General features: G+C 38.1%; 4 protein-coding genes and 1 long non-coding RNA gene across 7 annotated transcripts; 1 reads left to right on the top strand and 4 right to left on the bottom strand.

Annotated features, from left to right (window-relative positions):
- Positions 1-12446: 12446 nt before the first annotated feature.
- On the bottom strand, positions 12447-65073 carry UGCG (UDP-glucose ceramide glucosyltransferase). Its single transcript, XM_049895814.1, has 9 exons — positions 64561-65073; positions 44267-44408; positions 26035-26137; positions 24883-24984; positions 22682-22794; positions 17400-17578; positions 16333-16419; positions 15453-15642; positions 12447-14998 (listed from the first exon to the last, which is right to left on the bottom strand). The coding sequence occupies exons 1-9, from the start codon at positions 64656-64658 to the stop codon at positions 14828-14830; spliced, it is 1185 nt and encodes a 394-aa protein (XP_049751771.1). The 5' UTR covers positions 64659-65073; the 3' UTR covers positions 12447-14827.
- Positions 65074-154221: 89148 nt separating this feature from the next.
- On the bottom strand, positions 154222-246092 carry LOC126082685 (uncharacterized). 2 transcript variants are annotated; one of them, XR_007518616.1, is made up of 5 exons: positions 245455-246092; positions 220200-220316; positions 182586-182673; positions 165543-165620; positions 154222-155575 (listed from the first exon to the last, which is right to left on the bottom strand). It is a non-coding gene; the product is annotated as an uncharacterized LOC126082685 (long non-coding RNA). The 2 variants fall into 2 exon arrangements; XR_007518615.1 differs by lacking the exon at positions 165543-165620.
- SHOC1 (shortage in chiasmata 1) lies at positions 173717-252975 on the top strand. Its single transcript, XM_049895478.1, has 25 exons — positions 173717-173781; positions 174482-174666; positions 180615-180780; positions 181622-181718; positions 183431-183584; positions 186083-186244; positions 187319-187427; positions 191409-191503; positions 194592-194831; positions 201436-201852; positions 204711-204815; positions 206249-206425; positions 214732-214836; positions 218647-218825; positions 219891-219963; positions 221029-221098; positions 222132-222310; positions 224699-224816; positions 233374-233485; positions 235790-235911; positions 241438-241531; positions 243575-243706; positions 245439-245588; positions 246303-247254; positions 252801-252975. The coding sequence occupies exons 1-25, from the start codon at positions 173717-173719 to the stop codon at positions 252899-252901; spliced, it is 4359 nt and encodes a 1452-aa protein (XP_049751435.1). The 3' UTR covers positions 252902-252975.
- Positions 252950-261266, bottom strand: GNG10 (G protein subunit gamma 10). 2 transcript variants are annotated; one of them, XM_049895477.1, is made up of 3 exons: positions 260938-261266; positions 257177-257308; positions 252950-256213 (listed from the first exon to the last, which is right to left on the bottom strand). In XM_049895477.1, exons 1-2 carry the CDS (start codon positions 261016-261018, stop codon positions 257183-257185), a joined length of 207 nt encoding a protein of 68 aa, XP_049751434.1. In that variant the 5' UTR covers positions 261019-261266; the 3' UTR covers positions 252950-256213; positions 257177-257182. The 2 variants fall into 2 exon arrangements, with proteins under 2 accessions (XP_049751434.1, XP_049751433.1); XM_049895476.1 differs by having other exon boundaries at positions 252950-256216; positions 260938-261260.
- Positions 261267-269793: 8527 nt separating this feature from the next.
- DNAJC25 (DnaJ heat shock protein family (Hsp40) member C25) lies at positions 269794-287984 on the bottom strand. The gene is made up of 4 exons (XM_049895475.1): positions 287589-287984; positions 275692-275844; positions 272721-273191; positions 269794-271009 (listed from the first exon to the last, which is right to left on the bottom strand). Exons 1-4 carry the CDS (start codon positions 287907-287909, stop codon positions 270887-270889), a joined length of 1068 nt encoding a protein of 355 aa, XP_049751432.1. The 5' UTR covers positions 287910-287984; the 3' UTR covers positions 269794-270886.
- Positions 287985-288358: the final 374 nt, after the last annotated feature.

The raw sequence follows: 288358 nt of genomic DNA, 5'->3' as shown, positions 1-288358 counted from the left end.
AATAGCTGAGTGGGGCTGGCACTCTGAATCTCTAACCCAAGGTCTCTGAGTTTGCTCTCAGCTGAGACCTCTCTCTTCTCTGGTGGCTGTATTCATTACAGGTTGTGGTGACAAAAAAAAAGTGACAAAAGGGTTTTAATGCCCCTCTGGCTAGAGGAGTTTCCTCCTGCTTGAGGTCAAAACTGAAAATGACTTCCTTGTGTGCACAATGCTCTGACATCTCCTGTGCAACAGTATTAAATATCTTTAGAGCGGTAGTAACTTGAGATATAGCTTTTTAATAATTTCTTGCCCAGTATCTCATATTACATGATCACAGTCCTCTGTCATTCATGAGAAAGGAAGAATAGTTTGAATTGGTGACCAGTTTGAGTTCTTCAGCTATAAACTGTAAGGAGGGTAGTTTTGTTGAAGAAAACAGAGGAAGGTTTGATGGGAGAAGGTGTCACCTACAACACCTGTTCTCTATCAAGACAGGCTGTTGACCACAACATGGGCCAACTCATATCAGGGACTGCAAAAAACTCCAAAGAACGCTTCTTTCTCATTAGAGCCTTCCTCAATATACACTCCCTAAAAGAGATTAAAAATAAAGTATACCTGTAGAATAAATTCCTGAAAGTGGAACTGTTAGGTCAAAAGACATATGTCTTTGTCATTTTTATATAGAGTTATACCGATTTACACTTTCACCAGCAATATGAGAGTGCTCGTTTCCCCATATCTTTGTAAATAAAATTAAACTTTGCCAATTTTATAGGCAAAGAAATAAAGTTTGCTCCTAGCTGTGAAAAAAATCCATTCTTTTATCACCAGATACTCTTTGGGAGAAGGAGACTTGGATTCTGCAGATGCTACTTTGGGGTTTATCCATGCCACCCCAGGGTCCTAAAGAGAGAAGAGGAAAAGAAGGAGAAAAAAGGAAAGAGATGAGAGGGAAGGAGAAAGTGGCAGGGAGCAAAACAGGGGTGAAGAGGAGGAAGAAAGGGAGGAGTAGGTTAGGGAAAATCAGAACATAGCTAAAGACTACAATTCCTAGCCAGTCCTCTGCCCACGTGACCTATCTCCTTTCATCAAACACATACATGTCTACACAGCTGCTCTACCTTCTTTGAGCAGGGAGTGATGCTATGGCACTTAGTTGTCTGAACATCTCAGGACAGACACTAAACTTACGTACCTACTGCCCAAGAAGTCTCTGCTTGGAGTGCCAGAAGAAATAAAGAGTGGTGGTGGTTAGGGTAAAGATATTTCTAAAGCTGCATTACTCACTGATTATTTGGGGTGGGGAAATGACCACAGTGAGTTCGAGGTGAATGAAAAAGTCTTCCAGTCTTACTACCAGGGGGGAATAAAAGCTATTGGATCATAAATTTGTAACATTATTTATGTATGGCTTGTACAGAACGCAGTTGCCAGTGGGAAAGCTAGTCTGTTAGCCTCTTGTGGTTGTAAGGTACAAAGAGTTTCATTTAGATTACCTTGTGCGATGGGAGTTTATGAAGCTACATGCTCTAAGGAAGAGTGGTATCTTGACAAACCTACAGACGCTTCATAGCTGGCCTCCTAGGGCCTGGATCATATTTTGGTGACTGGAAGGTTGTATAGGTCCAACCTGGGTCTAGCAACTGGGTGATTCCCACCACTCCCTCAGCAGCAGGAGTAGCTGACTGCTACTCTAGAGCTTCATCGTTATTTTGACCCAGCTCCTCCATCTTTTCTTCTACTGTCCTCTTTCCTACCGACTAAATACTATTTACCCTTTTCCCAACCTCACACTACCTGCTCACTCATAGCTTTGGCTCATACCTATTCTTTGTGTCCTTCAGCTTCAGTCCTTCCTATCAATTGCTTTTCCTTAGCAATGTTTCTTGGGCAAGTAACTTGCTTTGCAGAAGTGTAGTTTTTGAAGACCTCGTGACAAAAAATTTCAAACCAAAAAAAACCCAAACCCGTTGCCGTCGAGTCGATTCCGACTCATAGCAATCCTATAGGACAGAGTAGAACTGCCCCACAGAGTTTCCAAGGAGCTCCTGGTGGATTTGAATCACCAGCCTTTTCGTTAGCAGCCGTAGCACTTAACCAGTACGCCACCAGGGTTTCCAAACAAAGTTCCAAACATCTGGACAGATTTGAGTTTGATAATTCTTCAGTCAAAACCCAGGAACATATATTAGCAATTGTGATTAGAAAGTCATGTCATTAGAAAGCCAAGTCTCATATCCTGGAATGAGATTGCTCCCTACTATCCCAGATCTAATCCAAGCTTCAACACCTCCAGTTTGACTAGTGCAATGGTCTCTTAACTGACCTCCCTGTCTCAGTTTCTCTTTCTTAATAAATCTGCACTACAATTTCATTTTCCTGAAGCACAGCACTGACTACATCAGTTCCCTGCTCAGAAACCCAAAGTGGCTCCATGGTCACAATTTCTTGACTTGCTTTCCATTCCTTCTTTTCAAGCATCCTTCAACTCTTTCAAGTGGAACTAGTATCTATATGTATCAGTCAGAGCTGTCAGTTATAAGCAACAGAAATTGTCTCTAATATTGGGTAGTTTGCAGAGGAGACCAGAGAATTAGGTAAAACCCTACATTTCTAGGAGCCTGAAACCATGCCATAGAACTGGCCTAATGAGCACTAAATGCTGTAGTGTTCACTGCTGCCATTCCGTGCTACTCTGTGCTAGAAATTCAACTTTATTGCAACCAGTACTATTGCCAGTATCTGTGCCATTTCTGAACCAAAAACTCAATACAGAAAAATATATGCCATAATTCATATATGTTTATATATATACACCACATGCAATGGGTTTTATATATATATATATATATATATATATATATATATATATAGTGGTTAAGTGCTACAGCTGCTAACCAAAAGGCACTCCTTGGAAACTCTATGGGGCAGTTCTACTCTGTCCTATAGGGTCGCTATAAGTTGGAATCGACTCAACAGCTGTGGTTTTTATATATATATACATATATATGGTATATATACACATATATGTATATATATAACTTGTAACCCCTAACCCATTGCTGACAAATTGATGCCTACTCATAACAACACTACAGGACAGAGTAGAATTCCCCACACTGCTTCCAAGGAGTGCTTGGTGGATTCAAACTGCCAAACTTTTTGTTAGCAGCCGTAGCTCTTAACCACTACACCACCGGGGTTTCCATATATATATATACATATATTCATCAGTAAGAACTCAGTCTAGAAAAGATATACAACCATGTATATACTATATATATATCTCAGAAACAGCAACGGATTTGATATTTTTGGTTTTGCATATATATATATATTCATCAATTAGAAGGGGACTTGAAGCACTTTTTTTTTTGAAGCACTTACTGGTTATTAAACCTCAACATAAAGAAAACAAAAATCCTCACAACTGGAGCAATAAGCAACATCATAAATGGAGAAAAGATTGATGTTTTCAAGGATTTAATTTTACTTGCATCCACAATTAACACCCATGGAAGCAGCAGTCAAGAAATCAGACAATGCATTGCATTGGGCAAATATGCTGCAAAAGAGCTCTTTAAAATGTTAAAAAGCAAAGACTTTACCTTAAAGACTAAAGTGCACCTGACCCAAGCCACGGTGTTTTCAGTCTCCTCATATGTATGCAAAAGCTGGATAATGAATAAGGAATACTGAAGAAAAATTGACACCTTTGAATCATGGTATTGGCAAAGAATACTGAATATTCCATGCGAAAAGAATGAACAAATCTGTCTTGGAAGAAGTACAACCAGAATGGTCCTTAGAAGCAAGGATGACGAGAATACATCTTACATACTTTGGACATGTTGTCAGGAGGGATCAATTCCTGGAGAAGGGCATCATGATTGGTAGAGGGTCAGAGAAAAAGAGGAAAACCCTCAATGAGATGGATTGACACAGTGGCTGCAACAATGGGCTCAAGCATAACGATTGTGAGGATGGCACAAGATGGAGCAGTGTTTTGTTCTGTTGTATGAGTGGTACCTATGAGTCAGAACTGACCCAACAGCACCTAACAACAACTACATATATATATATATAAACATACATATATATGATATAAAATATAATTCATACAGTATTCCTTATGTTGCTCACTTCTAAATCAATGTCACCAATGGGCAAGTCTGATTTATGGAGTCTGTCACATGTCTATGTCAAATGGTATGAGGAGCCCCAAATGGCCAAGTTTCTCTTTCAGCTTTCACTTCTATGTCATCATTTTTGTGTCCTCTGATGGAAACATTCCTTGACTGGTTACTACGATCTCTAAACCAGCAAAGCCCACAGTTGTGGAAATGAGAATCAAAAATTTTCTGAGTCATTAGACGTAATAATGAAAGATTCTACACACATTTATAATGCTTGGCTACAGGACTATATATTCGGGTTATAGAAGAAGCAGCACCAGTGGTTCAGAAGATATACTTCAGCCTCAGCTCTCAAGGTCTCATCTCCTAGCCTTTGCCATAACTGAGATTCCAATAAGCAATTTCACTCGTATTTAAGGTTGGCTATTTTTTTATCTATGGGAGACTAGGATACATGGTAAGAGATGAATCCCATCCCATCAGTCTATTTTCTTCTTAAACTGTAAAATTAGTTTCTTGGCCAGAACCAATGGAGTGTGTGATTCATGGAAAAAGCATAGAGATCAGCCAGAGAAAGTATCTCTTCCAGTAGGGACTACCTTTCATAATGGAAGGAGTCCAGTGTAATCAACCTGCCACCAGGTAGTGGCTGGTCCTTTTGCATTATGGCATCATATCCAGGGTTTAGGGTTGGTTTTGCTGCCAGCAAAGTGAACACTCAGTAATGGCAATAGCCGTGTCAGCCTTGATAACGGGAAATCCATGTTCTTTAGCTGTGGAAATGCTTCATTCTTGCCCCCATGACCTTCTCTGCAGTGGGGGCTTCTGGTGAACACTTACGTGAGACACAGAGAACCTCAAACATAGCTTATTTTGACTGGTCCTTCAACAAACTTCTCCAAACCTTCCTGTCACCAATGCTCCATTCTGTTTGTTTCAAACATCTGACCAAACCATTAGTCATTTCCAATGAGTTGGTATTGCATCTACAGTGTAGATCCACATCTTACTTTACAGAAAAAGCCAACTGTGAAATATTCTATTTCGAAGTTCTGCTTTCTTCCTCCGTTATTTTTCAGGGCTACCCTTAAAGGGGTATAAAATGATTAGCAGTCTGCTTCTTTCTGGTACCAGAACATCATGTACCAGGCTGGAATATTTTCCCCCTTGGCCAACTAGTTAGGAGAAACTACATGAGATCATAGGTATGCGTCAAAAGAGGTGCAGTGTGACAAAGCAGGTGCACTGGAAATCTGAGTCACCTGTTCAAATAACTTGCTTGTACCTTCAGGACCTTTTGATGGAGTACTGCAAAGTATCCTCGACTTTGTGCCTTTGTGGATAAAATCAGTTTCATGGTGGGCAGTTCATGTTGCTTTGATACTCAGAGTCCATTGACAGGAATTCAATTTTTATCTACCAATACCAAGTCTGGAGCCCTGGTAGTGCAGTGGTTAAGAGATAGGGCTGCTAATTGAAAGGTCAGCAGTTTGAATCCACCAGTCATTCCTTGAAAACCCTGTCCTACAGGGTTGCTATGAGTCAGAATCGACTCAATGGCAATGGGTCGGGGTTTTTCGTATTTTTGGTTTTTTTCTAAATAGCAAGTCAAGACTGATTCTCAAAAGGCGAATAGTTACTTGCCAAAGAGTACATGGCTTTGCTGCAAATCCTCAAGGGACTCAACTGTGATTCTCCTGTCCTAGCTCGCCACAGGTTCCATACAACATCCTGATTTACATAGACACATCAAACACCACAGGATCTGTGGTGGTCATAAGTGCTGGAGAGTTTTGTCTTGCTTTTGGTCCTACTTATCCTGGAAGCCTTTTGGGTCACTCAATAAAGTGTCAAACGGCATTCTTAAATGTCATATCTGTTGCCTCCGAAATCTAAAGCAGTCTACCAGGCACTGTGCCTCATTCTTAAGGGTGGAAATTGCAAGGTGCAACAGTTTGCCTGCTTATTCCTTTGATGGTGTCTTAGGCTGGGTTCTCTAGAGGAGCAAAATCAGTGAAGCATTTTTTTTTCCCTCCATAATTTATTCATTTGTTTGCTGATGGGCACCTAGGTTGTTTCGTTTCTATCTTATTGCTATTGTGAACTGTGCTGCAATAAACATGGGTGTGCATATCATGGGTGTGCATGTATCTATTTTTGTGACAGCTCTTATTTCTCTAGGATATATTCCAAGGGGTTGGATTGCTGGATGGTATGGTACTTCTATTTCCAGCTCTTTAAGGAAGTGCCAAATCAATTTCCAAAGTGGTTGTACCATTTTACATTCCCACCAGCAGAGCACAAGTGTTCATGTCTCTCCACAGCCTCTCCAACATTTATTATTTTGTGTCTTTTTGATTAGGGCTAGCCTTGGGGTGAATGGTATCTCATTGTAGTTTTGATTTGCATTTCTCTAATGGCTAATGGGAAACCCTGGTGGCATAGTGGTTAAGAGTTTGGCTGCTAACCAAAAGGTCGGCAGTTCATATCTACCAGGCGTTCATTGGAAGCTCCATAGGGCAGTTCTACTCTGTCCTATAGGGTCACTATGAGTGGGAATCGACTCGGCGGCAGTGGGCTTTTTTTTAATGGGTAATGGCTAATGACTATGAGCATTTCCTCATGTATGTGTTAGCTGCCTGCATGTCTTCTTTGGTGAAGTGTTCATATCCTTTGCCCAATTTTTTTAAATTAAATTGAATTGATTAATTTTATTATTGTACTTCAGATGAAGGTTTACATAATAGCTTCTCATTAAACAATTAGTATGTTATTATTTTCTGACATTGGTTACCAACCCCACGACATGTCAACACTCTCTCCTTCTTGACATTGGTTTCCTATTACCAGCTTTTCTGTCCCCTCCTGCCTTCTAGTCCTTGTCCCTGGGCTGTTGTACCCCTTTAGTCTCATTTTGTTTTATGGGCCTATCTTATCTTTGGCTGAAGGGTGAACCTCAGGAGTGACCTCATTACTGAGCTAAAAGGGTGTCCAGGGGCCATACACTCTGGGTTTTTCCAATCTCTGTCAGGCCAGTAAATTCTGGTCTTTTTTTGTTAATTAGAATTTTGCTCTACATTTTTCTCCAGCTCTGTCTGGGACCCTCCATTGTGATCCCTGTCAGAGCAGTCAGTAGTGGTAGTCGGCACCATCCAGTTGTTCTGGGCTCAGTCTGGTGGAGGTTGTGGTAGTTGTGGTCCATTAGTCCTCTGTACTGATCTTTCCCTTGTGTCTTTGGTCTTCTTCATTCTCCCTTGCTCCAGCTGGACAGGACCAGTAGATGTATATTAGATGGTTGCTCATTGATTGACTCCAATTTTGAAAGTTCTACTGTGGGTAAAAAGCTATCAAATAGCATCACATGCTACAATCTCTCATGAAAGGAAGAGTCAATCCATGCAGCAAACTTCATTGTTGTCTTTAAGAAATTGCCACGGCCACCCCAATCTTCAGCAATCGCCATCCTGATCAGTGAGCGGCCATCAACATTAAGGCAAGACCCTCCACCAGCAGAAAGATTACGATTTGCTGAAGGCTCAGATGATGGTTAGCATTTTTTAAGTATGTACGTTGTTTTTTAGACATAATGCTATTGCACATTGTTATGGACTGAATTATGCCCCCCGCAAAATGTATGTAAGCTTGGCTAGGCCACAATTCCCAGTATTGCGTGACTGTCCACCATTTTGTTATCTGATACGAGTTTTCTATGTGGTGTAAATCCTGCCTCTATGTTAATAAACTGGGATTGGGGCAATTATGTTAATGAGGCAGGATTTAATCAACAACATTAGGTTGTATCTTAAATCAATCTCTTTTGAGATATAAAAGCGAGAAGCAAGCAGAGAGATGGAGGACTTCAAACCACCAAGAAAGAAGCACTGGGAGCACAGTGTGTCCTTTGGACCCAGGGTCCCTGTACTGAGAAGCTCCAAGACCAGAGGAAGACTGATGATAAGGGCCTTCCCCCAGAGCTAACGGAAAGACTTTCCCTGGCGCTGGCACCCCGAATTTGGACTTCTTGCCTCCTAGGCTGTGAGAGAATAAATTTCTCTTTATTAAAGCCATCCACTTGTGGTATTTCTGTCATAGCAGCACTAGTTAACTAAGACACACACTTAGTATGACTACCAAAAATCCATTGCCATCAAGTTGATTCTGGCTCATAGTGACCTTATAAGACAGCTGGTGGATTCAAACTGCCCACCTTTATGGTTAGCAGCCATAGCTCACCATAGCTCTTAACCATTGTGCCACCAGGGCGCCTAATAGACTACAGGATAGTGTAAACGTAACTTTTATACACACCTGGAAACCAAAAAATTCGTGTGACTATTGCTATACTCCCTTTATTGAAGTGGCCTGGAACCAAACCTTCAATATTTCCGAAGTATGCCTGTAAGCAATATTAAAAAAGAAGAAGAAAGAAAAGGCAAAATAAGAACAAAATGAAAAGTTGCAGATCATGGGCAGGGTGAGGAGGCCAAAACTCCTTATTGGATGTTGATCATGTCGTACAGATACTAGTTTAGGAAAGTAACAGGACCGGAAGATTGGGATGGACAATTATCCTTCATTGTCTCTTTCTGACTTGAATTCTTGACAAATTCAAGCAGAATTGTTTTGAACCTAGTAGTAACTGAGGACCTTGTGTGGGAAATGCATCACTGTTGCAGTTCCCAAATATCTGTACCCGTAGCTTTCATTTCTTCTTACTAATACCAGATCATCTGATTTCTGGTCTTTCCACTCTACCAAAATTGGCTTTCCAAGTGCAGCCATTCTCAAAACATCTTTCTGGCATAACCATGACAAAGACACTCTTAGGGCACAGCAATTTCTGTCTCTAATTGAAAGTCCCACTCCCTCTCATCATTATGGAAAACAATGCACATCATCCTCAAGGAAGCTCTATTACTCACATTGCTGGTACTTCATCCGTTATTGAGACAATTTGCAAGGCACTGAGATCCAAATGTGCTTGTGACACTGCAGTGGTCACCTGGAGTGCCTGCTCCGGAATTCACTAGCCTTTTCTTATTCCTAATTGTCCATGATTCCCTCTCTTTCTATGGCACCCGTGACACTCTTTTTACTATACCTTTCTTCTTTTAAAGAGGAAAGAAATTAACCATCATCACTGTGTCTTATATGAAGGAGCCCTGGTGGTGCAATGGTTAAGCACTTGGCTATTAACTGAATGGCTGGCAGTTCAAACCCATCCAGTGGTTGCATGGGAAAGACCTGGCGATCGGCTCCCAAAAAGATTGTTGTTATTGTGCACCATTGTATCAATTCCAATTCCTAAAGATCCCACATGACAGAGTAGAGCTGCCCCATAGGTTTTCCTAAGCTGTAATCTTTATGGGAGCAGATTGTCAGGTCTTTTCTCCGGTGGAGCCTTTGGTGGGTTCAAACCACTGACCTTTTGGTTAGCAGCCAAGCACTTAACCGTTGCACAGCCAGGGCTCCATCCCATAAAGATTACACCCCAGAAAATCCTATGGGGCAGTTCTACTCTGTCACATGGGGTCGCTAAGAGTTGGAATAGACTCAACAGCACCTAACAACTACATTTTTACATACGTTGTTATTGTACCTAGTTGGTCCCGACTCATAGCAACCATACATAGAACAGAACGAAACATTGTCCTGTCCTGCACTATCCTCCAATCGTTGTTATACTTGAACCCATCGTTGCAGCCACTGTGTCAATCCATCTCATTGAAGGTTTTCCTCTCTTTCACTCTCTACTTTACCAAGCATGATGTCCTTCTCCAGTCTCTCCTGATAACATGTCCAAAACATGTGAGAAAAAGTCTCACCGTCATTGCTTCTAAGGAGTATTCCAGCTGTACTTCTTCCAAGACAGATTTGTTCATTCTTCTGGCAGCCATGGTATATTCAATATTCCTCATCAACACCATAATTCAAAGGCATCAACTCTTCTTCAGTCTTCCTTGTTCATTGTTCACCTTTCACATGCACACGAGGGTGACTGAAAGTACCATGGCTTGGGCAGGTGAACTTTTGCCCTCTATGTGACATCTATATATACCTCATTTATTTATCTCTACAATATCAGGAGGTGCTTTAACTATCTCCCATTCCACACAGTAATACACGTATGTTCAGATAAGTAATCTGCCCAAAGTCCCATAGCTACCAAAGGGCACAGTCTTTGACCCCAGGCATGCCAGCCTCTTTTCCTAGATGCTTCTTTCCTGGTATCTCTAAATAGGCCAAAGATTCTGCCCTTGGCTCTTATCAGTTGATACTCTGTCTTTGGTTGTCTCAAGCACTTTCTTCAACTATCACCTGTATGGAAATAACTCCCAAGTCCCCACCTCTAATCCTACTCCTTTCCCATGCTCCAGACCTGTGGGCCAAAAGTCTGCTTGACTTCTCTAACACCTACCTGTGTTCCTGTGGCTGGCCTGGTGTTGGTCAGTCAGGAGCAGGGATGAGAGAAGTTCCAGGGCTAGTGTTAGGGAGAAGGGAAAAGAGCAAAACAAGGTGGCATGACTGCAGTAAGAAGGGTGGGGTAGCAAGGGAGGGTGGTGCAGCTACTTCTAGTCCTGGAGAGAAACAAATGATATCCCTAAATTGTTTAAATGAGATAATTACAAGTCTGTGCCGCTAGCATGGATGTCTTGATGACTAATAGTCTAAACAGCATAACGACATGAATCCAGCCCACGGTCAGTCTCCGCCAATCTCTCCCAGGACTGGGGAGGGGCCATGCAAAGGGTTGAGCATATTTTTTTCTTAGGCAAGTAGCTGATTAAGGAACTGTCAAAATATGTATTTTTATTGTTTTTAAAAAAGGTTGAGATAATAATTTTAAAATACCTTGTAGACACAGATGCTATTTTTTAAGGCAAATTACTCAATTCAGTGCATATCCTTAAGGCTCTGCAGAGACAGTTGCCCACCATTTGTCAATGTTTATTTCCTTTCCAACAAAATAAAGTTAATATGGTCATAAAAATAACTTGAATTGAATGAACAATAATTCAAAAGCATTATCTCCTAATAAGGAAATGTCTGGACTGCTCTCATTTACATAAACATAGTCTTATGGTAGGTACTATAATCTTCTTTATCAATAACGTATATAAAGCATTTTAACTTAAACTAGCTTTATAATTTACATTCTTGTTCAGCAAGATTGAATCTGGCTTTCTAGAATAATTTTTTTAAAAATATATTTTTGTTGAGAGTATACACAACAAAACATACACCAATTCAACAGCTTCTATATGTACATTTCAGTGACACTGATTCTCTAGAACAAATTTTAAGAGTTGGAATATAGATGGTTATCAACTACGGGTTTTTTGTTTTCATTTTTAAATTTTAACGCTTTCATAACAAGCTTTAAAGTTGTTGTAAAGAGAACTTTAAACAACATGATCCAGCGGAGAAACATAACACTGAGTCCTGACATGTGCGCAGGCGGCTGCTTCACGCCTGTGACCACAACTCTCGTAACGGGAGTCTCAGCATCAATGGTCTAAAATAACCCTTCGAGGTTTGCCTAGCTATAAAATTCTAAGACTTACACTCAACTTTTTATTGATAATTTCTTAAATTTTAGGGTTAGAAGTGTACTATATAAACTTGGTGGAATGATCTTTTTTACTAGGTCAAAGTGCTAGGAATGGAGCCTCTGGTAGGCCATGGTCATGTCCCTGTTAGATTTTTTCCTTCCCTGGGATTTGCTCTCCAGTATTCTTCTCTCACGGTCCTGCTGGTGCAGTGGTTAAGAATGCAACTGCTAACCAAAAGGTAGGCATGTTTGAATCCAGCAGCCGCTCCCTGGAAACCCTATGGGGCAGTTCTATTTTGTCCTCTAGAGGCAAGATCTGTAAGGCTGAGTTCAGGCTGTGAGCCTAGCAAAAAAGCTCTCAAGAGACCACAGGGTCTCTACTAAGTGTTATTACAGACCAGTGGGTCTGAACCCTGGCTGCATGGTACAATCACCAGCAGTGCTCAGGCCCCAACCAAAGACTAATTAAGCCATAATCTCTGCAGGCAGGGCCCAGGCATCTGTACTTCTTTTAAAGTTTTCCAGGTAATTCCAATGTACAACTAAGGTAGGAAAGTCGTACTACAAGTCATAAGCCTGACTGTAACACAGGCAAAAAAAAAAAAGAAATTAACATTTGATAGACTTCTTATAATTTTGAAGTGAATGCCTGGGCATGTTAGATAATTTCTATAAATACAAAATAAAAGACAGTAAACAAAAATACACATCGCTAATGTTTTGATTGTATTCAAATTTTTATTTTTGAACAAAAAACTTAAGACAATGATTTTAAATAATAAAACATATATTCTAGACACTTGTTGGTTTTTTTTAATATATATATAGAGAGAGACAGCTTATTAAATTTGGACTCCTACAGTTCTGTTGTGATCTTTCTTCAACATTTATATCATTTCTTACCATTTTATCATCACTTCAAATTTGCTACACAAAGAATCACTCTGTCTGCTTATGTGAAGTTTCACTTTTAGGAAATACTCCACTACCACATAAAGCACATACAGAACTTTTTTTTTTTTTTTCAATGTATTTACAAAACACAAGAAGTCTGTTCAGCCATTTTGGTTTTGTTACACTGCCCATACTGTCATCAACATAAAGCTAAGTAATAAGCAAGTTTTCATTTCAGCAGTGCAATGATGGCATCAACCAAACTTCATTAAACAAACCAACAAATTATAAACACAGTCAGCAAAATTCAACTTGGGTAATAATGACTTAAAAAAATAAACACGTAGTGGGTCACAACTAGACTGGTTTTCACTGTGCAGCTTTCCTCAGGGAACACTACTACCCAATTCACATAAAGAAAGGAATATGCATCAAAGCCTTTGTTCATGAAGAAAATGCCCTTCAAACAAATTCATCATAAGGCAAAAAAAAAAAAAAAAAGTGGAGGAAGCATTCTGGCCCAGAGAAAAGCTTAAACATAATGCGCATACATAGTATATACACATTTAGAGACATACTGCAATTTAAACCATGGATATAGTCATTAGACAATTAAATGAATTGGCTCAGTGAAGTGAAAAGTGTCCATTTTCTATAAATATATAGTTATTGCTAATATGCTACACATTACACTTTGACATGGAAAGTGTATAACTCAGAATTTACAGCTGTCATATTGCCAGTGTTAGCCCTGCGGTATAGGCATCCGTATGGACAACATGCCCACCCAATTCGGAAGGAAAAGCATAAAAACCATTACCAAAAAAGAAAGAAAGGCTTATGCACTGTCCTTTGCATTTTTTGCTTATTTTTTTGTTTAAACAAAAACAAGTCCAGTTCACCACAAGTTAAGCACAACCTGACAAGCAAGTTCAGCGGCATGATGGGAAGAGATGAGTGTAATACAGCATGCATTTACAACTAGCATTGATCTAGTCTATTTTGTCATACAAACTGGAATACAAAAATCCAATTTAAATAGGACTAGACTATAATAGTAAAAAAAAACAGAAAACAAAAAAACCACACATACACACACGCACACACACACAGTAGACTTAGTTTGATACTGATTAATTTTAACGGTAAAATTCATCTTGTCCCCTCTTAATACTCTACTGCAATTTATTTAATGATGACTAGAATATTTACTTTCCTAAAAAAGATATTAAATACCTGTGTCATGAAATTACATTCTTATTAACAAGACATACTGTGTAAGAAAATAGCTCATGTGTGAAATGTGTCTGAAATGCATTTTTCCTCACAGCTATCAAAACGCCCACTCATACTAAAACAAAATCACTCCCAGGACCCCCCCTGAAAAAAAGTTAAGGAAAGATGGGGTAGGTTGGGTGAGGAGCAGGGAAGGAAAGGCTTAGCTAGACTAATTACAGCACAGTGATTAACAATGGTTCAAGACAGAACCAACAAGAGTTGGTCAAAAAGATGCCTTCAATAAATGGCTACAATTAAAAACCAAACTCAGCCACTTTTGGTTCATTGGAGTGAGACTGAAAAATATATCTCACAGATTCATATAAATACTAGACTCCAGCTCTTTTATTACTATTATTTTTTTAAGTTTTTCCACTTGTTTTTGCCAGGCCTATCTACCTTATTACGATTTATATTTGCTCTGCAACAGCTACAAGAGGTAGGCATAAAGCATGAAAAAGTTTCTCAGTTAGTACCACACTGTGGATTGTTCACGGAATAGTAACATTCACTGTAGACATGAACACTGATTACCTTCTGGTCTTTTCTAAACCCCAGAACAAAGCTGTTGCCCTCCCATAAATGCTCTAAAAACATGTACTCACAAATAAGAAACTTCTTCTACTGAAGGATACTGTCATAGTATTTGTTGCAGAGCACTCATATATGTGTATATATGTATATATTTATTAAAAAAAAATAAACAGACAGACAACAAAACAAACCCAGGTTCCTAGAACCAATCCTCTTGATTTTCTACTTCCACAAAATAAAGTGTACCATTTGGCTGAGACTATAGATGTTTTTTTGTTTTTTTTGTTTTTTCTCTCACAGATGCAAGTGCCATGCAAAATAAATTAAAGAACAATTACCAAAACATACACGTGATAAAACTATTGAAGGTAGATCTTTAAAAGCATTTATATAAACATAATTTATAATACTTCTCTTTTTTCCTTTATATACAGTCACAGAGCTGTAGTTATACATCTAGGATTTCCTCTGCTGTGCCTCCACAGCGTAACCTGTAGCGACCAGTTCTCCAGCTTATAGTAGGGTCCCATAATGCTGACAAGAAGATGTATATTGTCATGGATTCACGGATGAACCAAGCTACAGCATAATCAAGTTTTGAAAAACATAGTGCGCCACCCTGGGAATTAAAAAAAAAAATTTTTTTTTAATCTACTGACCATCAGGCTAAAGAAACTAAAACATAAAATTTTTGGATTTCACTTTCTTAAGTTTACTACATAAAATCAAGTCTGCTTCTTTAGATAACTTAACTGCCATGCTACGCCATTTAAGAAAACATTGGTTATGAATAGAAGCAGCCCTAACTGCTATCCCAAGTTATTCTTAGTTTGAATACTCTTTATTTGCTTAACATCATTTTTTGGAGCCTTCCTAAAAGTGTTTTTATATCAACTGAAAGTGGCAAATCAAGTTTTACATCGACCTTCCACTAGGGAATGTTTACACCTGATATTAACCATCAAGTGGGAAGCTGAAGATTGGCTGTTCAGAGAGATTTTCTTCTACCTTTTCTAAACGGAAAGTTTAGTTCCACCAAGTAACTGCCAGCCTCTTCATGCTTGGCCACATACCTGGACACCCCTGAGTTGAATGTAGTCAAATATAAACCACGCCAGGCAATGACACATGAAAAATACCATAATATCCCATCTGAATACATGGTGAGCTGCCCATCCAATAATTAAACTGGCAACAAAGCATTCTGAAATCGGCTCGCAAATTATTGTAGCAGGAAGCATATTAATTCGCAATTTGGTCCACCTAAAAAAAATAAAAAGAATTTCCTTTAAAGAACAGGCTGGTTTCAAGAGTTATCAGGTTTTTTCCCCAAAATGATCAACTCTTTACCCATTTATGTAAAGCCTCTTCTCTACAGAGCATTTTCTAGGAATCTCTTTTCTATTTTAATTTTGTACATAAAACCCCCCAAAAAACCAAACCCACTGCTGTCGAGTTGATTCCAACTCATAGCGATCCTATAGGACAGAGCAGAACTCCCCCGCAGAGTTTCCAAGGAGCACCTGGTGGATTTGAAATGACGACCTTTTGGTTAGCAACCACAGCACTTAACCACTACACCACCAGGGTTTCCAATTTAGTACCCAGAAGTCTATAAATTCATTTAAATGGCCTATATACTCTGATAAAAAATATAAAGCGTTTACAATCAAAGTGTTAAAAAGTAGAAAATCCAGGTCAGCCTATTAAAAATTTCAATCAAAGCCTCGACATCCCTTTTTTGAATGCTTCCGGTACTACACATCAAAGAAAATATATTTAGACATAACATTTATCTTAATACAGAAGATAAATTCCTTCTTCTGGAACCAAAATAAACAAATATCTGACCTTCAGATTTTCATTTTACCAAGCTAGGCCATGTAACAATTTATAGCCCTCGCCCCCCTTTCTTTTAACAAAGGACAAAAAGAAGAGGGAGAGCTGATTTACCTGATCATTCTGGATTGAAACTGAGAAATTGAATATGAGCCAGAGTTTTGCATTGCAACTTGAGTGGACATTGCAAACCTCCATCCTCTGAAAATTAATTATAAAATGAATTACGATGATGAACAGACTCTATGAACACATGTGAGCATGGCTGGTTGTATTTATTCATCACTGAGGAGAGTAAGCAATTGCTGGTGTTCACGGTGAACCCAGTCCTGGGGCTTCTTACGCTACTTATGGTCTACTGTACTTCTGAATATTTTAGCAGTTACGTCAGCCCATGATAGTTACATCTTAAGAGCTGGAAGGAACTACAACCCCCTAGTTTACGGTTTAAGAAACTTAAAATGCAGTCATTCTGAAAGTACACGATAGAGAGTGCTCCGTATTTAACAGTTTAATCTCTGATCATTATTAACCCTCCCAACGTAAGGGATGCGTGTGTGTCAATATTCAACAAGAATATAAACAAAAAGTGGAATTATGTATCTCATTAGAAACACTATGAAACCATGAATCCATGAACACCATCATGAGAGTTTTTTTAAACAATCTTTAATTTTTAAGCATGTTTTTAGTAAATTACCACACAAGGCAGTGACCCCCCCCCCCTTTAAAAATAAACAAGTAGTATTTTGTGATGGAGAAATGTTAAGTCAACTGAATGAATCATTAGGTGGCTTTTTAGCAAAGTATCAAATAAATTTAAATTTTTGAAATGATATTCTTTAAATGTTCACCTAGTGGCTTACAAATGCACTGATATTTTTAATTCTTCTAAAACACACAGAAATTTACATCTATACTAACGAAAACTCACAATCACAGAGAAGTGCCCTTTTAATCACTTCAAGCCAGGTAAAGAATACAGAGGAATCAGAACATTTATTTGCTTCCTTAGTATATACCTAGGAATAATTAATATGACATACCCTATATATTGCCCTACTCTGTATTCACTAGTAAATATAAAATAGAATAGCCCTTACTCCATGAGTTTAAGAAATAGAATAAACCAATGGAAATCAGGTACTAAAAGTCTATGACCTAATTTAATTTAGTCTTACCGGTCAGCAATTGCTTTGGCCATAAAGTAATCTTCAGCAATGTACTGGGCAAAAGCTATAAGCCCTCCTGCTTGATCTAATACATCCTTTCTCATTAAGCAAGACATTCCTGTCACACATTTGAAACCAGTTACATTGGCTGAGATATAGGACCTTGGGTGTGAAGTTCCAAAATACACCTGCCAAAAAATAAATACATATGTATAAAATTAGAATTTTACGTTGAAAGTATGGTGTAGGTAAGCTATTTTTTTTCTAATGAATGATCTTTAAATGTGATTGAATGAATATCCTACTATTCTTATATAAACTACCTGAATAAAAAGTGTTACACGATATTGTTTACATATAGCAGGTAGTCAGTAATTTCCTATTTGATTGAGTATTCTTATAATTATCATCATTACAAAGAAATATTTACTTCTAGGAGGGAAAAGCATATTCTATTTGCAAATAAATGTTGTCTTCTCTGAAACTGTAAGGTTCAGTCTGGATAGAAAGTAAGACAAAACTCTTACTCATTATTGGGATATAAGCTATTGACAAATGTTTAATATATCTTGTCTTCAAGATATTCATGTATATACACATATAATAAAAGGTAATATATGGTATATCAACTTATAAGACAGTTAATTCCTTTTATCTCTTAATTCCCTTTCTTATTTTATAACTAGAAGCTTCCTGCCCCAGGCACTGAGCATCTTCCCAATTATCCCTATTTTATTTTTCTATGTGTTTTTTATAAACAAGGCATGTATTAACATTCTATTCCCCCTCTTACTGCCCTTTCCCTAGATATGCTATGAAGTTATCAGATATACAAGATGCTAAATCAATGGCAGAAAAAGATGGTCATCAACCTTACTTATTAGCCATAAAATCCTATTTATTTGAATTAGAGAGCAGTCATCTTTCTCATGGCAGGAGTTACAACATGCATAGCCTGAAAATAATTTTAAGAGGTGATTATGAATCTTACTACCTACTTAACGCCCAGACTCCGATGAACCCCTGGTGTGCGTGGGACTGAATCAAACCAAACTTCTAAGACCGGAAGCATACAACTTAATTCTTTATGCAGTTATCAAGTGAGGTTTTAGGAATAAGGTGGGACTAAGGACTGGTTTCAGGCTCCCAGGATTTCTTTACAAGCTGCAATCACTCTTCTGGCCTATCTCCATCCACTCTTAAGTATGGCAGAGTGCCCTCTAAGGATTAAAATTAAACTAAGAGAGTGGGTGTGTTCTGGGAATTGTTTACCACTGACATATACACCAACTTGGATATTTCTAAAACAAAAGTACAATGTGATAAATAAGAATCTGCTGCATCTAATTTTAAGGCAGCTAGCTACCCAAAGTATATATTAGAGGATTGATATACTTTTATTTCTTTCACTAAACAAAAACTCTGTGTTTAAGACTAATGATTTCTTGCACTAGGACAAATACATTGCTAGGCAATATTAAGAAAGAGTTTATGGTTCAAATTGTCAAAGATCAATGTACCTTTAACCCCCTCAGATCTGTGGCGATCATAAGATGGCAATTCAAAAGAATATAACCGCAGATTACTGAGTTAATAGATATATAAAGACTAAAACCATATATCCTTCCCTTATAAAATTAAGACAAGGTTTTCCCCTGAATGTTTAACAGTACAGCAATGGTTAGGTCAACTATGGGACACACATATGACAGATTCTGAAACAGCCAAGACAAAATTAGTTTTATGAAAAATTACTAATGGTATGGGGAAAAGCTTATGAAGAGAAAAAAATAAGATAAAAATTGTGTTTAGAGCACTCTCTCAACTATGTATTTAAAATTCTAACCAAAACCCACTGCAGTCAAGTAGATTCTAATGCATAGCAACCCTACAGGACAAAGTAACACTTTTCCAGGGCTGTAAAATCTTTATGGAAGCACACTGTCACATCTTTCGCACGTGGAGCAGCTGGTAGATTTGAACCACCAACCTTTCAGTTACCAGCCAAGTGCTTTAACCACTGTGCCACCAGAGCTCCTTAAAGGCACTTAGAAAAAAAGAATCCCAAGTGCCAAAATGATTTAAAAAACAATTTTTTTTAAATAAAAATTTCCTCTAAATGGTAGGGTTCTGGGTAATTTCCTATTTTTCTTTCTTATACTTTTCCATAATTTATAGTTCTCTACATAGGTTTTTTTTTTTTTTTTTTTACATAGGTTTAATTTTTTTACATAGGTTATATTTCTTTTATATGCTGAAGGAAAACACAAAATAAGTGTCTTGGCTAATTATTAGAAATCCGTAAAAGAAAATCAAATGAATTTTATAACAACTTGAGTAAACTTTTCCCATTTCTCTTTTTTTGATATTTGGGCAGTCCCTGGGTTACAAACACCCGAACGATAACTCATACCTAACAATGTAGTGCCATAAAGCCTGTTAACAATTTAAATGCAATGGTTCATAATAACGAATGCACACACTACTTTGGGATGGTCATGAAAGCACTGAGCCGTTCGGAAGTGTTTCTTAAGTGTTTCATATGCATTGTTGTTAGGTGCCGTTGAGTTGCTTCCGGCTCATTGTGACCCTACGTACAACAGAATGAATGAAACAGTGCCCAGTCCTGTGTCATCCTCACAATCACTGCTATGTTTGGGCTCACTGTTGCTGCCACTGTGTCAATCCATCTCATTGAGGGTCTTCTTTTTCATTGACTATCTACTTTACCAGTCATGACATCCTTCTTCAGGGCAGGTCCCTCCTGATAACATGTCCAAAATATGTGAGATGAAATCTCGCATCCTTGCTTTTAAGGAGTGTTCTGGGTGTACTTCTTCCGAGACTGATTTGTTCATTCTTCGGGCAGTCCGTGGTACAGTCAATATTCTTTACCAACACCACAATTCAAAGGCGTCAATTTTTCTTCAGCCTTCCTTGTTCACTGCCCAGCTTTCACATGCATATGAGGCGACCGAATATACATGGCTTTTGGGTCAGGCGAATCTTAGTCCTCAAAGTGACATCTCCGCTTTTCAACACTGTAAAGAGGTCTTTTGCAGCAGATTTTCCCAATGCAACATGTTGTTTGATTTCTTGACTGCTGCTCTCATGAGCATTGACTGTAGATTTTAAGCAAAATAAAATTCTTGACAATTTCAATATTTTCTCTATTTATCATGATGCTGCTTATTGGTTCAGTTGTGAGGATTTTTGTTTTCTTTTATGTTGGGGTGCAATTTATACTGAAGGCTGTAGTCTTTGATATTCATCAGTAAGTACTTCAAGTACTCTTCGCTTTCAGCAAGCAAAGTTACGTCATTTGCATGTCGCAGGTTTTTGATGAGTCGTCCTCCAATCCTGATGCCGCGTTCTTCTTCACATAGTCCAGCTTCTCAGATTATTTATTCAGCATACAGATTAAGCAAGTACAGTCAAATAATACGACCCTGATACATATCTTTCCTGACTTTAAACAACGCAGTATCCTCGTTCTACTCTTGGTCTAGGTACAGGTTCTGCTTGAGCACAATTAAGTGTTCTGGAATTCCCATTTTTCACAATGTTATCCACAATTTATTATGATCCAAACAGTCAAACACCTTTGCATAGTCATTAAAACACAGGTAAACATCTTTCTGGTATTCTCTGCTTTCAGCCAAGATTCATCTGACATCAGCAATGACATCCCTTGTTCACATCCTCTCGTGAATTCTCCTTGAATTTCTGGCAGTTCCCTATCAATGTACTGCTACAACCACTTCTGAATGATCTTTAGCAAAATTTTACCTGTGTGTGATATTAATAGTATTTTTCGATAATGTCTGCATTCTGTTGGATTGCGTTTCTTTGGAAGGGTATAAATATGGATCTCTTCCAATCAGCTGACCAGGTAGCTGCCTTCCAAATTTGTTGGCAAAGATTAGTGAGCACTTCCAGCGTTCCATCCATTTGTTGAAATATCTCAATTGGTACCCCGTCAATTCCTGGAGCCTTGTTTTTCACCAATGCCTTTGGTGCAGCTTGGACTTCTCCCTTTAATACCACCAGTTCTTGATCACACGCTACCTCCTGAAATGGCTGAATGTTAACCAATTCTTTTTGGTACAGTGACTCTGTGTATTCCTTCCATCTTCTTTTGATGCTTCCCACATCATTCAATATTTTCCCCATAGAATCCTTCAACATCGTTAACTCGAGGCTTGAATTTTTTCTTCAGTTCTTTCGGCTCGAGAAATGTCAAGCATGTTCTTCCCTTTTGGTTTTCTAACTGCAGGTCTTTGCACATTTCATTGTAAATCTTAACTCCATCTTCTTGAGCCTCCCTTTGAAATCTGTTCATCTCTTTTACGCCGTCATTTCTTCCATTCACTTTAGCTACTCTATGCATAGAAAGGTAAAATATATACTATATAGTAAGACAAACATGTGACTAAAACCAAAACCAAACCCACTGTAGTCAAATCCATTCCGACTCATAGTGACCCTATAGGACAGAGCAGAACTGCCCCATAGGGTTTCCAAGGAACAGCTGTCGGATTCGAACTGCTGACTTTTTAGTTAGTAGCCAGGCTCTTAGCCCCTTCGTTACCAGGGCTCCAATCAAATCCACTGCCACTGAGTCAATTCCAACTCTCAGTGATTCATACTCCTAGCGAGTAGTACTGCCCCATAGGGTTTCACAGGAGTAGCTGGTGGGTTCAAACTGCCAACCTTTTGGTTAGCAGCTGAGCACTTAACCACTGCATCACCAGGGCTCCACTTGACTGACACTAAATAAGAACCAATTGTACCTATTTCAAATTACCTATAAATTTGACCTAACGACAGACTTAGGAACAGGTCTCATTTGTAACTCAGGGACTGCCTGTATTTGAAATACTTCATGATATTTAAAAAAGGTTCTTTTCTGATTGAATCCTTAAAAGAACTATATATGATGTGTACTTTTATGCAGTCAATAGTCTAGAACTGAACTCCAGAAGGGAAAGTGAAGATCATAAGAAAAAAATAATATACTGTGGTCAGATGGAAATAAGATCACAGGATATTCCCTTTGCATATCCATTCACTGCCAATGTGTAGTCAGTTCAGCAGTGAGTGATTCCAGGGGGCTCAAGAATGTCCTCACTAATGAAAACAGCTATTCTGAAGATTTTAGTACACAGTAGGCTCCCAAAGAAATGTAATATAATTCACTTCAGGTAGCTAATCCCAACTCTTATAATAGTCTCAAACTTCTTGTAGATTACAGATTTGATAACATTATCACTTATGACTACCATACTTACCTGTTCTAATGTGGCAGCAAAGCCCTGTCTGTCTGCCACATATGGCAGCCCATGAACCAATCCCACCTTCTCTGTCATTTGATTAACCATGTCAGTAAGTGTGTCTGGAATTACTACAATAAAAAAGGGGGAGGCAGGAGAAAAAGATTTTAGTAAAATGTCCACTAGAGTAGAATATATTTTGTGAGTTTTTATTAAATTCTTTTTGACATTTGGATCTAACAGAATAAATCTTAATTACCTTTCTGAGCAGAATACAAAATTACAAAAAAGGCATAATTCATGGTAAGCTAATTTACTCTATACGTTTTTATCTCAATGTATACCTATTATGCACCAGAGGCAGGATATACTTTGAAACTATTAACCCCCTTTTCTGAACCTCCACACTGGAATTATGGACAATGTGTCCTAGTGGAAAAGGCACAGGGGCAGAAGTCAAAGGACTTCAGATCTTGTGCTGACTCCTCTATTCTCAAACCACAGGACTGGGCCTCCACTGCCTCAGTCAGTGTAATAGGTATCCTACTTCACAGAGCTGCTAGCTAGAATAGAATAAGATTGTATTTGACAAAGATTTGTACACAGAAAATATGGCAAATATATGACAGCAAATGATTTAAGACCACAAATGTGGAGAATGAGCATAATGTTAACAGATTTGTAATGGTCCTGATTAATTAGTAGAATTGGCTACTGTCTTAGTTACCTAGTGCTGCTATAACAGAAATACCACAAGCAGATGGCTTTTAACAAATAAATCTCATTCTCTCACAGTTTAGAGGCTAAAAGTCTGAATTCAGGGCGCCAGCTAGAGAGGAAGGCTTTCTCTCTCTGTCGACTCTATGGGAAGGTTCTTGTCATCAATCTTCCCCTGCTCTAGGAGACTAGCACGGGGCAGTGCTGGGGCCGACCTGTGGAGCTTGAGAGCTGAGTGCCTTTGCACAGGAGGCTTCCTGCTAGTTGAGTGAGGTGCTTCCAGTTACTTATCAGTGAAGCTAGGCTTGCTGACCCAAGGAGCAAGAAAGCATAGCTGGGAACAGAGTGTGTCCTTTGGACTTGGGGTCCCTGTGGTAGAAGCTCCTAGGTAAAGGGAAGAAGAGTGATGACAAGGACCTTCCTCCAGAGTCAACATAGACAGAAAGCCCTACCCTGGAGCTGATGCCCTGAATTCAGACTTCTAGTCTCCTAAACTGTGAAAGAATAAAAATTCTGTTTGTTAAAGCCATCCACTTGTGGTATTTCTGTTATAGCTGCACTAGATAACTAAGAAAACTATACTTCTATTAACTTTCAAATTTGCATTTTAAAGTAATAAAAAAAAATCACTGTCCCATCTTCAATAGCAAATATTTCATATCATTTTACCTTACTTTAATTTTTTATGCCCTTTAAATATTTAAGAACTAAATCTACTATATAAAACAAAGTGTATTTGGACCTCAAACACTTAAATACTCGTATTTTAGGGCAGTGATTCTCAACTTGGGGTAATTTTGTCCCCCAGGTGACATTCTGCAATGTCTGGAGACATTTTTGGTTGTCACAAGGCTGGGGTTGGGGTAAGAGTTACTACTAGCGTATAGTCGGTAAAGGACAAGTATGCTGCTAAACATCCTACAATGCATAGGGCAGTCCCCACAACAAAGAATTATCCAGCCCAAAATGTCAAGAGTGCTGAGCTTGGGGAAATCTTATTCTAAAGTTAAGATTGAGGTCATCAAGCGTAAGTGGTTTACAGAACACTGAAATTAATATAGGTACATATTAATACATATTAAGTATAAATATTTAAAATTTCAATGCAAATGATAACTAAAATCACCTAAGTAAAAAGCCATGTATATATTCTAATAAATGTATATATTCTAGTAAAATCGCACCTATTGATTTCCACCTCCTTCTCTGAGATAGTATATTATTTGAGCGACAGATTAAAGTAAAAGGTGAGAATAACACAAACAAGGGAAAAGTTACACACAAGAGAGAACTTATAAACTCTATAATGGAACATGACTTTTTTCTTTTAATGGTTGGAATTTTCTCCTCAAAATAAAAACATGTAACATTGTAGGTTAGGATTAAAAAATCAAAATCTTAGTATAACTGTATAACTTAGTATATCTGATAAAGGCATTTTCAGATTGCTTTTGGCATTTTATCAATGAATAGCTTTATAAAATAAATAAGAAAAACCTCACCTCTTATTCCACTATCACAAATCCATATAAGATCGTATTTTGCAACTTCATATCCTGGCATTAAATTATTAATTTTAGGATTAATGCCAACCTTTTTGCCACCTAAAAATGTAAAGGTACAGAAGTGAAAGATACATGCAACACTGGAGATACTTTATACAGATACATGGTAGGAAGAAGTAAAACATAGTTGCACATTTTAATAAACTAATATACTTTCATATTATTCTTTACATTTTCTATGGTTCTTAATACTTAAAAATTGTTTTTTCGAAAGAATTATGTTGTTCACCCCTGAATTACCTTGCATTAAAAGAAAGTAAATATGAATCAATATTTAATGCCAAATACACCTCTTCAAGTCTTTAGAAAAAGCCTGTAGGCTTTTAGAAAAACACTCTTTTGTAATATAATAAAATTGAATTCTATCACTAGCTCTCAACTATAGTCAATTAAGACTACAGAAAAGGCCACAGATTAAAAACAGTAAAGCAATAAAAACAAGACTTTCAAGTCTCATTGATAGGTGTAACATAATTTGAAGTAATTTTTTTAAGTGTCATTTTGTTAATCCCAGATATGGGGGAAAAAAAAAAAACCTTTGCTTTTATAACTTAAGTTTTCTCAAAAAGATGTAAATACCTTTCACTATGCCAACAATCTTAAAACTAACATGTTAATAACTTCACTGGGTGGCCAGCACCTTAATCTATAGTTTAAGGTAGAGACGATTACTGATACAGGCAGTCCCCAGATTACGAATGAGTTCCATTCCTAAATCTGTCTTTAAATCAAATTTGTACGTAAAGTGGAATAGTTAGGTATGGTGCATATCTAACGTCAGTTAGTCAAATGTTTGTGTTAGTATACAGTATACAGTGCACCTTTCTATGCATAAAAACCATTGAAGAAACACTTTCAGATACACTAAAATATCTTTACCATATTAATACCGTAATAATGATAACGTTTTGATGTGTGCTGCAAAGCGGCACCTGAACCACTGTATGTACCTCAGATTTTTAATATAATAGGCTTCACAGAGGTTGGTTCATAACTGTGGGTTGTACGTAAATTGGATGTTCATATCCTGGGGACTGCCTGCACTTAATACTACTGAAGTAAATGGTTACTAAAGAATTTGTTACTTACCTATAAACAACCTAGCATCCACGTTAGGATATTTTCCAAGAAGCTTCTTACACACATCAATGGCTGGATCATCATGATCTTGTACACAAAGGAGTACTTCATACTAATCAAAGAACATATTTTATGTTGATTAACCTCTTTTTTAAAAAAATAAGCATTTATCAACTAGCGTTTACTGACTGATTAAAAAGCACTAGAAAAGCAAGCAATTGCACACATAAAGTTTAAAAGTTAAAAGCGTATTCATAATGGTTGAAAACAAGTGTTGCTTTAATTAAGGGCAGCTCCTCCAGAACAGGGGCCTGTATGCAAGCAGAAGGAATAAGGAAGAAATTGGCAGCACTCACAGCTGAAGTCCTGCCATTCCTACATAGGCTCCATAATTCAACCAGGTCGCAAGCCTCTCCATGACCATCCTCACTGATGAAGATCCACTAAATGCTCACAGGGTGCCTAGCAGTGTAGTAAGCAGCAGAGAAAGCAAGCAAAATAAACACAGCCTCCCTTGTCGAGAAGCTTTGTATTTGAACTTAGTATTTTAATTGATGAAGAGACTATAAATTATACACCAAATGCCATTATGATAATTCTAAAGGGCTTTTCTAAGCTCTTTACATGAAAAGGACAAAGTGGGAGATTAGATTTTCTCGTCGTATATTTTTTTTAGATAAAAAAGTACCTGACTTGATTCAAAATGTGCCATCCTGAAAAGCATGCTTAGCCTTCTAACTACAAAAACACCCAGAATTTTATTCAGCCCAGTCAGTGCGGTGTTTAGTCTTTGATAGTAAATTAAGGAAGTTATTTCTTGGAACTTGACTGGTTGTGTCAAAATTACCCTGGGATATTTATTAAAAATAGAGAATAATGAGTTGCGTTCTTGGACTTCTGAATCAGAATCTCTGAAGTGATCCTGACATGTAGCCAGGCTTATAAAATCTTGAGCTAAACCCTTAAAGTTCCAATTTAGGGCACTGCTAAAAAAAAGTATTTAGTTTTACATACAAGGATGCTAGTATACTATTTTGTGGTCTATATATTCTAAATAGTAATATTTTACAGAAGGTGTGATAAATTCATAGTGACTTGGTGACAAATTTCCTACCAAACTCTCTTTAAAACTGGCTAAACACTTTTAAGCATAGGAGGGAGATTAATTATGTTCATGCAAGTAACAAAGCTATGTATTCTTACAATAATTTTTTTAAAAATCTATGGACACAACAATTTAAGTGTCTAAGATTATAAAGGGGCTAACTCAGGTAACGGAACGACGGGAAGGTCTTTTCTATTAATAGGCACATTCAAGTAAGAAGTAAAAGTATAATGTTCATAATGCCTTTGAGCACAAAAATAAATTACTATTTCCCTAATATATATTATCTCAGCAAAAACTGGCAACAGAATGAGAAATTTGTGGTTGAGTACAAAAGGTCCAGAACTAAACTCAAAAGAAGAAGGTTTAGGTAATAAGGTAAGATTTTTTTTCAAGTGAAAAAACGCTTTCTCAATATTTAAGTAGATGGGGAAAACAATGCGTATTTTCCTTATACTTTCTAGTCACTGTTACTATTATGTACCATATTTTTACACAAATAATGTGTGCCTTCTATGTTTGCCAATTGTGCCCACCCCCTGCAAGGTACTTTCATAAGCACTGCTATGCCAATTTTATTACATGTTGCTATTTAAAAAATTAGCATAGCATGCTTACAAAAATACCTGTGGGGGGGGGCACAGCTGGCAAAAAAAAACATAAATGTTATTTGCATAAAAATACAGTATTTTAGCCAATAATTAATTGCTTTTCAACAGTGACTGATCAGAATTGTCACTCACTACAGGTATTAAGGAAACCCTGGTGGTACAGTGGTTAAGTGCTATGGCTGCTAAACAAAAAGGTCAGCAGTTCAAATCCAAAAGACACTCTTTGGAAACCCTATGGCACAGTTATTCTCTGTCTTATAGGGTTGCTATGAGTCGGAATCAACTCGACGGCAGTTGGTTTGGTTTGAGAGGTATTAAAACCAAGTTTACAGTTATCTCCTCTCCAGAGACCAGATAAAACCTGAGAATGGGAAGGGCACCCCTGAAATTTCCCAAAGGGCTGGCTCTAAGTTGTATAAAGCATCAGTCTCTCTTTCAATGCCATTCTACCATCCTGACTCTCAAAACAATGTTTGGTCCAGCCACTCAAAGGCAATGACCTTAACAGTGAAGATTAGAAAGGTTAAGTGACTTGCCAAAGGGTAAAAGTAACAAAAAGAGGAGGCGGGGCCAAGATGGCAGAATAGACAGATGCTTCCCGAGAGTCCTCTTAAAACAAAGACCCCAAAAAACAAGGGAAACAAGTATATTTATGACAAGCTAGGAGCCCTGAACATCAAAGGCGAGGTCAGAAAACGAACTGAGGGGCAGGGGAGGAAGAGACAGTTCAAAAGTGGAGAGGAGTTATTGGACCTGAATCACCGAGAGCCCTCAGGCATCATTCCGGGCAGTGGCTGCAGCAGGCTGGTACTAGCGATCGGCTGCAGTTACCTCACGGAGAAGCAGCCAGCCACACAGGCTACTCTACCTCCAGAACCAGAGAAGAACAGCGCTCTCAGCAAAAGCTAAGTTCTTGCGTATATTTTACAGCGCCCCCTGCCCCCAAGCCTGCTTCTGTGGCTGATCACTTCCCTGGGCCTGAGATAGGCCCTGATGAGCACCTAGAGCCATCCTCCAGGCCCTAGAGAAGGAATAAATTCTCAACTGGGGAAAAAGATAATTTGCCAGCTCTACTAAGTGGGGAAGGTCAGGACAGAAGTGGCTCCTGTCCAGGCAGAAACGATCTGTGAACTTAAGAGTACCTTATCCCCACTGCATGGACCTGTGTGGGCCTATTTCAGGAGAATAGGCCCTTGCTGGCAGACTACAACTGTTTCAGCTGTGCGGTGGAGAGGTGGACGTTCGATGTTTGACACTGCTTTGCCTACGAAACAGGGTTCTCACCTGCTCTCATCGGGGGCCTAAGGACTGGTGGCTCTACTCAGGTCACCCAGCCACCCACGACAGGGGTCCAAGGATAACTGGTACCTCCCAGTCCTTACAACCAAAAACACTGGGTGCCCATGGTCTGTCTGGAGAACCCACCCACCTGTATGCTCTAGAGAACAGGGGCACACTTTCGTCAGAGACACTTTGGGGACCGTGCTCAGCCCTCTGCGTTGTTCAGAGTGTGACCCCCTGCTACACTCAGATACCAGTACCTACACCAATCACTCCTGCCCCTCTAAGACTGTAGGACAGAGCCTGTACCACACACTTGATGACCAGCTACCTGGGCACATGAGCTGAATTCATACAAGAAAAGTGAATGGACTCCTAGACTGATATACCTGATAACAGCTCTAGGCATTTGGGGACAGGACATCAGAGCTCCAAAGGCGAAAATAATCAAGCTAGCTCACTCAAGCAACTCATTTGGGCATATCAAAAGAAAACAAAGCAAGAAGCTATGATACAGTAAGCAAACATAACATAAACTAATACAATAACTTATAGATGGCTCGGAGACAATAGTCAATATCAAGTCACATAAAGAAACAGACCATAATCACCTCAACAAGCTCTCAAAACAACGAATCAAGGGATCTTCTAGATGAAAGCGCTTTCCTGGAATTACCAGAGGCAGAACACAAAAGATTAATATAGAGAACTCTTCAAGATGTCAGGAAGGCAATCAGGCAATATGCAGAACAAGCCAAGGAACACACAGATACAGTAGTTGAAGAAATTAAAAAGGTTATTCAGGAACATAATGAAAAACTTAATAAGCTGGAAAAATCTATAGACAGCAACCAGAAATTCAGAAGATTACCAATAAAATTACAGAAGTAGACAACTCAAAAGAAAGACAGAGGAGTAGAATTGAGCAAATGGAAGGCAGAATTGGTGAACTTGAAGATAAAGCATTTGGCACAAATATATTTGAAGAAAAATCAGATAAAAGAATTTTAAAAAATGAAGAAAACTTAAGAATCACATGGGAGTTTATCAAGAGAAATAACCTAGGAGTGACTGGAGTTCCAGAACAGGGAGGGAAAACAGAAAATACAGAGAGAACTGTTGAAGATTTGTTGCCAGAAAACTTCCCTGATATCATGAAAGATGAGAAGATATCTATCCAAGATGCTCATCGAACTCCACATAAGGTAGATTTTAAAAGAAAGTCACCAAGACATATTATACTCAAACCCGCCAAAACCAAAGATAAAGAGAGAATTTGAAGAGCAGCTAGGGATAAACAAAAAGTCACCTACAAAGGAGAGTCAATAAGATTAAGCTCGGCCTACTCAGCAGAAACCATGCAGGCAAGAAGGCAATGGGATGACTTATATAAAAAACTGTAGGAAAAAAATTGCCAGCCAAGAATCATATACCCAGCAAAACTGTCTCTCAAATATGAAGGTGAAATTAGGACATTTCCAGATAAACAGGAGTTTAGGGAATCGCAAAAACCAAACCAAAACTACAAGAAATACTAAAGGGAGTTCTTTGGTTAGAAAATCAATAATATCAAGTATCAGGTATCAACCCAAGACTAGAGCAAGCAGATGTCAACCCAGAGAGGGAAATCAAAAAAACAAATCAAGATAAAAAAACGCTCAAAACAGGGAAACAGCAATGTCATTATGTAAAAGAAGAAAACATTAAAACGATAAAGAGGGACTAAGAAATGTGCTCACAGATCTTTCATACAGAGAGGAAGACAAGGCTATACAACGAAATAAAAGTTAGGTTTAAATTTAGAAAAATAGGGGTAAGTAACAAAGTAACCACAAAGGAGGCAAACTATCCTACACATTAAAATAAAACACAACGAAAAAATTGAGACTCAGCAGAAACAAAATCAACAACAATGAATAAGAGGAAAAGAATATATAAAGATAATCTACTCAGCACAAAAAATTAAGTGGGAAAAAGAAACTGTCAACAACACACAAAAAAGACATCAAAACGATAGCACTAAATTCATACCTACCCATAATTACACTGAAGGTAAATGGACTAAACGCACCAATAAAGAGACACGGAGTGGCAGAATGGATAAAAACACACGATCCGTCTATATGCTGCCTACAAGAGACACACCTTAGACTTAGAGACACAAACAAACTAAAATGCAAAGGATGGAAAAAAATACATCAACCAAACAACAATCAAAAAAGAACAGGAGTGGCAATACTAATTTCTGACAAAATAGACATTAAAGTTAAATCCATCAGAAAGGATAAGGAAGGACACTATATAATGATTAAAGGGGCAATATACCAGGAGGGTATAACCATATTATATATTTATGCACCCAATGACAGGGCTGCAAGACACATAAAACAAACTCTATCAGCATTGAAAAGTGAGATAGACAGCTCCACAATAATAGTAGGAGACCTCAACACACTGCTTTCACTGAAGGACAGGACATCCAGAAAGAAGGTCAATAAAGACATGGAAGATCTAAATGCCACAATCAACCAACTTGACCTCGTAGACATATACAGTACACTCCACCCAACAGCAACCAACTATACTTTCTTTTCTAATACACACGGAACATTCTCTAGAACAGACCACATATTAGGTCAAAAAGCAAACCTTAGCAGAATACAAAACACTGAAATATTACAAAGCATCTTCTCTGACTGTAAGGCCATAAAAGTAGAAATCAATAACAAAAAAAGCAGGGAAAAGAAATCAAACACTTGGAAACTGAACAATACCCTGTTCAAAAAAGACTGGATTAGAGAAGACATTAAGGATGGAATAAAGAAATTCATAGAATCCAATGAGAATGAAAACACTTCGGATCAGAATCTTTGGGACACAGCCAAAGCAGTGCTCAGAGGTCAATTTATATCAATAAATGCACACATCCAAAAAGAAGAAAGGGCCAAAATCAAAGAATTATCCCTACAACTTGAACAAATAGAGAAGAACACAAGAAACCCTTAGGCACCAGAAGAAAACAAATAATAAAAATTAAAGCAGAACTAAATGAAATAGAAAACAGAAAAAACAATTCAGAGAATTATTATGACCAAAAGCTGGTTCTTTGAAAAAAAATCAACAGAATTGATAAACCACTGGCCAAAATGACAAAAGAAAAACTGAAGAGGAAGCAAATAACCCGAATAAGAAACAAGATGGGCGATGTTACAACAGACCCAACTGAAATTAAAAGAATCATATCAGATTACTATGAAAAACTATACTCAAACATATTTGAAAACCTAGAAGAAATGGATGAATTCCTAGAAACACATTACCTACCTAAACTAACACAAACAGAGGGAGAAAAACTAAACAGACCCAGAACAAAAGAAGAGATTGAAAAGGTAAGCAAAAAACTCCCAACAAAAAAAAGCCCTGGCCCGGACATCTTCACTGCAAAGTTCTACCAAACTTTCAGAGGCGAGGTAACACCACTATGACTAAAGGTATTTCAGAGCATAGAAAAGGACGGAATACTCCCAAACTCGTTCTATGAAGCCAGCATATCCCTGATACCAAAACCAGGTAAAGACACCACAAAAAAAGAAAATTACAGACCTCTATCTCTCATGAACTTAGATGCAAAAATCCTCAACAGAATTCTAGCCAATAGAATTCAACAACATATCAAAAAAAAATTCACCATGACCAAGTGGGATTCACACCAGGTATGCAGGGATGGTTCAATATTAGAAAAACAATGTAACCCATCATACAAGTAAAACAAAAGACAAGAATCACATGATTTTACCAATCGAAGCGGAAAAGGCATCTGAGAAAGTTCAACACCCATTCATGATAAAAACTCTCAGCAAAATAGGAATAGAAGGAAAATTCCTCAGCATAATAAAGGGCAGTCATACAAAGCCAATAGCCAACATTATCCTAAATGGAAAGCGTCTGAAAGCATTCCCCTTGAGATTGGACACCAGGCAAGGATGCCCTCTGTCACCATTCTTATTCAACATTGTGCTGGGGGTCCTAGCCAGAGCAATTAGGCTAGATAAACAAATAAAGGGCATCCAGACTGACAAGGAAGAAGTAAAAGTATCTCTATTTGGAGCTGACATGATCTTATACACAGAAAACCCTAAAAAACTCTCAAGAAAACTACTGAAACTAATAGAAGAGTTCAGCAGAGTATCAGGATACAAGATAAACGTACAAAAATCAGTTGGATTCCTCTACACCAATACAAAGCGCATCACCAAATCAATACCATTTACAGTAGCCCCCAAGAAGATAAAATACTCAGGAATAAATCTTACCAGAGATGTAAAACAGTTATACAAAGAAAACCACAAAACACTTCTGCAAGATACCAAAAGACACCTACGTAAGTAGAAAAACGTAACTCACTCATGGATAGGAAGACTTAACATTGCAAAAATGTCTATTCTACCAAAAGCGATCTATACATTTAATGTAATTCTGATCCAAATTCCAACAACATTTTTTAATGAGATGGAAAAACAAGTCACCAACTTCATACGGAAGGGAAAGAGGCCCCAGATAAGTAAACCATTACTGAAAAAGAAGAACAAAGTGGAAGGCCTCACTCTACCTGATTTTAGAACCTATTATACCGCCACAGTAGTCAAAACAGACTGGTACTAGTACAACAGATACATAGACTAATGGAACAGAATTGAGAATCCAGACATAAATCCATCCACATATGAGCAGTTGATATTTGACAAAGGCCTCAAAACAGTTAAATGGGGAAAAGACAGTCTTTTTATAAATGGTGCTGGCATAACTGGATATCCATCTGCAAAAAAATGAAACAAGACCCATACCTCACACCATGGACAAAAATGAACTCAGAATGGATCAAAGACCTAAATATAAAATCGAAAATGATAAAGATCATGGAAGAAAAAATAGGGACAACGTTAGGAGCCGTAATACATGGCATAAACAGTACACGAAACATTACTAACAATGCAGAAGAAAAACTAGATAACTAAAAAAAAAAAATTGGAGCTCCTAAAAATCAAACACCTATGCTCATCGAAAGACTTCGCCGAAAGAGTAAAGAGATTACCTACAGACTGGGAAAAAGTTTTTAGCTATGAACATTCCCCGATCAGTGCCTGATCTCTAAAACCTACATGATACTGCAAAAACTCAATTACAAAAAGGCAAATATCCAATTAAAAAATGGGCAAAAGAGAGGAACAGACACTTCACTAAAGACATCCAGATAGCTAACAGATACATGAGGAAATGCTTACGATCATTAGCCATTAGAGGAATACAAATCAAAATTACAATGAGATCCCATCTCACTCCAACAAGGCTGGCATTAATCCAAAAAACACAAAATAATAAATGTTGGAGAGGTTGTGGAGAGACTGGAACACATACACACTGCTGGTGGGAATGTAAAATGGTACAACCACTTTGGAAATTGATTTGGCGCTTCCTTAAAAAGCTAGAAATAGAACTACCATACGATCCAGCAATCCCACTCCTTGGAATATATCCTAGAGAAATAAGAGCCTTTACACAAACAGATATACACACAACCATGTTTACTGCAGCACTGTTTACAATAGCAAAAAGATGGAAGCAACCAAGGTTTCCATCAACAGATGAATGGATAAGTTATGGTATATTCACGCAATGGAATACTATGCATCGATAAAGTAGTGATGAATCTGTGAAACATTTCATAACATTGAGGAATCTGGAAGGCATTATGCTGAGTGAAATTAGTCAGTTCCAAAGAACAAATATTGTATAAGACCACTATCATAAGAAGTCAAGAAACAGTTTAAACAGAGAAGAAAATATTCTTTGATGGTTACAAGAGGGGGAGAGAGGGAGCGAAGGAGAAGAGGAGTACGCACTAATTAGATAGTAGATAAGAACTAGTTTAGGTGAAGCGAAAGGCAACATACAGTACAGGCTGGGTCAGCACAACTGGACTAAAACAAAAGCAAAGAAGTTCCCTGAATAAACTGAACACTTTTAAGTCCAGCATAGGAGGGGCGGGGGTTTGGGGACTATGGTTTCAGGGGACATCTAAGTTAACTGGCATAATAAAATCTATTAAGAAAACATTCTGCATCCCACTTTGGAGAGCGGAGTCTGGGGTCTTAAACGCTAGCAGGTGGCTATCTAAGATGCATCAATGGGTCTCAACCCACCTGGGGCAAAGGAGAATGAAGAACATCAAGGACACAATATAACACAATATAATTACGAGCCCAAGAGACAGAAAGGGCCACATAAACCAGAGACTACATCAGCCTGAGACCAAAAGAACTAGATGGTGCCCGGCTACAACTGATGCCTGCTCTGACAGGGAACACAACAGAGAACCCCTGAGGGAGCAGGAGAGCAGTGGGATGCAGATCCCAAATTCTCGTAAAACGACCAGACTTACTGGTCAGACCGAGACTAGAAGGACCCTGGTGGTCATGGCCTCCAGATTTTCTGTTAGCCCAGGACAGGAACCATTCCCAAAGTCAACTCTTCACATAGGGATTGGACTGAACAATGGGATAGAAAAAGATGCTGGTGAAGAATGAGCTTCTTGGATCAAGTAGACACTTGAGATTATGCTGGCATCTCCTATCTGGAGGGAAGATGAGAGGATAGAGGGGGTTAGAAGGTAGTGGAGTAGACATGAAAAGAGAGTGGAGGGAAGAAGCAGGCTGTCTCATTAGGGGGAGAGCAATTAGGAGTATACAGCAAGGTGTATATAAATTTTTGTATGAGAGACTGACTTGATTTGCAAACTTTCACTTAAAGCACACACAAAAAAAAGTAACAATAAGCTCTCCTACTGTAATAAGATGCTTAAACAGGCTTGCTCTAAAGAATTCCTTGTTTTTCCAAACATAGCATAGTTCCTGTATACTTTTATAATTTATGCTGCTTTGCAGGTATGAAAGAATACAGTAAAAGGAAATATTTATAAGTAATGCTATTCCATAAAATATAATAAAAGACCTAATCCTACCTTTTTTTCCCACTAAAAGAAAACTTTGTAAAATGTATCACTAGAAATGTATTCAACAGGAGGAAAAGGGCTATATACCCTCTCCTCATGTATCAACATGGTTAGGTTCCGAAGACCAGGTTGTTACGCAAAACCATTATGCAAAAACGGAGGATGACCATATCAGATCACAAAATGGACAATGACTACATCACTACATAACTGCCAAATTACATCATTACATAATTGCCAAACCACTGAAATTCATGGCCCAGCCAACTTGACATATAACCTTAACCATCACAGCCAGCGTCACTCTCGCCTCACCAGCTCGGCATTTGTTACTGTTAGGTGTATGCCGTTAATGAGCAAAATAGTTGGATAGTAGATTTTTTACTATTGTTGTAAATGCAAAATGTCAGATAATGATACAGTTGATAAGTGAGGAAAAGGTATACTAGGTTATATAAAAAAATTTTGAGAAATATATGGTATTAAGAATATAAGCAAGGAAGGTATAAAAAAAGGTATAGTGCACCTTTATTCAAATGCAAGGTTTTAAGTTTTTATTTTTATTGATTAAACCTCTTAAACTTAATTGCATACTGAAAATTATACAAAATTAGAGGTAGCGTCCCAAGTGTTTTCTAACGTACCTGCAAAAGCTGGAACTTACATAAGACAGACAAGCAGACACCTGTCAGAGCTGGAAAACAAGTATTTTCCACTAAAATGAGCAACAGAAAAGCGTAAGACTGCAACTTGTCAAAGGCAGAAAACTTGCAGGACCCAGAAAAACAAGGCCAGTCCCGTTGAGTTCCGGCTCTCACAGGTTTCACTGTACTATACTAGATTTTAACCAGAAATCTTCATTTTTGCTATGATAATCACCTTTGTGTCTTCACAGTTTGATCAACTATTTATTAGGAATCTCCGTATTAGAATAGTTAAGCACACCCACTACACTGCAACTGGCAAAACACAAGATATTAAGTCAGTTAAAGGCTTTCTTAGCTAACAGAAAAATAATTCTTCAGATATGTTTCACACTATTTTTTTAAAGGAGTAGGCACATGTGTATGCATGTGTATTCAAAATAAATACTGCACTTTTAAAATATTTCAAGAAAACCTTTACTTAATGAATCTGGAAGGCACATAAGCTATATTAAATTCTACTCTAAACAGACATAGTATGAATACATGAAATCTAGTAATAAGCCTCAAAGGTAATTTAGGTGAGAAGATTGGCCTCCATCAAATCTTTAGTAAGGTTGCCATACAAATAGCTAAACTGTCTAATTTTCCCTTTTTCTTTTCAAAAGGTGAAATGACTAAAAGACTGAGAACAAAAGAGGTATTACAGATTGGGAACACTCAGCCCTTTGATATTTAAGAACTAGATATCTAAAATTGCAACAATCATGAATATTACTTTTTTGCCTTTATGAATAAATCTAATGTATAAATATTGGATTTAGCTGTTTAAATAATACTAGAAAAATCTCCTCACTGAGTTAGCCCTACAGACATTAGGAAGGTAAACTTCATACTGTAGTAAAATATCCTCTTAAAACAGAAAAATGCTTTAATATATATTAATTATATTACATAATGAGCAAGGGTATCTTAAATTATTTACAAATAACTACCATAAAAAGTTTTATGATAAAATTTTGGTTACAACAGAATAAAGTTCTGTGTAAGAATGTAAGAACAGACTTAGACTCCAAATGCCTAGAACATTCTCTGGCACAGAGTAGGTGATTAATACACGTTTAGGTTCATGTATTGGTCCCAGCAAACTTTTGAGTAATAGATGCCAACTATGAGATGTTTTGTAAGAAAAGTGCTCTGAATTCAATTTTTGATAAACAATATTGAATACCTATGATCTATTCTCAAGTATTTGATAATTTATACAATTTTTTCAAATTTATTTGGTAAATTCCTGATCTGCCTGACTTAGCAGTTTTACCACATGTATTAACAACACTTGTGCTTGATCTTTCAACTGATCCTATTTTCAGGCTCCTTTAGTGCTTTGCTAGAGGACTATTCAGTTAGAAAATGATTCCTCTTAAGGACAGTTATACTCCTGAAAATGAGGAACGCAAAACATGGCACTGGCCTTGTAATTTTAAACCAATTGAACATTTGGAAAAAAACGTAACGATCATAACCTCTATAAATAACTCTGATTGTTAATTTTAAAAGCTCTTCATATGGCCAGAATTTACTGAAGTAAAGTCTTCAAGCCACCTGAGATGTGGATTACTGAATCCTCCTGCTCCTCTCTCCCTAAATGCCTTCTTCTATTGTGATACTGAATGAGTACTCAACTTTAAGGAAAATGAACCATATTACTTTTTCATTCTTAAATTTTTCCAAGGAGTAAGTATCAACACAGAGGTAGATTTATATTTAAAAAGCAAAGAAACTTTCAGGGCAGGTAATACAGCAACAGTCTCACCAAAATTTAAACGCAGAAATTCAGAACAAGTACCAGTAGTAAATCTTGTGTCCAAAATAAAAAATTTTAAAATGACGATATATGTTCTTTTTTTTTTTCAAAATGGTACGTAATTTTCCACATCGAATGATAGAGGCAAAAGATATCTCCAGAATGAAAACATTCTCATATTTCTGCAAAACAATGCTCATGCTCCAGAAAAAGCAGTATTAAATGTGCTGTTTTTGACCAAGGAGCTCTGCTGGCACAGTGGTTAAGCGCTCAGCTGCAAACCAAAAAGTCTTCAGCTCAAACTCACCCGCTGTTCTGCAGGAGAAAGCTGTGGCAGTCTGCTTTCATAAGGATCACAGCTTTGGAAACCCTATGGGCCAGTACCTTGTCCACTAGGGTTGCTATGGCTTGAAATCGACTCAGAGGCAACAAGTTTTAATTTGGTGACTACAGGCCTCCTTGGTGAAACAAACGACTCATCTGTTCACATTCAGATTTGTGTGATTTCAGTCTCTGGTGGAACATTTGACATTTGCTTGGTCTTTTAAAAAGCAAATAAGGGAGAGTGGGGGGGATCACAAGAGCCCTGCTGGTGCAGTGGTTAAGAGTTGGCTGCTAACCAAGGTTGGCAGTTCAAATCCACCAGCCGCGCCTTGGAAACCCAATGGGGCAGCTTTACTCTGTTCTATAGGTCTCTCTGAGTCAGAACTGACTCGACAGCAATGGGTTTGATTTTTGGTTTTTTTTGGAGGGGAATCACTTACTAGATAGTAGACGTGGTAATTATGATGATGGGAAAGGCAATACACAATATGGGAGAAGTCAGCACAACTTGACCAAGTTAAATGCAGACACCGAGAGGTACACGAGAATAAAAGACAACTACCATAAGTGCAATAACACACACAATTTTGCAACAATAGTGATAAGAAGCAAAAAATACATGAGTGGTTACATAAGTAGATATGTATGCTCTATGGGTGTGGGAAGGCATATGGGAGTACATGTGTGTGCATATATAATCGTGGACATATGTACATACATGTTTGTATGTGCTGCATATATATTCATATATACAATACAGCAAATAGGGGGCACAGTTATGAACACTTCCTAAACATATCCAAACATCTTGCGGGACTGAGTTACTGGGTTTGAAGGCTTAGGACCACAGTCTTATAGAACAACTAGGTCAACTATCATTATAAAAAGATAATGTTCCACATTTCAGTTTGCTGAGTAGCATCTGGGGTCTTAAAAGCTTGCGAGTGGCCATCTAAGATACAACTACAGGTATGTGTTGTTCAACATCGGCTCAGGCAACATCCGACCACATATACATCCGTGGTCCCATAAGGTTATCCCGCTCCAAGAACGGGGCTTAGGGACGTAATTTACTAAGTAGGGAGATCTAGTACTCTCACTAGCTCTTTGGGTCCTGCACCCGTCCTGGCCTAGGGGCAACAGGGGGAGGGGAACCTGGCTGCCCATCTGCAGCTGCCTGTCCCACCACGCTCGCCTCAGGGAGGGACCACACAGGTACTGCTGGAGCTGTCAAGGGGGATGCCCTGCCAAGGCTGCTGTCCCACCCAGCCAGAGCACCCTGTGCATGACACCTGGGCCTGAGGCCGTGACTCTTCCTGCAGAGTGGTCTGGGCTGTGAGGGCGGCAGGAGGAGCAGGAAAGGTGGCTGGGGAAGGAGGCAGAGGCAGAGGAGAGACAGGGGGGCTGGAATTAAAACCCATGGCAGGGGGCATTGGCCAAATCTGCTGCAAAAGACCTCTTTATTTATTTTTTACACTTTTACTCTGCACACAAGTTGGAATTGACTAGATGCAAACTGGTTTTTTTTTTTTTTTAATTGTACTTTAGATGAGGGTTTACAGAACAAACTAGTTTCTCATTAAACAGTCAGTACACATACTGTTTTATGACATTGGTTAACAACTCCACGACTTGTCAACACTTTCCCTTTTCAACCTTGGGTTCCCTATTACCAGCTTTCCTGTCCCCTCCTGCCTTCTACTCCTCGCCCCAGGGCTGGTGTGCCCCTCAAGTCTCATTTTGTTTTATGGGCTTGTCCAATCGGAAAACACCTCTTTAAAGTGTTAAAAAGCAAAGATGTCACTTTAAAAACTACCCCGTGCCTGAACCAAGCCAAGGTGCTTTTAATTGCCTCACATGCATGTGAAAGCTGGACAATGAATAAGGAAAGCTGAAGAAGAATTGATGCCTTTGAATTATGGTGTTGGCAAGGAATATTCAATATACCATGGATTGCCAGAAGAATGAACAAATCTTGTCTTGGAAGAAGTACAGCCAGAATGTTCCTTAGAAGCGAGGATGGTGATATTTTGTCTCACATACTTTGGACATATTATCAGGAGGAACCTCACTGGAGAAGGACATTATGCTTGGTAAAGTAGACAGCAAAAAAGAGGAAGACCCTCAATGAGAAGGACTGACACAATGGCTGCAACGAAGGGCTCAAGCATAACAACAATTGTGAGGATGGCGCAGGACTGGGCAATGTTTCGTTCTGTTGTACACAGTTTCGCTATGAGTTAGAACTGACTCAATGGCACCCAACAGCAACAAGGGGAATGGGGAAGGCAGGCAGGGAAGAAGGAAGAGAAGGGAGCTGGTGGCACGGTGGGGTCAGGAGGTAGCCAGCTGGACTGCGAGTGCACATCCTGGCGGGCAGGCAGGTGGTGGCTGGAGCAGCCCTCGGAGAATGGGTGGTGACCACACAGGACCAGCAGTGTGGCAGGGCTAAGGTTCTCGTGCAGTCTCTCAGCCCGGCAGTGCAGGTCCCAGGCCCGACATGAACCACTCTGCGCGCCTCTCTCCTACATGTAATATGGTGTTTGCACAGCATGCAGATCACATAATGTCCTATTTCACAGAATATATTATGGACGTTATGTGATGCACACCTGTATTGGTCTCTTCCCATCTGGAGCAAAGGAAACCAAAAACTCAAAGAACAAATTAGTCCACAGGACTAATGGCCCACGTGAACCACAGTCTCCTCTAGCCTAAGACCAGAAGAACTAAATGGTACCCAGCTACTACTGACCATTCTGACCAGGGATACAAGGTCCTAGCTAGAATGGGAGAAAATGTAGAACAAAATGCAAATTCATAAAAAAGACCAGACTTACTGAACTGATAAGAGATTAGAGGTACCCCTGAGACTACTGCCCTAAGGTACCCTTTCAACCTGGAACTGAAGTCACTCCAGGAGGTCACCTTTCAACCAAATGATAGATTAGCCTATAAAATAAACAATAACATGCATCAAGAATGTGCTCCCTTAAACAATCAACCATATAAGACCAAATGGTCAACATTTACCCAAAAGCAAAGATGAGAAGGTAAGGAGGGGCAGGGAAAGTGAATGGATGGGGCAATTGGGGTAGAAATGCTAAGAGTATTGATGCACTGCAGGGATTGTAACCAACGTCATGGAACAATTTATATATGAGTTGTTGAATGAGAATCTAAATTTGTCGTGTAAGCTTTCACCTAAAACACATCACCCCCCACCCCCAAAAAAAGCAAAATGTCATTAGATAAAAATTTTCCTTTAGATTGGAGGTAGTCTGCACTTTGCTTGCGTTCCAAGTTTTCTATTTGCACAACTAACAATACTTTATAGTTAAAAAAATAAAATAAAATTATGAATAAGAATAAAAACAATCTCCTGTATATGCTGTTCCTCATTTTCAGGTAGTTTTCTGCTCAACCAATTTAAATGTTTCAATGACGTAAGTCAAACGAAAAAAGAACTAAATGAAAAGTAGAGCTCCTGAGAAAATCCTGAATTGTAGTAAAAAAAAAAAAAATTTTTTTCAGAAGAAGAAATCAATTATCGATTCAACAAAAATGTTCATAATTAATAGATACATATGTTCTTAGGCTTATTTAAAAAACTCTGCTAACTAAAACCCACACTAACTTCCTCAACCAATTAAAACCCATGCCTATCATCTCGTAAGACTACAATATAAATACTCCATAACTAAGTTTACACAGTGGTTAAGTGGGGATAGAAGAAGGAGTAGAATAATGGTCAAAAAATTGAAATGTGAGATTAAGTTCCATAAAGATAAATGCATATTATTCTCAGCTATGCCCCAAGATTTATTCATAATCAATGAAAATATTTCATTCATATAAATAAAGTCTCCTTTATATTTACTCATATGGTGGTAGGGAGGGATTTGAAAATGCTTTCATTTTTCTTATTGCAAAGCTTAATTTACAATTTTATTTGTATCATTCTTTCTGAATTATAAAAGGCCACATTTTGCATTTTTAGTTTGAAAGATCAAGCATATTCAACTACGTCTTTTTGCTTTTAGAAGACGATATATTTAATTTACTGAATAGGTAAAATGATTTAAATTTCTAAAATTATTAAATATACGCAGACATACAGATAAGCTAAAAAATTTATTTCTAGCTTGTATATATATATTTTTTCCTTCAAATTAACTTTAAATACCTAAACTGTAAAAACCCCAGAGAGATAATATAAAAACAATAATAAAGAAATAACTGAACGATACTCATGTCTACATACTTAGTAAGAGCTGCAATAAGGCTATCACATCCGTGTCTTCTCTATTCTTTTCATTGGTGCTACCAAGAAAAATAAAGGCTAAAAGAAAAGAAGTTAAGAGCATGAAAGCAAGTCACCATAAGTGTGGTATGTATATCTTCTTTCTTCTCGCTATTTGGGCTATACTGTCCTAACAAAATAAATGGGGAAGAGTCTCCAAGTAGCAAAATTAGCTATGGAAAAAACTGAGGCGATAAGGGTAAAAACTAAGGCATGTAGATAGAGACCACAAAGGGAAAATTAGCAGCAATGAAAAACAAGTAGGTAGAAATTTAAGGACACATTTTTCTCACAAGTAATTTACCAGCACCCCAAACCAAAAAAACCAAACCCGTTGCTATTGAGTCTATTCCGACTCATAGTGACCTTAAAGGACAGAGTAGAACCTGTCCCATAGAGCTTCCAAGGAGCCCCTGGTGGATTCAAACTGCCAACCTTTTGGTTAGCGGCTGCAGCACTTAACCACTATGGCACCAGGGCTTCCCTAGCACCCAAATGGCCTTTTAAAAGCAAGGTCCTCAAATAGGCAATTTAAAAAGCTGCAGTAAAACTAAATACGAAAATCAAGGAGTATTAAGTCCTTCTAAGAAACTACAGGTGAATACTTCTACCTGTAGAAAACTGGAAGTTCTCCAGTGGAGAGGGTAAAATGCGATTATAGATATATAGAGCATATAAGTGGTATAAACCATACAATTAGGTATTTAAATGTCAGAAAAATAAAGAAACTCAAAATCAAGTATGATGAAGTTTTACCTTGCCACTCCTATATCCTACCCTTGGCTCAAAAGCCAGGGTCTCAAAGAGATTCGCACTATTTCTGGCTATCCTGCTTCCCGTTCCTGACCCCGGAACACTGCCTTCTCACTCTCTCCACCTCTCTTCTACTGCTCACATCTGACTCTGATGAAACAAGATCTCTGTACCAAACTACCAGGGCATTTTTAACAATGTCTGAGTTCCACGAAGTTTACTCAGGGATTTCTAAGTGGTTAGAAAACAAATTTATACTCCTTCTCCACCCCCATTCTCATCCAATGACTACAACTACTAAAGCCTAAGTTTTATAAGGCACGTATCGGCATGAATTTTTAATACCTTCACCTTACACAGTGCCAAAATTTCTTTTTGCTTCATGATTAACACACCATACTTACTTTGGGATAATCCAACTCAAAGAATGTTTCCAAGTTGTTGATTAGGTTAGGATCTACCCCTTTCAGCGGTTTCAGAAGAGAGACACCAGGGAGCTTGCTATATGGCTGTTTGTCCGTTGCCTTCTTGTTGAGGTGTAATCGGCTAAAAGGCAAATAACACACAACAAAATTAATTCTGCGGCATATATTAGTGTCAAATCTAAATAAAGCACGCACAAACCACCTGTCAATAAATTACTAGATTCTGATTAAGTTTTTTTTTTTTCAAGTTGACACCTTTCTAAAGGGAGCTCTGAAAATGAACAGAAGTAGAACCAGGTTAAGTTTCTAGTTTAGGAAAACTAGAACTAAGCAGAACAAATGCTCCAATAAAGGCCAGAACTTAGACTGTTGTTTATTGCTGTGCTCTGAGCACTTAGAACAATGCTGGGCATACAGGAAACATTCAATAAATATACGGTAAAGAAATGAATGACAGTGTTAGCCCACACATTAATTGTTCTTCTCAAATTGCCACTGAAGTAGCAAAGGACTATACAGTGGGGGAAAATACCCGTGTCTGCACCAGAAAATACACAGAAAAGTAACCATAAAATTCTGAGGATTTCTGTAACAAACAGTCCAGATAGGACATGAGAGAAGTACCAATCAGCCTGCATAGAAATCAAGAAAATGGAATTAACTACCAGAATTCCCAAAAATCACAATCACAGAATGGCAGGGGTAGAACAGAGGAAGATGAAGGTTAAGAAAAAAAAAACCTTAATGACAAGAAAATTATCTATTACTGACACCTGAAAAATATACCAGTGTCACCAGTTCACAGATAAGCTGACCAAGGTTCTCACTGTAAGGCCCATCCCAAAGGAAGAAATGCCAATTAGAGAAGAAAGAATGTGCCCCAGTTAATACAAGGCCATCACAACAAAGGGAAGAGATGCTATTTAGCAGAGTAGTGACCATTTCTAAAGCCTCTGAAGGCTTCCTTCCAACTTCTCATAAGCAAATCCCCAGGCACTCAACAGTAATTAAAGGCTAGAACAATCATGAGGCCATCCATAAGAGGTCCTAAGACACACATGCTCCTAAATTTTAACATCTCAAACCAATGGGATCTTACAATTGCTGGCAGCCAGACAACAGTCCTGACTCAATAGCGCAAAAAAAAAAAACAAACCAGTGAGACCTTCTGGAAGTTCAAGAAAACATCAACATCAATGCATCTTACATTTGATGAAAGAGAATATTAATCTATGAAGACTTCTGGAAGTATATCAGTACCAGCACCCACAGCAGCTGGCCACAGGCTCACTCCCAGCTAATTAAGGCAGGGGTGTGCTACAGCAAATGCCTAATGTTTCAGAAAAGGCCATACATCTTTATAGACAGAAAAATACCAACAAGAAATTTCAAGAACAGGGTGGTATCAATTTCTGATCCAGTAACACCAAATGCCAGAAACTAAAGGAGAAGAACCATTTATAGCAGTGCTACTCAAGAGTGTGGTATTGTTTATGTGTTGCTTTTTACTGGCAGTTACAACAACTCGGCATTACCATGACATCTAATCATGTGATCAGAAATTTTTATTGTAGTTTACCAAAGTATCAGTTCAGATAGACCGGAGAATTTTAGAGAATTGATCCTTTACCACATATAATTTGAAAAATACTGATCTGCAGAGTTCATTTAGAGGGCTAAAAGAGGCAAAACCATGATCTAAAAATCATATAACCACAAAAATGATTACTATTCCATTTCTCACAAATTTGCAGACTAAATGAAGAAACCCACCCAATAGAGAACATCTAGATTGATTATCAATTAATTCCTTAATTTATTGAACCAGTAAAAATTCACATGGCTCAAAAATCACTGAAAATAAAGTTCACATAAAAGAAGTCTCCCTGCAATCCCTGTTGCCCACCTGCTTAGTTCCCATCACTGCCTCCCTAGCATTACTGGTTTCTTGCTTATTCTTCCAGAGATATTTAAAAACATATACATACAAGCATATATACTGTACACACACACAATACTCCTTTTTAATACCCGTGTGCACTAAAAGCATATTTTTTCTTTTCCTCTTTTTTTTTTTTAATTGTGCATTAGGTGAAAGTTTACAGAGCAAATTAGATTCCCATTTGATAGTTTGTACATAGTGTTTCATGGCCTTGGTTTCATTCTCTCTGTGTCTCTTTTTAATCTCAGGGCAGTAGTTTCAGGGGTTCATCCAGCCTACATGGTTCCAGAAATCTGGATTCCATGAGAACTTGAAATTCTGTTCTGCATTTCCTACTTTTGATCAGGATTCTTCTATAAAATGTTTGATCGAAATGTTCAATAATGGTAGCCAGGCTCCATCCAGTTCTTCCAGTCTCATGGCAAAGGAGGCAGTTGTTCTTGGAGGCAATTAGCCACACATTCCATATCCTCCTATCACTGACTCTCCTTCCTCTGTTGCTCTAGGCTAATAGAGACAAATTGTTGTGCACTGGATGGCTGCTGGCAAGCTTTTAGACCCCAGGCACCATGCAACTGAACTAGGAGGTAGAACAGAAGCACTAAACACGTTATTAGGCTAATCAACCTGGATGTCCCATGAAACCATGACCTCTAAACCAAAGAACCTAATCCCATGAGGTGTCTGGTTTTACATAAGCAGGTTCAGCAGGTGCTCTTTTTCCATAGGGTTTTCAATGGCTGATTTTTTTTTTAATTTTTATTGTGTAAAAGCATGTTTTTAAATAAATGACTGAGCTGTTGGGAAAATAAAAGAAACCCTCTCCAAAGTCAGAAATAAAGAGAAACTTCTAAGTAAGTGAATGCTGGATTCGATGCTTACCCCAGGGCCAACCGCTGGTCCCTGGTGACCCAGCAATGGAGGAAGACTGAGGCCCAAGAATGATAGGAAACCTGTCTCTGAGAACCTTCTATAAATCTGGAACCCCTGAAGCGTGAAGTCAAAAATTGTCCAGCCCACCGAAGAATGACAGGGATGGTGCCTACCATGGATTCAGCGCTAAATGAAGTGGAATAAAAGAAAACAGTCTTCCAGAGAACATCTAACCATGTGAGTCTGAGGTTCAGAATGCCACTACCTGCACTGCCTGAATAACGCTCAAGGGACGGAACAAGAGAGGCCCCACCATGTATGACCAAGGATACATGAAGATAACCAAACAAATGTCTAGAGATGACAAATGTGATCACTGACATCAGAAAGTCAATAGATAAAACAGCTGATTGCATGTATGCAGATTAAAAGAGAACTGGAGAATTGAACTCTATACGTGAAAAAATTACCCAGAATGCAGCACAGAGAACGAGAGACAAAGACACAGAAATAATGAAAGAGTTTAAGGGAGTGAGGGATAGAAGAAAATAGAAGAAGAATGTACGAACTTTGCCTGTCACACACAAATAATGCTGGTAGGCACTTTGGTAATGGCCAGCGTGTAGTTCACGAGTCTTCAGCTGTACTTTTCAAAATGTGATCAACAGTCCATTATGAGTAACTCTGACAGGATCCTACAAAGTTCACTGGTTTCAAACCAGTTTTTTAGTACCTAGGGTCAGGGCTTCTGTATTATGCAGACTGTATGAATTTGTATACTCACATGCGACACAGGAGTTTTCATGGTACTCATTTCCACTCTCAGCCTGAAGTAGGTGACTTGCTTTCTGCTAGGATCCTGGGTTTGGCATTTTCTCAGTTTCAGTTTCCGTACCAGAAACCCAGTTCTATCTTCCTGTCATGCATTTGGTTTATAGCCTTAACCCTTTTTTTGGGGGGGGGGGGCACTTTTTATTGAATAACACATATATGAATTTTTTCAAAATGACACACCCATACAACCAGTATCCAGATCAAGACACAGTATTACCTGAACCTCAGAAGCCCAACATGCTCCTTTCTACATATTACCCGCCTCTAACCTTTTTTTTTAAAGGGTATCCGGAAACCTGGTGGCGTAGTGGTTAAGTGCTACAGCTGCTAACCAAGAGGCTGGCAGTTCAAATCCGCCAGGTGCTCCCTGGAAACTCTATGGGGCAGTTCTGCTCTGTCCTATAGGGTCGTTATGAGTCAGAATCGACTTGACGGCAGTGGGTTTGGTTTTTTGGAAAGGGTATCCATTATCCTGACTTCTAACCTCATAGACTAGTTGTACCTGTTTCAAAATTTTATATACACGGAATCCCATAGGATGTGTTCTTTTGTGTCTGGCTTCTTTTGCTTAACATTATCCTGGTGAGATTCATCTATCTTGTGACATTTACTTATTGCTTATTCTTTCTCATTACAGTACAGTATTCCTTTTATCAACCTACCACAATTTATTTATCCACTCTCTGCTGATAGATATTTGGGTTGTTACAAATAGCATGTGGCCCTGTCTTTGTCCTTATGGAAGTATTAAAAACCCTAGCCTCTCTTCCGTCTCTCCACCATAGCCCTGGTCTTCCATTTTTGGAAAAGATAAGAGAAACAAGGTCTGAATTTACCCTCCTACCTAAAACAACAACAACAATCATACAAAATACAGGGGAAAATGTTTTGCAAGACAGTGGATGTCAGGTAAAGAAAGATAGTGATACCTGAGACATGGAAAATAATTACCCCAGCTCACACCTTTGAAAGAGTTTCCAGGCCGTGGCACAGGGAAGGGAAACCCAGGCAAAATCCAGCAGACTTCCCTGAATCGAGGAGACAGAGTTGAGAGTCCAGGAATGCAAAAATATCTAGCACCCAACAAAATAAAATTCACAATGTCTGGCACTCAATCAAAAATTACCAGGAATGCAAAATACCAAGAAAATATGACCAATAATGAGGAGAAAAATCAGTTAGAACTGTTACTAGGATTAGAGCTAGCAGACAAATCCAACTCACTGCTTTGCATTCGCTCTTCATTTCTGGAACCTAACAGTTTTCCTTTCTTATTTCCAGGCTCTCTCTCTCTCTCTCTCTCTCTCTCTCTCTGTGTGTGTGTGTGTATAGAATCAATACTTCCGTGTGTTTAGAGTGAGAGAGGTGGCTCTCACATGTACACAGCAACTTGTGAACAAGCGTCTATAAATACAGTGACACAGACTATAATGAAAGTATATTCAGAACATTTTGAGAGCACAGAGAGGAAGCATCTAACTCTCCCTAGGTGGTAGTCCTTTAAGACTTTACTATTCAAAGTGTGGGCCACTGAGCAGCAGCATAGGCATCATCTAAAAAAAAAATTTTAGGGAGTTAGAAATGCAGAATCTCAGCGCCCACCCCAGTCCTACTGAAATAGAATCTGCATTTTTATAAGATCCCCAGGTGATTCACAAGCACATTCAAGCTTCAGAAGCACTACTGATACAACTTACCTTTGCTATGAATTCTTTCCTAGCTTCACAGAAAAGGCCTGTAGCTCATTCTATAGGCAATGGATAACCATGAAAGATTACAAGGAATCAACAATAATCGCGTTTTGTATTTAAAGAAGTGAAGAGAATAAAGTCAGGAAAGATTGAAGGTAAGGAAAAATATTATAAACATCCCAAAGGAAAAGATAGGTGTACAAACTAAAGAGGCAGCAAAGGGATAGAAAGAAAGGTAGAATCAAGAAAAAACAAGAATTTAGAATTGATGGGCCTTTGCCAAAGGCCAGTGAGGGGATTAGGGGGCAAATGGAGAGAGAATAAGGAGTGGACAAGGATGACTACCAGATTCGGGCTTAGACAGCATAAAATATGGACACAGTGAGAGATGGGAAAGGGTGATGAGTATTATCTTGAACATACCAACTTTAAAGTTACTCTTAAAACATAAAGTGGCAATGTCTTCTATCCAGGAGACTAGCTGTTTCCAACATTTAATATACACAATATCCATAGTTAGAGATCCCAATTTAATCGACCAGCTGTGAGGCCTAGGAATCTGCATTTTCATGAGGACTTCAAGTGATTCTGATGCCGGGCACCAGTGAACTACACTGGGAGAAACACTAGACTATAAACTCTCCAGGGCCCAGAAAAGCAGTGAAACATACTATGCCCTCAATTTTTAAAAAATCAGCTGAACAAACAAAAAGTAGATGAACAGATATGTAGATTCAGAGCTCAAAAGATTAGGTTAGCCTAGAGATAAAGATATGGGAACCATCCACACATCTTATGGTAAATCCATAAGTCTAACAGGTGGAATATGCAATTAAAAGATGACCAAGAATGAATATAATTAATATTCTAGAACCAGTACTACATAAGAGTGAGGAACCAGGGAAACAGGAAGAAAGCCAAGAACAGAGTAATGTCACAGAAGGCTTTATTTGGCTAGGCTGTTTTCTTTTTCAAAGGGTTCAAGAAAACAATATCCAATGCTACAGAGTGGTCAAGAGGAGAACTGCAATGTCCACTAGATTAAGTATGTATCTGGCTACCTCAGAGCTCATTGGGCAGGGGATGGGGCAGTTGATAGAGAACCAGGGGAAAATAAACAAAAATGGGTTAAGTAAATGAACGGGAGGTGAAAGTGTGATAATAGTGAATAAACACTACTTTCTCCCAAAATCTGAGAGTAAGTCAAAGGGCAAAAGAACCAGGGTGATACCTAGATGGAGAAAGTTTTTCAGTTTAATATTAAAAGAACACTTGAGTACATACGCTAATAGAATACTTGAGTACATATGCTAAGGGAAAGAGCTAGTCAAAGGGTAGATTAAAGATAGAGGGGGAAAAAATGACATGATAGGATCTGCAGTGTGAAACAGGAGTTAAAATAATCTGCCAAGGAATGAGGGAGAGGGCTTCAGTAGAGTGGTGAAGAGTTAGAAGTCCCGCCAGTAATGGGTGACGGAGCTAAATATGGAAACAGAGAACTGCCAGATACCACTGTAGGCTTGGCTGAGATCTGAAACCATGAATGTGTAGTAGTATTAATCCACATGGCTGTGTGATTACCCTCTGTGGGATTCTGAAAGTTGAGAAGCTATAAATTATGGAATAGATTCAGGATAACAGGTAGGCTGATATGAGCAAAGGCAAGGAACAAGATAATGAAGTGATGAATTATGGGTTCTAGGCTAGATTGAGAATTAAATGAAGCCAAAAGATGGCAGGTGGAAGACACAACTGTGGATAATATCCTCGGGCAGTAGTTCTCAACCTTGGCTGCACATCAGAACCACCTGGGGGTTTTTAAGAAATCCTGGTGCCTAGACCAATTAAATCGGAATCTCTAGGGGTGAACCCAAGCAGCAGTATTTTTTTAAAGACCCCTAAGTAACTCCAAAGAGGAGTAGAATTATTGCCTTCCATGAGGAAGATCTAGTTTTTTTTCCCAGTGAATGCACCCCATTTAAAGCCACCACCGATCTGTCAGTGGAAGCTTGTGCGTTGCTATCATGCTGAATAGGTTTCAGCAGAACTTCCAGACCAAGATGGACTGGAAAGAAAGGAATGGCTATCTACTTCCAAAAAATCAGCCAATGAAAACCCTATGGCTCACAGTGGTCTGATCGGCAACCAATCATGGGATGGTGCAGGACTGGGCAGCATTTCATCCCATTGTGCATGGGGTCACCATGAGTCAAGGGCCAACTTGAGAGCAGCTAACAACAAATGACTCCAAAGTGCTGTCAAAGTTAAGAACCACTGGGCTAGGAAGAACAGATTACAATGAAAACAGAAGAAGGTTGAGATGGGAACGCTTAGAAACATCAGAAGTTATGGGATTGATTGAAAAAGTGAAGGCTGTGAAGAAGTACTACAAGTGATGTGAGAAGCTGTAAAAAAGATAGTAAGTGGGGGCTCTCTCCAAAGTAATCTAAATGTTGCCAATTATCAGAAAGTAAGATTCATAACAACTGGAGAAATTCCCATTCTAAATACCCTACCCCTATAGTTCTGGGTTATTTTGCAGTATAGCATGTCAAAGTTGAGAACCAAGCTTTATATCACCCAGTGCCATCGAGTCGATAAGCTTTTTAAAAAAAATGCTGATGCAGTGCAATGGGTCACTTTTTATGTGGCCTTTGTTGTCATGGTCTTGTAACTCCCATCAAACGACTGGGCAGGCTTGTGCAAATGAGGTGCTTATGGCTCACCAAGGGGACTGAATAACTTGCTAATAATGCAAATTAGATGCATGGCACCCTTGTGGGGTGGAGGGGGTGAGACCATGCAAATAAGATGTATAGAACCCTAACAAGTGGATTGCTCTGTTTTGCCATCCTGCTAAGCTTAAAATGAGCCATCCCAAAGGAGAGATGGAAGTGGAGTATGTCCTTTGGACCTGAGGTCCCTGCTCTGAGAACTTCTTAGACCCAGGAAACAAAGAGAGAGCTGTAACACCGGAGATGGTGTGAGATGGCAAACAGCAGCAGAGAAAACTGTGGCAGCAGAACCAGGAGACGGAGAAAGGCAGTTACAGTGGGTATGCCAACCCAGGGAGTACGCTGATAACCTTCAGGCAGGAGGCTTTCTGGCAGGGTGGGATGCCTCCAGACAATTGTTGGTAGAGTTAAAGAGCTTTGTAACACTTGCCCAAGCAGGGCAGAGGCCAGCCCGAAAGGGGCCCAGGGGCTGAGGGAGAGGCCTATTCTCCAGCACAGCTGAGGAGCTATCCTGACCAAAGAACAGTCCTGAGTTGTTCCTGACCCTGAGGTATCCTAATAAACTCCATAATTGTGAGTATTGTCTGTGAGTTCTGTGTGTCCACTGCAATAAATTATCGAACCCAGCAGAAGTAGAGAGTGCTGTGGGAGAAGCAATAGATCCACTTCATAGGGTAATGAGAAATAGATGAGATTAGGCCACAAAGTAAACATTCAATGATAACTATTATTATCAGTTTTGGCTTAATTAAAAACAAAACAAAAAAAGTCTAATTTTAGGAATATTTTCAACCAAATGTAACGTCTCTGAGTTTACCATAGTTATTTTGAGATGCTGAACACTGACGAGACTTATACACAAAAATGCAAGGACTGGAAACTCAAATGTATGTGTATATGTATACACACACATTTATTTTCTTTCACATATATTTAAATATTAGGCAGTTTTTTTTTTTTAACATAAAGCCAGTTCTTGTGTAATAAGAATGATTAAAAAAGGTGAAGCAAAATCATCAAAAGCCCCAGAACATAATTAAAACAGAATAGCTCAAAAGAGCATGAAACACATCTAATACAAAGTTTAAATTACATCCAATACTTAGGTTAAAAATTATACCCAATGTTAAAATTACATCCAATCTTTGGAAACAATTTAAAGCTCTGCAGACTTCGTCCAAAAGTGTAAAAACAACACAAAGCATGAGGAATATTAAATATCACCCAATCTTTCCATTAAAACTGGCCTGTACTATGGTCTTTTACCCATGTTCTCCTTTTTAAACTTTAGATGGGTTCTCAGTTCCAGCTGCATACTCCTGGCTTCTTGTTATTCCACTATCTTCAGAGCCTGACTCTGGGTCACAAAGCAAGGAGAATTCCCTTCACCTGACCTCTGGTAAGGACTAAGGGTGCTGCTCACAGAGCTGAGAGGCAGGAGCAAGACCATTTTCATATTGCAGCAGATACAATGTACAAAGTAACTCGTGGTTACTATGTAATTCCACGCAATACGCCTTCTACTATGAAGGATTCTAGAAGAGACTCTGTTTTGATGTCCCTTATATCTCTATATGGAGCCCTGCTGGTGCAGTGGTTAAGCATTTGGCTGCTAACCAAAAGGTCAGCAGTTCGAATCCACCAGCTGCTCCTTGGAAACCCTATAGCGCAGTTCTTCCTGTAGGGTCACTATGAGTTGCAATCGACTCAACGACAATGTTTTGCTTTGTTTTTTTAATATCTCTATACCTGGCACAATCCCCAGAACAAAGGCTACAAGTCAGCCTTCCCACTTGTCATGGGTTGAACTGTGTCTACCCAGAATATGAGTCTGACTAGGTTAGGCCATGATTCCCAGTATTGTGTGGTTGTCCTCCATTTTGTGATTGTAATTTTATGTTATAGAGGATTAGGGTGGGATTTTAATACCCTTACTCAGATCACATCCCAGATTCAATGTAAAGGGAGCTCCCCTGGGGTGTAGTCTGCACCACCTTTTATCTCTCAAGAGATAAAAAGGAAAGGGAAGCAAGCAAAGAGTTGGGGACCTCATACCACTAAGAAAGAAGTGCCAGGAGCAGAGCGTGTCCTTTGGACCCAGGGTCCCTGCACAGAGAACCTCCTAGTCCAGGGGATGAAAAGGACCTTCCTCCAGAGCCAAAAGAGAGAGAAAGCCTCCCCCTGGAGCTGACACCCTGAATATGGACTTTTAGACTGCTTAACTGTGAAGAAATAAATTTCTCTTTGTTAAAGCCATCTACTTGTGGTATTATAGCAGCATTAGATGACTAAGACATTACCCCACTCCAGGCCAGAGAGATCCCCTTACCCAAATCCCTAATATCTGGAAAACTCTTAATCAGCGGCAGCATATCCCAGGCATCAGGAGCTGCGGGAGCCATAATTTGGGGTTTTAACAATTATTTTTAGTTCTCTTGAAACAGACTCTCCTCCCCTAATACATAAATCCATTTAATATTCAGAAATTTGATTTTACCACATTTTCAGAAATGCATTGGGTATAAAAGTAATGGAATTCCTACATGGCTAGTCAATTGTTTTGATTTGCTTCCTTTTTAAAGGATAAAACGATCCTAAACTTAAGTGAACAATTTTTGGGAAATAGAAAGCACTGTAAATTTTCAATACATAGATCATTTTCCCAAGGAATTACTTCTAAAATTAAATTTTAAATCAGGAGCTAGAGTCACTCTCTATAAAAAAAAATCACATTCATGCAATTCTCACTGCTAGACATGAGGATGAAGTGCTCACAGCCTGTTGCTGCACAGGTACCACCTTGGGTGCTGTCTCAGAGTAAACCCAAGGCCTGCCTATAGTTCAAAAGTTTGCGAGGGATGAATCACAGGCAAAAGAGAGAGGCTTCCAGGGGTCCTGCTTTCTATTGTGAGCTGGAAGAAACACTTGAAAGAGCACCAAGCTTGGGTAAGAAATATTCAGGGGTTCTGCGGAATGTTATACCTACTTTAGGCTGACAAATCCTAATTGACTCTGTACAACGGTTTTCAACTTCTGAGCTGAGGGCATTGTATGATTTTATCTTAGATGGCGTTTATTTCCAAACATCTCAGTCTCTCAAACTGTTACATTCTTTTTCATCATTTTAGCATATGGTTTTATCCTTTCAGTCCTTTCTCTCAAACAGCTTTTTATTTAATGGTTCATAACCATTTTTTAGATGGTTATTTTACAGTTTGGTATTCTAATTTAGTTTTTAACAGGAGGGAAGCCTGGTATGAAGGGATTCTTCCCTTGGGAAGAGTCCAAACACTAAGCAAGGGAGGCCAGCAGCACTCCTTTCCCTTCTGCTTGCAGGTAGCAATCTTAATACAGCTCTTCACCCCACAGACGTGTGCAGGGGTGGATTATCCAACAGACAAGGTAAGCACAGTGGTTACCAGATCATCTGTGGTGAACAATTTCACATTTTTTCACCACACCAAAAATTCTGCTTCTAAGTATGGCTGCCATCTGTCTCCCTCCCAATCCCAGAGCACCTGCCTACAGAATCAAAGCCTCTTTTCAAATTTACAATCCACGACAGGAGTGGATGACCTGGTAAGCAGGGTAAGTACATATTTGATGTGGCGAAACCCATGTGAAATTGTTCACTACAGATTAGTAAGCAAGCACAAGTAAGCCTGTGCTTACCTTGCTTATTGGATAATTCGCCCCTGAGTGAGACACCTGAATGTCACTCACAGCTTTTAAGGGAGAGTATAGATTTCTTGAGGGCAAAGTTCACCTTGCTTAATAGCCCCAGATAGTGCTGCTTTTATAGTTCTGTTGTGTGATTCAGCTGAACCAGCTTATCTGACTCTAGGAATTTATCTCTTCTGCCTTATTCTGAAAGACCATGTTCACCAAGCTTGTTAATATTTCATGGAAAATTCAGTTGATGATGTCAGCAGGTTCTCTACAGTCTGTGCCAGCAATTTTCAATGATTAAAGGCTTCTGTTTTTACTTACAACTGTTATCTGGAAGGCTGTTGGTGTATTTGTGATCAGCATGTATCATGACTAATGTTATCTCCACATAGCACATATCATTTCAAAAATGGTACTCATCAAAATGGGCTTCCTCAGCAACACCAAGCTACCTCTGGTACAACCTTAACTCTGTGGACACAGGATTCCCCAGAGAGCAAAACAGTGAGTTGGCTTTACAGGAAAATACAAACTATTTCCACCTAACAGACAATGGATTTATATACTACAGAATATAAAAGATTCCACCAGCATTGAAAATGAATAATAATAAAAAAAAAAAAACCTGTTGTTGTTGAGTCGATTCTGACTCATAGTGACCCTACAGGACAACGCAGGACTGCCCCACTGAGTTTCCAAGGAGTGGCTGGTGGATTCAAACTGCCAATTTTTTGGTTTAGCAGCCAAGCTCTTAACCGCTGTGCAACCAAGGCTCCAGAAAACAAATAGGAAATCTTTATCAATTAAAAAAAAAAAAACCTAACTCACTAACCCTTTTGTGACAGTAAGAGTTAGCCCTAGTTTATAAGAAATGGGTAGAACATGGTATTTTGCTGGTAACAACTAAGTAAGAAAGGCACTCAGGCAGAAGACACAGTCCCACCAGATAAACCAAAAAAAAAAAAACCAAACCCAGTGCCATTGAGTTGATTCCAGCTCATAGCGACCTTATAGGGCAGAGCAGAACTGCCCCGTAGAGTTTCCAAGGAGCGCCTGTAGGATTTGAACTGCCGACCCTTGGGTTAGCAGTTGTAGCACTTAACCACTACACCACCAGGGTTTCCAGTGCCACCAGATAGTGCTAAAAAATACAGAGGCCCCTCAAACATGCTATAAACTCAAAATCTACTCTTTTCCCCTCAGGAGAAAACTAACAGGACTGTCCCTATACTCTTCCCTAAAGCTACCCTTTTAAAACTACACGATGTTTAAATTAAACTATTATGTGTATAAAATAAAATGCTGTAGATGGATGGAAAGTGGGGGTACTCGTTGTGATTTGCATTTGCCAACCAACTCGGGATAGCCCTGGGCTCTGCATTCCCTGAGGGCCAAATCTAAGTGTGAAGATATTTATTGCAGAACAGGTTTTCCTTGGGGGGGGGGGGAAGTTCAGATCTAACAAAGAGTTTATAGGTAAACTTGTTCATATAGCCCTGTTTCTACTTTAACCTGTAGCTGATTAGAAACAGTGAGATAAAGATTCCATTTGGTACAATTAATTTCATTAAAGTTCATGGCCACTAAAGCACACCAAGTTCTGAAGATCTACCTCAAATCACAAGGGCCAAATGTGACCTAGTGAGCAAAAATCCACTATCACTTCTGGAAAAAAAATCAAAGATGATTTATTAACAAATAATAATTGTATGCATAGTACACAATGAAAATACAATAAATAAAAAATAAGACACCAGCCCTAACCTCAAAAGCTTACAATCTAATTAGGAAAAAAAGACAACTAAATACACATCTGCAATTTAGATGGCTAAATCCAAGGTCCTATAGAAAGACAGAAGAGGGGGCACTTAACGCAGTAAGGAACAAAAACGTTAAAAGACTTGAATGAGAAGTTTGGAAAAAAAAAAAAAAAAAGGAAGAAGCAGCAGCAAGGGAGGAAGGAACAGGGAGAGGGAGGAAGGAAGTAAACAAAGGGATGGAAGGAAAGAGAATTCTAAAGAAAGTCCATGGCACATTCGGGGGAATGCCAGTAATCCATCGTGGCTGAAGAAAATCCAAGTGTAGCTGAAGAATAGTACAGCTCCTGAAGAGCAGGGCATGTCAGGGCAATGGGGAGCCATGATAAGATTTTAAGCTCATGATGTAAAATTTGTGCTCCAGAAGCAGAAGGCTACAATCAGAAAAATAAAGAGGAGCAAGGCTGCAGGTAAGTAAAGACAGTTTTAGTAATCTATGGAAATGAAGACGGTGTACTGAACTAATAATGTAGGAAAAGGGGAAAAAAATGGCTTAGGAAAAGAGGGGGAAAAAAAATCAACAGAACCATCGTTGAAATATTATAACCAAATTACCATTTTCATTTCATTTTTTAAAGTTATCATGCTACGGTCCAATTTCTATCTTCCCAGGCTCAGGTTAAAGGGGCTCAATTGTTGAACTGCTCCATTCATTCATTCATTCATCAAAAGGTGGTCCTGCTGCAATGACCTTGACTGAGGAACATCTGATCAAAGATCAACTGCATCCTCTATACCCAATCCAGATAAAAAGCTTCCAATTTACACTAAGACTCTTAATTTACTAACTCAAAAGCACTAAGGCTCAAAATGCCAACATTTTCATGAATTAAGTACAAAAATCTTACTAGATAAAAATAACATTCAAAGTGCTAACATTTACATTAAAAACACAGCTAGTTTCTTACAGGTACTTTATCATAGTTACTCTGATACAATAAGTCTTAAAAATTCCATTCAAAAACTATACATCAGGTATAAAATTTGCTATTCTAGAAAAGTTAGAAATATCTTAACTTTGCTGCTTGACAAACTTCTTACAATTCTTAAGACAGCCAAATTAACTCGAACAAAATTCCAGGAAAAGGACCTCTGCTTGACTAGAAGGTAAAAAAAAAAAAAAAAAAAAATTTTTTTTCTTCAGTATTTATTTACAGATACAAGAAATATTTCCACACTAGTGTGACATCTCCAGTCAATTAATAGAAAAGATAAGGCCTAATACCAATACTAAACATTAGTTCATTATGGACAGGAAGTAAAAAAGGAAAGCCTTAGGGGAAGAGGGGAGGAAGAAGAGAGGAGAAAAGAATGGAGGAGAAGAAAAAAAGGCAAGGTGTCTTGCTTAGATATCCCTATCAGCCAGAAATATGGCTTCTAAGGGCCAAAAGGGAAGAAAATAACTGGATCCAGACTTTTATACAATTTCACCTCAGCCCCCAAGCTATGGAACCAGGCTAGCTCTCACAAAAGGAAAGAACCATAAAGGTCATTCAACCAACTGCCTGCTGAGGCTATAATCATTAGTTATTTTTAGGATCTTAAAAATCTTGGGAATAAGACCTTTGTATTTCAAGTGCTCTACTCCGAATATACCTTTAACATGATAGACAAACATACTACAAACATCTGCCATCTAAAATACGGTATACCATTACTAAGCACGAGTTCGGAATGGGTTAAGCACCAGTTCTATATCAAAATTGGAAAGGTGCAAAGCAGTAGGTAGGTAAAAGTAGAGATACTTTAAAAGCTTTAAAATATTAGTTTCCTAGTTTCTAAATAATCAAAAATTTTAAGATACGAGCTTATAAGAATGTAAGAAGTTTGTGAATTGAGAACAAATAATTTCAAGCATGGTTCACTGTATTGATCAAATTCCGTTCCATATTTAATACAGGCCACCACTTCGCTTTTACTTTATCTCATTTTAAGAAGATACAATAGAACAGCAAATCTAAATTAACTAGATATCATTACATACTTTACAGACATATTTCATTTTTGAAAGTAACCAACTGGTTTTTTTAATTTTTTTAATGTTTAAGTAATACAAATATTGTAATATTTAACAAGTAGTAGCCCACAGATTATGCTCCTCAATCTGATACCCAGATATGGAGCCACAAAAGTTTTTGAAAATAGGCTCCATTTCTACCAGTTGCAAGCTTATGTTTCTGGGAGAGTACTGATATTTGTTTCTCTTAATTTACTTATACTTTGACTTATTCCAAAGAGAATTTGAGGGGACATAAAACATATGTTCAAAAAATGTATTTTTCAAAAAACTGCAGAATATGTAGGATAGTATTTTAGCCAAAATATTGTTGCCAAATTTCTTTAACCTTCCTTGTTGAGATGTCAAATTTGCAATTTTTCTAAATACAATAACTCTCTGCTTGAAAACAACTCTTAAATGGGAAGTATCTTTACCTTAATGAGAAAGAAATCAAATCAAACACATAAATAATTTTTGAAGGTGGGACCAGAAAAAAGGTACTTAACAAAACGTAAACTTTAATTGCTACATAAATTAAGCTGTTGATTATTTGCTTTATGTTCAGTTAACCATTTCAAAAAGTATTCACAGCATTCTTTTAGTTGGCATGTTATATTCTAATCTGTCTTAAACTAATTGATTTTCTTTATTCTATTTTCATATAGCATTTCAGGAGCCAATAAGTGTCAATTAAAAAGATAACTTTGTGGGGCATAAGGAAATTAATTAAAAAAAAAAACCTCTGGATGGTATCTCAACTAGGCTAAATGTGTGCACTATCCTCAACAACCAGTGTTTCTTTTTATTTTGAACTTTGCTGTTTATTATTAAGCACAAAATAACTTACAACAATTCTGGAGTTGTTTCAAGTTTAAGAGTGTAAACATTTCAAGATGGTTATGTGGAATATTAGGGTAAATCAATAGTGTCAATTTTAATTAAAGAAGCATAACTTTATCATTATATATAGCAGGGTGAGATATATCATGATCTTACATGGAAAGAAGTCAATTTGCTCCAAATTGATCTGTAAATTTAACATAATTTAAAAAAAAAAAACAGGATTACTTAAGAGTTTGAAGAAAAAATCAGTTCTGGACTTCATCTCTAAGTAAAAATGTGTAAAGAGCCAAAAATTTTTGCAAAAGAATAAAGAAGGGCTTACCTCATCAATAATAAGTTAATAAAACATCATTAATTAAGCCAGTGGATACTGGTACAGTAACCAATCCATTTGTGAAACAGCACTGGGTGCCTTGAAGCATACCCAGGTACAAAGAATTCAGTCTCTCCTAAAGAAAATATTTCACAACTGGAATAATCAAACTACCACTCAATAAATGATTTGGGGAAAAGTAGCTAAATACTTAAGTAACGATAAAATTAGGGTTCTGGGTCTCAGTACAGTAAAGAATAAAATGTAAAAAGAAATGAGAAAAAAACTTGAAAGTACTAAAAGAAAGCATAGGTTAACTTACATACGTAATACTTTGGGGGAATGAGGAAGATTAAAAAAATTACACCAGTGTCAGAAAACATTTTTTAAAAAGTCTTGACTAAAACACATCCACACACTTTTCTCCATATTAAATACACACGCAAAGTTTAAAGACAGAACACAGACTGGGTGAAAAAATGCAATACATGACAGGTAACAGACAAGCAACCTTCATATAAAGAGAACCTGAAAATCAAAAAGGTGAATGTGCAACAGATCGCAGCATAGGCAAAGATTATGAGTGTGTAATTTACAAGGAAACGTAAATACCATATAAACATATGAAAAGTGTTCAATGGAACTAGTAATTAAAGGAATGAAAATAAAAAACGGAAAACAGGAAAAAGCCTAATATTTGGAATAAGGGTAAATGGAACCATTATACAATGTTACCAAGAACTATGAATAGATATAACTTTTCTATAGAGTAGTATATACCCAAGTTTAAAAATGTGCACCACTTCTGGCTCAACAAGGAGTGCTGGTCGCCAGTGCTTAAGCACTCAGGTGGTAACAAAGAGGGTGACAGTTCAAACCCACCAGCTGCTCCTCTGGAGAAAGATGTGGCAGTCTGCTTCCATAAAGATCACAGCCTTGGAAATCCTATGGGTGGTTCTACTCCATCCTGTAGATACGGTCTCTCTGAGTCAGAATTAACCTGAAGGCAATGGGTTTGGTTTTTTTTTAATGGCAATGGGTTTGGTTTTTTTTTTTTTTTAGAGATGCAAACTAAGATCATCTCTTAAAGATGTATGCATAAGAATTCATTACAGTGTTGTGTTTAATCTTGATAAATTGGAAACAACCTAAATGCCCATCAATAATGACAAAAATGAATAAATGCTAGTACCTCATCAATTACAATACCATGCAACTATTAAAAATGATGCAGAGATCACATATATATTGACATGAAAAAATGGTTGTGGCATTTTACATAGAAGCTCCATATCAGCAGGGGCCTTGTGTGTCTTGGTCTTCACTCTTATTTCCAGCACCTAGAACAGTGCCTTGTACAAAAAAGCTCCTCAGGAAGCATTTAATCGATAAATTTTAAAAGCAGGTTAGATAACAGAAATCGAATTCAAAACCAAACTCACTACTGCCGAGTCAATTCTGACTCATAAGGACCCCACAGAACAGAGTACAACTGCCCCACAGGGTTTCCAAGGAGCACCTGGTGGATTCGAACTGCCAACCTTTTGGTTAGCAGCCAAACTCTTAACAACTACACCGCCAGGGTTGCCAAACGTGGTCCCATTTTCACACACATATAAATAAAATTGGAAGGATAATCACAAAAGACTAACAAGGTAATGGGATTTTATGGTGTATACAACTGCATCGGTTTTGGGCTTTTTTTTTTTTTTAACGTGTGTGTAAATTTGTTTGAATTGTTTATATTCTTTAAACAGTAATCATTTTTTTTATTTTTATGATTAAAAAAAGTAACAAAATTGTTTTCTTAAAAACTCCAGAATGTGCTCAGTGACTAACCAAAACCAAACAAAGCCCACTGCTGTCAAGTCCATTCCAACTCATAGCCACCCTGTAGGACAAAGTAGTACTTGCCTCAAAGGGGTTCCAAGGCTGGTGGGTTTGAACCACCAACCCTTCAGTTATCTGCCCAGCACTTAACCACTGGGCCACTAGGGCTCCTTTTTCAGTGACTTAACACAAAAAACCCAACCCTGTTGCCATCTAGTCGATTCTGACTTCAAAAACTAAGATCAATACTATCCAAGCTTCCTTCACATTTCCCTTTACTTTCAAAGCAACATGAGTATATGCCATGCAATGCAGCATCTTTCTCAAGTACCAGGAAATGCTACCCTATACGAATAAAATGTAATATTCTCAAAAGGGAAATCATCTTTTTTTGTAGTACAAAGGAAAAATAAAACTAAAGGAATTTCTTAGTCTTTCCTCCTCCTCTACTCACATACACCCTATACTAACCCTCCCCCCCCCCCCCCCCCAAAAAAACCCACCGGCCTCGAGTAAATTCTGGCTACTAGCGAACCTATAAGATAGAGCTGAACTGCGCCATAGGGTTTCCAACGCTATTAACCTTTACAGGAGCAGACTGCCACATCTTTCTCCCGTGTTGCAGCTGATAGCGGCTGATGGGTTCGAATCACCGACGACCTTTGAGTAAACAGCGGGGCGCTTAGCCACTGCGCTACCAGGGTTCCTCTGTAACCTACACAAGTTGGTGGTAAAGATTACAGCACACAATGATTCTTTAAGACTAAAAAAGCCACATGAATCCATATTAGTAATGTGTTTTATGCAATTCTGTCATTTCTTCAGGAAGGCGGATTTCATTTTAAAGACGTTTATTTAAACAAGTGAAATACCAAAGCTAGCCACATACCCTCTGTAACTATTTATTCCATCACTCTGTTTTATTACATTCATAGGGGTTATCATTCTCTGAAATAATCTTATTATCTGTCTCTCCCTTCTAGACAGGAAAGCTCCATGAGGACAGGAATTTGTCCTGCTCACCACTGTGTCCCCAGCACAAGAACAGTGACTGGCATTTAGTAGGCCTCAAGAAGTATTTGCTCAATAACTAACGAAAAGATATGTATGGGGGGAGGAGAGAAAAGATATAAATCTGAGCAAGACGATAAATGAGAAACTGCAAACAGGAAGGAAATCCACACAGAAATTACAAGCTGACATGAATCAAAGCTATACAACAGCTCGAAGGTTTGATGGACATTTTTCAAGGTGGACAGGTGCTTCACACCTATCTAAGCGCATAAAGCTCTTCCAGGAAGAAGAAAATCCACAGGAAGATCTGCAGGCTGTGTGCAGCTCCCAAAAGAGAGGAAACGACCATTAACATAACAGAAATGTGGCCAGTGTCGAGAAAAAAAAAAAAAAAAAAACACTATACATCTTGGCCCAGACGACAAGCACCACGAATGCCCAACACAAACCCAGCAAACAAGCTTCCGCCCGACACGTAAGAGCAGTCTCCGTTTCCCTGGCGGTGCAGTCGCCTGCAGCCCAGCAACCCCCTCACTCGCCAAACACTTTTCCACCACCATGCCAGTCCAAGGGGAGAAGGAATGGGAGAAGCAGTCTGAGAATTAGCTTTCTCTATCCTCACCCGAGCCCAGCCCCCTCCAGGGAGCACATCTCCCCACGCCCGTCGGTCCCCAAGGCCCCGACCCCCACACCAAGAACTGCCCCTCACTCACGTGTAGATGATGGCCATGAAATGCATCAGCCACAGCACCAAAAAGAGGACGAACCCAAAGACGGCCATTCCCTCCAGGGCCAGGTCCAGCAGCGCCATCCCCCGGCCCACCGGCCCTCTCCGGCCGCCGCGGCGGACAGCGCTCTCACAGGAGGCGGACTGGGTGGGCGCCCGGCGCGGGGGCGCTGGCGGGGAGAGGGAGGTGGAGAAAGGAAGGGGCGGAGGGGGGTGGGGACGGAAGGGGCGGGCAGGGCTTGCGCGTCCCCGTTCGCGCGCACTCGCCCGCGAGGGGTCCTCTGCGCGCTCGCGGTTGCGGGTGCTGCGAAGCCTGGGCTCTACAGTCAGGGCAGCCGCGGCCCCAAGCTCCGGCTCGGCTCTGCAGACCCTCGCCGGACCCTGCGCGCCTGCGCCCCCACCGCGCCGCGCCGCTGAGCGCCAGGTCCCGCAGCTCCGTCGCCTTACTCCGCCGCCGCGCTCCACGCACTAATCGAAACAGGCGGCTCCCGCCTGGACTCCCGGGCGCGCCCCGCCCCGCCCTCCCGAACCGCGGCGCCCGCCCATCGGGGGCGGTGCGCGCCGCTCCTCCCCGCCCGCGCACCCGCTGCGTCACTGTGGCGAGCGCGCAGAGGGCGGCTTCTGCTGGACGCCGGCCGGGTTTCCCCTGGGCTCCTCTCCCGCCGCCGTCGCTGCCGCCCACCTCTCCGCGTCGGGCGGCGGCGTTCCGGGTAGGCAGCGTTGCAGCGGTGGGCCCGACTCTCTCAGCGGCTGCAGTGGAGCGGGACCCTGTGTCTGGCTCGGAGGCTGCTCTCCCTGTGTCCGATACTGCTGTTCCAGAGCGCCCCATAAGAAGACCGGTTCCGCGCAGCCGCCCGAGCTGGACTCGCAGTCTAACTTCCACGCCGTGTCCGCAGCCTCCCGCCGGGGATTGCGTGGAGCGACTTAGGGCCTCCTCCAGGCCAAGTTCCTGGACCCAGGGATTTCCTTTTGCTTTCCTCCCTCACTGCTTTTAATGCTGTGGAGCCTTGAGTCCAAACGGCCCTGAGAGTAAAACAATTTCCGTGTGTCTCACAGATCTTTAAGCAGTTTAGCAACTGTGTAATGTAAAAGAAATTATTAAACTCAGAATGTAAAAAATCAGTTAATATTGAAATCCTTTAAGACTGCTGTGCAATATGGTAGCCACTAGCCACATGTGACTATTGAACACTTGAAATGTGGCTGCTTAGAATTGTTAAGTGAAACCAACATACCTGATTTCGAGAAGTAGCACTTTGAATAGTAAGGTAGCTTAATATTTTTCCTAATTTTAAAGCAGTCCAGAGAGATGTTTTAATCTAATACTAAATGTTTTTGTTTGTTTCTTTAGCCATAGATGAATTTATATTGTTTCTCCGTTGTTTTATGTTTAAACAATGTTATTTCAAATGATTTCCTTTCAAATAATCCGTGACTTCCCTTGAGAGGGTTTAGAATTGAATTTTGAAAAACAAAGAACTTGTTTATTTTATTAATGCTATTTATTATAGTTAATATTGACTGAATGAGCTACCTTAATGTCACATCAAATGGTAAACTACCATCAGAAGAGTTTAATGTTCATATTGAGAACCAATTCGTGAAACCCCTTAATTTACCTGTGTAAAGGCAATGGAAAAGAACAATGCTTAGAAAAATTCCTATTGTTGAGAATCAATAATTGATAATTTAAAGTTATGGCAAGATAGAATGCTAACTTCGAAATAGCATTGCAGAAGGCAATTTTAAAACGTTGCTGTTGTAGTTTATCAATTCTAAGACACACTTTTAAAAAACATTTAACATTTCTAAAATGGAAATACATCACAGTCAATGGTATTTTACGGTTAAATGATGGGATTTTTTTGCCCCCTTAGTCATATGGGCTCTTAGATTTCATAAAATAGATCAATTGCTTAATTTAAGCATTTTGTTTTATTATGCATTTTTCAAAAATGCTTTTGAAACTTTACAACAAAGAATTTTATACAGTATAATCAATGAAATGGAAAATGAGGCCAAATAAAGCCAAAAGAAGCAGATATTCTTTAGAGTTAACAGAATTGCTATAATCGAGTATGATTAGTAGATTAAAGATCAGCTATGTTATACTTTTGCATAGTTAAACTAGGTCTGTCCAAACCTGGTTGATGATTTTAAAGCAAGAGCTTTAGAATATGTAATCCTAACATTCTGTAGATAGTGTGCCTTTAAAGTCTAAATCTCTTAAATGTAGTGCGGCAGCATAGGAGTCTGCTGGCATATTGCAAAGACCATGATTGCTGATCTCACTTTTGGCACTTAACACTTTTGTTGTTGTTGTTGTTTGTTTAAAGGGCCCTCTGTTCTAGAAAAACATTTCCACCAGTTCAGGGCTTCCGACTTTTTCCAGTGACAATACAATGTTGTTGTTAGGTGCTGTTGAGTCAGTTCCAACCCATAGCAACCCTGTGTACAACAGAGTGAAACACTACCTGGTCCTGCTTCATCTTCACAATCATTGCTATGTTTGAGCCCATTGTTGCAGCCACTGTGTCAATCAATCTCATTGAGGGTCTTCCTCTTTTTCGCTAACCCTCTACGTTACCAAGCATGATGTCCCTCTCTAGGCATTGGCCCCTCCTGATAACATGTCCACAGTACCTGAGATGAAAACTAGTCATCTATCCTTCTAAGGTGCACTCTGGCTATACTTCTTCCAAGACAAATTTGTTCATTCTTCTGGCAGCCCGTGGTACATTCAATATTCTTCACTGATACCATAATTCAAATGCATCAATTCTTCTTCAGTCTTCTTATTCATTGTCGAGCATTTCCATGTATATGAGACTCCGTGTGTGTATAAGCAAACTTGGTAATTACCATTTATCATAGGGGGAAAGAGAGAGGGAAGGAGAAAGAGACACACAGAAACTGAAACTCTAATATTTATTGGACACAAGTTTCATGCCAGACAAATTCTTAAAATATCAATGTGATTTTCACAACAGTCCTGAAATGTACAGTTGGAGGCCAAAAAATTAACTACCCAAGTGACACAACTGAAAAGTCGGAGAGCTGGAGTTTGGACCCAGCAAACACAGTATCAATGAATTTAAACAATGTATAGTACACGTTCAATCCTCAAAGTTCTGATTACAAAGTATTTGTTTTGGGTTTTTTTTTTGTCTTTTTTTTTTTTTGTCTATCATTATTTGGTGTGATAAAGTATCTAGTGTTCTATATAAGTCAATTTCATCATCTAAAGACACAGGAAAGTTGTATTAAAAATAGGCCATGTGTTTTTCTGCTAAGATACACTAGCAATTTAAATGTTACTCTTCCTCTTTACCACATCTTTTATTTCAGTTAGAGAAATTTCATGAAATACACTGTCATTTCAGAACAATTCAACTAAGTAAACAACAAGTAGAAGAACTAAAAAGAACAATCTTTTTCATAAGTACTTTTTTCTCTAATAAAATAATTCAGGAAAATGCCAGTAAAATTTGCTTCTTATATTATTTCACGGAATTTCCAACAATATAATTAAAGTGTTAATTTAACTTTCACTAAGGAACAAAGGCTGGTGAGAAACTGGATCTTCTGAGTCTGTGATCTCTATAAAATACCTACTATCTTAAGACTGCTTTGTTTTAGGATCCAGTGTAGACTATTGGTTAATACACATACACTGTGAAAGTCAGACTGGCTGTGTTTGAATCCCAGCTCTACCATTTACTAGCTGTGTGACCTGAGCAAGTCACTTAACCTCTGTTGTCCTAGTTTCCTTGCCTATAAAATGAGTTGCTGTGAAAGCTAAACAAGTTAACATATGTAAAATACTTAGAACAGCTTCAGCACATAAAAATTTTATGAATGTTTTATTATTTATAGAGTTTATTCATTCTTCCAATTTCATTTACATCATAGCTTTTGTTTTCTCCATTGCCCCCTTTACTATTGTCCACCTATAAAAATTAAATTAACTATATTTAAAATAATTTTTTAAGCAAATCATTCTCTTGGTGACAGAAATATACAACACTTCAAAATTCTTGTTTATTAGACAAACCAGAATATCCCATAGATCTCATCTTCTTGCTAACATACCTGGTTTAGTCAATCTGAAACCGATGCAATTAAAGGACAATCATATGGAACAGGAGAAAAATAATTGAGTCATAAGGAGTAGACAAAAACGCCTAACTTACTCCATGAGAAAAATGAATTTCAGGCCTTGAAATAAACTGCACAAGCAAAGAATAAGATTAGAAAGTTATTTAGGTACACATGAGACCTTCTGACATGTAAAAAACACCAATATCATATAGGTGTTAAAATCATTTTTGGTAATAAATACATTAGAAAATACTCAGAGTAAAATGAAGCAGGATTAACACAAAGCAAAGTTTTTAGAGTCTCGTCTACATGAAAATACTGCATTTTTTTGTTTGTTTTAAGTTCACAATCAACAGAAAAAGGTTGCAACGTTTGCATGAATGGGTACCAAACTAACAACGAATTTGTGAAGGCACTGAGCCACTAGCCTAGTAATTTTATGGTTCAAAAATTATATCAAATTATTTTTAAGCCTCTATTTAATTATGGGTATAAATTTGAAGTCTTAAATGTGAAGAAGCATGAAACAACCCATTTTGTAATGAAAGGATATAGAAACAACTTTGGGGTCTTTTCTATAAACTAATCTCATGCCTAAATTCAATTGCCCACATTAACTATTTTGGGGTTATTTGGGTTTGGGAGTTGTTATTAATGGTTAGTCATTGTACAGTGGAAAATACTGAGCAAAATTATTTGAGCAGACAGTTAAGATGGCAAAGTAAACTAATAGCTTTCCTGTCCAGTTATCTCTCTTCATTTCTCAACAGATGTTTATTGAAATATACTATGCTCCAGGAGCACATTGTGCTCATGCTTTGCAGACAGAGTTAAAAATGATATAACCTTTTTCAGGAAAAGTTCACAGTCTGTTATGGGAGGTAAACACATCAACAGATCATTGTAATGCAGTGTTTTAAGTGTTGATAAAGAGAGTGGGGAGAATTGTTTGGGACTTAGAAGTGAATACATTTATTCAGGAAAGTCTGGAGAGACTTCATGCAGAAGGGAACCTAGGTCCTGAAGAAAGAGTAAGAGATTGCCAAGTAAATAATAAGAGGATGTCATCTGTGGTTACTTTTTGAGTCTTATTTTAACCAGCTGAACAATCTAAAGGAGCATGTCAAAACACAGTCTGAATGGACACATCTTAAGAAACAGTTAACCTTGGTTTAGTAAAGGTGGGGAAAAGTAAGCCTTCCAGGTACAGCCAAGTTCTGGACTTTGACACCCTCTACCATTGTTATGGATTGAATTGTGTCCCCCAAAAATGTGTGTCAACTTGGCTAGGCCATGATTCCCAGTATTGTGTAGTTGTCCACCATTTTGTTATCTGGTGTGATTTTCCTATGTGTTGTAAATCCTACTTCTATGATATTAATGAGGCAGGACTCAACCTATGGGATTAGATTGTATGTTGAGTCAATCTGTTTTGTGATATAAAAGAGAATCAAGCAGAAAGGAGAGGGACCTAATACCAACAAGAATGAAGAACTAGGAGCGGAGTGTGTCCTTTGGACCTGGGGTCCCTATGCATAGAAGCTCCTGGACCAGGAAAAGACTGATGATAAGGACCTTCTCCCAGAGCCGACAGAAGTAGAAACCCTTGCCTAGAGCTGCCACTCTGAATTCAGACTTCTAGCCTCCTAGACTGTGAGAGAATAAATTCCTCTTTGTTAAAGCCATTCACTTGTGGTATATGTGTTGTAGCAGCACTAGATAACTAACACAACCACCAATTTCATGCTCCAGGTAATTAAGACTCAGAATCTGCCCTCATTACAAAGATTTGTTTTTCCTGTATTTAATAGTTAAGATGTCTTCAGCAGCAAATGACAGAATATCCAACCCGAACTGGATAATTACGTAAAGATTATAGCCAAGCAAAACCCTATGGAGCAGGTCTACTCCGTAACGTATGGGATCTCCCCAAGTTGAGGGAAGACTCGATGGCAGGTAATAACAAAACAACAATTGATATGGAACTAAAAATCTAGTTATAGGTAATGGGACCATATATAAACCAAAAAGACCCAAACCCACTGCCATCAAGTAGATTCTGACTCATAGTGACCCTATAGGACAGAGTAGAACTGCCCCCATACGGTTTCCAAGGAGCGCCTGGTGGATTAGAACTGCGGACCTTTTGATTAGCAGTCGTAGCTCTTAACGACTACCCCACTAGGGTTTCCGGGACCATATATGCGATTGTCTAAAGCCTGGATGCTTTTGAGAGAGAAAGGGGGTACTATTTGACAATCAGGCTGGGAGAACTGGTGTAAACTGAGACTGTCCTAGTTAAACTAGGCATATGGTCACACCCTGTTTAAAGGACACAGACTCCAGGCATGGTTCAGTGGAGCCCTTGCCCCTCTATTTTGTGACAGTCTTGGTTCTCTCCTTCTCTGTGTCAAGCTGACTTCCCTCATAGTTGCAAGATGGCTGCCAGCAGTTATTTATGCCTCAAAGTTTTCCGCTCTCATCCAGTGAGAGAGAAAATGTGTTAGTTATTCACAACCACCTAACCAAATTCTTATGCTTTGCTTTTCTTTTTTCTAATTCAAAACAACAACAACAAAACCTGTTGCCAACGAGTCAATTCCAAGTCGTAGCGACCCTATAGGACAGATTAGAACTGCCCTATAGGGTTTCCAAGAATGGCTGGTGGATTCCAACTGCCCAACTTGTGGTTAGCAGCCACGCTCTTAACCACTGTGCCACCAGGGCTCCGCTTTTTCTAATTGGCGAATCCTTAGTGCTACTTGCTAATTGGTTTAGGCTGCTGCAAGGAAGACTAGAATGGCTAAATCAGGACCCATCTGAGCTGGGAGCAAGGATGATCCCAACCAAACTTCATGACAGCTATATAATGGGATGGGGAAGAATAGAACTGGAGAGATGACCACCCCCATACATGTTTTTTCCAAAATAATGTAAAATTTTTAGTAAGTCTTAAATATGGAAGATCCGAAGTAACCTCTTCCAGCTTGTTATTTTTTTTAATAACAGCTTTATTGAGATAAAGTCACAAACTATAAAATTCGCCCTTTAAAATATTCAGTAATTTTTTTTAAATAGTCACTGAATTTTACAACTCTTACCACCTAACTTCAGAACATTTTCATCACCTCAAAAAGAAACTTTATACCCATTAGCGGTCACTCCCCAATTCCCTCCATCCCCCAGCCCTGGCAACCACTAATCTAATTTCTATCTCTATAGATTGACCTATCCTGGACTTTTTATAAAAGTGGAATTATACCACATATGGTCTTCTGTGTCTGGTTTATTTTGCTGAGGATAATGTTTTCAAGGTTTATCCATGTTGAATTGTGTATTAGTAGTTCATTCCTTTTGTATGACCAAATATTACATTTATGGATATATCACATTTTGTTTATCCATTCATCAGTTGATGGCCATTTGTGTTATTTCCATTCTTTGGCTATTATGAATAATGCTGTTATGAACATTCATGTACAGTTTTTTATGTAGACATATGTTTTTATTTCTCTTGGGTACATACCTAGAAGTGCTGGGTTGTATGGTAACTTTGTATTTAACCTCTGAGGAACTGCCTGACTCTTTTTCAGAGTGACTGCACCATTCAAGTTTCCACCAGCAATATATGTGGGTTCCCATTTCTCCACCTCCTCATCAAAAATGTTATAGACATCCTAGAAAGCGTGAAGTGGTATCTCATTGTGATCTTGATTTGCACTTCTCTAATGGCTAATGGGAGCCCTGGTGATGCAGTGGTTAAGAGCATCGCTTGCTAATCAAAAGGGCAGCATTTTGAATCCACCAGCCGCTCCTTGGAAACCCTGTGGGGCAGTTCTACTGTGTCCTACAGTGTTGCTATGAGTCAGAATTGACTCGACAACAAAGGTTTTTTTTATGTTGTTTTTTTTTTTAGTATAGATATAAGTGGAGCCCCGATGGTGCAGAGCTATGGCTGCTAACCAAAAGCTTGGCAGTTTGAATCCACCAGTCGCTCCTTGGAAACCCTCTGAGGCAGTTCTACTCTGCCCTGTAGGGTCACTGTGAGTCGGAATTGACTAGATGGCAACTTTTTTTTTTTTTTTTTTTTATAGATATAAGTGAGGCCCCAGTGGCACAGTGGTTGAGAGCTACAGCTGCCAACCAAAAGGTCGGCAGATCAAATCCTCCATCCATTCCTTGGAAACTCTATGGGGCAGCTCTCCCCTGTCCTCTAGGTTTGCTATGAGTCCTAATTGACTTGACGGCAGCAGTTTGGTTTGGTTTGATTTGGTTTGGTTTAATGTCTAGTGATGTTGAGCATCTTTTCCTGGGCTTATTGGCCATAACCACAATCAGCATAAACAGGCTTAGAATACGCACAACTAAAACTCACCTGGTGGAAGCTGAAATGTGGATGTTGTAGGTATTCATTGTGTGTTTTACAGAAAGAGTGAAGAGAGTTGATTAAGCCTATGAGTCAGCTAAGTGCAGGTTTGGTTAAGAAAGCTTCTATTTTGAGAGGAGGTATGTGTTTGTGTGTGTATGTGTTTGTATATGCAGAGAAACTTTCTGGCTGGCTGTTCAAGAAATTGTTTACAATGATTGTCTCTGAGGAGGACGACTGAAGGATGATTTGGGAGGAAGAATTGCATTTCATTGTATACACTTTTGTACTCTGAATTTTTGCTATGTATATATATTACTTTTTTCATTAGGAATATTAGTTTTAGAAATAATCTGTATTTATCACAGTAGAAGCTACTGGCTTGGTTTTGTTTGGTTTGGTTTTGTTTAGACAGGCATCCCTTCTATACTTTCTTCTGGTAAAAGATCCTGAATCTCTTGCCCCTAATCCAGGTAAGGCCAATCATATAGCATCCCTAGTACCCCATCTCCCGGGGACAGTGATTGGTGCAGGGAAGAGCACATGACCCAAACCAGGCCAGGTTCATTCTCGGGTATTTTTCTAATTGAAGCATATTTCCAGTTAAGAAGCTATAAAAAGAGAGTTCTGCTTCCACTTAGAATGTAGAAAGCCTCAAGAGAACATTGCATCTACTCTAACAACATAAAAAAAGCCAGACAATCTACAAAATTTTAACTTTTCTTGAGCCAATCACAGAACTGAGGTCACAAGGCAGCTGAGTAAACTGAATCCCAGAGTGTTACGAGCTCCTCCAAGAACACACACAAAAAATTAACCTTTGGCAGAGCATGGGAGAGAGATGTTGCTGCATAAAAATAGGTAAAAGAAATTCGTTAAAAGCTAACAAATTCTTAAAAGCCAAATGTAAGCTAGCATGTCAATTTGGAGTGGCTAGGAACCCCAGACACAAGGGGAGTTCGCACTCACTGGCAAATTCTTTTCTATGGCCTCCACTGGGTGTTCACAAGAAAGATTGGGGACAGGGCAGGAGATTGGCAAGAGCCCCCCTAGGTGTTACAGGCATGAAAGAGGTGATCATTTGCTAGTGAGGGGCAGGCATGAAACTCCACTTCAATTTTCTAGACCCTTCTGTTGTAGGAAACAAAAGCCTTAAACCAGTGGGGATGGGCGGCAAAGCTCTTTACTCCCAGGGCCAAGCAAAATTCTGCTGGTTCTGGGAGAGGACTAGAAGCAAAACCAGCTTGTCTCTGAAATAGATGAAGGAAAACCTCTCATCCCTAGGACAAAGGCAGAGACCCATAGCTGCTAGGAGAGGAGCAGAAGCAAGAATCCTCTACCCTTGAGAAGGGGTAGGAAAAATTCTTCGGCCCAGAATTCTGCACCAAAATCAAGTGGAGGCCTTCTACCCTTAAGCGGGGGAGGGGGAATAGGAAAAGATCTCTTGCCCAAGACCAGCCATAGACTCAAAGTAGAGCTTAACTGCCATGGGCAGGAAGGTCGGGAATAGGGAGAAGGGGCAAGCATGCTGAGAAAACCCCACCACCAAGGCCCAGGAGAACAGAGTATACTTAAGATTGAAGCTGGACCAGGACAACAGAGAACATCATTGTTCCCATTATGAGACTAGCAACAGCAAATAACAAGCAACAACCATCTATGGTTTGGAGGGGCAAAAGCATGGAGAGAGATTTCCTCTGTTGCTCACGCATATAGGAATTACCAAAAGCTGAGTGGAACAAGAAAATAAAGGGAATTTTTCTAGAACTGCAGGCCTCACTATAAGCATAAAGTAACAGCAGCCAACTGCTGAAGGAATATAAAGGCTGTGGTACACTGAAGGTAATGAAAACAACAACCCAAACCCAGCTCAATTCGCAATTAGATTGACTCAATCTCCTACAAAATTAGCCTGAGAGAAGAAGAGGTATGCATAAATACCATTAACTCTGCCTCTTCTGTTTCCTACACACAGTGCCTAGCATTAAAAAAATAAAATTTAGAGGTGTACAACAAAGCAAGATGTAAATATCCCGTTACAGAGACAGAGCAATCAGGGGAATTGACACAGAGATGATACAGATGTTGAAACTGTCAGATCGGGACTTTAAAACATCTAAGAATCTTATGGAAAGGTGGAAAACAGGTACGAACATGAATTTCATCAGTGAGATGGTAACTATAAAAAAGAGTCAAGTCAAAATGCTAAGAAAAAAAGGTATGAAGGAAATAAAGAATCCTTTCAATGGGCTTAGTAGCAGACTAGACACAGCTAAGGAAAGAATTGGTGAGTTGAAGTAAGTCAAAAGAAATTGTCCAAATGGAAATATTGGAGGAAAAAAAGAGTGGAAAATCTTTTTTTTAAGAAGAAAGTATCCAAGAGCTATCATATCAAACAGTTGAATATATGTGTAATTGGAGTATCAGAAAAAAGAAAACAAAGCAGAAGAAATAATTGAAGAGAAAATGGCCAAGAATTTTCCAAAATTAATGAAAGACAACAAGACATGGACCCAAGAATCCAAAAAGCTACAATCAGGATAAACAATAACAACAACTACAACAAACTCTAGACACCTCATAGTCAAACTGCTGAGAATAAAAAAGAAAGCCTTGAAGGCAGCCAGAGTAAAAATCAGATGCAGTCAAATATAAAGATTACAACAATAAATAAATGAATTAATAGATGAATTAAAGCATATTTCTCATCAGAAACATAGCCAAAAGACAATGGAGTTGCATCTTTAAGGAATTAAACCCCGAATTCTATGTCCAGTGAAAATAAATTTCAAAATTAAAGGCAGATTGTCTTAGTTATCTAGTGCTGCTGTAACAGAAATACAAGTGGGTGGCTTTAACAAACAGAAATTTATTTTCTTCCAGTTTTTTCAGAGGCTAGCAGGGCACTGGCTCTAGGGGAAGGCTTTTTCTCTTTCTATCCACTTTGGGGGAAGGTCCTCGTCTTTTTTCAGCTTCTATTCCTCAGCTCCTTGGTGATCTCCATGTGGCTTGGCATCTATCCTCTTCCACCTCTGCGTGCTTTTCTGTGCCTAATCTGCTCGTTTTATACCTCAAAGGTGATTGGCTTAAAACACAGCCTGCACTGATATGACCTTATTAACATAAGAAAGAAAACCCATTTTCAAACGGGATTGCAACTACAAGTATAGGGGTTAGGATTTACAATACATATTTTGGGGGGACACAATTCAATCCATAACACAAACTAAAGACTTTTTTTCAGAGAAATGAAAGCTGAAAGAATTTATTGCCAGAAGGCCTGCACATTAAGAAATGGGACAGGAAGTTCTTCAGGCAGAAAGAAGCATGATACCAGATGAAAATGTGGATCTCCTCAAAGAAATGAAAGGCATCTGAAATCAGAAAAAACACAAGGTAAATATAAAAGACTTTTTTTCCCTTATTTTTAATCACTTTATCCCCCACGCATCTGTTAGTTTGTTGTACTGTGGGGGCTTGCATGTTGCTGTGATGCTGGAAACTATGCCACCAGTGTTTCAAGCCTCGAGTTGCAATACTAAGGGATTCTATGGGGAAGATATTAAACAATGTAGGAAGCATCAAAAGAAGATGGAAGGAATACACAGAGTCACTATACCAAAAAGAATTGGTCAATGTTCAATCATTTCAGAAGGTACCATGTAAGCAGGAACCGATGGTACTGAAGGAAGAAGTCCAAGCTGCTTGGAAGGCGTTGGCGAAAAACAAGGTTCCAGGAACTGACAGAATACCAACTGAGATGTTTCAACAAACAGATGCAGCACTGGAAGTGCTCACTCGTCTATGCCAAGAAATTTGGAAGACAGCTACCTGGCCAACCGACTGGAAGAGATCCATATTGATACCTATTCCCAAAAAAGGTGATCCAACCGAATGTGGAAATTATCGAATAATATTTATCATTAATATCATGACAAGCAAAATTTTGCTGAAGATCATTCAAAAAGTGGTTGCAGCAGTATATGGACGGGGGACTGCCAGAAATTCAAGCTGGATTTAGAAGAGGATACAGAACATGGGATATCATTGCTGATGTCAGAGAATACCAGAAAGATTTTTACCTGTGTTTTATTGAATACGCTAAGACATTCGACTATGTGGATCATAACAAATTATGGATAACATTGAGGAGAATGGGAATTTTGGAACACTTAATTGTGCTCATGAGAAATCTGTACATGGATCAAGAGGCAGTTGTTTGAACAGAACAAGGGGATACTGCATGGTTTAAATTCAGGAAAGGTGTGCATCGGAGTTGTATCCTTTCACCAAATGTATTCAATCTGTATGCTGAGTAAATAATCCGAGAAGCTGGACTATATGAAGAAGAACACGGCAACAGGGTTAGAGAAAGACTCATTAACACAACCTTGACACAAACTTGTTTGCTGAAAGTGAAGAGGACTTGAAGCACTTACTGATTAAGATCAAAGACCACAGCCTTCCATATGGATTACATCTCAACATAAAACAAAAATGCTCACACCTGGACCAATAAGCAACATCATGATAAATGGAGAAAAGATTGAGGTTGTCAAGGATTTCATTTTGTTTGGATCCATAATCAACACCCGTGGAAGTAGCCATCAAGAAATCAAAAGATGCATTGCATTGGGCAAGTCGGCTGCAAGAGATCTCTTTTAAGTGTTAAAAAGCAAAGATGTCACCTTGAGGACTAACGTGCATCTGACCCAAGCCACGGTGTTTTCAATTGCCTCATATGAATCTGAAAGCTGGACAATGAATAAGGAAGACTGAAGAAGAACTGACGCCTTTGAATTGTGGTGCTGGTGAAGGTTATTGAATATACCATGGACTGCCAAAAAAATGAACAAATCTGTCTTGGAAGACGTACAGCCAGAATGCTCCTTAGAAGCAAGGATGGAGAGGCTTGGTCTCACATACTTTGGACATGTTATCAGAAGGGATCAGTCCCTGGAGAAGGACATCATGCTTGGTAAAGTAGAGGGTCAGCAAAAAAGAGGAAGACCCTCAACAAAAGGGATTGCAGCAATGGGCTCAATCATAGAAACAATCGTGAGGATGGTGCAGGACCAGGCTCTGTTTCTTTCTGTTGTGCATAGGGTCGCTATGAGTTGGAACCCACTCAACTCACCTAACAACAACAATCACTTTATAAGAAGATGTATGTCCATAAGACCACAACTGCTGTTTAGCTTCATTGGAGAAGTCTGAAAAGATAAAGCCAATACAGACTAAAGAAGCAGATATCAGAGATGGGAGGGGAGAGAGCATTAACAGCATTCAAGTCATTTGTTCCAGTGACCCTCAAGACAAACACCATTCCTGTCTTTCCCATGGTTTTGTAAAATGAGCTTATAAATTCTCCTTTTTTGCTTGAGCTAGCATGAGTTGGATTTCTATCACTTTGTAAAATTTTTTATTGTGGTAAAATACATATATAACAAAAAAATTGCCATTTTGACCTTTTTTTTTTAGCGTATCATTCGGTGACATTAATTACATTTACCATGTTGTGCAACTATCACCACTATCGAGGTGCAAAAAGTTTTCATCATCCCAAACAGAAACTCAGTACCCCTCAAGCAATAATTCCTCATTCCCCCTGCCCCTCCGGCCACTGGCTACTACTAATAAACTTTTGTCTCTACACATTTGCCTATTCTAGCTATTTCATATAAGTAGGATCAGACAATATTTACCCTTTTGTGTCTGAATTGTTTCAATCAGCACATTTTCAAGGTTCATCCATGTCATAGCATGCATTAGAACTTTATTTCTCTTTGTGGCTGAGAATTTTCCATTGTATGTATATACTCATTTTATTTATTCATTCATTTATGTATACTCATTCATCTGTTGATGGACAACTTGGGCTGTTTTCATCTTTTGGCTTTTGTGAATAATGCTGCTGTGAACACTGGTGTACAAGTATCTGCTTGAGTCCCAGCTTTCAGGCCTTTTGGGTATATATGTAGGAATGGAATTACTGGGTCATATGGTCATTCTTGAGCCCTGGTGGTGAAGTGGTGAAGAGCTCAGGCTGCCAACCAAAAGGTCAACAGTTCAAATCCACCAGCCTTTCCTTGGAAACCCTATGGGGCAGATCTACTCTGACCTATAGGGTTGCTATGAGTCAGAATCGGCTCAGCGGCACACAGCAACATGAAAATTCTATATTTACCTTTCTGAGGAACCGCCAAACTATTTTCCACAGCAGCTACATCATTTTACATTCACACCAGCAAGGTGTGTGGGTTCCAATTTATTCACATCCTTGCCAGCACTTGTTATTTTCCTTTTTTTTGATAATAGTCATTCCAGTGGGTCCAAAGTGGTATATCTCATTGTGGTCTTTATCTGTATTTCCCAAATGACAAATTATGTTGAACATCTTTTCATGTGCTTATTGGCCATTTATATATCTTCTTTGAAGAAATGTCTATTGAAGTCCTTTGCCCATTTTTTAACTTGGTTGTTTGTCTTTTTGTTGTTGAGTCATAGGAGTTCTTTATATATTCTGGCTATTAAATCTTTATCAGATATGGGGTTGCCAATTATTTTCTCCTATTCTGTAGGTTGTCTTTTCTCTGTCACTTTTAACCAAAGATTGTTCAAATCGTTCTCCAAATAGGATTTATATTTGTATTTGTTTTTTTTTTTAACTGTGAAAATGTGGTTTTATTGGTATTTACATTAAAATAGGAAACAGTTTCCCCATGGTACAGCCAAGTAGAGACCGTGATCTTCAATAAGTGTTTTGACCATTACAGGTATTTTTTTTTTCTGTTTATTCCACGTGTGATTTGAATACATACTAGATGTTATTTAGGTGATATTTTGTGCTTAGAAAACACCCAAAGCCATTAACTAGTAATTCTAGTCTTAAATATGGCAAAACTCCACTAAAATCAATTAGAGATTCTTATTTTCCTTGATGCTAATTAAAAAAAAAAATTACTGAGCTACAGTTTAGAGCCCCAGTGCCTTCTTATTTAAAATTATTTATACTTTTTTTTTGTACTTTAGATGAAGATTTACAGAACAAGTTTCTGATTAAACAGTTAGTACACATATTGTTTTATGACATTGGTTAACAACCCCACGACATGTCAACATTCTCCTTTCCGACCTTGGGTTCCCTATTTCCAGTTTTCCTGTCCCCTCCTGCCTTCTAGTCCTTGCCCCTGAGCTGGTGTGCCCATTTAGTCTCATTTTGCTTTATGGGCCTGTCTTATCTTTGGCTGAAGGGTGAACCTGGGCAGTGACTTCATTACTGAGCTAAAAGGATGTCCGGAGGCCATACGCTCGGGGTTTCTCCAGTCTCTCTCAGGCCAGTAAGTCTGTAGACCCTAAGATTTTTGAAAACTCTGTAAAAGGAGACTGAAAAGGAGCCAACCAAAATTATACATAGACTCAGAGAGATGGCCGAGCGATTGAATTATCAGGCTGCCATAGTGAATCTAAACAGGGCACAGGCTTCACAAACATGACTTATTTAAGATTAAATAACTTGGATCTGAGAAAATGTACTGATTATAGAACTGCGTGTTTGTTAGAAAATGTACCGATTATAGACAGTGGGGTTTGTGTCTTGTTAGTTCCATAAAACCAGATCACATGCCTCTAGGTTAGTTTTCCTGAAGGTGATACACATCCCACTGATAATTATCTTAAGAAAAGTTCTATTCTGAGGCAGAAAACAAGGACACGGAGGACTTAAGTTGGTTTTAGAATGAGCTAAGAGGAAAAACAACTCTTCTTTCTGAGGCTAGAGGGACAGTTTGGCCTGGACTCTGAGGTATGAAGATACCAGAAGTAATTCCAGTGGTACAGTTGTGAGACAGTCCTGTGGCCATGAGGCAACAGAGGAGCAAAGCAAGGGTTTGACCATATCTAGAAGGAACCTCAGGACAGATTTAGGCTTGTGTGATCATTTTAAATTGATCTTGTTATTGTACTCCCTGAGCCATTAGTTATGTCCCATTGAAAGTTATAGTCCTCTGAGCTATGGTAAATTAAAGCGAAAAGCCTATTCTACACCTTCAAAAAAGTGGCCTTTACCTTGAGGTTCTACTGGTGGTAACAGGTGTGATCTCCAGGAGAGAATATGGAGATCAGGATGAGCCTGTTCCTGAGTACACATGAGGTGACACCCTGGGGAGTACTCAAGAGTTGATAAGGAATACACTACAGGGTAAGGTGTCTTAGTCTGAAGGCCCCAGAAAGCAGAACTTGAGACAGGGACTTGGATGCTTGTAGTTTATTTGGGAAATAATGCCAGAAAGCAAGGGGGTGGGAGCAGATACAGTGAGACAGAGCAGGCTTATGTGTATACACCCATTGCTGTTGAATTGATTCTGACTCACACAACCACACAGGACAGAGTAGACCTGCCCCATAGGGTTTCCAGGGCTATAATCATTATGGAAACAGACTGCCACATCTTTCTCCCACAGAGCGGCTGGTGGGTTCAAACTGCCAAGTTTTCGGCTACCAGCCAAGAGCTTAACCACTATACCACCAGGGCTCTGCTTAAGTGTATGTTGTTGCTGTTGTGTGCCATCAAGTCAGTTCTGACTTATAGGGACCCTACAGGACAGAGTAGAACTGCCTTGTAGGGTCTCCAAGGCTGTAATCTTTACAGAAGCATATTGCCACATCTTTCTTCTGAGGAGCAGCTGGTGGATTTGACCTGCCAGCCTTTCAGTTAGCAGCCAAACACTTAACCACTGCGCCACCAGGGCTCCTTGCTTAAAATCTGATTTTAAACAATGTATTTTTTTCTCTTCTTTTTGCCCAGACTATTCTCTCCACTACCTAAACAACAGGAAGAGATTTTTACAGGCACACACACATACAAAGGGGTTGAATTATTTGGATTTTGAGCTCTTGCGTAGATCTTATAAATCTGCAGTGGAGAAAATAACCTAGAAAGTCATGGTTTCCAACTTCATGAGCCTGATACTTAAGAGAGAAAAGGATAAAAACTTGGCTTTAAAAAGGAAGGGCAAAACTGGAGGACTCAAAACAGAGTTTTATTATAAAACTTTTGGATCAATGAGGGTTGACGTAAGAGCTATTTTTCTACCCACAGAGAATAAAGGTTTGACTGGAAGAAAAAGGAGGGGATGTGATTAGACCTTAGATACTGCCTGAGTGCCTGGGAAGATTCCTAAAACAATATTTACTGGTGTTGGGGAAAAAGGTGGCCCAGGGAAAGAAACTCCTGATAGCTCTAAGGAGGTTCAAGAAACCAGAAAATGCAAGCCTTGTGAAGAAGCTAAGAGTCCGGTGTGGGATATAAAGAGATAGCTGAATAGGCAGATGGGCCTGAGGATTGCTAAAACCAAAAAACTCATTGCCGTCAAGTCCATTTTCTCACTCATAGTGACCCTACAGAACAAGGCGGAACTGCCCCATAGGGTTTCCAACATTGTAAATCTTTACCGAAGCAGGCTGTGGCATCTTTCTCCTATGGAACAGCTGGTGGGTTCAAATCTCTGACCTTGTGGAGCAGCCAAGTGCTTTAACCACTGTACCACAAGGGCTCCTTAGAACTGTCCCCCAACCAAAAAAAAAAAAAAAAAACCCACTCTGCTGTCCAGGTGATTCTGGTTCATAGTGATCCCACAGGGCTTCAGAGGCTGTAAATCTTTAGGAATTACTGTGGGGCTTGTGTTCTGTTAGTTCCATAGAACCAGATCACATGCCTCTAGGTTAGTTTTCCTGAAGGTAATACACATCCCACTGATAATGATCTTAGGAAAAGGTCTATTTTGAGGCAAAAAACAAGTACATGGAGGTCTTAGGTGGGTTTTAGAATGAGCTAAGAGGAAAAACAACTCTACTTTGTGAGGCTAGAGGACCAGTTTGGCCTGAACTCTGCCACATCTTTCTCTCCTGGAGCTGTTGAGGGGTTCAAACCTCCGACCTTTCAGTTAGCAACTGAGTCCTTTAATCACTGTGCCATCAGGGCTCCTTAAAACTGCCCCCCCCAAAAAAACCCACTGCCGTCGAGCCCCAGCCTCCCCTTAATCATATTCTCCCCAATGTGAGATAGGTACTCAGGTGAAAGGTCCTGAGTACTCAACAGTGTGGCACATGGGAGTGCTAAATTTGGGTTATTGTTTCCAAAAGGGTATGGAGTTAACATTAGAAGCTACAGAATGTGTGAATGGCCTCATCCAAGGAGATGCATCCTTCCCAGAGCAACCCACATAAATCGCTGATCAATATGGGGATATAAAGACCCAGCCTCCTTACCTCAACTTGGGACAATTCTGATGGGTCATCCCAGCTTCAGATGGGGATATAGTAGCAGCTGAGGCCTCTGTTGAGACTATATCACAGTTTACCTTCTCCCTCTATTCAATCCTGCATCATTCCTTTCCCCTTCACAGATGTGGAACCCAAGGACTCCCAATAAATGTTCTGTATTCTAATTTCCATCTCAGAGTCAGCTTCCCAGGGAACTCGACCTGCAACAATTTATCAGTCTGTTTTGGTAATGAAAGAATTTGTAAGTCAGGTTAAGAGCTTGGACTTTATTCTGAGGACATTGTGAAGGGCTTTAAGTGTGGAGTGATGTGATCAGCTTTGGGTATTAGATCACCCTGGCTACAGTGTGGGGACTGAACTAAATAAAGCTTGATTGAAGGCAAGGACACCATATATATGGCTTCTGAATTACACAGATAAGAGACGATTATGGAATAAATTGCAGATGTGATGATGGAGATGAAGATAAGCTGAAAACTCTAGAAATATTTGGGAGGTTGAATCAAAAGGTCTTGCTAATTGATTATATGTGGGGAGTAAGTGAGTAGAAAGAGTCAGAGACGGTGTCCAGGTTTCTGGATTGAGCAACTAGTGATGCCATCACTCACCCCAATTCAAGTCACTGCTGTTAAAAAAGAGAAGGAAGACACTTCCTACTTCCTATGGCATCTGATCAGCACTGTAAGTCAGTACGGAGCCTAATAATTTAACAGGTCCCGTGTACGGTGACTTTCTGTTATTCCTGGTAGGCTGTAAATCTCGCACCACCACCGTCACCAGAGAAAAGCAGAATTAAGTCCAACTATTTTTTTATTTAAATCTCCAAAATATACATGTAAATGATTTATTCCCAAAAGAGAAAGAAAATTAAACATATGGAAAAAATTAGGAGAAGCAACATAGTAAAAAAAAAAAATATATAGGGGTTAAAATCATGGATTTTGGAATGACACTATCTGAGTTCATTTCCTGGCTCCACCAGATAAGACATGTCAATTTAGGCAAGTTATTAACTCTGTACCTCAGTTTTCTTTGTCTGTAAAACATGAACAACGATAGTACCTAGCCCAAAGGGTTGTTGCAAGGGCCAAATGAATTAATACAAGTAAAATGCTTAAAGCCATGCTTGGCATACAGTAATTGCTTAATAAATGTTATCTATTATTATTCCATAGGTGCCCTGGTGGCACAGTGGTTAAGTGTCTGGCTCCTAATCAAAAGGTCAGCAGTTCGAACCCACCAGCTGCTCCTTGGAAACTCTATGAGGCAGTTCTCCTCTGTCCTATAGGGTCACTATGAGTTGGAAATGACTTGACCAAACCAACCAAACCCACTGCCGCCGAGTCAATAACGACTCATAGCGACCCTATAATGACTTGACAGCATCTTTTTTTTCTAATTCCACTAGAATGTAAATTCCACGAAGACAGAGATTTTTGTCTTTTTTTCCTGTTGAATCTCCAATGTCTGGAACGGTGCCTAATAGAAACATACAATAAATATTTATTGAATGAATAAAATTGCTGGGAAGAGAGTACTAGTTGCCTACCTCAAAATGCATTCTGCCTGTCCTCAGTAACAGAATCAGATTTTTGCCTGGGCATATTACCATTGTCTCCAGCTTCCCTTGCAGCTAGTTCTGGTCAACGAAATGTAAGCTGAAATGTTTTTGTAGAACTTCTACAAAGGCCATGTAAGAAAAACTGCCTCATCCGCAAGTGACCCTTTATTGCCCCAATGCCTTCCCTCCTTCTTCTGATCTACAGCTGAAACAATATGTCTGAAGCCGCGGCTGCAATCTTGAACTGTGAAGTACGCTTGAGGATGGAACCCACATGCTAAGATGGTGAAGCATAAGTTTAGTAGCTTGAGGCCCTTATTTTACAACTGAGCTGCCAAGCCAGCCCAGGAATGCCTACCTCCAGACTTCTTTTACATGAGAGTGAAATCAAATTCTCTTTTTGTGAGCTACTGTTGTTTTAGAGATTTTGGTTTAATGTTGCCAAATGAATCCTAACTTTCCCAAATTGCTGATTTTAAAGGGATAATTAGATCTACGGTAATAGGATGATTATATGCAATAATTGAAGGACAATTATTTAATCTTTAAGTCCTGTAAAAAATCTTTAATATCATTTTAGTGAAAGAGGAGAGAACAGAGATGGAGTGCACAAGAATAAAGAGGCTTCCTATAGTGGCTAAGGGTTATTCTTTTTGTATTATGCATTACAGAGAGAAGATGATTACTTAATACAATTCTTTAGGAAAGATTGCAGAATGGGATTTTGAGAGCCAGTTTACAGAAGGTATATTGGTGTTTGGTGAAGTGGTCTGAGCAGGCCATTGTGCCCTTTAGGACTGATTATATGAATTAACAGTAGACATGTTTTGTCTATAAGAGGAAGGGAAAACCTGTATGTATTGAATACCCGTCATTAGTTAACTTCTTCCACATACACGAATTTATTTAAACATCAAACCTGAAGAGGTGGGTATTATTTGCCACTTTGCAGTGTGATGGATTGCTTTTATGTGGCCTTTCTCGCTATGGTCTTGTAACTCCCACCCAAGTGATTGGGTGGGACTGTGCAGATAGAATAATTGTGGCCCACTAAGGGGAATGATCAGTTTTGCCATCTGCTGGGCTTGAAACGAGCCACCCCGGAGGTGGGAAGGAGAGGATCCCACTACCACAAAGGAAGAACAGCCAGGAGTGGAAAGCATGTCCTTTGGACCCAGGATCCCAGTACAGAGAAGCTCCTGGAACCAGGAGATTGAGAGAAAGCGAGCTGCTACCCTGAAGCCGGTGAGAAACGGTGGCAGGAGAGACCAGCAGTGGGCTTCCTGGCCCATGGAGCAAGAAAACGGAGTGCCCGGGGTGCTTCTGGGGACTTTTTGGCAGGGGCTGAAAGAGCTTTGTAACACTTGCATTAGCAGGGTAGAGAGGCCTTGGGCCAGAGAGAGGTGTGCCTGTGAGCCCAGCTGAAAAGAGGCTGTCCTGGTAAAGAACTGTATCCTGAGTGTTCCTGAGCCTGAATTGTAACCTGTTACTTCCCTAATAAACCTCATAATCGTGAGTACTGTCTGTGAGCTCTGTGTGGTCACTGCAGTAAATTATCAAACCCAGCAGAGAAGGTAGAGAGTGCTGTGGGAGGGACAGTTGGTGTCAGAATTGGTAAAGATGGTGGAGAGAGGAGGCATGCCTGACTTCTGCCTCATAGGAACCAGCCTTGGGCTGTTGATCTTGATTCTCCTTCCCCCCATGAAGTGAGAGATCAGACACCACCCTCATGCCATTTTTACACACATTTTACGAATAAAGAAACTGAATCTACAGATGTTTAATTGTCTTGCTTAATGTTACTAAGAATTGAAGACAAGATTTGAACCAGTGTCTGTTTGTTCCCAGAGCCCTTGCTCTCTCTTGCAATCCCCCTTCCACACAACCATACAAAACTCATTCTCAGGGGCCTAGCATCTGTCTTCCTCATCACGTGCACCATTCCCAGTCATCTATGATCAAGTAAACTGCATCTAAAGATGGCCAACTTATTTATATTCCTTTGGCATAATTACCTTAACTTTTTCATTGCCTGGCATTTTGGAAGCTTGAGGCCCATGGCTTTAAACCCATTTTTTATTTCTTATGGGCTTTGTTTACAAATCTCAGATTCCTATCCAAAACCAAAATCCACTGCTGTCAAGTCAATTCTGACTCATAGCAACCCCATAGGACAGAGTAGAACTGATGCCACAGGGTTTCCAGGCTGTAACTCTTTACAAAAGCAGACTGCCACATCTCTCTCCCACAGAGCGGCTGGTGGGTTTGAACTACTGGCCTTTCAGTTAGCAGCCAAGTGCTGAGCCCCTGTGCCACCAGGGCTCCTTCATGAGGTGACAGTGACTCCTTAGTACCTCCTCAACCACTCTGACTGGCTGGAGGCCCGTCCTTCCAGTGCCAATAAAGTGCAGGTGACTCAAATTGAGATTATGAACATCTCATCAGACCAGCTGGGGAGAGTGGATGGCCTGTTTTGGCCACACCCAGCTCATTTCCTTCTCAGAGTTTTTCTCATTCACTAAATATGACTTCAGCCTGCTCCACTCCCTAGGCTCCCTTATCTCAATGAATGTCATCACTGACTAAGCCAGAATCTTCTGACTCATTCTTAACTCCTCCCTCTCCTTCATCCGCCACATACAGTTCATACCAAGTCCCCTTTTTCCTACTTTTATATGTAAAATCCATCCATCCCCTACATCAGGCCACTACCATCTCTTACTGAAATTACTGTTAATTTTCCTCTTTGCTTCCAGTCCATTCTACAATTAGAGTGGTCACTCTAAAATGCAAATCTTAGGTCACCCTCCTTTTTAGATTAATTTTTATTGAGGTGTAATTTACATAAAGTACTCAAATCTTAAGTGTATGGCTTGATATATTTTTCCATATGTATACCAGATCAAGACATACCAAAAACCCAGAACATATCAATTATACCAGATCAAGACATACCAAAAATCCAGAACATATCAAACACTCCAGAAGGCTCCCTTATGCCCCCATTTGAGTCATACCCCAAATGTAAGGAAACTACTATTCTGAATTCTGTCACCATAGATTAAATCTGTCCGTTTTTTTCCTCTTTTTTTTTTTATGTTTATTGTCCTTTAAGTGCAAGTTTACAAACCAAGTCAGTCACTCCTATAAAAACTTATATATACCTTCCTATATGCTCCTAGTTGCTCTCGCCCTAATAAGACAACACACTCCTTCCCTACACTCTCTCTTTTCATGTCCATTCAGCCAGCTTCTGCCCTCTCATCTCTTCTCCAGACAGGAGCTGCCCACATACTCCCATGCATCTACTCGATCCAAGAAGCCCACTCCTCACCAGTATCACCTTCTATCCCATAGTCCAGTCCAATCCCTGTCCAAAGAGTTGCCTTTGGGAATGGTTCCTGTCTTCGGCTAACAGAAGGTCTGGGGACCAAAACCTCTGGGGTCCTTCTAGTCTCACTCAGACCATTAAGTCTGGTCTTTTTACAAGAATTTGAGGTCTGCATCCCACTGGTCTCCTGCTTCCTCAGGGGTTCTCTGTTTTGTTCCCTGTCAGGGCAGTCATCAGTTGCAGCCAGACACCATCTAGTTCTTCGGGTCTGATGCAGCCTCTGGTTTATGTGGCCCTTTCTGTCTCTTGGGCTCATAATTACCTTGTGTCTTTGGTGTTCTTCATCCTCCTTTGCTCTGGGTGGGTTGAGGCCCATTGATGCATCTTAGGTGGCCACTTGCTAGCGTTTAAAACCTCAGACACCACTCTCCAAAGTGGGATGCAGAATGTTTTCTTAATAGATTTTATTATGCTAATGGACTTAGATGTCCTCTGAAACCATGGCCCCCAAACCCTTGCTCCTGCTACGCTGGCTGTCGAAGCCTTCAGTTTATTCAGGAAACTTTGCTTTTGGTTTAATCCAGTTATACTGACCTCTCCTGTACCGTATATTGTCTTTCCCGTCACCTAAAATAGTTCTTATCTACTATTTTTTTTTTTTTTTTTACTATCTAATTACTAAAAACCCCTCTCCCTCCCTCCCTCCCCACTCTGGTAACCATCAAAGAATATTTTCTTCTCTGTTTAAACTATTTTTCGAGCTCTTACAGTAGTGGTCTCATACAATATTTGGCCTTTTGCAACTGACTAATTTCACTCAGCATGATGCCTTCCAGATTCTTCCATGTTATGAAATGTTTCATAGATTCATCATTGTTCTTTTTTGATGCGTAATATTCAATAGTATGAATATATTATAATTTATTTATCCATTCATCAGTTGATGGGCACCTTGGTTGCTTACATCTTTTTGCTATTGTAAACACTGCTGCAATGAACATGAGTGTGCATATATCTGTTTGTGTAAAGGTTCTTATTTCTCTAGGATATATTCCAAGGAGTGGGATTGCTGGATTGTATGGTAGTTCTATTTCTAGCTTTTTAAGGACACACCAAATCAATTTCCAAAGTGGTTATACCATTTTACATTCCCACCAGCAGTGTATAAGTGTTCCAGTCTCTCCACGACCTCTCCAACATTTATTATTTTGTGTTTTTTGGATTAATGCCACCCTTGTTGACGTGAGATGGAATCTCGTTGGAGTTTTGATTTGCATTTCTCTAATGTCTAATGATCATGAGCATTTCCTCATATATCTGTTAGCTACCTGAATGTCTTCTTTAGTGAAGTGCCTGTTCATAACCTTTGCCCATTTTTTAATTGGGTTATTTGTCTTTTTTAGTTGAGTTTTTGCAGTGTCATGTAGATTTTAGAGATCAGGCGCTGATCAGAAATGTCACAGCTAAAAACTTTTTCCCAGTCTGTAGGTAATCTTTTTACTTTTTTGACGAAGTCTTTGGATAAGCATAGGTGTTTGATTTTTAGGAGCTTCCAGTTATCTAGATTCTCATCTGCATTGTTAGTAATGTTTTGTATACTGTTTATGCCGTGTATTAGGCCTCCTAGTGTTGTTCCTATTTTTTCTTCTATTATCTTTATCATTTTGGAGTTTATATTCAGGTCTTTGATCCATTTTGAGTTTCTTTTCGTGCATGGTATGAGGTATAGGTTTTGTTTCATTTTTTTGCAGATGGATATCCAGTTATGCTAGCACCATTTGTTAAAAAGACTATCTATTCCCCATTTAACTGACTTTGGGCTTTTGTCAAATACCAGCTGCTCATATGTGGATAGATTTATGTCTGGATTCTCAATTCCGTTCCATTGCTCTATGTATCTGTTGCTGTACCAGTACCAGGCTGTTTTGACTACTGTGGTGGTATAATAGGTTCTAAAGTCAGGTAGAGTGAGGCCTCCAACTTTGTTCTTCTTTTTCAGTAATGCATTACCTATCTGGGTCTCTTGCCCTTCCATATGAAGTTGGTGATTTATTTCTTCATCTCATTAAAAAATGTCATTGGAATTTGGCTTGGAATTGGCATTGTATCTACAGATGGCTTTTGGTAGAATAGATATTTTTACAATGTTAAGTCTTCCTATCCATGAGCAAGGTACGTTTTCCCACTTATGTAGGTGTCTTTTGGTTTCTTGCAGTAATGTCTTGTGGTTTTCTTTGTATAGGTCTTTTACATCTCTGGTAAGATTTATTCCTAAGTATTTCATCATTTTGGAGGCTACTGTAAATGGTATTGATTTGGTGATTTCCTCCTTGATGTTCTTTTTGTTGGTGTAGAGAAATCCAACTGATTTTTGTGTGTTTATCTTTTATCCTGATACTCTGCTGAACTCTTCTATTAGTTTCAGTAGTTTTTTTGAGGATTCTTTAGAGTTTTCTGTGTATAAGGTCATGTCACCTGCAAATAGAGTTACTTTTACTTCTTCCTTACCAGTCTGGATGCACTTTAGTTCTTTATCTAGCCTAATTGCTCTGGCTAGGACCTCCAGCACAATGTGGAATAAGAGTGGTGTTAAAGGACATTCTTGTATGGTTCCTGATCTCAAGGGGAATGCTTTCAGACTCTCCATTTAAGATGATGTTGGCTGTTGGTTTTGTATAAATGCCCTTTATTACGTTGAGGAATTTTCCTTCTATTCCTATTTTGCTGAGAGTTTTATCATGAATGGATGTTGAACTTTGTCAAATGCTTTTTATGCATCAATTGATAAAAGATCATGTGGTTCTTGTGTTTTGTTTTATTTATATGATGGATTACATTAATTGTTTTTCTAATGTTGAACCATCCCTGCATACCTTGTATGAATCCTACTTGGTCATGGCGAAATATTTTTTTGATATGTTGTTGGATTTTACTGGCTAGAATTTTGTTGAGGATTTTTGCATCTAAGTTCATGAGGGATATAGGTCTATAATTTTGTTTTTTTGTGGTGTCTTTACCTGATTTTGGTATCAGGGATATGCTGGCTTCATAGAATGAGTTTGGGGGTAGTCCATCCTTTTCTACGCTCTGAAATACCTTTAGTAGTAGTGGTGTTAACTCTTCTCTGAAAGTTTGGTAGAAGTCTGCAGTGAAGCTGTCCCAGCCAGGGCTTTTTTTGCTGGGAATTTTTCAATTACCTTTTCAGTCTTGTCTTTTGTTATGGGTCTATTTAGTTTTTCTACCTTCGTTTGTGTTAGTTTAGGTAGGTAGTGTGTTTCTAGGAATTCATCCATTTCTTCTAGGTTTTCAAAGTTGTTAGAGTACAATTTTTTGTACTCTAACTTCTTTTAATCTTTTCTGATAAGATTCTTTTAATTTCAGTTGGGTCTGTTGTAATATCACGCATCTCATTTCTTATTCAGGTTATTTGCTTCCTCTCCTGTTTTTCTTTTGTCAGTTTGGCCAATGGTTTATCAATTTTGTTAATTTTTTCAAAGAACTAGCTTTCAGTCTTCTTAACTCTTTCAATTGGTTTTCTGTTTTCTATTTCATTTAATTCTGCTGTAGTTTTTATGATTTGCTTTCTTCTGGTGCATGAGGGTTTCTTTTGTTGCTCTCTTTCTATTTGTTCAAGTTGTAGGGATAATTCTTTGATTTTGGCCCTTTCTTCTTTTTGGATGTGTGCATTTATTGATATAAATTGACCTCTGAGCACTGCTTTGGCTGGGTCCCAAAGGTTCTGATAGGAAGTGTTTTCATTTTCATTGGATTCTATGAATTTCTTTATTCCATCCTTGATGTCTTCTATAACCCAGTCGTTTTTGAGCAGGGTATTGCTCAGTTTCCAAGTGTTTGATTTCTTTTCCCTGCTTTTTCTGTTGTTGATTTCTACTTTTATGGCCTTATGGTCAGAGAAGATGCTTTGTAATATTTCAGTGTTTTGGATTCTGCTAAGGCTTGCTTTATGACCTAATATATGGTCTGGAGAAAGTTCCATGTGCGTTGGAAAGGAAAGTACACTTGGCTGCTGTTGGGTGGAGTGTTCTGTATATGTCTATGAGGTCAAGCTGGTTGATTCTGGCATTTAGATCTTCCGTGTCTTTATTGCGCTTCTTTCTGGATATTCTGTCCTTCACCAAAAGTGGTGTGTTGAAGTCTCCTACTATAATTGTTTTGCCGTCTATCTTACTTTTCAATGCTGATAGAGTTTTTTTGTTTGTTTTTTTTTTATGTATTTTGCAGCCATGTCATTGGGTGCATAAATATTTAATATGGTTATACCCTCCCAGCATATTGTCCCTTTAATCATTATATAGTGTCCTTCCTTGTCCTTTGTGGTGGATTTAACTTTAAAGTCTATTTTGTCAGAAATTAATATTGTCACTCCTGCTCTTTTTTGATTGTTGTTTGCTTGATATATTTTCTTCCATCCTTTGAGTTTTAGTTTGTTTGTATCTCTAAGTCTAAGGTGTATCTCTTGTAGGCAGCATATAGATGGACCGTGTTTTTTATCCATTCTGCCACTCTCTGTCTCTTTATTGGTGCATTTAGTCCATTTACATTCAGTGTAATTAGGATAGGTATGAGTTTAGCGCTGTCATTTTGATGTCTTTTTTGTGTGTGTTGTTGACAGTTTCTTTTTCCCACTTAATTTTTTGTGCTGAGAAGTTTATCTTTGTATATTCTCTTTTCCTGTTATTCATTGTTGTTGATTTTGTTTCTGCTGAGTCTGTATTTTTTTCTTGTATTTTATTTTGATAAGTAGGATTGTTAGTCTCCTTTGTGGTTACCTTAATATTTACCCCTATTTTTCTAAGTTTAAACCTAATTATTTCTTTATATCGCCTTGCTTTCCTCTTCATATGAAAGATCTATGACTACATTTCTTAGTCCTTCTTTATTGTTTTAATGTAGTCTTCTTTTACATAATGACATTGCTGTTACCCTGTTTTGCACTTTTTTTATCTTGATTTATTTTTTTGACTTCCCTATCTGGGTTGACATCTGATTGCTCTGTCCAGTGTTCTAGTCTTGGGTTGATATCTGATATTATTGATTTTCTAACCAGAGATCTCCCTTTAGTATTTCTTGTAGTTTTGGTGTGGTTTTTACAAATTCCCTAAACTCCTGTTTATCTGGAAATGTCCTAATTTCACCTTCCTATTTGAGAGACAGTTTTGCTGGATAGATGAGTCTTGGTTGGCAATTTTTTCCTTCAGTGCTTTATATAAGTCATCCCATTGCCTTCTTGCCTGCGTGGTTTCTGCCGAGAGTCCAATCTTATTCTTATTGGCTCTGCTTTGTAGGCGGCTTTGCATTTATCCCTAGCTGCTCTTAAATTTCTCTCTTTACCTTTGGTTTTGGCAAGTTTGATTATAATATGTCTTGGTGACTTCATTTAAGATCTCACTTATGTGGAGTTCGATGAGCATCTTGGATAGATATCTTCTCATCTTTCCCGATACCAGGGACATTTTCTGCCAACATATCTTCAACAATTCTCTGTGTATTTTCAGTTATTCCTCCCTGTTCTGGTACTCCAATCACTCGTAGGTTATTTCTCTTGATAGAGTCGCACATGATTCTCAGGGTTTCTTCATTTTTTTTAATTCTTTTATCTGGTTTTTCTTCAAATATATTGGTGCCATGTGCTTTATCTTCAAGTTCACCAGTTCTGCCTTCCACTTGCTCAATTCTGCTCCTCTGACTTTCTACTGAGTTGTCTAATTCTGTAATTTTATTGTTAATCTTCTGAATTTCTGATTGCTGTCTCTCTGTGGATTCTTGCAGCTTATTAAATTTTTCATTATCTTCTTGAATAACCTTTTTAATTTCTTCAACTGCTTTATCTGTGTGTTCCTTGGCTTGTCCTATGTATTGCCTGATCTCCTTCCTGATCTTGTTTCTGATGTATTGAGGAGTTCTGTATATTAATCTTTTATATTCTGCATTTGGTAATTCCAGGAAGGCACCTTCAACCAGAAGATCCCTTGACTCTTTATTTTGAGAGCTTATTGAAGCAATCATGTGTTTCTTTATGTGATTTGATATTGACTTTTGTCTCCAAGCCATCTATAAGTTATTGTATCAGTATATTTTATGTTTGCTTACTATATCCTAGCTTCTTGTTTTGATATGTCCAAATAGGTTGCTGGAGTGAGCTAGCTTGATTATTTTCACCTTTGAATCTCTAACATCCTCCTGTTACCAGAGGGTTATAGCTGTTATCAGGTATATCAGCCTATGAGTCCGTTCACTTTTCTTGTGTGGATTCAGCTCAGGTGTCCAGGTAGCGAGTTATCAAGTGTGTGGTACAGGCTCTGTTCTACTCTTAGAGAGGCAGGGGTGATTTGTGTAGGTACTGGTATCTGGTTGCAGCAGGGGATCAGGTTCTGAACAAGGCAGGGGGCTAACAACCATCCCCCGAGTGTCTGTGAGGAAAGCTCGTCCCTGTTCCCTAGATCACACAGGCGGGTTGGTTCTGCAGATGGACCTTGGGCACCCAGTGCTTTTGGTTGTAAGTACTGGGAGGTATCAGTTATCCTTGGACCCCCATGGTGGGTGGCTGGGTGACCTGAGTGGAGGCACCAGTCCTTAGGCCCCTGATGTGGGTTAGTGAGGACCCTGTTTAATGGGTAAAGTGGTGTCAAACATCAAACACCCACCTCTCCACCACACAGCTGAAACAGTTGCAGTCTGCCAACAAGGGCCTATTCTCCTGAGATAGGCCCACACAGGTCTATGCAGGGGGAAAGGTATTCAAATCCATGGACCATTTATGCCTGGACAGGTGCCACTTCTGTCCTGAGCTCCCCAGATTAATGGAGCAGGCAGATTATCTTTTCCCCAATTGTGAATTTATTCCTTCTCCAAGGCTGGGAGAATGGCTCAGAGTGTGCAACAGAACATATCTCAGGCCCAGGGAAATCGACAGCCATCAAAGCCAGTTTGGAGGCTGGGAGCGGGGTAAAATACACTCAAGTACTTAGCTTTTGCTAACAGCGCCATTCTTCTCTGGTTCCGGAGGTGCGAGTAGGCTGTGTGGCTGGCTGTTTCTCCCTGATGAAACTGTGGCCAAACACTACCACCAGCCCACCGCAGCCTGAGGGTTCCCGGAGATTCAGGACCGGCAACTCCTTTCTGCTTCTGAACCGTCTCTCCCTCTTCCTGCCTCTCAGTCCATTTTCTAACTTCGCCTTTGATGTTCAGGGCTTCTAGCTTGCCATAAATGTAATCATTTCACTTGTTTTTTGGGGTCTTTGTTGTAAGAGTGTTCACCAGAAGCGTCTGACTACTCCGCCATCTTGGTTCCGCCTCAATTCTGTCCATTTTTGACATTTATATAAATAGAATCATATAGTAGTTTCTTTTTTTGTATGACTTTTCCAATCAGCATTATGTCTGTGATTTCCATCTGGTATTTTGCGTATAAGTAGTTCATTCTTTTTTATTGCTATGTAGTATTTCATTCTATGAACAAACCTCTATTTATTTTTTACTGTTTATGAATATCTGGGTCATATCTTGGTTTTAGAGATTATGAATAAAACTGTTATGAAAACTTTTTGTACATACCTCTTGGTAGACACAAGGACTTCATTTCTGTTGAGTAGATAATCAGGAGTGGAATTCCTGGATCATAGAGCTTTAGTAGGTATTTTATATAATATAATTCCAGTTATACCGTATCTTCATCAACTTTTGGTATTGTCAATCTTTTTAATTTTAGGCATTCTCGTGCCTCATCCCCTTTTTAAAATCCTTCTATGACACCTCACCTGGTGTGTCAAACACCATAACATGACAGAGAGGATTCTTCATAATCCGACTTTTGCTAACCTGTTTAGCCTCATCTCTAATCACTGTTACCCACCTTGAATTTTTAGCAATAGTCATACTAAACTACTTAAGGATCCTTGAGGGTTCTTCATTTGTTTTGTTTTTCCTCCTGGCCTTTGCACTTACTCTCGTCTTGTGTCTTTCCTTCATTTGGGAAAGTCTTTCTTATCCACTGAGTCTCAGCTTAGACAATGCTCTCTAACACTTTCCCAACCTCCAATATTTAGTTACATAAATGCCCTTCAATGTGCTTCTAGTGTTCTATGTACTCGCTCCTGTCTTAATACATATCACACTATATTACAATTGCCTGTTGACTTGGCAGGTTCATTTTTGTATCTCCAGTGACTGGACGAGTAGTAAGTGCTTAATAAATGTGGTGTGTTAATGAATAAATAAGTGAGGGAAATAGCTGACTCTCAATGAAAGAATTCCCACTAAATTATCTGGATACTTTGGGATTAATATATTGATTTCTAAATTCTTATTTCGTAGGTTGTGCTTTTGACAAGTACACTACTGATAGCAAAAGGGAAAAAAACAGAAGTATTGAATAATGAACATTCAGCCCACAGAATTAAACAGTCTTAAATTTCTTCTTTTAAACAAGTCACAACTGGCAGGAAGGGATGTAGATTTTTTAAAGTACACATTCCTCCGAAGATTCAGTTCCTGTGATTCTCAACTGAGGCAAAACATAAGAATAATATGGGGAGTTTTTAAAAAATACTGATACCCAGACACTTTCCTCTGAAATTTCTGATTTGGGCTGCAGTGAGTCTTTTTGAGGCTTACCCACAATAAAACAGAATAAGAGAAATGGTCAGAAAGTTCTGGGGAGAGCAATGATTTATTGATCAGAAACAAGGGTAGAAGTCAATAGACAATTATCTTGGTGCTTCTGGCATGCTGTGAAACTATAGGGTCTGTCATAGTTCATCTTAGACTGTCATTTCCACTGGGAAAACTCCTTTAATGTGGGGTCAGGTGGAAAGTAGATAATCATATATACAAGTATTATGTCTACATCTGATCTTAAATTAGAACATTTGTGAGCAAAATAAGAAGATTGGCTAACCAGTTGACATACTGAGCTTGAAATAGATTCTAATTTCTTGAGTGTGAATGTTGTTGTTGTTCGGTGCCACACAGTCAGTTCTGACTCATAGCGACCCTATGCACAACAGAACAAACCACTGCCCAGTCATGCTCCATTGTCACAATCATTTCTATGTTTGAGCCTATTGTTGCAGCCACTGCGTCAATCCATCTTGTCAGGGTCTTCCTCTTTTTCTCTGACCTTCTACTCTACCAAGCATAATGTCCTTCTCCAGGGACTGGTGCCTCCTGATAACATGTACAAAGTACTTAAGACGAACTTCCTCACTTCGAAGGAGAACTCCAGCTCTACTTCTTCCAAGACAGACTTGTCCATTCTTCTGGCAGTCTACAGTATATTCAATATTCTTTGCCAACACCATATTTCAAAGGCATCAATTTTTCTTCAGTCTTTCTTATTCATTGTCCAGCTTTTGCAGGCATATGAGACAATTGAAAATATCATGGCTTGGGTCAGGCACACTTTAGTCCTCAAAGTGACATCTTTGCTTTTCAACAATTTAAAGAAGTCTTTTGCAGCAGATTTGCCCAACGCAATACATCATTTGATTTCTTGTGTGCTGCTTCCATGGGAATTAAGTGTGGAATCAAGTAAGATGAAATCCTCTACAACTTCAATATTTTCTATTTATCATGATGTTCCTTATTTGTCCACTTGTGAGGATTTTTGTGTTCTTTTTTTATGTTGAGGGGTAATTCATACTGAAGGCTATAGTCTTTGATCTTCATCAATAAGTGTTTCAAGTCCTCTTCACTTTCAACAAGCAAAGTTGTGTCATTTGCATATTGCAGGTTGTTGAGTCTTTCAGGTTCCACACAAGCACAATTAAGTGTTCTGGAATTCCCATTCTTTCAGTGTTATCCATAATTTGTTATGATTCACACAGTCGAATGCCTTTGCACAGACAATAAAACACAAGTAAACATCTTTCTGGTGTTCTCTGCTTTCAGCGAAGATTCATCTGACATCAGCAATGATATCCTTCATTCCACTTTCTCTTCTGAATCCAGCTTAGATTTCTGGCAGTTCCCTGTCAATGTACTGCCTCAACCGCTTCTGTACTATCTTCAGCAAAATTTTAATTGCGTGTAATATTAATAATATTGTTGGATAATTTCTGTATTCTGTTGGATCACCTTTCTTTGGAATGAGAACAAATATGGATCTCTTCAAGTTGGTTGGCCAGGTAGCTATCTTCCAAATTTGTTAGCATAAAGGAGTGAGCAACTCCAGCTCTGCCTCTGTTTATTGAAATATCTTAACTGGTATTCCATCAATTCCTAGAAGCTTGTTTTTGCCAATGCCTTCAGTGCAGCTTGGGCTTCTTTCTTCAATACCATCAGTTCTTGATCATATGTCATCTCCTGAAACGGTTGAATGTCAACCAGTTCTTTTTGGTACAGTGACTCTGTGTATTCCTTTCATCTCCTACTGATGCTTTCTATGTAGCTCAATATTTTGCCCATAAACCCAAAACCCAAACCCATTGCCGTTGAGTCAGTTCCAACTCCTAGTGACCCTACAGGTCAGAGTAGAACTGTTCCATAGGATTTTCAAGGAGTGGCTGGTGGATTCGAACTGCAGATCTTTTTGTAAGCAGCCGAGCTGTTAACCACCGTGCCACCAGTTACAACTCAAGGCTTAAATTTTTCTTCAGTTCTTTCAGCTTGAGAAATGCCAAGCATGTTCTTCCCGTTTGGTTTTTTAACTCCAGGTGTTTGCACATTCCTTATAATACTTTGCTTTGTCTTCTCAAGCTGCCTTTTGAAATCCTCTGTTCAGTTTTTTTACTTCATCATTTCTTCCATTCTCTTTAGCTACTCTACATTCAAGAGCAAGTTTCAGAGTCTCTTCTGACATTGATTTTAGTCTTTTCTTTCTTCCCTGTCTTTTTAATGGCCTATTGCTTTCTTCATATATGATGTTTTTGATGTTATCCCACAACTTGTCTGGTCTTTGGTCATTACTGTTCAATGCATCAAATCTATTCTTGAGATGGTGTCTAAATTCAGGTGGGATATACTCAAGGTTGTATTTTGGTTCTCATGGACTTGATTTAACTACCTTCAGCTTCAACTTGCATATGAGCAACTGATGGTCTGTTCCACAGTCTGCCCCTTGTCTTGTTCTGACTGATTATATTGGGCTTTTCCATTGTCTCTTTCCACAGATGTAGCCGATATGATTCTTGTGTTTTCCATCTGGTGAGGTCCACGTGTATAGTCACCGTTTGTGTTGGTGAAAAAAGGTATTTGCTATGAGTAAGTCATTGGTATTGAAAAACTCTATTATGCCATCTTTTGTGTCGTTTCTATCACCAAGACCGTATTTTCCAACTACCCATTCTTCATTGTTTCCAACTTCCGCATTCCAAGCCCCAAGCCCGGTGCCGTCAAGTCGATTCTGACTCATAGAGACCCTGCAGGACAGAGTAGAACTTCCCCCATAGAGTTTCCAAGGAGCGCCTGGCAGATTCAAACTGCTGACCCTTTGGTTAGCAGCCGTAGCACTTAACCACTACACCACCAGGGTTTCCTCTCGCATTCAAATCCCCAGTAATTATCAATGCATCTTGATTGCGTGTTCGATCAATCTCAGACTGCAGAAGTCAGTAAAAATCTTCAATTTCTTCATCTTTGGCATTAGTGGTTAGTGTGTAAATTTGAATAATAGTCATATTAACTGGTCTTCCTTGCAGGCATATGGATATTATCCTATCACTGACAGCGTTGTACTTTAGGATAGATCTGGAAATGTTCTTTTTTATGATGACTGCTATCCCATTCCTCTTCAATTTGTTATTCCTGGCAGAGTAGACCATATGATTGTCTGATTCAAAATGGCCAAGACCAGTCCATTTCAGCTTACTAATGCCTAGAATATTGATCTTTATGTGTTCCATTTCATTTTTGACAGTTTCCAGTTTTCCTAGATTCATACTTCATACATTCCATGTTCCAATTAATGGATGTTTGCAGCTGTTTCTTCTTATTTTGAGTTGTGCCATATCAGCAAATGAAGGTCCCAAAAACCTTTATTACATCCACATCATTAAAGTTGACTCTACTTTGAGGAGGCAGTTCTTCCCCGGTTGTATTTTGAGTGCTTTCCAACCTGAGGGGTGCATCTTCTGGCACTATGTCAGACAATGTTCAGCTGCTATTCATAAGGTTTCACTGGCCAATTTTTAAAGAAGTAGACAGCCAAGTCCTTCCTAGTCTGTCTTAGTCTGGAAGCTCCAGTGAAACATGTTCACCATGGGCGACCCTGCTGGTATTTGAAATACCACCGGCATAACTTCAAGCATCACAGTGACACACAAGCCACCACAGTAGGACAAACTGACAGATGGCTGGGGTGCATGTGAATAACTTCCTAAAGTATACTAAATAAAAACTCAAGAATGGGCCTTAGGGGACTAGGTTCCAAGTATTTGTACTGAGCCTCTTGAAGCAATGGTTGGTACCAATCCAATCTATTCTTCCTTCCTCCAACTGCTCTTTAAGACATAAAAGGAATGGGCTGGTAGAATTCTTCCCACTCCTCTGTGGCACCCACAAGGACTTTCCCCACAGGATTTCTATCTAATTTAAACCCTATCTCCACTGCAGCCTCCTTGATCCTTGAGAGCTAAATAAAACTGACTCGACTGTCCTAATCCTACCGTCTGAAAGACTCTAGAGCCCTTTCTAAGATTTCTGCACAGCCCACAGTGTTTATATCTCATAGCCTCTTCTGCATCCTGTGCTCCTGCATCCTCTGGTCCATTTTCCATTCTCATCAGATCAATCTGCACATGAAATTCAGCCCATCTACCAGTTTCCACACAAACCCCCATTCACACAAGCAGACTGCATTTTAAGAGCAGGGATTTATGAGGAGAGATTATATCGCACAAAAAAAGAAAAAACTTGCTCTCGAGTCAATTCACATTAAACAATCTTAAAAGCCACTTTAGATATTCCAGTTCTAAAAGGTGCCCTTCCCCATTCCAATTCAGGGGTCTCTTATCTTGGTCGACCCCTCCAACCCCCTGTAGAGCCCAGTCTTATACCTTACTAGGTTCTCTCTTTCTCCTTTCTCTTCACAATCAACTGTTCTCTCATCTCTTACTGCCACCCATCTTCTCCAGATAAACACATTCCTCTATTTGACTAGGGCAGCAAGGTTGGTCCCTAAAGCTGTCTCTCACTATCTCTGGTGTTACAGCTGACACACAGTGATTAGGGTCTTAATCTTCTATCTCAGTTTTTTTTTTAATTGCGCTTTTAGTGAAACTTTACCAGTCAAGTCAGTCTCTCATACAAAAATTTGTATACACCTTGCTATATACTCCTAGTTGTTCTCCCTCTAGTGAGATAGCACATTCTGTCTCTCCACTCTACATTCCTGTGTCCATTCAGCCAGCCTCTGTCCCCGCCGCCCCCCTCCCCCCGCCGCCCTCTCATCTCTTCTCCAGACAGGAGCTGCCCACATAGTCTCATGTTTCTGCTTGAGTCAAGAAGCCCACTCCTTACCAGTATCATTTTCTATCTTATAATCCAGTCCAATCCCTGTCTGGGGAGTTGCTTTGGGAATGGTTCTAGTCTTGGGCTAACAAAAGGTCTGGGGACTATGACATCTGGGGTCCTTCTAGCCTCAATCAGACCAATAAGTCTGGTCTTTTTACAAGAATTTGAGTTCTGCATCCCACTGCTTTCCTGCTCCATCAGGGACTCTCTGTTGTATTCCCCATCAGGTCAGTCATCTGTTGTAGCCAGGCACCATCTAGTTCTTCCGGTCTCAGGCTGATGTAGTCTCTGATTAATGTGGCCCCCTTCTATCTCTTGGGCTCATAATTATCTTGTGTCTTTGGTATTCTTCATTCTCCTTTGCTTTAGGTGGTTTAGACCAATCGGTGCATCTTAGGTGGCTGCTTACTAGCATTTAAGACCCCAGATGTCACTCACTGAAGTGTATCCCAAATAGTTTTTTGGCATTTGCCCTTCCTGAGTTTTCTCCCTTATAGGAATTCAGGTGCCAATTGTTAGTATAATATTTTCACCTTTTTATAAATGTTTGTCAGGGTCAGAGAGAGGCCTGAAGCAAACAGAATGGCCTCGTTTTCCTCACCCCATCTACGCTTAGCCACCAGACTGCTTCTCTCCCCTTCTCACTAATTCTCCCCTGTGAACTGTGGAGAAGAGAGAGGAACTGGAAAAAAAGGGACATTACAAGACTGCTTAGAGAGGTGCTCAGAGGAAGTTAGTGCTTGTGACTTGGGAAAGAACATACTACTATGAAAAGGAAACAGAAATTACGTTTTTCCTCCTTGCTCCCCGTGGCCCCCTTTTTTCCCTCTCACTCATTTCTCCAGCAGTATTTGTGGTCCTGAGAAGTATCTCTTCTCCTTGGGCTTGCATAGGTTCCAGCCTGATCCTGTTTTTAATTAAAATTTTTATATTTTGCTCATCATGGATTTAACGGCTTTATTAAGATATAATTCATATACGATAAAATTCATTCTTTTATGTGTACTTTCAAGGGTTTTTACTATATTCATAGAATTGTGCAAACATCATCACTATCTAATTTTAGACTATTTTCATCACTCAAAGCATTAATTTTTATTTTTAAAAATATTACATTAAATATTATTTATCTTGACTACTTTTTCGTGTCCCCCTTTTATTTTTTGCCCAAGGCAAGTGTCACTCATCTCAGCCTAGGTTTTGTCCTTCTGGGCTTCCCAAGCAGATGTAGTTTGAGGCATTTTCTGCCTTCAGTGACTCTAATGAACAAAAGTACTTGTCAGCACAACAGGTAAAAATAAAAGCATCTGCTGAAGAAAGAAATGGGACTAATATTCACTGACTCCCTATGCTGGGACGTGTTGAGTATATACATACTACTTAATTTTACAACTACCTATAAAGTAGACATTATTGTAGTATTTTACAGATGGGGAAGCTGAGACGCAGAGAGGTTAAGCAACTTGCCCAGGGTCATACAGAGAGAGATGGAGTCAAGATTTAAAGAGACATCTATTTGATTCTAAATTGTGTGTTCTTTTCCATTGTTCCACTTTCTGAGCAGTAGGAACAATAACCTTTGGAAACAAAGAAAGTAGAAAGGAAATATCAGATAAATTTAAAGGGCTCAGAAAATTATTTCCTCTAAGTTTTCTTAGGGGAAGGGGATGGGATGTGAAGGCAAATTCAGAAGGCAGAAAGGGTGGGAGACTTGGTAATTTTCTATTTCTAAGGCATAAAGTTTCATAATTTGGAAAGACCAGACTCCCTCCCTAGGATAAACATTGATACACTAAAATATTTTTCTACACTACCTAATACTTTTTTTTTAGTCCATTATCCTTTTAAATGTGTGTTTCAAAATACCTTATAAAAGTCACAATTTCTCATCTTTCAGTTTTCATTGGAACTCAGGCAGCATATTTATGATTTTTCTAATTTTCACATTATGTGGTAGTAGATCTTTGTCTTTGTCTAATTAACTTCACAAAGAATGCCTACTTAGTTCAGATGCTATGTTCAGGGTTGCACAAACTGAACTAAATAAAGATAGCCCCACTACAGTGCAGTGAATGTCTTAATATTGCTCTTCTAGCTATAGTCTTTGTAACTCCTACCAGGGTGGCAGTATGCAAATGAGGTGCATGTGGTCCACCAAGGAGATTGGATAGCTTGCTAACAATATAAATAAGGTGCATGGCACTCTTGTGGGGTGGGGCCATGCAAATAAGGTGTATGGACCCCTAACAGAGGATTGGTCAGTTTTTTCATCTCACTAGGCTTAAAATAAGCCATCCCAGAGGTGGGAAGAGAGAATCTCACACCACCAAGAAAGAAGAGCCAGGAGTGGAGCGTATCCTTTGGACCCATGATCCCTGCACTGAGAACCTCTTAGACCCAGGAGACAGAGAGAGAAAGAGAGAGAGCTGTAACACCAGAGATGGTAAGAGACAGCAAGAAGCAGCAGCAGAGGTAGTAGAATCAGGAGACAAGCTGGAGACAAGCAGGAGACCAGCAGGAGATGGCATAGTGGGCTTCCCAGCCCACAGAGATAGAAAGCTGAATGCCTTCAGGCAGGAGGCTTGTTGGTGGAGTAGGGTGCCTCCATGCACTTAGTGGAGCTGGGTTTGCCAACCCAAGGACCTAGAGTTGAGTGCCTTCATGCTGAGGCTTATTGGTGGAGCGGGGTTCCTCTGGGCACATGTTGGGAGAGCTAAAAGAGATTTGTAACACTTGCCTGAACAGAGCGGAGGCTGGGCCAAGGGTCACAGCCAAGAAGAGACTGTCCTGATAGAAGAACTGTATCCTGAATGTTCCTGAACCTGAATTGTAACCTGTTACTTTCCTAAGAAACCCCCTAATCATGAGTACTGTCTGTGAGTTCTGTGTGGCCATTGCAACAAATTATCAAACCCAGGAGAGAAGTAGAGAGTGCCCTGGGAGGGATGGTTGGTGTCAGAATTAGTAAATAGGTTGGAGGGAGGAGGCATGTCTGACCTCTGCCTCATAAGAATTAGCCTTGGTCTGTTAAACTTGATTCTCCTTCCTCCTTGTGAAGTTAGAGGAGATTAGATCTCCTGCCACGCCATTTTTACATCCACCCACGAAAAGGTTACTGTGGGTTGTTCACAGAACCTCAAGCCAGCAAAATGCAAGGTGATCATGACGCTATTTTACCTTGAGTAGGATCTCTAACCTTTCTGGGACTCAAATTCCTCTCCTCTAAAATAAAATAAGAACAATGGACCAGCATAGTGTTCCTCAATTAGAGGAGGAAAGAGGGGTATCTAAGTGATCAAAAAAAAAACTTCCTGGAACCTGAACTACACTTCCACTCCCCACCATCAATCAAACTCTCAGATTCTGTTATTCTTACTATTCCTTCCTCTATCATCCTGAAGGAGAACTGCTAGGTAAAACATCTCTGAGCATTTTTCAGATCTAACATTCTATGGGTCTAAAACTTTCCAGGACAGAAGTGAATAAAATATTAATATTGTATATAAACAAAGAGGTCCCATATGTCATGAGGCATAGACTCAGATGCTGAGAGGATAACCACACAAATCCCCCAGGGTAGACACGTCTTGGGTGTCCTCTTCCCTCTGGGCTCTAGGACAGCACATTGGAGGTCATGCCCAGGGCATAACTGAGGAAGCACTGTGTTGGAATCTCACTGATCTGTTTGAGTTTTGGGCATGACTCACCCAAAGGGAGAGGACTAAAGGTCTTCCTTTATTCACAATTAGCCTGCTTTGAGCCATAGCTTAGTGTACCTTCCTGGTCACTGAAAACAATGTAAACAGGATAAGCAGCTCATACAGAAAACCTGAGTAACGTTGATTTGGCTTTGCTTCTTGTAGCGTCTTACTGTCACCCTGGGGCCCACACCATACACACACTTATCAAGCATACACACTTGCCACAAACATGTGTTCATTGATCTACCACCTGCCAACACACTAGGGCTCCATCCACTACACACTCTGTCCTAACACATACACACACACACACTTTCTCTCACACTTTTTTCAGACATAAACATACAATCTATCCACACACAAATACCCATAAACCCATTGCCATCGAGTCAATTTCTACTCACAGCGACCCTATAAGACAGAGTAGAACTGCCCCATAGGGCTTCCAAGGTTGTAATTTGTATGGAAGCAACCTGCCACATCTTTCTCCCACAGAGCAGCTGGTGGGTTCGAATTGCTAACCTTTCAGTTAGTAGTCAAGCACTTACCACTGTGCAACCAGTGCTCCTTCCACACACAAATAACTTTTTCAAAAACATATCCTATCCATAAATAGGCATAAACGTCCCAAAGCTACTCATCCATTCCCATAGATGCCCATACACACACTATATCCAATCCCCACCTCCTGTATGTATCCTGTCCGTATACATCCATATATTTTGTCCTAACCACTGTATCCACATCACACACTTGGCTGCCACCAACCATTTCTCTCATACGTACTCAGACAAAAACACAATCACACAGTCCATTCACATATATTTATTCCTCTCCTTCATTACACACCGTACCTACTTCCACTCCCAAGCTAACCCTGATCACATATACATATACATACACACTTTGCCTCACCATTCTGTCCATACCACACACTTGGTTTCTACCAACCATTCTTATTCTTGCATACATACGTACACATATGCACACATACACACTCATACCCTTTTCCTACCAACCTTTGTATCTGACACACATCCTGAGTCATCACATATTCCCCACCCTGACCCCATGCACATCACATACCTTCTCTATCTCCTGTCTCCCACGTGACACACATGCACTGCTCAGATATGCACAATGACCCCATCTCAAATACCTCATCATGTGCCTAAGATACTGCAACATTTAAAGAATGGAGAGATATACAAGGTTTCTAGGTTTGGGAGGGGGGTTAGGGGGTGGTTATGCTTACCATACCTACAAATATTTCTTTCAGGTCAAAGGATTAGCTTGGGGTTTCCATTAGTAACTGTCTTTCTGGGTAACATAACATTTTCCCCACGGACATGTAGTCAGTTACCACACATTTTTATAGATCATTTAATTGTTACATTGTGTTCCTTTTGAAAAAGGCCAAGGAAAGCCTGACCACACACAGACACAGAGGCACATAAATCAAAGATAAATTGAAAAATTAAGGGCTTTTAACTTTCCATTAATAGGACCGATTTCCTTGTCTTTATGGCCTTCAAGATCTGAAACCAAAGTAGTTGGCACACCATTAATATGTGCATGCATCCACTAAAAGATCCTAGGTCTGAGAAGTGCAGGGTCATTAGCACACGCAAATTTCAAACTGGAAAAAATGTGTGAGGTGGTTGAGGGGTGGATGCTTTGCAATCCTTAAATCCTAAGGTTAGAAGTAGTCTAATAATCAATGCGCAGTCCAGGAATTCTGTCTGTCACAGCAGTTCCCTACTGGGTGAGAATTTAGCCTCCTACTGACAGGGGTGGGCAGCTCTCGACTTCTCAATATCACCACTTTGACCTCTACTGGTAGGAAAGTTTTTTAGGTGTTGAAGACAAAATTATTTTCCCAGAAGTTAATGCTGTTGGCCCTAGTTTTCCCCCCTGGAATAAATACAGCACTATTTCATCAGCTCCTACAAACAGCCTGTACGGAATTTATTCTTTAATTCATTCACTCATTCAGCAAATATTTACTGTACTCAAGTGAGTGCCATGCATTATAGTAGCTGCTGGGAATCAGGATTTCTAACCAGTTCTAAGTGGTTTAGTCACAGCCAACAAAACATGAGCAGTGTACCTGTTGCATAGCAACCCAATCTTTTGGAGTGGATTTTGTCCTGAGTAGAAAACAGGCAGTGGTGCCCTGCTCAAAGATGGCAGCTCACCACGCTACTTTGAATATGTGTCATTCCCCACAGTCCTGCCAAATAATACAATCTCCTGCATCAGGAAACTTTCAGGAGCCTGATGTGGTTCCAAGCCCAGGCTTGTCTTCATCAGCCATGACTGAAAGACATAGAACCAGTTTGAAGCCCTGCTGGGAATATACCAGTAAGAAAACCAGTCACCAGCCTCTGTTGCAAATTCTAGTGGCAGTGACTTCTCTGGGGTACTTGGAAATGGAATTATGAAAGAGAACTTGAGTAAATGGGAAGAATTGGTAATGTGGATTGGGAAAGATTCACAATTGTTCAACAAACTCAGGATCCATCGGTCATTTCTGTTCTCACTGAAATGGGAACTAGAGAGGAGGAAGAACCTCAAGAGCACAGGACTTGACATTAAATGAGGTCAGGAGACAGTTTTGGTTCTACAGAAAATTGAAAGGATAAAAATGGGCTCCTAGGAAGTTAGATGGCAGGCATCTCCTGGATGTCTCTGGCAGCCCAGAATACTTGGGTGCCCATGACGCTAGTGTTCCATGATAACAGCATGCTCAGTTCAATTTTGATTTCAGCTAGACAATCCATAATTTTTTAGTTAAATATTTCCCATGCAATACTGCATTGGAACATACATAATACTAAAAAATTATTTATTATTCATCTAAAATTCAAATTTAACTGGCCAATCTGTAGTTCTACTTGCTAGTTCTCATAATCTTATGTGATGCCAAGGATAGGTGAGGAAAACAAGGTTCCCCAATTTGTTTAACTGGTCTTTTCGATTGCTAGTAAGCAAATATGAAGTAAATGAAGTTAAAATGAAGAAGCCAGAGCCCTGGAGATAGTCACTGGGCGAAAGGAGACAGAAGGAGGGGGTCAGAAACAAGAGACTGACAAGTGGTAATTGAGCCAGAGCCAATGACATAGGACCCACTCCTGGCAAGGAGCCTGGGCTACAGAACATACAGTTTGGTTTTTGTTGCCCAACCAAAATTCATCTCAGATCATACGTACATCTTATTTTAACATTTCAGGCAGCTATAAATGAAGTAAGGAGCGCTGGTTGTGCAGTGGTTAAGCATTCGGCTGCTAATCAAAAGGTCGGCAGCTCAAACTCACCTGCCACACCACTGGAGAAAGATGAGGCAATCTGCTTCCATAAGGATTTACAGCCTTGGAAACCCTATGAGGCAGTTCTACTCTGTCCTATAGGGGCGCTATGAGTTGGAATTGCATCAACCGGTTTTTTTTTTGGTTTATAAATGAAGAAGAAAGGAATCAGAAATTATGGACTTTCTTAATTGTGATGACTAATTGTGTTTCTGACTATATTTGAATTCATTTTGGATTAACCCGTAATCTGAAATTTTATTCTTTTCTAGCTGTTGGTATAGCTGACATTGTTTGCTACCTCATTTTCCTAGTCAAACTTCCATTTGGAAAACTCCAACCTCTTCTCAACTGCTCTTAGAAGAAAAGAATGTTTTCCATATCCAGCACTGACTACATAATTTGCAAGGCTCAGTGCTAAATGAAAACTCAGGGCCCCTTGTTTAAAATCATGAATTTCAAGAAGGAGATGTATTAAACCAAGCGTGGGGTCCCTCTAAGCGTGAAACCCCGTCCAACTGCGTAGGTTGCAAGCCCTTGAAGCCAGCCCTGAGTAGAGAACCGGCAGTGGTGCCCTGCTCAAAGATGGCGGCTCACCACGCTACTCCTGATAGATGAATTCGTACAGTTTCAGAGCTCGGGACTGTGATGAAAGAAGTTTGGACTCATTTCGGAAGTAACAAGGATAAAGTGAGCTGAGGCAGACAGAAGTAACATAGGTATTGCTACATTCCTCTTGAGCTATTCTCTGGCTCACACTGACCTTGGAATAGGTGAAGATATCTAGCAAGTCTTCTCTTATTTGACTCTTTCCAAGCTTAACAAGTATTCCCAAGATTTTTCACCACCTTCGTCTGGCATGATTCATAGGCCCTCTGCTAGTTTTTTTTTTTTTTTTAACCTTTCATTGTTCTCCTTTCTCCATCTGTCTCACCTGCTCTGCCTGCCTCACCATAGAAAACTATGTTTCGTATATGGTATGAGAGCACACAACGCGGTATGACAATTTCTTCCTTTGATCTGGACCCTACTTTTAATTCACAGCCTAATAATATGTAAACTTCCAGCAGCTGCTTCATGCCTTTGGCTGATATTAAGCTAATAGTCTACTAAAATCCTTCAATCCAGTCCACCCGAGCTAGTCTAGGCTTGAATTTCTGCAGTTTCTCTTTAATTTTAAAAGGTCAAACTTTACATTTGCCTGATTTAAATGTCATCTTGTTGGTTTCATACCAGCATTCCAGCCCATTGAGATCATTTTGAAAGTTGATTGCGTTATCTATAGTCTTAGCTATCCTTCCTGGCTTTGAGTCACCTGCAGATTTGGTAATTCTTCCATCTATGTCTTCATATACAGTCCTGTAAAAAATGCTGAACAGGGCAGGGCCAGGGACAGGCAGGATTCTCCACAAGAGACTTACACCTGAGTGACACAGGCAATAACCGTGTCTCTCTAGGTGTGGCTCTGTCAAGCATGGGAGTATGTAAAAAATCATAAGAGAAACTTGTCTGACCGATTGAAGTGAAAAACCTGAAGAGTTACTTGAAATGTATTTTAGGGATAGTGTTAGAAAGTATCACCTCAGAAATTTTAAAATGCCCAAGGAAATATTGTGCATAAATTAAGAGGGAAAAAAAAAAAAAGGAGACAAAAGAAAAAAAGGATGGGGCAGGAAGAGGATCAAAAGAGGCAGAAAGAGGATCAAAAGAATGGATGGAGAGACATGGAAAGAGAGACTCTGAGTGACATCAGTCGAAAAGTCATGTGACCTTGTTTCACGATTTATCACTTGCCATCCCTGAACTCAAAATGAGACTAATAGTCCTTAACCTATCTTACAAGTGTAATAATTGGACTTATGCACCACATCAAATAAAAATTAGGATTTCCTGAGGCTTCTCCAAACTGATTTGGAACTCTTTGAAGTTTGGATTCTACTTGATACAACTGGTCATGCTTCCCTATCTTATTAAAAGTGGAATTAATATCCATCTGATGTGAGTGAAAGACTGCCAGGAAAATCAGCTGAGAATAATTGAGAAATTATTCTCCTGACCGCTCCTATTAATAACCGTTGCTCTCAGCAAACAGTGAAAGCAACTACTAAAAGAAAGTTGAAAGGATGAAAAACTTCCTTTGAGTTTGGTACTGCATTTGGTATTAAGGCACTTCTGATAGGATGGTAGAGAATCATATTTTATTCTTCTCTGCTTTTTTTTTTTTTTTAACTAAAAAGCTGGATTTATTACCTATGTAAGTAAGGGACAGCTATGCTGGTGAATAAGGAAGATCAAAGAATTGACGCCTCTGAATATGTGGTGTTGGAGAAGAATACCGAACATTCCACGGACTGCCAAAACAACAAGCAAATCTGTCTTGGAAGAAGTGCAACCAGAATGGTCCTTAGAAGCAAGGATGTCGAGACTACATCTTACATACTTTGGACATGTTATCAGAAGGGATCAGTCCCTGGAAAAGGACGTCATTCTTGGTGAAGTAGAGGGTCAGCGAAAAAGATAAAGACCCTCAACGAGATGGATTGACACCTTGGCTGCAACAATGGGTTTAAGTGTAAAGATGATTGTGAGGATAGTGCAGGACCGGGCAGTATTTCCTTCTGCTGTACATAGGATTGCTATGAGTCAGAAGGGACTCAGCGTCACCTAGCAACAACAACATGCTGGTCTTATGAGACTTAACTGAGCAAAGAGGCCAATGAGACTTCACTGAGCAAAGCTAACTGCTGATCTACAGAGTTTTGGGTACAAGGCAGGAGTAAGAAGATGTTTGCCTTAGAAATGTGTTTTGTGCTGGTGGCAGTTGCAGAAGTGGACTGACAACAGCTTTAGAAGTGTGCTCACTGGTGTGTGAGTCTGTTGCTGACTGAATGACTTTTTTTAAAGCAAAAGATTGTCACTGATAGGCTGGCCTTCAGAGGTATGCTCACTGAAGCAAGTTGTGGCTGATGGACTAGAAAGATTTAAAATCACTTATGCTGTTAGCTGGTTACCATGACTGATAAAAGTGTCAGTCCTTTCATGAAAGTGTGGGGACTTTTCATTCTCAGTCTCTGCCACAACCCTTGATTAGAGTCACAAAGAACTAAGGGAAATAACATTACTAACTCCAAATAAAATACACCCATTCGTTCTCTTAGTTTCTGTGACCTGCCACTATTTCCAAAGGAAATTAACTAGACCCGGCTGGGCTTGCTTTCCATAGCACCCTGTTGCTTGCTTTATAGCCTCCTGTTGACCTCTAGGTGATTGCAAATTGATTAATAATTTCTTTTTGTTTTTTACTATAGTTCCAGGCACAACAGAAGGTAAAATAAGTAGTTTGTGTTTTCCAGATTCATCTTTTGTTTTCCTTTTTCAAAGAAAAAAATTTTTTAACTTTTTCAGTCTTCTTGGGTTCTTTTTTTATTGTGCATTAGGTGAAAGTTTGCAGAGCAAACTAGATGACCATGTGATAGTTTGTATATAAAGTGCTTCAGGGCCTTGGTTTCATTCCCCATGATGTGTCAGCATTCTCCCCACTTCCACCCTGGGTTCCCCATTTCCTTCCCTCCTGACTTTTTACCCCTTCCTGCCTTCTGATCTTTGCTTTTGGGCAAATATAGCCCATTTGATCTTGTATAATTGGTTGTTCCAAGGAGCATGTTCTTCTTGGATGTTATTGTTTATTTTATGGGCTTGTCTATTGTTTGGCTGGAAGGTGGTCTCCGGGAATGGCTTCAGTTCCAGGTCAGAAGTGTCTTTTAGGGCCATAGTCTCGGGGATTCCTCCAGTCTCTGTCAGACCAGTAAGTATGATCTTTTTTGTGAATTTGACTTTTTGTTCTGCATTTTTCTCCCGCTCTGTCCAAGACCCTCTGTTGTGATTCCAGTCAGAGCCATTGGTAGTGGTAGCCCGGCACCATCTGGTTCTTCTGGTCTTGAGGTTGTGTAGGCTATGGTTCATGTGGTCCACTAGTCCTTTAAACTAATTGGTCCCTTGAGTTTTGGGTTTTCTTCACTCTCCTTTGCTGTGGATAGAAAGAGACCAATAGTTGTATCTTAGATGGCCATTCGCAAGCTTTTAAGACCACAGACACTACTCACCAAAATAGGATGCAGAACATTGTCTTTATGAAATATGTTGTGCCAATTAGTGTAGATGTCCCCCAGTCTATGATCCTTTGCCTTCAAACCTAGGAACTGCATCCCACACGGTGTTTGGTTATGTCTAAGAGGTTTCCCTTACTGTGCCCCTTGTGTGCTTTATTGTCTATATTAATACATGAGGAACACCTACAGTCATTTATAGAGAAGTATAATAAAAAAAAAAATTTTTTTTTTTTTTTTTTTTTATTATCTACCACTAAACCTGTATCTGCCAGTGAGTGTGCTCCCTTACACCCTCTCACACTCTTGGCATATCTATCTACATATGTATTCATTAGTAAATTATTGTTTGTTAATACTATTTTTTACAGGATTGTCTACGCAATAAAAAAAAAAAAAAAAAAACGCAATAGTTGCCCTTTATTCTTGTGTTCCTCTCAGCGTCTTTACTTGCCTTGGTCATGTTGTGCTGACTTCTCCCATATTGTGTACTGGATTTCTCTTCACCAATATTAACACGTTTTCTATCTATTTGTTAATTTTCCCTCCCCTGCTTCCATCCCTGGTAACCATCAAAGAATGTTTTCTTTTTTTTCCTTGTGTAAACCTTTTGTTGTTACTTTATAATAGTGGGGCCCTGGTGGTACAGTGTGTAAGAGCTCGGCTGCTAACCAAAATGTTGAAAGTTCAAATCCACCAGCCGCTCCTTGGAAACCTTGTGGGACAGTTCTACTTTTAGGGTCACTATGACTCAGAATCAACTCCACGGCAATGGGCCTTGGCTTATAATAGTGGCCTCATATAGTATGTTTCCTTTTGCGATTAACTTATTTCATTCAGGATAATGTCCTCCAAATTCATTTGTGTTGTGAGATGTTTCACGGATTTGTCATTTTTTATCGTTGTGTAGTATTCGTATTCCATTGTGTATATGTACCACTGTTAATCCATTCATCTATTGATGGAGGCTTAGGTTGTTTCCACTTTTTGCTATTGTGAATAATACTGCAGTGAGCGTGGGTGTCTATATGCCTATTTGTGTCATGGTCTTATTTCTTTAGGGTGTATACCTAGGAGTAGTTTACTGGATCATATGCTATTTCTATTTCTAGCTTTTTGAGGAAGCACCATATTGTTTTCCATAGTGGTTGTACCATTTTATATCCCCACCAGCAGTGCGTAAGAGTTCCAATCTCCCCACAACTTCACCAATATTTGTTATTTTCTGGATTTTTTTTTATTAGTGCCAGTTATGCCGGGGTGAGGTAGTATCTCATAGTTTTTGATTTGCATCTCTGTAATTACTAATGATCATGAGCATTTCTTATTATGTTTGTTAGCTGCCTGAATGTCTTTTTTGGTGAAGTGTCTGTTCATATCCTTTGCCCATTTTTTAATTGGATTGTCTTTGTATTGTTGACATGTTGATGTTTTCTGTAAATTTTAGAGATTAGATCCTTGTTGGATATGTCATAGCCAAAATTTTTTAGCAATCTGTTTGCTCTGTTTACTCTTTTGGAGAAGTCTTTTGTTGAGCATAAGTGTTTAGTTTTTTGGAGGTCCCATTTATCTAGTTCATCTTCCGCTGTGTGTGCATTTGTGGTTATATTTGATGTTCTATTTATGTCATATATTAGGGCTCCTAGCATTGTCCCTATTTTCTCCTCCATGATCTTTATAGTTTTAGGTTTTATATTTAGGTCTTTGATCCATTTTGAGTTAGTTTTTGTGTATAGTGTGAGATATAGGTCCTGTTTCATTATTTTACAGACAGATATCCAGTTTTGCCAACACCATTTGTTGAAGAGACTGTCTCTTCCCCATTTAATGGACTTTGGACCTTTGTCGAAGATCAGCTGCCCATAAAAAAAAAAAAATGATAGTTGGATTTACATCAGGGTTCTCATTCTGTTCTATTGGTGAATGTGTCTGTTGTTGTACCAGTACCAGACTGTTTTGACTACCATGGCTGCATAGTATGTTCTGAGATCAGGTAGTGTGAGGCCTTCTACTTTTTTCTTCTTCAATAATGCTTTATTTACCCAGGGCCTCTTTCCTTTTCATATAAAGTTGGTGATTAGTTTTTCCATCTGGTTAAAGAATGCTGTTGGAATTTGGATTGGGATTGCATTATATTTGTAGATTGCTTTGGGTAATGTTTACATTTTTACAATGTTTAGTCTTCCTATCCTTGAGCGTGGTCTGTTTTTCCATTTATGTAAGTATCTTTGGTTTCTTGCAGTAGTGTGCTTTTGTTTGTTTTTGTTTTGTTTTTATTGTGCTTTAGGTGAAAGCTTACAGAGAAAATTAGTTTCTCATTCAAAAATTTATACACAAATTGTTTCATAACATTGGTTGCAATACCTGCAATATGTAAGCACTCTCCCCCTTCCCACACCAGGTTCCCTGTTTCCATTTGTCCAGTTTTCCTGTCCCTTCCTGCCTTCTTTTTTGCTTTTGGGCAGATGTTGCCCATTTGGTTGATCTAAGAAGCATGTTCCTCATGTATGTTTTCATTTGTTTTATAGGCCTACCTAATCTTTGGCTGAAAGGTAAGCATTGAGAGTGGTTTCAGTTCTGCGTTAGCAGGGTATCTGCAGGCCATAGTCTCAGGGGTTCCTCCAGTCCTGTCAGACCAGTAAGTCTCATCTTTTTTTGTGAATTTGAATTTTGTTCTACATTTTGTCTGGGACCCTCTCTTGTGATCCCTGTCAGAGTGGTTGGTGGTGGTAGCTGGGCACCATCTAGTTCTTCTGGGCTCAGGCTGGTGGAGGCTGTGGTTCATGTGGTCCATTAGTCTTTTGGACTGCAGTAGTGTTTTATAATTTTCTTTGCATAGGTCTTTTAAGTCCCTCATTAGATTTATTCCTCAGTATTTTATCTATGGGGGGGGTGGGTCTTCTCAGCTTTTTAAGGATTCTACTAAATCAAGGGTTAAAAGTAAGGGCTAATTTTATTTTGCTGAAATGTCATCATCAGGATTGGTCACCAGGACTCACTCATATTCACATTCACACAATGTGCTCCAACCAGGCCATCCATTTTCAATTTCACCATGCTTTCTTACTCTTCCATGGCATTGCTCACGATTTCTCTCTGTTTGGAATGGCCTTTCCTCCCTGGATGGCTAACTGCTACTCATCCTTAAAGAATGAGTTCAGGCATCATCTCCCTAGAAATATTTCATGATCACTTAGTTGAATTGAGGAACACAGGTGTCCTGCTGTGACTCCTGGATGTAGTAACATAATCTCTCTTTCTCCTACTAATCCAAGTATTAAAGACAGAAACTGATTATTGTTTATCAGTATCCTCAATACTTAATGAAGACCTGGCACATTGTGGGTGCTCAGTAAATGTTTGTGTAAAAAGGAGGAAATGAAAGGATGAGAGAAGAGGGAGGAAGCAAGGGAGGAAATTGGAATAGATTATTAAATCTCATCTTTTGGAATGGCTTTTATAGCACAGTGCTTGAAAAGAGTAAATAACCTTTAAAAGACCCTTCTAATCTTGTAATTCTAGTCTGTCTTTTTATTTAAGGGTTTTCATCTATCTGAGCTCTGCCTAATGATCCATGACTCAAAGAGAAGACAGATGACCATTTGGCAGAGCTACACTGCAGATACTCAAGTACATTGATGAATGCCATCCTGTTAGTTCAAAGAAATCTTTAAGTCTCTGAAGAATGTTCAAATGCACTTTGCAATGATATTTTTAACCAAGGAGTGTTATCATGAAAAAAGACTGTGCTGGTTATGATTGTTCAAAGAAAAATAAGAGAATTTTTAAGTATGTCATGAAGTAATTGAGCTGATAAAACAATTATCCATCAGAGAAGTAAAGTTCAGTTTTATCAGAGGGAATATGGAATATGATAAACTTGTGAGGGGTAGTTTCAATAAAGGTCAAGGGCATGTTACTCAAGAGTTTAGCAACATTATTCAGCCTCTGCTTTTCCCTACTCTAGATGTAGCATATACTCTGCTAGGAGGTGGTACTTGAAAGAGAGGTTGGAACATTTACAGAATGATGCACCTTGACTCCCAGAAAAATAGTAAAGTCATTCTCTAACAAGAGTATCAGGATCCTTTTCTTTTAATAAATGTCTCACATTGTCCCTAAGAGGCTCTTCAAAATACAGTAATCCCTAAGGACCCAGAATGACAATGCCTCTCATTTCCTGCTCAGCCATAAGGCTAGAATTTTTTTTTTTTTGGATCCCATATCTGGATGTTGGGATGAAATTCAGAGCTGTAATATCTGTGTCTTCAACACCACTACAATGTCTTTAAAATAAATGTGTCATAATGCCAAAGGCTTAAAAGTTCTTTGGAGAAAATACTAGGAAAAAGAAACACCCCCATCCTAATTAATGCCTAGTGACATGCCTTGTATGTAAAAGGATAAATTTAAATACCCAGGCTTGATCTCTCTCCTAAATATAGTGTGTACATCTCCAAACCTCCTACTTGACATTTCCACTTGAATGGCCCATCAAACCCAGTATTTTAAAAAGTAAAGTCCCAATTGTTCCTAAAAATCAGTTTGCTTTCCTGACTTTTTTACTTCTGTCAATGGTGCCCCTGATGAAATGCTCAAAGAAGATAATTCCTAGGCATAGCAAAGGCCCTCTGAACAGGGTCTTACCAAGGGATACAACTACAGAGGAAGATATTAATGATACCAGAGAGTTAATTGGTGAAGTAAGTCCCATGAGGAGGTGGAGGGAGATGAAATTCAGAGCACAGGTGGCAAGATTAGCTTTAGATCAGCAGGAAAGAGGAAATGATACAGGTAGATGAAGGTAATTTTGTACAATAGGCATGAGTTGCAGAGACTTGAGGTAATTACCCCTTAACGCATTTTAATTTTCTCTGTGCGGTATGAAGTGAGGTTTTCTTATGGGAGTGAGAAAGTAGGGTGAGACACAGATGGGATAGGAAGTTTGAAGAGAATCTAGAAGTTTGAAATAACTGCTGTGGGGAATAGGAGAGAGAGCTGGCCTGGGATATGCAGCATGGAGGGCCTAGCTGAGTTTTTCTAAGTGGGTTAGATAACATGTTAAGTGGACAAATGAACAGACAGTTTGCCAACACAGTAGTTGATATGAAGAGCTAGGAACTTAGGCTGGGTAGGGGAGAGGCAAATATACTGGAAGAATCAAAGGCTGGGAGATCTTGTGAAGTTTAAGGAACCAGTCTAGAAGGAGCAAGGAGTGAGAGAAATGGAAGGTTGAAGCCAGAGATAGTACTACACTAGCATTTACCGTTTTGGAGGTGTAGTAGTTTGAGGCAATTGAAAAGATACAAGATTTGTCCATCATTGGGGGTGATTAAAGTTACATGGACGTCATGAGATTGAGAAGGTCAAGAAGCTTTTAGGTAGTTCATCCACATGGACACTGATGATTGTGGGGTGAGAGGGCCAGAGATAAATGTGTGGGAGGGACCAGGCAGATGGCAGTCAGAGTCAAGGTGGGAAGCGTGGTATAACTCAGTGGCCTGAAACTCAACAGAGGAAAGATTTTTACTTAATGGTATAGGTAGATGGCATTAAGAAGTAAGAAGAATGCTGATTCCACTTCTGGGCTTTGTGGTAGATAGAGTATAGGAAAGGGCAGCATAGAAGGTGGTGTCCTCAGGGAAGAAACTATATCAGCTATGTCAAGAGGAAGAGGTTAAAGATGTAGAGGACTTTAGTTGTCTTGTAATGGATGTCCCAGGGGTGAGAGTGAGGGAAAAGTATGAAGCTGGTCTTGGAAGTGGAAGTAGGGTATGTGGACCACTTTTTCCAGGGAACCTTTTTCAGCCTATCCAGCTTATACTTCTCCCCCTCTCTGCACTTCTAAAAATGAGTATCTTCAAGTATAGAAACTGAAAGACATCCCTCTGTATTCAGAGTGCCTGAGTCATTGTAGAATGCTGCCTTCCAGGCATCCTCCTAGATTCTGATGAGGTTACACACCTCCCGGAGTTCAGACTTTGTAAACACCCTGGCTTTCCTCAGCTGGTCCAGCAAGTTGAGAATGATCAAGAGTGGGTAGTGATTATACGCTTCGACTGCCAGGAAGCCTTAGTAATTCCAACATATCCTGAATTCCTGGCTTTTTGTTTTGTTTTGTTTTTAAATATATGACCGGGTAAACCAAAGGCCAGAAGAAGCCTTACCAACAGGCTTTCAGCTGTTTTCTTTCTGAGGGCTTAGGACCTTAACATAAAAGCAAGCATATGCTTAGGATTTGGGTATGAGGTCAGAGTAAGTAGCAGCTCTTTGATAGTTTCCTTCAAGAAAGCCTCTCAAACAGGTACTCCAGGTCCTGGTGGAGCCAAACGGTCGCTGACACAAGTTACATGTACTGTTTGTAGCAGCAACAGACTGAGATAAAGGCCAGGGGATAGTTGGGTCATGGCCATCCAGCTAACAATGGAAAAAATTGTTGATGATAAAGAATTCACAGCCATACTGAACTTACAGTACTCAGGTGTTCTACCTGGGAGGGAGAGACTTGGGCTCATTTACATGCTCAGGCAGGAGAGAAATAGAAAGCTACCTCTCACATTGAACAGTTACATCTTCCATCTGCTATCTATGATCTTTCCTTTCAGTTACAATGGTATGTCACAGGATAAAGTTTCTAAAACCTGCCTGCAGCTTGGTAAATCTCCTAAGTGGATGGTTCAAGTTTTAGATATTTGCTCCTCCCCACCTGCCCTGCCCTACTGCTGTTAACTGGGCCATTCCCGGTTTTGTCCTAGGACGTGACAACTTATTACATGGAGAAGATATCTTACCATTATTATTAATAATAGATATTTATGAGAATTTATTATGTACCAGGTACTTTATATAGATGTTGACTTATTTAGTCTTCATGGCAACCTTATCAAGTTGGCCCCATTGGCCCCATTTTTCGGATGAGGAAACTGAGGTACTGAGAAGTTAACAAGTTTACCCAAGGTCACAAATCCAGTAAGTAGCAGACCAGTCTTCAAACTCAGTATGATTGTGGTGGCCTTGCTTTTTAACCAGTACATTATACTACTTCTCTTTTGTTACATAGATAGGGACAGTATGTAGTTGGTGCAGACTTTATATTTTACTAAAAGAGAACTCCTCACAGATGGAATGTGCTGCCTAATTAAGGGAGTGAGCTTCTTTAAGCAGTGGCTAGGTATCAGTGACAACACAGTGGGGCTTCAAGTCACAGATGAATGGTGGGAGACTACCAATTTATCAGAGAGCACTGAAGTTGAAACCTAAGGAGACTTCTCGATGCTATTTGAATGGACCCATTGGAGACCAACATTTTCCATATATACACTTGTAGGACTATCATGTCCAGCATAACTGGAGGCAGCCATCACATCAGAGAGAGAGAGAAAGAGAGTGGAGAAAAAGTACATTTTTATCTTTCTAATGAAACATCTCTTCAGATGAAACTCATAATGAAAAAATGGCCGAGGTGAGATTTCAAGCCCCAAACAGCCAAGTGCATACCTATTTCACGTGTGGGCTTGTGTCATTAGCTGGTGAATTCATTCCTCCAAGGCGCAAAATTATTAGTCTTTATATACAGTGCACACTTTGGCGGTGGGGGGCGGGGGGAGGTGTTTAACAAGTATCAGCCAAGTTCTGTGCTACATGCTTTTTATACAGAATTTTGTTTAATCCTCACAGCAACTCCATTACATAAGCATTATTAGCTCCACTTTATAGATTGGGAAACTGGGAATCAGTCACTAACTAATACCGGGTGTAACTCAGACTTCAAAGCTCCTGGTTTTTTACTGTAACACCCTGTGTACCCATGTGCAGGTGGGAGAGATGGCAACTTCCACAAGGGCTTAAGGAACAAAAGAAGTTGAAGGTGAAGCAAGTGCAGTAATGTTTGGTGTGCAGAGGGCAATTATATTGTTGGTCCACTTGGCATGAACTGATTAGGGAGAAAAACATAGGGCTCTGCGCCTGGCGGCTCAGCCACAAGTTCTTCCAACCACACCCTCTTTCTTGTCCTAGGTGTAGGGCTACAAAGCAAGTTTTACTGCCAAGTTGCTTTTATGCTTCCAACCGCTGGAAGCCAAAATGAATACAGCCTGACAGAACTAGAAAGACCCAATCCTCTATTTTACAGATGGAGAGATTGAAACTCAGGGGGAGGTAAAGGCTTATTCAAGAACTGGCAAAAAGTTCATATTAAAGCCACGACTGGGACTTGAATCCTATTTCAAGGTAGTACCTTCAGAGATGTTAAGGTTGGCCCTGAAAAATCAGCAGTTCTCTGCCCCACTTCCTTAAGTCCTCAGTATTCAAGACCAATTTTATCTTTCTGGGAATTCTCTAGCAATTTCCCCCTGTGAAAATGTCTGTGGGGATGAAGAGCATGTATTTATGTTTAGGGGACACATTTATCTAGGAGATAAAAATCATTAGGACCAATGTGAGGAGTGACTGGATAGAAACTAGAAGACCCATCATGAAGTCTGGATGCCAAAGTAGAAAAGACTAGAACTTATCAGGATCTTCAAATGAAGAAAACCATGAAACACCACGGCTCCAGGCAGTTTCAAAGCAGGGAACATGATGCGGATGGTTATATCCACTCTGTACCTTGCGTTATACCTAAAGTCTGTGTCTTTCCACAGTGTGTTCTCGCTCTGATTTTTAAACTTCCTAACATTCCCACCAGGGAATTACAGAGAACATGGATCTGCTTTCTAAGACCTACTAGTACATAGAGTGGCTTTACAGGAATGAGGAAAAGATGCCCACTCCTTTAGGTCCACGGGCTAGGTTTCAGCCCTGACTCACCTTCTCCAGGCACCCCTTTGTAGGGCCCGGCCTGCACACCATACTGGGCAGTGGCCCTTTTTGTTCCTCCATCAAAGAGCCCAGATGAAGCAAGGAATCTTTCCATTCGTTGTATTTATGATTGCCTACAGAACCTACTAACCATATCAGATTTGGGTGTAACGGACTTACTCAAGAAGATGCAACTGTGATGGAAATCGCTCAGTTTTTTTGTTTTTTTTTTAAGGTTCTAGAATCATTTTTTTTTTTTGGAGACTAAGATGCAAATACATAAATGAATAAAGAGCATGAATAGTTTCACAGAAGAGAAAATACAGATGGATAATAAACATGAAACTATATTCAAAGTCATAAGTTACCAAATAAATGCAAATTAGATCCATGAGATGCAGGTTTTCTACTAATAGCTTAACAAAGATTTAAACATATGTAATCGTGCTGTTGTGGGTATGGTGAAGAAGACTGACACTGTTGTACACCGTGGGTTATTAGAACTTCATATAATTTTTTTTTGAAAAACAATCTAGCAATATGTATAAAATCTTTAAAATGTTCATACCTCAAAAATTCCACTTCTGAAAATATGTCCTAACAATGAGAAATACTTTTGGCATAAAGATATTATTGCAGCATAATTTCTAAGAATGATTAATTTGAAATGACCTAACTGTTCATTAATAGTGGATAGTTATGTAAGTTTGTGGTGTAACTATATTACAGAATGATATGCAACTTCTAAAATTTATATTTACAAAGTTATAATGTTAAGTTTAAAAAACAGATGATAAAATTTTAGAAACACTATCATCTCAATAGTTTAAGAAAGATTAAATGTATCAAAATGTTAACAGTGGTTTCAGCTAGGTAGTAAATAAAGTTTTACGTGATTATATTTTGTACTTCTCTGTGTATTTATAATTTTTTATATTTAATTTTCTCATATAAGCAGAAAGATATACAGCATTAACCAAAAAGAAAAAAATTAACAAAAAAATTATCACCCTGTTAGAATTATGGGGGACCTGGTGGCACAGTGGTTAAACATTTGGCTGCTAACCAAAAAGTTGGCTGTTCAAATCCACCAGCCACTTCTTGGAGACCCTATGTTGGAGCTCTACTCTGTCCTACGAGGTCGCCATGAGTCGATGGCAACAGGTTTAGTTTTTTGGTTTGGTAGAATTATGAAAGGTGAAATCTAGTTGTTTATGAGAGTAGAAAGGATTCCTGTTGGTGTGGTAGTTAAGTGCTTGGCTGCTACTTGAAAAGTCGACGGTTCAAACTCACCAGCCACATTGCAGGAAAAATATATGACAGTCTACCTCCACAAAGACCACAGCCTTGGAAACCCTATCGGCAGTTCCACTCTGTCCTATAGGGTCACTGTGAGTCAGAATCAACTTGACGGCACACAACAATAGGAAACAAGAGAAAGGGAGACAAGTCCAAAGGCTACTCGGTGGTCTCTTCACAGATGATGAGGCTTAAAATTAAGACATGGCATTGGAGATGGAAGAATCCAGATTCTGGAGAAATTTAGCAATTAGAGCCAACTTGGTTGGTAATTTCTGGGATTGAGTGGCTTGGTGAGTGACCGTACAGTTTGCTGAGATGAGAACTAAGGGTAGAAACAGCATAAGGGATGGAGATAAGTTCAGTTTGGCTGTGTTGAGTTTGTTATGTGTGTGGCAGTGAACAGCAGGCACTTGAGCATTTGGATCTCTAGGTCAGGAGTAGGTCTCTCTGTAGTTATCAACATTTGGGAGTCATTACCAATGTACACATTTCAGTCCCGGGAATGGATGATATAGCCTTGGATTATTATTATTATTAGTTGCCCTTGAGTTAGCTCTGACTCATAGTGACCTTACGTATAACAGAACGAAACACTGCCCAGTCCATGCCATCCTCACAGTTGTTATGTTTAAACCCATTGCTGTAATTATTGTATCAATCCATCTAATGGAGGGTTTCCCTCATTTTAACTGACCCGCTACTTTACCAACCGTGATTTCCATTTCTAGAACTAGGAAGAAGGGCCTGGCGATATACTTCAAAAAATTAGCCAATAAAAAACTTTATGAATAACAACAGAACCTTGACTACTAGGTCTTATTTAAACTAACCAAATCCCCATCAAACCCATTGCCAATGAGTTGATTTAGACTCATAGTGACCCTATAGGACAGAGTAGAACTGCCCCATGGACTTTCCAAGCTGCAAATCTTTGCGGAAGCAGATTGCCACATCCTTCCCCCGCGGAGCAGCTAGTGGGTTCAAACCGCCTCCCTCTTGGCCAGCAGCAGAAGACTTTCACCACTGTGCCACCAGGGCTCCTTATTTAAACCAACAGATGATTGTATTTTCCTTAGAACACTTAATGGAAACTAATTAAAAAAATCTGCTGTTCAAGGTTAAAAAAACTGAATAGTGTGAGTAAACTTTTTGTTTCTTTCTTTAGAGTTACATGGAAAAGGATTGATACAAACTGCCCTTTAGCAACTTTGTAGTTGACTTGACTTCAGGATCACTGGTAATTTTTTCTTTGTATTTTTTAATTTGGGCAAACTACAACCCTTTTAGACTTTTGCTTTGGATACTTCTATCTTTATATATATCCAGAGTTTCCCTCTATTTGAGAAGGCTGAGGCTTTTGATTTGGATTTTTTTTTTTAGGGCAAAGTTAGGAAATCGCTCAGTTTTAATTGGAGTTTGTTTCACCTGTTCCTATGCTGGAGTCTGGCAAAAACCAGGGCTTTGAACCTGTTCTTCCCGGTTTAATCATGGCCAAGGAACAAAACCAAAACAGACTTGAATTTTTTTAAATTTAGGTGAACTGGAACCATAACTGGAACAGGAGAAATTATGGGTCAAAGCCCTGCTAGAAACTTAATCTCTTTCTTAGAAAACAAGGGCAGTATACATGTGGCATAGCAACCGAATCCCTTGCTTGTTGAATTTTGTGCAGTCAGACACAGTGGTGCCTTTTTCAAAGATGGTGGCTAACTGCACTGCTTTGAATGTATGTTGCTCCCCTCAGTACTGGCAATAATCAAAACTCATTCATCAGGCTCCTGAAAGGGTTCACTATGCCTGTTCTGAATCTCCCATTCCAGAGCTTCAACCTGTAATTTTTCCCATTCTGGTTATAATCCAAGATCATCCAAATTAAAAAATTTTGAGTTCTGGTTTCGCTTCGTGGGTCACAAATGAACTGGGAAGAACCAGTCTGAAGCCCTGGCAAAACACACCTCAGCTCCTGGTGTTAGGGTTTTTCAGACTTTTCTGAGTTTAGAGTTGACATAAGATTCTTGTCACCTTCTTATTGGCATACACATCTCAAAGGATATCTGGCGAGTAAAGAGAGGATAAGAGAGAAGAAGAAAAGAGAAGAAAGAGGGATGGAGGGAGGAACATGAATAGGGAATCCTCTGTGACAAAGATCATGTCTATGTGATGAAGGATGTGGAATTCCAAGATCAGCCTTGGGCCAAGCTGCGTTCAGACGGCTGATGCATGATTAATTGGGCTAACTTGTGTGTCTAGGTGGCAGTGATTTGCATGTCTCGCCTCCCCCACAGTTCTGCAGGTCTGCAATTGTCAAACAACACTTCAGTGGATGTTTGGCACCTGAGAGAAAAGAACACATCACCTAATAATATGTTTTATGTACCTGATGCTTTACTTGGCTAGTAAGCATTTATGGCTCTCTGAAAGGTGGGTTCCTTCTAAACACATGGGTCCCTTTCATCTGCCACTGAGTGGAGAGAATTCCAGAGTCAGAGCTACTGAACCTGATGATGAGATATCTGGAACTCTCATTTTGGGGGCAGAATAATTTGCTAGAGATTACAGAGGATATAGCAAATAGAAGTCATTCCAAAGGTAGTACCTAGCCCCCAGGGAAAACAGCAGTGATGTTGTTGACATACCATTCTAGGGAAATCAGTGTTGACCCTTCACAAGGTACAGTGTTTTGGCTTCTGGGGTGATGGACTGGTCTGTGGCTCACTTCATCCTTGGTACTATCATAATTGTTATCAACAGTAACATCACCAGTGTCAGCAAATATTTATTGAGTACCTTCCCTATAAAAATGTCAACAGGATCTTTGGGATTAGACCCTGAAAGTCCTCTCTTCTTAAAAACCCTTACGCAAAGAACCTTAAAAATTAGTTAATATATCAATTTGGCAAAGAGATCAAGCAGGTGGGTTTCCATAGACTCTTTAAATAAAAAAACAAAATCTATTCCCCAAATTTAAAAGTACCAAAGTGTATACTGAGAAAAGTAAGGTTCCCTTCTAGTTCTGTCACCTAGCTTCCAAATGCCCCTCCAAGAAGCAATTTACTCTTTTTTTTTTTTCTGAACATTTTATTGTTGTTTAGGTGAAAGTTTACAGAGCAAATTAGCTTCCCATTAACAATTTATACACAGCTTATTTCATGACATTGGTTGCAAACACCTGAATGTGTCAGCACTCTCCCCCCTTCCTCCCTGGGTTCCCTGTGTTCATTAGCCCAGCTTTCTGCTCCTACTGTCCTTTTTGAACTTTGCTTTTGGGCCAATGGTTCCCTTTAGGTCTCATACAGTTGATTGTTCTAAGGTGTACATTCCTCACTGGTGTTACTGTTCATTTTATATGCTTATCTGTTGTACGGCTATAATATGATCTCTAGGAGTGATTTGGAAACCCTGGTGGCATAGTAGTTAAGTGCTACAGCTGCTAACCAAACGGTTGGCAGTTTGTATCCACCAGGCACTTCTTGGAAACTCTATGGGGCAGTTCTACTCTGTCCTATAGGGTCGCTATGAGTCAGAATCGACTCGACGGCACTAGGTTTGGTTTTGGTTTTCAGGAGTGATTTCAGTTCCAAGTCTGAAGGGTGTCTAAGGGCCATAGTCTCTGGGGTTCCACCAGTCTCTATCAGACCAGTAAGTCTGGGCTAATTTATGAGTTTGAATTTTGTTCAACAGTTCTCTCCCACTCTGTCCGTGACCTACCATTTTGGTCCTGGTCAGAGAGACTGGTAGAGGTTGCTAGCCACCATCTAGTTCTTCCGATCTCAGGCTGATGGAGGTTCATGTGGTCCATTAGTCCTTTGGACTGTTTCCTTGAGTCTTTGATTTTCTTCACTCTTCTTTGCTCCAGACAGGAAGAGACCAATTGTACCTTAGATGGCAATTTACCCTTTAAGGGTAAATTTTATCTGATGGGAAGAGAAGATTTCTAGCCAAAGAATGAAGACCCTGGTCAAAATATTTTCAAGGCCATCCCATGTTTTCTGGCCAGCTTTCTGTACATTCAGAAATAAGACTTAATGATCGTTGATTGCTGCTTCCTGGCAGGGGAGTAGAAATACAGATGTGCCCCTTAAGTCAGGAAGGACCCCTATACCTTGGCCTCAATGTTAGTTGATATGAAAATTCGTGGTAGTTATGTACATGTCATTAGGAAAGACCAATCGCTAGAAAAGGACATCATGCTTGGTAAAGTAGAGGGTCAATGAAAACAAGGAAACTCTTCATGAAATGGATTGACAAGGTGGCTGCAACAATGGGCTCAACTATATGAACAACTATGAGGATGGTGCAGGACAAGCAAGTTTTCATTCTGTTATACATAAAAGTTGATATGAGCCCGAGCCATTCAGCGGAAACTAACAACAATAGCAATTGACAATGGTAGAGCCAAAGTTTCAGTATCAAAGCCTAATACCATAAAAATCTCAGAAATACCATAGAAACACCACTCTTTTCAAGCAGCACACACCCAGTGGCTCCAGTTTACACTCCAATAATTTGTTCAGGTTGCATGGGAAAATGCAGTGACCCAAGCCCACAATGTAAGAGTTCTTTTCAGGTACAGCTCCTTTATTTAAAAAGTTTTTAAAATATTTACTTTTATTGAAGTAATTTATGGATATAGTAACATATCAAATAGCTCAGCTTATAATGACAAACAATAGTCTCGTGCACTACCATGTTCCGTTCCCAGTTCTATTCTCCCTCTGCAGCCTCTTCTCAGAGTTCAGAACTTTTATTGATTACCACATTGTGCTATATATTACACATTCTTATACCTCAATTTCTTGATTTTTCAATTTTAGACATTCTGTACTGATTCCCATTTATGAATGTTGAAGATCTGGCCCACTCTCCTCCATTCCTTTGGATGGTTTTATATTATTATTTTTAGTTCTTTTATTGGTTATCTGTTTAGCTTGAAACGATATGCTTAAACTTCCATTTCTTATTCCATAATCTTCTGTCAGGGGCTCTTGACACTCAGAGAATATTAATTCATTTGAGAATATTAATTTCTCTTCACTTTGTATGACAATACTAATTCCCATGTACTTCCTGCCCCCTTCCAGTGCCACTGTGTATCAGCATACTTTTATTTTTACTTCATCATGTCGTTAACATATGAATTCTGCCTACAACCATAACCAAGACTTTGTTGGTTTTTCTGAGATGACTCTAAAATTTACAAATCAATAAATAGAATTATTTACATTATTATGCCCATGTAAATACTGTCCAATGTTTGGCCAAGTTATATTAGGATTACATTTTCTCCTCCAGTGTCATGATCCCTGGCAATAAAAGAATTTGTCCTTAACATCATGTTCAAATGGCTTCTATTTTCTTACACTCTATCAATCTCTTAAAATTATGCCACATTTAAGTTTGTTTCACAGTTGCCTGAAATTATATTTTCTCTTGTAATTAATATTGTTACCCCAGTTTTTGCAGTATTAATATTTAAGTGACATATCTATTTCCATCCCCTTATTTTTTATTTCTAATCTTTCTGGGGATTTTGTTTTAGATGAGTCTCCCAGATACACAGCAAAACCAGAACTAAATCCAGTGCTGTTGAGTCGATTCCGACTCATAGTGACCCTATAGGACAGAGTAGGACTGCCCCATAGAGTTTCCAAGGAGCTCCTAGCAGATTTGAACTGCCGGCCCTTTGGTTAGCAGCCATAGCACTGAACCACTATACCACCAGGGTTTCCCAGATACATAGGGCTAGACTTTTAAAACTCCATTTTGTAAGTTTTGTCTTTAGATAAGTGATTTTAATTTATTTATGTTTTGTAATTAGTGATACATTTAACTTATTTCTACCATTTTTAATTTGTGTTTTCTGTTTACTAACATTTTTCTTGTTTTCATTGTTGCTTTTTCTCTTTCCATTCCTTGATAAATTTTATTCCTTGATAAAGTTTCTGGTATTCACCAACTTTCCCCACCCCCCCTGAATTTGGAAGTCACGGATAATATTTATATTCTTAAATTAAAGTTCTATATACATCATGACTTAGAAATTTTCCTAACTAAGTCTATAATAATTCAGTGTTCCTATTATCCAACTAACATCAACACAGGTCTTAAGATGCTTTAATGACTCACAGAATACCACTCCCATCTCCTTATTGTCATTTAGAGTTATAGTTGTTTTTTGTTTGTTTTATTGTGCTTTAGGCGAAAATTTCCAGCACAAATTAGTTTCTCATTCAAAAATTTATACACAAAGTATTTTGCGACATTGGTTGCAGTCCCTGCAATTTGTCAGCACTCTCCCCCTTTTCCTTTCCACCCTGGGTTCCCCACGTCCATTAGTCCAGGTTTCCTGTCCCTTCCTGCCTTCTCATCTTTGCTTTTGGGCAAGTGTTGCCCATTTCCTCTCATATACTTGACTGAACTAAGAAGCATCTTCCACACGTGTGTTATGGTTTGTTTTATAGACATGTCTAATCTTTAGCTGAAAGGTGAACTTTGGGAGTGGCTTCAGTTCTGAGTAAGCAAGGTGTCTGGGGGCCATAGTCTTCGGGTTTCCTTCAGTCTCTGTCAGACCAGTAAGTCTGGTTGTGTGTCTGTGTGTGTGTGTGAATTTGCATTTTATTCTACACTCTTCTCCTGCTCTGTCCAGGACCCTCTATTGTGATCCCTGTCAGAGCCATAAGTGGTGGTAGCCAGGCACCATCCAGTTCTCCTGGGCTCAGGCTGGCGGAGGCTGTGGTTCATGTGGTCCATTAGACCTTTGGACTCTACAGTTATATTTTTAACTCTATTTAAAAACACTCAAAACTTAGTTTTTCTTTTTTTTACAGGAAATAGTTAAATTTACTGACATATCTTTTTTTATTGTTTCTTATACTCCATGTCTTCCCTCTGTTCATTTCCTTTCTTCTAAATTACATCTTTAATAGTTCTTTTAATGAACTATGATGGTAAATTCTTTTGGTTTTTGTGTATCTGAATATGTCTTTTCCTCCCACTTATTCATCAATCATAGTTTGTCTGGGTAAAAAATCCTTTGCAGGTGGTTATTTCTTATCAGAACTGTCATTACTGTTTTCTGGCTTCCACTGTTGCTGATATTAAATCTGCTGTTGATCTGTCATTACTTTGGAGATAATCATTCACTTTCTCTGGAAGCTTTTCAGATTATAACTTGATCCTTAATGTTCTGTAGTTTTATTATGATATAGCTTGGTGTGGACTTTTTTAAATTTATACTGATTAGTACAGAAAGTACATATCTTATCTGAGTGAGGGCAGAGATTTAATTCTGTTCACTGTTATGTTCCTGGTGCCTGGCACAAAATAAGGACCTGATGACTATTTCTTAAATAAATCAGTCTGTCTTCATTTTTTTAGAAATTCTTAACAATTCTGACTTCAAATATTGCTCCTTTATCCAGCCTTCATTCTTTTCTTCTATTAAGCAAATGTTGGAACCTCATTTTTTTTCTTTTTCTTTTTAATATAATTTATTTTACTTATTTTTTGTTGTTGAAAATATATACTGCAGAACATACACCAATTCAAAAATGTCTATATGTGCAATTAAGTGACACTGATCACATTCTTCAAGTTATACAACCACTCTCACCCTCCTTTTCTAAATCATTCCTTCCCCATTAACATAAACTCACAGCCCCCTAAGCTTCCTATCTAACCTTATAAATTGCTGTTGTCAATTTGATCCCATATAGATTTTTCTTTAAAAGAGCACAATGCTTAAGGCAGACATACTTTACCAATTAAGCTAAAATATTGTTTGGTTTGGTTTTAAGAAGACTTCAGGAGATATTTTTGGTTTAAGGTTTAAAGATTATCTCAGGGCAATAGATCTAGGGGCTCTTCCAGCCTCAGTGGCTCCAGAATATCTTCCATGGCTTTTAATGCACTTACGTATCTAATCTCTTTGCCACTCTGCATGGTATGCTGACTGAGTTCCCCAGTAATGTCTTCAATTTGCTAATTAACTTTTCATCTAGGCCAGTTTAGAGAGTATTCTTGACTATAACATTTTTATTCCAGTGTTGTCATTGTTGTTGTTGTTAGGTGCCATCAAGTTGGTTCTGACTCATAACAACCTTATGTACAACAGAACGAAGCACTGCCAGGTCCTGTGCCATCCTCATGATTGTTGTTATGCTTGAGCTCATTGTTGCATCCGCTGTGTCAATCCATCTCACTGAGGGTTTTCCTCTTTTTAGCTGCCCCTCTACTTTACCAAGCATGATATCCTTCTCCAGAGACTGGTCCCTCCTGATAATATGTCCAAAGTACATGAGACGAAGTCTTGCCGTCCTCGCTTCTGTGCAGCATTCCAGCTGTACTTCTTTCAAAACAGATTTGTTCATTCCTTTGGCAGTCCATGATATATTCAATATTCTTCAACACCATAACTCAAAGGTGTCAATTCTTCTTCATTCTTCCTTATTCATTGTCCAGCTTTCATATGCATATGATGCGATTGAAAACACCATGGCTTGGGTCAAACCCATGGCCATCGAGTCAATTTCGACTCATAGCGACCCTATAGGACAGAGTATAACTGCCTCATAGGGTTTCCAAGGAGTGGCTGGTGGATTCAAACTGCCAACCTTTTGGTTAGCAGCTGAAAGCTTAATGGCTGCTCCACCAGGGCTCCTTAATCTGTAATGTGACATCTCTGCTTTTTAATACTTTGAAATTTTTTTGGGTTTGCAGTAGATTTGCCCGTTGCAATACATCACTTGATTTCCTTACTGATGCTTCCATGGGTGTTGATGGTAGATCCAAGTAAAATGAAATCCTTGACTACTTCAATCTTTTCTCCACTTATCATGATGTTGCTTATTGCTCCTGTAGTGAGGATTATTGTTTTCTTTATGTTGAGGTTTTATTCCAATAATTATGTATTTTAAGGACTCCATTGAAGTATAGTTTGTATACCACAAAATTCACCTGTTTTAAGTGTAAAATTTGATGATTTTTAGTAAATTTGTGAAGTTATGGATCTATCACCACAATTCAGTTCTAGAACATTTTCTATCACCCCTAAAAGGTCCTTCATGCCCATTTGTGGTCAGTCCTCATTTCTATCTTTATATTTAATCTGCTGTTTCTATGCATTTAAAGCAAAGTGAATTTTCAAGGTATAAACCCACTAGACTATCTTAATCCAAAAGTTTGTTTGCTTCATATTTGGACAATGCCTTTCTTATGTGTTTCTTCTTTTCTGGGAATTGTTAATGGTATTTCTTTTCTTTCTTTCTTTCTTTTTTTTAATGGATTTGCATTTACATTTTCCTCAATTTTTCCCTTTTCAAAAATACTTTTTGAACTGTTGTGAATTTTCCAGTATCATGAAAAAGGCTTGTTTGTATATGTAGACCAGTAATTACTCTGTGTGTTCTCAAACATAGATCAAGTAGTTAAGTCAGATGTTATTATACTCCATCCAGGAATATCTGTGTCAGTTACCTGTGTGAAGCTAGATTTTTAGAGTAGATCAGGAAGCTGTCCCAATAATGATAAGCAATGTAGTGTCATGATTGGCATTCAAGCTGTGAAGTCAGGCTTTCTATGCTATTTACTAGCTACATGGCCTGAACAAGTTATGCTGCCCTCACTAGCCTTCAGCTTCCTTTTTTGCAAAATGTGATTAGTAGTAATATTTACCTCATAGATTTGTTGTGTGGACTAAGTGAGATAATTGTGTAAAATGCTCAAGATACTGCCAGAATAGAATAAACATTTAATGTTAGTAATTACTAATACTGGAGCCCTCGTGGCATAGTGGTTAAGAGCTCGGCTGCTAACCAAAAGGTCAGCAGTTCAAATCCAGCAGCCGCTGCTTGGAAACCCTATGGGGCAGTTCTACTCTGTCCTATAGGGTTGCTATGAGTCAGCATCAACTCGATGGCATACAACAACAACAACAGTAATTACTGATAGCCATTAAATTCATTAAATCATTAACCACTGGAAGATGATAGTGGGAGGGCTATTGGATATGTCAAATACTATAAAGGTGTTCTCAAAGGCCAAAGTGCAGCATGGGACCTTGAAAGCCATGTTTGTTCATTGCTTTAATTATAGGTCCCTCAGAGATCCAGCTTCATAAACACCCATGTTCTGGGGTTAGTCCAGAGGTTAGCTATCACTGAGACTATGTAGCCATCTCAGATGGTAAGCTCAAAGAGCTGCAGTAATTGTGAACCAAGCAGAACTCCCTGGTCTGTACAGAAGAGCTCCAGGATTGCCAGCAAGGCCTTAGATTTGAGGAAAGCCTCAGTTTTAGGTTTAGAAAAGACCTATAGCAATATAACGAGAATACATTTCACAGTCACACACAATCTGTGCAAAATGGAAATGATTTCCTTATAACTGAAATTAGTTTAGCTCTAGAGTTCTTATTTCACTGATGGTGGAGATTGTAGCCCTGCAATTCAAAGTAATCTCAGTTACCTCCAGTTTAAACTCAGTTCTTTTTTGATAAATAATCAAATTAGAATTTTCTCCCTTCACCTCTTTCCATCCCTTCTTAGGAGTAATCTATGATCTGGATTATCTACATCCTGAATGGTCTATAATCCTGAGTTTAGGGGAGAGGAATATGGTTCATGGTCATCACCTGGCTGACTTCTGCTGAGATAAGCAATCCCTGTTTCCCTTGTATTGGTTGACTTTTCCCACTACAATATGCTGAAATGTCTGTGTCCACCTGGCTTGTCAGGATTTCACAAGTCACTCTTTTTCCTTCTTGTCCTGAACTCTCCAGGTCCACTGGCCTCAGTTTCAGACACTTCTGTCCTTCATTTGGAAACTTTTGAAGGTTCTCCTACACTATGCAGGGGTGTGTGTGATTCTGAGAAGGTGCCCTCAGGCCCATCTACCTGGATACCTCCATGCTTTTAGAGACTGAGGCTTCTCTATAAGGTGTGCTATCCCACCAGGCAACTCTCTGTGGAGCTTGGTAATGGTTCTCCTGATCTGAGAGCCCCCCTAAACGTCAGGGGCATAGCTGATGTGTTTCCTCCATATCCCTATTGGAACTCAGCCCAAACAGTGTAAAGGATAGAAACTACACCCATGAGGCCAAGTTTCTTTCATGTCCTCTCCAATTCTCTTTCTTCTGCCAACTGGTAGAAATTTTATTTCCTTTTGGCTAGGAAAACTGCTCTTACATCATCCTATATTTCCCCCAAATCTGATAATTATGGTATAGACTTTATATTTGGATTTTGGCTCTTGATTTTCAAAGCCAAGCTTCTGAACTTAAAAATACTTTCTCTTTCAAACAACTCACCTATTACAAATTAAAAGTCTTTGCTTTTGTCTCTGCTATGAATTTGCTAAAGTAGTAAAAGCCTACTTTAGATTCAAAGCCAAAAATTTGACTTTTTGTTCTTGGCTGTATAGCCTCTCTCCTCTAGGCCATTTAGGATGCTACTGCTGCCACTTGACTGATGGGGAAAGGGTAGTTCAGTCAAGGAAGCAAAGGGTAAAAAGGAAAACAACCTTCAATATCTCAAAATATTATATAGCTACTAACTTGGTTGGGACACAAGCCATGTATACAAAGTCTGTTACCTAGTATTATGGAGGGGGTGTGAGACCAGTCGGCCAGAGAAAAAGGCCTGAGACAGATTCTAAAAACCAGAGTAAGATCTAAGGGCATCAGACAGCCCAGGCAGCTGAGAATTCAAAATAACAGAATACTTACGAAGGTGGGAAAGAGGTTGTAGGCAAAAGCCAGAATCTTAGACAAATACCAGCATTGAGAACTGGTACTGGCGGCTGGCTTTGACATGCTCTCTGTAGGCTGGCCAAATGGAAAGGGCCAGAAACAGGGTAACACATAGAATTGAAGTAAACCACCTTACATCCTTGAGACAGAGCCCCCATAGCGCTGTATTAAAAAATCATGTTTTCTTTACCTGGCTTCCTCCCCCCACAGTGTTGTATTGAAAAATCCTGTTTCCTTTGCTGAGCCCTGCCTCCTCCCCCCTGCTCCTGCCCCCTCCCCCACACACATACCAGCTTTGCATTTGAATCCTGCTTTTGCTTGGAGGTTGTATGTAAACTCAATTGCGCCCGTGTAGTATGATTACGAATGTTGCCGACATTACATGTATGAACTCCCTACTTGTAAACCCTTTAAAAGTAACTTGCCTGCCCACCCTTGGTGAGCAGTCTTGGCAGCAGCAGCTCTGGCTGCCTCCTTTTCCTTGTACAACAAAATAAAATTGTCTTTCCTGTTCTCCCCCCTTGGTCTCTCGTTTATTGGCCAACAAGAGTCAGGCTGAGCAAGAACCTGAGATTTCTACCCAGTCACATTTCTGGCAAGCCAGCCAGAAGCCATCTGCTTGGTTCCTGAGGTGGATTGGAAAACAGACCAGCCCCGATGTCTAGTGCCAACAGGAGATTTCTCCTGGAGATTTTGGGGCAGCTCTAAAAGCCATTTCCCCCCGGGACCCAAACGATGGCTCTGTGGGAGACACAAAATGTGCTTGGGTTGTTTGGTAAGTACCTAGGTAAGGCCTTAGAAGAGTCCCAAGAAGCGGGAGAAATTGACCTTTGAGGGTATTAGGAATCTGAGGTTACTTGGTAAACAACAGGGTAATTCCTAGGTAAGGCCTCAGAAGAGTCCCAAGACGCATGAGAAATTGACCACTGGGTGCATAAAAGGCTCAAGTACCTGTTCAGTTGGTGCACCAGATCAGGTTGTGTGAGTGTGTATATCCAGAGAATGGGGAACATTCAAGGAATCCCAGAATGCGGCCCACTAAAATGCATCCTTAAGAACTGGAACAGAGACTCGAACAAACATGGCTCTGGCAGCATGTTTGTCCCTTTCCTACTTTTGCCCTTTTAAACATATGCCAAATAAAACCTTTCTTTTTGCTTTACTAAACTTTGTGGTGTTTTTACCCTACAAGAGTTAATGGTGTAGTTGTTGCAGGGATTCTAAAACCATGAATCCAGTCGACCTTGAGAAGATCTGGACTGCCACGCAGAAGTCAGCAAAAAGACAGGTCCTATCTTCTGGACCCAAGCACTCACACTCCATATCCCTTTGACACTGATGTGGTGAGTGCTCTTGGAAAATGAGCCTTTGCTTATCCTTTTTGTTCTTTTTCTCATGTTAAGTTTTGTACAGCATATTTGTTTGAAAAACCAGTTATTTAGTGAAGGAGAATCTTTCTTAGATTTTTGCTTGATCATTTGTTCAAGAGTGATATCTAGTAACTCTTGGTGAACTGCAGTTTAGGTCCAGATTTGGGCATTTGAAACATTAAAGAGGTAGTTCTATTTTCCAATAGCTCTGAGCCACTATAAACCACAAAAATTCGGGCACTGGTCGACCAGTAAAAGCCATTAGGGTGGTCACCAGTGCTCATTATGAGCATTAAAGACTCCCATGACAGGATAAGGTGGTCAACAGACAGGCTAGAGCGCTAAGCTGCCTGCCACCTGCAAGCAAATTCTTGCGTAACAAATGTACACACTGGTCTAAGCAAAACACTGTCGAAACCGAAACCCCGTGGCATTCCTTGTTAGGTTTCTTTTTGTGGCTCAGACAAAATCTGGAAAATAGCACTCTGTTTTGCCAAATTTGCAGGGGGAGGTGGCAGCTCCTGACCTGTATTATGAAATATGCAGGGAGAAGTGGCAGCTCCTGGTCTGTTTTATAAAATTTGCAGGGAGAAGTGGTAGCTCTATACCTGTTTTATGATATAGTTTCTCAATAAAGAATCACCATAATATTCCTCCATCTGACACTCTGGAAAGTTAATAAGTTTATCTAAAACCTGTTATTTTTGTTGAATTGAGTTGATCTCACTAAAAATTGCTATACACACTTTAAGAAACTAGAATCCCCATATCCTTGTTTTGTGTGGTATTGTTCAGTGAGTTTATATGGTCTTTCTGTCTTTATTTATTTATTTTTTTCTGAGAGCTTGCTTCTGGTCTAGACTATGACTGAGAATTGCTGTTTATTGTAAGGATGTCTTAGAACCTCAGTTCTTTCCTTATCCAAGAAAAACTGTGTCTTGTCTTATGATTTAGAGTTTTAGTACTTATATTGAAAAACTTTAAGTCAATCTTAAAAGCAAAACCTTTCTAAGTAACTTAAGCTAAATGTTATATGAAATGTGTTTTATTGAAGGAAAAAGGATAATTTTGTCTTAAAGTAAAACTACTAGTTCCAGAGTGGTTAAAAGGAGGCATAAGACAAGCCTAAGAGAAAAAAGGAAAAGAAATAAAGGCTAGCCAAGAATTGATGGGTTCATTCACAAAATTGCTGAAGAGCTTTGGTATTTACTGGGTAGATAGCTTTTCAAAATGCCTAGGCCAACTTAAACATATGTAAATGAATTGGGATGACCCAATCTTGTCTTTCATGAGTCAAGAGAGTATGGGCGTGGCAAGAGCAGATCCCCCCAGATCCCAGTCTTGCTAGCCAAGAATCGATGGATTCATATACAAAATTGCTAAAGAGCTTTGATATTTACTGGGTAGATAGCCTTTTAAAATGCTCAGATCAATCTAAACATATGTAAATGAGTCAGAATGACCTGCTCTTATCTTCTGCCAAGAGTCAAAAACAGGGAGGGTGGGGAAACAGCTGGCCTCTCCAATCCCCAGTCTCCAAGGTCTTATAGTTCCAGGAAGCTTCCAGGAAGCTTACTACAGTTATCAGAAATTGGGAGGCTCCCAATCATAAAAGAACTGTAAACAAGTTCTCTCTATTTTAGAGGAACTTTAAGAAGCCAAAAAATAGAAATCACAATGAGACATACCTGAAATTGCCTGGGAAAATGTTTCCAACCCTAGCTAGACACTTAGAGTTATATCCATATCAATGAATTAGTCAGTTGAACAGAGACTGTGATTTCCAAAGGCAGGTGATAAAATCTTTAAGGGCTAAAATTACATTGGGAAAATACAGGACATAATAAAATTTGAATGAAAACTTAGAATCTTTCAACAGTTATGTTTTATGGTATAAAGAAGATCTTTTAGGTAACTTATTGATGTTAAATTGAGTTAATAGATATTTGTCATAATTTAAGCTTATACACTTCTGTTTTTTATGCCACAAAAGACAGATATATATATATATAAAATTTGAGTCTGCTAATGAGTGTGTTCCTTTTTGCCATTTTGAAAAGATGTACTATAAGAGATATAGAACAAAGACAATATTTAAGAGGTTTATTAAAAGGAAATTTACTTAATATGGTCACAAGTTTTAGTTATCTGTGTCTTAGGCTGGGTTCTCTAGAAAAACAAAACCAGTGAAGTGTATAAATATATATAGAGAGAAATTTATATCAAAGAAATGGCTCATGTGATTGTAGACGCTGGAACATCCCAAGTCCGTGGATTAGATCTTGGGTTCACCGCAAGGGCTGGTGAACCCAAGGTTGGCAGGTCAGAAAGCAGGGCTCTTGCTCGTAGGCTGTGAATATTGATGAGTCCCAAGATTGGCAGACAAGACCCCAAGGCTTCTCCTGATTCGCTTAGCTGGAGGGGCTGGCAAACCCAAGATTGGTAGGTTGGAGAGCAGGGCTCCAGTCATAGGCTGTGAATATCAACGAATCCCAAGATCCGCAGACAAGCTGATAGCTCAAGTCCCAAGAACCAGAGGTCAGACAAACAGGAGGCAGCCACACGCTCCAGAGCAAGGAAAAAGCCAGAACATCTGCTTATATTCAGATGCAGGCCACACCCCCAAGGAAATTCCCTTTCAACTGATTGGCAACTCACAGCAGATCCCATCATAGGAGTGATCACATATAAACACTGAGAATCATGGCTCAGCCAGGTTGACACACAATATTAACCTTCATGGTCTGACTAAAATTTAAAGGTTTAATTCAGGAGATTTTTGAGAGCTTTAATGTTAAGTAGCATGTAAAACCAAGAATTGGGTTTCTTGCTGTTAAAATAACAAAATTTTCTTTGACTTCTGAATTGAAGGGTTAATTTATTCTTTTGTAATCTGCCTCGAAGGCAAAGGTTTGGCCTCTCATTAGAATAAGATTCCTGAGTTGAAAACAAAGCCATGTGGCTTAAAAAAAAAAAAAGCTAATGTTTTTACTTTAAGATCTTTGGTTAAATAACTTAAGTATTGTTTCACGGTGACCTATAATAAACACTTACAGCTCTGAAACTTCACAGAAAGCCACAAAAAAAATTTATCAAGGAGATCTGCTAAAAAGTTTTATTTAATAAAGTCAAAATCAAGAGAAATGCCTGATTCTCTTTGAGTCAAAATTTATGTTAGTATTTCATCTTATGTCTTTGCCTAACATTAGACTGCAAATGCATAATATTATGCCATAATTTTATTATTATTTCTTTATTGCTAACTTGGCCACAACTTTATTTCTGAATCCAGCATCAGAGCCAATGGTTTGACTGGGGCATTCACGTTGTTTACCTACGAATTCTTTTTATTACTATTCAGGTATTTACAGAATTGATAGTTTTGGTATATCCTGACTATATGGTATTATGTCTCAAAATTATCATATAGTGTATTCTACCTGAGGCTCTTTAAAAATGAGGTTAATCATTATATGTAAAAATATTTTTGTCTAAATTTTTTTTAAACTGACTTTATTTGGCTATGAATTTTTTATAATTAAGGGTATTATGTTTATAAATTAATCATGGCTATATTAAGTTTGTCATCTGCAGATAAGTTTTTCACTTTTCTGATTTGCTGAAAATGTTTAACCAGAATATCTCAACAAAAGATGGGCTATATTAGACTTATGAAAAGAACTGTGACTAGACTGAATCAAGATTCCCAAAACTCTTATGCAGAAGCTGATGGGTTCACAGACTGCAGCTGATCCAGGATCATGTGGAACAGAAATTAACTACGTAAGACTGAGTAAAGGAATACTATGGATTTTATGTGGGAACATCGCTGATGTTTTAAGGTCCTACTTTCCGGATATAAGAAGCCTTTTTCCTTTCTCCTAAATTATTTAACTAGGGGCTTAAATATTGTAACTCTTGAATTAGAAGTTCTTCTCTCATAAAAATAGTTTTGTGACACTTCTGCTTCTGAGAAAGCGACCCATGACTGTTAATAGGTAAATCAAGGAGGGGCAGCTTGCCCTTGAGAAGAACACTTAGTATGTTTTAAACAGATTAACTGAAGACCTCCAACAGGAGAGATCCATCCTATATTATCCTGTTAACCATGCATTCTCTAATGAAAATCTGGTTGTCACGTGTGAATTTTTCTATACTTTCCGTTTCCTCTAGACAAACTTTGTGTGTTCTTTATGGATATATGTTTTTTTGTACGGTGGATCCAACTGTACTAGTTTTAAATGATTCCTTTCCAACTGACAGTGAGTTTACATGGGCAATCTCTTGTTTAGATTCCTGGCGAATGCACGGGCAGTACACTTTGAGAATTTTAAGATTACCTGTAGATATTCATAGTAATGATGCTAGTAAATATTGAAAAGGTTATGTTAAATTATTACACATTATAAAACGACAGTCAAAAAAGAAACCCATTGGCCCAACATTCAGGGTATGGTTGGTAGCTTTGATTCCTAGTTATGGTATAGTTGAATTGGAGAAATCTTTAAGAAATTTATCAATCATTATGGGACAAATTACAAAGTTGCTAATGAGATAAAAACACAACGGTAATCTCGGATCTCATTAGCCAAGGTGACATGAGATAACAAAATAGCCTTAGATTTTTTATTAGTCCAAGAAAGTGTAGTCTGTACTGTAGCAAGTACATCATCAATGTGTTATCTCCAATCTCTGATCAAAAGTAAAGAATGATTTAGGAGATAATATTGGAGCCATTATTCCCTGTCCTTGAGCATAAAGAATGTGACCCAGCTGGAGCTGGACTCATAAAGACTCATAAAAACACATCAACTAGGTCCTGGGGTATGAAGACAGTAAAAATCTTTTAGGGAAAATCCACATAAATGGGGCATAAAAGCCATTCTTTTTCTTTTAATATTAAGTAATAGTCATTTGTAAACCAACAATAGGTCAGTAGCCACAATGGAAGGCCTAGGTCCAATATTTGCCCCTCCCAGAAAATATCCCAAACAATTCCCAGCTGGACTATAGTTCAAAATGGACACTGGTGTTGAATGACCAATATCCAAAAAGAAACGGAAGGAGTGAGATAGAACCCCCACAGTGCTGTATTAAAAATGTTTTCTTTACCTGGCTTCCTCCCCTACGGTGTTGTGTTGAAAAATCCTGTTTCCTTTGCTGAGCTCCCTGCCTCCTCCCCCGACCACCTTGCATTTGAATCCTGCTTTTGCTTGGAGGTTACATGTAAACCCCACTGCGCCTGTGCAGTATGATTAATAATGCTGCTGACATAACATGCACAAACTCCCTACTTGTAAACCCCTTTAAAAGTAACTTATCTGCCTGCCCTTGGCGAGCAGTCTTGGTGGCAGCAGCTCCTACTATTCCATTTCCTTGTACAATTTTCCCACCTTGGTTTCTCATTTATTGGCCAATACAAGTCATGCTGAGCAAGAACCTGGAGTTTTCACCTAGTAACATCCTAAAGTATTTCTGGCACTCCTACATACAGCATCTTAAGCCTGAAAGTCCCCTCAGAAGGACTCAGCAGAATTGCATACTTTTGATACACTCCTCCTTTGACAATCTACAAGTACTTATTACTAGTAGGTCAGTGTTTAGGAAGGTATTTTCTCAATAGATTTTTTCACATATAGATAGATAGAGATTAGATGCAAATGCGTGTGTGTGTATAAATGTGTGTGTGATACTTAAATGCAATTTCCTTTGCACAACCACAGAAAAGAATCCTAAAATTTCTGAGGTTAACACAGGTTGATTGAACAAGGTATTGTTATTTGAGATTCAGGGTTCACTGAATTTCAGACTTTCTCTTTCCCTTAACTAGCTGTGGCTTTGACTAGGTCATGTAGTCTCTCTCTCTGTGCTCAAGCTCTTTCTTTTGCTTGCAAAATGAGATTAATCACAAGGACCAGCTTCACTCTCAAAGATGTTCTGTGGCTTTTGATTATTTTAATTAGCAAGTCTTTTAGTACTAAGAATTATCAACATAACCTATCTATATTCCTTACTGGGATGGATGGAGCTAAATAATATCACACAAAGAAGTTTCTGACAAAAAGAAAACACGTAAGAGGAGCTTTCTCTCAATGAGTGCCCCTTTACAAGAAATAAACATTTCTGATGATGAAGTGCAGATACCTACTACATACATTTTGGATACCTCTCCAGGAATGTCTTTTTGGGAAAAATCTTAAATCTCAAGACCCTAAAAGGAAATGCAGATTAACCCCATGACCTTCATAAAAGATGCTTTCAAACCAAAAACCCATTGCCATCGATTCCAACTCATAGTGACCCTACAGGGCAGAGTAGAACTGCCCCATAGAGTTTCCAAGGAGTGCCTGAAGGATTTGAACTCCTGACCTTTTGGTTAGCAGCTGTCGCACTTAACCACTACGCCACCAGTGTTTTCAAGAGATACTCAGTCATTGCCATTCTTGTTATGTCTCCTTTGGTGACTCCTACCAGGCTCTTTGCTCTCAAACTTCCCAATGTTTGTAGAAAACGAACCATAGAAACAGGGCCTATTCTTCCCAAGCAGGAAGAGGCATACTATCTTCTTAAAGTTAGTGGGCACTTATGTGAATGTCCCATATCATGGGATATCAGAACGGCTACCTACTCACTGATCTTCAAACAATGTTCACCAAGTACTAATCTGTGTCATCTGGAGGTTCTCAAGGTGTCCAACACAAGAGGAAAAGTAATATGCTTTGGGTATGGTGCTGGTGCATACCTGATCTCATCATTTTCCACAACAACCCTGAGAGTATTTTACATTTGAGGAAATACTTTATATTCGAAGAAACATGATTTTAGAGAAGTTTAAGAATATTCTTCTTCTTCTGTTGTACATAGGGTTGCTATGAGTAGGAACTGACTCGATGACACCTAACAACAACAACAAGAACCTTCTTGCTCATGACCACACAGGCAAAAAGTGACAGAGCCAGGACTCAGACTCAAGTCTGTATGACTTCAAACTCAGGTTTTTCCTGAGATAATAGATGAAAAATACTCAGAACAGTCTTGTCTACTCTTTAAACTATTATTATTACATTACAGTATCTCTTGAAGAATACTCCCTTTTTGTTTTGATGATGATTCCCATGTGCCCAGGGCAATGTGGAAACACTATTGAAGATGTTTTATTCCCAGATCCCATTCATACCAGGAACTTGACAACAGGTAGTTGTCCAAGTTGTTGTAAAGATATCCTATTTCCTACTTTAAAAGCCAATTTTCAAACGCTGTTTGAGATTACTTGTTTCCCCATCACTTATCCTCCCTCTGACCTTTCTGTCTGATGTGAACTTGCTGACATTTTCTTGAAGTTTCCAGAGGGCACTGGGCCAGCCATCACAGGTTTACCTCCTTCTTTAACGTTATGGAAGGCATGATAATGTCTTGTGACATGCATGGTGCGTGCATCTCAGGCATTGAGCACAGATGCATGAATTGGCGAATAAGGAAGACTTGTTCTTCCTTTCCCTAGGGGAAATATGAGAAGTCTTGTGAGTGCCACATAGGACAGAATCAAGAGCACATTGTTGAGCTACAAGCTACTCTGCATAATACCTCACTTGATTTCTAATTAACATTCCAACACTGTTGACTTTTTACATACCAAAAAGGGGTCATAAAGTTTTTCTGTAAAGGAAAATTGGAAAGACAGATTTATCTTTTCATATAAATAAATGTTGCACCTCTAGCAACCATACTGGTAGCTACATGGGAGTCTCCCCAAAACTAGGTATGTTTTGTTTCTAAGTATAGATAGCAACTAAAGTTCAAGTATGGGTAAAACTAATTTTAGCTTTTTATTTTTTATGTTGAATTCAGCCCAAATTCTAGTGGATACACATGAGAAAAAGTGGCTGGGGATGTTGGAGGAGACTTTAGGAAACCCCACGAAAATGAAGGAGGAAAGTGACACAGTAGATACAGAGAGAGAAACTCTCTGGCACCCCTTCTCCCTCCACTTGAGAAATCCTGAATACGACTTATAAGTAGGATGACTATGCTTCCTGAGGAGCCCTGGTGGCACGGTGGTTAAGAATTAGGCTGCTAACCAACACGTTGGCAGTTCAAATCCACCAGCCTCTCCCTGGAAATCATATGGGGCAGTTCTACTCTGTCCTATAGGGTCACTATGAGTAAGAATCGACTTGACATGAATTTGGTTTTTGTTTTTTTGATACTTTCTGAAGGAGCCCTTGTGGTGTGAGTAGTTAAGCACTCCACTGCTAAATGAAAGGTCAGTGGTTTGAACCCACCATCCACTCTGCAGGAGAAGGATGTGGCAGTGTGCTTCGGTAAAGATTTATAGCCTTGGAAACCCTATGGGCAGTTCTACTCTGCCCTACTGGGTCACTATGAGTGAGAATCGACTCAACAGCAATGAGTATATACTTCCTGGTTTGCTGGAACAACCTATTTGTTCCTGTTGCCCTGGTATGATTACTAATTTGCCCTTTTCATTCTCAAAAGTATCAAGCTTGGACAAATAATTCTACTTATAATTTAATTTGCAAAGATCTGGTTTCATGTCAATGTAGTTTTTTTTAACCATCAAGGATTACATTTCAGCAAGTCGAAATTTTGATTTGTGTCTGACCTGCCTCACACAGGTGAGTACAGAAATGTTGTTGGCACAGCTCTAAGAATGTTCTGACAAACATTCCAGAATTAGCTGAATTAACAGAAATTAAATAGCTTTAGTAGAACTTATGAGAACATATATTGTCCTGTCATACAAAATGCTCTATTTTCTTAGGTTTGTCAAAAACTTAAATGTGCAGAGAAACACCAACAATTAGTGTAACAGAATATATTTATTGTGAGTAGATACAATTTGAATTGAACAGTGTCAACCCTAAAGTATTGGGAAAGCACTCTGAAGAGGGGACAGTGAAAGTGGGTTATAAAAATTATTGCCCCATTACTTTCTCAGAAGATAGCCTCAAAACACAATGCATGGTTTCAGGGTCCATCAGTTACAAAACAGAGTCACCAAGGACATACATATATATCCTAAAACACTGCCTCTAGCCAAACCCCGGAGTTCCTGCTTCTTGAAGCTGGCTGCACATAGATAATTTTCCAAAAGAACCCAATGCCCAAGGCAAAACAGCCTCCGCTAAGCTGCTTACTAGGGTATTGCCTGACTTGAAGGTGACTTCAGGGAACCGGTCCCTTAAAGGCTCAAGATTCCAAAGGACACCTAAGAGCAAATAGCCTGGATGGATCAACTCGGAAGTGTGGATCCAGGAGAATTAAAATGGTTTTGTCAGGTCATGATATGAAATCCAAAATCAGACTATGTAGAGGGTCATTTACAGCGTACTTCTTTTTTCCCTTTGCGTGCCATACGTTATATATTTCTGGCCCACTTTCGAAATGCAGAAAAGGAAAGAAAAAGCAGCAGGAAAACAACAACAAAAATATCCCTGGGTTACGAATGTCCAATGTCCAATTTAACGGACAACTGGTACTTGCCCTTTAATGTTATGTAAATTTGCCCTCAATGATTGAACCACCCTTTGCACAACAAATTCTTCATCACAATCACCTTCACTTGCTGCCCACGCAGCTGTTAAATCACTGGAAAGGTTTCAAGCCTTTTCTTGCATTAAAGTAAGGCCAAGTAAGAAGTCCATGCACTTGTTCCAACTTACCTACAAATTCTTAAAGACACACTTAGGAACAGTGCGGGGCGGGGGGGAAGCTACATACCAATCTTCCTCCAGAGTCTTTCTCTGCTTCCACATTTTTAGAAGAGTTCACCAACTAATTGTCAACACTCCTGCCCCCTGCACTTTGGCCCAAGGGGGGGGGGGGGGAAGGGGAGAAGACCAAAGAAAACAAACCAGAAAATAAATGCATAAAGCAAGCCAGAACCAAGACCTACAGAGTTTTGCACCGACACTTTCGCAGATTCATTTGCAAAGTCCTAGGAAACCATTTGCAGTAGTTGTGAGGTCTCTTTTTTTCATTTTTGGTCATACCTTCTGCCTTCACACCTGATTAGTTGAGATAGGTGCAGTCCTATCAGATAGATATATGTGCTGGAATGGGGTGAGTACTGGATGGAAACCCAGTTAAAAAACCTGTTGTCATCGAGTCAATTGTGACTCATAGCAACCCTTATAGGAACTGCCCCATAGGATTTCCAGGAAGTGGCTGATGGATTCGAACTCCTGAACTTTTCGTTAACAGCTGAACACTTAACCACTATGCCACCACAGACACCCAGCTAGCCAGCATAATCCAGCAACAAAAGTGTCGGTAGTAGTAGGTCAACTACTTCAACAACACTCGTTGGACAGGGCCTACCTGCCTGGCACCAGCCTCTTCTTACTGTTATGTAGTTAATCTTTTTGCATTTTCACTTTAAACTGAGGCACTTTTACAAAATAGTCAGCTCAAATTACTTTTGGCTAGGAGGAACCCTGACACATATGAGAAATCATGAAGTGCTGTATTACAACGTCCCTCAAATTTCCTCAATTCCAGATTTAGTGGATGTCTTCATAGGAAGTCAATAGCAGGCCACTTGAAGCCTGGAGAAGGAGAGTGATAATGGCTGTACAACATAAAGAATGGAATCAATGTCACTGCAATTTAAATGTAAAAATTGTTGTATTGGCAAATGTTTCACCATGTATATTTTCACCATAATAAAAGACAGAAAGAAAGAAATGAACTATCAAGCTTCAAAAAGACATGGGAAAGCCTTAAATGCATATTTCTAAATGAAAGAAGCCAGCCTGAAAAAGCTATATAGTGTATGACTCCAACTACATGGCATTCTAGAAAAGACAAAACTATAGAAACAGTGAAAATATCAATGGTTCCCAGGAGTTTGGGATGGGGAGTGAACAGACAGAACACAGGGCATTTTTAGGGCAGGGAAACTAGTCTATATAGTACTGTGATGGTTGGCACACGACATTTATGCAATTGTCAAAACTCATAGGACTGTACAACACAAACAGTGAAACTAAACAAAAAAAAAACTATAGACCTATAGACTTTAGTTAATAACAATGTATCAATATTGTTTGCTCAGTTGTAACAAATGTACCACACTAATGCAAGATGTTAATACTTGCAGAAAATTTGTGCAGGGGGAAATACTTGGGAACTGTCTGTACTTTCTATACAATTTTTCTGTAAACCTAAAGCTGCTCTAAATAATAAAGCCTTTTTTAAAAAACAAAAAAACAGGTAGTGGTCCAGATTTGGCCCATAAGCCGTAGACTGTCAAGCCCTGCTTTAGGTCAATACTGTTAATAGAACACAATTTATGTGAAAATGTTGATTATAACAATATACTATTGATTTAGCTCAAAGAAAACAAGTAAATAGTATTGAATACATATTTAATAATTCATGATTACACATCTTTAGTTTTGTCTAAAGATCACTGGTCCATCAACAGAACATAAATGTGTTAATAATTAAATTCAGTTATCTTTGACATGTTACCCATAGTTTCACCTATATTTTTTGTTGTCCCTATGAAGATATATTTGTCGAGGTAGAAGTATAAAAAAAAAAAAAATTTTTTTTTTTTTAGAAGTATAGAACATCGTATATTTAACACTTTGCTGGCTTGATTTATAATCTTTAAATATTAATGCATTTGATATGTTGGCCTCTATTTGGTGCCCTGGTGGTGCAGTGGTAAAGAGTTTGGCTTTTAACCAAAAGATCAGCATTTTGAATCCACCAGCTGCTCCTTTCAAACTGTATAGGGCAGCTCTACTCTCTCATATGGGGTCACTATGAGTTGGAATCGACTCGACAGCAACAGGGTTTTTTTTTATTTGTACTTTTGACCATGCAAATGTTTGGAACAGGCCTACATGAGATGACAATTACAAATGGAAAATTCTATGTATTTTTTAATCACAAGAACATAGAGTCAGATATAATAGATATCATTCTTGATTGCTTTAAAAGACAAGTTTTTTGGATATAAATTTTTGACAAGTTGATCCAAAGGAAAATTAAGACACAGCCCTAGGTGAGGACAGCTGAGAGTTTGAACTTCATTCTGAGCGAAGGCTATCTCGGACAAAAGGAAGATTTTGGTCTTGCCCCCAACAGACATACAGAATTGGATAAACAGAAAAAATGTCTTAATTCCATAGGCCTGTGGCATCTTTTCCTAGCATTAACCTACACTCTATTGTATCCTGCTCCTCCTTTCCCTGAAAATTAATGTTCTTTTATCTTGCCTTGCAGATTCCTAGGAAAAAGTATCTTGCCACACACTGTCTGTTTAAAGTTACATAATTATGCAAACCTTACAAGGATGCTGCAATCTTTTCACTTGGCTTCAGTGTTGCTAAAGATCAATGTCTCAAGCCTAGTCTAGGAGATACTATTTTGAAAGTTGCTTTAAGTTCTTCCCTTTAAAGCATATAAACATGTATGTCAGAGGAGATTTGGTACTCTGAAGTATACCAATAGGTAAAAAAATGAAAAGACTGTTTAAAAATGGAGAATTTAACTCTGGGAGAATACTTTTTTCCCTCCATGTAGAAAGTTCTCTACTAGTGTGTCATGCCTGGCTTCTCTCTACCCCGTCAGTTATCCCAGTGGCATGCTGAAGCTTGCTTTAGGAGGTGATTGTTAAATTTTCAAGAATTCTGTAGGCTGTTGTTAAACACAGTGATTATTAAATATTATATAAACTTAGAATTACATAAATGATATTAAGAGTAAATGTAATAAATATTTAAAACTTATCACTTCCTAATTATTTTGTTATTATATATGCTCTTGAGGTTATTTGCATCTATTGTCTGAATGGTGGAAGCATTACACGATATGAGTCTTTTCTCAATTCTGCATTTAGTGACTACATATTGCTAGCTTGACATTGGCCATTAAAAGAGTATTTGTGCAGAAATCAGAAATCAGCAACACCACAAATCAAGGTTTCCCTCTCTTCTCCCTCAAAGAGGTTAACATTTACCAGCATACCACTGTGTCTCAGTCATCTAGTGCTGCTATAACAGAAATACCACAAGTAGATGGCTTTAACAAATAGAAGTTTATTCTGTCTAGTAGGCTAGAAGTCCAAATTCAGGGTGTCAGCTCCAGGGCAACGGTTTCTCTGTCAGCTCTGGAGAAAGGTCCTTGTCATCAATCTTCCCATGATCTAGGAGCTTCTCTGTGCAGGAACCCTGAGTTCAAAGGATGCAGTCTGTTCCCAGTACTTCTTTATGGTGGTATGAGGTCCCCCACTCTCTGCTCACTTCCCTTTCATCTCTTATAAGATAGAAGGTGGTGCAGGCCACAGCTCAGGGCAACTCTCTTTACATTGGATCAGGAATGTGACCTTAGTAAGGGTGTTACAATCCCACTCTAATCCTCCAACATAAAATTACAATCACAAAATAGAAGACAATCACAGAATACTGGGAATCATGGTCTAACCAAGTTGACACGTATTTTGGGTGGACATGCTGCTTATCTTCATGGTTCGAGAGGTGATTTCTCTAACTAGTTCCCTTATCTGTTTCAAACACATCTGTCTCCAGCGAGCTTGTGTTCTTGGTCCTGTTCTTGGCCATGTGGAAAGCTAAGCTATAAGGCCCTGCCCCAGTTACAGGGGTGATAAAATTACCTGTGGTAGTCCAGTGAGGCCTGTGATTTTTGTGCAAACTTCTTTAACTCTGGGGTTCAGTCACACTCCCCAATATCTGATATCAGAAATAAAAGTGGTATTTTGACCTTTAATTTTTATCTCTCAATTGGTTTTTATCCTGGGTGAGGCGGACGGGTTATTTACTGGGCCCCTTAACAATCTAGTCTACTTAGCAAGTGGTTCCTGGGAAAAACTAGAAAGACAAAATGAATCTTAAATGTCTTTTTTCCCCTTTAAAATTCATGTTTATTACTATGTGCTGTATGAGAAAGCCCGACATTTGCTCCTCATTGAAGGCCTTCATTCATGATTTTATCAAGCCTTGTTCAATTCCATTCAACATGAACTTATATGTTTAAAGCTCTGTTCAAAAACATCAAGTGTATCTAGAAAAAGTCAGGCCTCCTTAAGACTAAGGAACACTAAGTATCTGCTTTTGCTAATTATGGAATTTATCACCATATAACCAATTCTATTTCCTGTATGCATCAATTCCCACATGGAATTCTTTAACTTGAGATTTCTCGGAAATGACTGAACAATACACTGGAATGAGAACACTATATGATTTCTTTAATATATATTTACATAAACATTCTGTAAATGGTTTCTGATATTGGCTCCTTACTATGAGACTGATCATGACCCTTAAACGTGTCCGAAAGAACATTATCTATTCTGTCTCAGTAACCAGACTGAGTCCCTCTTTTCTGAAGTGAAAGAAAATACACTTGAAGTGAATAAAAAGATAGTAATTATCTTCAAATAGATAAAGCATTAAAAAATAACCAGATGGAAATTTTAGAACTAAAAGATACAGTAACTTAAATTACAAAACTTACTGGATGGGATCAACAGAGAATGGAGACAAGAGAAGAAAGAGTCAAAGAACTTGAAGAAACATCAATAGATATTACCTAATATAGAGAACAGAGAGAAAAAAATTGAAAAAAAAAAATGAACAAAGCCTTGGGGACTAAGAGACGATATCAAGAGACATATATGTACAGATGCAAGAAGTTCAACAAACTCCAAATAGGATAAAACTGAAAGAAAACTATGCCCAAAGACATAACAAAACTGCTAAAAACCAAAGATAAAGAAATATATTGAAAGCAGATAAGGAAAGACCACACATTACAAAGATTCAAGTGACCATGGATTTTTCATCCGAAACTATAGAAGTCAGAAGAAAATGGAACAATGTCTTTAAAGAACTGAAATAACAGAACTGTCAACCAGAATTCTATATCCTGCAAAAAGATCTTTTGGGAACAAATGCAAAATAAAGGCATTTTCAGATGAAAGAAAACCCAGAGAATTTGTCACAAGCAGATGTATGCTAAAGGAAGTTCTCCAGGCTGTAGAGAAATACTAGAGGGAAACTGTCTATACCTTTAGGAATGAAGAATGACCAACCAAAATGATAAACAGAAATGGGTAAGTATATAAAACTACTTTATTTCCTCTTAGGTTCTTTAAAATATGTATGATCATTTAAAGCAAAAATTATAACATTAGTGGGATTTTCAAAGAATGTAGATAGAATCATGTAACTATCACACTAAGTTCGGAGGAGAGGGTAAATGAGTTTAACATGGTTATAAACTTCTACATTTTGCATTAAGTAGTATACTAATTCTAAGTAGATTGCAAAAAGTTAGTTATGTACATTGTAGTCCCTAAAAAAAAAAAAAAAGCAACCACTAAAAACTGAAAATGATATAAAAAAGATATACTGTGAAAGTCAATGAAAAAAATTTTAATTATTCAAAGAATCCAGAAGAAGGCAGGAGAATAAGAACAGAAGCACAAAAAACAGAAGACAAAGAGAAAATGACTAATAAAATGATAAAAACAAAAAAATATAGACCTAAATTTAACCATATTGATAATCATACTAAATGTTAATGCTCTTCAAAGAGACAGTCGAGAAAATGAAAAAGCAAGCCACATAGAGAATATACTCACAATGCATATATCAAAGAATTTGTTTCCAGAATATATAAAGAACTTTTATAACTCAATAATAATAAGACAAACAACTTGATTTTTTTTAACTGGGCAAAAGATTTGACTAGACATTTAAATATAAACGTCCAATAAGCACATGGAAAGATAATCAACATCAGCAGTCATCAGGGAAATGCCAATAAAGCCACAATGAGACATCACTACACACCCATTAGATTCGCTAAAATTAATAACACTGACAATACTAAGTATTGGCAAGAATGTGGAACAACTGGAACTGTTGGTAGGAATATAAAATGGTACAACCACTTAAGCAGCTTTATTTGCAATAGCTAAAAACTGGAAAAAAAACTCAAATATCCATTCCCAGGTGAAAACAAATTATATCTTAAACCCAGAAATAAAAAGGAACAAACTACTGATATACATAACATGGCTGAACCACAAAATCATTGTTGAGTGAAAGAAACCAAGCAGAAAATATTCTATTTATATAAGTGTATTTATATACACTTCTAACGCACACACAATATAAGAACAAATTAATCTATTGTGACAGAAAGCAGGTTAATGGTTGCCTGAGGAAGGGGGTAGATGAAGGCATGGACTGCAAAGAGGCTGAGGGAAATTTTTGACAGTATAGGAAATGTTCATCATCTTGTTTGTGGAGATGGTTTCATGGGTGTTGATGCATATGTCTAAACTGATCAAATAGTTAAGTTTTAAATATTTGCAGTATATTATTAATGGATTTCCAAATATTTCAATTATACTTCAATAAAATTAAAAATCAAATTAAAAGAACATTTTGTGAGTCCAGCTCTGCAGTTGCTCAAATGTATCTGTTGGGATTTTTAAATGTCAGTATGAATACTCCTTTCTTCTGCTCCTGAGATGAGACTCAATAGAGAAATAAACACAGAACCAGACTGGAAATCAAAATGTTAGCACATTAATATAAAATTATAATAAAAACTGGATTGAAGGACATGATTTTGAAGTGTGTTCTCAATGGACTTCCTAATACTTCACCTTAAAATTTAACTTCCTCATGCTGCTATAGGCAAAGTTGGACAACACTAGGCTTCCTGGAAACCACAAGTTTTTTACAATACAGTAAAGACTTGTATAAACCTACTCTGCAGAAAGCCCAGGAGGTGCTGAGCCATGCATACATGCTGTTTCTTCTCACAAATGTACTAATGAATTAAGTCACCCTTCAAACGGGAAAGTGAGAGGTGGAAAGAAAAACCAGGAGTATTATTCTGGCTGAAATTCTGTATGGAAGCATGAAGTCAGGGAAATAAGGGAATACCCCAGTAATGGCTACCAAACTTATGGTATTTTCGTTTAGGACTTAGGTGCCTAAAATTTCACAGAAAAATTTTAACTACAGCAACTATGTTTAGCCTAAGTGCTCTAATTAGCAGACCTTTGTTTTTTAAATTTACAATTTGATTATATGTTTCCTCAAATTTGTGGAATAAGTGAGGTAGAATAAGTAATCCACACATAAAATTTCCTCCAACATTTCCTTACAAATTTATTTGAATTCTATTATGTTCTTCTCTGTACTTCATTATAGTTGGTGTGCTGAAGATTACTTTCAAGACACTCTTAACCAGGTGAACTGCTCCTTGTGTAGCCTGTTGAAATTGAGTAAGAGGCAACTGTCATTCCCGTTTCATGCTGTTATGCAACCTAACAGCATGCTGCTAACACTGGCCTTTACCCCATGCAATAAAATTTGTAAGTATGAAGTACTTTTCTGCTATTTTTATTAAGGTTTTTCCATTTGGAATGAAGTTGTTTTGTTTTTAATCAAGCTCCTCTTTCTCAGTTTAATGTCACTAACATTTGTGTCATGACTTCCAAAGTCACTGATTTTACCTTCCCAGGGTGATTTTTATTGTATTAATTTCCTTTGGGAGCCCTGGTGGCACAGTGGTTAAGAGCTACAGCTGCTAACCAAAAGGTCAGCAGTTTAAATCCACCAGTCACTCTGTGGAAACTCTATGGGGCAGTTCTACTCTGTCTTATAGGGTCACTATGAATTGGAATCAACTTGATGGCAATGGGTTTGGTTTTTTTGTTTAGTTTCTTTTAAGCCAAACACACTGGATCTCCATATACAACTTTTTTGTCTGTATTTGACTAATAGTTCTTCTTGTGTCAATGCTTTTGATTCTTACTACTTGTTTTCTTTCCCTTTGGAAATGCTAGTGAAAGCATTAAACAGAGAAAGTAGATGCCATACCTTTATTGAACATGCACTGATATTTTGTAGATTTAAAAAATTATTTTAGGTTGTTGTCTAATGAATTCACTAGTATAACTAAACCCATAACTGAATTAATTCAATTTAATTCTGTTGGTAACAGAAAAATTGTAGCTAGCAATTATGTTCATTTCTGAACACTATATAAAACCTGATCCATGAAACATATTTAGACTTCCAAATATTTTTCCCTTTATCTCTACCAGGCACTATGAAATTCTTCATATTTAATGTATGAAAGATAATCATTTGTTTAAAAACTACTTTAAAAGATTTAAGGCAACTTAAAATAAAAGCACAATGTAAGACCAAAAGCTATGAATATATTCAATTGTTCAGCAATTTATTGAGGGCCCACTGTGTACCAGATTTTTATGTGCCAGGTATCCAGAAAAGAGAAATAAATAGACTTTATCTTGAAGAGCTCACGGTTTGGTTATTGTGGTTGTTGTTAGGTGCCGCTGAGTTGATTCTAACTCATAGTGACCCTGTGTACAAGAGAGCAAAACACTGTCCTGCACCATCCTCACCATTGTTGCTGTGCTTGAGCCCATTGTTGCAGCCACTGTGTCAATCCATCCCATTGAGGTTCTTCCTCTTTTTCGATGACCCTTTACTTTACCAAGCATGATGTCCTTCTCCAGGGACTGATCCCTCCTAATAACATGTCCAAAGTATGTGAGACATAGCCTCACCACCCTTGCTTCTAAGGAGCATTCTGGTTGTACTTCTTTCAAGACAAGTTTGTTCGTTCTCTTGGCAGTCCATGGTATAGTCAACATTCTTCACCAACACCACAATTCAAAGGCGTCAATTCTTTTTCAGTCTTCCTTATTTATTGTCCAGCTGTCATATGCATATGAGGCAATTAAAAACACCATGGCTTGCGTCAGGTGTACCTTAGTCCTCAAGGTGACATCTTCGCTTTTCAACACTTTAAAGAGGTTTTTTGCAGCCTTTGCCCAATGCAATGCATCTTTTGATTTCTTGACAGCTGCTTCCATGGGTGTTGATTGTGGATCCAAATAAAATGGAATTCTTGACAACCTCAGTCTTTTCTCCATTAATCATGATGTTGCTCATTGGTCCAGTTGTGAGGATTTTTGTTTTATGTTGAGGTGCAATCCATACTGAAGGCTGTGGTCCTTGACCTTCATCACTAAGTGCCTCAAGTTCTCTTCACTTTCAACAAGCAAGTTTGTGTCATCTGCATAACAAAGGTTGTTAAAGAATTTTCCTTCAAACCTGATGCCCTGTTCTTCTTCATTTAGTCCAGCTTCTCGGATTATTTGCTCAGCATACAGACTGAATAGGTATGGTGAAAGGATACAACCCTGATGCACACCTTTCCTGACTTTAAACCATGCAGTAACTCCTTGTTCTATTCGAACAACTGCCTCTTGATCCTTGTACAGGTTCCTCATGAGCACAATTAAGTGTTCTGGAATTCCCATTCTCCAAAATGTTATCCATAATTTGTTATGATCCACACAGTCGAATGCCTTAGCATAGTCAATAAAACACAGGTAAACACCTTTCTGGTATTCACTGCCTTCGGCCAGTATCCACCTGACATCAGCAATGATATCCCTGGTTCCACGTCCTCTTCTAAATACGGCTTGAATTTCTGGCAGTTCCCTGTTTGGTGGGGGAGACAAACAAGTTAACTGGTAATTATAAAGCAGTTTGATAAGTTGTAATAGAGGTAAACATAGGGTTTTGTGGAAGTACACAAGAGTAGCAGTTTCTCAGCCTGGGGTCAGGAGGCATCAAAGAAAGAGACTCAGAGGTTACACTTGATTTGAGTCTTTAAGTAGGAGTTTATTGGATGGACAAGTGTAAGAAGGTGTTCTAAGCAGAGATGACCAAACAAAGGAGCAAAATAGGTAATATTAGGAGGAAAATGATATAAAGTATTTAAAGATTTATTCATTAGTTAGGTACAAATCATTAGAAGCTCGTGTCTTAATCCACTGGATTATTTTTGCATTCCTGGAATAAAAATCTATCTGGCCACGATGTGTTCAGCTTTAAAATGCTGTTGTATTCAGTTTGTTAATGTTTTATTTAGGATATTTGCATTTATTTTCATTATTAAATTGGACTGTAGTTTTTTTTGTTTTGTTCTTTTCTTCTGCTATTCCTAATTTAGATCATCATTATGTTAACTTTGTAGAATGAGTTAAGGTTTCAGAGGTAGAATTTTGGGTAGCCTTTTCCATTTCCCCTATGGTCGTTGGCCAGTTTAAGTATTCTGCCTCTTCTTATATCAGTTCTCATAATTTGTATTTTTTAGGTAACATCCTATTTAGTTAAAAATGTTACTTTATTTACAAGTTAAACTGAGTATTCTTATAATTTTTAAACTTCTCTTTAGATATTTACATTCTTCTGTTAATTCCAAATTTTTATTTGCATTTTCACCTGTTTTCTCTTTGATCAAATTTGTAAGAGAACCATCTGTTCTATTAGTATTTTCAGTGGACCAGCTCTTGATTTTATCTTACTTGACCTTTCAACAGCATCAGATCCTAATTTTCTACATTTCATCACTTGGCCCTAAATGACACAAAATTCTTAAAAAGTAAGCTATGGGAAAATACATTAATTCACAGGAACGGGGAGCCCTCTGGAGGCTGGAATTTCAATATTTTGTATTTATTGAGATTGTATTTCATAATGAAAATAAGATCATAGGAAGAAAATTCCATTTGTAATAAGAGCATATAAATTTAAATTTAATATGAAATATGTATAGTATATATACACATATATAGTATATATACATATACTTATATGGTACTTACTATGTGCTAGAAACTTTCAAGCACTTCACATATACTAACTCATTTAATCTTCACAATAACTCTAGGAGGCACTATTACTATGAACCCCATATTAGAGAAGGGGGAAATGAGGCACACAAAGGTGAAATGGCATAGCTGGATTTGGAACCCAGGCAGTCTGATTCTAGCTTATGTGCTTTAAAGCACTGTGCTCTGCTAAAGTGTGCATGCATACAGATGTACACACACATGTACATACACAGAAAATTGTAAAACTACTGGGAGAAATAAGAAAAGACTTGTGTAAATGAAAAGCCATATCAGGTTCTCTGATTTTGAAAACTTTAAAGTATGTCAATTCTCCAAATTAATCTATAACTTATATATCATCTCAATCATAATCCCAGGACAGGTAATCCCTGATTTACCATGAGGTTCCATTCAGAGGACTCTGTCATAGGTAGGTTCTGACATAAGTCTAATACCTCATTTTTTCTTTTTTAGTTTTCATTATTATTGCCTTTTATTGTCAGTATCTTTATAAATCCAATCTTTATTTGTCTTTGGGAGTTGGCATGAGAATGACAATATCAGCAAATTATGTACTGATCTATGCCGTACATACTATTAATGATAAAATTAAAAAAAAAAAGATGGTCATAAGTGCAGTTCATTGTAACTCGAATATGCACATATAATCTGGGACTACCTGTATAAGAAAATGTGGGATCTTGACAAAATGTTTCTTATGTTCATTTTTAAGAATAAACCTTACAGAGTAGCCAGGAAATTGTTTAGAAATAAGAGTAACAAGGGCCATTTCCCCATCAGAAATTAAAACTTTAATAATTAAAGCAGTGGTAATAGCACAGGAATAAGCCACCAACAGAAAAAATTAAAAATCCAGAAAGTAAAAAAAAAGTGTATATATACATATATAATTTAGTATATAATATGTAATTTAAAATCAGAAAGGAAAAATCAATAAATAGTGTAGGGATAGCTAACTATATAAGAAAAACTTAATTATAAACCAGTTTCATGCCTTTTACACACACACACACACAGATTCCAGAAGATTCTAAATGTAAAAGTTGACATAATAAAAACAGTAGAAGAAAATTATTTGAACACTGGTACTACTTTCTAAACATTGCTCTAAAAGCAGAAAGAGTAAAGGAAGAGAATTATAAATTTGACTACAGAATATTTTTTTTTTAAGTTCTATCCATGAAAACTCATAGTATTCCTCCAATTTCTTTTTACCTTCTGATTTTAAATAACAGGTAAAAACTTGCTAAAGGTGTGTGACCAGTATTCTTAAGTGGATAATATAGACTTCAACATAATACTGCCAAAGTCATTTTATCAGAATGGGAGGGTTTGTTTTCTTTCTTTCTAAATGAAAAATAAACACTATGTGTGAGGGTGAGTCACAACCTAGAGTGCTTTTATTCTTGGTGAACAATAAATCTCTCATGATTCTTAACCTGAAAGACTATGGTCTTAACAGGCATTTACTCATTCATTCAATACTTTTTCAATAACTGTTAACATCCAAGTATACAGCTAGGATATATGGGGAAACAAAACTCTGAAACCACAGGTACTGTAGTAGAAAGAATTCCTGAGTTGGAATTTGGGTTATCCTGGAACACTTGAGCCCTTGGGCAGGTCACTTAACCTTTCTGAGCCTCAGTTTCTTTATCTGTTAGTAAAGTATAATAACACCTTGAAGTATTGCTATGAAGATCAGAAACAAATATTTATTGAGCTCCTACTCTTTTCTAGGCTCTTAACACAAATGAAAGATTTTGTTAAAGGTGCAATATGAAGTGCTATACAAAAATATGTTAACTCATCCAACAAGTCCCCTGCTCTAAAGAAGGGAAGGGGAGAGGAAAGGCAAACAACTGTACATACAATTAATGATAATTGTAACGATAATTTAGACACAGAGAGGAAAGCCATGTTAGGGGAGAGAATGAAGATGCACATGAAAGGAAATAACCTATGAGCTAAATTCTGGAGGTGAGTGGAGAGGAAATTAAGAATCCAAGAGGAATGGTACTCTTTGATTTTGATATCTGTTTTTATCCTGTGATACAGAATGCATTTTTCTAGGTAAAATATAATTTGGGAAGTAAATAAATACTGAAAAGACAACAGTCTTGGAAAGAAAGACGTATACTTATCCTAAGGAAGAAGAGTAAGAAAATGCCAAATAACACTGCATAGACATTTTGAAATGAAAAGAGAAACTTAAAGGAGTAGACAGTTTGGTATGCTTGCTTATGGTGACCACCTTGGTCCGGTCAATGAGTGGAAGCGGGGGAAGTGCAGCAATGAACAGATGGGCTGAGTTTGGACATGTTCTGCTGGTACCTATTGACCTAGACCATGGGAGCTAGGGATGAGACAGAAAGAGAGAGGAAGGGCTGGCTAACCAGAAGTGAAGGGAATTGTGTGGACTTCTGAGTTCATGGGTGGAGCCCATTGACCTAGCCCAAGGTGGCTAATTTCCTCTGGGAATAATATTTATGTAAATATCTTATTTTCTCTGCCACATTGACTGAGTTGAATCCATTTGCTCTCCCCAACTAGCAGAGTCCCTTGTACATAATAGGTGCTTAAATAGTTGATGGGTAAATCAATGAATGAGCTACCACACTATAGATGTTAGAGGACCTAAGTTTTAGACCTATCTCTGTAGTTTTGGGCAAATTGTTAACCTCATAAGGCTGTAACATTAGGAAGGCATTAGGTTGAATATTACCCTGGGAACTTATTAAGTGTAAAGAGTAAGACCTTCCATTTTTTCCAAAGAAATAGAGACCCAAGTATCACTGTTTATTTCTACCCATGGCTTTTTTAGGGTTACAGAGTCAAGTCTAAGCATGGATAAAGTTCTTATCCTGGCCAGAGCTTCAAGTAAGTGAATTTTTCAATGTGTATAAAATATCCAGTAAGCATGTGAGATATGAGATGGCTTATAATAAGAAAAATGTCGAGGACCTGAACATGTGGAACAAAGAAAAGCAATACTGTTTATAGAGGCAAACGTTACAAAGATACAAAAACATTCGGCCTCTTGTATTTGAAAAAAGGTAAACTGCATGAATATGAAATCTTATGTTTGTCTTCTATATTTGTGAAACTTTCTTTACATGGTACTGCTGCCACAGTTCTATCCAGCATTATCTAGTTTAATTAAATAAGTTGTACTAAATATGTTTAAATATTTTTACTCTCAACCTCGATGCGAAACAGCCCTTTACTGATCAAAAGATAGTATGTGAGGCTACACCTATAAATTAGCAGCCACAAGACAATAAATTACTTATGCAACACATTTGTGTAATATTCTTGTCATTCCATACATCCAGATTTTCTGCTTGATCTGGTCTGAGCTAATCTGCAATTCTGTCCCAAGCTGATTATCTGCCACATCCACACTATGTTCATATTGGCTGGTGTGTGTATGTGTGTGTGTGAGAGAGATACTTCATACACATTGATGCTCCTGCAAAAACACAGAAAGCCTATATTTAATAGAAAAGACAAAAATAAAAATGGTGATAGCCATTATTCCAAAACGACCTAGTGCCAGCTTTTAAGAAGTAAATTCAATTAAATATTTATTTCAGTTCTTACTCTGGATAAAACACTGTGCTAGTTACTAGAGTATATAACATAACTAAGACAGGTCCATGATCTCAAAAAGATTGTAGTCTGATGAAGGAGGCAGATACGAACAAAACAATTATAAATGCAAAGCATGAAAATTACCCAGAGTGACATACTGACAAAAACTGTAGGAGTGCCAAAAAGGTAACAATTAGTTCTTACCAAAATTATCAGTGGGAGAAGGAAACATTTGAACTGAACCTTGGAAAATGAATAGGGTTTCAACATCTGATAAGGCTGTAAAATAAAACAAGAACAAAGATTTGGAAGCAGGAGAATCTGTGAGATATTCAGAGAATAGTCAAAGGTTCAGGGTGCCAGAGTAAATGGAGTTGAGGGTGTAGTTGTTCCATGCTAAGGATTTTAGATTTTATCCTGTAGGTGATAGAGAGCTGAGATTTGAGCAGGGGAGTGATGTTATCAGTTGTTTCAGAAATATCATCCTGGTAGCAGTGTATAGAATTGTCTGACAAGATGAAACATAAGAGCAACTTCAAACAAGGATTTGTGAGCTTCTTAAAGGCAAAGATTTTTTTTCCCCTTAATTTTGCATCCTCAGTGCCTAATATTATGCCTGGCACAAAGTATGTTCTCAATAAACATTAAATGTTATTAGAGTCCAGTGTCGCTTAATGTCCAAGATACGTTTTGGGAAATAGGATGTTATGGGTTTTGGATGTTGTGCAAACATGTCTAAATTGCGAGCAATAGCATTCTTTGATTTTCCATCCTTGTGGTGTTTAATAACCTTTTGTTTCATTTCCAAATCTATACTTCTCCTTTGCCTCTTCCTGCTGCTATCACTAGCACTGGTTTTGCTGTGTTTGAGAGCCATGATGCACTTCTTGATAATATTTTCAAAAGAAAATTAAACAGAGAGATAATGCTACAACACTCGAGATGCATAATACACAAGATTGGATGCTGCTGCCTATGAGTCGAAGCATATATTGTTATACAGTAACTAGGGAAAGTTTACATTGAAATAATGATAGAAAGTATAGTACAGCACATACATAAACCAATAATATAGGCATTATGATTATCAAGACATGTATTATAAGTTTTATATGTACTGTACCATTATACACCGGGCAGTGGAATCACTTTGTATACAAGAGCCATGTGATACATGTATTCACATGTTGCATGTGGGAAGGCATTGCATTCATTACATCTGGTTACATCCACTATGTCTGGTTATACCCACTATGTCCCATTCTCCAGTAGGGATTTCTGAACTCTCTTATAACCTTATGGGACCACGGACATATATGCGGTCAGATGTCGCCTGTCTTAGTTATCTAGTGCTGCTGTAATAGAAATACCACGGATGGCTTTAACAAAGTGGAATTTATTCTCTCACATTCTTGGAAGCTAGAAGTCTGAATTCAGGGTGCCAGCTCCAGGGAAAGGCTTTCTCTCTCTCTGGGCTCTGGAGGAAGGTCCTTGTCATCAATCTTCCCCTTATCTAGGAGCTACTCAGTGCAGGAACCTCGGGTCCAAAGGAAATGTTCTATTCCTGGCGCTGCTTTCTTGTTGGTGCGAGGTCCCCTTGTCTTTGTGCTCCCTTCTCTCTTTTATATCTCAGAAAAGACTGATTTAAGACACAAGCTAATCTTGTAGATTGAGTCCTGCCTCATTAACATCATAGAGGTAGGATTTACAACACACATGAAAATCACATCAGATAACAAAATGGTGGACAATCACACAATATTGGGAATCATGGCCTAGCCAAGTTAATACACATTTTGGGGGGACATAATTCAATCCATAACATTGCTTGAATGGACGTTACGCGGCACATGACTGTACTACTACAGCCTCAACAGTACAGCATGTAAATATGATGATAAAGCCTAATATTATTACAAGAGATTTCTACAAATATGTAAAATTAGTGTGGACAGGAGATGGCTTCATTTCTTCCCCTTTATCAAGGCTCCTCAGCTTAGTTCATATTCAAGTATGTGTCTAAGCTTATTTTATTTCCATTTAGATTTAAAGTAACAATAATGTAAATAATGACGAAGTAAAACTTATAGAGAAAAGTAATTATTCTAAGATTTCATGTGCAAAATATTAGAAATAATGATGCAGAAACATTATCAAATAAACAAAAAACCACAGACCATTTTGATATGGGAGTCATATAAAGAAAATTACATTTAGATATTTCCAAAGATAAACAGGGAGAAAATGTTCGCAAAACATATGGTGGACTAAAAGCTAATATTCCTTTTAGAGGTATGGCCTGGTTAAGAGCATGGGCTTGAAAGCCAGCCTGCCTGGATTTGCAAACCTGTCTTATACTTTCTAGCTGTTTAGTATCGGGCAAAATACTTAGACTTTTAATTTCCCCCATTTTCTCATTTGTAAACTGGGGCTCATAGTACAGTATCTACGCTATAAATTATTTCAAAGTGCTTGGAAGAGTGCTTGGCAGAGAGTAAGTGCTCAATAAAAGTTATTTTAAAAATTATTATCCTTAGCATGGCAACCAAACCTGTTGCCGTCGAGTCAATTCCAACGTCAGGGCAGAGTAGAACTGCTCCATAGGTTTTCCAAGGAGCAGCTGGTGGATTTGAACTGCCAACCTTTTGGTTAGGAGCCAAGCTCTTAACCACTGTGCCACCAGGGCGCCACTCTATATATCCCTGAATATATATTTTACCTTTTTTAATAATAGAATCTCCAAGTTGTAACCATGCATATGGCTATTCGAAATAAATACTGCATCTTCTAAATTTAATTGCAGCTAGGTATGACCATGTGACTAGTGCCTGGCCAATAAGATGTAAGCAGAAGTGTCATATGACAGTTTATGGGAACCTTCCTTAAGAGACAACTGGATACCCCTCAGGTTCTCAAAATTAATAAGTATAAAATTACTAAGGGTTAGTAACAAGAAGACTGCAGTCTGATGAGAGACGCAGACATGAACAAAATAATTATAATGCAAAGCACAAAAATTGCCCAAAGTGAGGACACTGATAAACACTGTAGGAGTGCCAAAAAATTAATTCTCACCAAAATTATTAGGGGGAGGAGGAAACACAGAGCAATGTTGTGGTTGCTGTTTGCTGTCAAGTCGATTCCAACTAATGACAACCCCGTGTGTGCAGAGTAGAACTGCTCACAGGGTTTTGAAGCCTGTGACCTTTCAGAAGCAAATCGCCAGGCTTGTCTTCTAAGGTACCTCTGGGTAGGGTTTGAACCTCTAATCTTTTGGCTAGTAGTAGAGTGCTGAATCACTTGTATCACTCAGGGACTCCTGCTGGTGCAAGTGTAAACTGATACAATCACTTTGGTAAACGGTTTGGCATTACTGAATAATTGTGAGGGTATGCATTCTCTATAATCCAGAAATTCATTCCTCAATGTCTATCCTAGAGAAATGTGTGCACATGTCTACCAAAATACAAGTACTAGGTTTGTAATAGCCAAAAATTGTAAAAAAAATCCAAAGCTCCATCAACAGTAGAATGGTTAAACAAAATTGAGGAATATTTATAAAATGGAATTCTATTCAACAATGAAACTGAATTAACATACATACATACAACAACATACATTGAATAAAGAAGCAAGAACCAAAAGGATACGAACAGAAGATTCAAAAACAGGCAAAACTATACTGCTTAGAAATACATACTTGGGTGAAACACTTTAAAGAAAAGCAAGGAAATGATTACCCTGAAGTCAGAATATAGTTATCTCTAGGTCTTTTTTTAGGTCTAGAGGGAGACTGCCCTAGTGAGAGTTGAGATTAGAAAAGGAAACAGGGCATCTAAAATTATTGTAATTTTTGTTTTTTTTACTTGAATGGAGGTTACATGGATGTTTCTTTAAAATAATTTTTAAAACCATACATTGTCTTATGCACTTTTCTGTATGAACATTATATTTCACAATTTTACAGATATATAAAGAAACACTGTGCCCTTGGCTTCTCTTTTTCATTCCTGCCTTCGCCCTGCTGCCTAAAACACAGATATTGTCACCTGAGACCATGAGAACAAGGACCACAACATCTGAATATCAAAGTACTGAGCTGGAAGGTGGGTAAGTCCCTGAGGCCTTTGTGGGACAGTCCTGAACCTTTTATCTCTGGATTTCATTTACATGAAAGAGAAATGAATTTTATCTTATTTATGTTATTTTGGAATTTTCTGTTATTTGTAGCCAAATCTAATCTTAACCAACACATCTATATATAAGATCCACAAGAAAACAACCTACCCAATAAAAAAACAGGCTGACCTCAGCCACTAACAAATAGACACACACACAAAAATTAGGCAATCAATTCAAGGTAGAAGAAATCCAAAGAGCTCATAAACATATAAAAATTGTTTAATTTTAGCAGTAATCAGAGAAACGCATATTAAAATGAGATAGTATTTTTTATGCATCAGACTGACGGACTATTTTAAAGAACAATAGATTCAGTGATGTTGAATATTCAGGAAGATGGTCCCTGTCAGATATTGTTAATGAAAATTGCTATTAATTTTTGGAAGGTAAATTGGCAATATTTATTAAATGCACTTGCAATTTGAGCCAGCAAACCAACAGGAAACTATGTCATGGAAATAACAGTGACAATATTCAGGTATGTGTCCAAAAATTCTTATTGAAACATTGTCAAGGTAAAAACCTGGAAACAATCTGTTAAATCCATCCATAGTGAAATGTTTAGATAAATCATGGCACAGCCCTACTATGAAATATTATGCATCTGTTTTTTTGTTTTTAAGGGTGTTAGATCTATGTATCTTGACCTGGAAGGTTGTTTATGATGTATTATTTAGTGAGGAAAGTAAATTACCCATTTTTATATAATTAGCCAGCCAACTTTGTATATGCGTATCTGTGTAAGTTTGTATGAACATGGAGGAAAATATGAAAAGATACACCCCAGATTGTTAACACTGGTTACCTGGTGGGGAGGGGAGGACAGGCTAGTGGTGATGATATTAATGGAGATTATTTTTTCTGTAAACATCTTTGGATGATTTCACTGGCTACAGTGAGTATAAGTATTTTGCTTTTGTAATTTCTACAAAATTATTTAAATTGATTTTAATAAAACATATATATCCAAGAATACGAAATAATTAATGTACCTCAATGTCAGGTAAACATCTTTAAAACAGATTCTTGCCAAACATTTAATCCATTTCACTGAAGCAAACTGCACAGACCTGTACAAAATAATGAAGATAACTTAAGAAAATAATGTGATGTATTCACTAAAGTTTCACAATTAGTATTTAGGTAATAATTATAGTTATAATTGAAAGACACCCATGTGTTAGCAAAATAAATAAGTGCGTGTTACTTAATTTTCTGGGATGGAATTTTAATGCCAAGCATATCATTAAAAGACAGGAATTAAGAAATAGAAAGCAACAGTTCCTCTTCCTCATCAGGTGGGTTCAGAGATTCCAAAAGGAGCGTGAGAGAGTGTGTGTGTATGTGTAAGGGGGTGGCTGCATTCAAACCCATTATCTTCTAACGCCGCTGAAATGTTCCTCCACCATCAAGACATGACCAAGTCCATGGTGGACACGTGAGTCCTTTTTGCCTCTCCCTTTTGTTTCCTCCTTCCCCTGAACCCGTTTGGTTGCTAAATCCTCTCAATTTTACCTCTGGAACGCTTCTGCCTTTTCCTTTCCTCTAGCCTTATGGGTGAGCCTTGTTGCGTTGTGCCAGGGCTAGCTAATAACGCTGGAGCCACCGCTGCCAAAACAGCCCAGACTCCTTCGCCGGGTCTTCCAGACCCGTCACACCCTTCGCACTGGGCTCCTTCTGGCTTCCTGCCACCTTCTCCACCGTCACACTCTGCCCCATGATGCATCAGTGTTATTCACCCGGGAGGACCTCGGCTCCGCCCAGGACGCACTGCAAAGTGGGCACCCGCCGACGGAAGCTCAGGAGCCTGAAGGGTAGGCTGGAGTGGGGCGGGGCTTGTCCTGGCCAATGGAGAACCTGAGGGCAGGGCCAGAGGTCACGTGTCAGTGGGCGTGAACTTCCCCAGAGAGGAACGGTGGGCGGCGGTTTTACCTCAGGTACAGTCCCTGAGAGAATGGTGAAAAGAGAGAAGGGAGGTGTTTCTTACACCCAGGGAAACTAAAGATCTAGAAGGGGCAAAACTATAAAAATGGCAGCTCCGAAATATCTGGAAAACAGATTTGTTTGGCCCGGCCAATGTGGCACTGTGGGGACAAGGCCCCAGACTCAGCGTCCGTGTAACCTGATTAGGCCAGAATAAAGGGTGTGAAGGGCACAGGAAGGTCGTGGGATAGAGTAAAAACCTCGCCTCCTCTGCGATTTCACAGTGTTAAACGCAGTGACGAGGGTGAGGGAGCGAGAGGGACGATCTCCTGATGCTTTTGGCTGGTGAGAGGAGATGGGAAGCACAGGCCCAAGAATTCACACACATCAATGCGTGGTATTAAATCATTTTAGAACGCTTACTTCCCCCGTTTGTGAACAAGAGCCTGACCTAATTGTTGTATCTTTGGCCCGATAGATAAAGCACAAGAGGTAGTGCAAGAGAAACAAAGCCTTTAGAAGTAGGTAAGAAAATAATTTGGGAAACGCTGCAATTCAAAAGTACCCTCTCCCTGACCATGATTTTGTTGGTTTTCCCGTGTCTCTGATTTTAGAAATAAGGCCAGTTTATCTCTTTGGAAGCCCTGGTGACGTAGTGGTTAAGTGCTATGGCTGCTAACTAAAAGGTCGGTGGTTCAAATGCACCAGGCGCTCCTTGGAAACTCTATGGGGCAATTCTGTTCTGTCCTATAGGGTCGCAATGAGTTGGAATTGAATCCATGGCAATGGGTGTTTTGTTTTGTTTTGTTTTATCTCTTTCCATCCACTTACTATTATAACATGGATTCAAATATCTTTAGTGCAATGAAATAAAATTAACAAATGAAAAATTCTATGAATGTACATAATGAATGGCATCTTATTTAAACACTAAATATTTAGCACAAATTTAAATGATTCACTTCAATACAACAGATTATTGGAATGGAACCAAAGTTAATAGAAACATTTTAAAAATAAATGCAAACAATAAATTGTCTTAATGGGTAAACTAGTATAGTTGTTTGTGACTTTTTAAAATGACTTACAGAATGAGTCACAATTAGGTAATTTCTTCTGAAAGAGCAATATCAAGAAATGGACATACAGAATCAATATTTGCTTCAAAGATCAGTGATACACTGTAGAAAAGGTATATTAGTACAAGGATTAGAAATACCATCAGAGAAGTAATCACCAGTACCACCACCCATCTCTCGTTTTGTTGTACTGTATGGGCTTGTGTGTTGCTGTATTGCTGGAAGCTATGCCATCAGTATTTCAAATACCAGTTGGGTCACCCATGGCAGACAGGTTTCAGAGGAGCTTCCAGACTAAGACAGACTAGAAAGAAAGACCTGGTGATCTGCTTTCGAAAATGTGCCAATGAAAACTTTACAGTTCACAACAAAATATTCTTTGATGTAGTATGGAAGATGAGCACCCTAGGCTAGAAGGTACTACACAATAGCCACAACAATAGACTCGAGCATTCTAAGGATCATGAAGATGGTGTAGGGCTGGGCAAAGTTTCATTCTGTTATATGTAAAAAAGAAAAGGTTATCATTATTTGAAGCCGACTCAAAGGCGACTAACAATTACCTGTAAGAAAATGCCATTTTGGCATTGTTTAAGTAAAAGTGAAACAGGATGGCAACACTGTGTATTCCCCGTATTTGTTGGTACCACAGAATCTAACGGTATTAAAGATAATTCATATAAAACCTTTAGGCTTATTTTAATTGAAAAGCTTACTGTAAAATCCAAAAAGTTTTCTGAGTCATTAATAAAATAATTGTGTTCTGGGTTGTTTAAAAGGAGCCTTGTTCACGAAGTGGTTAGTGCTTTGCTGCTAACCAAAAGATTGGTAGTTTAAACCCATCAGCTGCTCTGTGGGAGACAGATGTGGCAGCCTGCTTCTGTAAAGACTTACAGCCATGGAAACTCTATGGGGCAGTTCTGCCCTGTCCTACAGGGTCAAAATGAGTCAGAATCAACCCAATGGAGTGTGTTTGGTTGAATTTTGGGTTGTTTAAGAGGTTTACTATTGGGTTTTTTTGTTTTTTTTAATCCGGAAGTTGACTAGTCAAGGATGTTAACTTGATGGTAATTAAATAGAAGAATAAATTTGTAGTCCATTAATGCAGACTGGATCTTCAGGTCTTCTGGTCCAATGCTATAGGTAAGGAAATAGGTCAACTTCAGACAAACTTAATATAATGACTAAAGCAAGACTGCTTGGGTTAAAATGTATGTTTCATTGACCAAAAACTTACTGACAAACTACTATTTGGAAATTTCTAGCTTACATCTGAACTCCTCAGGATATTTTAAATGATTGATCAAAAGACTAAGAACTATCTGATAAACTGGAGTCTATCCCAAAGTAACTTTTCTAAATTGTAATTCTTCTGGTTTTCACATAAACGAGAAACATTCTGGACTAATTCAGCATTCTAAATTTTACTTATTGCTCCATTAGATGGGTTTTCCAATAATTGGCCTAGGAGTAATATACTGTAATTGCTTTATTCCAAATGAGCTAGCTCTTAGGGAATTCTGACTTCAGGCTTTTTATTTTATAAGTAAGAATATGGAAACAATTTCCCAGATCCTACTCCACTGCTTCAGCACAGAGTTTAGCCCTTGGTTATGCAGTTTCAAAAACAGTTAAGAAACATGGTTATCCTGGGAAAACCATTCTACCGGTCCTGTGAACTTCAGTCTCTTTTGGCTGAACTTCATAATTTGTATTAGATATATTTCAACCTACCAATTAGATGTATGGATTAAACAAAATGAGAAAATGTGTAGTTTTTATATCACCATATATTATTTTCATATTAAGTTTAAAATCAAAATAAAGAATGTTATTTTTGTAGTTAATGTTTATCAGTCAGAGTCTTTTTTTAAAAAAGAATGAACCAAAATTTTGTGATTAAGAGAGGTTTTCTGCTCCTAAATTTGCTGTTTTACCGACATTTCATTTTAATTTTTTATTTCTAGTTGTTGAAGTTTGTACTGCTTTCAAAGAAAGAAGATATGTTTTCACCAATCAAATATTATGCAATAGACTATTTATATGAGGTAGAGTATTATTGGTTCACTACCTATTTACTAAGACTGCAAAGATATAAATTGTTTTTTTTTTTTTCTATAGAAAACAAAAATTAAGGCAGCCATATTATACTGTTAACTGAAAAAAAGCACATTGCTAAATGGTATATAAATAGTAAGATCTTTTTTTGTCAATCGTGCAGGCACATACATGCACACACACACACACTCTCTCTCTCATGCATACATATTTTAGCCTAGCCTAGAAAAAAAAAAATCTACGAAAATACATCAAATTATTACTGATTGTCTTGGGGGGATTAGTTTTCTAGGGACTTTGACTTAGTTAAGTGGTTCTGTGTTATTTGATATTTTACAATAAGCTTGTATTGCTTTTAGAGAAAAATCCTACACTTTTAAAAGAGTATAAAATTTTACTATTCTGAATATTGATAAATAAGTGGTATGTATTGAAATATTTTTAATCTTACTTTCTTACACAGAATGTAGTTAGAAAGAGGTTTTGCAGAGATGCTTTATTGCTCCAAATCCCTTCTTGTTTACATCAAGATAAAAATTATCATGCAGGAGTTACTGATGATGAATTTAGGAGGCCATGGACAAGAGGTGTGTTTTGCTTATATTTCTCAAAAATCTGTTTTAAAAATTATTTCATAGCACAGGGCAGTAAATTACTAAGAAAAAATAGTGTTTTCCTCATTAAATTTATTTACATTTAGTCATCATTTAGTTTACATATTAATATTTTTATTACAGAATTCAGGTGACAAAGTTAGGAATTGGAAAGCTTATACTAGATATGAATAGAACAAATAAAAGATATGTAAATGATGAGGTCTTAAAATATTCTAACATTGTAAACATTTGTAGCATTATAATAGGATTTTGTCAGACTGTATGAGGACTACTTAAGGTGTAGCGATACACTGACTATAAAATTATTTTTAAATGTATATGTGTATAATATCATTTTTTGCTTTTATTAAGTCATGGACTTAGGAAAGAGGTAGCTTCCTTAGAGAAGTCAAGTCAGGTAACATTTATTTAGTATGTATTATGTACCAGGCACTGTTACGGGTGCTGAGGACACAGGTACTAAGAAGACATAGAAATGGTCCCGGTCCTTGCTAAATGTATAGAGAAAAGACGATAGTGTAATGTGATGTAAAATTCAAGTGGGCAGTTCTATCTCCTAATATGGTTAGGGAAAGCCCTGTGTGAAGAGGTGGACATTTGAGTTTAGACCTTAATGATGAGAAGGCAACAACTGAGAAAAGATATAGGGGGGAAAGCCTTTTAAGCAGTTGCAGGGTTCCTGACTCAGAAATGAACTTGATGTGTGTGAAGATCAGAAAACTAGGCCACTGTGACTGATTGTTGTTGTTAAGTGCCATTAAGTCTATATATATAGTGACCCTGTATATAACAGAGTGAAATGCTGCCCAGTCCTGTGCCATCCTCACAATCTTTGCTATGTTTGAGCCCGTTGTTGCAGCCACTGTGTCAATCTATCTCATTGAGGGTCTTGCTCTTTTTCACTGACTCTCTACTTTGTGACTAGAGGGTAATGAAAAAAGGGAGATCTGAGAAGTAGACAGTTGCTGAATGATATAAATACTTGTATGCCATGATGTAGAGTTTTACTTATTTATTTATATTATGGTTGATGGGGAAGCCATTGGATGATTTTAAGAAAGGGTGCGATATAATCTGATTTATGCTTTAGAGAGATCATTCTGGTTGTCTAGACGATACAAGGAGTGGGTGCTAGAAGGCAAAAGTAGCCATAGGTACATCAGTGACGAAGCTATTGTAGTGATCTAGAATCTAGACTACTAGAAGAATATAGACTTAGATGAAACATGATGGTGGCTTGGACTAGGCTCATACATAGTAATGGAAATGTGAGAAATAGTTAAAACTGGGATTGTTTTAGAAGTCCAGCCAACAGTGACGAAGCTTAAAAAAAAAAAAGATAGGAATAAAGAATGTCTCCTGGGTTTTTGACCTGAGCAACTGGGTGGAAGGCAGTGCCATTTCCTGAGATAGAGAAAGGCTTATGGGGAAGCCAATTTGTGGCAGGATTCAATAGTTCTACTTTCGCCAGATTAAAATGCCTGTTAGGCATCTACGTGGAGATATAAAGAAAGCAGTTGGTTATACTAATCTTGAGCACAGCTGGTGTTTTAAATTGGAGTCATCAATATATAGATTGCACATAAAGTCATGGAAATGAATGAAGTCAACAAGAGCATGAGTAGAGAGCATAGAACAGAGAGCCTAGGACAGAGCCTGGGAGCACTACAACAGTTAAAGGTGTGACAGAATGAGAAATCAGCTAAGAAGACAAATGAGATAGGAAAATCAGGTAAGTGTGGTGTTGTAGAATTCTAAAGAAGAATGTGTTTCAAGAAGGAGGAAGTAGTCAGATGCATTGGCTCCTCTTAAAAGGTCAAATAAGATGAGGGCAATGAATTGACCATTAGGTTGACTAAATGTAGGCCATTGTGCCACCAGGACTCCTTGTATCAAATTGCTTCTCTTATAGAAGGAAAAAATTAGTTTACCATCTTTTTCTATTTCTTTTAAAAATAATAATATCAATAACAGCCAAATTTTATTGCATGTCAATTACCATTCTAAGCAAATTTCATGTCTTATTACATTTAATCTTTACAACAGCACTATGAAAAGGCTACTATTATTATTTCTAATTTATAGATAAGAAAACTGAGGTACAAAGAGATTAAGAAATTTACCCAAGGTCATACAGTTAATAAGTGGCAGTACAAGGATAAAAATTAGGCAGAGTGATTCCAGAACCTGTACTGTTAACCACTAAACTTTCTAGCCTTTCAGTGAGGCACACATTCAGGTGTTAAGTGATTTGTTCAGGGTAACAAAACTAGTAAGGATCAGCACTGATGGTACGATACAGGCCCTTTAACTCAGTTGCTTTTTCCAAAACTAGTACATAGTCCCTCTCCACAAAGAACCAAAAGTCTAATTTGGGATACAAGTGTTCTAGGGTAAAAATATCACAAAGTTTAGTAAAGCAGAAAGAAAGGTTTTATTCAGCATATATTCAAAGAAACAGAAGTAGGAAACTGACAAGCATGCTGCCAAAGCTTTGTCTGCTCAAGTCCAAGGAATATTACAGAATAGGCAAGAATGGGAAAACAGAGAAGCATGCTGCTAGAGCTGTGTCTGTCCAAGTCCAAGGAATGTTACAGATTGATCAGTGTATTAACACTGCAAAATGGGCAAAACCACTGAAACCTTCACCTCTTTACAGACTGGCTAAAAACTATTAAATCACCATGATTCTACATTTTGAATCATCTTTCTTAACAATCATTGGTATAGCTTTCAGTAACAACAGCCAGACGGGTCCTCATTGGTCCAACAAATCTTACTATTCACTAAATGCTAATAGAAAAAGTTAAGAGTGGAAAGTATATGGGTCTTTTGTGCTCTGTTTATGATTTATGTGAAAGTTTACTTAAAAGATGTTTTCCAAGATTGTCCTTGCTATTGTCTTTATACCTCCAGGCCCAGATGATGTGTTCTTGTGAGTCCTTGTGGGTTCTTATAGGTCCAGCTCTAGCTGGGTCACATTCTCTGTGCTCAAGGACAGGGAATAATAGCTCCAATACTATCTCCTAAATCGCAAGCTATAGATACATAAAATTTTAAAATGGCAATATAAGACTATGTATGATTAAGTCCCGCAGTGAAGGCTACATTATGACTGTTCAAGGACGATATATCCGAGTGAACTGCAATGGTTAAGAAAGGCTTTATAAGGTATAGCATGAGCTGGCGAACAGGACCATCTGGGATGGTAGTACTGTATAAGCAAAAGAGACTATAAAAATGAAGATTGTGTGTTAGGCAATATTGTTCTAACTGTAATTGAGCTTTAAAAATAATAATGAAGGATGATCGTTTAAATATTTGGAAGAAGGTATCACTTTGGAAAAACTAACATTTGTGAACAAATAAAGATAGCAACATAATGTAAAAAGGTGAATGCTTGGCTTGCTTGTATTAAGTGTAAAATAAAATTTTAGAAGCTAATATTTGCCATGCTCCTTTCTAGCCTCAGCTCTTTCAGTTTGGGGAATGACAGATACTTCAGTCTTGGATCAATGGGAAGCAAGTTTCTTTGTGGAGGATTTCCTTGAAAAGTATGTGTCTTTAACCCCAAATTTCTACTTAAAAGAAACAAATAGCCATTTAAATGTGTCCAGATTCTGGATACAGAGAAGCCAGTATACCATTTCTTCCATCAAGGAATTTAAAAATCAGGTTAGGAGAATGATCTGGAGGAGCAGATATTGATATTAAATGTATAGCACAAAGGCAACTTAGCAATGTATGGCAGAGCCTAAAAAATGTTTACACATTTAACCTCATCATTTCTGTTTTTAGGAAACTTATTTTAAGAAAACTATTAGATAAGTACACAAACATGTTCTTGCATTGTTGATCACAATAGCAAAAAACTGCAACAAACTTAAATTTCTAGCAATAGGAAATTGGGTAAATAAATTATGATTTACCAGTACCATAGGATTCCATTCATCCATTAAAAAATGATGTGACTGTACATAAATTAACATGTAAATGTGCTTATGCTTCATTGTTTAGCAGAAAAGAGCGGTTATAAAAAATATAGGATACCATAAATGTTTTTTTTAATGTTCAAACATATTGAAAAATTTGCGTAATTTTTGCATTCATCTCTGCAGTGATAGGGCTATGGGTGATTTTCCTTGGTTTTTATCTGTTGGAATTTGATAATTTTTGTACAATAAACATATACTATTTGTTAATAAAAATGTTTTAAAATAGGACATATATATCAGTTATTTTATAATGTTTTAGGAGAACAATTACAGGAATCCCAACCCTGGTTAATTGTGAACTTGAAGAAGTTGTTCCAAGTTCAAACCCGAATTCCCAGACTGATGTAGAGGAAGCCGATTTACATACCCATGAAGATTACAGCGAAGTTTTTACACTTGTCAGCTGTTCAGAAAAATATCCAGCACTTCAAACACAGAACGAAGGTAAAGCATTTATTATTTCTATTGTTACAAAACATTTCTCACTAATATACAAATTCTCATTTCTGTGAGTTCTTTATTTGATTGAATTGCTTATCTGAAAAATCTTAATTCTATTTTCTTATTTAACTGATTTGTTAATTATGGAACTTTAGGTTGGAAATAATTTTTTTCTCAGAATTTCAACGCTTTTGTTCCATTTTATTCTAGTTCCCAGTATTGCTGTTGAAAAGTCTACGACCATTCTAATTTCTAAATATTTTTACATGATCTCCTTTTCACCCTGAAAACTTTTACAAGTTTTTTCTTACAGTCTTCTGAAATTTCACAATGGTATGCCTCGTTGTGGGTCTGTGTTCATATATGGAGTTGGGCATGCGATGTTCCCTTTTAATCTAGATATTCACGCACTTCAATTTTGAGAAATTTTCTTGAATTATTTCTTTAATGAATTCCTTCCCTCATTTTTATTTTGTTCTCTCTTCCTGAATCTCCTATTGCATATTTTATTAAGGTCTTCCTTAATGCCTTTCAATAAACTTAAAAATTTTTTTTTCATAAAGTTGGTACATATCTTTTATTAGATTTATTCCTATGGGTACTTTATTTTAGCAGCTATTATTAATTGTATTTTTCAATTAAGCTTTCTCTTTGTTGCTTGTGTGTAACAAAAACCAGACCAAACCCATTGCCATCAAGTCGATTCTAACTCATGTCAGCCCTATAGGACAGAATAGAGAACCACCCCATAGGGTTTCCAAGGAGCAGCTGGTGGATTTGAACTGCTGACCTTTTGGTTAGCAGACACAGCTCTTAACCACTACACCACTAGTGTTTCTGTGTATAACAGAAGGCAGGTGATTTTTATATTGCTCTTATATATCCACCCACCTTCCTAAACTCTCATATTAATTCCGCTAATTAATTCTAATAATTGTAATATTCATAATCATCTGTGAATAATGGCCACTTGTTTCTTCCTTTACAATGTTTTTGTTTTTTTTTAATCTTACTATGCTGACTAGGATTCCCAAGTACTTTGTTCAACAGAAGCAGTGATAGTCGCCTTCCTTGTCTTGTTCCTGACAATAAAGGAAATGCTTTATTAAAAATGTTTACATTACTTTTTTTAATGTTTACATCATTTTCAATGGCGAATCATCTTCCATGTTTACATCATTTTCAATGGTGAAATGTTAGAAGCATTTTCTTTATTGGGTTGAAGGAGCTTTTGTCTGTTCCTAGCTTGCTAAGAGCTTTTAATCATGAGTGAAGATTGAATTTTATAAACTATTTTTATATTCATCAATATATATGCTTCTTAAATGTATAGAATGTCCCTTTATTAAAAACCCATAATCCTGTAATCCAAAGATAAATCATTTTACTATTGTGATCATACTATATATGCATTATATTATTTTAAATGTTAACATTATCTTGGGAACATTTTACCAAATTCTTAAATTTGCCTCAAAAGTATGGCTTTTAATGACTTCAGTTCTTAATTTTATGTAGGTATCTTACATCTTCCAATTTGAGAGCATTAATGTTGCTTTTAATTTCAAATATATACATAAATGTGTGTTCCCACTTCTAATTATTTCCTGAGAGTAAATTCCTGGAATTAGGTGGTATAAATATTTTTTAGCTACATGTCCACTAGTATGTTTGTGAATACTCTGTTCAGTCCAGCCTTATCATCCCTGGGTATATTATTACTGTGGTTGTAATAAATTTTTTTTATTGTACTTTAGATGAAAGTTTACAGAACAAACTAGCTTTTTATTAAACAGTCAGTACACACACTGTTTTGTGACATTGGTTGCCAAGCCCACAACATGTCAACACTCTCCCCTTCTTGACCTTGGGTTTCCTGTTACTGGCTTTCATGTCCCCTCCTGCCTTCTAGTCCTTGCCCCTGGGCTGGTGTGCCCATTTGGTCTTGTTTTGTTTTATGGGCCTGTCTAATCTTTGGCTGAAGAGTGAACCCCAGGAGTTACTTCATTACTGAGCTAAAACGGTATCCTGGGCCGTACTTTCAGGGTTTCTCTAGTCTCTGTCAGACCAGTAAGTCTGGCCTTTTTCTGTTAGCTTGTTTGTTTTTTGTGAGTTAGAATTTTGTTCTATGTTTTTCTCCAGCTCTGTCCGAGACCTTCCATTGTGATCCCTGTCAGAGCAGTCGGTGGTGGTAGCTAGGCACCATCTACTTGTGCTGGACTCAGTCTGGTAGAGGCTGTAGTACTTGTGGTCCATTAGTCCTTTGGACTAATCTTTCCCTTGTGTCTTTGGTTTTCTTCATTCTCCCTTGCTCCAGATGGGGTGAGACCAGTGCAGTATCTTAGATGGCCGCTCGCAAGCTTTTAAGACTCCAGACGCTACTCACCAAAGTAAAATGCAGAACATTTTCTTTAGAAACTGTTATGCCAATTGAACTAGATGTTCCCCGAGACTGTTGTAATAAATTTTAACCGATAGACAAAAAACTATATTTTATTTGCATTTTTTAAATTATTGGTATGTATTGGCCATTTGTATCTTTTTACTTTATGAAATAATTCTCTTCTTTGTTTATTTTTCTATTCTTATGTTTTATCTTTATATATCAAGGTTATCAATAACCTCAAGTGTATTTAATTTGAATCTAATCAGTTCTGTCAATGTTTTCCTTCTTTGGTTTCTTTCATTGCTTTTATACTTAGAAAATTCTTCCTTGAATTAGATAAATATTTATTCATATTTTCTTTGAGGTTTTTTATGGTTTTATTTTTCAGATTCCAGTATATGTTTAAAAGTAGGTATAAAAATATTTCCAAATGTTTTGGCAGTTGTCTCAATAATCCTTCGTTTCCCTACTGATTAGATACCTCTTACATCATATACTAAATTCTTATCCACGTTAGAGTTTATTCCTGAATTTTCTAATACGTTCTGTTGATTTGCTTATTACTGTATCAGTATCATATAGTTTTAACTATTTTATATATACTTATAACAATAATCTCCTCTCATTACTCTTTATTATTTTTTTTACCACTCTCAACTCTTTTTTCTTCTAGTTTTACTTTTGAATCATTTTTTCAAGTTCCAACACAGACCTATTGAAAAATTGAGATAGTATTGGAACCCTTTGAAATTTTTACCCTAATTAGTCTTTCTAACCAGGAACATAGATGATCTTGACTTCTATTCAAGTGTTTCTTTCTTTTTTTTTTTAATGGTCCTCAGTAAAGTTTCATTGTGTCCTCCATATACTTTCTGCACATTTTTAGCTGTGTTTACTCCTTGGTATTTCATATATTGGTGACCATTATGAATGTTTTGTTTTGTTTTCTCACCATTTTTTGACTGGGCTTTTATATGTTAGAGAACCATTGGTTTTATTTATTTTTTTATGAACATCTTTATTTGTTTCATTTAATCATCATGGGTTTTCTAGATGGACAAAAGTATCTCAAAGAAGAATAGTTAACCAGTCCTGTTACCAATCAGTAGATTCGTTTTTCTGCTCCTTTTCATAGTTAACTAGCCAAAACTTTGTTTCCTGGTGACAATTTAACACTGTTCTATGATAGAGGAAAATAGTCTCTTCATATCTGTGTAGTACACATAGTAGCTGTAATAACGTAAGAATTCTAGGGAAGGCTGTAATAGCTGTAAGAATATAAGGAAGTAGCACCCCTGGATAACAACCTTTGTGTATTTATAAAGAACATTGGTTGTGGTGAGATGCTGCCCTCAAGTGGCTCCATCAAAAACAAGTATGGTTGGAAAACAAGACCTCATAACTTATATGAGTTATCCCCATGAACTTCCAGAAATGCCTAGATGAGGCTCTAGGAAGGAAAGATGGCTCAACTTTCTGCTTTTGCAAGTGGAGTATGGAGATGGAGGTAAAAACTAATGTCATTTGAATTTTTACTATTAATATGATTTCATTAATATTTATGGGATGGATTATATAAATGAATCTTTTTAAAACTTTCTCAGATAAGCCCTGTTTAGACATAGAATTGATTTTCTAACTTTGCCTGATTTGTCATGTGAAGCTATTGGGCATGAGATCATCCAGAACTTAACAGGTTCAGAAGAGACAATCTTTTGTGGGGCTAGTTTATATCAGGAGTTCTCTTTTGGGTTTTCATTAAGCACCAAGCAAAGAGATGTCCCCTGGCTGCCTGCTTTATACCATATATTTATTAAATACACTACCTGAAAACTTAATTCTGTCTCTGTCCCATGCTGTTCTACCATCACTTAACTTAAAAGCCACCTTGACATTCCCCTCAGGGTGGCTTTTGCTTTTGGGAACTTGGCTTTCTCAATAGTTCCTCCTCTGAGCTTACATCTTCCTTTTTTCTCTTTCCATTTGAGAACTTATTAAAGAATGGGGGCATGTTTTATGTCTCCTTCCTCTACTTAAAAACTGTTAAAGCTCTCACACAATTAGCCAAGATTGTGAAGTAACCCAAGCATGGCAGGGTGGGGGTAGAGAGGAGAAATTTATTCCAGTAATTAACTGTTAGCAGTAATGTTTCTTAATATGTAAGATATATCACACTTCTCAAGTAGACACTTTGCTGTATACCTTCCATTGTAGTTAATTTTATAGCAACCATGTATGAATAACTTTAGAGTGATAGAATCAGAGTTGGTCTCATTTGTAGGCTTTGTAGACCATCTCCATTTCCGATATGTCAGAGTGTCTGGGAGATGAGTTAGAGACCTTAAGAGGGAAAATGATACAGAGAAGTAAAGACTAGGGTCTGCAAGAAGTCAAATGCTTTTATTTCTTTATAATTTTGCTTAGGCTACCTCTGCCTATTTTGAAGCATAAGGCAATAAGATATATTCTTCCATTGATTAAACTAATCTTTGCTAGTAAAGTAGGAAGTAGTATAACTCTTTCAGGCTGTTTGACTATTTCTTGGTGTATTAAATATTAAAATGTATTGAACTTTCCGGGCCAGTGGCCGTCTAAAATATATCTGCTGGTCCCATCCCGGCTGGAGCAAAGGAGAGTGAAGAAGACCAAAGACACAAGGGAAGGATTAGTCCAAAGCACTAATGGACCACAACTACCACAACCTCCACCAGACTGAGCCTAGAATTAGATGGTACCAAGTTACAACCACTGACTGCTCTGGCAGTGATCACAATAGAGGGTCCTGAACAGAGCAGGAGAAAATGTAGAACAAAATTCAAATTCACACACACACAAAAGACCAGGCTTGCTGGTCTGACAGAGAGTGGAGAAACCCCAAGAGTATGGCCCTTGGATACGCTTTTAACTCAGCACTGAAGTCACTCCTGGTTCACCCTTCAGCCAAAGATTAGACAGTTCTATAGGGTCAGTAGGAAACCCTGGTGGCTTAGTGGTGAAGTGCTATAGCCGCTAACCAAAAGGTCGGCAGTTCAAATCCACCAGGCACTCCTTGGAAACTGTATGGGGCAGTTCTGCCCTGTCCTATAGGGTTGCTGTGAGTTGAAATGGACTTGACAGCAAAGGGTTTTTTTGGTTTATAGGGCCAACAAAAACACACGCAAGGGTTGCGCTTCATGGCCACACCAGCCCAAAAGCAAAGACGAGAAGGCAGGAAGGGATAGGAAACTTGGACTAACAGAAACAGAACCTGGGGTGGAGAAGGGGAGAGTGTTGACACATTGCAGGGTTGGCAAATAATGTCACAAAACAATTTGCGTATTAACTGTTTAATGAGAAATGAATTTGCTCTGTAAACTTTCACCTAAATCACAATAAAAAAAAAATTATTGAGCTTTTGTCTGTGTACCAGTACTATGCCACATGCTTTATATGCACAGTACAGTGAAGAACTAATGAGTTAAAAATGTGTTTGAAAACCAACTATTTCTAATGGCTAATTACAGTAACTATCTAAATTTCTTTGCATAACTTTCAGATTTTTACTTATTCCATTATTTCTTTTCAGATTTTTTAATTGATGATGAAGAAATACTTTTTGTAAATAATTTGATGGACTATAGAAGTCATTTACCAACTTCGAATACTCTCTCGAGTAGGCTAAAACTACATTTGGTAAAGGATCCCTTTTTAGATTTGAAAGGACAGATCCTCACAAAAGCTGATTTTTTCAGGTACTTAATTGCTCAAGGCTGTAAATATTTTTAAAAGGAGAAAATAGTCTTAGTACACTCCTAAGTTTAGATGTTATCAATAATAATATTTTATTGTTGCTTTACCTCAACTCTAAGGTAATCATTATGTATTTTGATTGGCTACAATTCTGGCTACATCTCCAAAATTTGTCAGTAAATACAGTATAAACATTTTGTATATACATTAATCTAGAAAATTGAGATGAAAGAAAACCACTTTCATTTTCTATTTTGTTAAACGTTAAATTGGTATCTGGGTTGAGGTAGCTACAACTATTACTTGATACTATTATTTATTTTTTTTGTAATCATAGATTTAAACTGAATATTTAAGGTCATACATAGCATCTTACAATAAAATATCAGGCATATTGGCACTAGACTGTCACCCTAACTATCTTTTACTCATTCAAAATAATTCAAATATATAGGCTGCATAGATAATAAAACCCAGTGTAATAAAGATACATGCTATCAGTAGTTCTAAACTCTTATGCTTTAATTATGGTCACTATTTTTCAAAGCCAGAACTAGGATACATGGTCTAACAAAGGGTGTTTTGTTTGTTATTTCTAGGTGTTCAAGGCAATCTAGAATGCCAAAAATTATGGCATTAAAAAAAAATATTTTCAGTGGTTTGGAATTTCAAGTAAAATTTTATCTGATATGTTCTAAATTATAATGTGCCAATAAACAGTCCAGTCTTTGATAATTGACCACAGATCTTATTTATTTGTTCACTCATTCAACAGGTATTTACTGTACATTTAGTATGTACCTTGCTTTTAGTAAACACTTATTTAATTTTTTTTTTTTTAAGGGAATGCATACCTTTTCAAGAGAATTTGGAAGTTAATGAGAAAGAAGATTTTTCCATGGATAAAGAGAACTTTTGTCAGGAGAAACTAGAGGATACAGTAGGTTAAAATGAAGTTGTAATACTTGCTTTCAATAATTTTCTTATAAATGTAATGAAGCATGCTTTTTGAAAAATATACACTGACTGCCTACAATTGTCAGGTCAAAAGGACACAACAATGGGTGAAAAGTGTTTCAGTTACAGTCAGCTTTATTTCTAAGGCAGTGGTTCTCAGCTTGGCTACACATTGGAATTACTTGGGGAGTTTTAAAAAAATACATTGAAGCAAGATTCTGGCCTGGGTGTATTCTGATTTAATTGGCCTAGTGTGCAGCCGAGGTATAGGGAATTTTAAAACTTCTCCAGATGATGCTAATCTATATACCTGGTATAGGATATTAAGTGGTCATGTCTAATTAAAAATTGGAGACTGGAGCTAGAAATACTGATTTATGAGTTACGCACAAAATAAATAGTAATTGAACTATAGGAGAAGTGGTCTCATTCAATTAAGAATACAGATAGTCCAAGATGGAATTTTAGGTGCTACAGAGTGGTTAATGAGTTAAGGAAGATAGTATCTTTGCATATTAAAGGCCAAACTTCTCAGAGACAGTGCTTCTTTTTCAGTGTACAGTTTCAGTAGCACACAAAATTGTTATTATGATGTTATTGTGCAAAGAATTCCACCAATTGAGAGTGCAAATTATTTTTTGCAATTTAAGGAGCTGAAAAACCTGGGCACATGTAAATTAGATGCATTCACAAAGTTAGTTAAAAAAAATTTTTAAAGGCAACTCAAAATGCTTCACATTTGGGACTTTTAAAAAACTTTCAAAGTATACACATATAACGCACTTAAGGCATTTTAAGAGTTTCCTTACATTTAATATTTTTAACACACATGGTAAGAATATCAATTCACCTATTGGCCTCTTTCCTTCATCCTCTCCACCCTTTAACTCTGAGAGTTAGTTGAGCACATCCAATCTCACTTGTTGAGCAATCTGGTTCTGTAAGAATGAAAGAGAAACATATTTTATGTACTGCAGTAAAGATCCATTCCATCCGATCTACCCATCTCACCTCTTCCCATTCACCATCTCTCGTCTGCTGCAGTGATTATTTTTAATTTCAATTTTTTTTTTTTTAAATTGATGTTAGTCCAGAGGAAACCCTGGTGGTGTAGTGGTTAAGTGCTATGGCTGCTAACTGAAGGGTCGGCAGTTTGAATCCGCCAGGTGCTCCTTGGAAACTCTGTGGGGCAGTATTACTCTGTCCTGTAGGGTCGCTATGAGTCGGAATCGACTCGACGGCACTGGGTGGGTTAGTCCAGAAGAAGATATTTCTACATTTAAGGATATTATACATCTCTAATGTAATCAACCCTAGTGGAGTAGTGGTTAAGAGCTACGACTGCAAACAAAAAGACAGGCACTTGGAATCCACCGGGCACTCCTTGGAAACCGTTATGGGGCAATTGTAGTCTGTCCTGTAGGGTCACTGTGAGTCGGAATTGACTCGACGGCAACTGGAATGTAATCAATGGTCATAAAGGACATTACTCAGAGGACATATTGCTTGTAATATAATTTTGGCTGTACAACTTCTGTTTTTTAAATGTATGTAATATATAGCATTAAAAACTTTGAACATGGGTTTAGTTTAAAATATGGTACACCATTTAACCAAATGTATCCATTTATAAATTCAGAAATAATTATTTGTAAAACCTCTCTAAAATATCCTTTTAACTCTATATTATTTCAGCCATCAGTTTTGCCTCTTGAGTGTGACTTCTTAATATCTACAAGCCCCAAACAAGAGACAGATATTCCATCATTCTCAGGAGTGAAGGAGTCATTAAACTTAATGCCAGAAATAATAAATTATGTAGATGAAAATGAAGAGCTTTTAAAAAAAGGTAAGAATTAATTAAAAAATGTATTACTTGTAAAAACCATTTAATAATGTTTGTTATACAAGTTCTAGTTCATTAAACTTTTTTCTTAACCTCTAGGCTTTGTAAAATATTTTTTGGAAGTTATGTATTTAATCTCAGAATTATTATTGATGAGCCTCTTCTCATTGTCATTATCTTTATGCTGCTTTCAGGCTTAAAACTTCTCTGAAATAAATCTCACCATTTCAAGATAATTACAATATAAAAACAAAGCTAAAACATTTATAAGAGTACCAATTTCATTTAAGAATTGTTTTCTTATATACAAAAACATACACTATCAGCCTCTGTGCTAAATTTAGTTAGCCATAGAAAAGCTCAGGGCAAGGTTATGCTTCATGGAATCAGATGACTGAGTGAGTCATAACCTAGAGTTTAGATAGATTTGTCCCAATTAGTTTTAGCCAATATTGTTGAATTATTTTTAATGACAATTTAATCCCTAATATTTAAATCTCCTTTCATAAATTCTAGTTGAAATTATCAAAGATGTATAATATCAGGGGTCAGAGAAGGGGGGATTTCTTATATCCATTAAGTACAGGGATGCTTGCCATCAGTTGTTCACAGGCATGAAGAAATTCTTGCATATAGGGTTAAATCAAGGGAATTACTGATCAGCCTACCACTCAAAGCAAGAGAATGAAAAGCCAATCTGAGTAAGTGAATGAAAATCTATACCAGAACTTGAAAATGTATCAAAGCTTAGAACTGTATGGTAGCTTGCTAGCAGGCACAAATCTCAACTCTATGGCTGCTAATAGAAAGGACAGCCGTAACTAGTAAAGTCACTAGTAAAGTGACTGTGATGTTACACTCCCAGCCTTTAGGTGTCTTTGATTATGTACTAAATAAAATAGAGCTACTGGAGAGAGATGCTGATGAACAGTGAGCTAATTATATCAGGTGGACACTTGAGACTGTGTTGGCATCTCCTGTCTGGAGGGGGGATGGGAAGATAGAGAGAGTTGGAAGCTGGCAAAATTGTCACGAAAGGAGAGACTGGAAGGGCTGACTCATTAGGGGGAGAGCAAGTGGGAGTACGGAGTAAGGTGTATATAAACTTATATGTGACAGTCTGACTTGATTTGTAAACGTTCACTTGAAGCTCAATAAAAGTTAAAAAAAAATAGAGCTATTGCTCTTACAAGGAGGACTTCTTATAGGAAACGTTATGCAAGTTATTGAAAGGGCAGGGGTGGGCAATGTCCCATATATCTTTGGTTTTAACAACAATAACAACAAAATTGTTTAGTACAGTAATAAAATTACCTACAAGGATGTATCAGGCAATAGCACCATCACTATTTCTCATGGTAAAATGGTAAGTAAAACTATAGGAAATATAAAACATTTCTTTTTCTTCTTTGTCTTGAATCAATAAATTTGAACAGGGATGCACCCAGTCACTGATAGAACCGAGCTCAACTCTCAATATGATAAACATAGATCTCTTTCTGTAACAATAAATAAAAGAAAAATCACTGAACTTGAAGCAATAGTTAAAAGTTCAAAAGAAAGAGACAAGATACAAATCTAAAAGAAAGGAACCAAATGTACCTTTCTAAAACAGACTCCAAGGAATAGAAACAAAATGAACTTATCTAAATGATATTAATTTATGTTTTATTTAATTTACATCTGTGAAGAGGGGAAGAAGATGAGATCAGGGAAGATGACTTTCAGATAAAAACATTACAGAAGTAGAGAACACAGGAAGGCAGTCAATTGTGTGTTGCGGGAAACAGATTTAGTAAATTTCTTATAAAATTCTCCTGAAATCCAGAAGACAAGAAAAATAAAAAAAGACAGAGAGATAGTGATGATGACCTGAGACATGGATATCATACACACACACACATATAACACAGAAAGTCATCTTACATGGATGAAGGTTAAATGCTTCAAAGTGATCCCATTCTTTGAAGTTTGTGACTTACGGGTTGCCCACCCTATCTTAGCTTCCTGTGATAATATAGATTTTCCCGCTTTTACTTTCCTTTGGTCATGCTAACTGACAAATTGGGGAACAAAAACGGTGTGCATGGAGGAATATTTATTCACCTATTCTTAAGTCACCGTTTTCCTCATACATCTACATATCTACCACCACCCATTGCTGTGGAGTCAATTCCAACTCATGGTGGTCCCGTGAGTTTCAAAGTAGAACTGCTCTCCCTAGGGTTTTCACTGGCTGTGATCTTTCAGAAGTAGATTACCAGGCCTTTCTTCTGAGGCAACTCTGGGTGGATTCAAACCACCAAACTTTCAGTTAGCCAAGCACTTAGCCATTTGCTTCATCCAGGGACTCCTAAATATCTACTACTCTGTAAAAATAAAACTGACCTACAATAAAGCAATGAAGACACTTTAGAAAGAAAATGCCACTGAACAAAGTTACAAAAAACTAATTTAATTGCACTTTTGTTGATAATAGAGTTTCCTCCTTTTCTTTTCAGATCTTGCTACCAAGTATACAATTGACGTTGAGCGTATAAAATGCCGCTCCACAGAGATTTTGACATTTCAAAGCCCATGCGAACCAGAGTGTAGCGAACCTGTAAAAACCAAACCTGTTGGCATAGAGTCGATTCCGACTCATAGTGACCCCATTGAACCAGGTAGGAATTATGAATAAATCATTGAGTTTCCCAGTGGTTACCTATATATGATATAAAAGTATAATACATTCATATAAAAAGTCTGCTGTAAGGCAGTTTTCATGTTTACAATTTGATAATTGTAATCCAAATTGTCATTGCTTTTTCTGTTATCTGCTTTATTATATTTGCTATTATCATTAACTCAGAATCCTATCAGCCTCAAAACTGAATAGTTCTATAGTTACAACGATTTAGGAAGAGGAATGAAGGAAATAGCATTAATATTAAAAATAGAAATCTTACAATATTATAGCTCAGTAAACATAAATTTTATATTTTATCTCAATGTTAGCAGTCTTGCTAACTAACCTTTGTTACACTTGTTTAAAATTTGTCTTTTTAATCCCCTGAAGTAATCCTATAATTCTCTGATTCTTTATTATTGTTAGTATTGTCATCCTACTAGATTTGGAATCTGAGAGTCATCTTTTATTCTAGCATATACCAGATTATGTTGCTTTTTAACTATGTTGTTGATACTGTTATTAGTTTTGTTTGTAATTGGATCAATCATCTGTTTGGAAGTTTACTGCTTTATTTATGAAAGCAATAGAAACACACTGACAACTTATGAATAAATGAGGATAGGTTTCAAGCGCATCCTATGAATGTGTAATTCTGCGCTAGGCCAACTAGAGTTCAGACTCATTAAGGTGAAGAATTACCCTTTTTTTTAATACCATTTATTTAACATCACCAATATTTAGGATGAGGATAAAAATAGTCCTATCATAAAGCTGTTAGAATGTTATCTTACATACAATAAGGTCAATAAATTTTACCTGTCAATGCATTTTTTAAAAGTCACCACTCAGCAGAGACAGCAGGTAATACATATGCAATTCCTTATATAGCTGAAAATTTAAAAACGGTTATTTTGTATCCAAATTTCTTTTTACTGAAGTATTTTTGTCGTAACAGAATGATCTAACATAATACTTGTTTGTAAAAAAAATTCTATTTGATTTTATTCAGTGTTTATGCAATAGTATGATTTTTTAATTTTCGTTTTGAACAACTTAAATATTTCAGGAAATTTAGAAATGCCGTTAACTCATCTACATATAACAAGCCAACACTCTTCAGTGAATTCATTATGTGCAGGGCTTCAGACATTTCCATTTTCTCCTGTTTGCAAAATGTAAGTAAAGATAATATTTCCAAGTTGCAATTCAGAACAAGGAGTCTTTAATTAAATCTTGTCTTATGAAGGCAATTTCCAAGATACCTATTATGTAAAAAAGTAAGAAATAAAACATATCTATAGTAAACAACTGGAGGAAATATATGAATGTATATGTACATATTTGTTTTTATATGGATAGAGTATTTTTAGAAGGACACACAAGAAGCAAGTAACTTTGGTTGTGTTCAGAGGGGAACTCAGTAACTTGGGAACAGGAGTAGGAGATTTTTCACGATATACTTTTAACATTTTGAATGTGAATTTACTACCACTAAAAATAAATAACTTGAAATTTTTAAAAGATCCTGGAACAGGAAAAATCTTCTTAGGACACTGACACTGGACAGTTGCCAATGACATTGCTTTTAATGTGCGCTCACTGCCATGAAAGGTATCATTGTGGTTAAGAACACTGAACTAGAACTAGACTTCTTGGGTCTATCACTTACTAGCTATATGACCTTAATTGCTCTGTGTCTAAGTTTCCTTTTCTGTTATATTGGGATAATAATACTACCTGCCTCACAGGGTTGTTTATGAGGTCTTCTAGAAGATTTGTTATAGCTCTCTGGCTAGGAACAGTCAAGAATCACAGCAGAACAGTACGGATAGCAGTTAACCAGCAGATTTTGGCTATCAACCTACTCCCCTAGAAGTACTAGAGATCATGTTCCACCTGTAGCAGAGGATATCCACTGGTCTTGTTTACCTGTATCAATGTGGTCTTGGTGAACCAAACACGTCGAACTAAGGCTTGATCCACAAATCTCTCCAGTAACCCCATTGTTACTGACAGAATGGTCTATAGCCTTCTCAGAATTGATATTGCAGGGCTGGATCATTGTATTCTAGTTTGAGGGTGAGTCAAAATTGCATAGCTTAATGGGTCAGCATTCTCTCCTTCTGACAGAGTCTGGTATGGTTTTGGTTGCTTCTTATACCATGTGGCATATATGTAACTTAATGTTTTTTAGGCTGTATTAGTCTGCTATCTGGAAATAGGAAACCCTGGTGGTGTAGTGGTTAAGTGCTATAGCTGCTAACCAAGAGGTCAGCAGTTCAAATCCGCCAGGTGCTCCTTGGGAACTCTATGGGGCAGTTCTACTCTGTCTAATAGGGTCACTATGATTCGGAATCAACTTGATGACAGTGGGCTCAATTTTGGGGGGTTTATCCTGGAATAAAGCCATCTCATTTCTCTGCTTCCTATACCAGTTACAAAACTAGGAGCATAACCTTTACAGCTCCCTTCTTCCCTACTGTAAACCTGGAGCTTAATGTATCCTAAAATAACATATCTTCAGGAGACATTACAGGGAAGTCTCCAAGTCTCTAGTGAATTATTTTAGAGCAGAAACTGTGGGAGCTCTATGGTGAATTTTGAGTTCTTAGTTATGCTTAGCTAATCTGCCAGGAAAGAAACCCTGGTGGCGTAGTGGTTAAGTGCTATGGCTGCTAACACAAGGATTGGCAGTTTGAATCTGCCAGGCGCTCCTTGGAAACTTTATGGGCCAGTTCTACTCTGTCCTATAGGGTCGCTATGAGTCGGAATTGACTTGACGGCACTGGGTTTGGTTTGTTTTTGGTAATCTGCCAGAGGAGAGTGCTATTACGCTACTGGGAGCAACTGAAGTCAAGAACTCATCACTGACTGCTCAGGTTTCTATTAATGGTCTCAGGAAGATACCACATAAGTTAGAGGATCTGGACACTGAGGATCCCGAATATATCTTCATCTACTGGCCAAGAATTATTTGCATTTGGGGGTAAATCTGTGCTGTATAGAACAGGTCTGCCTATATCGGATATAAACCCTAAGAATAGCATGGGATAAGTATACAAAACTACATATAATTTGTTTAAATACTGTAAGTCCTTTTGCTAAGGTGCAAAATGTTTATTTGCAGGACCTGGGTTTGTGGGTGCTGTCCTTTTTAGTGCTCTTTTATTTACTCCATATACTCTAATCCATCTGCTAAAGCAGATGGTCAGTTAAAACAGAAACTAACAGAAATTAGTATAATCTTGAATTTCAATCTGACATTAAAAGTATTTATAATAAATCATTTTAATCACACAAATCATATGTATATTTATTGTTATAACTCAAATATTTAATGAAAATTTATGAAACTTAAGTCTTACCTAATGCATTATGATTTAGGAGTTAGAAAAGAAATAGGTTTTAAATTAGGTGATGGTTTTAGAGCCATTTGAAACAACATGAAGGGAAGCAGTCTCATCACTACTGCTTTTACCAGCAGGCAATAAATCACTTCTACTTGGCTTATGAATATAAAAACTTAAAAATCCTTACTTCAGAAATGGACTTGTGTTTCAATTGTGAAACTAAAAACAAAGAGAAAAAGTGATATAGTAAAAAGAAACAGAATAGAAAGACATGTATGTTATTATACCCTTAACTTCCTTTATGGGTCTAATTACTTTTATTTCAGAATACAGTATTTCGGCTGAAAATAATTAATATGCCCAGTTAAGAAATATTTTTAGTGCCTCCCACATGTAAGACTTGGCTACATTTTATGGGGCTTAAAAGAAAAGTATGTGTGCATAAGAACTTATTTCCATACCAACTGATTACTGAATTGTAAGCATGTTTTTACATACGACCAAAGAATATATCAAATTCAGACATGTCTTTGGAAAGCTCCATTAAGAGTGAGAATGTTTGCTTTATTTGGTCTCCTTTTGGATGTGGCTTGCCTGAATATTTTCCCTTCTTCTCACTTTAAAATAATTGCCTACAATCTAAGATGTCTAGTTGTCAGAAAGACCTTGGTAAGGTTCAAGAATTGTCTAGGTTCCCAAATTTTGCCATCTGGTGCCCAGATTTTTGTTTTATGTGGGTAAATTGGACGGCTTAGACTTAAAACCTGGATTTCTACTGCCCTGGAACGTTGATTTAACTAACAGTACTTATAATTAGCATACTCACACATGTCCCATATGATCAGAGAAACAGAATACAATCAGTTCTCACTTGGGGAGTGGGAGGTTTGGGACACAGATTAAAGGGTTTGTAAATTATCAGTCTCTTTCCTCCCAAAGACTAGTAATTTTCATAGCTGTTGCAGAGATGTGATTTGCACTGACTTTCATACATATTTCCTGTTTCTCCCCCACCACCCAAAACACACCAACAAACGCAGACACACATCACTCACTACATATCCGCTAAGATCGAAGGACCTGAGCTAAACTAAATTTTGAGACTCTATCACTTTCAGAGAAAGTAGAGAAGACAGGATATTTTCATGGTTCTGATCCCCTAACAGTAGAGGCTCCAGAATTTCTATGTATAAGGAACTTGGGGACAGCAATTTCATAAAAATTTGTCTTAAAGCTGCTATTTGCATGGTAATTTTACTTAGATTGCATTTTTATTTTGGGTAACTTGTACAGTTGGTGCTGGCATAGTTTATGGAGGGGAGTACTTAAACCCTCCTCTCCGCCCTCTCAGGGAACCCCGGTGGTGTAGTGGTTAAGTGCTACACCTGCTAACCAAAGGGTCAGCAGTTTGAATCTGCCAGGCACTCCTTGGAAACTCTACAGGGCAGTTCTACTCTGTCCTATAGGGTCACTATGAGTTGGAATTGACTCGGTGGCAATGGGTTTGGTTTGGTTTGGTTTGTTTGTTTGCCAGCCCTCTCAGGTTCCAAGTTCCACTGAGAGAGGAATTTAGGAGGCAAGCAGGAGCAATTAAGCAGCTGACAAATGACCAAACTTTCCCAGGGGAGGAGAGAGTTAGTATTTGTAATTTAGTCTATAGAATCTCTACTTCAGTTTACACATTTATAAAATAGAGTTAATTTCATGTGCTTTTAACTGTAAAAAGTACTTTTCCTAAAACAGATTTTTATTGTAAAAAAAGACTCAATATTATAAATGTACTAAACTTTAACTCTTCTCTTTCAGTACTTTGCTTAGCACTGAAGAATCAGCTAAAAAATACTGGATGGTATGGCAATTAGAAAGCTGCGAAAGTGTTTTGAAACCATTTTTGCTTACAGGTAAAGCTTAATTGATTTTGAATGCTAAATAGAAAACACTGGTGAAAAAGTACGATCAGTAGAAATATGGACTATCATTTTTTCATTGACTGTTTCTTAACACAGAATATATAACTTAGCACAAAGCTAAGATATCCAAATATCTGCCAGAGTGCTTATTATGCTCAGTATAGGAGTATATGACAAGATCTTGAGTTGCTGATTTTTTTAGTAATTCCTATTTATGCCGGGGGGGGTGGGGGGGTCGGGGTGGGGGCATAAAAAAAAAGAAAATGCAAATACAGTCCCATATGTACAGTTTATATTTCCAAGTTTGTGAGTTGGTTATAAAAATTTTACTAGTGCAAAAATTATATTACTTGAGCTAATGCTAAAATTGATTTTTGGTTTCCCAAGCTTTCCAAAAGGTCTTCTTTAAAAATATTTTAACAAAATTTATATTTATAGTTTAACAAATAATTTTGAATTGAATATAAATTGCACATGTATATTCAGAGTTTATCAGAGTATGTTAAACTTTTTTTCTGTGTCTGAACTATTCTATGAAAATGGAACTCTGGATAAAATATTCTTTTAAAAAAATTTTAAAATAAGTTATGGAGCCAAAAACAGGAATCCTGGGGAGCAAGTGAGCACCAAAGCTGGCTTTCAACTTAGAGGATTTCTGTTAAGCCCTGGAGACCTTGAACCTCTGTTTTGATGTCTGCATGGTATGTAGGGTCAAGAAATACACCTAAAGCTTATCCTAGGCAGAGAGTTTAATTGGAGACCCTAGAATAAAACTATGAGTCCAACAAAGTATTCTGTCAGAATAAGAACATGTAAGAAATAAACCACCACATAGAAGTGATACTGAGTAAATTTGCTTATTTCTACATTAGTGCCTGAGGAGAGGAAAAGAAAAAAAAAAAAAACCTCTCTTTCAGAATTTTTAAGGAGGTACAAGCCATCATGGCAGGTTGCAGTCTAAATTCAGTATGATTTGAAAAACAGTGATTTAATTTAAAGTAGTTCCAGGTCGATGGTGCCCCCAAACAGATAGAGAAAACAAATGTAAATTCTTTCTAGAGGGAAGCATGTCGTTTCTGGAGGAAGGCAGTGTCAACCAATGCTTCAAGGAATTTCCACAAAGTTTGAAGAAACACATGCTAACAGATAAAAATCACAAATATTTAGGCAACATCAGTGATAGCAGAAACAAAAGACATAAAAATCAAATCACATAATGGAATTGTCAGACAGGAGTATAATAGCTATTTAAAGCAAAAGTGGGAGAGAAGAAGGAATACGAGCAATGAATAGAGACTATAAAGAGTGACTAACCAAACAAACAAGCCAAATAAAAAATGAACAAAGGACTTGAATAGAAGCGTTTCAAGGAAGATATACGAATGGCCAATAAACACATGAAAAGATGCTCAACATAATTTATCATCAGGGAATGCAAATCAAAATCACAATGAGATACCATTTCAGACCCACTAGAATCGCTATTATCTGGAAAATTGAAAAACAGCAAGTGTTGACAAGGTTCTGGAGAAATTGAAACCCTCATCCATTGCTAGTAGCGTTGTAAAATGGTGCAGCTTCTATAGAAAACAGTTTGGCAGGTCCTCAAAAAGGTAAGTATAGAATTGCCATATGACTCAGCAATTCCACTTCTAGGTATATACCCAATGTACTGGAAAGCAGGGGCTCAAACAGATGCTTGTACACCAGTATTCACTGCAGCACTATTCACAATAGCCAAAAAATGGAAACAACCCAAGTGTCCATTGACAGATGAATGGATAAACAATTTAAATATAGATATAATGAAATATTACTTAACCACAAAGAAAAATAAAGTTCCGGTACATGATATGACATACATGGACTTTGAAAACATTATGCTGAGTAAAGTAAGTCAGATACAAAAGGACAAATATTGTATGATCCTGTTTATATGAAATATCTAGAACAAGCAAATGCATAGAGTCCAAAGTAGATTAGTTGGTTACCAGGATCTAGGGTGCAGGAAAAGTAGGGAGTTACTGTGTAAGGGGTACTGAGTTTCTGTTTGAAGTGATGAAAAAAATCTTAGACATAGACAGTGGTCATGGCTGCACAACATGGTGAATGTAATTAATGTCTCTGAATTATAAACTTAAAAATGGAAGGAAGAGATATTATAAAGGGACGTGACTAAACTTTGGAGGGTGATGAATATGTTTATTTTTCTGATTGTGGTGATAGTTTCACGAATGTATAGTGTGTCAGATTCTTCACTTAAAATATGTATGAATTTTTGCATGTCAATTATACCTCTATAACGCTGTTAAAAATAGTATCTATTTAATAGAGTTACTTTGGTGATTGAGAATAATGTACATAAAGCACTTAGCACAGTGTTGTGTATATTTTAGTAAATAATAATTACTATTATTGATTATTAGTACCTGTATTATCATTTTGTTAATATTATCATAAAAGAACCATTAAAAAATTAAGATTTCAAAATTTATAATCCTAATTTTGGGTTGATGCTTATTATAATAATAGCAATAATAATAAAACTATAATACAGATAATAACATTAAATAGTTGTACTACTTCGAATCTGTCATAAATTAAGATTTATCTCTATTTAGACTTTGTACCCTGATCATCACAAAATCTGATCAAATATACCTACTTGTTTAAAAAAAAATTTAAGCTTATTATAATTAGAGATTCTGATTTAATAAATCTTGCATGAATTCTTCAAAATGTTACCAAATGTGTTACTTTAGTAATTGAAATTGGTCAAACAAAATAATGGTTCCTTCTACTAAATATTAGAATAGTTTTACCCTCTTGGCTATTTCAAAAATTGAAATAAATCCTTTATGTGACTTCTGTTGCTGTAATATTTGAGATTTTTACAAATATTAGCATCTTGAAGACAAAATAACTAGATATAACTTCAAGTTTTTTTTTTTTCTCATGTATGGAAATAAATTTCATGATAAGGAATTTTCAGTGTGGTTCTATTTATCGTGTTTTTCATCTCTTTTGCCCTGTGGACTGTTTTTGACTATTTGTTTTTGGGGGGGTTTCTTTTTTTAAGTACCAAGAACTCAAGAGCCCAACAGTCAACATTCAATTGCACATTTAGAAAAGATGTCTTCTACTGAAGAAGAAAGGCTTGTGATTAGTCTGTTGAGGGCAGAGTGGTGGAAACAAGCAGGGCTAAATCTGATGACAGAAACTTTGGAACTTCTAAATATGGATTTGTGTCACAATTATCTGTCTTCTGACAATACTAAAAAGGAGATGTTTCTGCCTACAAAATTGCTTGCGTTAGAATGTAAGTACATAATAATAACTATCACTTTTGTGAACATTTCCGAATTGAAAAAAATGTTAGATACTGGGTTTCCTTTCACTAGGTGATACTGAAAATATAAGTAAGCTCTAGCATTCAATACTGGCCCTGTCTCTGCCAGGATTTATGACTTTGGGCCTCTCTAAGCCCTATTTTCTTCTATGAAAAAAAATGAGGAAATTTGACCTGCAAATCCTAAAATCTTTTTCTGTTCTAAAATTCTTCAGTCTCTGTTTTTAAATTTCTAGTAACTTTCAATTAAAATTGCTTTGTTTCATTTTATAAATGATTAATTGCTACCCAAGATTCTGTTCCCATCAGCCTAGCCACAAATGAGCATATTGCCATAACAGTTATTTTTTGACCTGATAGCTGAACTTTGATAATATTTAGTAATCTCTCTTGAATAGAAAACTTTCTTTGGTATTAAAATGTCCAGTAATTTAGCATTTTTTACTTATGCAGTTATGAAGGCAGACATATCTGTTGAGTGTCTATCTTTTGAATTATTTTGGCTGCTAGATATGCCATTATAGCAAATGTAACAAACTCAGCCTGAATTATATCTTTATGAAGTATATATATACAGTTATTCAATTAGTTTCTGTAATAATTAACACATTTTGATTTTAAAGGAGCTGGGAAAATTTATTATAGAGCTAATTAATATATTTAAAAGTGAATTTTAGAAATTACTATGTATGTTGGGAGACTGGTTTAAAGAGATAAGGAATCGGTAAAAATTGTTATCAGCAAGGGCTGTTTCAAAGACAGAAGGCATAGAGGGTTTGGGACTTAGGAGGAAGAAGAATAGATAAACAGACTATGTGAATCAAATGCACACTGTATCCCAAGGCCTAGATGATTACCTGTGGTAGGATAAGAATTTTAAGAGATTTTCACATACCACACAATTCACCCATTTAAAGCATAAAATTCAACGGTGTTTAGAGTATTCAGAGTTATACAGCCATCATCATAATCAGTTACAGTACAAAAGGAACACAAAAAGAAACCCCATACTCATTAGCAGTCATTCTCCATTTTCCTACAAACCCCAGCCATAAAGCCACTGTGTTTCTATAGATTTGCTTATTGTGGACATTTCATGTAAGTGGAATCACCTAATATGTGGCCTTTTGTGACTTCTTTCACTTTGCATGTTTTCAAGATTCAGTTGTGTTGTTGTAGCACATTGTCCAAATGGCGTGGTGGCAGCGTCAGACCTCCTTATCTAATTTCACAAGGGGGAAGGAGAACCAAGATCAGTAGAGGATGATACCTGTGAGGCGGAGGCAGGCCAAACATACTTCCTCTGCCCAATTTTTTTTACCAGTTCTAACACCAGCCGTCCCTCCCACGGCAATCTCTGCTTCTCTGTTGGGTTTAATAATTTGTTGCAATGGCCACACAGATCTTACAGACCATACTCACAGTTATGGGGTTTAATAGGGAAGTAACAGGTTACAATTCAGAATTAGGAATGACTCAGCATACAGTTCTTCGATCAGGGCAGCCTCTTTTCAGCAGTGCCTGGAGGCAGGCTTTTCTCTGGATCTAGGCCTCTCGCCTAGGCCTCTGCCCTGCTTGGGCAAGTGTTACAAAGCTCTTTAGCTCAGCCAAATGCCCGGAGGCACCCTACTCCATCAGAAAGCCTGCCCAAAGGCTCTCAGCTCTCTTGTTCCATAGGTCAGCACACCCACTGTAACAGCCTTGCCCTGTCGGCTGGGAAGCCCACTGTGGTGTCTTTGGCTGGTCTCATGGTTCTGCTGCCTCTGTTTCTCTGCCACTGCTTCCTGAAGCCTTGTGCCGTCTCCAGTGTTACAGCTCTCTCTTGTCTCCTGGGTCTAGGAGGTTCTCGGTGCAGGGACCCCAGGTCCAAAGGGTGCACTCTGCTCCCATCAGTTCTTCTTGATAGTAGTGAGGTCCCCCCTGTCCGCGTCTGGGATGGCTCATTTTAACCCTGGCAGGATGGCAAAACTGACCAATCCCTTTGTTAGGGTTCCATACACCCTATTTTCATGGTCCCACCCCACAAGGGTACCATGCACCTTACTTACATTTTTAGCAAGCTGTCCAATCCCCTTAATTGGCCACAAGCACCTCATTTGCATAGTCCCACCCAGTCATTTGGTGGGAGTTAAAGACCATGGCGAGAAAGGCTATATGAAAGCAATCCATTGCACCACAGACTACCCCCTGGCTTTTCTAGCCATGGTTCTTTCATACTTGGAGGATATCTTCCCCCTACCAATCATTTTACCAGTCCAAAACAATTACTAACAATTAGTCCTTCAGTAGGGCAAAGAGTCCTCAGGTTGAGGTTACTCAGGTATCAGCCATTCAGTCTGCTCAGGTATCCATCTGATCTGGTCAGGTTCTCTGAGTCATCTCATCTTCACCCTTTCTGGCCTCTGGCAAAATTTAACTGAGAGAAGATTATTCCCTTGCTCTGAGCCTCGTGAGGTATCGATATAACAAAGCCTTTTTAGGGACTTTAGGCTCAGCCACTATACTTTAGTCCAGCAGTGCCTCCCCCTTATTCCACTCTTTCACAGTTACTGCTTCTACAAGTTTTTACAGTCACAATTAACTCTGTTAACAGTCAGCATTCACAAGTGAATCATATAATCCTACCAGCATCTTCCCCCACCCTTTCTTCCCTAGACCCATCAGGAAAAGAGGAAACTATTCAGTGGGAATCCTCCTTTGTCCCCACATTTTGAGTGTAAGCACATCCATGAGAATGTATAAGCCAGTTACTTCATGCCTGTATCTCCACCTGCCCCCCGCCCCCATTTTAGATAGCCAATGTTTAAGTTGCCCATCCTGAGTAAACCAGTACCCTGAGAAGATAAGCATGTGCCTTTATTTGAAGAATCTCCTGTTCCGGTTAGAACTGTGAGCAACTGCATCCAGAAGCAAAGACCAGTCCAATTGCAGCAGTCCACAGCGGCTCACAGTGTCAAATATATCACTTTCTCTTCCCCCTTTACCTGGGGCCAGGTTATCTCATCCCCATTAAGTCAGGGTCAGCTCATCCCTAGCTATCCAAGCTATTTCAGTAGGGACCAGTTGTAGGCTCAAGAGTCCATATACCTCACTGCAAGCAGACCAGCCGGCCGCTTCTCTCTCTCATCCCTGGCCACCTGGACTAGGTCAACTGATTTTAAAGGAACATGTCCAAACTCAACCCATCTATTCGTTGCTGCATCTACCCCACTTCCACTCATTTCAGGGGCCCCAGCTGATCACTTCAAGCAAGCATACCAGGCTGTCTACTCACCAGCTCGCTTTAACTTTCAGTCCTAGAAGGAGGTTCTTCTTATGGGCACTGACTTTCTGCCTTGATGAATCCAACTGGCAAACTGCTTACTCAAAATTCAAAAAGTAAAACAATCGTTTTTTTTCTGCAGATCCTTCCTTCAAATGCTAATTTCCTGCTCTCTTAGCAGTTCTGGGTATGTCCGCAAGTCTTTTCAAATGTGAATTTCCTGGCTCTGAAGGTTTTGGGTGGGGCTCAGGTTTTCAACCTAAGCCCCCAATACTGCATTCAAACCAACAGACTGTTTCTTTCAGGCAAACCCTATAGTTTCCCTTTTAGCATATCCAATCATGTATTAGCTGAAGGTAGAGTTACATGCTCTCTGTAATCTGCAATACCCAATATTCATTTCCATCATACATTTAGGTCTATGATACAACACTAGTAGGAAAAACATTCAGTGTCCATAGTACATTCAGGTAAGCACATAATCCTTTTGAAAACTTTCCAGTTTCAGCCTCTCTTCCCTACACCCTGACTATCTTCATATTCATATATATGGCCTTGGGCCTCTGGCTGGGTGGAATCAGAGGATCCTGGCCCCTTATCAGTCATCTTGTTTACCTGGCCTGTCTTTTGCCCCAAGCCACTTCAGATGCAGTTTCTCTCCTCTCAGCTGTAGCATAACACCTCTTACTTTCCTCTTAGCCATTACCAATAACAACCAAAGTAACCATTTAAAAAGCAAAACTTTCACTTCCCACACCCTTTCATCCTTTCTCTTCAAAAGTCCCACAATTCTTTGAGTCTGGAGCCATTGCAACAAATCCCACTTCTGATGTAACTGTAAAAGTGACATGATGGCATTGTCAGGCTTCCTCATCTAACTTCACAAGGCGGAAGGAGAATCAAGATCAATAGCCCAAGGCTGCATAAATCAGAGACTCTGTCAGTCTTAGACCAGAAGAACTAGATGGTGCCCGGCTACCCCCAGTGACTGCCCTGACAGGGAACACAACAGAGGGTCCCTGATGGAGCAGGAGAAATGTGGGGTGCAGAACTCACATTCTAGTAAAAAGACTGAGACTGGAGGGACCCCAGAGGACATGGACCCTGGACTCTCTCTTAGCCCCAAACTAAAACCATTCCCAAAGCCAACTCTTCAAACAAAGATTAGAGTGGACTATAAGACATAAAATGATACTGGTGAGGAGTGTGCTTTTTAGCTCAAGTAGACACATGAGACTAAGTGGGCAGCTCCTGTTCGGAGGCAAGATGAGAAGGCAGAGGGGGACAGGAGCTGGTTGAATGGGCACGTGAAATACAGGGTGGAGAGGAGGAGTGTGCTGTCACATTATAGGGAGACCAAGTAAGGTCACATAACATTGTGTGTATAAGTTTTTGTATGAGAAACTGACTTGAATTATAAACTCTCACTTAAAGCACAATTAAAAAAAAAAAAAAGCAATGGAGTAAAATCAGCAGGGCCTCAGCCAATGGCTCTCAGAGAGGACACTGCTGGAACACAGTGCCCTGTGGGCTGTATTGGAGTCTGAGGCAAAATAAATCAGCTATACTGATCCTGTCTTTATTTAAAATACTGATTTTTTTTTTTTTTTTTTACCATAGATCCTTTTTGGATTAATTTGGTTTTTTAAAAAAAAATTATATTAAAATATTATTTATTTTAGGAAGAAAAAGATCCACAGCCCAAGGCTGATTCCTATGAGGTGGAGGGAGGTCACACATACCTCCTGTCTCCAACCTTTTTACCAGTTCTAATACCAGCCATCCCTCCCACGGTACACTCTACTTATTTTTTGGGTTTGATTCATTGCAATCAATTCATCGTAAATGCAATTCATTGCGGTGGCCACACAGAACACAGACCACACTCACAGTTATAGGGTGTTTTAGGGAAGTAATAGGTTACAATTCAGGTTCAGGAACAACTCAGAATACAGTTTTTCGATCAGGAAAGCCTTTTCTCAGCCATGCTCACAGGCAGGTGTCTCTTAGACCTTGGCCTCTTGGCCTCTTGGCCCCTTGGCCCAAACTCTGTCCTGCTCAGGCAAGTGTTACAAAGCTCTTTAGCTCTGCCAATAAGTGCTTGGGGTAGCCTATTCCACCAGGAAGCATCTTGCCCCAAGGCTCTCAGCTCTCTAGCTCCATGGATTGGCACACCCACTGTAACCACCTTGCTCTGTGGGCCAGGAAGCCCACTATGTTGTCTCATGTGGGTCTCCTGGTTCTGCTGCTGCCATTTCTCTGCCACTGCTTCCTGCCGTCTTGTGCCGTCTCCAGTGTTACAGCTCTCTCTCTCTCGGGTCTCGGAGGCTCTCAGCACAGGGACCCAAGGTCCAAAGGATGCTCTCTGCTCCCGTCTCTTCTTGGTAGTAGTGAGGTCTCACCTGTCTGCCTCTGGGATGGCTCATTTTAACCCTAGCAGGATGGCAAAACTGACCAATCCCTTTATTAGGGTTCCATATACCCTATTTTCATGGTCCCACCCTCACAAGGGTACCACGCACCTTATATTTTCAGCAAGCTGTCCAATCCCCTTGGTTGGCCACAAGCACCTCATTTGTATAATCCCACTCAGTCATTTGGCAGGAGTTATAAGACCCTGGTGGCATAGTGGTTAAGGGCTACAGCTACTAATCAAAAGGTTGTCAGTTTAAATCCACCAGGCACTCCTTGGAAACTCTATGGGGCAGTTCTACTCTTTCCTGTAGGGTTGCTTTGAGTCAGAATTGACTTGAAGGCAATAGGGTTTTTTTTAGTTATGAGACCATGGGGCGAAAGGCCAGATAAAAGTGATCCATCACACTGCGCATGTGTATATGTTATATGAAGTATTGTTCAAATCTTTTATGCATATTTTAATTGGGTTTCTTTCTTTAAATTCAGTTGTAAAAGTTCTTTATATATTTTTAGGACACAGGTCTTTGTCAGTATATGTATTGTAAGTATTTTCTCCCAGTCTGTGGCTTCCTAGTATATAAATTTTTAACCCTTGGAGTAACTTATTTCCAAGGCCCTGACTCATTTTAAACTTATTTGCAAATAGATTGTTTTTCTGGAATTTCTTCTTTACTTGGTATCCTAGGTCCTGTAGTAATAAAAAGAAGTGCTGAATTTTTATCTCTTTGCAAAATTTATTTTATATCTAGACCAAAAACTGATTTTCAAAATTGTAAACAAAGGACCCCTAAGGATCAAATTATATTACTAAGAAACCACAACTAAAAATTATCCTAATGTCCTAATACTCTTTTAGGCATAGAAGTCATTTGGTTATTTTTTATTTTCTGTTTTCAGCATGGCTAGAAAATAAAAGTTGTTCTTCACCTATTATATGTATTAATGAGAAATCTGCAAATGGTCATTTATCACTGCCACAGAGGAGTTCATCTCTGGCAAAAGAAGTACCAGCTCTGTGTTTTCCTGACAAATGTATCTCTGTTAAAAGACCAACAAAAGAAGAAAAACCAAAGAATGATCCAGAGCTAGATTATAGAATAATCCAAAAGAAAGAAAATAAAGATGACTTTGAACTTGATTGCACAGTACCATCTACTGAATCATGCTCTTCTTCAAGAGTTGAAAAAGCATCATTTGAACCTGGTGAAAAACAAGGGAATGATTTGGATCTTTTGAGCGACTTTATTATGCTGCGGAAGAAATATAAGACTTCCACCTCAAAGACAGAAGTTACAAATAGTGATGAAAAAGATGGTGGGTAATTCAGTAATATTTTGGCGTAGATATGATAGTGTCAAGAACTAAATGCATGATTTATTATAGAAAGCAAAGAAATAAAACTCTTTAGAATATTAGAGTCAAAGAAAATGTCTGACTTATGATGCTTGTTTATTAAGATAATACAAATACAGATATGTATTTTCTCTACAATTAACAAGTGCATTTGAATTTGTAACAAAAGCTACTACTTATAAAACTTACTTTCTGCAGCTTGGCCATACATACAGATTCATAGTGTTTCTGACTTTTGTTTGTCATTCTGCCATTCTCTTTCCTTTTTTACCTGTCATTAAGTCTTACTATTTTAACTTACATGTTAATATGTACTTACAGAACTTCTTTACCCATCTAATTACTTATTACTCTTTTCAACCTCACCCAAGAGTTTCTCTTTGAGTATATAGTTGTCTTACATTGACTGCTTATAAGCACATCAAAGGCAGTATATGTGTCATATCATTTCACTTCTGGTAAGGAATGCGTATGCTGGAGTAAGTTTGACACAGGTTACCCTGATGCAGTAAATACACACTTAAATATTTATATGTTAAACATAGCATACTTAGCCCTCAGTGTTCTTTATACTATCAGTGTACACAAGATCGTGAGTCCTTAATGTCATAATGGTTCCATATACCTTTCAAAAGACATAACAGCCTTTTATAGGTCTACTTAAAGTTATGTTACGTGATCAATCAGTATATTTTCTACAGTGAAAAATTCTGCAAAAAATGCAGAGCAATATTCAGAGATTCGTGAATCTTGTGATCCTTTATGTCTGTATGAGCCTGGTGTCCCAGAGGCTAAGAGCTAGGCTGCTAATCAAAAGTTAGCAGTTCAAATCCACCAGCCATTCCTTAGAAACCCTATGGGGCAGTTGTACTTTGTCCTATAGGGTCGTTGTGAGTCAGAATCGACTCAATGGCAATGGGTTTTTTAAATTTATATATATTCATCATAAAATTTTTTTTTATGTAGTAGAAAGAAATTTTATGTAATCGACCACCATATAATTTACAAACTTGATGACAATGCTATATGTAACTGAGATCTTTCTAACCAATATTTGCATTGTTACGCAGAGCATAATGAGCAAAATATAAAGATGATTCAGAAATAGGAATTTTTAGAAGTTTTGTTATTATTTTCAGATCTGTTACTATTTTCAGATTTTTTCATATTTAGGGTAACAAAAGAAAACCACTCCAAAAATTAACACTGACATCCTTTTCTGGTTGCCATACTTGCAAGAATGGTTTGTGATAGGGTATATTGGCAAAAGAAACTGAGGGAAAGTAGCAAAGAAGGAAAAAAAGGATAAAAGTAACATTTCCCTGTGAAAAGTAGCCATTTATTTACTAAACAATTAAAGGAGTGTTAACATTAGAGGAGAATGCTTCTGTTCTCCTGGTGTTTCCTCAATTAGTATTACATTCCTAACCTCTTTGTCCCTTTATGCATCCTCCTCAGAGAAGGTAGAATGAATTATCTGAATGGTAAATTTGGAAAGAAAAAATTTGGCATAAGCTTATGGAATGAGCTGCCCACAAAGAACAAGCATTCTCCCTGCTTCTCTCTGTCAGGAATCTCTCCTGAGTAGGCCCACCACCACCACCATGGGGAATCCTGTCCTACTCCAGCATAGCCTGTGAATGGGTGGGTAAATCTGCCCAATTATGGTGTTTATTTAGCAAGCTCATTTGACTCTCAAAGTAAGCTCCATTCTCCGACTTAGGCTTTATTAGTAATAGAAGTAATTTTTTTGTACGTATTTTACTTTCTTACTCTACAGCTGACTCAGGGACAGAAAAGAATGTTACAACTTATTAGCCCCCTCAAAAAACACAATAATTATATTATTTGATCATAGCTACTCCAGTTATAGTTAAAGTTTTATTTGGAAATAATAACATAAACTAGTTTAGGATATTTTACTCTATTTTTATATTTTTCACTGTGCATTTAAAGCTCATATATTAAAATGTTTTAAGATAATAATGTTTCTAAAATTATCTCTTAATTTCATTATTAAAGGATGATATTACTGTCTAGTTAATGTAACTGGAAATATATATATGTAAATATATATATATATTTGAATTTGCCACAATACCTAGGAAAGAAGGAAGAAAATTAACATTTATTGACTATTCTGTGCCAGGTACTTCATTATATATTAGAGATAAATATGATACTATGTCTCATGTTGAGAAGCTTACAGTCCAGTGGAGTAGTCTAGACTTACAGACAGATCATTTCAGTACAATGTGGTAAGTGCCGGGAGAAAGGTATGCACTGAGTGCTGAAGAAACAAAAAAGAGGGGCACTTTGCTGGCAGAAAGAAGGTGCCTGAGAGCTAAAGGGAGAGCAGTAAGAATTGGCCTACCCAAAAAAGGATGGAGACAGGGAGGGCTTGGGGCAGAGGAGACAATTCCTAGCAGAAGAAAGGGTATGTGGAAAGTCACAGAGAAATGAAGTATAGTAGTATGTGCCTTTTATATATCAAGAACTGTACTTGGCATTTAATCCTTAGAGCAATATTCAAGGTAGGTATATTTATTCAGATTTTATGTATGAGGAAACAGGATAGTGTAAGAACCGAGATTGAAACACTGGTCTGATGCCGAAGTTTTTTCCGTTGTACCATTTCGCTTACTACCCAGCACAGTGTTAGGTCTATTGAAACTGAGTGGTTGTTCAATTTAATACTGATTCATTTCAAAGAAGAACTTTAGCAATTGTGATCATATTTTTGATGAAAGCAGTTGAGTAAAGCAACATTAAGTTTCTCCTGAACAGTCTACCTTAATATTTTTTATTAGAATTTCAAGATAAAGAGGAACATTCTTTGACTCCTCAAGAAGAAAGTGCTACTGCCCTAGAGAAAATAAATCAGAAAAGAGGAGCAGATAATGTAATTGAAATTCAAGCATCAGGTATGTTATATGCTTTTAAAATGCATTCAGATTTACTCAATTTGAAAGCCCTTTCCTCTGTATCTAGGACATACCTGATTTTCCATATAATTTTCTTCCCTTATTTCAGATGTGTCTGCTCAAAGTTGCCTTCATTTCTTCATTCTCTCCTATTTTCAAGTGATTTCCAAACCAGGAATGGCCTATTCACTGCCTTTGCTCCTTCCCATCTCCCTACCCCAGTCTATTAGGTATCCTTCCTTTATTTAAACTGCAGCTGCTTCCCTAGAATTATCACAGAAGAACTCACTGTAACTTCTCAGACTCTTCTGCCCAGTCTGGAAAATGAACTACTAGTGATTGCTGTCTTTATTCTTTTACCCTCAGTCAGGGAGATGTAAATAAGTTGCTATGGATTAAAATTTTGTACTGCTGTAAAGAATATTCTCTGACTCCTAAAGAATAGCTTGCTTGAGAACATCATGCTCATTATTAAAATCAATAAGGAAATATGACCCCAGTTCTCAAATACCTTTTCCTTCTTTTGGTTCAAGTTTATTTATAGTCTCTAGATGGCTATACAAGGAGCGCTGGTAGTACAGTGGTTAGCACTTGACTGCTAACTGTAAGGTCAGTGGTTCGAACCCACCAGCTACTCAGAGGGAGAAAGACGTGGCAGTCTGCTTCCATAAAGATTACAGCCTTGGAAACTCTATCTGTTCTATAATATCGTTATGAGTTGGAATCAACTTGACGGCAAAGGATTTAGATGGCCTTTCAATAATGATATTCTAGTGAAAACAATGATTGTGAGGATGGTGCAGGACTGGGCAATGTTTCGTTCTGTTATACACAGGGCTGCTATGAGTTGGAACCAACCTGATGGCACCTAAAAACAGCAGTGAAAGCTAGAAGCAATTTGTCACTGTTACAACGTTGTTTGGCTTAAGATTTTAAGCTAATAATGGAGCGAAAAGAAAAAACAATGTGATTCTCTTTATGTGGCTCTTCATACCTGTCATGTTGAATTAGTTACTGAATTAGTTTCTCATAAACAAGATACCCTTGAAATTGTACTAATTCTATTTTTTGTTTTGTTTTAACTAGTCTAACCAAAAAAACTCCATTGCTGTCAAGTCAGTTCTGACTCATAGCAACGCTAAAGGACAGGGTAGAACTGCCCCATAGTTTCCAAGGAGCACCTGGTGGATTCAAACTGCCAACCTTTTGGTAGCAGCCATAGCACTTAACCACTATGCCACCAGGGTTTCCTTTACTAGTCTAGTTAGAATAAATATCCTAAAATAAGTCTGTATGCAACCTCATGATTTTAACTCAGAAAAAATTTTGGTTAGAAGTTCAGGTTTTCGTGAAGTAACATACTTTAATTGGTTTCCAGAAAATGAGCATACCATCTTTATAAAAGCACTAATTTTAATGCTTTTATTTTGTAGATAGCCAGCGCCAAGCATACTGTTTCCTAGAAGCAGCAGCTACTCCTATCTTGAAAAAGCTTGTATGCCTCTGTACTCTCCCTGCCGCTACTTGGAAATTTGCCACTATTATCTTTGACCAATCAAGGTTTCTCTTAAAGGAACAAGAAAAAGTAATAAATGATACTATTCACCAAGGTAAGTGGAAATAAAAATCACATTATTTAAAAGAGAGTCTAAATTTATGGATTATTGTAGTGAATTAAAAATTATTGAGTACAGAAGATACAAAAATTACAGTCATAGATGAAGGCACAATTGTAAGTCAGTGTATTATCATACAATACTAAACCAATACTAGAGGCAGAGGTGTAACTACAGTATGGTAGGTATTGTTCTGGCCCCGGGCTTGTGGCGCCAATGAGCAATTTCTGCTAATCTGGTACAGCCAGTGGTGTATTATGGAAAATGGCGCCTATGGCAAGCACGGAAATTGTACCCCTGTCCAAACATCTGACACCCCTCTTTAGATAACTTGCCTATAATATCAGCTCAAAAATACAAGTCAAGCTTGTTAGTCTCTTAACACATTACTGTGTTTGAGAAAGGATGTTGGGTTGTACCAGGTTAATAGAAACTGCTCAGTGGTGCCACACGCCCAGGGCCGGTGCAATACCCTAGATATGCCACTGCCTAGAGGATCAACTAAGTAAGGAAAAAGAGGTGTGAAATATCACCTGGTATTGCATCTTATTGAGACTCCTAATTGACATATATCACTTGACAGGGTCCTGTTGCAGAAACAAAATTAACCCTATTATTGTTAGCATGGGAACCACCCAATCCCCTTTAAAACAAACGGAGGGAGACAAAAAATAGATTCATTTAAGTCACTCCTGGACTTTTTACTTCCAGCCAAGATAGAGTAACAGGAACTGAATTTACCCTCCAGCCTGAAATAACTAACTAACCAAACAAAAAACAGACAAACCACGTAAAACCAGATTTTAAGACTCCAGACATCAGACAATGAAAGACAGTGACTATTGAGAGATCCAGAACGAATGAGATGATCCCTAACATTTGAGAGAGCTGCTAGGCCTGGTACAGGGAGAGGACCTAAGGCAGAGCCCAGTAGACTCTGTGAGTTAAAACATACTGAGAGTCTGAGGAGGCCAAGGCAGCTAGAGTTCACAGGATAGAATATTAGAGAGGAGAAAACTTCACAGAGAGAGAATCTTGGAGATCTGCAGGGCATCTCCCTCACGCAGTCAGGAGAGTACTCATTAGAGCATGTATGTGAGGCAACTACCTGAGCTTACAGAAACAAACCATCTGAAAGGATTAGAGGGAACAGTACTCTGTATGCACATGGGATTACTTTGTATGTTCCAGGTTCCGATTATTAATGGATGTTTGCAGCCGTTTCTTCTCATTTTGAGTCCTGCCCCATCAGCAAATGAAGGTCCCGAAAGCTTTACTCCATCCAAGTCATTGAGGTCGACTCTACTTTGAGGAGGCAGCTCTTCCCCAGTCATCTTTTGAGTGCCTTCCAACCTGGGGGGCTCGTCTTCCAGCACTATGTCAGACAATGTTCCGCTGCTATTCATAAGGTTTTCACTGTCTAATGCTTTTCAGAAGTAGACTGGTGGGTCGTTCTTCCTAGTCTGTGTTAGTCATTGATAATCGGAACCTGGAATGTGTGAAGTAGGAATCTAGGAAAATTGGAAATCATCAAAAATGAAATGGAACACATAAACATCAATATCCTAGGCATTAGTGAGATGAAGTGGACTGGTATTGGCCATTTTGAATCAATCATATAGTCTACTATGCTGGGAATGACAACTCAAAGAGGAACGGTGTTGCATTCGTCGTCAAAAAGAACGTTTCAAGATCTATCCTGAAGTACAACGCTGTCAGTGATAATATCCATACGCCTACAAGGAAGACCAGTTAATACGACTGTTATTCAAATTTACGCACCAACCACTAGGGCCAAAGATGAAGAAATAGAAGATTTTTATCAGCTGCTGCAGTCTGAAGTTGATAAAACATGCAATCAAGATGCATTGATAATTACTGGCGATTGGAATGGGAAAGTTGGATTTAAAGAAGAAGTATCAGTAGTTGGAAAATATGGCCTTGGTGATAGAAACAGTGCCAGAGATCGAATGATAGAATTTTGCAAGACCAATGACTTCTTCATTGCAAATACCTTTCACCAACATAAACAGTGACTATACACATGGACCTTGCCAGATGGAACACACAGAAATCAAATTGACTACATCTGTGGAAAGAGACAATGGAAAAGCTCAATATCATCAGTCAGAACAAGGCCAGGGACCGACTGTGGAACAGACCATCCATTGCTCATATGCAAGTTCAAGCTGAAACTGAAGAAAATCAGAGTAAGTCCACGAGAGCCAAAATATGACCTTCGGTATATCCCACCTGAATTTAGAGACCATCTCGAGAATAGATTTGATGAATTGAACACTAGTGACCGCAGACCAGATGAGTTGTAGAATGACATCAAGGACATCATCCATGAAGAAAGCAAGAGGTCACTGAAAAGACAGGAAGGAAAGAAGAGACCAAGTTGGATGTCAGAGGAGACTCTGAAACTTGCTCTTGAACGTCGAGCAGCTAAAGCAAAAGGAAGAACTGATGAAGTCAAGGAACTGAACAGAAGATTTCAAAGGGCCTCTTGAGAAGACGAAGTATTATAATGACATGTGCAAAGAGCTGGGGATGGAAAACCAAAAGGGAAGAACACGCTCGGCATTTCTCAAGCTGAAGGAACTGAAGAAAAAATTCAAGCCTAGAGTTGCAATAGGGAAGGATTCCATGGGGAAAATATTAAACGATGCAGGAAGCATCAAAAGAAGATGGAAGGTCTAAGTCAATTGGCATAATAAAATCTATTAAGAAAACATTCTGCATCCCACTTTGAAGAGTGGTGTCTGGGGTCTTAAATGCTAGCAAGCAGCCATCTAAGATGCATCAATTGGTCTCGACCCACCTGGATCAAAGGAGAATGAAGAACATCAAAGACAGAAGGTAATTATGTGCCCAAGAGACAGAAAGGGCCACGTGAACCAATGACTACATCATCCTGAGACCAGAAGAACTAGATAGTGCCTCGCTACAACCAATGACTGCCCTGACAGGGAACACAACAGAGAACCCATGAGGGAGCAGGAGAGCAGTGGGATGCAGACCCCAGATTCTCATAAGACCAGACTTGATGGTCTGACTGAGACTAGCAGGACCCTGGTGGTCATGGCCCGCAGACCTTCTCCTGGCCCAGGACAGGAACCATTCCCGAAGCCAACTCTTCAGACATGGATTGGACTGGACAATGGGTTGGAGAGGGATGCTGGTAAGGAGTGAGCTTCTTGGATCAGGTGGACACTTGAGACTATGTTGGCATCTCCTGCTTGGAGGGGAGATGAGAGGGTGGAGGGGGTTAGAAGCTGACAAAACGGACACAAAAAGAGAGAGTAGAGGGAGAAAGCGGGCTGTCTCATTAGGGGGAGAGTAATTGGGAGTGTGTGGCAGGGTGTATATGGGTTTTTGTGTAAGAGGCTGACTTGATTTGTAAACTTTCACTTAAAGCACAATAAAAATTATTTAAAAAAAAAAAAAAGAAGAAGAAGATGGGAGGAATACAGAGTCATTATACCGAAAAGAATTAGTCGATATTCAACCATTTCAAGAGGTGGCTTGTGATCAGGAACCGATGGTACTGAAGGAAGAAGTCCAAGCTGTTCTGAAGGCATTGGCGAAAAACAAGGCTCCAGGAATTCATGGAATATCAGTTGAGATGTTTCAACAAACAGATGCAGTGCTGGAGGTGCTCACTCGTCTATGCCAAGAAATATGAAAGACAGCTTCCTGGCCAACTGATTGGAAGAGATCCATATTTATGCCTATTCCCAAGAAAGGTGATCCAACCAAATGTGGAAATTATAGAACAATATCATTAATACCGCATGCAAGCAAAATTTTGCTGAAGATCATTCAAAAACAGCTGCAGCAGTATATCAATAGGGAACTGCCAGAAATTCAGGCTGGTTTCAGAAGAGGATGTGGAACCAGGGATATCATTGCTGATGTCAGATGGATCCTGGCTGAAAGCAGAGAATACCAGAAGGATGTTTACCTGTGTTTTATTGACTATGCAAAGGCATTCGACTGTGTGGATCATAACAAACTATGGATAACACTGTGAAGAATGAGAATTCCAGAACACTTAATTGTGCTCATGAGGAACCTTTACATAGATCAAGAGGCAGTTGTTTGGACAGAACAAGGGGACACTGATTGGTTTAAAGTCAGGAAAGGTGTGCGTCAGGGTTGTATTCTTTATCCATACCTATTTAATCTGTATGCTGAACAAATAATATGAGAAGCTGGACAATATGAAGAAGAACGGGGCATCAAGATTGGAGCAAGACTCATTAACAACCTGCATTATGCAGATGACACAACCTTGCTTGCTGAAAGTGAAGAGGACTTGAAGCACTTACTAAAAAAAAATGAAGATCAAAGACCACAGCCTTCAGTATGGATTACACCTCAATATAAAACAAAAATCCTCACAACTGGACCAATGAGCAACATCATGATAAACAAAGAAAAGATTGAAGTTGTCAAGGATTTCATTTTACTTGGATCCACAATCAACAGCCATGGAAGCAGCAGTCACGAAATCAAAAGACGCATTGCATTGGGTAAATCTGCTGCAAAGGACCTCTTTAAGGTGTTGAAGAGCAAAGATGTCACCTTGAAGACTATGGTGCGCCTGACCCAAGCCATGGTATTTTAAATCCCGTCATATGCATGTGAAAGCTGGACAATGAATAAGGAAGACCGAAGAAGAGTTGATGCCTTTGAATTGTGGTCTTGGCGAAGAATATTGAATATACCGTGGACTGCCAAAAGAACGAACAAGTCTGTCTCAGAAGTACAGCCAGAATGCTCCTTAGAGGCGAGAATGGCGAGACTGTGTCTTACATACTTTGGACATGTTGTCAGGAGGGATCAGTCCCTGGAGAAGGACATCATGCTTGGCAGAGTACAGGGTCAGTGGAAAAGAGGAAGACCTGCAACAAGGTGGACTGACACAATGGCTGCAACAGTGAGCTCAAGCCTAACAACGATTGTAAGGATGGCGCAGGACCAGGCAGTGTTTCGTTCTGTTGTGCATAGGGTCGCTATGAGTTGGAACCGACTCGACGGCACCTAACAACAAGAACAACATTTATATGGGACAGGGAATGATGCCTGTTCACGCCAACTAGACTAAAAATATGTATAATCCATGGGGCATTAGGTAGAGTACTTAGCCCTAGAATTAGCACTGCTCTGGACCTACCTAAGAAATCACAAAAGCAAGACACAAAGGGTCAAACTGTTTCCAAGGAAATTAACTGCATCTGAGAACAAAGCTCAAGAAGATTTATAGGAATACAAAAATATCCAGCACCCAAAACCCCAAAAAAAAACCCAAAAAAAACCCAAACCCATTGCTGTTGAGTTGATTCTGACTCATAGTGACCCTATAGGACAGAGTAGATCTGCCCCACAGGGTTTCCAGGGAGCAGGTGGTGGGTTCGAACTGCTGACCTTTTGGTTAGCAGCCAAGCTGTTAACCACTGTGCCACCAGGACTCCATCCAGCATCCAGCAGAGTAAAATTCATAATCCAGTCAAATATTACCAATCAAAGATTACCAGCCATACAAAGCTTGATAATCTGGCAGCCAATCAAAGATTATGAGGCATACAAAGAACCAAGAAAACACACTCATAATGAAAATAATCAATCAAAATAAACCCAGGACTGATACAGATGCTAGAATTATCAGGAAAAAACACTAAAACAGTTATTATACCGTATCGCATATTTGCAAAAAAATTAGAGACATAAAAAAGATCCAAATCAAATTTCTAGAGTCTAAACCTCAATGTCTAAGATGAAAAACACACTGGATGAAATTAATGAGAGATTACATACTACAGAAGAAAAGATTAGTGAACTTGAAGGCATAACAATAGAAACTATCTAAAAACACAGGTAGATAAAAGAAACCCTTGACAGCTTCAGTCAAGAAATCTAAGGGTGTATTGCACTGGGCAAATCTGCTGCAAAAGACCTCCTTAAAATGTTAAAAAGCAAAGATGTCAGTTTGATGACTAAGGTGTGCCTGACCCAAGCCATGGTCTTTTCAATTGCCTCGTGTGTGTGAAAGCTGGACAATAAAAAAGGAAGATCAAAGGAGAATTAACAAATTTAAATTGTGGTGCTAGTGAAGAATATTGAATATACCGTGGACTGCCAGAAGAATGAACAAATCTGTCTCAGATGAAGTACAGCCAGAATGCTCCTTAGAAGTGAGCATGGTGAGACTTTGTCTTGCTTACTTTGGACACATCACCAGGTGTCATGGATTGAATTATGTCCCCCCAAAAATATGTGTATCAACTTGGTTAGGCCATGATTTCCAGTATTGTGTTTGGTTGTCCTCCATTTTGTGATTTTATGTTAAGGGGATTAGGGTGGGAGTGCAACACCCTTACTGAGGTCACATCCCTGATCCTATGTAAAGGGAGTTTTCCTGGGGTGTGGCCTGCACCACCTTTTCTCTCTCAAGAGAAAAAAGGAAAGGGAAGCTAGCAGAGAGGGGGGACCTTATACCACGAAGAAAGCAGTGCCAGGGGCACAGTGCATCCTTTGGACCCAGGGTCCCTGCACAGAGAACTTCTAATCTGGGGGAAGATTGATGAGAAGGCCGACAGAGAGAGAAAGCCTTCCCTTGGAGCTAACACCCTGGATTTGGACTTTTAGCCTATTTAACTGTGAAGAAATAAATTTCTCTTTGTTAAAGCCATCCACGTGTATTTCTGTTATAGCAGCACTAGAGGACTAAGACACCAGGAAAGACCAATCGCTAAAAAAGGACATTATGTTTGGTAAAGTGGAGGATCAGTGAAAATGAGAGAAATGCTCCGTGAGATGGATTGCCATGATGGCTGCAACAATGGGCTCAAAACTCTCAAAGATTGTGAGGATGGCTTAGCACTGGGCAATGTTTCCTTCTGTTACAGATAAGGTTGCCATGAGTCAGAGCTGACTCAAAGGCAACTAACAATAACAACATCTCTGAAGTATAATGGGGGATAAGAAATGAACATGGTTTTAGGTATCCAATTGGAACAATACTGTCTTAATCCTGAGCAAGTTATATACTTTCTATACTTGACATACTTTCATTGGTCCCAGAGTTGGGGTAAGGCTAAACCTACAAGTAAGGATTAAGTAAACCTACATTAAAAAACCCCAAAAAGTCAGACAGCTCACTTCCCACAACTGGCTTCCTATTCAGTACTCTATTTTTCAAACACTTTTATATACCAGTTCCCTAAATCTGGCATTTCTGGCCTATTCTCATCCTGTCCAGGTCATGACTGACTTGTTCCCATAGCCCTTCCAAGGGCTGGATATACTACCCATGATTGATTCTCCTGGTGCCTCTGATTCCAAATGCCTGCTACACATTTGTCTTGATCTTCATTGATTAAATCAGCAATTTTCAAACCTTTTAACACAGCTGTTTGTTCAAATAAATATTTAATTGGATCCCAATTTATAAAACAAAAGTGGAGCTACTCTGATTAAATGGAGGCAGTGGGCCTAGAGCCCTATCTCATTTTTATGTCCAGTAAGATTAAATCTGTCATTTTCAAAAAGCTCTGGAACTACATAGAACACACTAATTAGGCAATTGGCCTGTCCCTGTGAATACATCTCCTGTTTGAGACATATCATTGGACAAATATTCCCAGGTGTCTTTTTCCATTTCAAGGTATTGCTTTATGTTATGATTGTCCACCTTTATTTTACCCAGTTGGCAAGTTATACATTTAATTTTCTGTTTCATAACTGAGAATCATTGAACGTTTTTTCCACCAAGAGTAGAAATAATTGGATATTCTTTGTAAGTATTAAGGGCATAAGCTCCAAGGTTAGCTGTGTGGGTTTAAATGCCAGTTCCACCATTTATGTATTAATTGACCAGCAGTTACCTAACCTTGTTGCGACTATTTCTCATCCACAAAATAAAAAATAATAAACTTGCCTGATAGGGTTGTTGTATGGATTTAATGAAATAGCTTATGTTCAGCCTGGCACATAAGTAAGCACTCGGTAATAAATGTTAGCTATTATTATGTTAACTATTATTATTTAGGAGCCCTGGTGGCATAGTGGTTAAGAGCTCAGCTGCTAACCAAAAGGTAGGCAGTTCAAATCCACCAGCCACTCCTTGGAAGCCCTATGGCGCAGTTTTACTCTTTCCTGTAGAGTCGCTGTGAGTTGGAACTCACTCGACACCTAACACCAAACAACAACAACATCATTGTTTAGCAGTATGATGCATTTTGTAAATTTCTAATATATACTGTATGTTTTTAAATATGCTTTTGCTTACTTAGGTACAAATGATGAAAGAGAAATGACGTTCAAGCACGCTGCTCTCTTACACCTTCTGGTAACAACTAGAGATGTCCTTTTAACGTGTAGCTTGGACACGGCATTGGGTTCGTGGAAAAATTTGTATCTCTGTTTTTTTGTTTGTTTGTTTCCCTCCTGAAATATTTCATCTAAAATAAGTTTTATTTTTCTGAAAAAGGTGCACCTTGTAAGAAATTAGTAACCTACTAAACATTATATACATTTGACATAATTATAATGGGATATATATTTTGTTCTTATTATATGCATAAAAATAGTCTTTAACAACTATCGTCACCTGGAAAAAGAGGTTTTATCTCTAATATAGGCCTAAATTACAGTGTCCTAATGGCCTTAAGCAGATTTGTTTGTGTAATCATTATTATATACTACTTTTATACGTTAATCTTATTTATTTGTTGTTATAAAATGTATATATAATGCAACATTTGTCAATTCAACATTTTTCCAGTGTTCAACGTAGTGGTATCAATTACATTAATCATGTTGTGCAGCCATCACCCATGATCGTGCCAAATTACTCATTGCTTCCTAAACAGTGACTCCCGCTTTCTTCATCCCTCCCTCCCCTGGTAACCACTGATAAACTTTGGTTTCTATACATTATGCACTACTTTTAAATGTAAGATCTGACATTTTGGCACATACATTTTGGGGGCTTGTTGAATATTTGTGGCTATGAATCTTTGCTAGATAAAATATAATTAAATTATAAGCAGTAGGATCTTTTGGAATTTCTTTTTTGTTGTGTGGGTAAATTAGAATATGAATTACTTGAGTAATAAAAAAGCCAACTATTTTGAACATATTGGAAGTTTGGAACACTTCGGACTTTTTTTTAAACTATCAAAATCATTTAAATATTTATCTTACTATATTATTGCATTAGGCCCCTAATTGCAGGATTATCTAGACTGGTCATGATATTCTTACAGGATTATGTTTTATAAGTTAGAATTTCCAGAACCTATTTCACACATGGAAACCCTGGTGCCATAGTGGTTAAGTACTATGGCTGCTTACCAAGAGGTCGGTGGCTTGCTCAAATCTGCCAGACATTCCTTGGAAACTCTACAGGGCAGTTCTACTCTGTCCTACAGGGTCTCTGTGAGTCGGAATCAACTCGATGGCAGTGGGTTTGGTTTGGTTTTTTCTTTATTTCATATAAAGTAAAAAGAAATTTTCTCTGATCTGTAACCCAGATATTTGTTTGGAGCCAGGTATTATAACTAAGTTACAGCTACCTTTGGAAAGCCCAGTATGGTGGTTTTCTGTTCTTCTCCAATTAAACCACTTGGGTGTTGATGCTGGACAAGGTTATATTTCTCCATCCCTAGACAAGTAAGGATTGGGACTATAGCCCTAGTTTATACTACCTGGAAGTAGTATAAAGGTGTAGTGTCATATGACCTTCTGTTTAGTTGCCTGTCTTCATTATACTTCTCAGCTTTCATAAAAGATTATCAGTCCTCCCAACATCTGAGCTCACTGTTTAAGCATAATGTTAAGGTAGCATATCACAATATAGACTATCTGAGCTCCTAGTGCTGTAGAGAGAATACAGATATGACTCACTGCTGCTCAAATCTTATCAGAGCCTTGGATTAGAGAAATAATATTTATGGAGGATTGCTTGAAATATGTTCACCTTTAAACACTCTACAATTTACTGTAGAATTAAGTGAGACCATTGAGAACTATATACTTGGACTAAGTTGTTTTTGTTCCTCAAAGAAATACATTTACTAAATCATACTTTGACATTATTATCTAGCTACCTTGAAGAACACTATAAAAGTAAAACCCTTCATGTGAAATTAAGTTCTCAAACTCTAGGTAGCAAGCCATATGAATCACATAGCTGCCTTGGACATTTTTAGTGGAGAGCTTTCTCACTCCTCTAAACCAAAAACCAAACTCATTGCTGTCGAGTCAATTCTGAGTCATAGTGACCCTATAGGGCAGGGTAGAACTGCCCCATAGGGTTTCCAAGGCTGTAATCTTTACGGAAGTAGACTGGCACATCTCTCTCCCATAGAGTGGCCGGTGGGTTCAAATTGCTTACGTTTCAGTTAGCAAGCCGAGTACTTAACCCCGTGCCACCAGGGATCCCCTCACTCCTCTACACCTCTTGAAATCAAGGGGCAAATTAGGTTGTCCTCCCTTCCTTCTGTCTCTACAATAGTAGGGGAAGAAAGGTTTGTGGGGGTCTGGCTGCTTGCCCTGCTCCCACCCAAGTATCTGTATTTTCTCCTAACTTCCAGTTTGCTATGACCTCCTCAGTAGCAAGGTATAGAGTTTAAGGCGTAGCCCTTCCCCCTGGGCTTTAATCCAGAAATAAATTCAGTATAGCGTAATAGGTGGTGTAGTAGAGATACACAGTAGTGGCACAAAGAATAGAGACTGTTACTCCTAAGCTGAATATTGAAAAAAAAAAAAAAAAAACAATAAGTAGGAGTCTGCCAAGTACAGGAAGTATAAAGGGCATTCTAGACAGAATTAAGAGCCTGGAGGAATGGCCCACTTGGGGGTGCTGCAAATAGTTCTGTGTGGCTACAGTGAAGAGTACAAGGTGGTAAGTAACACGATTTAAGCCTGGAGAAGTAAGCAAGAGCCAAATCATGAAAAAGCATTTTAAGCTACACACAAAAAAGTTTGGGTTTTATCCTGTAGATGACAAGAAGCCATTTAAACAATGATGCTGTTGGGTTATATTTGTCTTTTAGAAGGCTAAATCTGGTGGCAGTACAGAGCCATTGGGAAGTTTGGAGAATAAGAGGCAGAAACAACGTAAGACAATTACTAAACTGCCCATCAGTCTAATGGTACTAATATAAAATTAGAATTAATATGCACATTAAACATAAAGTATGTGAATTTGATGTTAAACATTTTTTATTATTTATTTTATTACCCAAATATTTATTGAACATATGATCTACATAAGTTACTATACCAGGTGCTCTACTGAAGTAATTCACACAACTCAGTGTACAGTGGAGTCAGCTGGAAAGCTTTTTAGGCATAGAAATTCCTGGGACACAATCTAGATTTACTGAATATGAGTCTTCAAAGATGGGTCTCAAAAATCTGTATGTTTAAAAATTTCCCGTAGTGAGTCTGAACTTAGGCACTGCTGTTTTAGCAGGTATACAGATTAATATGTATAAATATCATGGATCCAATCCTGAAAGTTTATAGACTAGTGAGGTTGATAAGTCACATATATAAATAACCAGAAACCAAGTACAAAGTATTACATTGGATAAAAGTTGTACAGATAAAATACCAAGAAAATTCCAATGAAGTGACATTTTAACAAGACTAGCATATAAGTATTGATCCTGGATTTAGAAAGAATGCAATAGCATTCAATGAGCAATGTTGTTGTTGCTGTGTGCCATAGAATCGATTCAGACTCATAGTAACCCTATAGGACAGAGTAGAACTTCCCCCATAGAGTTTCCAAGGCTATAATCTTTACAGTAGCAGACGGCCAGGTTTTTCTCCCGCGGAGCTGCTGGTGGATTCGAACCACCGACATTTTGTTTAGCAGCTGAGTGCTTAACCACTGTGCCACCAGGGCTCTTCAATAAGCCATAGGGGCAGGAAAAACTAGGATATATTCAGAGAATATATAGAATATATCCAGTCTATTGGTGTTAATGTAGCTTAAAAGAGACATTTGGTACATATTTTTCAGTTTTACTCAATTTTAAGGTTTTTGTTAGTTGATATATTTGATCAAAATCAAAAAAGGATTGAAGGAAAGTTTAACTTTCTTTATCTTGACTCATATTTCCTTTCAGTGTTTTGCCATGGAGTTTCCCAAAGGACAAGAAGGCATTTTTTCTTTATACTTTTGTTTTTAACAGGATATTTGTCAAATGCAAAAGAAGTCTACAAGAGCATTTTGGGCTCCTATTTGGATGACATTTGGAGACAGCTGGAGATTTTACATTTTACTAGAAAAAAAAATCCTGAAACCAACCACAAGATACAAGAATTGCAATGTCAGATTCTAAGTTGGATGCAAGTTCAACAGCAATTTAAGGTTAACTTTTAGAATAAAGCAGATAAAGTAATCAGTTTAAATAAGAATTAGATATGATATTTTTGCATTTAACTTTGAAAATGTGAAATAGTCTATACTCTTTGGCCCATTGACAGTTTTCTCCTTAAGTAGGTTAACAGAACAGAATCAGACCAACAGATAAGATGATTTGCATCTTACTCATATGTCTTGAATTAAAAAGTACTTTAATTTTGATTATACAGAGTTTTCTAAGGATTGGTTCTCCAGTTGTCAAAGATTTTGCCTGGTACTTCTAAGTCCATGAATGTATGTACAAGAATAGAACTACAACCATTTATTTTTAGATGTTGAGCCAGAATCTCATATGATTCTATTTTTTAAAAAAGCAGTTAATTTTGCCTTGGAATTTATTTACTCACCTTACCTCAAGTATATTAAGGTTGTGTTAATAAAGATTTAAGAGAAAATGCTTTTAAAAAATCTTTTTTTCAAGGAGAAAAGCACTTCAAATAGTTTATACTAAATCTGGATACAAATTTCTATGAACTTTTCTTCTCCACCCTCCCCTAGATCTTTATCTCCAACTTTATAGTTTCTTCGGTAACTTGCTTAAGTCATTAAAATAAATTAAATCATTGAGTAAGATGTTTAAAACCGAAACTGACTTGCTGTCCACCCCCTGCCAAAAAGAAAGAAAAAAAAAAAAAAACCGTAATGGTAGGTAGGAAAATAGAGCAGCAACTCATTGATTTTCTAAAAAAAAATTCAAACATGTCTGGGTTAAATTTAATAATACAGGCAGAGACAACTTATGTATTGATAGGATAACCTATATGAGAATACTTCAGGAATGCTAAGAACGCTACCCCAAAATATTTTATTCATGGATGCTTGATCTTACCAGAATTTATTCCTTTGTGTTTAAGTGTTGACATCTTTTCAAACACAAATACTTACTTTGTAATCTTGTTATTAATGGTTTCATGTAACCAGTTAAGTTTGTTATTTTGTCATTGTGGCTAAACTGTGGAAAAGAATAACCATTCAGATATGCATATGTACAAAATCCTTATTTTTGACTAGGTGCTGATTATAATAAGAATGGACTCAGATGGTGAAAAACATTTACTCATTAAAATGCTTAACAAAATAGAAGGTAGGAAGTTTTAAATATCAAATGTATTGATCTAACTAGTTTTTTTAAATAAGATATAATTCATATACCATAAAACTCATGCTTTAAAAGTATAGTGTTCAGTGGGATATAACCAGTTTTTAAATCAATCTGAACTATAAGTTTGCAATATAAATATACTATATATTTGTTATTATTAATAATTGAACACTTTTTATTGATTGCCTACTAGTTGCTAAATAATTCTGGATACTTACAGCAACTCTGTGAATAGATTTTATTAAGTCAGTTACAAATAAAGAAACTAAACTTCATAAAGGTGACGTGGCATCCCAAAGCTTTTAGATAGTCAGTGAGGGTGTCAGGGTTTGAACCTGTCAAGTAAAGTAAACATGAAACTCTTCATTATTACATCACACCTTGTCAATTTTACAGTTTACAAAATACACTAATAGAATGTACAATTTATTTGAACTAGAATTAGCTATTCTTAAATTGATGTCTACCAAAATAAACTGTATATGTGGATACAGACTTTTAAAAATGTATTATATTCTATTAAAAATAAGTAAAGTAAGAAATTTAAATTATAATTTAAAAATAGGAGTAAATCTAAACAGATAGTATCCAATAAGTCTTCCATTTCTTATACAAAAAAAAAAGCACTCCTACCACATAAAATTCAGTCTCTTGATATTTCGTTATGTACTTAAATATTTGGCTGAAGAAAATAGTAAAATCCACCATGAATTTTAGCAAAATAAAATTATCTGCGTGGAATTGGTGAGTGTTTAAATTTTATTACTTTAAAATTAAGTTTCGATCCATTTCATTATTTCATATAATAAATTCAGAATTTCCATGTTCTTCATACACACACATACTCCAGGAATATTGCTTATGATAAGAACTTTGTGATATCCGAGACTTAGAAAGATATCTTTATCCAGCAAATTATATTTTAAGCAGTCTCCTCAAAGACCTTTAATTCATTTTTATGGAATCGAAGTATATGACACATCAAAAAAAGTGCATATGGGTAAGAACACTGAAGAAACTTTTTTGTATTATTCTTTTTTCCAACAGGTTTAACAGTGACAGTCCTATATTCAAATGAAAGAAAAGATTCCCTGGGATCTAAAGGTGTTTTAAATGGGTAAAAATGTATTTCTTCATTTATGAGGAACAAACACACCAATTCCACAGGAAAAGCAAAATTTCTCCTAGAATTTAAGTTTAATAAAATCTGAGATTAATCAATGTCTCTACCCTCTTCTTGAAAAATGCTTTATATAGAACATGTTAACTGAGCTCATTGCCTGTGTATTACATGTAATTGTTGTCCAGAATTTTAGTTTCATCTTGTTTTTGTATCCCCAAATTATCATTATTTATTATTGGTATAGGAAGTGCTTCTTTTACTTTTGTTTTTACCAGTTTCTTTGCTCAGCATTGTTTTTTCTTCTGGGTTCTCCATCTTCCTGAACTACATTCTTTAGAAATTCTTTCACTGAGGGTCTGCTAATGATGAACTTAGTTGTTGACTTATCTGAAAATATCTTTATTTTGTTTTATGTTATTTTTATTTTTTTTCTTATATTAGGATACAAATAATAAAAAGAGATGTAAACAAATAGTAGCCCATAAAAGCTAGACATAAATAATTTTAAAATTTTATAATGCCCTAGATAGAAAGCAGTAATGAAGAATTTTAATTACAGTAGGTGCTATATTGTATGAAAGTTGAAGATGAGAAAGCTAAACTTAAGATATTAAGTGTTCATCTTTGTTGTTGTTAAATCACTTTTGAAGCCCACTGAGAAAAAAAAACCTCATTTCAGAGTTGTCAGATAATATTCTCTTATATAGATTCTCAAAGATTAAAACCTTACATTTATATGAAAATGAGATTTTTATTAATAGTACTCAGATAAGAAAATTAGGATCCCTTGCATTTGAGGGTTAAAATAGTCCGCAGTTTTTTATATACTAAAAAAAAGTATGATCATCAAAAAGAAAGATAAGAAGAGATAAACATAACTGGAGAGCAAATTAACAGAAAATATACCAGTGCCTTTCCAAGACGCCTAGATGAGAGAAGACTAAACTAGCCAGAAACAGCCATCATTTAGCCTTCAAGTAAATAACACAAATATAATTCCACTTTTTTGGCCTTCTTTTGTCTTCAGTACCTGTTCCTGTGTAGTTGTACACAATCAATATGTTGGAGCAGATTTCCCCTGGAATAGTTTCTCATTTGTGGTGGAATACAATTATGCAGAGAACTCCTGTTGGACAAGGCACTGTGAGAAGCTGAATATTCCTTACATGGCCTTTAAAACAATTCTTCCAGACACAGTTTTAAAGAGTAAGGCTATGAACCACATCCTTTTTTGCTCCATTAAAATGAAAAACTTTGTTTTCTGCTTGTTATCTATGAAAAGAAGATAAGCTATGGCATTAGAAGACTTGAGTCTAATCTTTAGCCGCACCTTGAACTGTGTGACCTTGGGGAAGTCCTTTAACTATGTCCTACCTAACTTTCCTCAGTTGTAAAGTGAGCTTTACTAATTATATTTGCTATCATCCCTTGATATAATTTCTAAGTTTTACTTGTAATAGCACAATTTTATTAGTTATATCAAATTATAATCTAATAATATTATGCACTAGTACTTTTGGTTTTCAGAAAAAAATTATGTTGACCGATTCAGAAAAATTTTAATATGCACCAAAAAATTATCCACAAATACTTAGAAAAGAGTCTAAAACCACCTCATATATCATTTGGTTTCTTTGTGTTTCTCAGAAGTGTTTCACATGACTAATGTTGTGAAATCTCAGGTTCATTAAACAAAAAGCCCATACGTCTTTAGTTCCAGTTCCTCTCTCCTTCAGTACTTTCCATAAGTTACATTCTATCCATCTCAAGTTTGAATGGGAAGTCTGAATAGATTCGGAGCATTCCAACTCAATTCTAAAAATCAGTCACCATAATTATTTCTTTGAAATCTCTGATATGTAGAAATGAATGTTAAATTAATGAAAAAATGGGCCCAAGAAAGGATAAAAGATAAGTATTCTATAAATCAAAACCGAACCAAACCCATTGCTGTCAAGTTGATTCTGACTCATAGCGACCGTATAGGATAGGGTAGAACTGCCCCATAGGGTTTCCAGGCAACACCTGGTGGATTTGAACTGCTGACCTTTTGGTTAGCAGCCGAAGTCTTAACCATTATGCCACCTAGGTTTCCAAGTATTCTATAGTTATAGTTTTATAGCTTAACTAGAACAAATGTCTGCCTTGAGCATTATGCTCTTTTAAGAACTATCTGTATGGGATCAAACTGACAACAGCAACTCGAAAGATTAGATAGGAACCTTAGGGGAAAATGAATTTATGTAATGGAAGAGGAACTACTCAGAAAAGGAGGGAGAGAGTGGTTGCTTACATACCTCATAGAATGTAATCAATGTCATTAAATAGTACATTTAGAAACTGTTGAATTGGTGTATCTTTTGCTGTGTATATTCTCAACAACAACAAAATAAAGAAGGAGAATGAATTGCTGGGTCAAATATATACACACATTTAAAGTTTAAAGAATATTGCCAAATAGTCTACCAGAAATGTTGTCCTAATTTATATGTATGCAGAGTGTGAGAGTATCCTTTTCCCCATATCCTTACTTTAAACCAAGCCCGTTGCCCTCAAGTTGATTCTGACTCATAGCGACCCTATCATTGTCACCCTATAAGGCAGAGTAGAACTGCCCCATAGGGTTGCCAAGGAGCAGCTAGTGGATTCAAACTGCTGACTTTTTTTTTGGGTTAGCAGCCAAGCTCTTAATCACTGCACCACCAAGTCTCCATCTTTACTATAAAAAAAAAAAACTTGTTGGCGTTGAGTCAATTCTGACTAGGTAAAAAAAAAAAAATTGTAGGTATTATTAATCTTTTAAATCTTTGAAAAAGTTATAGGCAAAAAATATTTTATTACTGTGCATATCTTTATCTTCAAATGTGCATATCTGTATCTTAAAATGTGAATTGATTTTGTATAGCCATTCTTTTGTAAATTGCCTATTTATGTCATTTGCCCATTTTTCTATTGAGGTATTCTTGTCATACTGATCTCCAAAATGCTCTCCCTATGGATTATTGTGTGTAATTTAAAATTTTCATGTAAATCAGTATATATTATACAGCAAATGTCCAGTATATACTTAGGTGAATACAGAAGGTTTTAACTTTTTAGGTAGAGTGTGATCATCTTTTTTTCTTTAAGTGAGTGTACGTGTGAGTATAAAAAAAAAAATAGGCAAGCAGATATATAGAAAAAAGTCTGGAAGTATATACTAAGCTCTTTTATTTCTAGGTAGTAGGATAACGGGTTTAGGATAACATGGGACCCCTGGTGGTTCAGTGGTTAAGAACTTGGCTACTAACCAAAAAGTCAGCAGTTCGAATCCACCAGCTTCTCCTTGGAAACCCTGTGGGGCAGTTCTACTCTGTCCTATAGGGTCTGTATGAGTAGGAATTGACTCAACGGCAACAAGTTTGGGTTTTTGTTGTTGTTTTTAGGATAACAGGATTTTTATTCTTCAGGCCTTCTGATTTTTTTTTTTGCATAATGAATAGATCCTATTTTTATACTACACTGTGAACATACACCTATTACTCTCATGTTGAGTGAAAAAAGAGAGCTGAGGGATAAGAAAAATTAAATATTTATAAGTTTTCTCTTATTTAGGAAGCACCTCGCTGGATAGATTTAGTGGTTTTCTTCTGGAAATTCAGATTCCATATGTGTTTTTTGCATCTGAAGGACTTCTTAATACTCCAGAAATTCTTCAGCTGCTAGAATCCAAGTAAGTTATTGACTATATAACTTTAGCAAAGATATATGTATATCCTGATAGGCTAATATTTTGCTATATATTTAGCAGTATTTCTCTCTGATTCAAGCTGGGAATTATATTTGATAAGAATAGTTTTCTAGAGAGCTTATGTCAGTTTATACTTCTCTCCCTATACTACATCTTCATAATTATTGAATATTACTTTAGCAATTTTATGGACAACAAATAATGATAAAAGATATTTCATGACTGTTTAAATTTGTATTTTGCATTTCTCTTGTTACCAGCAAAATGTATTTTGTTTGCATTTGTCTTGCATTAATTATGTAGGTTTTTTTCCCTTCAAATTATGTATTCACTTCATTGGGTCACTGATAATATTGAGAATAAGTATTCTTGTTTTGTTGTTGTTGTTAGGGGCTGTCGAGTCGCTTCTAACTCATGGCAACCCCATGTACAACAGAATGAAACGCTGCTCAGTCCTGTGCCATCCTCAATCGTTCCTATGTTTGAGCTTATTGTTGAGACACTGTGTCAATCCATCTTGTTGAGGGTCTTCCTTTTTTTATTGACCTTTTTTTTAGCAACCATGATGTCCTTCTTCAGGGACTGGTCCCTTCTGATAACAAGTCCAAAGTATATGAGATGAAGTCTCACCACCCTCTCTTCTAAGGAGCATTCTGGCTGTACTTCTTCCAAGACATTTGTCTTCTGTCTTCCTTATTCATTGTGCAGCTTTCGCATGTATGTGAGGCAACTGAAAACACCATGGCTTGGATCAGATGCACCTTAGTCCTCAAAGTAGCATCTTTGCTTTTTAATACTCGAAGAGCTCTTTTGCGGCAGATTTGCCCAATGCAATGCATCATTTGATTTCTTGACTCTAATTCCGTGGGTGTTGATTGTGGATCCAAGCAAAATGAAATCCTTGACAACGTCAGTTTTTTCTCTGCTTATCATGATGTTGCTCATTGGTCCACTTTAGGGGATTTTTTTTTTTTTTTTTTATGTTGAGGTGTAATCCATACTGAAGGCTGCAGTCCTTGATCTTCATCAGTAAGTACTTCAAGTCCTCTTCACTTTCAGCAAGCAAGGTTGTGTCATCTGCATATCACAGGTTGTTAAAGAGTCTTTCTCCAATCCTGATACCATGTTCTTCTTCATATAGTTCAGCTTTTTGGATTATTTGCTCAGAATACAGATTGAAGAAGTATGGTAAAAGAATACAACCCTGACATACACCTTTTCTGATTTTAAACCAGATAATTTGTTTGAACGACAGTCACTTGGTCTATGTATAGGTTCCTCATGAGCACGATTAAGTCTTCTGGAATTCCCGTTCTTAACAATGTCATCCATAATTTATTATGATCCACACAGTCGAATGCCTTTGTGTAGTCAATAAAACACAGGTAAACATCTTTCTGGTATTCTCTGCTTTCAGCCAAAATCCGTCTGACATCAGCAATGATATTACTCTTTGCATATCCTGTTCTGAATCCAGCTTGAATTTCTGGCAGTTCCCTGTCAAATTTCTGCTGCAGTAGTGTTTGAATTATCTTCAGCAAAATTTTACTTGTAATATTAATGATATTGTTGGATAATTTCCACATCTGTTAGATCACCTTCCTTTTTTTTTTTTTTTTAGTGTTTGAATTATCTTCAGCAAAATTTTACTTGTAATAGTAATGATATTGTTGGATAATTTCCACATCTGTTAGATCACCTTTCTTTGGAATGAGTATGTATATGGCTCTCTTCCAGTCAGTTGACCAGGTAGCTGTCTTCCAAATTTCTTGGCAAACTGAGAGAGCACTTCCAGCATTGCATCCGTTTGGTGAAACATCTCCATTGTCATTCCAGTCAATACCTGGAGACTTGTTCTTTGCCACTGCCTTCAGGGCAGCTTGGACTTCTTCCTTCAGTACTGTCATGGATTGAATTGTGTCTGAAAAAAATATCTGGGAACTTGGTAAGGCCATGATTCCCAGTACTGTGTGATTGTCCACCATTTTCTCTTCAGATGTGATTTTCCTGTATGTTGTAAATCCTACCTCTATAATGTTAATGAGGCAGGATTAGAGGCAGTTACGTTAATGAGGTAGCACTCAATCTACACGATGAGGTTGTATTTTAAATCAGTTTCTTTTGACATACAAAAGAGAGAGGTGAGCAGCGAGACAGGAGGACCTCATGCCACCAAGAATATAGTCCCAGGAGCACAGTGTGTCCTTTGGACCCAGGGTTCCTGCACAGAGAAGCTCCTCAGCAGGGGAGGATTGATGATAAGGAACTTCCTCCAGAGCCGACAGAGAGAGAAAGCCTTCCCCTGGAGCTGATGCCCTGAATTCGGACCTCTAGCCTACTAGACTGTAAGGGAATAAATTTCTGTTTGTTAAAGCCATTCACTTGTGGTATTTCTGTTATAGCAGCACTAGATAACGAAGATAAGTTCCACTGCTTCTTGATCATATGCTACCTCCTGAAACGGTTGAACACTGACCAATTCTTTTTGGTAGAGTAATTCTGTGTATTCTTCTATCTTCTTTTAAGCCTTCCTGCATTGTTCAGTATTTATTCCATGTCATTGTTGTTGTTAGGTGCCATCGAATCAGTTCCTACTCATAGCAACCCTATGCACAACAGAATGAAACACTGCCCAGTCCTGTGCCATCCTTACGATAGTCATTATGCTTGACCCCATTGTTTCAGCCACTGTGTCAATCCACCTCGTTGAGGGTCTTCCTCTTTTCCACTGACCCTGTACTTTACCAAGCATGATGTCCTTCTCCAGGGACTCATCCCTGCTGACGGTACGTCCAAAGTATGTAAAACGCAGTCTTGCCATCCCTGCTTCTAAGGAGCATTCTCGTTGTCCTTCTTCCAAGATAGATTTGTTTGTTCTTTTGGCAGTCTGTGGTATATTCAATATTCTTTGTCAACACCACAATTCAAAGCCATCAGTTCTTCTCCAGTCTTCCTTACCTGACATCAGCAATGATATCCTTGGTTCCATGTCCTCTTCTGAATCTGGCCTGAATTTCTGGCAGTTCCCTGTCAATACTGCTGTAGCCAATTTTGAATGATCTTCAACAAAATTTTGTTTGCATGTGATTATTAATGATATTGTTCTATAATTTCCACATTCAGTTGGATCACCATCTTGGGAATAGGCATAAATATGGATCTCTTCCAGTCACTTGGCCAGAAAGCTGTCTTAACATATTTCTTGGCATAGACGAGTGAGCACTTCCAGCACTGCATCCGTTTGTTAAAACATCTCACTTGATATTCCATCAATTCCTGGAGCCTTGTTTTTCACCAGTGCCCTAAACGCAGCTTGGACTTCTTCCTTCAGTACCGTCGGTTCCTGATCATATGCACCTGCTACCTCTTGAAATGGTTGAACGTCGACTAATTCTTTTTGGTATAATGACTGTGTGTATTCCTTTCATCGTCTTTTGATGCTTCCTGCGTCGTTTAATATTTTCCCCATAGAATCCTTCACAATTACAAGTTGAGGCCTGAATTTTTTCTTCAATTCTTTCAGCTTGAGAAACGCCGAGCGTGTTCTTCCCTTTTGGTTTTCCATCTCCATGTCATTATAATACTTTGTCTTCTCGAGCTGCCCTTTGAAATCTTCTGTTCAGTTTTTTTACTTCATCAATTCTTCTTTTGCTTTAGCTGCTCCATGGTTTAGAGCAAGTTTCAGGGTCTCCTCTGACATCCATCTTGGTCTTTTCTTTCTTTTCTGTCTTTTCAATGACCTCTTGCTTTCTTCGTGTATGATGTCCTTGATGTCATTCCACAACTCATCTGATCTTTGCTTATTATTATTCAACATGTCAAATCTATTCTTGAGATGGTCACTAAATTCAGGTGGGATATGCTCAAGGTCATATTTTAGCTCTCGTGGACTTGCTCTGATTTTCTTCAGTTTCAGCTTGAACTTGCATATGAACAATGGATGCTCTGTTCCACAGTCAGCCCCTGGCCTTGTTCTGACTGATGATATTAAGCTTTTCCATCATCTCTTTCCACAGATGTAGTCAGTTTGATTCCTGTGTATTCCATCTGGTGAGGTCCATGTGTACAGTCGCCATTTATGTTGGTGAAAAATGTGTTTGCAATAAAGAAGTTGTTGGTCTTGCAAAATCCTATCATTTGATCTCCGGCATTGTTTCTGTCACCAAGGCCATATTTTCCAACTACCGATCCTTCTTGTTTCCAACTTTTGCATTCCAATCACCGGTAGTTATCAATGCATCCTGATTGCATGTTTGATCAATTTCAGACTACAGAAGCTGGTCAAAATCTTCAGTTTCTTCATCTTTGGCCTTAGTGGTTTGTGCGTAAATTTGAATAATAGTCGTATTAACTGGTCTTCCTATTAGGTGCGTGGATATTATCCTATCACTGACAGCATTGTACTTCAGGAGGACAAGTTTCACCTGAGCTTCCAGACTAATACAAACTAGGAAGAAAGGCAGGGCAGTGTACTTCTGAAAATAATTAGCCAGTGAAAACATTATGAATATCAGCAGAACATTGTCTGATATAGTGGTGGAAGATGAGCCCTCCAGGTTGGAAGGCACTCAAAAGATGACTGGGGAAGAGCTGCCTCCTCAGAGTCGACCTTAATGAAGTGGATGGAGTCAAGCTTTCGGAACCTTCATTTGCTGATGTGGCATGACTCAAAATGAGAAGGAACAACTGCAAACATCCATTAATAATTGGAACCTGGAATGTACAAAGTATGAATCTAGGAAAATTGGAAATCATCAAAAATGAAATGGAACACATAAACATCGATATCCTAGGCATTAGTGAGCTGAAATGGACTGGTATTGGCCATTTTGAATCAGGCAATTGTATAGTCTACTATGCCAGGAATGACAACTTGAAGAGGAACGGTGTTGCATTCATTGTCAAAGAGAACATTTCAAGATCTATCCTGAAGTACAACACTGTCAGCGATAGGATAATATCCATACGCCTACTAGGAAGACCAGTTGATACAACTATTATTCAAATTTACGCACCAACTGCTAAGGCCAAAGATGAAGAAATTGAAGATTTTTACCAGCTTCTGCAGTCTGAAATTGATCAAACATGCAATCAGGATGCATTGATAATTACTACATTGATTTAGCCCATAGACTCCTTCAATATTACAACTTGAGGCTTGGATTTTTCCTCAGATCTTTCAGCTTGAGAAATGCTGAGCATGTTCTTCCCTTTTGGTTTCTAATGCCAGGTCTTTGGATATGTCATTATAATATTTTGTCTTCTTGAACTGCTCTTTGAAATCTTCTGTTCGGCTCTTTCACTTCATCATTTCTTCTATTTGCTTTAGCTGTTCTATGTTCAAGAGCAAGTTTTAGAGTCTCTTCTGACATCCATTTTGGTCTTTTCTTTCCTTTTAATGACTTTTTGGTTTCTTAATATATGATGTCCTTGATGTCATCCCACAACTTGTCTGGTCTTCAGTAATTTGTGTTCAATGGATCGAATCTATTCTTGAGATGGTCTCTAAATTCAGGTGAGAGATATACATTCAAGGTCCTACTTTGGTTCTCGTGGACTTGTTTTGATTATTTTCAGCTTCAGCTTGAACTTGCATAGGAGCAATTGATAGTCTATTCTGCAGTTGGCCCCTGATCTTGTTCTAACTGATGACATTGAGTTTCTCCATCATCTCTTTCCACAGATATTGTCAATTCAATTCCTGTGTATTCCATTCTGTGAGGTTGACATGTTTTGTTGGTGTTGTTAGGTGCCATTGAGCCAATTCCGACTCATAGTGACCCAGTGCACAACAGAACAAAACACCGCCCAGTCCTGTGCCATCCTCACAATCATTGTTATGTTTGAGCCCACTGCTGTAGCTGTTGTGTCAGTCTGTCTTGTTGAGGGTCTTCCTCTTTTTTGCTGACCCTCTACTTTGCCAAGCATGATGTCCTTCTCCAGGGACTAATCCCTCCTGATAACACATTCAAAGTAAGTGAGACGAAGTCTTACCATCCTTGCTTCTAAGGAGCATTCTGGCTATATTTTTTCGAAGACAGATTTGTTTGTTCTTTTGGCAGTCTATGGTATATTCAGTATTCTCCACCAGCACCATAATTCAAAGTGATCAATTCTTCTTCAGTCTTCCTTATTCATTGTCCAGCTTTCACATGCCTATGAGGCAACTGAAAATACCATGGCTTGGATCAGGCGCACCTCAGTCTTCAAGGTGACATCTTTGCTTTTTAACACTTTAAAGTGGTCTCTTGCAGCAGATTTGCCCAAAGTAATGAGTTGTTTGATTTCTTGGCTGCTGCTTGCATGGGTGGTGATTGTGGATCCAATTAAAATGAAGTCCTCCACAACTTCAGTATTTTCTCCACTTTTCATGATGTTGCTTATTGGTCCAGTTGTGAGGATTTTTGTTTTCTTTATTTTGAGGTGTAATCCATACTGGAGACTGTAGTCTTTGATCTTTGTCAGTAAGTGCTTCAAGTCTTCTTCATTTTCAGCAAGCAAGGTTGTGTCATCTGCATAGTCACGTGTATAGTCACCATTTATGTTGTTGAAAAAAGATATTTGTGATGAATAAGTCATTGATTGGTCTTGCAAAATTCGATCACACAATCTCCAGCATCATTTCTGTCACCAAGGCCATGTTTTCCAACTACTGATCCTTCTTTGTTTCTAACCTTGACATTCAAATCACCGGTAATTATCAATGCATTTTGATTGCATGTTTGATTAATTTCAGACTATAGAAGTTGAGAAAAAGTCTTCAATTTCTTCATCTTTGGCATTAGCGGTTAGTGGGTAAGTTTGAATAATAGTCATATCATAAACTGGTCGTCCTCATAGGCATATTGATATTATCATATCACTGACAGCATTGTACTTCAGGATAGATCCTGAAATGTTCTTTTTGATGGTAAATGTGATGCCATTTCTCTTCACTTTGTCATTCCTGGCATAGTAGACAATATGATTGCCTGATTCAAAATGGCCAATACCAGTACATTTCAGCTCACTGATGCCTAGGATGTTGATCTTCAAGTGTTCCATTTCGTTTTTGACAACTTCCAGTTTTCCTTGTTTTATGCTTCGTACATTCCATGATGCAACTACTAATGGATGTTTACAGCTGTTTCTTCTCATTTTGAATCGTGCCATATCGGCAAATGAAGGTCCTGAAAGTTGTACTTCATCCATGTCATTTAAGTCATGGGAATTGACGTCAGTGGGTTTGGTTTTTTGGTTCTAATTTGAGAAGGCAGTTCTTTCTCAGTTGTATTTAGAGTGTCTTCCAACCTGAGGGATTCATCTTCCAGCACTATATCAGACACTATTCTGTTGCTATCCATAATGTTTTATTTTTCACTGGCTAATTTTTTTTTTCAGAAGTATATCCCCAGGTCCTTCTTCCTAGTCTGGAACTCTGCTGAAACCTGTCCCTTGTGGGTGACCTTGCTGCTATTTGAAATACTGGTGGCATACCTTCCAGCATCACAGCAACACACAAATTACCACAGTACAACAATGACAGACAAGTGGTGGATTGTTGTTTATACCCATTGCTGTTGAGTTGATTCTGACTCATAGCCACCCTATAGGACAGAGTAGAAGTGCCCCATAGGGTTTCCAAGGAGCAGCTGCAAACTGCTAACCTTTTGATTAGCAGCTGAGCTCTTAATCACTACACTACCAGGGCTCCTGGTTTCTTGTACCAAACCAAAAAACCAAACCCACTGCCATCGAATCAATTCTAATTCATAGCAACCCTATTGGACAGAGTAGAACTGCTCCATAGGGTTTCCGAGGAGCACCTGGTGGATTCAAACCGCCAACCTTTTGGTTAGCAGCCATAGCTCTTAACCACTACGCCACCAGGGTTTCTGGATTCTTGTACAGAGGAGTTTAAATGCTGGCTGGGAAACAGGACTATGAAGTTCTAAATGAATTCTCAAGTTTTAAACTTTCAGTTGTCAAGTTATAGGAACGCTGAACATTTTTAAAGCATAAAACACTTTACCACAGTACACAAGTTGTCACAGGAATGTTGGACATTAAGCTGCATATCAAAGAAGGATAATTTTGCTGTGATCTTCGTTAAAATGCAGCTCTATTTTGCGTGCTTTTGCTTTTATAGCTTAAGACTTTAGGGATTCACAGAAAACTGTGAGCTTATAAAAATAGTTAAAATGTTGGCTAATTTTAAGGTAAAAGAAAAGAAAATTCTGATATATGCAAAATTTTTTAGTTTCGTAACAGAATGTTTAGATTTCATAAATTATTAAAGAGCTGGAATAAATTGGTCAAGACATTTGTAATTATAATTTGTGCAGTAATATTTAGCAATACATATCTGAAATAATCTGTTTTATATGTTGAATAAATCATAATTTTATTCCTCAAATTTATAAAGTAGAATAAGTTCATGTATGAAAGAAAAAAACACAGTAATTCAAATAATTTAATATGCAGGAGGACAATACAGCTTTTCTTGAAGCATATTTCTTAGACATTTCATTATTTCACCTAAGAATATTGTATTTTACAGCTATAATATCACACTAGTGGAGAGAAGCTGCAGTGAGTCACTGAAACTCTTTGGAGGTATAGAACATTATGTAGTGGTGACAATTGATGAACACACTGCCATAATTTTGCAGGTAAAACTATACAGTAAAAAATATAAACTCAAATATATTTTAAAATATGTACCCATGTAACTTATTTTTAACTTTTCCATAGAAAGATTAACTATAATCTATTAGTTATGTCTTCCAAAACTTTGCAAATGGGCCATCATGGCGACCCTATAGACTGAGTAGGACTGCCCCATAGTATTTTCCTAAGCTGTATTTTTTTTTTTCAATCTTTAGTAAAGTAGACTGCTACATCTCTCTCCTGCAGGGCAGCCAGTGGGTTGGAGCCGCTGGCCTTTCCGTTAGCAGTCGGTCAAATGAGCCATAAGTGCTAAAATCAACATTTTGGAAAATGACTGTTGACATGCATATTTGAAGCCTTGAAATTTTTAACATATTTTAAGAAGACAAAGGAAATGTTGAATCTTTTATTATTGTATTGACCTGTTTTTAAATACATTTACAGGATAATTATAGTACTGAAAGTTTTAAAAATAAAATTCTTGTTACTATGCTTCTTTAAAGGGGGTAGTACATTAATTGATGAGGACAGTGGTGGTTCAGTGGTAGAATTCTTCACTTCCATGTCGGAGACCCTGGTTCAATTCCTGGGCGGTGCACCTCAAGTGCAGCCACCAGTGGGCTGGGGACCATGATCTTGGGGAACATCTAGCTCAATTGGTATAACATAGTTTATAAAGAAAATGTTCTACGTTCTACTTTGGTGGGTAGCCTCTGAGGCCTTAAGAGCTTGTGAGTGGCTGTCAAAGATACTCCACTGGTCTCATCCCGTCTGGAGCAAGGGAGAAGAAAACCAAAGACACAAGGGAAAGATTAGTCCAAAGGACTAATGGGAAGGACTACCACAGCTTCCACCAGACTCAGTCCAGCGTAACTAGATGGTGCCTGGCTACTACCACCAACTGCTTTGACAGGGATCACAATAGAGGGTCCTGGACAGAGCTGGAGAAAAATGTAGAACAAAATTATAACTCACCAAAAAAAAAAAAAAAAAAAAGACTAGACCTACTGGTCTGACAGGGAGTGGAGAAACCATGGGAGTATGGCCCCTGGACACCCTTATAGCTCAGTACTGAAGTCACTCCTGAGGTTCGCCCTTCAGCCAAAGATTAGACAGGCCCGTAAAACAAAACAAGACTAAATGGGCACACCAGCCCAGGGGCAAGGATAAGAAGGCAGGAGGAGACAGGAAAAGCTGGTAATGGGGAACCCAAGGTAGAGAAGGGGAGTGTTGACATGTTGTGGGGTTGAAAACCAGTGTCACAAAAGAATATTAATTGTTTAATAAGAAAAGAGTTTGCTCTGTAAATCTTTTAAGTTACAATTAAAAAAAAAAAAAAAGGTACAGCCACCACCTGTCTGTCAGTAGAGGCTTGCACATTGCTTTGATGTTAAACAGATTTCAGCAGAGCTTCCAGACTAAGACAGACCAGGAAGAAAAGCCTGGTGATCTACTTCCCAAAAATCAGCCAGTGAAAACTCTATAGATCACAATGGTCTGATCATAGGGTTTCCACGAGTCAGGGGCCGACTTGATGGCAGCTAACAACAATAACATTAATTGATGATTGGCAATATGGTTAAATTAGAATATAAATCAGAATTGCCTCTGATTTTGAAAAGACAGAGAAATTTTCTTCAAAAATCTACATAGGTTGGAAATTAAGATGCATAAATTCTTGGCTGAACCTCGATGTTTCCTCTGTTGAAGTACTAATTACAAGGCAATTAATTTGATGGGTTGGGAGTGGAGAATAGCAATCAGTTTTGATGGGATGGAGTACAAATTAATGGCAAATATTATGGTAAGGTACAAGTCTGAATTATTAACTCTATCAAAAATTACATGTGTTAAAGGAAAAAAGGGACCTAGACCATTAAGTGGAGATTCCTGGTGAGTCTAATAACTGCTAGTTTCCTTATCTTCCTTAAATATAAGTATGCAGACAGTGAGGATTATCCCATAGGTCTTTAAGTACATTTTCTATTGCCTTTGGGAGTAACCATATCCCTGTCCACAAAGGACATTGCCCAAATAGGGGCATCTGTAGGCTGGTTTCTTCATATCTAGGACCTCAGGAGATTCATGAGCCCTCCTTGCTGAAGCTATCATTAGCTGTTTTATGTCTACTGTAGCTTATCCCCAATACTTCCAGTGTGATTTTAATTTTCCCATGAAATGGGAACCCATACCCATGCCTCTTTTCAAGTTATTTATATAGCATGGATTCTTGAGATGTGGGAACAATAGTTTCAAAGTTAACTGTTAAAATCAATGAATTTTTTGTTTTCTTTATTTTCTGGTAGGATCTAGAAGAACTGAATTGTGAGAAGGCATCAGACAATATCATCATGAGACTGATGGCATTATCATTCCAGTATAGCCGTTGTTGGATAATTTTATATTCGAAAAAAACGTTAAATTCAGAGTAGGTAGACATTTTTTCACTCAAAGTCACGTTCCTATTTCTTAAGTTATTTAATCTTCTTCTTTGAATAGAAATAGCTATGCACATTTTCTGCTTGGTCACCTAGTTTCTTTTAAGTCAGGGATTCTCAAGGAAGTGTAGGCATGCCCATAGGAAAACAAATTGGAATCTGGAGATGATACATATTCCCCTGGACTTTCTGTACAAATCATCCTCACTTACCCCCACCTCATTGAGAATTGCTGTTTTAAGTGTTTCACTTATTATTCCATCCAGTATCTTATTAAATACATCAATGAAATAGCAGCTTGTTATACTTTCTTTCATTGATGTGTTTATCTCAAAAATGACCAAAAAAAAATCCATGGGCAAGACACTGGCTTGAGTTATCATTATCTCTCCTTTTTCTCACCTCTAAACTTTCTGAAAGCACTGCTTCCGCTTTATCCTTTTATTTTTCACAATCTGGCTTTTCTGCCTTGCTCTATGATGATCTCTGTCTCTCAAAGATCACTCATGACCTTCTCATGGTCATCTTCAAAGATATTTTTATCTTTGACTACTCTGAAGTATTTAACATTGTTGTGTGTGCTTTCTTTAACTCTTCAGTTACATGAGACTTGATCTTCTACTTCTCTAACTACTCCTTCTCTGTATTCACCTCTGCTTTCTTGTCCCAGTCTCCAAATATACCTGTTATGGGTTCTCTTCTCTCTCCCATTCTGTCCATTGGAAATCTTATCTACTCCCGTAGCTTCAGTCATCATCTCTTTGCATATTAATTATACATTTATTTCTGCATCTGCAGTCTCCGGAATTCCTAGCATACATCTCTAATTTCCTATTAAATATTTCTACCCTGATATTCCACAGGATTTCAAATTTAACATGTTCAAATAGAAATTCCGCCTATTTCCTGTCCCCTCCAAACCTGTATCTCTTCTTATCTGCCCTTTAGCTCTTTATGATACTACCTTTCTTTTAGTCACCAAGACTGGAAAACAACTATAAATCCCATCACTGGACTTTCTCTTCCATTTATCCCTCCCCTTCCATTTGTATTACCAATATCTTAGTTTAGACTCTCATTATTTTATTTGGAATATGGTGGCACAGTGGTTAAAAGCTCAGGCTGCTTATCAAAATGTTGGCAGTTCAAATCCACTAGCGGCTCCTTGGAAACCCTATGGGGCAGTTCTACTCTGTACTATAGTGTTGCTATGAGTGGGATTTGACTCAAGCAATAGGTTTGTTTTTGGTTTGTTGTTTACAAACTACTGTTTCCCCACTTCCAGATGCCTTTCATGCTCCTCTCCATGATCTGCCATATACTCAATTAGTATTTCTAAAACCAGGTTCTAATTGTTTCAATCTGATAAAAAAATAAATAAAAATCTTCACTGACTTCTCCATTATCTACTGAATTCATACAAACAACTCACCCTAATATTCAAGGTCCTCAGAATATAATCCCAACCTACATTTTCAGACTTACTGTTCACTGCTTTCCATTTCAACCAAAAGGACTGCTCATCAGCTTTTAAACGTGCTCCTTCTTTCCCACTTCCACTTTTACGCATACATTTCTTTCTTCCTGCAATTCCTCTACTTCCTCCAACTATTTCATCTGGTGAAATTGTGCCTATTCTTCAGGAACCGTTCCCAGATACCACTTTTTCTGTGCAACCTTTCCTCAACACCCTACCCATGCACACAAACAGACAGGTATTGAGATGTGGCCTTTTCGTCCTTAGCTTTTTTTTTTAACCTTATTTTGTTTTGTATTATCTTTCTGGAGTACTTGTCCTATAGCACTGAGCACATTGCTTTCAGATGATAGGTGATTGGTAAATATTCCTAGGTTTGATCAATGAATTTCTTCTATCGAAGTACAAACTATCCTTACTCATATCTTGTATATCCCTGTGGTATCACATACATATATCAGTCATGGTAGAAGTTTTAAAGATATTCTTTAATTTTGAGAGTAGTTATGGAGATTTTATCTTCCTTGAAATTCTTTGATTTTTTTTCCCTTATTGACTTTCTTGTTTAACTCCATTTTTGTTCACCTACTGTGCCTAGCTCTTTGTATGCAATTATAGTCGTGTTGGGATAAGTAGAAGTTACAATGTAGTAACCTAAACACCTTGGTTCTTATTCCTTCTCTTAGTAGCAAGTAACCTGTAACAAGTTGATTAACCTAGTTTTTCCTTTCTACCAGAACTAAGAATAAAAATAATAATTCTGGTCTAAAACCTTCATTTTGATGACTTATGAAGGCTGTAAAGCATTTAAAGCTCCTTGGAAGTGTTCTGGATAAATAACTAGATTTGGAAAATTTTTAAAGTTGTTTTTAGGTTACTATCCACCTATAGTTCTAGTGGTGCAATTGAAGTACAGGAGAGAACAAGAGGGGATTTGAATTTATTTATACTCAACCTATTCATGAAAAAAAATTAATTATGTAATACTCTGATATTTTTATGTTTACGATATGAAGTTATCATTTATTCACAATGTTATAAAATATAATAATTTTCAGACTCCCTGATATCTCAGTTTTATATTTTTAGATGATTAGAACATTTTGAAAGTATTTTAATCAACTGAACAAATGAGAAAAATTGAAAATAGAAAAGAAATTATATGGATCACCTTAGTAGTTCATGCTTTTAGTTTGAGACAGTGTGCCAGGGGTCCCCAGGACCACTCCCAGGTTTGACGATTTGCTGGGAGGCCTCGCAGGACTCAGCATATAGTCAAACTGTGACTGTATTTATTACACCAAAAGGATACAAAGAAAAGTCCACAAAGGGAGAAAGCATATGGGGCAACTTCTGGAGGAAACTAGGAGCAAGTTTCCAAGAGTCTTCTCCTAGTACAGTCACACTTAGTACACCACCCCCTCACCCCCCGCAATGAGTTGTGACAACACATGTAAAATGTTGTCTACCAGGGAAGCTCATTAGGGACTCGGTGCCCAGGGTTTTAACTAAAGGCTGGTCATGTACATACTCTGTGCCTAGCACATACCAAAATTCCAGACTCCTAGAAAGAAAGCAGGTGTTCAGCACAAACCAATTTTTTTTTTTTTATTAACTTTTATTTAAATTTTTTATATAAACAGTTTAGGCACAATGAGCCACTCTGGTCAGGGAATGGTGACAACTCTCCTGAAATCCAAGCTTCCAGAAACCAGCCAAAGGCCAACTTTCCAGCAGCCTTTCTAAGGATAGCAGTTTCAGGCTTGCTATGTTAACTCTTTTCTGCACAGGGAACATGTACAATTCAAGGACATTATAAACTATATTGAGGTTCGTCCTTAAAATAGGTCAGCATGTGAAGAAAAGGTTAAGGATATCTTTATGGACATTACTTACAATCATGCTTCATTGAGTCCTTATTAAGTGGAGCACAATTAGGTTTAAGACATAAAATTGTAACTGTTGAATAAACAATTTCTAGACTGCTTTTATATTTTCCATTATAACAAAGATACTGGAATGTTAGATTTTTCTTTACAGTAGTACTTGCATAATATTGCATTGATTTTAGAAACTAGTTGAATTAGAACTCCTTTGGTTGGTATTGACAGAAAGCCACTGTGACTAGCCTAAGCAACAAAAAGGGAATTTACTGGCCATATTACTAAACATCCAGGAGAAGACTTGGCTGGATCCAGAGACTCATCGACACAATGGCGCTCTCTGTTTCTTGGCTCTTCTTTCCTCTGTGTTGGCTTCTTTCTCAGGCAAGCTTTTTGCATAAGGCAGTAGGAATAGGCACCCACAGCCAACATTCACATCCTGCCTGCTTAATAACCATAAGGGGGCGGGGGCATTTTTTTCTCATAGTACAGGAAAGAGCCCCAGGGAGGATTCCAATTAGTCTGGCTGTGGTCATGTACATCTATATTACTTTGGCCAGGGGAATGGAATATTCTAGTAGCTAGGCTTCAGTCATATAACCTTTCCTGGGGCCATGAAGGGGATGGGTTAAACTGCTTTCCCACACCCCTTTCCTCCCAGCATCCCATAGATTTTTTTTTTTAATAATTTTTATTGTGCTTTAAGTGAACATTTACAAATCAAGTCAGTCTCTCACACAAAAACCCATATACACCTTGCTACACACTCCCAATTACTCTCCCCCTAATGAAACAGCCCGCTCTCTCCCTCCACTCTCTCTTTTCTTGTCCATTTCACCAGCTTCTAACCCCCTCCACCCTCTCATCTCCCCACCAGGCAGGAGATGCCAACATAGTCTCAAGTGTCCACATATCCAAGAAGCTCACTCCTCACCAGCATCCCTCTCCAACCCATTGTCCAGTCCAATCCATGTCTGAAGAGTTGGCTTCGGGAATGGTTCCTGTCCTGGGGCAACAGAAGGTCTGGGGGCCATGACCACTGGGGTCCTTCTAGTCCCAGACCATTAAGTCTGGTCTTATGAGAATTTGGGGTCTGCATCCCACTGCTCTCCTGCTCCCTCAGGGGTTCTCTGTTGTGTTACCTGTCAGGGCAGTCATCGGTTGTAGCCGGGCACCATCTAGTTCTTCTGGTCTCAGGATGATGTAGTGGCTAGTTCATGTGGCCCTTTCTGCCTCTTGGGCTCGTAATCACCTTGTGTCCTTGGTGTTCTTCCTTCTCCCTTGATCCAGGTGGGTTGAGACCAATTGATGCATCTCAGATGGCTGCTTGCTAGCGTTTAAGACCCCAGACGCCACTCTTCAAAGGGGATGCAGAATGTTTTCTTAATAGATTTTATTATGCCAGTTGACTTAGATGTCCCCTGAAACCATGGTCCCCAGACCCCTGCCCCTACTATGCTGGCCTTTGAAGCATTTCAGTTTATTCAGGAAACTTCTTTGCTTTTGGTTTAGTCCAATTGTGCTGACCTCCCCTGTACTGTGTGCTGTCTTTCCCTTCACCTAAAGTAGTTCTTATCTACCATCTAATTAGTGAATACCTCTCTCCCACCCTCCCTCCCTCCCCACTCTCGTAACCACAAAAGAATGTTTTCTTCTCATTTTAAACTATTTCTCAAGTTCTTATAATAGTGGTCTTACACAATATTTGTCCTTTTGCAACTAATTTCACTCAGCATAATTAATGCCTTCCAGGTTCCTCCATGTTATGAAATGTTTCACAGATTCCTCACTGTTTATCGATGCATAGTATTCCATTGTGTGAATATACCATAATCTATCCATTCATCCATTGATGGGCACCTTGGTTGCTTCCATGTTTTTGCTATTGTAAACAGTGCTGCAGTAAACATGGGTGTGCATATATCTCTTATTTCTCTAGGCATTCCATAGATTTAACAGTATTGTTAGAGTGGAGGTGGAAACAGTTTTCAAAAGGGTGCTGAATGGACAAAAAAACATGAGTTTGCCACACTAGTATTAATACTGTCTTAGCCAGGTTATTCTAATAACATTATGAAATGTGGAAAACAATGAATTTTTAGCAAATACAATCAGATGTCAAATGAGTAGACATGTATTAATATAATTCTTTTTAGGTATCATCTTACAGAAAAGACACTTCATCACCTAGCACTGATTTATGCAGCTTTGGTTTCAAATGGCCTAAAATCTGAAGAACTGGATGTAAAGGTATCCTTTTGCTATATGTTTGTTCATAAATATTTTTCATAAACCAAAATAATACTGAAACTCAAGTGCCCTATAAGAAGAAACATTAAGTGGGTAAACTAAAAACTCCTTAAAAGCCAAATAAAGAATAGTTTTTGTTTTTAAGTAATATTTTATTGTGTTTTAGGTGAAGGTTTACAGAGCAGTTTAGGTTTCCATTCAATTTCTACACAAATTGTTCAGTGACATTGATTACATTCTTCACAATGCGTGAGCATTCTCACCATTTTCATTCTGGTTGTTTCAGTAGGAACAGTATTAAATTAATAAATATTCTTACCACTTATACTTCTGTTCTAAAAGTCTTTAATGAATTTAAAATCATATTTTATCTTGTGATTACTACTTAGATTTTTTGAAACATGACAGGATATGAATAAAAATAAATATTCTTTGATCAAAAAATGTTCACTTATGAAAGATGTACTAAGTTTTCATCTGCTATAAAATGGAAATCTTATGACATATGAATAGAGTATTATCTTAGTGGTCTCTAAACAGTCTCCTTTCATGGCCCATTTTCAATGTTGAGTCATTCCTCTAAGTTCAGGGCTCAGCACTCTTCTATTCTTACTTCACACTTTTAGCAACTTTTTATTCTCAGGCACCCAAAGAGCTTAACCATAAAGGAAGTATTAGGAAGCTGAAGTACATTTTCTTAAATTAAAATAGTGTTGCTATTGTTATACTAAATGTTATTATAATACAAAAAAAAGTTCTATAGATTTCTTATGAACACTCTTCTTAGAAAAATGCAAAGTACACACACATACAAATTTTTGAAAATAATTTTAATGGATCCCTGGGTCCCCTAAAGTCTAGCCATGAACCTCAGAATCCTTGCCCCAATAAAGTAATATTCATTACGTGATCATAAAATCGTGCTTTTTTAAAAATAAAATGTATATTTAAATGAGTATGTAGGATTTCCTTAAAACATCCAAAATTTAGCAATAAAATAAATTTGGAAATAAACAGTGTCATTTCTGTGCACTCTATGTATATACTTAATATAGTTTAAAGAAAATCCTTCTTTAGAATACATACACTCCGCAAGTGTGTACTAACAGTTTTGTATTTGTTATTTTTGCAAAAGAAAAAATATTTATTTTGTGAGGTTGGTACAGTCTCTGTTTCTTAAGTGTCCACCACTGGACAGGGTATTTACATTTCTAAGACATGGTTGTTTAGCACAGTATTTCTGTATCTACATTAAACTGCTAACCATGAACTATCTTTCTTTCAAATAAATCTAAAAATGAAGGAAAAAAAGACAGACATGATAGGAGAATACAAAGGCTGGTATTTCAGAAGCAGAAGGGACTGAGGAAAAAAACACATGACAGATAAGAAGTAGAGAATATTAAGAAATTGTGTTTTACAATATGTGTAGAAATTGTTGACTAGGAACCTGTTTTACTGTGTACACTTCCACCAAAAATACAATATTATTTTTTTTAAAAAAGAAATTGTTTCTTAAGAGTTAAGATTAATAAACACACACATATTTTTGGCATGGGTAGCTTAGAATCAAATAAGCCAAGGTTGGATATAACAATTCCCTAAATATTTATTAATTTGACTTTTCTCTTTTAATTTTGCAGTTTATTTTTAGTTGAGAACTAGTAGGTTTAACCTAGAAAAAGCAAAAAAAATTACTAGTGATATTCAAATTGCTATTTCATCCAATATAGATGAAATATAACAGCAAATATATTTTAAAGATCTTACTAATAAATACCAAAAGAAAGTGAAGAAAACAGTTTAGTTTCAAAAATTGAAAACTACAAGGATATCAAATTTAAATAAGGAAAGAAAACTGGTTACCCTCACAAATAAAATGTCTTGGATTTTACACAGATAAATTAATCAATTATATCTAAAATACTGTTTAAAGATCAGAATCAGTTGTTTTATTTTCTCTTTGAACTCTAAACTATTTTTGAATCATATATTTTGCTTCCTAATAGTTCCTATAATCTAACATTAAAATATATATTTTAGCTTATAATTGCACCAGGAATAAGAGAGACTGCATTGATAATTCGACAAGTTGCAGACCACAGTTTAATGACCTCCAAGAGAGATCCTCATGAATGGCTGGATAAATCCTGGCTCGGAGTTTCACCTTCTAAGGTTTATTTCCTAAATATATAAATTAATTTTCTCAAAACAAATATAAATACATGTTTATTTTACTGTTCTTTCTGGTAGCATATTTTTGCCCTATAATGGACAACAGCACGTATGCATGTCATTTTCCAGAATCATGGGTGTTTTTTAATTTCACACAACAATTTTAATGGGGACTTTTATGATAATGAACTTTCAACTTTAGCTTATTATAGTGACTTCCGTGCCTAATACTTTAAAAACAACTTTTTTCTAAACATATGAAAACAGTAAATATATTTAAAAGTAGCAAAATCCTATCATTTCATAATTTCTCAATAATGCAGTTATATAGTTGAAATTGAAAGTAGAGTTGTAATATATATATTTTTATAATTTACTTTTAAGTATAAATGTTTCCAAGTTCTCATGCCAATCGAAGTATTCCTATTTCCTTTATTTTAAAATATACTCATATAATGAAGTCATAAAAAAGAATAACGAAGGTCTTTATGTACTAATATGGAATGATCTTTAAGATATATTGTTAAAAAAACTAAAGTTGCATAACAGCATACGATATGTCCAAAACAGGGAAAGGAAAATAATATTTATGTGTATTTGTTTGTAAATGAATAAAATATCTCTGGAAAGATGCACAATAAACAGTAGCACTGGTTATCTTCAGAGAGAAGAAATGGGGTGGTAATGAGGTTTTTCATTGTATATCCTTTAAACCCACTGCTGTCGAGTCGATCCAGACTCATAGAGACCCTAGAGGACAGAGCAGAACTGCCCCATAGGGTTCGCAAAGCTATAAATCTTTACAGGAACAGACTGCCACATCTTTCTCCCACAGAGGAGCTGGTGGGTTCAAACTTCTGACCTTTCAGTTAGCAGCCAAGCACTTTAACCACTGTGCCACTAGGGCTCCTGCATATATCCTTTAGTACCTTTTAATTTTGAACCAAGTGACTGTTTTACATAGTCTAAAAAATAAATACAATTGTAAAATAAAATAGTCATAGCTATTAAACCACAGAACTTTGATATGCCTAAACAGGATATAGTACTGTTAGCAAGTATAGGTATAATTTACTCTCGTGTATTTGTGACCAGTTTCCTTGCTATTAATGCAAATCCAGTCTACTTACATTTGTCATTTGATCAAATCAAAGAGGGTTCAAAAACCCAGTGTAACAGAAAAAATAGGAATGTGGTAGTAGTAAAGATGGCTGCTGTATACCTAGATTTTTATGAGATCTTTTTGAAAACATCCATGTTTAGACTGTCAAAGTCAGTTCTGGTTGATAGAAGTTCTTCCTAAACTCTTCACAACAAGATTTTTCTGGAAATGTAACATCTCTTAGATATTATGAACATGGTTTATCTTGGTCAAACAGTGACAGACTATAGTCTACAAAGCTAAATATTGAAGTATATAACTAAGCTCCCTCCCCAAAGGTTTTCTCATTAGATAAAACAGCTATCATCAATTGATGGAGATGAGCTGTAACTAATCATTTGGGATGGTGGATTATACTGAATGAACTTTAAGGTCCTTCCCAATTCTAAGAGTGTATATGAATTTTTACTGCTTTAAGAAATTTCTTTCCCTTCTGGCCATATTTTCTTTCCAGATATCCCAAATTCAGTAGTAGGTATAATGGCAAAAACTTTAATCTGCTAGAGTGAGTAAAATAAAGTGGGTCACTTTCAAAAGACCACTGACATTATTCCTTAAATTCTTTCCTAGGAAGAAATGTACTTACTTGATTTTCCATGTATTAATCCATTGGTGGCTCAGCTGATGTTAAGTAAAGGACCTTCATTGCATTGGATATTATTAGCAGCTTTTTGTCAACTTCAGGATCTCCTACCTGAAGTTCCAGATAAAGTGTTAAAGGTTAGTTATTTGTGATCCACATTCTTATATGAGGTTATTTTCTTTCCACTTGAGTATCCCTTTTTACTATAAGTGTTTTCAAAATAAAGGTATCCAAGTTTAATTGTTTTGAACTTTACATAACAAAGAAATAATTGAACTAAATTTCACATAGAATTCTTATGGACTCAACAGCACTGGGTTTTTGCTGGGTCAACCATGTTATACATCTTTAAAGCTATCTTTATACTGATCATTCAGTACAATCAGTTTATCACACTTTAAATCATTTTGAAATGGTATTGTGCTCACAAATAGCCACTTATACACCCTATTCACATGTATTTACATTACCTTTTCCAGTCTTTATGCTCTTCACTTAGCACAGTAAAGGGGACTTTGGCCTTATTGTTAACACAAAAATAATTTTATCGAGGAAACTGTATTCATGTATGAATTGTGTAACTAAAAATTCTATTCTAAGTGATTAGAAAAAAAATAGAAATTTTAAGTTTTTCTTTTAACTGAGCCTAGTTATTTTATGCTCTTATTATAGAAGTCAATGTAATGCCTATGCATAAACTTCCTCAGTGAGATTATACACCTCAATAGACTATATTTACCTTCTTTCCATATATATAACCTAGTGCCATATATAGGCATCATAATTTATATTTACTGACTGATGTTTGTATTGTATTATTATGTAGTATTTATTAATTTTTTTTTTTTTAGCATTTTTGTGGCATCACTTCCTTATTCCAGATTAATTCTTCTTCCGTCACAAAATCACCTCAAATTTCATCACCTCCAGAAAAGAGCAATCGGACTAGTACTTTCATTTCTCAGAATTCAGCTTCTGGTTCTTCAAACTCAGTCATTCGAGAACATAATGAATCTTACCAATATTCAGACCTAGGAGAGACAGTAAAGGAAGACACAAATACTATTTCTAATTATAGCTCTTCCCTTATGGGACTAAGGGAAATGCCACGCATTTTACCATCTGTGCATTCTTACAGTCAGACTAGCTACCGGAATGACTCTAGTTGTAACCGAAACACAGTACAGAATAGTTCTTTTGTAATTAATACAGAATCAAGAAAAGCGACTTGTCATTCCTTTCTAAACCAGAATGATTCAGAGTCAGATGTCTTTGGTCTGGGTCTAACACAAAGGAATTGTGAAACCAGAATACCACCAACTTGTACTCGTAAGAGAGTTGCCCCTAATTTTATAAATTATCAGAAAAAGGAAACACATGAAGCAAAAGCATCCAAAAATAAAGAAGTTTCTTCTCCTGTGTATTCACTAGAGGGCTCTCAAGCTCCTGTTCCTTGGAACTTTAAGAAAAACGTACGGGAACGGAATCACGCATTCAACTTACAATATGGTGCACGTGACAAATGGTACTCTCAGAAAGGTAATTTATTCACTAGTCAGCAAAAATATTCATTGGATGAGTTAGAAGACTTCACATATGAAAGTTCAAATGCTGGTACTAAAAAGACTTTCTGGAGAGAATTACCATCTGCCCCCAATTTGGATTTATTTTGTTCTTCTGATTCTAATGTAAATCAAAAGGAATTTGACAGCCTATATTTCTGCCAAAGAGCTGGAAGATGTTTAGGACAGAAGAGGTACCCTGAAGCTTCATCCAATGCAGGAGACAAGGAAACATCAACAGGTAACACTATCCAATAGTTGCTGGAACTATTCTAAATTTAATTTAAAAAGATGGAACCATCATCACATTTTTTAAAAAAGTTTTTTTTTTTTTCTTTTTTAAATTTGTTTTACTACACTTAAAAAACTCTCCTGAATAACTTTTGGTTCAAAGAGAAAATCAGAACTCTAATTTAGACTTTTAAGGAAATAAATGCTATGCCAGAACTGTTTTACTTAATTTTATCATTTCTGCATGTTATGTGTGTGGGTGCATTATTTGCAGAAAAAAAAAATACAGTAATACATCAAATCCTTGTAGCTTTAAATGTGCTAAGCATTGTGCTTAAGAAATTAAAAATACAGAACAAATCTAAGCAGAAGGCTAAAGGCGGTAAAGATTAAACAGAGAAATTAGTGAATTAGAAAATTAGTCTTTGTGGGGCAGGGATATTTAGTTGGCTAACATTTATTGAGAGCTTATTATGTGCCAGGCACCATTCTAAGCCCTTTATGTGAATTGTTTAATTCCAACAACCCTACTAAATAGGTACTACTATTATCTCCATTTTACAATGTATGTTTTTTAGTTTTCTGAACATTTAATCATATCAACTTTAAATAATAATATTTTATTTTTTCCTTTTTAGTAGTTATAACGTTTCTTTGTGTCTCATCTCTTATTGCATTGACCAGAGCATCCAGACACAATATTAAGTTCGAACAGGCCTACAGAGTTGATCTACTATGACAGGGGTGAGGAGGTGGGGGAGCGGGAGAGTAAGCTTAAGCTACAAGGCTCTTGTTTTGTATAGGCCCTTTGAGAGGCCTGGGAGGCGCCTAGGCAATCTTGTACTTTTTTTTTTTTTTTAAATAGTTTCTTGAGTTTTTGGTGAAAGTTTATACAGCAAGTTAGGTTACCATTTAACAATTTCTGTACACATTGTTCAGGGACATTGGTTACATTTTCAACATTGTGTCAACATTCTCCGTATTTCCATTCCAGTTGTTCCGCTTCCAGTAATCCAGCTTCCCTGCCTTGCCCCTCTCCACACCGCCCCCTCCCCCCGCCCCTGACCTTCTCATCTATGCTTTAGGGTAAATGTTGACTATTTGGTCTCATATAGATGGTTTTTTTTAAAAAAAGAAGCACACTACTCATGGGTGATACTGTTTATGAGCCAGTCTGTTATTTAACTGAAAAGTGACCTCAGGGAGCAGTTTGAATTCAAAGTTTAAAGGGTATCTGAGGGCAATAGTCTCAGAGTTTCTACTAGTCTCTACCGGTCCAGCAAATCTGGCCTTTTTTTAAAAAATAAATATTACAATTTTGTTCTACAATTTTCTCCCATTCTACTGGGGACTATCTATTGTGTCCCTGGTCAGAGCAGTGGGTAGTGGTAGCTGGGCACCATCTAGTTCTTCTGGTCTCTGGATAGATGAGACCATGGTTCAGGTAGGCAGTTAGTCCTGTAGACTAAATACTCTTTTTTTAAAAAAAGAACCTCCAAAATTATATAAGCTCCAGGCCTCTTAAACCTGGATTTGCTCCATTTAATAGTCATAACTTGTTTTGTTCCTGATTTTAATGAGTATTCCATCCCTAGGAGCCCTGGTGGCACAGTGGTTAAAGCACTCGGCTGCTAAGCAAAAGGTCAGTGATTCAAACCTACCAGCTGCTCCATGGGATAAAGATGTGGCAGTCTGCTTCCGTAAAGATTATAGCCTTGGAGACCCTATGGGTCAGTTCTACTCTGTCCTACAGGGTCATTATGAGTCAGAATCAATCAACTTGATGGCAGCAGGTTTGGTTTTTGGGTATTCCATCCCTACATTTATAAGAGATTTTGTGAGGAATAGATGCTGAATTTTATTCAAACACTTTCTAGCATTGAAATTAGGGAAAATCAAAGGTTTTCTCCATTGACTTATGATGTCAAGTATATATTTAAAAGTTTACTAATATTAAATAATCTTTGCATTTCTGTGATAAGCCTAATTATTTTTGAGGGATTATTCTTTTAACATGCTATTGAATATGGTTAATATTTTTTCACAATTTTTATATCTACCTTCATAATGAAACTGGTCTATTGTGTTCTTAATTTGTGCTTTGGCAAATTTTGACGTAAAGGTCACGCCAGCTTCATAAAATGAGTTGGATGAAAATTCCATCTTTTTTACACTCTAGAGCAAATTAATACTGTTTTTTTTTTATTGCTATATATTTTTTAATATACGGCACTCCAATATGTAAGATAATCTCATTTTCTCAATGAGAAGTTCCCAGGAATTATTTTTTTAACAAATTTAAATATTTAGGCTTTTAGATATAAACAAACTAGTCAAATATCTATTTATATTTTTATTTATTAATTTAGTTATAAATACGTATTTAAATCACATATTATATAATATGTCAGTTTAGAAATACTGTTTTTTCCACCCTTACATTCCATAAAACAATTTTATTCAAGCAAACATGAATCTTTGATGCCAGTATCTTCATTAGCAGTATGGCAACTTTTGACTTACTTCTTGTGGTTTTCCATAGTACATATTATTTCCAAATGTGTTAAGACTGAAAATTTTTAAAAAATTCATATTGATATAGTCCTAGAAAATTTATCCAAAGCCATTGATATAACCTCAAGATAATTTTCCATTTGTTCTGTAGGTACATATTTCTGATCTCTGTAATTACCTGGAAACCCTGGTGGCTTAGTGGTTAAGAGCTACAGCTGCTAACCAAAAAGACTGGCAGTTTGAATCTACCAGATGCTCCTTGGAAACCCTATGGGGCAGTTCTACTCTGTCTTTTAGGGTCGCTATGAGTCAGAATTGACTTGACAGCAACGGGTTTGGGTTTTTGTTTTGGGTATAATTACCTATTATATTGGTTTTTAAACTTGATTATAATGTCATCCAACTATTGCAATTATGAGGTTATAGCCCCAGGAATAATTACTGGAAGTGTTCTAAATATTTTAACTAACCTCTCTTTTTATTGATGTCATAACTGACCTCTATAAGCATCCAGACACAGCACATTTGAGGCTAATGTGTCTTCCTTAAATAATATGGTCATATAAAGTTAAGTCCCTTCATGATCACCACATTATAGCTCAGAATAAATTCCACCACATTACAAGTTTGAGTTAAGAAAAGCTTCATTAGGGGAAACTTAAAAAGCAAGTGTTTTAAAAATGAACATACTAGAAGCTGTGAAATGGAAGCTGACTATAAGTTTCTAACACCATTTTTTAATGTGGTGTTCTAATTCTTAGTTTTTTCTGGTTAACCTGTTATTATAATTTTAATTTTTTCTTTGAACCAAGACTAGGTGCCGTGTACCATTTTTACAAGTTCTTAGTGAAGACCATTTGCAGCAGAGCACTGACCAGATTCTGTTCTAATGGCATGGTCAACAGACGTTTATTACTCACAGAATAAACAGGACAGGGATGAGCAGAACAGCAAACATCCTCATCAGCCAAGTCTCCCCGAGGTTAGGCTCCCATCCAAGGGTATAATGTTACTTTGCATTCATGCACACCCCACATTATGTCTTGGGGTAAGAATGCAGAAGCCTGTCTCTCCCAGGGTTACTATATCAGCAACCAGCCATGTCCACGTGCCATATAGCGTGTACACAGAACGAGTAGTGGAAAGCGGTAATAAATGGTAAAAGTGGTAATAAAAATGGAAGGCCCCCTGTGGGCAATGGACATTACTTATTGCCCTGTTCGAGTTGGGTGACCATCTCCTGATGACTGTTATAGACTTACTGGCATCAGGGAACAGTCCCTCCTCCTTCACTCCTCTAACAGATTTCACAGAGTTCTGGGTTTCTTCAGAGGGCAATCATCTCCCCCTAAGGCGCATACTTTACTGTGTGTCCATTAGTAGCTATTATGCCCATTAGTAGCTATGGAGACAATGTGGGGCGGGGCGGGGGAGTGTAATAATAGTAGAGCACACTGGCTGCACCCATCAGTAGGGTTTTTTTTAATCCAAATAGCCATCTTTTTTTTTTGAATAATTTTTATTGTGCTTTAAGTGAAAGTTTACAAATCAAGTCAGTCAAATATCCATCTCTTGAATTTTATTATTTCTAATTTAACTCCATTCTAGTCAGTTTATTACTTATTCTTTCCATTTATTCATAATGAAGCCTTCTCCACATTGGGAAATATGTACAGAATTTTGATCATACTCTCTAAAATGCTAGCCATCTCTTCAAGAGTGATTTAATCTGTGAATCTACTTGAGACACTTTGCATTAACTAATTTGGGATTCGTGGGTACTTTATAATCGAATAACATGTGGATACCCTTCCTAATAAGTAGAAATTATTAAGTTGGTGCAAAGGATAAATTCATTTCATGGGAACGCTTTCTGGCAGATTTTAAAAAAAAATAATAAGAATTTTTAGAATTGGCTATGGGAGATTAGTAGCAAGAAAAAAAATGGTAGTTGCCATCATTTTGCTAGCTTGAAATCCGCCACGGTAGGAGTATTTACACCACAGAAATTTGCAGATGTTATAAATCAGGCCTCTCCCAACTGGCTGTCAGAGATCTGATTGTTAGACATTTACCAGCACACTACTGGTGCCAGTCCAGGTTCTCCCATGGCTTCACAGGGAAGGACAAGAGTCCTATCCTCATTAACATTTCTTGTGTTTTATCTGATTATTCATGTGTATAACCATATTCCTCAACTGGAGTTCAAGATCCATTTTCCAGACATGATTTTTAACACATAACCCCTCACAGAAAATCAGAAATATGTCCTTGGTGAAAATGATCTCCCACGGATCAGAGGGTATATGCTCATGAGAATAATAGCCAAAACCAAGAAAAAGAAAGCTGCAGTCAGGATTGGGACTGCAAACTTAGAAAGAAGGAGAGAAAAGAAGGAAAGGAAGGAGGGAGGGGGAGAGACAAAGAGAAGAAAGGAAGAGGGAAAGAAGGAAGGAAGAAAACAAGGAAAAAAGTGAGGGAAGGAGGGGAGAGAAACTGACAGAATGCCATGCACTCTCACCACACAGAAACAGGCTTCTTCCTACAGTAAATACATACAGATCAGGCAATATGTCTTTGTTTTAGGCTCAGAATCACCCAGGGTGAGCCTCAGACTTGTATCTTAATTAACGAGGGCTTATTGGAAACCTTCAGGAACCAGGAAAGCCTGTCTGAGTTGCTTTCCAATCCATTTTGGATGATTTTACTCAAAAATACTAGAACTGGATGGTACTTTAGTGTAGCTTCCTCATTTCACAGAAGAGAAAATTGAAATCCAGACAGATTTAACTATTTGTTGAAGGCATGAACTATAAAAATGTGTACTTAATAATTTTTTAATTGGACCATTAGTTATGGGTGCATTAATGTTAAAAAATGTAATAATGTAATTTTTAGTCATTACTTTATCAGTTTAGAAACGTTAACACTTTGTAGATAAGTGATTAAGACAGGATCTCCTTCAATAAATGAAAAAAATAAAATAGGTATACTTTATTATTATCAGCAATGAAACGATTTTCGTTTTTCTCCTTTTAACAGGTTTCATGTACTCACAAGTACCACAATTCAAAAAACGACGTCTAGTGTATGAAAAAGTCCCTGGTAGACTGGATGGACAAACTCGTCTGAGGTTTTTTTGAAAGAGGGAAGGAACAGTGCTTACACGCCCTATTCTACTGCTTTTAATGACAACCCAGTACAAAAGCTATTTAGATTTGCTCATACATTAAAGAAAGTGCAATTATTCTTAGATATTCTGAGTGTTCTGTATTAAGTTTTTATATGTACTGTGCCCCAGAGTTTGTATTCTTATAAGTAAAATATTCTTATTTACCAATTAGTATAATAATTGTCATAAGAATCAAAATGTCTTCCAGATTCACCTAAATATCACAAGCCTTTTAAATTAGCCTCTATTACAGGTTCTTTAAATCAGTCTGATTTTTTGAGTCAAAAAGTGAAGATGACCACAGTCAACCCTCCAGCACCAAGAAAGTTAAAACCTAGGGTGAAGCTGAGTTAGAGAACTTCCAATTTAAAGTGCTGTCTTCCATAAACAAAAGAGGTTATTTGTAACCTACATAATAGAAAAAAGGTCTGCTTTCCTAACACACAAAGAATTCCTATAAGTTGACAGGACAAACACAACCTAATAGAAAAAAGAGCAAAATATATGATTAGACATTGTCTTAGTTATCTGGTGCTGCTTTAACAGAAATACCTCAAGTGGATGGCTTTAACAAAAATAAATTTATTCTCTCACAGTCTAGTAGGCTACATGTCCGAATTCAGGGCATCAGCTCCAGGGAAAGGGTTTCTCTCTCTCTGGGCTCTGGAGGAAGGTCCTTGTCATCAGTCTTTCCCTGGACTAGGAGCTTCTCTGCACAGGAACCCTGGGTCCAAAGGATGTGCTCTGCTCCTGGCACTACTTTCTTAGTGGTATGAGGTCCCTATGTCTCACTGCTCCCTTCTCTCTTTTATATCTCAGAAGGGATTGGCTTAAGACACTAATCTTGTAGATCTCATCCTAATCTATCTCATTAACATCATAGTGATAGGATGTACAATACATAGGGAAATCACATCAAATGACAAAATGGTGGACAATCACACAATACTGGGAATCATGGCATAGCCAAATTAACACATTTTTGGGGGACACAATTCAATCTATGACAGACATATTTCACAGAAGAAACAAAAATAGCCAGTAAACATTTGAAACAATCTTCACTCTTATTATACAAATGCAAATTAAAACAGTAAGTTACTGTTTTTTCACCTATTGGATTGTAAAAATTTTTTTTTAATTCATAATATCCAGTGTTGGCATGTTGGAGAAAAGAACAGTTTCCTATATTGTTGGTACTTTTTTGGAAGACGCTTTGTTAACATCTACCAAAATACAAAATGTACGTATCTTTCGATCCAACAGTTAACGTATCTAGGAATGTCCTAAAGAATTATTCAATTACACAATGATATATATTGTAGTATAATTTGTAATAGGTAAAAATTGTAGACAACGTGACGAGTAGACAACATTGTGATAGCATTTTGCTGTTGAATTGTAGGAGTTCTTTATATATTCTGAATATTAAACCTTTATCGGATCTATAGTTCCCAAATGTTTTCTCCCATTCTGTCAGTTGTCTTTTCACTTTCTTGATAAGGTGCTTTAATGCACAAAAACTTTTCATTTTGCTGAAATCCAGTTTATCTCTTTTTTCTTTTGTTGTTCATGCTTTTGGTGCCATATCTAAGAATCTACTATCCAAAACAAGGTCTTGACATTTTACTCCTATGTTTTCTTCTAATAGTTTCATGGTTTTACTTCTCATATTTAGGTTGTTAATTTTCATATATGGTGTGTGGTATTGGTCCAACTTCATTCTTTTATATGTGTGTACCATCCATTACTTTTATTTTGCTAATGTAGTGGATTGAAATTATTACTAAATAGGAGGAATTCAGATCACTTAGATTTGGAAGTTTAGTAGCTGCAAGTTAAGGGAATTCCAAATCTAATGGCTTGTATTTTTTCTGCTATTGCAACACTGCTCATGTTCAAAGATATTTTCATTTATTTATTATGGGTTTAGGTATAGCTATTTCAAAGAGAAGGAGCCCTGTTGGCACAGTGGTTAAGTGCTTGGCTGCTAACCATAAAGGGCAGCAGTTCAAACTCACCATCTGCTCTGCCGGAGAAAAGACCTGCCAACCTGCTCCTGGAAGATTACAGCCTAGGAAACCCTACAGCTCTATTCTACCCTATAGGGTAGATATGAATCGGAATCAACTCGACGGCACACAACAACAAACAGACATTTCACAGAGCTGTGTTGCCAGTAATTAAGATATTTATGTATACATCTATTTTTTCAGGACATTTAACAAAATTCTACAAGAACAAAAATTTTACCTCCCCCTTTCAGCACTCAATCTCACAAGCAGAAATTCATGAAGCCATAAGACAAAAATCAGACACAAGATTTTCTGTCATAGAAAATGATGAATTAAGCAGAAATTTTATTTCCAAGCCCTTCACAGATTATCACAAAGTACCCTTTTAAAAGTATCCCAAATCAAATCAAAGGCACATCATCAAAACAAAACACTTGTGACATTAAAAATACTTTTAGGTTGTAATATTTTTCATATTTTTAACCATTTGCAACATTCTGCAGGTCACATTTTAAACATTTTTTTAAAGACATGAAATAATATTTTTTTTAAGTTTAAGGACAACCAAAAAGTCCATGAACTTGAAAAAACAGCAGCCAAATCTGCTTCATACACAAGAGCAACCTAATACCCAACACAGCATAAATGTTTCCACACATGTTTGCTAAGAAACAGCCCCCAATTTCAGTGTTAAAAATAAGCCAGTCTTCTCATTTAGAAAAATCAAGGCATCAATTAATTAGTAAAGCCAAATTTTATACTTGTTTATTTAGAAATTGTAAATTCATGAGAAAAGAAATTTTGTTATGGTATAAAAATCTTAGGAACAAATTATATTTAATAAGCAAAAATGTTTTCTTCTTAAAATGTAAATACCTAGTAAATAAAACATACATGGTATTCCAGGTATAGAAACAACAGTAATTCACTTATGAAAAAGGTGTATTTTGGTATGTTTGGTGGTAAGATTTTTGTTTACCTTAAGTGTAAAGCACTTCACCAAAAGAACCAGGCCATTATTATTTAAAGGTCTGCTCCTTCACCCAGTTTCCTTTTTTGATCAGAAACACATCAATTTCTGTGGAACCCAGTTTCCTTTTTTGAGCAGAAACACATCAATTTCTGTGGAATTTTGGCTATAGGACTAGGCCACAAGAAAGGTCACAAATATCTAAAAGTTGTTTGGCTAGAGAAAAATGTTTTCTTGAAACTTGGAGACAGTCATTCATCACTTTGTACTTGAAGGCATTCCTCAGCGAACTTCTTCCCTACTGGAAAAAGCGTTTGGTAGGTTTTTAGTTCAGTAAGATTTATTCATATAATTAACTAGTCATCATTTCATAGGGCATTTCAGTGTTCTCAAAATAGAAAATGACAGGTTAACAAAAAAATCCAACCCACACCATTGAATAAATAGCACCAACGAAAGTGCTTTGTAAAAAGAAAAATGCTATGTTAACGTAAGACTGATGTTTTAACACCACAAATGTGGACATTTTCCATTAGAAGGTATGACAGTGAGATTACTTCCTCCTTCTAGATGTGAACAAGTTCCTTTTGCAACTATGTGACAAAGAACCTAAGGCAAAGCTTACTGTATGAACATCCCTTAGAACACATACCATATTTCAAAAAGACTCCAATAACCTATGCTCTTGCGCCATTAAAAAAAAAAAAAAAGTATTTGAATACCTGAAATTTCTAATAAGCCATCAGCGAAGTATTCCCATTTCAATAATCAACTTTTAAAGGTCTTTTAACCCTACTCTCACTTTTCCTCCATTAAAACACAGAGATATATTCTGAAAGCCTTTAAGAAAGAAATCAGAGCTGGTAGTAGGAACCAGTCTTCCCCTCTGGGGTGTCCTTAGTCCCAAGAGGAAGAATTCACTCGATAGCACCAAATAGCAAATCGCGATCCTGGGATGGTGAGGGGTAGGATTAAGGTCAAGAAATTACTACCAGGCAGCACAAAGAGCTCAAGTACACCGAGAATATTAATATCTCATGAATTAATACCAAAAAGAATTGTGACTCTCCTAATTAGAAGTATCCTACAGGCATGGTAACAACAGATGACAGCTACCCTTCAGGGAAGGTTGTATATTTTGCTGTTCTTTGTTTTAGTTCCCCCAAGAATGGTAAATACTCTAAACTCAGTTGCCCCAATCCTTTGGGAAGCCCAGTGATAATGCCATGGCCCCCAAATGGCATGGTATATCATCACTTACTAGTCTTCAGAATAAAGCACAGGATCTGGGCTCCCGGAAGGGGTTGCTTCCTGCTGGAACACCAATCAGCAGGGCATCCTTGCAGGCATTCTGCATGCAGTACTGTTGAAGCTCTGCAGCCGCCTGAGAGACCTGAAACAAAGGGACGACAGCTTGACACTGCTCAGTCGGATCCCTCTGACAGTCATGTGATCTGAAAATGATCATACGACCTGATAAAGGTCACAATTCTTGGCAACCTTCAAAAGACCCTTTTTGCTGAAAGTTCTAATAACTGAACTCCAAAAATGAAAGGTTGAAATTTTTATGAACTTTGATTTAGACATTCTTTATTTAACACTGGTAAGAAAAAAAAGCATCTTTGATCCATTTAGAATCCTAGTTTTGAGATTGAATTGGTGAAGAAATAGCTCGTTCCAGGTGTTCCTTTACAAATTTGCAAGTATATAAAGCATGCATATCCAGATTTGCCACGTGAGCAAGCTGTTTTAATGCTTACAAGGCATTAACAACCTGTGTTAGGCAGACGATACAACCTTGCTTGCTTAAAATGAAGAGGACTTGAAGCACTGATGAAGATCGAGAACTACAGCCTTCAGTATGGATTACACCTCCCCATAAAGAAAACAAAAATCCTCACAACTGGACCAATAGGCGACGTCAAGACAAACGGAAAAGACTGAAGTTGTCAAAGATTTCTAAAATGGATCCACAATCAACACCCATGGAAGCAGCAGTAAAGAAATCAAATGACATATTGTATTGAGAAAATCTGCTGCAAAAGACCTCTTTAATGTGTTAAAAAGCAAAGGTGTCACTTTAAGGACTAAGGTGCACCTGACCCAAGCTACGGTGTTTTCAAATGCCTTATATGCATGCAACAGCTGGACAATGAATAAGAAGACCAAAGAAGAACTGAATGCATGCAACAGCTACACAATGAATAAGAAGACTGAAGAACTGATGCCTTTGTATTACGGTGTTGGCAAAGAATACTGAAAGTACCATGGACTGCCAAAAGAACAAACAAATCTGTCTTGGAAGAAGTACCACCAGAATACTACTTAGAGGCAAGGATGGCGAGACTTCGCATCACATGCTTTGGACATGTTATCAGGAGGGGCCAGTCCGTGGAGAAGGACATCATGCTTGGTAAAGCAGAGGGTCAGCAAAAGTTAGGAAGACCCACAGTGAGATGGATTGACACGGTGGCTGCAACAAGGAGCTCAAGCATGATTGTGAGGATGGTGCAGGACCGGGCAGTGTTTCATTCTGTTGTACATAGGGTCACTGTGAGTTGGAACCAACTCGATGGCACCAAACAACAACAAAGTCTGTCACAGAGAAGACATCTCTGGGTGTGCTGAGCGCTTCCAACACTGAGCCATGCAATGAGGCAGACCAGCCCCTGGAATGCTGTGGATCCTGTAAGGTGCTGCCTGAAAGAAGCCTTGCCAAGCATCCCAAACCATACGACCATGAGTATACCCTCCAAATGAGCTTATTATCTGTGACTTTGAACAATTAAATTATTTGGGTTTCAGTTTTATCACCTATAGGGCGTATTTTTAAAAAGTAGATAAGAATATATTCCCTAGCTACCTCACAAGGTAGGCAGGCATCAGGCTCATAGTTTTCTTTTCCATCTCAGGTCCCAGCATTCATCTTGAACATTTTCAACAACCCTAGTTTCAGTTTCCTGACCTTTTCTCCCCCAAACATTCTCCTCAATGCCAACAGCCACAGCGAATGTCTGTAACTGCTGCAGTTCTGAAATTTTACACTCCAGTATGCTACTTTCTGATCACAATGTCTCCTACCAGTCCAGAGTGCTGAGTCCTTTATTCTCTCACTACACGGGCTCTTTGATCTCATGGCATCTCTACGCCCTGGCTCCTCCCTTTTTGTTTTGCCCATCACCTCCTCCTGGCTATAATTCCTTCTCTATCCAGCCTAGGTTCAGCCTCTTTCTGGCCAGATGTTTGCCCCTCACCCCCATCTCCACCTTACTGGCATTCCTCCCCTGCTAACCCAACTACCTGGATTAACTAACATTCACCTTTACCACTCAGATTTCTGGATGCCCAAATGCTGCTGGAGGAGAAAAAAAAAATCCCAAGTAGAGCTATCGGTCTCTGATCCAACAGTAGCTGGGTCTTCAGAATCATAATGGATCTGTGTACGTGCCTAGATGATTCCTGCTCTCATTCCCAACAGCACTATCCCCAAATTTCCACTCTTAAAACTCCATTAGCTCTCTTCCCCTCCCCTAGAGGAAAACTTGGCCCCCTCTTTCACAAAGAAAATAATCATCATACAAGTCCCTGAGCCCATACCTAGTAACACCTATCTTTACACACACCTTTCCTCTTGTTCAGGAAGACATCCCTCCAATCCCATGCTTCCACCAACCCCTGTGTCCTTTACCTTCATGTCTCCTTCCCCATTTGTTTCTTCCCTGACCTAAAAATAGGGTTTGTTCCTTCCTCTCAACCTAGAAACATGGCCTTTCATTTCTTAAATTTAGAAGTTTCCCCCCCTTTTGAACCAGATTTATTACAAAAAAAAAAGTCTATCTGATTACAATCTAGGTTCTACTTCTACTACTACATTGCCACTGAAACCTCTCTGCATTCCTTAACTCTCTATTCCCTTACCTTGTTTTATAGCTTTCATATCATTTATCTGAAATTATTTCACTTATTGGTTAATTTGCTTATTGTTTACCTTTTCCACTAGAATCATCCTATTCCCAGTACCTAGAATAGTGTCGGGTACATAGAAAAGGCACTACTGAGGTACATAGACTATATCAACAGTGATTCATCCATACATATATACATACACTCTACAAAAAATGCTATACTGGTTGCTAAACACAATTATACAACAGATACCTTTTGGCCAACGGACTAGACACTGGACATGGTAAGTCCTCAATTGTTTTAAATCCCTGCTTTCTTGCTTCACTAACCCTGCTTTCTCTGGGCTCCTTTTCCCCGTTTTGGCTGGTCCCTGTGCTCCATGTTCTGGCATCTTCACATAATACACCTCCCTCCCCTCAATACATTTTAATTACCCTTTCAGCCTTGTTCTCTAATCTGAATTTCAGGCCATACAGCCAAAACCCCCCTGGACATCTCTCGAAGTTCATATATCCAAAGCTGAATTCATCATTCCTCCAAAACTGCTCTCCCTCCTCTCCACCTCAGCGAATGGCACCGCCATTCATCCCGTCACCACTCCAGAAACCAAGCATCGTTTCTCCCCCCTCTCCTCCTCATCCTATCAATCCGTCACCAACTCCTGCCCATTAATCGCTTCCCCATCTCCGGACTCCAGCCTCCAGCACCAGCCGAGCCCAGGCCACCAGCGTGTCACTTGCATCACTGGTCTCCTCTCGTTCGTCCTGCTCCCCTCCGTACACTGTCCACGCCACAATCACGGTAAGGGAACGTCCCCGGGTACTCTCTGTCGGGGACATCCTCGCGGGACGGGTCCGACTCCCGGGGGATCACCAGCCCTGACCTCCCCCGGAGCCTCCCGATCCCGGGTCGGCCCCGCACGGGCGCCCATCGTGCCGCGCACCACGTCCGACCCGGGAGCCTCCAGCCGGCGCAGGCCCAGCTGCGAGCCAGGCCGCTCGAAGGCCCGGCCCTCCCAGCCACTTCCGCTCAGGGGCCGCGGCCTCCTCCTCTCACGCGCCTCGGACGGCGGTTTCCGCGCAGCCGAGGAGAAGGCGCTTCCCGGCCGGCGCTCACCTTGATCCTTTCCACGCCGGCCTCCAGCTTGAGCTGCTCCACCAGGCGCTGCAGGGCGCTCACGCTGGGCCCGGAAGACATGGCGGCGGCGGCGGCGGCGGCGGCGGCGCTCGGCTCCGAGGGTGGGTGTGCGGGGCTGGGCCTGACCGCGAGGCCGGGACCCGGGCGCCGCCCCCGGGCGGGGATGCCCTGCGCTCGCCCCGCCGCCCCGAGCGCCCGCTCCAGTCGGCGAAAGCTTATGGTAAGAGACAGTTTGGGCTCTGAACTAGCTGGCAGTTATCCCAACTCCTTCTGTGTTCTGAACGTACATAATACCTGTGTCTGTATCCGTAATGGGAGGCGGGGACGGACGGCTGCGTGGTGGGGCCCACAAAAGGGCGCCCATCCACATCTAAACTGGGACTAGGATGAGTAGGACTGGGTGTGGGGTGTAGGGATGGAGTAGGCAGGCAGCAAAATCAGAGAACTATAATTCTGTGTGGCTGGAGCCAAGGTGTGAGATGAGTGAAGGCTGCTATGCCATGCGAAGAAGGAGGAAGTGAAGGAGAGTTGGCAGAAATTCCATGAAACAGTAACAGGCTAACTTATTAGCTTGTAAGGAGGGTAACATCCCAGGCCTTGACATCTCTGCAGAACTTACAGAAGAAAATTAAATTTCACACACGCCCCATCCAACCATTTAACCATTGTTTCTCTTCCGCTGCATTTTAAAAATGTGCGTAATAAGTTCCTGTTACAAAACTCAGATCATACTATATGTAAGATTCATGTTGATCTTTTTCTCACTTTACATATCATTAACATTTTCTTATATTATTCTTGTACACCATTTTATTTGTTAGAACCCACTGAAGTTGAATAATGCAAGTAGGTGATGTATTGGCTTGTATGACCGAAAAGTCCAGAGACTTTAAACTGGTAGATCTAGTTGCCTAAATAATAGCTTCAGGGCTCTCATTCACCATCTCTTGGCTCTGCTTCTGAGTGTTGACTTCATTTTCTTCAATGGTTGATGACTGTCTCCAGTGCTGTGAAGCAGGGCTGTTGTTGGCTGCCCTTAAGTCAGCTGACTCATGGTAACCCCATGTGTTACAGAGCAGAACTGCTCCATAGATTTTTTTTTTAATTAATTTTTATTGTGCTTTAAGTGAAAGTTTACAAATCAAGTCAGTCTCTCATACAAAAATTTATATACACCTTGCTATATACTCCTAATTGCTGTCCCCCCAATGAGACAGCACACTCCTTCCCTCCACTTTCCATTTTCTAGTCCATTCGGTCAGCTTCCGGCCCCCTTTACCCTCTCATCTCCCCTCTAGACAGGAGATGCCAACATAGTCTTATGGGTCTACTTGATCCTTGAAGCTTATTCTTCACCAGTATCATTTTCTATCTCATAGTCCAGTCCAGTCCCTGTCTGAAGAGTTGACTATGGGAATGGGTCCTGTCTTGGGCTAACAGGTCTGGGCACCATGACCTCCAGGGTCCTTCTATTCTCAGTCAGACCCTTAAGTCTGGTCTTTTTACGGGAATTTGGGGTCTGCATCCCACTGCCCTGCTGCTCTCCATAGATTTTTCTTGGCTGTAATTTTTATGGAGGCTTCCCTGGGTGACACAAACCATTAAGCCTTCAAAAACTAGCAGGTTGAACTATCTAAAGCTGCCTAAGAAGACAGGCTTGCTGATCTGCTTCCAAAAGGTCACAGCCTTGAAAACCCTGTGGAGGAGTTCTACTCTGCACATGTGGGGTCACCATGTCAGAATCAACTCTGTGGCAACTAAGAACAATAGTGATCTTTATGGAAGCAGTTCACCAAGCCTTTCTTTTGGGGAGCTCTTGGGCTACGTGTTTTCATTGTCCCAGCTCAGTTTAATTGTTCCAGCAAAAAACATTGGATCTCAAAATAATGGGTCATGTGCCTGCCTCTGAACCAATCACTATTTGAAGGCAGGAGCGCCTGGAGTCCTACTGTTTATGCCAAGAGCAGGAAGAAGCGCTAGGTCAGCCCCATGTCTAGTGGGTACCATGTCATACCACCCAAACTCCCGCCCCATTCAAAATGGAGACACTCATTCCCGCAGCTGCCGGGAGTGGTGGCAACTGAGGCCTCTCAGCAGAGTCTTTCTCTCTGGGAATTGCCCTCAGCCAGAGAGCCTCCCAGACTAAGGCACACCTTATCCAGTGATTGTTGTGGGGTGTATAAGAGCGGAATCCCAGACACTGATGGGATAACTCCAGCTTCAGAGCTCCCCCAGGGATCATCTGAGGCCTTTATCACAACTACATCACAGTGCCCAGTTTTCTGGACTCCCCATAAGTATTGATCTTGAGGACACTCCCCGATAAACTTCCTGCATGTAAATCTCCATCTCCAAGTCTGTTTCTCTAAGGAATTCAAACTAAGACACCTACTTACTCAAGCCACATGGACTGGGAGAGGGCAAGAGTGGTTCCAGAATGGGCAAGGAGCAAAGATACTATTTTTAATATGCCTTACAAATATTATTTTTAATGGCTGCATTGTACTTGTTATACGACTGTATCATTTTTATTCACCTAAAACCAAACTCGGTTGCCGTTCAGTCAATTCTGACTCATAGTAACCCTATAGGACAGAGCAGAACTGCCCCATAGGGTTTCCAAGGAGCAGCTGGTGGATTCGAACTGCCGACCTTTTGATTAGCAGCTGAGCTCTTAACCACTGCTCCACCAGGACAACTTTATTCACCTAAAGCAAACCAAACCCATTGCCATTGATTCTGACTCATGATGACTTTAAATATACAGCTTTGAGCATATGTATTAGGATGTATTTCTCAAAGTGGAATTGATGGGCCAAAAGAGTATAAATATTTTAAGACATTTTCTTACATAATCTTCCAGACCCGTTGCTTAGCCCATTGCTGTCAAGTTGATTCCTGTTCCTACCAGAAGGCTATGAGACTGCCTATTTCTCTGCACCCTCACAACTCCATGTAATGGTTGTCATCTTTACCAATCTAATAAATGAAAAATAGTGTCTCATATCTCTTTAATGTCTTATTTATTGAGGTTGAACATTTCTTCTGTTTATTTTGTGGGCTGTGTGTTTATGGTCTTTGGGTTGTTAAGAGTTTTTATTTAGTGACAAGAGCATGTTTAACAAGTCTGAAAGCCCTCTCTGCTGGCAAGTTCCCTTACCACAAATATTTTAACGTGTATTCTAGTCAAGAGATGAAAAGTATACATTGGGAACAATACCTTAACAGATTATTGAATAGGACAGAATAAATATGTGTCACAAAAGATATGCTAAAGAGCTCAGTACAAAGGTAGAGATGGAGAGGAGTAGGAAAGGCTCTTTGTAAATGGCAAGGCCTGGACCTTGAAAAAGGTGGCCTATGGATGGTCCAGAGGAAGAAGAGCTGTCCAATACAGAGGAAAGCAGGAGGCAGTGCTGACATGTGAAGTGAATGATTAAAAGAAGAGAGAAGGCTCTGCTGAGCAACAGAAAATACAAAGCTGCTAAGGCCAGAAGTCATGGAAAAGCTCGAAAGAAAAAGTTTATGGCAAACAGTCAGGTAGCCAAATGGTGAGACATTTTAGGAATACTCATCTAGAATGAACGTGCAAAATGGACTGAAGCTGGAGTGACAAGATGACTTCAATAAGTGTTTTGTTGTGTCTTTTTGGTGGGAGGAATAGCTAGACTGAGGCCCTTGATAAGACTATGAAGGTGGGAATGAAGGGGGACAAATTCAAAAGCATAAATAAATAGTACTTCATGGTGGTTATGAAATGTAAAGGAGAGAAAGGGGAGGGACAAAGGGTTCTGAAACATAGAGTAGGCTACAATTGATGTCTGTAACAGAACTTAGGAAACAGAACTAGGTTTAAGGGGGGAGTAAAAAATGATTAAAAAATGATGAGTTTGGCTTAGGAGAAAAAGAAGTCTTCAATGGTAACTGCTACATGCAAGTGTACTCTAGGCTGTAAAACGTCAGTAATCAAGATGTTGCTGTGGGAGATATCTGCATGGCAATGACAGCTGAAGTAATGAAATTAAGTAATTAGAAAGGTGACTTTGGAGTTGCCCAAAGGGAGCGGACACATGTAATACTTGTGTGTCAGTCATGAGGTAGCAGAGAATGTCTAGAGGTGTGCCCCATCTCCCTCTTCATGCCTTTGCACACCCATCTGTATTATCGTTTGTGCTGTTCTTCAAGATGAGTGGTCTGGCTTTGAAACAGCCAGGTTTCCATGTGGGCCACGGACAAGCAGGCTGGAACCATTTGTAATTGAGGAAGATTGACCATCTGTGTGATACTTTATACTTTACCAAAATGTCTTCTCATCCATTATTTTTGCATCATGAAACTTCTGAGTTGAAAGAGGCCGTTAACATAATGTGGTCCATCTCCAGTTTAAAGATGAGGAAACTAAAACACACTAAGTGAAATGATTTGCCTAGTGTCACACAAAGTGGTAGTGGAGAAAACAACTCTTAGTTTTCAAGAGAAGTCACTGGTCAAGTGGCTAGAGTCCCTTCCCATGTGTGCAGTTAGTCAATCCTCATTATTCATGGAGTCTATATTTATGAATTTGCCTACTCATTGAAGTTTATTTCTAACCCCAAAATCAATACTTGTGGCAACTTTGCAGTCATTTATGGGCATGTACAGGGTGGGAAAAATTTGAGTCACCTGACACACATGTTCCCAGCTGAGGTTGAATAAGGTGACACAAAGCTCTCCTATTGTAAACAACTGTACCATTTACAGCCCATCTAGTACCATGTTTTCTGCAGTTTCGTACTTTTTGTTGATTTCCCTGTTTAAAATAGCCCCTAGCATAGTGCTGAAGTGCTGTCTAGTGTTCCTAAGCTCAAAAGGCTGCAGTGGGCCTTCATGATAAAAATGCATGTTAGATAAGCTTCATTCAGGCTTGAGTTGTAGTGCTGTTGGCCTTGAGTTCAATGCTAATGAAACTATATTAAATATGGTGTCTTTAACATAAGTGGGGTGGCTCAGTGGTTAAGAGCTCGACTGCTAACCAAGAGGTCGGGAGTTCTAATTTACCAGCCACTCCTTAGAAACACTACGGGCAGTTTTACTCTGTCCTATAGGGTTACTATGAATTGGAATCAACCAGACGGCAAGGGTTTTTTTGTAGATATAAACACACATAAAACAAGGTTATGTGTTGATTGGTTGATAAAAATATCATGAGAAGCTTACAGAAACCTAACCTTGTATTTCATCTAGGAGCAATTGTTCAGTATTTGCTAATTCAATGTTTGCAGTGACTTTATGGAACATATGTACTGCAAATTAACAAAAATCAACTGCGTTTCCAGAGCTCTGAAAGGAGGTGAGGCATGGAGACTAAAAAGGACTCTCTCTTCTCCTCCACATAGCTGCTAAAATGCACAGATTACCACTATATTATCTTTGAAGAATTTGTTACTTTTTTTTTTCCTGGTTAAAAGCTTTTATATTTCCAATCTGTTTTGAAGAATCTCAGTACTTTTCAGAAATGTCAGTGTCCTTATAAAGACATCTCAAACATTTCATTTGTTTTCCTTTTATGATCTATAATTCTTTACTCCTCTGACATGTTTTTTGTCACCTTTCTACTGGCAGAGAGTTATTTTTCCAGAAAAGAGGCTATAAGTCACTGTTTTCTATAAAATGATATAATGGCAAGAGGTTTCTTTCCCCTAATGTGATATCAAAATGACAATATATACCTTCTGCAGTTTTCTAAATTAAAAACAAGCATATTAACAATATTTAATGTGACACAGCATAAATTCCATGTAAAATTATTTAATTTCCTTATACCTACTGCACTATTTTTAGAACTTATAGTAAATCAGGAGCTAAAGAAATTCCAGCAGGTTTGTAGATTTAGGATGGCTTCGTTGGAGAAATTTTTTACAGACATTGTTGAAACTTTAGGAGGAGGTGGACTTAGAGCCACTTGGTATCTTTTTGAGCAACTGTTCCAAGAATATCTGCTTTGCTATTTTTTCTCATTGAATGTGTCACTTCAGTAAATGTAGGCCTTATACTACCAAGTCGCTGGTCATTTGTCTCTCAAAGTTTTTTTCTTTCCTGAGTTGTCATCTCACCTGTCACCTTGCACCCCAATGGCAACAAGAGACATCTGCTTTTAAAATATGTAATTCCACTTCTTCACTCTAGCACAGTACCTTGCACTAGGTAAAGAATTCAAATATCCAGTAAAATAAACAATCAGTTTGTAATCATCATCAAAACACTCTCTTCTCCTATTACCATGGATTTTAACAAATGACTCCTTTCTGTTGTATATAGGGTCGCTATGAGTCAGAACCAGCTCAACGGCACCTAACTTAACCTTTGCTATCTTGTTTAGTTCTCACAATAATCTTGTGAGTTAGTTAGAATCTCCATTTTAAAGATGCAAAAACAAGGTCCGGGAGTTAAAGTAACCAGCACAAGGTCAAACTGTTAGTTGCAGAGCCAGAATCCTTGGTCTACCTGGCTGCAAATACTGAGCCATTCCACTACATCCTTGCTACTCTTCTGAAGGTTAAAAAAAGAAAAGCCTATCGATTGGGAAGGTTTCTCCATCCCCTCATGAAACCAGGGAGGTGTTCTGTAAGAAACCCTGTATGACACTGAACTAAGACCATTCCATACATTATTGTTGAAGATATTCTGAACCTTTTAAGAATTAAGAAGCTGGTTAAAGTTACCACTAATTAGGTAGACTTTTTACTTAAATATCTGTATTTCTCAATTGCTGGCAATCTCACTTACTTCAGCCCCTACACCTATATGAATCTGCAGCTTTACGTTACAGAATTTTAAATCTAGATTATGTATGAAAAGATCCTCCCATTTCACAGATGAGGAAACCAGAAAGGTTAACTAATTTGTTCAGCAAATTTTATCCAGTTATTAAGTTCTAGATTTGGCCCTGGCCCATATTTAAATGTGAAAAGAATATCACATTTTGCAAATAAGATTATGATTCATTCATACACAACTGGTTTGTGTCAATACCAGTATTTATGTACTTCAAATGCACAGTTATAACTCAACAGAAAACCATGTTCGATTTAGTACCTTGAAGTAGCTACATCCTATTTATGTAATGTCTAAAAAAAAGCCATTTCTAATTTCCAAGAACTTTCAGTTTGGGACCAGCAGCCTGGCTCGTAGCACTAGCTGAATGTTAGCTTAGCAACTGGCTTCTGCTCAAGCAAAATATTTCCACAGCTTGGTGTTAAAAGTTTACTGCCCTTTCAGTCCAAAAATTTAATAAAAAAAAAAAACCTCAAAGGAAACAAATTTATGATTTTCTAAACATAAATTGTAGTAAAAGTTGATAATTCTCTAAGCTTAACTATTTTTTCATGTAACATTTTAAAAATATTGTGCAACTATATGTATACTATATACAATTGTACTCTATTTAAAGATTCCAGGTATGGTACTTAGCTAGTTATGAAACTGCAACATATGATTTGTAGAACTTGGAGAATTCATAACGAGATGGAACCAGTGAGGAAAGGGTTAGGAGTGAAATCTGTTACAAGGCATGTGAGAAGGAACTCACATTAATAAGCGTATTTGGTATTTATACGGCCTTAAGTGTAGTTTTGGGTAGTTTTAGTACAGACCTCAGTTACGTGAAGTGATAATAAATAGGTAGCAATAAGTAGCTATGCTCAGTAACCCCCTGAACACAAACCAAAAATGAAATGGTAACAGTCCAAATCAAGAAAGATAAAAATGAGACACAAGAAAAACTTTCTAACTTGTGGAATTTTGGGCTACCCTACTCAGGATTCCTCTCCAGATGTTTCTAAAATGGAGAGGCTTAGGAAGAATATGGACATAGTAAAAATACCCAAACTGTTTGAATACCACTTGTGACAACTCAGGCCCTTCCTTAGCTCTAAGATTTTGAAGCACAGAGTTTGTTGAGGGAAGTGGAAAGAAGAACCGTAGTACTTCCGTTAAGGACAGTCTGTCTTGACCTACGCAATGGCCCGGGATTCCAAAAGACCAACTAAACTTTTGCTAAGTTAGCAGATGGCTGGAGAAAATTCCTGAAATGAGACTTCTAGAAAGACAGGAAGAAACACAGTGATCTAGCAGACATGCAAAAGAATTTTCAAAGATACATTGTGTGCATCAGACCACCTTTATGAACACTAACATATCCTGTCCTACTATTCTTATCACTAGGTAAAAAATACAGAGTCAATCACAAATCTCCTTGAAATTTTAACAGAGAGGGAAGAGCTTACGTTTCTTTTTGGTCCTTATAACATATGGCATATATGTTCTTGGATGATGAGTACCACTTTGTGTGAATTACCTGATAATGCATTCATTAAGGATTGCTAACTCTACAAGCACAGTACCTTTGAAAGGCATTTATCTATGGTAAGAGTTGGACATTTGAAGTTTAAAACATAGCTGCTTATACTTTAGCTCAGTACCTTCTCCATCCTCCTATAAAAGAACGGACGCATAAAACACCTTCATCTATAGTTTACAAAAAAAGTAAATACCGTACTAGATCACAGAGCTGCAGAAAAGCTGTAGTAATCATCTGGCCAAACTCCTCCCCAACTTTATAAGCGAGGCAACTGCAGCCCTCACTCACAGATTACGTAACTTGCCTAAAGTCTTTGGCTGTATTAGCAAGGTTGGAACACAGGCCTCCTGCTTCTTGGTATACTGTAAATTTGAGGGCTGAACTCTTGAAAGGACTAACTTATTTTAGCTAGAAAAACACTGCATAGCTACTATGCTACACTAGTCTTTAAAAATTACATATTAAAAAGATAATGTTAATCTTTGATTTAAAATTCCATACCAACAAACTTGTGGTGTATTGCAATCATTTTATTAATATAAAGCAATGGGATAAATCCTTTAACAGGAGTATTGATTCACTACCATGAATGCATATTGATACTTCAGTGCAGTATCATGCTTGCTTGAGCCAAATTATGTGTGGATTCCTTTCACTTCCACATATAATATATAAAAACATTTATACTTCACTGATCAACGGTAAAGCACCCAGCCATGCACCTCCTCTTTCTGGTTTAAATGCATATAAATGCATATATGAACACTTGGATTTTACCACTCAAGGACTTCATAATATATGAGCAAGTTTTCAGAACACTATTTCTGCCCTGTCATTACTTTTTAAATTAAAAAAAAAGTGATACTGTGGTACAAAAGACCTTTTTATAAGGTCCTTTCTGGAGAAATGTTGGAGAATACAGTTATAGTCCTATAATGACTGTAATCAAGATCATCCTACAAGGACATGCTGGTAGACTCACTCTCCTGGAGAGTTTTGATCTTATTAGGAATACTATAACGATGGGTGAGGGAGAATATTTTATAAAGGCATTCCAGCAGAAGGCTCTCCTAGAGAGATTTTTTAAAACATATTTCAATCCTATAATGATTGTAATGAAGATAACATAGTTGGAGCATTCTGCTGGAGATTAAGTCTGGAAAGACAAATAATGTAATTGTGTTCTGTCTGTGAAAATATAGAGGTCATGAAAGCAGAAAAATGTAGCACTATAACAAAGAATGAGGAAACACTCTTGAAGAATAAACAAACACATAAAAATTTAAAATGGTATCTAATAAATTTTCATGTCAACTCTTTTAACTAGACATAAAATTTTTAAATGGCAATGAATAAATCTTCATGTCAAATCTTTTAACAAAACCCACAAATAGATTATAAAAATTGAACAATCATTAAATGTCCTATGTATAAAGTTTTAGGGGAAAGTTTAAATTTCTATATTATTCTTTTTAATCAAATACTTGAATTTTAGTTACTGCTGAGGAGCAACTGATACATTTCTAAAATAATTCAGATGGGAAGATAACATCACAATTATGGTTTGGCATAGCAGCATTCCAGTGATCTTCAGTCATCCACAAATGTTAGCCGTCCAGGCCCTTCATTCTTCATCCATCTCCTGTATCTCTTCCATCTAGGGTCATTTGCCAGTTTTTTCTTCAGTTCTTCCTCTTGTTCTTGTTTGTAAACCTAGAAGTATAAATAACACCAACTGGCTTTACAATCCAAAGAGAAACGTTGTCATTAGCTTTATGCATATTTACATTTTTAAAATACAATTTTAGGTAAAAGTTTCCAATGAATATATTGATTTGTCTTCTAAAGACCCTTCATGTAAAAATACTAAACAATTAAGCATTTTGACATTCAGGGTTAAATAAAACAGATCAACTTGTATAATAACTAGTTATTTTTTGTTATGGATTTCTGTATCCTAGAAATACATTTCTTTCCTTCTTGAAATCATATATAAACTGAGTTTAAAGAGTTTAAACACTTCCTTTCTACAAGTCCATTGTTAAAGAATCAACACTTTATCTTTTAACATGATACACTATAAATTTAACTGATGACTTTCAGTTATTTGTTGATCCTAACCAAGAAACAAATCAACCTTACATATGTTTGTCTCCAAATTGAACTTATATCTATTTTCATTTTCAAAGATAATTATTCATTTTTCAAAATATTTTTTGATTAAAGTTCCTAAAGAAGGTTAAATAAATCACACAGGTTAAGAATAAAGGCCATTCCCATTCCTACAGCTTTCAGTGGATGTCAACTGAAGTTTAACAGAACATTTTCATAGCCAGCTTAATAGCCACATCAAATTTTAGAAAGAAATTATTTCATTTCCAAATATTAGGAAGCAATGGCTAAGATAACCTTATATTAGCATTCAGTGAAAGACACAGTTTTGTGGATGGGGCTGCTTAACCTACTTAAAAGAAAACTTTTCAAATAGCTTAGGAGCTAAATAGTTCATTACCTCTCATTTTAATGTTATTTTTAAGCAAGCTGAATATATCCACTTGGCAAAACATTCTGGCAGTTCACTATAAGTTAATTTACTTAAATATAATTCAGACTGAAATTTTACTTTCAGTAAACTCTATTTAGGACATTACATCTAAAAAGGAATGGCTATGAAACAAAAAAACTAATACATCTTGATTTCTTAAGAAGGTTTCACTGTGGTCTATTCTTATATTTAATACATGAACCAATTAATATTGCCCAGAATCTAAAACAATATCATTATGATGAGACTGCTAGACCATTTAGCAGTGTGGCTAGGTAGCTGATCACATCTAAGTAATTTTTATACTGACAGTTGTAGAATATAGCATTTATTAAAATGCCAAGAGTTTGAGACACTACAGTAAGTAAATTAAAAATAACTTTCCACATATATGTCAGTTATCAAGCAGAAGACTCTGTGCTCATTTATTTTTAAATGAACAATTATTTCAACAAAATTTCTCTCTCTCTACTTTTTTGTTTGGTTGGTTTTTTTAAATCTCTACCTAGGTCATGTAACTGGAAGAAAACTTGGGGAGGACCAAATTTTAGTTAGTATAGTCAACAGAGCTGTCATAACACCCCTGCAGATTTATATCTTCTCATCCCACTGCTGCTGAACACATCAAATTAGACCATTCTTAGCTTTCTTCAGAATTAATCAACTTAAGTATTTGAGATTCATCTTTTAAAAAGACAATTTCCTAGTTAATCCATTGTCCCACTACCAGATACACCCATACTTTCAATATAAGGTCTTTATTCATTATTTAACTCTTGGATTTAAGAATCTGAGCATCCTTCTGTGACCCCTATCACATGCCTAATTTTAACTTCGTAAAGACTGTGACACTAGAATCACGGCAGAGGGAACACTCACCTCATAATTCTCCTTTATCCAGAGCTCCCGTTTAAGAAAGGTTTCTTTCTGATGATCCTCTAGACTGTCAAACTGAGACTTCGACATCTTCATAGATTTACGTATGATATACAGTCTCTCTTCCTCTCCATATTCTTTGCCTTTGATGTTAAAGTTATAGACCCACCGGCAATACCAGACTATATATGAGCACAGGTGAAAAGGAGCCAAGATAATTTGGAACAGGAGAAGATCACGGATTTGGGGCTTCTGATAGCCTCCCTTTATATCTATTTTACTCTTGATAATATTCTTTATGATGTTCTCCTCCTCATCACGAATTTCCTCTTTGGACTTTTTGTTTCTGCCTTTTTCTTTGGCTTTTTTTAGCAGTCCCTGCTGCTTGGCGATTTCTGTAGCTTGGATACGGTACTTGGGCACTGTGGCTAGGTAGCTGATTGCCTTATTGTAGCTATTCCACCAGCTGAAAAACTAGAATATTTAACAAAAATGAGTCATTTTTATTACCAAAATTCACCTACACCAAAGCAATAGTAGAGAGTCTTGATGAATACTATCACCCAAGAAACCTGTTCTGATTAACTAATAAGGCTCTCAAAGATATAACACATAAAAGATACAACTGAGTAGAAACTACCCAAGTGTCAAGTGTCCATCAACAGATGAATGGAGAAACAAAATGTGGTATATCGATAACATAAAGAGGAATGAAGTTCTGATATGTGCTACAACATGGATGAACCCTGACAATATTATGTTAAGTGAAGTAAGTCAGATGTAAAAGGGCAAATACTGTGATTCCCCTTACATGAAATATCTATAATATATAAATGCCTAGAGACAAAAGTTTGTTAGTGGCTACCAGGAGCTGGGGGAAGGGGGAAATGGAGAGTTACAGCTTAAGGGGTACTGAGTTTCTGTTTAGGGTGACAAGAAACATCTGGAAGTATATAGTGGTGATGGTTGCACAACATGATGAGTGAAATTAATGTCACAGAACTGTAAACTTAAAAATGGTTAAAACGGCAAATGTTTTTTTTACATATTTTATCACACACACACACAAAGATGCAACTGAACAATGCTGAGGTGTGCTCCAGAATGCGATCTCAAGGTGGGTAAGGTAACCCTGAGCTGAGCCAAAATGCCACAGATTCAGACAGAAGGTACCCAAGATGAGAGGATGGACAGATGGGATAACACCACATCTGTGGTTCCACATCATTATCATTTGGCTCTCCCCCAGACCGCTACTAAGACACCTTCCTGTTCTTTATGCTGCAGTTTACCTATCGGAGGCAGAGTTAAATTGCAAAAACCAACTGGTGAGGAATTAGAAAATCCACAGGGTACAGCCTCAGGCAACTATATTCATTCCTATCTCTTTCCTAAACCATCTGCACATACTACAGTAATGTCCGTCATGTCCTGAACTGAAAGATTCAAGTATGTTTGAGCTCTCTTTTTGGGGCAGGAAGACATTAAATTACTTCATAAATATATTCAACCACAAAAAGTTTTATTAACTGTCAGAAAAGCCCTGCCCCTCACGCAGTCCCTCCACACAGTTCAGGTGCAATTTTAGTGAACGAATGCAGCAGTTATACCAATAATATCCTGAAGGATTATAATAGAAATTTATTAGGGCTAACAACCAAAAAAAATTAACTAGGGTATTACATTATCTAAAGCAGAAAACTAAAATGATCCGTGCTCTTTCCTTTGAAAGGGCAATACTTCTACAAAAGCTGATATGTTTAAAATATGCAACTTCAGTCTTCAACAGAAATTCTTTTATCATATAAACTGAACCTCATTTCTGGGAATTAAACTGGAGAAGTAATTTTCAAGCTAGCAAATTGCTTCACTTTAGTCACTTGTTCTTTTCCTCTCAAGAAGGACATGATAGATAAACGGTTAGTTTAAGAATAATTAGGAAAATTCATTTCAAGCTGAAGTTAAATTTTTTGATATTTCAAAACAACGTAACAAGTTATTGTAGCTCTTTTACTTTATTTCAGTGGTTCTCAACATGAGCAGAAGCACCCTTAGGGAAACGTGGGACATTTTTGGTTGTCACAATGGTGGGGAGTGCTACTGGCATTTGGTGGATGGGAGCCAGGATGTTAACCACACTGCATACATAGGACAGTCCCATACATGGAAGAATATTTCTGCCATGAAAACGAAAAGCTCTTCTGCTGAGAAACACTCAAATTGTTCTCCTTCAACTTGAAATGTTAACAGCAAAGGAAGGTTACACTGAGGAACTGACATTTAAGCTGAGATTAGAACATAATTAAGTAGCCAGCAAGGCAAAGTTTAAGTGGAAAGAGTGTTCCAGACAGAGAAAACTGCATGTACAGTATAGTATAGGTAGGCTCTGACTAGGTGAACGCCTGGTGTTCCACGAACTGAAATATGACCACTGTGCTTCAGTAGACTCAGTGAGTTGACTCTATCCTCATGAACAGCTCAACAGGACAGCTGAGAAGTAGGCAGGGGCCACTTCATATCTGCCTTGGTAGGCCATATTAAAAAGTTCAGGTTTTTCTGAAATTTAATGGTAGGTAAATTATTGAAAAGTTCTACAAAGGCAAATATGAAGCAGTTGACATTCACTCTCGCTATGATGTGGAAAATACTCTAAAAGGGGGCAAGAGAAGAGATCAGGGGTTTCTTTGTTTTGTTTTGTATACCTATATGATGACATTCACCATCAATTTCCTAGATTTCCCACTGACAAAGATTCCAATACTATTGATTGGTTGAATAAATGAATATTTTGCTAATGTGAAAAAATTAATCTGGAACTAAAATTTTACAAATGGTACTTATAAAAAAAATTTTTTTTTAGCTCAGTTTTAATGACTAGCACTAAGCTAGTACACTTTCTAGCTCAGTTTTAATGACTAGCACTAAGCTAGTATACTTGTACATATACACACAGATACGTATACCCAATACATACCTGAAACACTGAAATAGCACAAACACTGACCAAAATCACAACTCTAACATCCACTTTAGGGGCTAAACGCCTGCGATAGTAGTGGTAGTAATGGCTGTAGTACTCTTCTGGATGATCCAGCAGGTAGTCATAATCTTTTCGTGTGTCTTCATCCTGTAAGATAACACAATATCCAATTTCATAGGACATTTCATGAAATGGCCTTAATTTAGAATCTGTTAAGTTCAATTTAGAATTTTATAATTACGTAAGATGAAGCTGAGTAAAATTAACTGTCAAAAAATAAAAATTCCCATCACTTTTCAGAGACAGACAAAACTTATCCCTAGAGCTTTAATATTAGACAGAAAGCATAATAAAAATATTTTCCTAAAATTCTTGAGTATTGTTGGTTCTCTAGGAAAAATAAAAACACATCAGTAAAATTACCCATGCTTTTTAAGCCAGTTTTGTGGTACTAAGGATGTTGTTATGTTCCTGTAACTTATTGACATCTACTCTCATAACCATTCATATAAAATGTGTCTCTCTGTTGTATATATTCACACTCATGTTCTAGCCTTGTGAAGAAAGTTTTCTGTTGCAAGCCACGATTAAGACACCAAAAAGTAGATGAAGCCACTGTGTGCCTACAAAACTGAATTAAATTCATCTCAAACACTGAAAAATCAATGCAGTAGAATAAAGAGAGCATTGGTCAAAGTCTAAATACTTCAGTTTACTAGCTTTGTGACCCTCAGCAAAATTTTTAGCCTCTCTGAGCCTTACTCTAATTCATTTGTAAAACACAGATAATAATACCTGCCCTACTAATTTTATAGTAAAATATGTAGTACTTTACTATTCATAACACATTGTCACAACCAAGTTCTTAACTGAGGTAACATATAGATCTTTCTTACTCATATCAACATATTGAAAGAAGTACAGCCTTGTGAAATGCTGCTCTGAATGTTCACAAATAAAACATTTCTGAAAAACTTCTCTAACTCTCATCAGCTGCTAACAGGGATAAATGTCAATATTTTATTGCGCTACATAGGTTGAAGAGCTATTAAACTAGGTTACAGTTTGCTTTTTATCCTACAGGAAACTTATACTTCAACTTGTCCTGTTTCAAAAAAAAAATGTTGAAGATAAAGACCAAAACAATCTTTTTACTCCCTATAACTGAGTGCGGCAGAAACTATTACAAAACGGAAATCTTTAACATACAGCATTTCTTTCTCGGATGAATTATTCAACATTCATATAATTGCAGATTCTAACTAAACGCATTTGAAAATCTACACCTAGAATCTGGCCGTGCTATTGCAGACAGAGGCTCAGGAATCTCGTCAGGGCCTCTCCTTTTGAGTCCAACATGTAGTTTCTCAGATTTAAAATAAAAAGTTTGCTAATGACAAATTGTCCTGTGTATCCATTAAAATCATTACATATTTTCTATTAAATTTTTACTTTAACTGACAGGATTCCCCAATGACAGTTCATTCATTACATTCAAAATATTTTTTTATCTCTGCCTAGTATCTGATACTAGATAAACTAGTATTTGGTTTAACTATATTTAAAGTCAATTCTGTGGCTCTATATAAGACCTGGGGTCTATTTTATATGAGAATTGCCTTTTATATATGGAGGGCTGAGCTCAGCCTGAAATTCTTTCCAGATTCACTCCTTTTATGTTCTCTACTGTCTGAAAGGATTTTCTTATGGCAACTGCTACAGCCACATTGTCAATTCTTATCATTCTTTTTTTAAACCATCATCATATCCCAGAGCTTGTCACCTAGAAACGGTAAAGCTTTACAGAGGTCACACAGAGAATCCTTAAGCCTAAAACTTAAGTTTCTTGATGTATCTCATTGAGTACTTCTAAATATATTTTTAGAATTTTTCCATTCCCCTTCCCAGTCGTTTTTTGATCTTTGGGCTAGCTGTATAAAAATATCCTGCTTTTGACCTGAAAATTCTTGACTTACTTTAGCCTCCCAATCTTAGCAGATACCTTCTGAAATGTTTTCCTTCAAACATAAATCTCCTCCTTGCACCACTAGATTACATGTAGTTTTGAAACTAAATACCACACTGAAATCAGAATCCTACAGTCCTCCAGCCTCTTTGTACTCCTCTTGGTTGAGGCATACAGCCAGATCCTTGAGTGTCAATGCAATCTGGTATGTGGATATCATACTTCCATTAGTTAACCTCTCTTCCTTGTTCTTAGTGAAGTTCACATTTCGTAGAATGCAGATAACCTTCTTCAAGTATTTTACTAAAATCTTCCCTCAGGGTCACCATCTTCTCACTGGTCCCTAGATTTGTGACTTCACCACGTCCTGAGTGCCTCTAATAGGATGGTCAAGTAGTGTCCCAGTACCAGCAACTCCAAAATCTATACCTCATATCTGGTCTCTCTACTGCAAGCAGAGCCTCTAGGGGCTATTCTGGGCTTTCTTATGAGTCCTCAAACTACCCAATTCCTGCGAACAGTTTCAGGGCCAAGTCTGATTTCTCCTTTCCTTGGGGTCAACCATAAATTTTATGACCTTGTTTTGGTCATGATCAGAGATTGAAGGTCGGCCACCTCAATCAGAATTGTCAATCTAGGGTTCTTAAACAATTTTCTCTCCAGAATGAAGAAAATGATCTTTAGGCTGAAGCGTGTATAATACACTTTACAAAGTGTTCAAGGTCGAAACAAATTGGTCAGAATTAGGAGTTCTCAACAGCCTAAGTCAAAATCCTACTCTTTAGTAATGTCCAAAGCTTAGACTCAACCAAGTAAGCATACAAGGATACCAGAAATACTAGCACAGATGAAAAGACAGAAGTATCACCTTTCTTTCAGGGACCCAATTAGAGTGCATTAGGTACATATGTTTATTTTTCTCCCATATATCTCGGAACTAAGGTAACCCTGTAATTTTTCCCCCACTGCTTCCCTGTGGCCAATAAGTTAAAATTTCCTTGGCATAAAACAAGGCCTCCACAGCTGGCCCAAAGGCACCAACCTTCATCTCTTAATCACGCTTTCCTGTTTTGCCCAAACCAAACACTCAGCAATTTCTAGAATTTGGTGCGTTCTTCAGTATGGCATGCTCTTTCTCTCTAGCTTGAGTGCCCATCCCTTTCTTTTCAGCCTCACGAACTCCTATTAATCCTTTAGGACACAAACAGTACCACCTCAGACAGAGTAGACCACTCTTATTCTGGTTCTAAATTACATTTAGTACCTATTTATTATAGCACTTATCACATTGTAATTATCAGGTTGTTTTTTTTGTTTGTTTCTCCATTTCCTTGAATAAGAACTTCTAGAAGATAGGGAAAGTAAGTCATTAATCTCTGTATATCCAAGGCCTAGCACAGTGCCTGGCATTCATTAAATGTCACTTCAAAAATGAATGAAATTTTGTAAAGGCTCTCCTTCACTATAAACATCTACCTCTGCAACCACACAGGTCTCCATCTCACCAGCAAGGCTGGATCAGTGGTTATGTCACAAAAACATCAGCTTTGTAGAAATAATTGATTTTATAGCTTATGGAAATATGCTAATGTGGCTAAAATAGCTTAAACCTTAAAACAGTTGAATATCTTACCTTTCAATAAGGCAGTACTTTTTCCTTCAGCAATTTTGTGGATCTTAAGGTCCCAGGATCAGGAGATTCCAACTTCTTTCCAAACCAAAACCTTTATACTTGTTTCTTCCTCCTCTCTGTCCTGAGCCTTGATAAGCAGGGCAATAAGCTCCTTGTTTCTAATCTCTAGAGGAATAAATGGTGCTTCTGCTGGTGTCCACTCCATTCCCAATCCTCTTGGGCATAGGCAGGAGGACTGGAACATAACCACCAGTATCTAGATCAAAAGTGAACAAGAGGAAACCCACAAGCAAAGAAAGTACTGAATCCTCCCTTCGCTTACGAAAATGATCATCCCACCTCCCCAGAGGCAAAAATATATTATGTTCTTGCCTTTGAAAGAGATAATGAATTGCTTGACCTCAATAAACATAACTTGCAATAATCTGATATTGCAACCAGTTTTACATTAAAATTTTTCTATTACACAAAATGTAGAAACCATTTTAAGATGGTAAAGGCCAGGAATCAATAATATATGAAAACCTAGTAATACTTTATTCATTCTTAAAAGTATATATTAATCCTATTATTAAAAAACATACACAAAGGATCCTTTAGAAAGAATACACTTTGTCCCTCTAAAGTTTTTTTCCAGGTCATTACAGCCTACTAAAGAGGAAGAAAATGAACTGTTACCTCTTTTCTTATTCCCTGACTACCCAGTCACTAGTATGCCTATCTTCTCCTATGTCTTCACATTCTACATGTGGTCTCAACAACTTCCACGGTTTGGAATATCACCTATGTAACTTGTGATGCTCACATCTGTTTTTGCTGCTGTCTTCTATTTCCAACTATCTCCTGAACATTTTCTAAACGTAACGTAAATATCTCAAATTCAGCATGCTCAAAAACTAAAACCTGTTCCTCTGTATTTCAGATAGTAGTTATCATCATCTACTTAGTCACCTGAGCTTTTAAAAATTTTAGCCATTTTCCACTTAGGAAATAATTATACAGGGCACTAGGGCTTGTGTTGAACACAAAGGTAGATAAAAAGACAAGTAAGATAATGTCTTGGCCTTAAGAACCTTCCCATTTGAAGAATCTAGCAAGCAAGAAAAGCATAATACAATGTACTATGGAAAAGGACTAACTATGCCTCGAACCACTGTCAATGAAATTTACAGAAGAGATGAAATGAGAGCTGGATCTGGAAATACAAGATGTGATGAAATTTGTTCCAAGCAAAGGGAGCACCAAATATTATTGACTCAGTGCAGCTTGAGCATTGGGAAAACTTAGGAAGAGAAGAGTAGTAAATGTGGCTAAGAGGTAGGTTTGGTTAAGAACTTTTGAGGATCTTATATCCATGCTAACAAGTCAGAGTGCTATGTCTGTGCTATTCAAAAAAGAAATATTTTAAAGTATGAAAACAATAGCATAGAGTAGAAGTATATTTTTGAAAGACAACTCTGGTAGTATGAATGTAAAGAACGAGGGAGGAACAGATTAGAGACTAAGAGTAAATAGGATTTGGTGATGAAACGGGTGTAAAAATCAAAGGAGATGTTGATCATGATACCGAAGTTTCTCCCTATAGTTACTGTGTGGACCATGTTGTTACTAAGATAAAAAACAGAGGAAGAGGACAGTGAGTTTGGAGAAGATACAGGGAAAAATTGGAGAATATTTTGAAATAGGGGGGACCCACTTACTAATCATCCTTTTCAGTGGAATACTGAAGCTTCCAGAGATTATCTATGCATGCTGGGGGTGTGTGCTTTTGTTTATCTTTGACTAAATTATTTTTAACTGGAGCCCTGGTGGTGCAGTGGTTAAGAGCTTGGCTGCTAACCAAAAGGTCAGCAGTTAGAAACCACCAGCCACTCTGGTCTACAGGGTTGTTATGAGTCGGAATCAACTTCACACCAACGGGTCTTGGGTTTTTTTTAACCTATTTTAAGTAGCCCTGGTGGTGCAATGGTTAAGAAATTGGCTGCTAACCAAAAGGTTGGCAGTTCAAATCCACCAGGCGCTCCTTGGAAACCCTATGGGGCAGTTCTACTCTGTCCTGTAGGGTCACTATGAGTCAGAATTGACTCGACGGCCAAGTCTGGTTTTTTGCAGGGGGAGGGTTAGAGACAAAACTTGTAGAAAACTAATAGTAATGCAAATAATTCATGTTCAGAGAAAGGCAAATTGTGACTGTTGTTGTGTGCTGTGGAGTCAAATCCGACTCACACAGAGTGGAACCACCCGATAGGGTTTCCTAGGCGATAAATCTTTACCGAAGCAGACTGCCATACTTTCTCCCATGGAGCAGCTGGTGAGTTGGAACTGCTGACCTTTCAGTCAGCAGCTGGGAACTTAACCACTGCCACCAGGGCTCCTATAAGTAGCTCCAGACCCTCTGAAGTCCATGAAGAATGAAATGAGGGTCTTTGTGCTGTTGTCAACCTCTCAAACTGTTCATTTACCCAGGACAATTCTGCACAAGTGAAATTAAAATGTCAAGTGCTCAGTTTCTGGCTAGAATTATAGCAGCTCAGTAGTTTCCATGTTGATCAGGAGCTCTAACTGATGACATCATGTGTCAGATGGTTACAGAACCAGGACTAAACACATCTGGTACATAATCAACCTTGGCCATAAGTAGAGGATAGCAACTGAAATTAAGGATTCAGCAAAAATAAACACTTATGGATTCACACAGAAATAGCAAATGTGACACATACACTACCCTACCCTTCTTCTGGGCCCACAGGGGAAATCACTATCAAAGATGTCACTCTCTCCCACTAAACCCAGGCAAGCCCTCAAAACTCTTAATAATGTTTTGGATAGTCATGACCAGAGTTGGCATCTGAGATGAAAACTATTTGCCATCCCTGGTCTATACACTTACTTAATTAGGCTGTTTATCAGCCTCACAACTGTAACAGAAATTTACATCATTTTATAATATTCTTAGGAACACCCAATTATTAAGAATTATTAAAATCTGGACCAATGTTAGAAAATAAAAACAGTAGTACTAATATGTGCAATTAATTTTTTCTCCCAAACAAGAGTTCCCAGAGGAAATACAATAAAAGTGATTCTTGGTGGAGAAAACACTGACTCCACTATACCTCACCAAACTACACCTCATTCCTGGAACAAGCTTTGCATAGTTATGCCTCTAGGTTTTTGCTGATCCAGTTTTCTCTTTATCCAAAATGTCCCTTCACTACAACCAATGACTGCCCTGACAGAGAACACAACAGAGAATCCCTGGTGAAGCAGAAGGGCAGTGGGACGCAGACCTCAAATTCTTGTAAAAAGACCGGACTTAATGGTCTGACTGAGGCTAGAAGGACTCCAGGGGTCATGGTCCCCAAACCTTCTGTTAGCCCAAGACTGGAACCATTCCCAAAGCCAACTCTTCAGACAGGGATTGGACTGGACTATAAAACAGAAAATGATACCGGTGAGGAGTGAACTTCTTGGCTCAAGTAGACGCATGAGACTATGTGGGCAGCTCCTGTCTGGAGGGGAGATGAGAGGGCAGAGGGGGACAGAGGCTGGCTGAATAGACACAGGGAATACAGGGTAGAGAGAGGGAGTGTGCTGTCATTAGAGAGAAAGCTACTAGGAGTATATAGCAAGGTATATATAATTTTTTGTATGAGAGACTGACTTGATCTGTAAACTTTCACTTGAAGCACAATAAAAAAAAAATTTTTTTAAATGTCCGTTCATTTGTTCTAGATCCAGCTCAAAGAGTACATTCTTCTCCAATTCCCCAAGAAGAAATAATTGCTTCCTCTCAGTACAGCAGTATAATTAGGAAATACTTATATAACTTAAATAAATAACAGCACAATAAGCATCTATCTCCCCTGTTATAGTAAGAGCTTAGAGGCAGGAACTGTGCCCTTTGCGTTGTTATGGACTCCTCCCCCAGCACCTATGTCAGTAAGGAGATAATGGGTTGAATGAGAGAATATACTAAGAAACAGTAGCATAACAGGGCAGAGAGTTTAGAGTCTCATTTTCAGCCAAGCTCTCCCTGCCACATCAACCAGACTGATAAAAAGAAACAAGTGTTCTTGTGATATTTCCCTTCCAAGACAAGGCTGGAGTAGAAGGCTCTTCCTACACATTCTTTCAACTTACCAGACAATCCTCAGGCCGGTAATATTTCTAAGACCATTTCTATGGCCTTCTCTGTGATCCTGCAAAATATGTAAAATTCTACTACTTTCCCATTTCTACCAATCATAGTTTTTCTATGTGCATCCTTTCCACCTGTTCCCTCATCTGCTTATTTCTATGCCATTCCTCATATTTCATCCAATTCTTATCTGCATTTAAAAAGGATTAATGCTCACACTTAAAAACCCTCAGAATATACTTTCTCCTTAAAGGTGGAAATGCAGTGTTTCTCTCATGCAGAAATTTTCCATTCATACATCCAGTCTACTTTACCTGTACCACTCACTCTTCAAAAACTACAATTAACTTGGAGTGAAAGAGCAACATAGGCTTCACATAATGGTCAAAATACCAGAGATCACTTTCAGTTTCCATTCTATCTGAATCTATCTCCAGATAAGAGTTTTAATTTAGTAAACATTCATTATTTGATGTGCCAGACACTGTGCTAAGTGCTATGGATATACATACAAAAAATGAGGAACATGGTTTAGTGGAGAAAGGGGAAGGACTACTCAATATTTACAGTGCAGTGCGATAAGTGCTATATTCACATAAAAACACATAGGCAGGACTAAACTTTCCGCCCCATAAGATCCAATATTGACAAGACAAGTAAGAGTCCATTTACTTAACTTCCAAAGTCCGTGAATTCCCTGAATCCCAGTAGTCAAATACACTAAATATTACTAGGTTTTAGCAGTGTGTGAAAACATAATTTGAAGTCCTCCTGAGACCTGGAATTGTAAGTTATTTGGAAATATGAACTAAGTGTGATTTGGTGAAAGCATCTGACCATTTTTAGCCATCCTTTTTCTGATTTTCCTCAATCTCTCTATGCACAGGTAGAATCTTCACTGCTAAAACAGGAACAGCCAGCTGTGATAATACCTTCTTGTCTTGTCTTACCCACCGTATTTAAATCACATTACTGTACTTACTTTTTAAGAACCACCATTTAAATTTCTCTTAAACAGGCATTTATTTGACCAGGACCTCAGAGTCATAAACCCACCAATGTCTTGCACAAATACAGTTCCCATTTTGGCCACACATATATTATCAACATTGGGAGATCTCTGGTTATTGTAAGTATTGGTGGAACTCCAATGTAAGGTTATAATGAGGATAGACCACAGCATCTAAGATCATACACATTAAAAAGTATTAAGAGATTTGAACAGACCAATAATAAGAGAAATTGAGAAGGTTATCAAAAAACTGTAGCAAGAGAAAAAAGGTTCTTGGCTCCAATGAATTTACAATTAACCTTCCAACTTTGAAAAAAGAGATCACTGCTGTTACATAAACTGGTCCAGAGATGGAAGCTACCTATTCATTCTACAAAGTAAATATAAAATCAACTTTTCCCCGACATAACAGCAATAACTGACGATGGCTGCAAAGGAGGACTACTCTTTCCATGCCACTTTTGCTAGCTCTATTTTTATAGATAAGTGTACCCTTCAAAGGTTTTACTGTTAATCTTTATGAAGAAAGAGATACAGTACAACAAAAAGAGCAAACGGAAGTAAAAAAACTAAAAGTTTACGGTTGTGGTCTCAGGTCTGCAGTTCCTGCCTCCATAAGACAATATATGGAATTCTCAGTAGGCTTTTGCATCCCATTTGTATTTCAGAACCACTGGAACTCACCAACTTCTCCCACTATTCCATCTGACCTTCCTTTAGCAAAGATCACCTGGACCTTTCCTCCCTCACAAGTCATCTTTCCAACCTGAGGCTATAATCCAAGTAAAACAATAGTCCTATCCACATCACCTTAAAAGGATTAATTTAGAAGGCTGGGGCCCTCCAAACTGGATGACTTTAATTCATTAGATCTTTGTATTGCCCAGAAATTATATTCTCTGGCAATTTCCTCACAATTCTCCATTATGACAGAAATTAAACCAGACCACTGTTTGTTGTAATAATTTCTTCCACAGTGAGCCAAAGTCTTTTCTTATTCCAAGAGAGGACCTCTGCAGTGATGTAAACAGCTCCTGGAGATACTCCACTTGAAAACTGAATCTGTGTCCACCTATATAACGTTAAACTGGAGTTTTCATAGAACACAGCCAGGTATGATTTCCAGGGGCCCAAACTATTCCCAGACATCCCTTTTCTCTCACAGATAATTGTCATTCCTTTGCAGTAATACTTTAAGGTAGAAGAGCTATAGAACACTCCTCCCAATTTGAGTTCCATTTGGAGGCATCTGTACCTACCACAAACATCCTGTTGGGAGTCAAGGGTAAAAGCACTACTCTCTCCAGACAGACTAGTTTTTAACTGGCCCAAAGTTCCTTGTTCTTGAGTGGACAAATTATTTATCTGGATTTTTATTAGCTGACACATCAGAGCTAAAATTTAGGGATCAAAACCTTTAGAGGCAACCAAATCAGTACCCTAAATTTGCCCTAAAGTCTCTTCAAGAAGATGGCAAGAATATTTAGAAGCCTTGCTCCCTCCCAGCAAGAATTTCTCTGTGGTCTCTATTCCTACCCCCAATCTTGCATTTGTTTTCAAAGTTCTTACTAACATGCTCACCATTCTCATGTCAAGCCTACCTATCTCTAATCTCACCAAACCCAGCAGAAGGCAACAGGTGCCAGTGTTTCTGCTGGCCTTTCCTCTCCAAGTTCTCCATCTGTCCAGGGCTCCCTTATGCAACAGTAGAGCTTTGGAGCACAAAGGGTAAAGCCTCTGCAGCTTCTCTGGACCTCTATCTTCCCTCAAAGCATAAAAAAGAAGTTAGGGCTTTATATGCTGGACTACCCTGGATGGAGAGATTTCTTTCCCATTTTTCTCAAACCTTTCCTCAGTCTCTCTTTACTCTGAATAATAAGCCCTCTGGTCATAACTTTTCCCAGCCCTCACCTATACCTCAATTAATTGCCAATAAAAATTACAATCTAATTAATGCTAATGAGAATTCAGTAAATTACGCCTGCTCATTAATTACTGTAAATTCTCCAAACTGCTCTGTAAATCATGAATAAAGAGCCTTTAACTCCTTGACTCAGTATTTTGACCTCTGGAAAACTAATCTGAAGAAACAATCCATGGTTAAATTAGAATTCATCCACACAAAGCACTGCATTAAAAGCAGATTATATACAACAACAACAACAAAAAAAAAACACTTGCAATTACAACAGCTGTTGTATTAGCACGATGGGGTCCTTGAAGCGGTAATAGGGTAATACGTCCATCAAGGATGATTGAAACTGTGATTTCTCATATGGTTTGACTTTTGCAGCAAGCAGAACAGAATAGCATCAAGCTGAATCTCCCCATTCTTGTCACCACATGATTCAATGAAACCTCTGTCAAATGACTAAACACATATTCACAAAATATTTCCTACTAGAAATTCTCAACAGTCTTTTACCCCAAGCGAGAACTCACAACCCCACCCCCGCACCTACTAAATTAAAGGTCCTATATAGGGGGATTTCTCACACTTATCATTTAAGGGGGTTCATAATAATCCTGCGAGGAGGTGGTATCATGACCTTATTTTCACATATGAAGAAACAACTACTCTTATATATTAAGTCACCCACCCAAGGTCACAGAGGCTTTTCAGAGCCAAGAATCAAACATTCCATCTTGTGACTCGTTGTTTATCGTTCTTCTTCGTGTTTTTCTCATTCCAAACTAAAAATCATAATATATTTCCAGAAAACGAATTCCTTCCATGCCAAATTAGCGCCATCACAGTGTAATTCAATACTTTAGACCTTTCCTGTCCTGCACGTTATTAAAATGCTTTCGATATATCGTAAGACCCCCAAAGCTCTGCATAACAATAACTCACAAAAAGGAGCAGGAAACACCTTTTCCATAGAGGATTGTGTGGCAGAATCACTTGCCCACCCCAACCCCCCAGGAGGAGGGGCATGCTGTCCCCTAAAGGCCCGAAAGGGGTTCCCACCGTTGCCAGTAGGCCGTGTCGGAAAGCGTGAGCCTGCTCCGGGTCGTGGTAGCCCAGCATCGGGGTCACAGAGGACCTCGCTCCGCGGACCGGAGGCAGAAAGCGCCGCGCCATGAGCTTCCCGCGCGCGGCTAGTCCTCCCAGCCCATCTGCACCCCCAGGCCTCACCTTGAGAGTCTCGTAGGCGGTCGCCACTAGCAGGAAGGCCTCCTCTGCGCTCTGTGGCGTCCGCCCGGCTCCCTCGTCGCCGGGCTCTGGCCGGTAGCGGTCGGGGTGATAGCGCCGGGCCAGCTGGCGGTAGGCCCGAGCGATCTCCGCCTTGCTCGCCGTGCGGCTCACCCCCAGCACCTCGTAGCAGTCGCGCGTGCCACAATACAGTCCCTCCAACAGGGCCCCCGCGGGCCGCGCCAGCAGCAGCAGGGGCAGCAAAGCCAACCAGCGCCGGCCGGCAGCCCCGGTTTCCCGGCACAGAGCGAGCTGCGCCGCCATCCCGGCCCGGGCTGCAGCTCCGCCACCCTAGCGGTTCTCCCACACTCCTTGGCGCGCCCCGCGCGGCGGCCGGAGCCGAACTCCACGTCAGCAGGCGACCCCTCCGCGCAGGCGCAACGGGCGCGGCTATCGTTGCTAGGGGAGAAGGACGCCTTTACCAGGCCGCTTCCGGTTTGCTACTCAACGCCTTCCTACTCCCAGCAGCGTGGTTTGTTCTTGGTTGGCCCTAAAGGATATCTCAGTCAGTGTCCGAGGCACTTGAGTTACAGAGTGTTGTGGTCCGACTTAACCAGGGTGTGCAGAGCACCTGACGGCCCCCAGTGCACTTCGCATACGATCTTTTCTAGATCATGCTTTCTCCTGCTGCAATAGGTAGTCTACCTCCTAGCCGTTACTTTCTCGGCCACAAGAAGGTGTGTGAGTAGGGTTTTAAGCCGGGCCTTCAGCCA

The sequence above is a fragment of the Elephas maximus genome, chromosome 9 (assembly GCF_024166365.1).
Source record: "Elephas maximus indicus isolate mEleMax1 chromosome 9, mEleMax1 primary haplotype, whole genome shotgun sequence".
In the NCBI taxonomy this organism is placed as follows: Eukaryota; Metazoa; Chordata; class Mammalia; order Proboscidea; family Elephantidae; genus Elephas; species Elephas maximus.
The sequence above is the reverse complement of the archived record's forward strand: the minus strand, read 5'-3'. Positions and strand labels throughout refer to the sequence as shown.

Bases quoted from the DNA above. Each gene is read 5' to 3' on its own strand.
- UGCG (XM_049895814.1), bottom strand. From the start codon at position 64,658: ATGGCGCTGCTGGACCTGGCCCTGGAGGGAATGGCCGTCTTTGGGTTC. The intron at 17,579-22,681 runs GTAAGTATGGTA...ATTTTTTGGCAG, and splicing joins TTGCTGCCACATTAGAACAG to GTGTATTTTGGAACTTCACA. The intron at 15,643-16,332 runs GTAAATCAGCTC...TATTTTTTTTAG, and splicing joins TTTCAATCCAGAATGATCAG to GTGGACCAAATTGCGAATTA.
- SHOC1 (XM_049895478.1), top strand. From the start codon at position 173,717: ATGACAGATACTTCAGTCTTGGATCAATGGGAAGCAAGTTTCTTTGTG. The intron at 187,428-191,408 runs GTAAGTAAAGAT...CTTCTCTTTCAG, and splicing joins TTTTCTCCTGTTTGCAAAAT to TACTTTGCTTAGCACTGAAG. The intron at 218,826-219,890 runs GTTAACTTTTAG...ATTTTTGACTAG, and splicing joins AAGTTCAACAGCAATTTAAG to GTGCTGATTATAATAAGAAT.
- GNG10 (XM_049895477.1), bottom strand. From the start codon at position 261,018: ATGTCTTCCGGGCCCAGCGTGAGCGCCCTGCAGCGCCTGGTGGAGCAG. The intron at 257,309-260,937 runs GTGAGCGCCGGC...CCTTTGTTTCAG, and splicing joins CCGGCGTGGAAAGGATCAAG to GTCTCTCAGGCGGCTGCAGA.
- DNAJC25 (XM_049895475.1), bottom strand. From the start codon at position 287,909: ATGGCGGCGCAGCTCGCTCTGTGCCGGGAAACCGGGGCTGCCGGCCGG. The intron at 275,845-287,588 runs GTGAGGCCTGGG...GTTATCTTACAG, and splicing joins CCGCCTACGAGACTCTCAAG to GATGAAGACACACGAAAAGA. The intron at 271,010-272,720 runs GTGAGTGTTCCC...TTATACTTCTAG, and splicing joins GGATAAAGGAGAATTATGAG to GTTTACAAACAAGAACAAGA.